The 288,358-nt window shown below is 45.1% G+C and overlaps 1 protein-coding gene and 1 long non-coding RNA gene across 13 annotated transcripts; one reads left to right on the top strand and one right to left on the bottom strand.

The window, feature by feature from the left end:
- Positions 1–15,691: 15,691 nt before the first annotated feature.
- On the top strand, positions 15,692–28,738 carry EFNB1 (ephrin B1). Its single transcript, XM_049872775.1, has 5 exons — positions 15,692–16,592; positions 25,147–25,424; positions 26,231–26,323; positions 26,529–26,657; positions 26,789–28,738. The coding sequence occupies exons 1-5, from the start codon at positions 16,465–16,467 to the stop codon at positions 27,196–27,198; spliced, it is 1,038 nt and encodes a 345-aa protein (XP_049728732.1). The 5' UTR covers positions 15,692–16,464; the 3' UTR covers positions 27,199–28,738.
- A 71,099-nt stretch (positions 28,739–99,837) lies between these two features.
- Positions 99,838–244,090, bottom strand: LOC126068969 (uncharacterized). Of its 12 annotated transcripts, none has more exons than XR_007515788.1 (8): positions 243,833–244,090; positions 235,611–235,737; positions 212,636–212,781; positions 139,484–139,667; positions 109,845–110,449; positions 102,252–103,966; positions 101,153–101,273; positions 99,838–100,634 (listed from the first exon to the last, which is right to left on the bottom strand). It is a non-coding gene; the product is annotated as an uncharacterized LOC126068969 (long non-coding RNA). The 12 variants fall into 12 exon arrangements; XR_007515787.1 differs by having other exon boundaries at positions 235,611–235,734; XR_007515793.1 differs by lacking the exon at positions 235,611–235,737 and having other exon boundaries at positions 102,252–102,430; positions 102,667–103,966.
- Positions 244,091–288,358: the final 44,268 nt, after the last annotated feature.

Here is a 288,358-nt window from a genome sequence, read left to right as displayed (position 1 = left end):
GAGCTGAAATGGACTGGTATTGGCCATTTTGAATCAGACAATCATATAGTCTACTATGCTGGGAATGACAACTCGAAGAGGAATGGTGTTGCATTCATTGTCAAAAAGAACGTTTCAAGATCTATCCTGAAGCACAACGCTGTCAGTGATAGGATAATATCCATACGCCTACAAGGAGGACCAGTTAATACGACTATTATTCAGATTTATGCACCAACCACTAGGGCCAAAGATGAAGAAATAGAAGATTTTTATCAGCTGCTTCAATCTGAAATTGATCGAACATGCAATCAAGATGCATTGATAATTACCAGCAATTGGAATGCGAAAGTTGGAAACAAAGAAGAAGGATCAGTAGTTGGAAAATATGGCCTTGGTGATAGAAACAATGCCGGAGATCAAATGATAGAATTTTGCAAGACCAACGACTTCTTCATTGCAAACACCTTTCACCAACATAAATGGCGACTATATAGACCTCACCAGTTAGAACACACAGAAATCCAATTGACTACATCTGTGGAAAGAGACAATGGAAAAGCTCAATATCATCAGTCAGAACAAGGCCAGGGGCTGAGTGTGGAACAGACCATCAACTGCTCATGTGCAAGTTCAAGCTGAAACTGAAGAAAATCAGCGCAAGGCCACGAGAGCCAAAATATGACCTTGAGTATATCCCACCTGAATTTAGAGACCATCTCAAGAATAGATTGGAGGCACTGAACACTAGTGACCGAAGACCAGACGAGTTGTGGAATGACATCAAGGACATCATCCACGAAAAAAGCAAGAGGTCACTGAAAAGACAGGAAAGAAAGAAAAGACCAAGATGGATGTCAGAGGAGACTCTGAAACTTGCTCTTGAACGTCGAGCAGCTAAAGCAAAAGGAAGAATTGATGAAGTAAAAGAACTGAACAGGAGATTTCAAAGGGCCTCTCGAAAAGACAAAGTAAAGTATTATAATGACATGTGCAAAGAGCTGGAGATGGAAAGCCAAAAGAGAAGAACATGCTCGGCATTTCTCAAGCTGAAAGAACTGAAGAAAAAATTCAAGCCTCAAGTTGCAATAGTGAACGATTCCATGGGGAAAATATTAAACGATGCAGGAAGCATCAGAAGAAGATGGAAGGAATACACAGAGTCATTATACCAAAAAGAATTAGTCAATATTCAACCATTTCAAGAGGTGGCATATGATCAGGAACCGATGGTAGGGCACCATGTTAATAGAATAAAGGACAAAAAACACGTGAGCATCTTAATAGACACAGAAGAGAACATTTGACAAAATCCAACATATTTTCATGATAAAAACACTCAAAAAATTAGCAATAGAAGAGAATTTCCTTAACCAGATAAAGAGCATCTACAAAAAAAAATCCACAGCTAACATCATACTTATTGAGGAAAAACTGAGTGTTTTGCTTCTAAAGTTCAGGAACAGGACAAGGATCTCCACTTGCATCACTTCTATTCAAATTTTACTAGAGGGTCTAGCCAGGGCAATAAGGCAAGCAAAAGAAATAAAAGGTATCCAAATTGGAAAGGGAGAAATAAATATCTAGATCTACTTGCAGGTGACATTATCTTGTATATAGAAAATCCTAAATAATCTATTAAAAGTAACAGACAAGTTAAGCAAAGTTGAAGAATACAAGATCGATATACCAAAATGTGTATTTCTTTACACCAGCAAAAAACAATATGAAATGAAATTAAGAAAACAATTTCACTTACAATAGCATCAAAAAGAATAAGATATATAGGAGAAAATTAGCAATAGAAGTGCAAGACTTATACACTGAAAACTACAAAACATCGCTGAAAGAAACTAAACAAGATCTAAATAAGTAGAAAGAAACTGCATGTTCATGGATTGGAACACTTAAATTGTTAAGATGATAATACTCCCCGAATTGATCTACAGATTCAACACAATCCTCATCAAAACTCCACCTTGCTTTTTTGCAGAATTTGACAAGCTGATCCATAAAATTTATATGGAAATGCAATGAACCCAAAGATTCAAAATAATCTTGAAATGGAAGACCAAAATTGGAGGGCTTGCACTTTTACCATTTCAAAACTTATTACAAAGCTGTGGTCATCAAGACAGCGTGGTACTGGCATAAAGACAGAGATACAGATCAATGGAATAGAATTGAGAGTCCAGAAATAAACCTCACACTTATGGTCAATTTATTTTTGTAAAGAGTGCCAAGACAGCTCAATGGAAAAAAATATTTTTTTCAATAAATGCTGCTGGGACAAGTAAATATCCACATGAAAAAAAAGTTGGACCCCTATCTCACACCCTACACAAAAACTAACTCAAAGTGGATCAAAGACCTAAATGTAAGAGCCAAAACTATAAAACTGTTAGAAAAAAAACATAGGAGTAAATCTTTGTGACCTTGGATTTTACAATTGATTCTTAGATAGAACACCAAAAGCATGAGCAACAACAACAAAAAGATAAACTGAGCTTCATCAAGTTTAAACACTTTTGTGCATCAAAACATACTATCAAGAAAGTGAAAAGACAGCCCACAAAATGGGAGAAAAATATTTGCAAATCATGTATCTGTTAAAGGACTTGTGTCTAGAATGTGTAAAGAATACTTACAACTCAATGACAAAAAGACAAACAACTCAATTAAAAATTGAGCAAAGGAATTGAATAGACATTTCTCCAAAGAGAAAACCCTGGTTGCGTAGTGGTTAAGTGCTAAGGCTGCTAACCAAAGGGTCGGCAGTTCGAATCTGCCAGGCACTCCTTGGAAACTGTATGGGGCAGTTCTACTCTGTCCTATAGGGTCGCTATGAGTCGGAATCGACTCTATGGCACTGGGTTTGGTTTTTTGGTGTTTTTTTCTCCAAAGAAGATATAGGAATGGTCAATAAGCACATGAAAAGGTGCTTAACACAGATAATCCAGTTAAAAAATGGGCAAAGGATATGAATAGACACTTCACCAAAGAAGACATCCAGGTGGCTAGCAGAGATATCGGGAAATGCTCACGATCATTAGCCATTAGAGAAATGCAAATCAAAACTACGCTAAGATACCATCTCACCCTGACAGTACTGGCACTAATCCAAAAAACACAAAATAACAAATGTTGGAGAGGTTGTGGAGAGATTGGAACTCTTATGCACTGCTGGTGGGAATGTAAAATGGTATAATCACTTTGGAAATAGATTTGGCACTTCCTTAAAAAGCTAGAAATAGAAGTAACATAAACCCAGTAACCCCATTTCTAGGAATATACACTAAGAAATAAGAGCCATCACACAAATAGATATATGCATACCCATGTTCATTGCAGCATTATTCATAATAACAAAAAGATGGAAATAATCTAAATGCCCATCAACAGAAGAATGGAAAAACAAATTATGGTACATGCACACAATGGAATACTACGCAATGATAAACAACAAGGGTAAATCCAGGAAACATCTTGCAACATGGATGAATCTGGAGGGCATTATGCTCATAGAGTTAAATAAGTCAGTTACAAAAGGATACATATTGTATGAGACCACTATTATAAGAACTCAAGAAAAAGTTTACACACACACACACAAAAGCATTCTTTGATAGTTATGAGGGTGGAGAGGGAGGGGGAGAGAGGAATCACTTACTAGATAGTAGACAAGTATCACTTTGGTGAAGGGAAGGACAACAAACAATATGGGGAAGTAAGCACAGTTGGACTAAAGCAAAAGCATAGATGTTTCGTAGACACATCCAAACACTTTGAGGGACCGAGTAGCTGGGGTTGGGGCCTGGGGACCATAGTCTCAGGCAAAATCTAGGTCAATTGGCATAACATAGTTCGTAAAGAAAATGTTCTACATCCCACTTTGGTGAGTAGCGCCTGGGCTCTTAAAAGCTTGTGAGTGGCCATCTAAGATATATCTATTGGGCCCATAACATTTGGAGCAAAGGAAAATGAAGAAAACCAAAGACAAAAGGAAAAGATCAGCCCAAAGGACTAAAGGACCACATGAACCAGAGACTCCACCAGCCTGAGACCAGAAGAACTAAATGATGCCTGGCTACCACCAATGACCGCCCTGACAGGGATCACAGCCGAGAGTCCCAGACAGAGTGGGAGAAAAATGTAGAACAGAATTCAAATTCACGTAAAAAGACCAGACTTCCTGGTCTGACAGAGACTGGAGGAATCCCTAAAATTATGGTCCCCGGATGCTCTGCTAACCCAGAACTGAAGCTGTTCCCGAAGTCCACTTCTCAGACAAAGTCGATCCCGACTCATAACGACCCTATAGGACAGAGTAGAATTGCCCCCATAGAGTTTCCAAGGAGCACCTGGTGGATTTGAACTGCTGACCTCTTGGTTAGCAGCCATAGCACTTAACCACTACACCACCAGGGTTTCCAGACAAAGGTTAGACAGGCCTATAAAACAAAAAATAACACAAGTGAGGAACGTGCGTCTTACTTCAATGAAATATACAAGACCAAATGGACAGCTCCTGTCCAAAAGCAGGCCAGAGAGGCAGGGAGGGACAGGAACTGGACGAATGGACACAGGGTACCTGGGGTGGAAAAGGAGGAGCGAGCTGTCACATTGTGGGGATTGCAACCAATGTCACAAAACAACATGTGTATAAATTTTTGAATGAGAAATTAACTTGAGCTGTACGCTTTCACCTAAAGCACAATAAAAATAAGTAAACGAAAAGTTGCTTAACATCATTAGTCATTATGGCAATGCCAATCAAAATCATAATGAGTTACACTTCACACCCACTAGGATGGCTATTATAAAAAAACGAACAAAAAACTCAAAAAATAACAAGTGTTAGTGAGGATGCAGAGAAATAGGGATTCTCGTCCATTGTTGGCGAGAATGTAAAATGGTGCAGCTGCTGTGGAAGTTTGGTGATTTCTCAAAAAGTTAAGCATACAATTACCATATGACCCAACAATTCCACTCCTATGTATATACCTAAAAGATATGAAAGTTGGGACTCAGACAGATACTTGTACACCAGTGTTCATAGCACCATTATTTGCAATAGCCAAAAGGTGGAAACGACACAAGTGCCTATCAACAGATGAATGGATAAACAAAATATGTATACTACATACAATTGCAATATTATTTAACCATAAAGAAAAACGAAGTTTTGCCATGCTACAACATGGATGAAACTTGAAAACATTATATTAAATGCAATAAGTCAGACACAAAAGGACAAATATTGTGTGATACCACTAATATGAAATATCTAGAATAGGCAAATACAGAGACAAAAAAGTTTATTAGTGATTACCAGGGGCTTGGGGGAGGGGTAAGTGGGGAGTTATTGTTTAATAAATACTGAGTTTCTGTTTGGGGTGATGGAAAAGTTTTGAAAATAAATAGTGGTGACGGTTGCACAACATTGTGAATATAATTAATGTCACTGAATTCTATACTTAAAGGGTTAAAATGGCCAATTTTACGCTATATTTATTTTACCACAATGAAAATAATTTAGAAACACGAAGAGATACTACTTCACATCCAGCAGGACAGCTATAAATAAAAAGAAAATAACAAGTGTTAAGGAGAATGCAGAGAAATTGGAACCTTCATATATTGCTGGTGGGAATGTAGAATGGTACAACCACTGTGAAAAACAGTTTGGCAATTCTCAAAATGTTGAACACAGAATTACCATATGGCCCAGCACTCCATTTCCAGGTGTATACCCAAGAGCAATGAAAACATATATATACACAAAAACTTGTACACAAATGTTCATAGCAGCATTATTCATCATATCCAAAAAGTGGAAACAACTCAAATGTCCATGAAGTGACAAATGGATGATAAAAATCTATGGTATCTCCATAAAATGGAATATAATTCGGACATAAAATGGAACAAAGTACTGATGCATGCTACAACATGGATGAACCTCAAAAATATTAAGTGAAAGGAGCCAGTCACAAGAGACCACATATAGTATGATTCCATTTATATGAAATGTCCAGAACAGTCAAATCCATAAAGACAGAAAGTAGCTTAATGGTTGTCAGAGTTTAGGGGAAGGTTGAGAAAGGGGTGTGACTGCTAATGGATACGGGGTTTCTTTTTTGGATGGTGAAATGTTCTGACTTTGGATAGTGGTGATCTTTGCATAACTCTGATTATACTAAATCCTACTAAATTGAACACATTAAAAGAGTGAATTTCATAGTATATAAGTTATATCGCAATAAAGTTGTTATGAAAGGAGCCCTGGTGGTGCAGTGGTTAAGCACTCGCTTGCTAACTGAAAGGTCAGTAGTTCGAGCCCACCAGTGGCTCCATGGGAGAAAAGACCTGGCAACCTGCTCCCGTAAAGATTACAGCCTAGAAAGTCCTATGGGGCAGTTCTACTCTGTCATATAGGGTCACTATGAGTCGGGATCTATTCAACAGTACGCAGCAACAACAACAAAGTTGTTATAAAATAAGAAATAATCTGAAAAGCAAAAATATAATACAAATAGCCACCAAACCCAAGAAGTTTTAACAAAAGATTAATATTCTTAATAAATAAATTGTTTTGCAAGTCATAAGAAAAAAAAAACAGAAAGGCAAAGGAAATGAATATGCAAAGCAGAGAAGAAGTGCAAATGGCTTATAAATATTCGAAGAGGTCAAGCAGGCAGTAATAAGAGTTAATGATTCCGTGGCACATACTATATAAATGTTTCACATGTATTAACTCACAACAACCCTATGAAGCAGGCTCACAGCCCGCCCGCCAAAAGTAAATGTCACTGCCTACCCAGGATTGCATGACTTGTGTGGGGTGGCGTGTCCTCCCACAAATGCCCAGCTGGCCATTCCTTACTCCAACGGTCTGACTTCATCCAGGGGAGCATTGGGGACGTCAGGAGAGCTTGCTGGAAATGTTATTTCTTGAAGTATAAGTTTTGCTACATGGCAGAATATGTGAGCCCATCTTCCCTAATGAGCTCCTGGAGTGCAAATATTCAGTGTGGCTGGGTACGTGCACACCCATCAGCCTTAGCAATCAGCAAGGGTGGGGGCAATGCTGTCAGCAACTGATGAAGGTTGAGTTGCCCAGCAAGGGCACGTACACTTCTGAGAGGAAGACCATCGTACTTCTGCCCAGCAGTGGGCCCTGGGAGGCCCTGCTGGTAGGGGTGAGATTGCCCTCAGAAAGCAGTTCTGTTCTGCATCAACATAAGGAAAATGCAGTCATAAGGTAATCACAGTCACAGAGTCCTGTGCCTTATTGCCAGGCTGTGGTAATATCAGCCTGGAAATTTTTAAAAACAGGTGTTACCGATCATCCACTTTCGCCATAAAACCCCTTAATAAGGTGACCATGGGAAGTTAAACCTGAAACCTGCAAGCTCTGCTTGTTGCAGAATGTGCCTGGGAATCTGAATAGGCTGCCAGCTTTCCAAGATTGTCATCTCCAAGCCAGGGCCATGGGACCCTACCATGGCGTGTTTTCCCTTAGGCCCAAGCAGACACTCTGTGTCTAAGAACTGCTTGACCGAAAGAGAGACACTCAGCCTTACTTAGGGAAGGGGAGAGGGCAAGAGGGAGATGTCTCAGTTTCCCCCAAGGTTACCAGCCTGGAGAAGGGCAAAATGGTTCTGGGAAGCCGTGGGCTAGTGTAAGGGTCAGATCATTGGGCCCTTTACTGAAAGATCGGCCTGGGGCTATTCCCTGACTGGGCACAGGTGGGGTGAAGGGCAGTAACTCAGGTGACTCATCTCTTTAGGCTTAGTCCCAGCATCTATCAAGCCCCTGGAGGAGGCTTATCAGTGTTTGTGAACTGAACTGACTTCATGTTGGTTCCTGGGGAAGTCTGGGTATTTCACTGGTAGAAATCTTAGAGGGAATCTCCCACTTTGTCCCTGGATTCTGGACCTTTTCTACTGTATGTAGGAGTGTCTTGTGTGGCCACAGCCATCTTGTGTGGCAGGACCTGAAAGACAGCTCATCTGGGCTGGGCGATCTGCCCTTCTGATCAAACTAGAGAAGACTTGCCCTGAGATGAGGAGAGAGGAGAAGGAGGAAGGGGGCATACATAGTCCCTCCACACTCACTGGTCTTTGTTGTGGCCCACATCACACTGTGTCATCATGGACTGAACCACAGTCATCCTCATGCCCCTTTCAGGGACAAAGGCAGTGCCTGGCGTATAGGTGATGGACAGACCTGTGGTTTGGAGCCAGAGAGACCCGCATCAAATCCTGGGTTCTGCCACTTACTAGACGTGAGACATTATTGAAGTCGCTTGACTTCTGAGCGTGCTGGTTTCCTCACCTGTATGTAAAATGAGTTTTCAATGAGGTAATGGATACAAAGTCCCTGAATCATAGTAGATGCTCAATAAATGGTAGCTGTAACTACCGCCACCACCATCATCATCATCAATCAACATTTATTGAGCACCTCCAGTATGCCCAGTGGTGTGCTTGACCTTGACACAGAGGATAAAGGAGGAGCAGTCTGGCCTCGGCCCAAGGTTAGTATCTAACAGGAAAGCTAAGATGTACACAAATGAAAATCCAAGTGATGATTACAGGCAGTCTAGTCAGGATACTGCTGCTCAAGGGAGGGAACAGACTCTGGCGGCCAGAGCCTCCCAGGGAGTCTTCCCAGAGGAGGTGGGTGCTTAGGTAGCCATGGACAGATAAAATTTCCAGTATTGGTGGGTGGATTGGGAGAGGAATGGAGGGTGTTCCTGGCTCTCCTCAGCCCAGACTTAGTGCTGATTCTGTTTTTGGAATGCAAGTATTGTACTGGCCACTGGGGGTCGACAGAGTTTGAGGAATAGAGAGGCCTCTCACAGAAAAAGATTTCCTTGGGGACTACACACCTTTGATTCAACAACCTTAGTGCTTCATTTCCCAGCTCTGAGGTCCCACTCTCTCCCTGCCCTGTTTTTAGAGCCTTAATCCCCTAAGGCAGGAGTAGTTCAAAAGTGCCCCCTCTCCTGCTTCTGCCCAGGGCACCAATCAATCCAAAGGGGGAAATTTCCCTTCCTCTCCACATCCCTGTCCCATCCCTCACTGTGGGGGGGGGGCGTGATGAGACTGGGACAGGGGCTGCCATAGGCTCTGCTTTGTGTCCTGAAAAGGAGCTGTGAAAGGAAAACAAGTCTGGCCAGGGAGATTTATGTTCCTCTGAGGGTGCTGGGTGGTTTATCAATTGAAGTCTTTCAAGGCCCCAGTCTCACCCCAAGCCCTCCTGGGCCAGCCCTGGGAAGGTAGAGGTATCTCAGGGACAGGAGGCAAGCTTGGTGGGGAGACTTAGAGGCTTAGAAAGAACTGGGCCCTCATTAGGAGGTACACAGATCCCAGACACTGAGGTTTTCCTGATGGAAGGTGGGAAGGAAGACCTCTAAACTAGGCTGGACTAAGTTAAGAATGGGGAGAGAAGGTTTCAGCATCAGGGAGTATGGCTGGCTTGGCTTCGGGGCAGCTGGGGGTAATGGGCCTGAGTGCCATATACCTGCCAGTGATTATCTGGCCAGCTGGGTCCAGTACCTTATCTGTTCTCAGGATGACCCCCAGTGGCTCATAGCCTCTCTATCAGTAGTTATCAGTTGCTAAAGCCTAAAACCTGAATCTTAGCCATCATGGTGGGGTAGGAGGGAGCTAGCTCATAGGCTGGTAGGGGCTCAGAGCTGGGAGGGCTGGAGAGATGAGGAAGTGGCTTCCCATTCACTCTTTTCCTCAGGTTATCCAAATGCATGCTTGGCTTGGGGTGTTTCTGCATGAGGACTTTATTTCCTGTGTCTGTGGGGCCTGACAAGTCCAGTGTGTTGATGAAGGAGCCAGGAGAGAATGGCTGGGCAAAGATGCCATTTCTTCAGCCAGCATTGCCTTCCACCAGGCCTACTGGCCCTCTGAGACGGGGTGCTAGGCTGGGGCTAGTGGTAAGTGGGGACAGCTGCTGCTCCCCTCTGATTTTTTGAGCCCCTAACAATGATGGATGTCCCAGCCTCTCCTTGCACATTCCCCAGGTAACCAGAGCAAAGGTAGCAACAGGTGGACTGGACCAGACTGCTGCAGGCTTCTGCCCACTAGGCTGCCCCCCTGCTGGACTGGGGAGCAGAGTATAGGAGAGACTGCTAGGGGGAGCTGAGCCTGGATCATTGAAACAGAGGAGGACAACGATGTCCAAAGATGAGGTCTTTGAGAAATCCAGAGTCCTATTCACAGTGCAAAGCCTCGTGCCACCAAGCCATGCTCTGGCTCTCAGATGCCCTGCTCCAGGCTCTTTTTGGTGCCAGAGCTCAGTCCATTTGCCTGTATGAGGCCTGAGGGCTTGAAAAAGATTTCCAGGAGTTCAGAATAGAGGTAAAGGGGCATGAGGAGGGGAGAAAGAGAGAGGAACAGAGGGGAGCCAGGCCCATCTCAAGAAGAGGGGACTTGTCTTATCTTTGGTGTCATCTGTCAACAGCCTGAACCAGGGCCAGCCTGGCACCTGCCAGATCAAGGTGATCTCAATGCAAACACCCATAAACCAGGCATGCAGCTAGATCAGGGACTGGGGAGGGGCTAGGGGTAGAGCATCGGGTTGAACCCTTGGCCTTTGGGATCACCCCTCCTTCCCCAGCCACTGGAAATTGTCATGGCTGCAGTGAAACAAGACTTCCAGGGGTTACCCATCTGGGGCTTGATCTGACCTAGCCCTGAGGTATAGTGTGCATCCAGGATGGGGAGAGGAGGAAGAGTGAGAGGGCTCAGGACTCACCCAGGGTTTGCCCTAAGACTGATGCAGAGATAGAGTGTCTCGGAAAAAGCAAGGTATTCCTGGGGGCGAGAGGGTACCTGGGCCCAACACAGACCCAGGCTGGTCTCAGCTAGGAGGCAGTGGGGGCAGAGAAATAACAGGAGAGAAGGGATGGTAGAAATAAGCCAGCTGGGCAAGAGAGGGGATTTGCAAGCTGAGGTTGGCAGAGGGAGGGAATGTAGCCAGGTTGAACTTGGAGCCTCAGTTTTCTCATCTCTAAAATAGGCCTATCAATATCAACTTCAGGAATGTTGTATGGCTTAAACCAAGATAATATAGCACCAGAGGTAAACACATGTATCTATCTATGGTGCCTGACATACAGCAGGTGTTTAAGAAACAGTAGCCCTCCCTTGCCCTGTAGGGAATGGATATGTGTATCTTGTGAGGAGGGTGAAGGCAGAGGCTGTGGATATTCTAGGGGACAGACAGGAGGGATAGGGCAGGCCATAGAGGACTGTAGATAGGAGGGAGGGATGTTAGACTCACTGGGTTGTCCCACTTGGCATTACCCTGGGCCTCAGGTTAAGATCCCTGTTCCCAGTCTCTTCAGTTCACTTTTGCAAGTATTTGCTCTAGCTGGGTCTGGTGGCTCACCAAGGCATACATCTTGGTACACACTGTCTTAGTCATCTAGTGCCAGTATAACAGAATCACCACAAGTGGATGGCTTTAACAAACAGAAATTTATTTCCTCACAGTAAAGTAGGCTAAAAGTCCAAATTCAGGGCATCAGTTCCAGGGGAAGACATTCTTTCTCTGTCGGCCTCCTCATCAATGCTCCCCCCAACTAGGAGCTTCTTCACGCAGGCACCCGGGTCCAAAGGACGTGCTCTGCTCCCAGCACTGCTTTCTTGGTGGTATGAGATCCCTAACTCTCCGCTTGCTTTCCTTTCCCTTTCCTTTTATCTCTTAAGAGATAAAAGGTGGTGCAGGCCACACCCCAGGGAAACTCCCTTTACCTTGGATCAGGGAGGTGACCTGAGTAAGGGTGGTGTTACAGTCCCACCCTAATCCTCTTAGCGTAAAATTACAATCACGAAATAAAGGACAACCACACAATACTGGAAATCATGGCCTAACCAAGTTGATACACACATTTTGGGGGGACATAATTCAATCCATGACACACTCCTTTCTAGAGCTCTGGGATAGCAGCATAAAGTCACGATTAGTAGTTCAAGGTATAGAGCCAGATGGCCTGAACTTGAATTCTGACCCTTCTACTTTCTAGCTCTGGGCCTTGGGTGAATTACTTCACCTTTTCTGAGACTCAGCGTGCAAGGCAATCAGGAAGAGGTCAAGGATCAGACCCTCCGAAATAGAGGGGGCATGTGTGTGCATTTGGAAACCCTGGTGGCACAGTGGTTAAGTGCTATGGCTGCTAACCAAAAGGTCAGCAGTTGGAATCTGCCGGGCGCTCCTTGGAAACTCTATGGGGCAGTTCCACTCTGTCCTATAGGGTCGCTATGAGTCAGAATCTACTCGACGGCAACGGGTTTAGTTTTTTTTGGTTTGGTGTGTGCATTCATGCACATGTGTGTACAACAGTGGACATGGGAAAATGTGGGGGATTTGATTTGCACGAGGGCAGGAACCAGGTCTTCTACCCGGTGCTGAATAGGTGAGAAAAATGAGAGTTTGTGTGTGAATATGTGTGTGTGAGTGAGAATATCTAAAAAGGAGATAAAAATGTGCATGCAGCACACAAAGCATGTGTGAACAGGTGAGAGCACATGTGACTGAGGATGAGGGTGTCTCTGTGGGAGGTTCTACGGAAGAAATCATAGTTTCCATTTGGTAAGCACGTGGTGGGCCAGGCATGATGCTAAGCCCTTCATGTGCATTATCTCATTCACTCCTCACCACAGCTCTGTGAAAGAGGGATGATCTCCAGGTTACAGACAAGTTAACTGAGGCACACAGAGGTTAAATGACTTGCCAAAGGTGATACAGATGATAAGTAGTGAAATGTGTGGCTCTGAAGTTTATACCTCCCTGTCTTCCACAGGTGTGGGAACCTGAACTCAGAATGAGCTGGTCTGTAGCTCTCTGGCAGCTATGTGGTGCCTGAAGCCTCCGGTAGCTGCCAGATGTTCCACTGCACCCCTGGGCCTAGGAGGTTCCCACATACTGCTTTGGGTTGATTTTGGATTTTCATGAGCTTTGTACATGCCCCCTGTCCCCACCAGACTGGGAGCTCCGTGAGGATAGAACTGGATGAGGCTCCCTCTCTGAGTCACCAGGGCTGACCCCACTCAGAGGCCAGCACAGCATCAGTGCTCAGGAAATGCTGGTGGACTTGAATTGTGCGTGTGTGTGTGTGTGTGTGTGTGAATGGTGACACAGTGATCTTTGAGGCTTGGGGGGAGTGGCCTGACTTCCACTGGAGCAGGGAGGTCTTCGGTAAGGAAGGGCCCACATCCCCCATAGATCTTGACTTCCTCTCAGGCTTCCCTGGGGAGTAACTTTTCCCTATCTCAGGGGCCTGAATTACTTAATCTGAGGCCCTGCCAGGGTGGGGCAAGAGGTTGGGACCTGTAGTCACAGGGCCCGGAACCATGGGCTCTGGCTATGGCAGGAAGTAGGCCCCTGTAGCTGGGGTGGGGAGGTTGGGGCAGAAGGGGGTGACCAGGGGTGACCAGAATGTGGAACAGGCCTGGACAAAAGGGATCCTCTCATCCTTTCTTCTGTCGCCCTCCCTACCCAGGATTAGGAGTTGACACACTCAGAAATTGCTTCTGTCTTTCCAGGTTTCCCAAGTCTGGCATCATAGCTTTATGTTTCCCACCTTCTACCTGGTCTTGTGTTCTCCTTCCAGGAACGCTGGGCATGTTGGCCTTGGGGAGTAAGATTCCAAGACTGGTTCTGGGGTTGGAGGAGCTGAGCAAGTTCTGGAGTTGAGCAGGACTTTAGGATTTGACCAGGAATAAAGATGGACTTTTCTAGGCCAAGTAACCTCTTAGGAGACTTTTGAGCAAAGAGTAGAGTCCTGGCCATCCTGAAGATTATTGCCGTTTGGGCATGAACCAGCTTTTAACCAGGAATGAGCCAAGTAAGCAAGGAGGGGCTGGAAATGTTACAAGCCAGTGTGGTATAAGGGAATGGGCATGGCCTTTACAGACAGGCTTGGTGACCTCAGATGACTCCCTCTTATGTAATAGGGGGACAGGAGAACTCATCTCAAAGGGCCATGGAAAAAAAGCATCTAACATGGTTCTTGGCACATAGTAGGCACTCAGTAAATGGCAGTTTCCTTTTCATCTTCAGGCTTTGATATTCTGGCATGCACTTCTGGGATCCTAGTCTCCCAGCTAGACTATCGGTGTGTTTGCACCTGGTTCTGGTCCATCCTTGCTTACATCTGAATGTGAGGTCCAACAAGGAGCTGAGAGACCCAGATAGCTCCCCCTCTTTGCTATCTACCTGGATCCATCTCAGCCCCCAGACCCTGTCCCTGAAGGTAGGAGGAGGACCCAGTGTCTCCCTTTTTATTCCCCTCCCCCCGCAAAAAAAGGTCCACTCTCCAGCCACAGAGGTCATTAGAGGATCCAGTGAGCTCAGTAGTTCACCCTCCTACTTAAGTGAGTTAGTGGGCGTGAAACTGTGTGTAAACAGTATTTTGCCAAATGTGCTCCATAAACAAGCAGCAAGGAGACTGTATATCCTTGGCACTCAACCCCAAACCCTGACTTTCCCCCTTGTTCTTTCTCTTTCTTCTCATGCAGGTCCCCGATTTTTGTCCAGGACATGCCTGTCCCAGGTCTTGTGTTCAAGCGCATGTCCCAGGCTTGTGTATGCCACCCTGCTGAGGTGGGAGCTTCAACTCGGCCCAGACGCCCGCAGTGCTAAGGAAGACCAGTAGAGGGAACCATAAGCACATGGGTACTTCTGCTGGGATCCGACTAGGGAGAGCGGGTAGGACCGGGAGGGTCTGAGCTATGGGATGGAGCCAAGATATAAGCAAGTAAGCGAGGAGGGGCGGGGAGAATGGGCCAGGGCTGGGAGACAAAGACCCAGATGGTGGGGCTGGGAGGGGCTGTAGTCCAGCGTCTCGGGGCCAGGGATCCTGCCTTTGCTTTTTCAAAAGGCGCTCTGCCCTCGAGGTGTCTTTCTTTATCCAGGTGCCGGTTCATTCCCGCTTACCTATCCCGGGGCCTTGCCCACACCTTCAAACAGGACAGACTATAAATCTGGGTCTCAGGGATCCCACAGGGTTCTCCCCAAAACTGAAATCCTGAAGGCCTCATCTCTAGAAGCAAAGAAATCACCTTCCTCTTCCAGATACCGTACTCGACCCCTGATTCTCCACCACCCTATAGCCTCTTTTATGTTCAGGACTACGGGTCCAAGTGCCATGGAATACTGGATTTCCAGGGCAGAAGGAGGAAAGCCCACTAGAGCCCTACGAGAGAGACAGAACGGGGAGCAGGCAGGCTATCCTTGCCACGGAGGTGGGCACAGAACAGGGCTTCAAGGTGTGTGTGGTGTGTGTGTGTGAGAGAGAGAGAGAGAGAGAAAAGATAATGGAAGTACTTTCCCGGGGTGCTTGGGATAGGACCTGTCTGGTGCAGGTCAGTGGTTAGAGGGTGTTGACCAGACTTGCGGGGAGGAGAGCAGCCTGGCTGCTCTAGAAGAGCGCCAACTTCCCACGGGCTGAGCGCTCTGGGGCAGCACAAGGCAGGACCCAACCGTAACCGCAGGAGCCTCACACTGATTGCAGCCATCGAGAACGCGTCGTCTTTAAGAGCTCCCCAAAACTCCGCCCCCTTCCCGTTCTGGGGGAGGGGTATGGGGAAAGGACCCCGCCATGGGGCTTTCTATTGGCTAAGAGAAGCAGGGCTGGCTTTGCGATCGCCTGAAAAGGGGAGTAGACAGCTCAGCGGCAGCCGAAGGAGTCTTCTGTGCGCTGGACTGCAGTGGGAGGTGTGTGAGGCTCGCACTGACCGCAGGCCTTCGGACACAATCGCTGGAGGGCTAAGACTTGGCAACGGGGCTGCCGGGTTATCCGGCTGAGGCTTCAGAGGCGTAAACTGATGGACTGGCTCGATCGGCAGCGACAGCGTCCTATCCGCTCTTCTAAGAACACCGAGCGGAGCCCGCGCTGAAGTAGAAGCTATCCAGGGGGTGGGGTGGAGGGCTCAGCCCAGAGTCCCAGTGTGGCCCGGAGGAACGGAGCCCGTGCCAGGGCGACCCAATCGGGAGCCCAGGGACCGAGCTCGTGTTTCGGGGAGACCTCCACTTCTCAGGGGCGCCGTTCCCAGGACGGTCGAGGCATTGGGGCGGCCACCGAGTCCTCAGCGGGGATACCTCTTCGGGGAGAGGGCGCGCGGTCCGGAACAGTCTTGGGGAGCCGAGCGGAATCGGGCGGGATCACCCGGGGGCGCAGAGCCCCCGTCGTGCCTCGTGCGTCGGAAAGGCCAGGGGAGCGAGCCCTCGGAGGCCGCAGCCCATACCCGTGTTGGGGGCGGTTGCCCAGTGAGTCCTCCTGGCCGGCCGGGCGGAGAAGAGCGACACCAAAGCCTGAAGGAGGGGAGCATTTCAAGGCCGGTGGCTGCGGAGGATGGGCGCCTGAGTGGCCCCGAGCGCTGCGCTGCACGGGAAGACCAGCAAAGCTTTGCTGAGGAGGCGCCAGGGCATCCCGAAGTGCAGCCTGCCCCCGGGAAGATGGCCCGGCTTGGGCAGCGTTGGCTTGGCAAATGGCATGTGGCGATGGTCGTGTTGGCGGTGTGCCGGCTTGCCACGCCACTGGCCAAGAACCTGGAGCCCGTGTCCTGGAGCTCTCTCAACCCCAAGTGAGTAACTTAACCGCTGTGGTCCCCGAGCGTGGGAGGCACTCCTTTGGGGTGAGGCCGCGTGCCCCCGAGTGCGTGTGGGGTGGTGTTCAGAGGAGGAGCGGCGCCCCATTTTGTCTCTTGCTTTTTTGAGTGTGTTTTCCTGCGGCCGGGCGGGGCAGGGTGCGGCGGGGTGGAGTGGGGGCACTTGGCGGGATTGTGACCCCTGGGCTTCCCGGTCCTCTCCTCTGCACGTCCCAGATGAGTCGAAATGGTCGCGCCAGGCGGAGTAGGGGAGTCCGGGCGCTTGAGAACACACTCGAGAGTTGGGTTGGGGCGAGAACGCAGCCCTCTCCGGGGGCCCCTGGGAACGTGGCAGTCTTCGCCAAGAGCCGCTCCCGGGTTGAGCTTGACCTGGGCGGGGGACGAGGGGACGAGGCTGAAACACAGGTTCCTGGTTTGCTTAGCTATGGAGGGAATGCAGTGCGGGACCCGGCGCTTGGGGCGGGTGGGCAGAGCCTATATCCCCAGTCTGGTTTCTCGCGTTTTCATTTTTCTTTCTTGCCTGTCTTTTTGCCTCTCTCTCCCTGGCTTTTCGCTTTTGCCATTTCTTCTTGCGGTCTCCCACCCCCCCCCACCCCCCCGCCTTTTCTCCTAGCCCGGGTCGTGGAAAGGCGGGCGCTGCTCCCAGGATCACAAAGGCGGCGGGCGGAGAGGGGCGGAGTGGGAGAGGGGTTGTTGCGGGGGGCGGGGGTGTCGATCCACCGCTCGTCGGGGGTCTGGGAGAGTGGTGGCCAAGCCGGCGAGGGAGGTGGGTGGAGAGGAAGGGATTCCTGCCCAGGCGGTCCGTTGCCACCCCCCCCCCCCGCCCCGTGTCCCCCAGATTGGGGAGGTGTGCTTAGTTTTTCCCGAGGGGTTGAGGGACAGCTATGTAGAGATCATTTCTTCCTCCTTCTTCCCCTTCACCGTCCCCCTTCAACAACACACACCTTTTAGGGCGGTGGCTCAGTGGTTTCTGGGCTGTTAGTGGGGAGTCGCTGGGGCTGTTGTGGTGATCTCGGGACCTTTTTCTCTTTTGTCATCCAGGACTCAGGTTGGAGCCCAGGGTAAAAATCGCTCTTCCTCCCTGTCCTCTGACAGTGTGTGACACCCCCACTTAGCGGGAAACTGGGGCCTTTGGCCTGTCCTGTCTCTGCTCTCCGATTCCTATGTCTATAATCTCTTCCTGTCCACTCTTGCTGGACTCCCCGCTAACCTCCCGGGCTTCTGCCTGCCTTGGCCTTTTGGGTCTCAGAGAGGGTGCTTCTCTTAGCCTTGGAGTGGGAGAAGGTGGCTTCTTTAGTTCTCTTCCCCTTGGGTTAATAGAGGGTCCCAGGATTGGTCAGTGGGACAGCTAAACCAGGGTCAGGGTAGAGGACTCAGCCTCTGTGCAAGGAAAGGGATTGGCAAGAATTTCTCTTACTCAAAAGCCAAGCTGAGTATAGCATTCTCCTAACAGCAGGGGCTCAAAATGGCCTGGGGGCTCAGGGCCACTCAGCGGGGGTGGAGGGGCATGGGAGAAGGGAGAAAGATTGTGAAGTGCCCAGTTCCTCTCTGTCTGGGTGGAGGCTGGAAATACTCTCTTGAGCAAAGAAAGCTGAAATCTGCCTGGGGTAGCCCATCATAGGGGCTCATGGGAGTGACCTAATTGCTCTCTCTGGTCTCCAACCAGAGATAGCACACAGCTCCACAGCTGGAAAGGAGCCCTCCTGCAGAGTCTGTGGGGGGGGGGTTGGAAGAAACGAGCTGTCTGAGCTTTCCCCCTTTTGTGTTCTGAACCTTTAGAGTTGTGCACTGGTTTACAGGTTTTTGGAGGTTGTGTCTCATCTGTCCCCCTCCATCCACTTCAAGCTGGGGGGCAGGCATCCTGGGAGGTGGGGTGGGGGGAGCTGGTAACTCAGTAGGACCTGCATGAATTCCATCCTGTAATTGAGCAGATCCTGGGAATGGTCAGGGACCGATCTTGGTGCCCCCAGCACCGCCCTCTGCCCAGAGTTCCATCTATGCTCGGGTCTGGAATGCAGCCACAGTCTGTGTGTTGGCAGGGGGCGAGGGGTGGCTGGAGGAGAGCAGGAGGACAAGAGAGAGGCAGTGCCCTCAACTGGACTCCAGCTGGAGGGGGGGGTTGCCTCTGCCACTGAGCCCAACCCTTAGGCTGCAACAACCTTTCAAATAACATTCTCTTTCTGCCTCTCTCCCTCTTTGCCTGCTGTCTCTCAGGCCCTTTGGGTTCGCCCTCTCACACCCTCTGTAAGCCGTGCTCACCTCCCCTCTCCTGCTAGGCTCGCCTGCTCCCTTTCTTTCTCACACTCCCTCTCGCTCTTAGGCACTCTGCCTCTTTTTCTCAAGTCCTTTTGTTTCTTGCACATGTCCGTGCTCTCCCTCACAGGCTCATTTTCTCTCTTCCCTCCCCTCTTCCTCCCAGTTTTTGGTCTCTCTTCTCAGTCCCTTCAGGAGCTAGCAACCCACCCCCCCCCCAAATCTCCCAGCGCCTATAAACCCTGCCTTATTGCTTCCTCCTTGGGGGAAAAATCAAAATAAAGAAGTAGTTGGGCTGGGGGTACGCTTCCAGGTTCCACAGCGGATACAGCCCCAGCCTTGATTGGGGAGGGGAGCTGGAAGGGCCAACTCAAGACTCCCAGCCTCTTTTCCAAGGAGCTCCTGTGGCCTTCCAGGGTGGTAGTCCTTGAGCGTCAAGATCTTCTGCCTTCATGGCCCCCTCCTGTCAGATTTGCTCCGTGAGTGCAGAGTGGAGATGTGGGTTTGGTCTGTCTAGAGGTTGGTAGGAACCAGGATGTGTGTGTGTGTGCCTGGGTGGGAGGTTGGGGAGGGGGCTATAAGCAAAGGCTCCCAGGGCAGCCCCCTCCCCCAGCCTTTTCCCTCCGGGGAGCTCAGGGCAGCCTGCCGGGCTCACACTTGAGTCCTCAGCCAAGTCCAGCTGCTGCAGTTCAGTCTCTTAGTCTTGTTCTGACCTCTTCCTGCCCCCCACTCAGGTTCCCCCACCTCCAGGGAGTGGGAATGTGCCTGAGATCACATTACACCTTCCCTACAAGGGAGTGGGGGGTGGGCTTTTCAGCTTGGAGCCAGGACCCTTGACTCCAACATGGATGGGGGCAGCTGCAGACCCTAACCCATGCTTGACTGCTACAAGTGAAAATGCCCGCCTCAGCCCCCTCACAGCTGTTCCAACTCACAGTCCTGGGGAGGCCAGCTCAGGGTTCCAGGGAGGCAAGGAACCTGACCTCTTCTACTCAGTGGCTGATTGGCCACAGGTGGACGCCTGAGAGTGCTGGGAACCCAACAGCTCCTAAAGTTTCCTGTTCCCCTCCCTCTCCACTGTCACCCCAGGTCTCTGGGCAGGAGCAAGAAGGGCCTGGGAGGCTGGTTTGGGGGCTGAATACAAGGTCCCCTTTTGCCCCTCTGTGCTGTCTATGGCCTCACCAGTTCAGGTGGATGGGGGTGGGCAGGCCCTGGACACTGCATTTTTGTTTTCAGGAGCTGGGGTTATGGGGAGGGTGGGCCAGCCAGGAGGCCACTGGTTGCCATGGAAGCATTAGGTTTCGGGGAGGGTTCACCCTGTGATTACTAGGGGAGTTGAGGTGAGGGGAGGATGCTCATCAGCCACATTCTGGGTTCCTTGCCTCACCGACCATAGCAGCCCCTCCTGGGTGTGTTTTCAAGGTGGTAGTTTTGGGTGGGAGTGCTAACAGCGAGAAGTGTAACCTCCTTCAGCTTCTTTCTCCTAAATGGTACTGTGGTTGGCATACTAAGTCAGGCAACACCTTGCTAGTTACAAAGCATTCTCATATATGATCTCATTGGGTGCTCCCGGCAGCCCTGGGAAGTAGACATTGCCCCATTTTCCAGATGAGGAGGAATATGCCCAGAAAAGGAAGTCGCTTAACTAAGGTCAGTGAGCTGGTAGGGGACAAGCTGTGATATGTTCCATTCTTTCCAGGCCATCCTGCTGCCATGGAATCTAGGAAAGATGGGAATTAAAGGTGGGATTTGGGAAGAGGCACTGGCTCCCTGCCCCTGGGTTCCCCTCTCACCTCACAGGTGTGTGTGCATCTGTTCTTGTGGCTCAGGTCCTGCCTGTGTGGGGTGAGCAGTGCTCTGGCTTCCTCATTCGACTTTGTTTGACCAACTTCCTAGGGCAGCCTGCTCTACTGTCCTGAGCTTGAGGCAGCCAACTCGCTGCTTGGCACTCTCCTTCCTGAGCTCTGAGGAGCACCTTTGTTTCCTCTCTGGGCCAAGAATCTCACATCCTCTGAGGGGCCTCACAGAAAGCAGACAACGGAGACGGAGGTGTTAAGCCCTCAGTGGACACTAGCTTTGGCCAGGTGGGGCAAAGGGGAGGGTGACTTCCTCTGGGACTCTCCTGGCTTCCCTGCCTCCGACAGTGCGGTGTGTGTGCCAGGACCCAGCTGCTGCTCCTGCCCACCCACGCCTGGGCGGGCACTGCTAGGACATGCCAGGCCTGCTCCTGTTGCCTCGGGAGCTGGGTGGAGCTGGTGGAGTAAAGAGGAGCCTTTAATTTGGGGGCTCCCCACCCTAGCTGGGATGAGAGCAGACTTGAGCTCAGGCTTGGGCTTGGGGGGTGCAGGCACAGTGGTGGTGGGGTTACCAAATCAAGGTCATGGCTAGAGTGTTCTACCACACTTGGACTTTCATGGCTTGGGACTAGGTTCTTCCTTTGGCTACCCTTTGGCCACAGTTTCTAGAGCCTGAGGTGAGGATGGGAGGGAAGGAAGTGTAGGCCTGAGCAAATGTGGGCAGCATTCTGGGCATGCCCCCTATAGCTGCAAGTTCTCTCCCATGTGGATAATATGTGTATAGATGGGGAGGGACTCACCTGGATAAAAGAAGCCTTGAGGGGGTCAGTTGGCCTGTGATCAGTCCAGGGCCTTGGATTGCTGCTCCAGACCTTTCAGACTTCTCACATCCCATGATTCCTTTCAGTAGTTATGGCAGTACTTCTAAGTTCAGTAGAAAGGCTGAAGAAGGGACTTGGGCTATGGTGGAGGGGAAGAGGCAGGTCACAAGACAGGAGCCTAACAGCTCAGGCTGCCCCCCGCCCCCAGTCATTTTACTCCCTGGGGTCCCAGGGTTATCAGAGGCTAGGGAGGGAAAGCCTCAGGGGTTACCATGGCGACCAGCTTCGGGCTTCCTGCTGGGCCACGTCAATCCCCTTATTTTCCAGAAAAGGGCTTTGTCTGGGGGTGGCCGCAGGCAGGAAAACTTGGCTTGATAGTGGGGAGAGTAATTTTTGAAATAAAGACTGTAACTTGAGGACAATCTCTTCCTCCTCCTGTCCTACCCCTACTCCTGACCTGGTGAGTAGAGGGAGACCTATAGTTCCCCCCTGAACAGTATGACTAGTGGTGTACCTGGCTTCAAGTTCCACTCTCACTGGCTTCAAACCTACCTCTCATAGCCCCTCTCCACTTTCTTGGGCTTCTCACAGGCCACGATGCAGTTTTTCCAGTGGTGGGAGAAGATGCTAAGAAGGCACCATTATGGTAGATTAGGGTCAGGGAAGGTGGGTCTCATCAGGCTCTTCTCCCTTCTGCATGGCCAATGTACTTTAGTGGAAGGTGAGTTTCCCTCTGCCAGCTGCTATGCAAATGAACTAATAAATATTTATGAAGTCACTGTTCACTGAGGTTGAAGAGAGTCTGAGGGGTGTTTTGGGGAATAGTCATCTCTTCTTCCCCCTCCCCCACCTATTATATAGACATCTGTTTTCTCAGTGTCTCTGTGTTAAAGGTAGAAGCCATGTGTTCCAATTCCAGGGCACGGGTGGCTATAGGAGACTGAGCTCAGGGCAGGCAAGACTCATTCCCCAGTGATTAAGCCAGGGCCAAGTGATTAGAAAGGGAAGCTGGCCTATACCCCTTTCCATGCCCTCTATGTACCTGATGTCACCTCCAGGTGGACTTTTGTTGAGGTGCAACTGTATAAGGATTCCGCATGTTAGACCCTTAGGGGTTAACGTCCTTGAGGGGGGGGATTTAAGCCCCTGGAGCTGGCATTGAGCATCTCTCTTCAGTGGGAACATTCATCTGATCGTTCATGCCCTCTCATGAGGGGCCTGGACTCAGTGAGTCTCTATGGTTCCCCCTGGCTCTAAGATGTTAGAAGTTGTTTGATCCTGCTGTCTGGATGGAACCAGTGTGAGGAGTGGAAAGTGAAAAATGCTTTGAGAATTAGAGGCTTTGGTGAAACTTGTTGGCCTTTTATGGCACATGTGCGGGGGCGTTCCCTCTCAAATGTTTATATGGGCCTCTACTCTGTGCCTGCTTCCTTTCTGGCCCTCTGGAGTGGGGTAGTTAGGTACCAAGAGGAGAAGACATTCTCATTTTGGCTTTTACCCTCCCGCACGCCAGGATGGTCCTGAGTAGGTCCCAAATTGGTGGAGCCTCACCTGGCACGAAGGGAGGGCTTCTTTGCTTTATCTACTTCATCTTCTTGGTCTAGTTCCCTTACTCTCCCACCTGGGCATCATTTCCCTCCCTGGGGTGAGGACACTGAAGTGTGGCACTGCAGAGGCATTGACCTAGAGCTCACAATAGGTCCTCCTCATTGCTTGTAGTACCCACTGTGTAGTGGGCCCTCAGGAACTGGAATCACTGTATTATTACAGTAGCCTCTGAATTGGTGCTCTTCAGCAGAGCCTGTCTGACTCTGTCAGCTTCATTCTCTTTAAGCACTGCATTTTGTCCTTCATTTTCCTTCCTGCTTGAGAGTTTGTCACCAATAGGATGTAACCGACAGCTTATTGTGATCCTTGAGATCTTTCAATCTGGTCCCAGCTGATCTTTTCTTCTGTTCCTCTCTACCCACCCCAAGCCAAGCTGGACAAATTACTGGCCTGGGTTTTGTGTCCTAGACAATACCGTCTACTCTTACTGTGTGTTCACCTCTTATTCCTCACCCAGGACCCACTTTCATCCAGCCCTTTCTGTGGAACCATCTTTGACCATCCTGGTCAGTCAGATAAGCTGTCTCTTTTTAGTGCCTCCAGTGCTTGCTGTTTGAACCATCATCCTTGCACATAACCTACAAATCGCCTTGTGCTGTCTCTTGTTTGAGTGTGGACCATTCACATTTCTGACCCAAACCAGGCAATAAACTCCTCAAGGATGGGGCTGTATCTTCTCTTCTGATTTTCCCTCCAAGAAACAAGACTGGGCTCATAGGTATTTAATGTTAGTATCTGACCTCCTCCTTCTTGACAGACTATTCCTAAGGAGGAGTCAAACATGTTGAGTGCCTACTGTGTGCTGTGTGCTCTATGTGTGCTATCTCATCTACCCTCCTGGGAGGTAGGGGCTCTTACCATGCCCAGTTCACAAATGAGGAAACTGAAGCTCAGAGAGTTCAGGTAGCTCATCCAAGATGGCAAAGCTAGTAAGGGCCAAGTATGTCTGATTCTAAAGTTTGTGTCTTTTCTCCTGCATGATACTGCCTTGCTCTCAGCTCCAGCCTTCCCAGGATCAGAAATGACCAATGGATTACCACCTGTGCCCTTTCTTACTGTGGGCTTAGACAAGGACACAGTCATATGAATAGGTGGCCCTGGGAAGCTGCCCTGCCCCTGCTTTCCCCCAGTTCCTGGCCTTCTGGATTAGAACATGAACCTGGCCCAGAAGGCATTTGTCCATCTTCTCTCAGGACTTGTGGTAGGAGCAGTGTATCAGTGGGGAGATTGGAATCCAGATGAGTAGGGCTCCTGAGGCTCTATTGTACATGTTCTGTTGTCCCTAGCTGAACCCCTTCCCCCCTGCCCCACCGCCCCGTTCTTCTTAAGAGTGAGCCTGATCAAGTTTGGGGATTCAGGCTTTTGCGTTGTGAGGGTGGGGTGGGTCACTGGTGGGACACTGCGTAGTGGAAGTAGAGCTGTGTGGAGCTGTACCTGGCTAGATTGTACTTATCATTCCTTGGTTCCAGGCAATGCCTGTTCCTATCATTCCCATCATACCCAAGATTAGCAAGGAGGACATGGGTCCTAGACAGGTTGAGCTCCCCCAGCCTTGGCTGGGAGCTGCGGGGGTGGTGGCTAAGGCATGTGTGGGCTTGCCGTGTGTGTGTATGTGTGTGTGTGTGTTTGTATAGGGGAGGTGGTGGCAGTAGCTGTGCAGGAATGTGAGTATGTTGGGGGAGGGAGAACAGGGGATGCTGCCACCTTCAGGCAGCCCAGCCCTAACACCTTGGTACCCAGCCCATTGGCCACGTCAGCCCCCTGCGGAAATGCCACATTAGGACAAAGGACTCTCCCAGCTAGGCAGTGCCCCACCCTGCCGAGCAGTCAGAGCCTGGCAGCCTTGCCCATAGGCCACCCCTTCCACACCCTGCTGGCAGTGTGGTTCTCTCTCCCCACTCCCACCAGCCTGAGGTTGGAGCAAGGGCAGAATGCCCACTATTGCCATCTCCACCCAGTAGGCCCAGCCTGGCCCTCATTGTCTGCTCCCCTGCTTCTGGGATGGCCTGGGCCCCCAAACCTGGGGCTGACCGTCTCCTCCTTTCTGGGCAGGTTCCTGAGTGGGAAGGGCCTGGTGATCTACCCGAAGATTGGAGACAAGCTGGACATCATCTGCCCCCGAGCAGAAGCAGGGCGGCCCTACGAGTACTATAAGCTATACATGGTGCGGCCTGAACAGGCAGCTGCCTGCAGCACCGTGCTCGACCCCAATGTGCTGGTCACCTGCAACAAACCACAGCAGGAAATCCGTTTCACCATTAAGTTCCAGGAGTTCAGCCCCAACTACATGGGCCTGGAGTTCAAGAAGTACCATGATTACTATATTACCTGTGAGTCCGTGTTCACCATGTGATTCTCTCCCTGGGTTTAACTCTCTTCTGCCCTGTACTAGTACAATGATAGTGCACACAGTTAAGGTCCTGCCTGGTCTCATCTTTGAAGACTGGCATGCTTTTCTTGCAGTCCGGCCTTGGAATCTCAGCCCCAGCATCCCCCAAGGGGCCCAATGCCTGCTTGCCTTGGCACTCCAGGAGATATGTGGAAGAAGACTCCAATTCTTGTTGCTTTCTCTCTTATTTTCTTTACCCACCTAAGATCTAATCTTGGGAATGGCAGAATTGGCAGAGTCCTTTGAGATTAGCCAGCTGTGCAGCCTTTTTCCTCATGGGAAACTGAGGGACTCTCCAAGAGGTGAAAGGACTTCTTGCCCTAGATCAAACAGGGGGTTAGGAATGGGTTGGGACTCCAACCCAGATCTCCTGACCCCAAATCCAGGATTCCTTCCAGTCTACATAGAAGCCTCCTCATAATGCCAGTTCTAATGGCTTTGCCTCTGAGGAACATCACCCAGTGAGAAGACACACCTTACTGCTGCCACTGAGAAAGAGGAGCCAAGGCCTGGTCGTGATAGAGGAGCAATGCCCTTGGGGGAGGAGCTTGGCCTGGGCTGGGCTGAGCTATGCTACCCTGTTCCTAGTGGGAGGGAGGGAAGTAGAAAGGTTCATGGGTAGGTAAGAGCTGCTTGCCACTCCCCCACTCCCAGTTCTATTCCTATTGGCTGAGGCAGCACTAGGGTTTCTGGGGGAGTGCTGGCGGACCTTTTCCTCTCCCTGATTTCTTTGGCCTCTTCCTGCAGCTACATCCAATGGGAGCCTAGAGGGCCTAGAGAACCGGGAGGGAGGTGTGTGCCGTACGCGCACCATGAAGATCATCATGAAGGTTGGGCAAGGTGAGTGCCCAGCCTGAGGGCCCCCCAGTTAGGCCTGTAGAACCGGTGTTCCTGACTGGGTGTGTGTGTCTGTGTTGGGAGTGAGGAGGGGGCAATGGGGTTAGAGAATCTGATGTCCAGTTTACAGGCCACTCTCAGCCTACCCTAGATCATCAAGGGTACTGGCAGAGTCCCTCCCTCTCACCTGTCCTCTCCCTACCCCCAGATCCCAATGCTGTGATGCCTGAGCAGCTGACCACCAGCTGGCCCAGCAAGGAGGCAGACAACACTGTCTTGATGGCCACACAGGCTCCTCGTGGTCGGGGATCCCTAGGGGACTCTGACGGCAAGCATGGTGAGTGTATAGGTGTTTTGCAGAGGCAGAAGCCCGTGTTCAGCCTCCCTGTCAGTTGTATCTCTGAAGATCTGGTATGTCTCCCTGGGACCCCTGGCTGAACGCTCCACCCCTCCCTTTCCCTTCCTCAGAGAACCAGGAAGAGAAGAGTGGCACAGGTGCAAGCGGTGGCAGCGGCAGTGGGGACCCTGACAGCTTCTTCAATTCCAAGGTGGCATTGTTTGCGGCTGTTGGTGCTGGCTGTGTCATCTTTCTGCTCATCATCATTTTCCTGACGGTTCTGCTACTAAAGCTGCGCAAGCGGCACCGCAAGCACACGCAGCAGCGGGCCGCTGCCCTTTCACTCAGTACGCTGGCCAGTCCCAAGGGGGGCAGTGGCACTGCGGGCACCGAGCCCAGCGATATCATCATCCCCTTACGGACTACAGAGAACAACTACTGCCCCCACTATGAGAAGGTGAGTGGGGACTATGGGCATCCCGTCTACATCGTCCAGGAGATGCCACCCCAGAGCCCGGCGAACATCTACTACAAGGTCTGAGTGCCCGGTGTGGCCTCAGGCCCTGGAGGACAGACGGCCTGGACCACACCTCTTCTTTCTCCCGCACACCCTCTCCCCTCGCCAGCTGTGCCCACCTTTGTATTTAGTTTTGTAGTTTCTTGGCTTTTATAATCCCCATTTTTTCGTGCTCCCTGGGTTTTGGAGGGGGGTTTTTGTGCCCCTAACCCCCATGCTCTTGTGCCTTCCCCCTCTGGCCAGGCCTCTGGGCTCGGTGGGGGCACCCCTTCTTGGTGGGCAGGGTTGGATGCTGATGGACAGCAGGCAGGGAGATGGCCTTCTGGCCCTGCCCCCACCCTTGTCCCTGTGCCCCCTTCCCAGGACTGCTTGTCCGCTATCATCACTGTTTTTAATACTTTTGTGTTCATTTTTTAGCTGTCAACTCATTTTCATCTGTTTTTTGAAGAAAAATGTAAAAGGCAGCTCCTCTCCAGGCTTTCTGAGCCTGGCCCAGCCTGGATAAGCATATAAGAGGGCCTGGGGCTGGGGCTGAGGCAGGGGCAGGATGTGGCCAGCCCAGAAACATAGAATGGCATTTATTTTATAGACTCCTCGGCATTGGGCGGGGTGGCGGGGGGGAACGGGGCAGGCCAGGGCCGTTCTTGCCCATGAGGGAAGTGGAGAGTGCCATTTGGGCAAGGTGCCCCACCCTCCCCTCTTGATCCTCCTTCTACAAAGCTAATCCTGGCAGTGGGGTAGTAGCTGCCACACTTCCACCAAAAAAAAAAAAAAATCCCTTCCTTGTGGGATTCTTGGGCATCTCCTGCCTCCCTCACTCTCACGGTAATTAACGTCTTAATTGGCTGTTGCCTGGGGAACAGGAGAGCTGCTGCAGGCAGATGACCTCATGGGGGGCGGAGGGCAGTAAGCTGGGAGTACCCCCCCACCCCGCCCTGTTCTCTCCTTACCTTTGGTATCCTTTAGCCTGATGGGGAGGCAGAGGCCCAGGTGAAGACTTAAGTGGGTATAAGGCCAGGTGGCCTCCTCCTTTTCTGGGCTCTAGCACAGGTGGGTGCCCACCATCCACCCAGCTCCTATTGGCATCCCAATCTTGGGCTGGGGCCTGGGAAGAGGAAGAGACTGCCAGGGGCTGGGCCAGCCCATCGTGCACTTTGACCCCGGCTCCTTGCCAGCACGGCTGCTAACAGACTGACACTTGACTGTGCCTTGCAGGCACTCCCAGATCGGCTGTGGAAGGAGCTGGGCCTTATCCCATCCACCTCCACATGGCCTCTTGGCCCACTGCCCACCCCAGTGCCAGGTGGGAGAGGGAGCAGAACAGCCACCCCCTTCCAGGTGGCAGTCGGAAGGGTTTTTGTTTCTGTTGCCATTTGTGTAAATACTAGTCTTTTTGGAAAAAATAATGTAAAGATGTTTTGTATAAACTCTGAATTATTTTCTTGTTGCCTTTTTCTTAGAAAAAAATGAGAACTAAAAAAAAAAATTAACCACATGGAGAAATGGGTGCAAAATGGTGTCATGATATTGGGGAATGGAATGTAAGCGTATGAGAGAGAGACAGAGTGTGAGCATGAGAGAGAGTGTGTGTGTGTGTGTGTGTGTGTGTGTGTGCGTGTGATTTCCTGTGCCCAAACCACTGGTGATCTGGGTAGGTATGGAAAGAGGGAGTGTCCTAATGGAACTAGATGTGCCCTGTGCCCCTCCTGCTGCCCCTCCACCCCAAGTTTCTCTGCTTTTTTGTTGTGCTGCCGTGGAACCTGGGACCATTTCCCCCTGACATACCTGTCATCTTTGTGGCAAGTGCAGTGCTACGATGTCCTGGGCATTTCCTCAGTCTGGTACCAGGCTAAGCTAGAGAAGGTTGATGGGGAGAGAGAGGTGGTGTTCCCATGGGGATCTGGGTGTGTCCACAGGTACTGCCCCAACCTGGCTGGGGCTAGATCTGGGACCTGCTGGCAGGCCCAGCCCTGTCCTACCTCAGAACATCCGGAGGTAGATAGAAATAACTTCCCAAAAGCTGGGCCTCTGCTGCCAGCCCCCTGGGCACCAGGACTGCTTTAGTTCGTCTCTCAGGCAAAAGAATCTTCCTTCTCCTGTTTTTGGAGTTGGACTGCACTAGAGCCCATCACCATGGCATACTTGGGGGCATCTGGCTGGCAGTTGAAGCCCTCAAGCTACAGCAGCCCTGAGTACTCAGTCTCCCTCCCACAGGCTGATGAGTAACTTGCTAGGGTCAGAGAGTGTGGTGAGAGCCCTAAGGAGGCTTTGGCCTCGGTCCCACAGCAAAGACTCAAGCAGGGTCTGGGACCTTCCTGTTCTAGCATGGTGCAGCCTGCGGGCTTTTCGAGGGGACTCCCTGTGGAGATGGCTAAGACAGATAGACGTCAAGGGTGGAGGACAAGTGAGGTCCTGGCAGCTAAAAATGGGTAAGAAGGCAATAGAGGAAAGGAGGAAAAGGAAGGAAGGGGAGGGTTAGTTAGTGACCCAGAGCAGGAAGCTCCAGTGAACCAGCCAAGGGGCAGCCATGGCTAGGAGGGAAGTAAGAAGTGCATGAAGAAGGAAGGGGGAGAGAGCCATGGGACCTGCAGGGTGGAGGAAAGGGAGGCTGGGCTAGAGCTGGGCTGGGCTGGGCTGGGGTGCTCTCGGAGCCAGCTGGGGCAGAGGCTGTTTATTTGGTTTCTTATTAACCAAAGGAAGTGCCTGGATCAGATGGGGCCTCTGCTGCTTGACTGCCTGCCCGGAATGCCCCCCCCCCCCCGCCGACCCCGTGGCCTGGGCCAGGGGTCTCTAACCAGGGCTGGTTCAGACCAGATTGGTGTCTGTAGTTAAGGTGGAGCCTGACCTAGGCTGAGTGAGCCCTTACCACCCTTCTGAGTGTCCTTGAGAGGCTACCAGCTGCCCTCACCCTACCAGTGGAGAATTGATCTTCTAGGGGTTCCATGAGGGTAGCTGTGGTATCATTAGGGTAGCTGTGGTATCATTAAGTAAAATCTGAGGGAGAGAGAAGTATGGAAAGGAAAGTAGTAAGAAAAGCATGGGACAGTCTCCCTGACAGCCCAGCAAGCTTGTGACTGGCTGTTCCTACTTGCCCTGGCATGGGCGTAGTGACTGGGGCTGGTTTGAGCTCACTGCTGACTCTGCTGACCACACAGTGGTGCTTAGTATCCCTTGTGGCATGGTGTCCCTCACTTGGACAGTGCCTACCAGTTTTTTCAAACATTTACACATTTCTTTCATTGAACCTCATAAACTGCCTTGTGAGGCTGGTAGGTATGGAATTCGTTGCCTCGTATTTGAGATGAGTAAACTGAGACCCTACAGGGGACAGTAACTTGTCCAAAGGCACACATCAAGTGAGTGGGAACACTAGGATTCAAGCCCAGGCCTTTTATTACACCATGGGAAAATAAGTGAAGTTCCCTGAGAGTGAGGGGGTATGACTCCCATTCTCCCTTCTCCCCCACCCTTTTCCTCTGTCTAAGGTGAGACTGAGCAAGCATGCTTTCTTGGAAATCTTGAAGAATAGAAGCCCTCTCCTGACCTTTTCTCTTCTTCTCTCTCTGGGTTGAGGGCGGGGGAGGGGAGGACCAAGATTAGCTAGCCAGAAGCAGGAGGTGGGAGCCTCCAGCAGGTAGGGCCCTAGTCCTGCCCCACCCTCGACTGTGTGTCCTTCCTGTCCCAGCTGGGCCCAAGTGCCTGGTGAGTCAGGGATAGAGGATGCTTCCCAGGTGAGGGTGGGGCAGCCTGGCTTCCTCCACAGGCTGAGCCCAGTTCTCCAGTGAAGCCAAACTGAGCAGGTGCTAACCAGGCCTTAGTTTCTCTGAAGAACAGACTTGTGGAACTGCAAGGGCAGGGAGGGCTCTTGTGACATTACTGTGCTGGTCATTTTGTCTCTGAGGCACCAGCGACATGGATGGCCTGACATGCTCTAGGCAAGGGCATGAAAATGGGCCACAGACCCAAGGAGAGGCCCAGGCCCGACCAGAGCCATCCTAGGTTGGGCCCTGCTGAGCATGTGTCCCTTTGGCCACCTGTTGTCAATAACTCTTGGAAATCCAGCCCACCCACCTGCCTGCCCTCCTGCCCTTCCCGGTACATCACAGTCCCACTGACACCCCAGCTGAGTCAGCCCCATCATGCCTGGGGACCCTCCTTTTCCCCATTTGCTGTTGGCCTCCTGCACAGCTGGCTACCGGATCTGGGGAGCGGGGGCCCCAGCTGGTGTTTGTTAGGTTGGCTCCTGCTTTGGGAGGCTGCTGAGGGGGAACCCAGCCCCCACCCAGGACATGGGTCATGAAGCCCAAACTGAAAGCAATTTAAGGACATGGGGGAGACAGTAATTGTAGGTTCTGTTTCCAATGGTTAATTATCCAGCTGGCAAAGAGAAAGGAACATGGGAAAACTGGGGGTAGGGGGATTAAGGAATGTGTGAAGGGGTAAGAGAGGGTAGAAGGAGTCTGCCACAGGACTCTTTGTACAAGCTAGGGCCTCATGCTGAGAGGCTGGCAAACTGAGGGCCTGCCTCAGCCATGCCATGACTCCCTTTTTGACCAGGGGCAGGCAGGTCCCTTGCCTCTTTGGAACTCAATTTCCCCGTATAGGGTAATGAAAGCATGGGGCTAGATTTGTTTATTCAGAAACGATTGAGAGTCTACTATGTGCCAGTCAGTGGTCTGGTCACTGGAGTACAGTGGTGAATAGGATAGATAAGGTCCCTGCTCCAGGGTGCTGACCTTCTAGAAGGGTACCTTCTAGAGGGTATCTTCTAGAAGGGTCTTTAAGCACTTGGTTAGCACTTGACTGTGCTTGTGTGTTGACTGAATCATGGGGATGTGAGAGCCAGGATCAAGGATACTCAGATTAAGAACTTGGGTTCTGAAGTTAGTCTTTTATTCATTCATTCATCTATCCATCCATTTTTTTCTCAACAGTGATTGTGAGGTGTAGAGGGATAGTTTGGCTCCGGGGCAGGGTTTCCTGGGCCTTTTTCTGCTTAGAAGTGGACCCCAAGCCCTGGCTGTTCCCACCATCACCAACCAAAGCTGGCCTTTTGCAAAGTTCATAAATACCCTCATAAGACCTTGCCCTGGAGTTCTAATCCCAGCCTACTGCCTTTATCCTCCATCCCAGGTATTTGGGCCAGGAGCCGGGCAAAATGTACCCAAGATAAACACTTCCCAAATCCTGTAGGCAGAAGCTGCCCAAACTAAAAGAGGTATCCTCAGCCCTTGCCTATACCTGCGGCCCAATGGCCAGCCTCTCACAGCCCCTCTAGAGACAGGGGATGAAGAGCTAGCTCCTGGGAGAGGAGCTTCTCTTTTTCTCTGGGCTGGCCCCTATGGAGAGACTCCATGTGGATCCTTTGGTTCCTATAACCACAGGAAACTAAGTGAGATCCTAGACTCCACCCTTGCCCAGGAGACTTCACACTGGATGGATTCCACTGGGTAGAGCCCTATGCTGCCCATGCTCTCAGAGGGACTGGCTGTTCAGGTGGGATCTGAGAAGCTGGAGGCATGGGAATGGTAGATCTAGGACTTTTCTGAGAGCTCCTTTACAGCTTTATGGGAAAACTGAGGCCCAGAGACTGGTGGGACTTACCAAGGGCACACAGGAAATGCTGGCAGGGCCAGACCTAGAACCCAGCTTTCTTGCCTCATAAGTTAGAGCTGCTTGCCCTTCTGCACACTGTTGCTTTCTTCTCCCGGAATCTCCTGGAGTGTGTGTGTGAGTGAACCAAACAAACCTATATATACACAGTATTTATATTGACAAACTTTGTAAGTTTACACAAGGCAGTTACCAAAATGACACATTACAGCCCTGAGGAAAATGTGATCCCGTGAGGTTTAGGCCTGGTGGCGAACAGCCCTCAAAAATGCACTGACAGTTTGTCCCCCTTCCTGGGGACTCTTCTGTGGCACCTCACACAGCTGCATAATCCCTCAGTGGCACAACTACTTGGAGGCATCCGTAGGGGCCAGACCTGTTAGTTTATGGCCCAGACCCAGACTTGGGCATTTCAAGGCTGGTTGGAGCCTTAAAGGTCATGCGCTTTCCCCCTTCCTTCGGAGATGTGAGTGGCAGGCCAGCCTCCCTGTGCACACCTCCAGGACTGTCCTCCCTCCCTCCCCCACCCAGACAGCCTGGCCCTTTCAGGCTAGCCTGTCAGTTAGCTATCCTAGCCCTATCTTCAGCCCCCCTGCACACACTAATAGCCATGGCAGTAACATGCTTTCACATGCAAATTGCTATGGAATTCTCAGCCCCTGCTGGTGCCCCAGCCCCCAAGGCCTCCCCCTGGGTGGATTCAGAGAAGAGAATGGAATCTTTCAAGCTGTTAGGGCGTTTAGAGACTTTCTAGTCCAGCCCCCTTGTTGGATGGATGGGAAAACTGAGGCCCAGAGGGGGGAAGAAGTGACTGCCCACATTCACGCAGAGAGTTTGCTAGCACTGGCCTTCCCAGGTCTTCTGACTTCCAGCCCATTGCATCTTCAAACCACCACACAGCCTCCCAACACCCCCGCTCCCCCAACACACACACTGGTTGTTTACTATGGACTCTGGAATCCCTCCGTCTGGCACTGACTCTGATCCCAGGCACCCTTTGGTCGGGCCTGGGACTGTGAAATCCAGAGATGAAAAAGCTAGAGGTGTCCATGACTTAAGGGGAATTGCCCAGGGAAGGGAGCCGTTCTCTTTTTAAACAAGCAACAGGCAGAATTTGTTCACTTCTCTGTCTGCTCCTGCATCCCTGTATCCCCTGATCCTGGCCAAGCTGTTCTCTCCACCCTGCTGGCCTGACATGCCCCACCAAGCCTTCTCCTGAGCCACCAGCAGAGCCCAGGAGGCACAGGGAAGCCTGGTCCCAGCTGGGGTATGGAAAAATCTCCTTTCCCTTCAGTTTAGCTGAAACAAGATTGGAATTTACAAGGAAATGAAAATAAACACCAAAGGGAAAAAAGAGGCAACTTTACAGAGCACAGGTGTCTGCTCCCAGCTAAGCCAAGATCTTGCCACAGATGGGCCCCATGCTAGGGACTTCAGGATTATCCTTGAATCAGTCCTGCCTATGAAACAGTGTTTGACTCTGCCCATTTCTGACTACCTGTAGCCACCACCCTGCTTCAAGCCACTGCCATCATCTCTTGCCTGGACGATGACAATAGCCTCCTAACTGACCTTCTTGCTTCCATCCTGACCCCCATCCCTTTGCAAAACAGCAGCCAGGGTGATCTTTCCAAAGCTCAACCCTGATCTTGTCAATCCTGTTTACCTTTCAAATCTGTCAATAGTTTAATTCTTAAGCATGGCTTTCAAAGCCCTGCGTGATCTGACCCCTGTCCATCTTTTTATCCCCCTCCCCCCATACATTACACCCCAACAACGCAAACTTACTCACTGGTGCCTGACCAGGACATGTACCTTGAAGCCTCAGTGCCTTTCCATATGCACCTCCTTCAGACAGAAGTCCTGGCCCCTCGCCACTGGCCTGGCAAACTCCTACTGACCCTTGATGGACGCTTCCGGCTGCCAACCCAGGCCAAGCTGGTTCTCCCTTCTTAGCTCCCACAGTGCTTCTGTTTCCACTCTGTGTATTTCTGTCTGTTTACCCCACTAGATTGTGAGCTTCTGGAGGGCAGGGTCCATGTCTAATTCATCTCTGTGTCTCACCCGACGCAGAGCTTAGCATAGAGGTAATATCAATAAATCTTTGAAATGTGTGTCAACTTGAACGGACTTGGCTGAAACAACCATCACAGGGCTCTGTTCCTGCCCTTCATCTGCTCACATTACTGTTGGACCAATCTGAAGAGTCAATGTCTTATTATACTACTCTATAATAAAAACTAACACTTATTGAGCACTTATTATAGGTCAGGTACCATGCTTGATATTTCACATGCGTTACTTTATTGACACCTAATGTCTCAATGATGTCTCACGTAGGAGCTTATCTGAGGTAGGACTATGATTACCCCTGTTTTTACAGATGAGGAAACTGAGGCTCAGAGAGTGAAAGTACCTTGCCCATGGGCTGGCAGTTAAGAAGTTGTAGAGAAAGTATTTGAACCCAAGAAGCCCAAATTCAGAGTCCAAATGCTTAGATGCTTTGCCATGCTTGTCAGGGGAAATGGTGGTGCCAACGTGGGGAGACAAGGAGGCTGGCCCCTTCAGCCTGCACCCTTGATGTCAGACATGTGGCTTGAGAGGCAGTCTAGAATGGTCGTTAAGAGCCCAGACTCTGGAGTCAGGCTACCAGGGTTCAAATCCCAACTTTACCACTTTCTCAAGCAAATTACTTAAACCCCTCTGTGCCTCTGTTTTCATATCCGTAAAATGGGTAGCAGCCACCTCATGAGGATTAAGTGAAAAAACACCTGTCAAGCCTGGTCCTGGCAATTGCTCAGGAAGTGTCACTTACTACTGCTTAATAGTCCTGAGGCAACCTTTGGTTCCCGTCACCTAGCCTCAGGCAGCCCAAGTCCGCTCCTGGCTGGTCTCTGCTTGGCCACTTGAATTGAGAGGCTCAGCAGCCAGAGGATCCCCAGCCCCAGCCTCTACCTTGGACTAGGTCCCTATGGCCCTAATGATGGTCCAGTGGGTGGTGAGCTGCAAACTTCTCCAGGATGCTGCCCCCAGGGCTTGACTGGCCTGAGCTTGGCTCCTGAAGGCCCAAGAGGAGGAATGTCCATAAAGTTGTGCCACCTACAGGAGCTTGAAGCCAGAGTGGAGAGACCTGCATTAGAGGCCTGACTCTACCACTAATACTTGCAAAACTCTCCTCTTGAGGCCTGAATTTCTTCTTCATCTGTTCAATGTTCATGGAATGATGCAAGCAAAACTTTTGTAAAAAATAACAAAGTGTACTTCGATGTAAGAAGCCCCCATTTTCCATTAGAATGTGTGCTCCTTCAGGGTAATGAACCTCCTAGCACTCAATAAAGAGCTGACGAGTGAATGAATAAGTGACTATCCGCTCCCCCACCCTCACCCCCACCCCTGCCAGATTCTGTGTATCCCTTCCCATCCAGACTCCAGCAGTCAGAAAGCCAATTCCAAAGTAGGGGCATTGACTCTGATAGTGGGATGGAATGTTTCTGGGAAGTCCAGAAGGACATGTTGCCATGTTCAGGAGAAGGTCATTCATGAAAACCTGGAGCCAGAGATTACTTTGTTCCATGCCTCAGTAGGATCACCAGACCTTCGAGGTCCCATCTGAAAGAAGGAAGCTACACTCGATGATTTCTTTCTGCACCCTATTATGCTGGTGAAGTTTCAACTGGTACAGCCTTTCTGGATGCCAGTTAGATAATAATATGCATTAAAGCCTTGTTCAGACCCTCTGACCCAGTGATTATCATGTGGACCAAGGCCCTGGGGAAGGGATTTTCATAATAAATTTATGTATTTGTAGTGTTTTTATAACATAAAAAAATTGGAGACCGCCCAAAAGCCCCCTCTCTGGAAAGTTTTTATAATGCATACACACACGCTCTTTCAGCAACCATGAAGATTTTTCTGTATAGCATGTATTAACTGTCCTCTCCTTTGAAAAACCTGCCCAGTTCCCCTTGTGAGCACTGCACTCTGCTCTAGCACATTGGATTGCAACTACTGGGTTCTTCACTTCTCAGTAACTTGGTTTCCTCATCTGTAAAATGGGGACTCTGATACTACACATGGCACTGGATTTTTGAAATAACATATATAAAACCCTTAGTACAGTGCCTGGCATGTTGTAAACACAGAACCAATTTTATGATTACAATTACTATCTCATCGTGAGATAGCTATCTCCATGTCTGCCTCTGCTATCACACCACAATCTCTTTAAGAGTGGAACTATGTTGCACTTTTTTTCCTCTTCAAATCTCCAGAGCCTAGTACAGAGCTTGGCACATAGTGGGTGCTGAGTGAGTTTAGTAAAAGAATAAATTTGTTCCAATACTTTCAACACAGAGGAGGCACCTGAGGCCTAGGTAAGGACAAGATAAGAGTTGGGACCAGAACTCAGATCTTCTATCCTCAAATTGTGGTCCCCTGGGGCATCGGGAAGGAGCCCTGATGGCGCAGTGGTCAAGCACCTGTCTGTTAACCGAAAGATCAGCAGTTCCAACTCACCAGCCTTTCTGGGAGTCTGCTCCCGTAAAGATTACAGCCTTGGAAACTCTATGGGGTAGTTCTACTCTGTCCTGTAGGGTCACTGTGAGTTGGAATCGACTCAATGGCAGTGGGTTTGGTTTTTTGGCTTTGCAGGCACTGGGGGTGAGGGTGGAAATTGGGGGCAATCTTCTGGATTCCTTGAGCAAGGCTGCCTAGGCCCCTTCTGTGCTTTGGGTCTGGAACCCTGTGATCAGATGGGCTCTGGGACTGGAGGCAGTTGTGCTGACCTCCCTTCCCCTTTCTTGCCTTCATTCCCTCCATCTCAGACTCTGGTCTGGCCCAGCCAAACGGGAAGATTCATTAACTGTCTAAATATACTGAGCCCAGGGGCCATGTGCACCCTGCAACAGAGCTGGGGTCCCAGCAGGGCCAGAGCCTGAGGCAGTGTTAGCTGTGGAGGGCTGGCTGGGAGGGGGACCTGGTGAGGGGAAGCCCAAGGAACAGCCAGTAGGATGATTGATGGGAGGGTGAATGAAGCTAGGCCAGCCCCAGGCCCTCTGAACCCCCAGCCTCTAGTCCCTCTTAGCCACCAATCCCTGCACCTCCGAAGTCCAACTTTGATCCCCACACTTATGGCTTCAGCCGCCTCTCCCCTCTCCCCACTCCACAGTCCCTCAGTCTGGGTCCCTGAGCTTTAATACCAAGCCTAAGAGCAGGGTGGGGCAGGGGTGGGTTGGATTTCCCCAGGCTCCTGCCTGCTTATTATTGTAAGGGCTATTTCTCTAATCAAAACTCCCCAATTACCCAAGGGCCCCTCTGATTAATATTCCATGATAACAGGAACAGGTCACATCTGGCTGCAGAAGCTGGAATTTGACACTCCAGGAGCTCCATGATTGGTCTGCAGGAAGAATAATAAACTTCCTTTCTCTTGCCCCTCTTTCTCTTCCTTCCCGTTCAAAGGCTCCCCTCTTCCTCCCCCTCCCCTTTCAGAGCCCTCTGTCTGCCCCGCCCGCTCCACTCCCAGCCAAGCTCCCCGCTTTGAGCTCTGCCCTCTCTCTAGGTAGAAGCTACCTCTTCAGTCTTGGTAAGCGTTCCCTTCCTTGACAGGCTGGCTGGCTCTTCAGACTGGGAGCATTTTGTGCTGGGGTAGAGGGGCGTTGAGCAAGAAGGATAATTTTTGAGCGGCTGTGAGTGCTCTAAATGTGTCTTCTCATCAAATTCTCAATACTGTATTCCTACGAGGAAAGTAGTATTTATCCCTGTTTATTGATAGGGGCACGGTGGCTCTGAGAAACCACAGGACTTGCCCAGCTGGCATCACACAATCTCTAAGTGGTAGAGGTGGGATTTCAAACTCAGAGCTTTCTGCTTTCAAAGCTCCTCCTCTCTCCACACCCAACCCTGATCTGCTGAGAATGGTTCAGGCATGGCTGCTTGGATTAGAGTAGGACCCACTGATGTGGTACAGAAACCAATGCTCCTGACATCCATATTTTCAGGTGTTCATTGCATTGTAGATGGTTTTTAGGTGAGAATGAGCCCTTAGAGACCTTTAAGTTAAATCCTGCAGCCCAGAGAGGAGAAAAGACTTGCCTATGTTCATGCAGGAAGTTGGTTGTAAGTATGGGACTAGAATCCAGGTCTTGTCACACTCAGAAATTCGTTCAATTTGCCATCACGTGGAGGGCTCTGAATGAGAGGTCTCCCATCACACCTGCACGCAACGAACTGCCAGACACCACCCTTCTCTGACCTAACTCAGAGGCACCCTAGAGAGAGCACAGATGCTTGTGTTCATTAAGTCTTCACCAGAAAACCTGGGCAGAAAAGGGTCTCTCAGAGAAGCCGCACAAAGCACTTGGGACCCTTCCTGGAGTAAGCACTCAGTAAGTATTGCCATCTAACCTGCTACTCATGAAAAAGGCCAGCGCCAAGTGAGTGGTTATTCTGTGCCAGGCACCGTTCAAAGCACTTCATATGAGATAGTTCATTTAATCTTCACAATTTTATGTGGTGAGTACTATTCTTATCATTCCCATTCCACAGACGAAGATACTGAGACAATGATATTAAGCAACTTGCCAAAGTTCACATTGCTAGTAACCTACAGTTGAACCCGCATAGTTTGACTCCTAAGTTTGACTTCGTAATCACACCTTCATTTTGCTTTGCTAGAAACAGTCAATGACTCCCAGTACTTTTAGGATAAAATTGAAATTTGTTATTCTACCATTCAGCGTTCTCCCGGCTCTCCTTCTTCTCACACTACGATGTGTCTTGAGAACTGAAGGACTGCTTCCAGAACACCAAGGGTACTCGCCTGTTTCCAAGTCTTTTTTTTAGATAGTCCCCACCACTTGGAATGACCCTCCTTCCCTATCTCAAAAACAAACAACAACAACAAAACACACACACACATACACACCCCACCTGTCCAGGTGCTTACTTTGAAACCATCCTCAAGTAAGTACCTGGAGAGGTACAGTTTGTATGTGTAGATGTGGGGTACTTTTTTGGGGGGAGGGAGCAGGGTCGGAGGATCACTTCCGCTGTGACCACTCTCATGATGGAACCTGAGAGGTACCCTAGATCAGTGATCCCTAAACATTTCACCACCTAAGACTGTCGTTTTGAACTATTTCTCCCCCACTACTCCAGTCCCTTTGCTCTAGACACCAAGGATTTGAAAGATCTTGTCTACCAAACACCGTGCATTTAAAAAATATAAAGCAGAGTTAGCAGGAATAGCCGGTATCCTGGAAAATCAGCTACCACATTTAAGAGGTGTATGGATTTTGCCTTCTCCCGCCACTCCACTACCAGGCTTGCTTTTGAATAACTTGATGTCACTTCTGGGCAAACCAGATGCCTGGGCTGGGCCCCCTGCAAGTGAGAATAGGAACATTGGTGTTTTTCTCTCTGCAGATGATATGGTTTTATTGTCATGTTCTAGAAGTGATTGCAACAGATAATGGATCCTGCTGCCCAATTATTGTCAGAAAGCAGGCCTTAAGATCACCTACCCAAAAATCTAGATCATCAGCATTGGCAGATGCCCCCCAGCATTCAGTTGATTTCTCTCCAGCAATTTAATAGAGCAGGTCAAATCATTCAGTTACCTGGGGTTACAATTTGCAACTAATTTGTCTTGGAGGGTTCACCGGTAAGCTATATTGCCTAAATTAGATGTTCTAGGGGTGTTTTATTGACAGCTTTTAAATGGCCACAGTGGCAGTTGGTAACGCCTGTATTGAAAGCGTTCCAGACAGAAATGGCTGCAGGCCTGGCTCGATGGCGGAGAACTCTATACATTGGAGGGATTCAGAACTGTTTTCAGGAGAAAAATGCTCTTTTCTGTGGCTACCCTTCCAGGCCCCTCTGTGACAACCACTTCTAGCTCTTCTTGATCTATCTAAGCCCTACCTTCTGCCCGAATCTCTGGCAAAGAATCTGGCTCTGCCCTGAATCAGCAACACAGACTTATGACACTCCAGGATCTTCCTCCAGATAACTCAGCCTTGAAGCCTCTGACACCCCACCGTATCAATAGCTTAGGTAGGAGAAATAATACTTGTGGTAGACAACCTGAATACCAGACAATCCAGCATGTCTCCTGGGGTTGCATTACCCTTAGCTTAAGGCAGCCCATAAAAGGGCTGGGTATTTAGACCCAGCATTTTGACATCTCAGGAGGCAGTACAGGATAATGATTATGAACCTGCGCTCTGGTGACTGACAGACCTGGGTTTGCCTGTATCTCTACCTATTCCTGCCTGTGTGTCTTTGGGCAAGTTTCCTCATCTGTAAAGTGGGGATAATAACAGTGCCTACCTTCTGGGTTTATTTAGGGATTTAATGCCTGGCACATAGTAAATGGTGGCTATTCCTATTGATTGTTATTATTGGAAAATTGCCACGGGTCCATGTAGGAGGTGGTTGGAGGGAACATCGTGAGAAAGTCACCCTGGGACTCATGCAGGGATGTTGAGGACATTGTATGGTCCCTTCTCCCAGAGCTCTCTCTGTGAAGGTCCAAGGGAGGAATGTGATTTCTTTTTTGACTAGGAAGAGCCATGCTTCTCTGGAGTACTTGGTTTATTTTTATGCCACAGATGCTGGGGAGCATGTAATGATGATGTTGCCACCTTTTCTACTGCTACTAGGGGACCTTGGAGCCAAATGCAGGGCCACCTCTAATAACCGTACAGAACTTTAGAGAAGCATTGTGTGTGTGTGTCAGCCTTACCCTGATTTCATTATTTTCCTAACCTTATGTTTTCTTAATTTCCTTCAACTAAATATTGTATCACTTTATATTTCATGGCATTTGTTGAGTTGTCCCAATCCTTTAATGAATGGCATTGTGGTATACATAATTGTGCCAAGAGCCACCTTCATTTAGTGAATGCTTACTGTTATCAGTGCTTTCCATGGATAGCTTATTTAGTCTTACAACAACCTTATGAAGAAGGGGCCATTATTATCATGCCCATTTTACAGATGAGAGGACTGAGGTTTGCAAAGATTAAGCTACTTGCCCAAGGTCATGCAACTTGGTAGAACTGGGTATGCCGTCTGAGTCCAGAGCTGGCACTCTCACTCTGCCATGCTGCCTCTGATAGGTAGGTGAAGGTACACTGGCAGGTATCTAAGGGATGCATGTGTAGAGATGATAGATTAGATAAATAGTTATAGGCGGATATGATAGGCATAGATGACAGACAGTGAGATGAAAGATAAAACTGGTTTTTCCATAAGGATTGCCGCATCAAGCTGATATAATTCTAGCTCACAGCAAAAGAACTTGATGTTTTATCCTGTGCAATCCTACCTTAAGAAAATGTCCAGAAAATGCGGCAGAGCCACCATGGTGCTATAGACAGAAGCACCACACCGTCCCTCCACAGCAAAGACTCAAAAAACTAAGTAAAACAGAGACAAACATCAGTCCTGGAACCCTAAGTGTCAAATGAAGAGATAAAGAACTAAACCAAGCACTGAATAGAATAAGAAACTGACAGAGAACAGATACGAGCAGAGGTCCCCTATCAGCTAACGCAGCACAGATTCACCATCTTGGACTCCTGTCAAAGACTGGCGGGCAGGGAGTCCAGGAAAGCAGCTTCACGGAGCTCCCAGCAGGAGACAGAGCACCTGGTAACCAGGGATATATGCTTTCCCACCCCCCACCCTTCTTCCCCCTGCTCGGCCTCTGCCGCTTCCCAGTGGGCTGAGTGACCGTGGCCTGGGAGGCACTGGCTCTGCCCTGCTTGGATTTGCCCCATCCATACCAGCCAGCGTCTTTAGTGCCATTTTGTTGTTGCTGGCGTTGCTTTCTTTGGCTTCTTTTGGTTTCTTCCCTGCTTCTCACCTCCTCCTGCTCCTTTCTCTTGAACACCTGGCTCTGTGTGCCATCTTTGCTTCTTCTTGACAGGCTGTGAAGCTCTGCTCAGCTGGGGAACAGCTTCCCCAGTCCGCGCCATGTGTTGGTGGGATCCACGGAGGCTTTTTGCTTGTTTGTTTTGTCTTTTTTGTCTGTTTGTTTGCTTTCCTTTTCTTTTCACTGCTTGGAAGGCCCTTCTGGCTGGGCTGTACTACACAGCTTGGGAGCCACTTCCCTGGTCTGCGAAGCTATGTCAGTGGGATCCCTGGGGGACATTTCTTTTTTAATTTTTTTTTCTCTTTTTCTTTTTTCCTTTTTGTTTTTCTTCATTTCTTGGTTTCTCTTTTCTCCACTCCAATGGCAAGCTCCCTAAGCACTTTTATTGTTTGTTTGTTTGGCTCCTGTTTCTCCCTCCACTCTCGCTTCTTTCCAATACCCATTTTAGCTCCACACGTCACAAACTTCCCCCTCCCTCCTGCCTAGCTGCACCATGTGCTGAATATCACACCCCCAAGCAGCGCAGGCACGATCTACTGGAACGTGCCCTGCACTGACCTGCAGACCACCCTGTCAGCCCCAGTACATGCCACAAAGAACCCGTCCCAGCCTCTCTCCTTCAGCTGGACCTGCCCTGCTGCAACATAGCTGAGCGACTGGCCCTACCCATTGGACAAGGAGGTGGAAAGTATCATGCTCATAGACAAGCAAATAAAGAACACTCAGCCCCTCTGCTCAGACATAACTAAATAAAACTAAAAAGAAGGACAAAACAAACAAATCTACAATCAAGAAATGAAGAAAATAACTACTGAATGTCCTGAAGACAGCAGACAACATCAAATATATATATTAAAAAAAAAAAGGACAGGAAGTTTCCAGTAGGCATGCAAAATAAACACCAGATGAATTTCCAGTAGAAGAAAAGGCACTAGAACTACCTGATAGGGAATTCAAATCTCTAATATTCAGAGCTATCCAAGAGTTAAAGCAAAAAGCAGACAAAAATGAGGGGAAAAAAATAAACCAATTCATGGAAAAGGTAGACAAAAAAAAAAAAAAGGAAGAATTCAGGAAAATAATGCAGGAACAAAAATGCCAAAATAAATTCACAGCTAGAAATCATACAAAAACAATAATTAGAAATCCAAATATAAACAACAAGATTTCAGAAATGGACAGTGTCATAGAAGGGCTGAGGAGCAGGTTTGAAACAACAGAAGACAGGATCAGCGAAACCGAAGACAAGCACTTGGATACAACTTTGAGGAAAAATCAGAAAAAAGAACCAAGAAAAATAAAGAAACCCTGAGAATTATGTGGCATACAATCAAAAGCAAAAAATTTTTGAGTGATCGGGGTTCCAGAACAGGGAGAGAAAATGGAAAACACAGAGAGGATCATTGAAGAATTGCTGACAGAAAACTTTCCTAATATCATGAAAGATGAAAAGCTAACCATCCAAAAAACTCAATGAACCCCATATAGGATAGACCCCTAAAGAAAATCAACAAGGCATATCATAATCACACTTGCTCAAACCAAAGACAATGAATCCTGAGAGCAGCTCAAGAAAAACAAAAAGTCACATACCAAGGGGAAACAATAAGACTAATCTATGATTACTCAGCAGAAACCACACAGGCAAGAAGGCAATGGAATGACATATATAAAACCTTAAAAGAAAAAAAAAAAGCCAACCAAGAATAATATATTCCGTAAAACTCTCATTCAAATATGATAATGAAATTAGGACATTTCCAGATAAACAGAAATTAAGGGAATATGTAAACACCAAACCAAACTTAGAAGAATTATTTAAGGGAGCCCTTAGGTTTGAGAACAAACATCAGACCACAGCCTGAATCTAGGATGCAAGATTGTACCAGCTAGATACCAACCTAGGAAATGAACTCTCAAGGACTATTCAAAACCAAAAGATTTACAACAGGGAACCAGAGAGGTTAATCTGCAAATGACAACAACAACAGAACAATAAAAGAGGGAATAAATGGTGTAGGTATGGAACGTTCTAACAGAGAAGAAGGCAAGGCGACACCAAGTAATAATAGACTGGTTCAAATCTAGGAAGATAAGGGTAAATTTCACGGTAACCATAAAGAAAGTTAACAAACCTATTCATCAAAATAAAGAAGGAAAACATAGAGTCTCCGTAAAAACAAAATCTATGAAAACAAAAAAAATGAAAAAAATCACTTTTTTCATTTGAATTCAAACAAAAGGAATTTAGTCCACAAGAGTAAGAAGAACAAAGAAAACGTCTGCACCCCCCCAAAAAAGCACTACAAAATGACATCAATAAACTCACAACTATCAATAATTACACCAATGTAAATGGCCTAAATGCACCAATAAAGAGACAGAGAGTGACAGAATGGATTAAAAAAACAGGATCTATCAATATGCTGTCTACAAGAGACACACCTTAGAAACAAAGATTTAAATTTATTAAAAATCAAAGGATGGAAAAAAATATATCAAGCAAACAGCTACCAAAAAAGAGCAGGAGTGGCAATACTAATTTCAGACAAAATAGACTTTAAAACAAAATCCACCATAAAAGACAAAGAAGGGCACTATATAATGATTAAAGGGTCGATCAGTCATGAAGACATAACTATAATAAATATCTACTCACCCAATGACAGGGCTCCAAAATACATAAAACAAACTAACAGCACTGAAAAGAGAAATTGACAGTTCCACAATAATAGTAGGAGACTTTAATGCACCACTCTTGATAAAGGACAGAACATCTAGAAAGAAACTCAACAAAGATACAGAGGATCTAAAGGACACAATCAGCCAACTTGACCCCACAGACATATATAGGACACTCAACCCAACACCTGCACATTCTTTTCCAATGCACATGGAATGTTCTCCAGAATAGACCACATCTTAGGCCACAGAGAAACCCTCAACAAAACTCAAAACATTGAGATAATACGAAGTATCTTCTCTGACTACAACACCATCGAAGTAGAAATTAACGACAGGGAGAGAAAGGGGGAAAAAATCAATTTCATGGAAACTGAATAACACTCTGCTTAAAAACCATTGGGTAATAGAAGAAATCAGAGATGGAATTGAAAAATTCCTGGAATCAAATGAGAATGAAAACACATCATATCAAAACTTTTGGGACACAACAAAGGCATTGCTCAGAGGTCAATTTATAGCAATAGATGCACACATCAAAAAAGAAGAAAGTGATGAAATCAAAACAGTAGCTACACAACTCAAACAAATAGAGAACAGCAAGAGAAGCCCACATCCACCAGAAGAAAGGAATAATAAAAATCAGAACAGAAATAAATGAAATAGAAAATAGAAAAACAATAGAAAGAATCAACAAAATCAAAATTTTGTTCTTTAAAAAGATCAACAAAATTGACAAACCACAGTCCAAACTGACAAAAGAAAAACAGGATAGGACAAAAATAACCCAAGTAAGAAATGAAATGGGGACATTACAACAGACCCAACTAAAATAAAAAGGATCATAATAGAGTATTATGAAAAACTATACTTTAACAAATTTGAAAACCTAGAGGAAATGGAAAAATTTCTAGAAACACACTACCTACCCAAACTAACACAAAATGGTTTTGAAAATCCAAACGGACCTGTAACAAGAGAAGAGATTGAAAAAAAAAAATCCCCCCCCTCAAAAAAAAAACCTGGCCCAGATGGCTTCACTGAAGAATTCTACCAAACATACAAAGAGATTACACCACTACTACTCAAAGTACTTCAGAACATAGAAAAGGAAGCAATACATCTGGATTCATTTTATGAAGCCAGCATAACCATGATATCAAAGCCAGGCAAAGACACCACACACACAAAAAATTACAGACCAATATCTCTCAACAAATTCTAGTCAATAGAATTCAGCATCATATAAAAAAAATAATACACCATGACCAAGTAAAATTCATACCAGGTATGCAAGGAAGGTTCAACATTAGAAAATCAATCAATGTAATCCACCACATAAATAAAACGATCACATGATCATCTCAATCGACATAGAAAAGGCATTTGAGAAAGCACAACACCCATTCCTGATAAAAACTCTCAATAAAATAGACATAGAAGGGAAATTTCTCAACATAATAAGGAGCATCTATATAAAACCAACAGCCAGCATAATTTTTAATGGAGAGAGGCTGAAAACATTACCCTTGAGAACAGGAAAAAGACAAGGATGTGGTTATTTAACATTGTGCTGGAAGTCCTAGCTAGAGCAATAAGGCAAGAAAAAGAAATAAAGTGCATCCAAATTGGTAATGAAGTGGTAAAACTGTCCCTATTTGTGAATAATAGTGTTCATAAAACAATCCAAGAGAGTCCACTAGAAAACTACTGGAACTAGTAGAAAGATTCAGCAGAGCAGCAGAATACAAGACAAAATAAAAAAATCAGTTGGATTCCTATGCACCAATAAAAAGAATGATGAAAAGGAAATCAGGAAAACAACACCATTTATAATAGCCCCTAAAAAGATAAAATACTTAGGAATAAATCTAACCATGGATGTAAAAGTCCTATACAAAGAAAAGTACAAAACACTACTGCAAGTAACCAAAAGAGATCGCCATAAATGGAAAAACATACTATGCTCATGGATAGGTAGACTCAACATTGTGAAAATGACAATTCTGCCCAAAGCAATTTACAAATACAAGGCAATCCTGATCCAAATACCAATAATATTCTTTAAAGAGGTGTACAAAATAATCATTAACTTTATATGGAAAGGGAAGAAGCCCCGGATAAGTAAAGCACTCTTGAAGAAGAAGAATAAAGTAGGAGGACTCGCACTACCTGATCTCAGAACCTACTATACAGCTACGGTAGTCAAAACAGCCTGGTACTGATACAGCAACAGATACATTAACCAATGGAACAGAATTGAAAACCCAGATGTAAATCCATCTACTTAAGGTCACCTGATCTTCGACAAGGGCCCAAAGTCCATGAAATGGGGAAAAGACAGTCTTTTTAATGAATTGTGCTGGCAAAATTAGATGTCCATCTGCAAAAAAGTGAAACAGGATCCATACCTCACACCATAAACAAAAACTAATTCAAAATGGATCAAAGACCTAAATATAAAGCTGAAAACCGTAAAGATCATAGTAGAAAAAAGTAGGATCAACACTAAACCCACCCACCCAGTGCCGTTGAGTCGATCAACACTAGAGGCCCTAATACACGGCATTAACAGGATATAAACCATAACTAACAACACACAAACTCCAGAAGATAAGCTAGATAACTGGGATCTTCTAAAAATTAAACACTTATGCTCATCAAAAGATTTCACCAAAAGAGTGAAAAGAGAACCTACAGACTGGGAAAAATTTTTTGGCTACTAAAAACCCGACAAAGGTCTAATCTCTAAAATCTACAGGAAAATCCAGCACCTCTACAACAGAAAACCAAATAATCCAATTAAAAAACGGGCAAAGGAAATGAATGGACGCTTCACAAAAGACATTCAGGTGGCCAACAGACACATGAGGAAATGCTTGCGATCACTAGCCATTACCCATTAACCCAGTGCCGTCGAGTCGATTCCGACTCATAGCGACCCTCTAGGACAAAGTAGAACTGCCCCAAATGAGAAATGCAAATCAAAACCACAATGAAATTCTGTCTCACTGAGGCATTACTGGCGTGAATCAAAAAAATAAGAAATAACAAATGTGGGAGAGGCTGTGGGGAGATTTTAACTCTCATGCACTACTGGTGAGAATACAAAGTGACACAACCATTTTGGAGAACGATATGGCGCTTCCTTATAATGCTAGAAATAGAAATACCATATGATCCAGCAATCCCACTCCTAGGAATATACCCTAGGGAAGCAAAAGTCATCACAAGAATAGACATATGTACACCGATGTTCATGGCAGCATTGTTCACAGTAGTAAAATCATGGAAACAACCTGGATGCCCATCAACAGATGAATGGACAGACAAAGTGTGGTACATACACACAATGGAGTACTACGCAAGGATAAAGAACAATGACGAATTTGTGAAGCATCTCACAAGACGGATGAATCTGGAGGGGATTATGCTGAGTGAAATAAGTCAATCACAAAAGGACAAATACTCTAGAGACCACTACTGTAAAAACTCATGAAAGGATTTACACACAAAAAGAAATAATCTTTGATGGTTATGAGGGAGGGGAGGGGTGGGGATGGAAAAACACTAAATAGACAATAAATAGAAGAGTGGTAACTTTGGTGAAGGATAAGACAGTACACAATACTGGGGAAACCAGCACAACTTGTCCAAGGCAAGGTCATGGAAGCTCCGCAGACACATCCAAACTCCCTGAGGGACCGAATTGCTGGGCTACGGGCTGTGGGGACCGTGGTCCCTGGGAACATCTAGCTCAATTGGCATAACACAGTTTATAAAGAAAATGTTCTCCATTGTCTGTTGATTAGTAGCGTCTCTGTGAGCAGCCATCTAAGATACTCCACTGGTCTCATCACTTTGGGAGCAAGGGAGAATGGAGAAAACTAAAGATCCAAGGGAAAGATTAGTTCAAAGGACTAATGGACCACAGCTACCATGGTCTCCACCTGACTGAGTCCAGTACAGCTAGATAGTGCTCTGCTACCACCACTGACGCCTCTCACAATAAGGGGTTCCAGGACAGAGCTGGAGAAAAATGTAGAACAAAATTCTAACTCACAAAAAGACCAGACTTACTGGCCTGACAGAGACTGGAGAAATCCCAAGAGTATGGCCCCTGGATACCATTTTAGCTCAGTAATGAAGTCACTCCTGGGGTTCACCCTTCATCCAAAGATTAGACAGGCCCATAAAACTAAACCAGACTAAAGGGGCACACCAGCCCAGGGGAAGGACTGGAAGGCAGGAGGGGACAGGAAAGCTGGTAATAGGGGACCCAAGGTTGAGAAGGGAGAGTGTCGACATGTCATGGGGTTGTTAACCAATGTCATAAAACCATATGTGTACTAACTTTAATGAGAAGATAGTTTGTACTGTAAACCTTCATCTAAAATATGATTTAAAAAGTTAACAAAAAAAGAAAGAAAATGTTCATTCTCCCTTAGGGCTTTTGAAACTGAGATACTGGTGACCTTTATGGAGTTTATGGATACATTCATACATACATCACGCAGCTACCATGTGGCTGGGCACTGGGGACACCAAGATAAATAAGAAACAGTGGATCCTTTTCCTCAAGAGGCTCTTAATTCACTGAGGGAGACATACACGAAGACTAGAGATCGTGATGCAGCAGGACAGGCACTGTAACTGAGGCCTGTTCCAGGTGTTTGCAAAGCTCAGAGGCAGCCTGAGGTGGGGGGGGAGCAGGAGGTCAGATGGAGTCAGGAAACGCTTTGAGTTGTCATCTCATTGAGAAATGCTTCCAAGAGGGGGAGTTGAGCAAAGGGCAAAGAATGTTTACGAGTTTGCTAGGCAGCTCAGGGGCCAGAGGGCAGATGGAACTGCATGGGCAAAGGCAGAAAGGTGGGTGAGACCAGGGCATTTTGGAGAAGTTGCAAATCATCTGTTCTGGTTGGAGGGTGGCGATGTGTTGGGTGGATTATGAGATGAAGCTGGAGGCCAAATCATGAAGGGCCAAGGAGTTTGGAGTTTATCGCACAGCTCATGGGGAGTCCTGGAAATGTTTGTGTCAGGGGAGGGACATGGACAGATTTGCATTTTAGAAAGATGACCTCAGCAGCAGTGTGGAGAGCGAAGGCAAGGAGACCAGCTAAGAGGCAGTTCCTACCACCACCATGCCGCCACCCTGTTATGAGCCTCTACCAGATGTGTTGCTCTTTCAACAAATATCTATTGAGTACCTATTATGCACCGGGCACTGTTCTAGGCACTAACCAAAAAAAAAAAAAAAAAAAACCAAACCTGCTGCCATCGAGTCGATTCCGACTCATAGTGACCCTATAGGACAGAGTAGAACTGCCCCATAGAGTTTCCAAGGAGCGCCTGGCGGATTTGAGCTGCCGACCTCTTGGTTAGCAGCTGTAGCACTTAACCACTATGCCACCAGGGTTTCCGTTCTAGGCACTAGGGACATCAAAATAAACGACATGGACAAAGCTCCTTGCCCATGGAGAGCTTATATTCTAGTGGAGGGAGACACACAATAAAAAATAAACATAAGAAATAAGTAATTTTATATATTATGTTAGAAGTTGTTAAGAGCTATAGAAAAAGAGAAAATTGAGCACAATAAGAGAATTGGGACTGTAAGGATGGCCATGGTTCTAGACCTTATTGAGAAGATGATATTTAAACAAAAATGTGAAGACAGAAAGCAGTGGTTAATACAGGGGCTTTTCCCATGTCTCACTCCTACAAGCCTTTCACAGCCCAGGACAGTGGACTTGGGATCTGACAGCCCTGGGTTTGAGTTCTGGTGCCTTGGGCAACAAACAACTTCTTGAAACCTCCATTTTCTCCTGTGTTCCCTACCTCCCAGGCCTTTGGAGAGGTCAGGGACACACCAGAGCTTTAAAGTCTGACAGGCAGAGTCCAGAGGTAAATGGCTTATGACAGGCTTTCTGGCATCCCTTCCCCAGGCTTTTGGCTGCCCCCATAGCTCTTTGGGTCTGAGGAGCCAGTAGAAGAGAAGGCAGTGGGAGAATTGCTAACAGTCTCTTGTTCAGGGAAGGGTGAGCAGCTTCTCTTAGCTCTAGTAAGGATGAAACTGAGCCATAGGCTGAGCCTGTGGCACTGTGGCTGCTGCCTCTGCCACGTACCACTGGGCATGAACCCACTGTGCGGCAGAGCTGGAAGACAACCCTGAGAAATGATCCAGTCCAGCCCTTATGGAGCAGATGGGGGTGCTGAGACCCAGGAAGGGCAAGAGACTGGCCCAATGCCAAACAGTGAATGAGTCAGAGACAGATCTGGCACTGGGGTCTAGACTTCCTGCCTCCCAAATGGGTCATGGTTGAGTGGGAGGCTGCTTTGACCCGGGTGAATTTGTTAATAGTTTATGGCCTGGCCTGCCCTTTTCCTACTGAGGCTTCCTTCCGGGGCCTGGAACCTACTGCTAACAATTATAATAGCTAATATTTAGCACTCTTCTAAATAATTTCTATTCTTTATCTTACTGAGTCACTCAATAACCATATGACGTATTATCATTATCCCCCATTTCTGTTTTGTTTCTTTTTATGATTTTTTTTATACTGCTTTAAGTTTACAGCTCAAATTAGTTTTTCATACAAAAATTTATACACACATTGTTATGTGATCCTAGTTGCTATCCCTATAATGTGACAGCGTACTCCACTTTTCCACCCCGAATTTCCCCTGTCCATTCAACCAGCTCCTATCCCTTTCTGCCTTCTCATTTTGCCTCTGGACAGGAGCTGCCCATTTAGTCTCCTGTATCTACTTGAACTAAGAAGCACACTCTTCATGAGTATCGTTTTATGTCTTATAGTCCAGTCTAATCTTTGTCTGAAGAATTGGCTTCAGGAATGGTTTCAGATCTGGGTTAACAGAGAGTCTGAGGGCCATGTCTTCTGGGGTTCCTCTAGTCTCAGTCAGACCGTTAAGTCTGGTATTTTTACCTGAATTTGAGTTCTGCACCCCACTTTTCTCCTGCTCCGTCAGGGACTCTATGTTGAGTTCTCTGTCAAGGCAATCATTGGTGGTAGCTGGGCACCATCTAGTTCTTCTGGTCTCAGGCTGATGGAGACTCTGGTTTATGTGGCCCTTTCTTTCACTTGGGCTAATATTTTCCTTGTGTCTTTGGTGTTCTTTATTCTCCTTTGCTCCAGGTGGGTTGGGACCAATTGATGCATCGTAGATGGCCACTCTCTAGCTTTTAAGATACTAGATGCCACTCACCAAAGTGGGTGCAGAACATTTTCTTAATAAACTTTGTTATGACAATTGACCTAGATGTTCTCCGAAACCATGGTCCCTAGACCCCCGTCCCTGCTACTCTGTCCCTTGAAGTGTTTGGTTGTGTTCAGGCAACTTCTTAGCTTTTGGTTTAGTCCAGTAGTGCTGACTTCCCTTGTATTGCGTGCTGTCCCTCCCTTCACCTAAGAAAATTCTTGTCTACTATTTAGTGAATACCTCTCTCCTTCCCTCTCCACCCTCTTAGTCATCAAAGAATGTTTTCTTCTGTGTTAAAATCTTTTCTTGAGTACTTATAATAGTGGTCTCATACAATATTTGTCCTTTTGCAACTGACTTATTTCACTCAGCATAATGCCTTCCAGATTCATCCACGTTGTGAGATGTTTCATGGATTTATTGTTGTTCTTTATCATTACATACTATTCCATTCTGTGAATATACCATAATTTGTTTATAAATTCATCCGTTGATGGACATCTAGGTTGCTTCCATTTTTTTGCTATTGCGAATAGTGCTGCAATGAACATGGGTGTGCATATATCTATTCGTGTGAGGGATCTTATTTCTCTAGGATATATTCCAAGAAGTAGGATTGCTGGATCATATGGTACTTCTATTTCTAGCTTTTTAAGGAAGTGCCAAATTGATTTCCCAAGTGGTTATACTTATACACCATCAGTGTATAAGTGTTCCAGTCTCTTCACAACCTCTCCAACATTTATTATTTTGTGTTTTTTGGATTGATGCTAGCCTTGTTGGAGTGAGATGGTATCTCATTGTAGTTGTGATTTGCATTTCTCCAGTGGCTAATGATCATGAGCATTTCCTCACGTACCTGTTAGCTGCCTGATGTCTTCTTTGGAGAAGTGCCTGTTCATATCCTTTGCCCATTTTTTAATTGGATTATTTGTCTTTTTGTTGTCGAAGTTTTGCAGTACCTTGTAGATTTTAGAGATTAGTCCCTGATCAGATATGTCATAGCCAAAATTTTTTTCTCAGTCTGTAGGTTGTCTTTTTACTCTTTTGGTGAAGTCTTTGGATGACTATAGGTGTTTGATTTTTAGGAGCTCCCAGTTATTTAGTTTCTCTTCTGCTGTTTGTGCATTGTTTGTTATGGTTTCTATAATATTCATGCCATGTATTAGGGCTCTTAGCTTTGGCTTCTTGAAGTAGTGTCTTGTAGTTTTCTTTGTATAGGTCTTTTTATGTCTCTGGTTAGATTTATTCCTAAGCATTTTATCTTCTCGGGGGCTATTGTAAATGGTATTGATTTGGTGATTTCCTCTTTGACGTTTGTTGGTGTAGATGAATCCAACTGATTTTGTATGTTTATCTTGTATCCTCATACTCTGCTTAACTCTTCTATTAGTTTCAGTAGTTCTCTTGAGGATTCTTTAGAGTTTTCTGTGTATAAGATCATGTCATCTGCAAATAGCGATACTTTTACTTCTTCCTTACCAATCTGGAGGTACTTTATTTATTTATCTAGCCTCATAGCTCTGGCTAGGACCTCCAGCACAATGTTGAATAGGAGTGGTGATAAAGGGCATCCTTGTCTGGTTCCTGTTCTCAAGGGGAATGCTTTCAGACTCTCTCCATTTAGGATGATGTTGGCTGTTGGCTTGGTATAAATGCCCTTTATTATGTTGAGGGATTTCCCCTCTATTCCTTTTTTGCTGAGAGTTTTCTAAATCATGAATAGCTGTTGGACTTTGTCCAATGCCTTCTCTGCATCAATTGATAAAATCATGTGATTCTTGTCTTTTGTTTTATTTATGTGATGGATTACATTGATGTTTTTCTTATGTTGGACCATCCCTGCATTTCTGGTATTAATCCCACTTGGTCAAGGTGAATTTTTTTTTTTGATATATTATTGAATTCTATTGGCTAGAATTTTGTTGAGGATTTTTGTATCTATGTTCATGAGGGATATTGATCTATAATTTTCTTTTTTTGTGGTGTCTTTACCTGGTTTTGGTATCAGGGTTATGCAGGCTTCATAGAATGAGTTTGGGAGTATTCCATCCTTTTCTATGCTCTGAAATACCTTTAGTAGTACTGCTGTTAACTCTGCTTTGAAAGTTTGGTAGAATTCTCCAGTGAAGCCGTCATGACCAGGGATTTTTTTTTTTTTTTGGCTGGGAGTTTTTTAATTACCTCTTCAAAACTCTTCTTTTATTATTGGTTTATTTAGTTGTTCTACCTATGTTTTGTGTTAGTTTAGGTAGGTAGCGTGTTTCTAGAAATTTGCCCATTTCTTCTAGGTTTTCAAATTTGTTGGAGTACAATTTTTCATAGTATTCTGTTATGATTCTTTTAATTTCATTTGGGTCTGTAGTGATATCGCCCATCTCTTTTCTTATTTGGGCTATTTGCTTCCTCTCCTGTTTTTCTTTTTTCAGTTTGTCCATTTTGTTGATCTTTTCAAAAAAACAGTTTTGGTCTTGTTGAGTCTTTCAGTGGTTTTTCTGTAAACTATTTCATTGATTTCTGCTCTAATTTTTATTATTTCTTTCTTCTGGTGCCCAAGGGCTTCTTTTGCTGCTGTCTTTCTATTTGTTTGAGGTGTAGGATGAATGTTTTGATTTTGGCCCTTTCTCCTTTTTGGATGTGTGCACTTATTGCTATAAATTGACCTCTGAGCACTGCTTTTGCTGTGTCCCAAAGGTTCTGGCAGGATGTGTTTTCATTCTTTTTTGATTCCGTGAATTTCTTTAGTCCTTAATTTCTTCTATAACCCAGTAGTTTTTGAGCAAGATGTTGTTGAGTTTCCATGTATTTGATTTTTTTTTCCCTTGCTTTTTCTGTTATTGATTTCTACTTTTATGGCTTTATGATCAGAAAAGATGCTTTGTAATATTTCAGTGTTTTGGATTCTGGTAAGGCTTGCTTTGTGGCCTAACATGGTCTCTTCTGGAGAATGTTCCATGTCTTTTTAGGATTTTTTAAAATTATGGTAAATGTATAGATATTAAAACATTTACCATTTCAACAATCATTCCTTGTACAGATCAGTCACATTAAGTAGGTTCATCATGCCCCCATTTTTATAGATGAGGGAACTGAAGCACAGAGAGGTTAAGTGACTTACCAAAGGTTACATATTAGAAAGTGGGTGAGCTGGCCGATCTAGGCAGTTATGCTCATTAGTCTTTGTACTTAGCCATTGGGTTATAGGAATGTGGGATGAGTATGTATGTGTATGTGTGAGTGTGTGCATAACTGTTATGTGTGAGTTTGTGTGTGATTACGTGTGCATTGTTGTGTGTGTGAGTATGGCTGAATGTGTGTGTTCGGAGGGGTTCTTGGCTAACTCTCAACTGCTCTTTCTTAGCAAGCTATCTAAGAGATCTCTCTCTGTCAGGCCCCGTTAAGGAGTGGGAGTGCCTGTTGTTCAGAGTAGCTGTGACCTCGTGTTCTGCTCCCGTTATCGCTCCATTATGGGAGCAGCAACACGCAGGGAGAACACGCACAGCTACCGTAGTGGATGCAAAACCCTCTGCCTGATGTAAAGCAGTGTTTCTCTAAGTGTGGTTCCAGACCAGCATCATCATCACCTGGGGATTTGTCAGAAATGCAAATTCTCAGCACCCCCACCCTAGTCCTACTGAATCAGACTGTGGGGGTGGGGCCCAAAATACTGTGCTTTAACAAGCCTTCCAGATGATCCCAATGCATGCTCAAGTTTGAGCATTATAGGCAGGCAAGAGGGGTACAACAGCGTGTACTGGGTAGTATGCTTCTGTGCGTATGCACATATGTGCTCAGTACACAGTGCTTTACAATTTCAAAAAGGCCTTCTCACCTATAGCCTCCTCCAAGGTTCCCAAGGACAATTGGGGGGGGGGTCAAAGCAGGGATCTTGCCCATTTCCCAAATACATAAACTGACATCCAGGGTGGTGAGGTTATGCAGCAGCCAGTCCCTGACAGTTGTTCAGCATGGAGGTCTTCTCCAGTACCAAGCACCTCTCTTAGATTCTTCCACCTCTGCCCCATGTGCTAGTTAGTCCAGGCCCCCCCCCCTGCTCACAGCAGCATCTCAGAGGAAAGAGGGAATGAAGAGACACCAATTCTCAACTTCCTGGCTACCCTACCCCCACATCCTCTTCCCCCTGTCAGCAGCACCTGCAGAATAAGTTTCCTCTTCACCATGGCGTAGTGGTTAAGAGCTATGGCTGCTAACCAAAAGGTCAGTCATTCAAATCCACCAGGCGCTCCTTGGAAACCCTATGGGACAGTTCTACTCTGTCCTATAGGGTCACTATGAGTCAGAATCAGCTCGATGGCAATGGGTTTTGGTTTTGGTCCCCAGGTGAGTTCACCTGGCAAGAAAGGAGAGGAGTGCCTTAGGAGGAGAAGGGGATCCAGTGAGCAAACAGCCATTTTCTAGGAGATACCTAGAAATGTATCTGGGGGCAACAGAAGGTTCTGGTTTAGAGACCCCTCTCCATTCCCTCCACTGCTTATGGGGGCTCTACTGGGGTTGGGCCAGGAGACATTACCCTAGTCCCAGTGGAGCTGGGGCCTCAGGCAGTCTCCTGCCCAGGCCCATCTTCTACCCTGACCACATATCTGCTCTGGGGTCCCTGGAAGGGAAGGGAGGGACTATCCAGCCTGTCATCAGTATAGGGCAGGGAGAGTGGGGGATGTCTGGGAACATAGAACTGGGGTATGCACAGTCAATAGATCATAAAAATATGTAAAAGTCCAGTGATTCTCAAACTGGGGTTTGTGCAATTTGGTGGAGGGAGCAGTCTGCTGATGTATTCTCAAGGGCTACAAATTCATTGAGAATTTAACTTTTTATGCATTTTCTATGGTAATCTAAACACAATCTTTTTAGGTTTATAAAAACAGCTGCAATTCACAATCAAAAGACATTTTCACACCCTGCTTTCAGTTCTGAAGACAACATTTCTCAAGTAGGGGACACGCTGATCTGAGGGTGGAGGTTGTAGTTGCCCATAGATATTTTCTTGGCGAGGGGATGGTTCTGCTGAAATTTTTGTCCTGTAAAGGGAAGATCTGTATATTCCCCGAGGTTAAGAAGCACTGATCTAGTCCAACCACTTTATGTTTCAGTTGAGAACACTGAGGTCTTGCAGCAAATCAGGAGCAGGGCTGGGACTAGAAGGAAGGATTCTGCAGCCTGGCCCAGGGCTCTTTCTGTCACACTCTGCAGGGGCCAAGGCTCATGCAAGGGCAGAGGCTGAAGGGGGACAGAGGTATGCACCTCAGCTATCTCCATTGTAGATTCATACATCCTCTGTCTGTTCATTGGGGCTGCACAAACTCATTTGGATCTTTTTAAGAGTGAATGAGTTATGAAGGTAACGAACAGACCACCAGCCAGACAGAGGGTATCATCCTACCAGAATGAGTGAGAAGAATCAAAATCTTCATGCCACGGTAACGACTGCATCTCCATTCTGTGAGAGATACATCAATGCATAAGCCTTCACCCAGCTCTTGGATTGCCAGGAGAGGTAGACGTAAAGGCAAAGGCAATATCTCACTGTTCTCCAAACCGGGCTTTTCCATCCATAATGATAACTGACATTTATTGAACATTTACTATGTGCCAGGCACATATGTCATAGAAGTAGGTGCAGCCCTCTTTGGAAAATGAGGTCCAGGAGGATTAAGTAACCTGCTTCTAGGTGGCAGAGCCAGGCAGACAGATTCCTGTGCACACTTTCTTAACGCTTCCCAGTGTCATACGATCCTCACGAAAGTCCTGGGAATGAGCTGCGATAGGTCATTTCCCCATTTCACAGAAGAAGAAACTTGGCCCAGAGAGGAAGAGTGGTTGGATCACAAGGTACGAAACTAGGAAGTGTCCTGTCTGCTTCCTGAAATGGTGTTTGCTCACTAGTCCCATACTGCCCCATCTCCCTGAGACCGTAAGGTCTTTGAGGATCCGGTAGCAAGTCACAAACTTGTCAAAGATTGGCAACAACGGCAAGTTTGTTGAAATTATAAACTGGTTGAAAAAAAATATTTCCAGTCAATGGTTTTTCATGTAATGGTAATTTCTGTGCACCATGGAGGAGTTTTGCAGCCTTTGAACATTTTTGTCTGTTTTCTGGATTTTCAAATTTTATTTCGGGGGAGAATAATTTGGGAATTCGTTTTTTACTTTTTCTTCCTGTTTTAGCTCTTCAGCAATGTTTTCGTGAACTTCGAAATTTTACCTCTGGTTCTGAGTAAATTGCCCCCAAAAAGCAAATAGACTGAAACTGAAATGTTTCCATCTGCTAGTTCCAGCTTTTATAAGTTTATGCAACCTAGGAACACAATCCACTTTTCGATTATTTGCCTTTTAAAGTTTTTCAAATTAATTTTTGTCAATGATCCCAACTTTAGCTCAAGTTCTCACCAGTTTCAATTGTGCACCCCTTTTCAGTAAGCAGCTTTTGCATGATAATTATTTGCTTCCATTGGGGATGCCATTTACCGTCAGAATGGAAGTGATTGTGGTTTCAGGGACAAGCTTAGGCTGAGCTTTGTTGGTGTAATGGCTCTTGAAGGTATTGGGCAGGAAAATGCTAGTTGGCATAACGTGTACACACACAAGGCGCAAGGTGGGGTGTGAAGTAGGGGAAGCATCTGAAGTCCTTGAAAAGAATCAAGGCACACTGTTCATTATCCTCAACCTGCTGTTGCCTCAGTGTTTGTCTAAAATGTCTGAGGCTTGGTGCTTCCAATGCTAGGTCTCCTTTAAAAACTGGTTTGGGCCCCTCTCCCGAGTAACAGTGGTGTGGGTTCCAGGCACAGAGTACTTGCCTCACTGGCCGTGCATGCATAGACCCTTCCACCAAAAGAATGCAGTTGAACATGAAGCATAGGTGTTTCAATAAATTAGAAATAACCTCCCCCCCACAAATGAAAAAGCAAACCACTCTTCTCAAAATGAACAATGCACTAAAAATGCTTAAAGTTGTCAAAAATTTTATTAAAACATCTCATGGTGCATCAAACTTACCAATACCTGGAAAACCAGTGACTTTGTTGTTTTTGTTAGCTGTTGTTGAGTTGGCCCCTGGGTCATGGTGACCCTATGTGTCACAGAGTAGAACTGCTTCACAGGGTTTTCTTGGCTGTAATCTTTATGAAAGCAGTTCACCAGGCCTTTCTTCCACAGAGCCACTGGGTGGGTTCGAACACCAACCTTTAGGTTAGCAGCTGATCACATACTGCGTATTCAATTTTCTCTAGTTTATCATTTAGAACCAGTTTTTTCCCCACCATATCACTTGGAGCCAGACTGGATCAGTTAGAACAAACATCCTCATCTCATTTTTCCTGAAGGTGCCTAGACCATTGCTGGTTCCATAGCTGAATTCAATTCGGTTGGGACTCATGTGTCTTTTTTCCACATGTATGCCTCACAATATCCCTCTTGAAGGTGCTCCTCTGCCTTCAGAATTCAGAGAGGGGATGCATGGGGATCAACAGAGGTCAAATCAACCCTAGAACCATTGTGAGATTTGAAGTAGATTTCCTCTTCTTTTATGGGTTTTTCTGTATTTTCCCAACTCCCTTAAGTTACCATGTATTACTTTTGTAATTTGCAGAAATACACCTCACAATATAAAGTATGAAAGCACACACTCAAAGTGCAGAATCAAACCATGTAACTAACACTGTGATAGGAACTTTGGAGCTGGGCCTGCGGATCCCTGTTCTGGGCTGTCTGGTCCTACAGGGGGCTTACCCTCTCAGCTAATAAATGGTCTCCTCCCAACCCTCCTCTTCCCCTACTGGCTTAATCTGCCAAGAGAGCTGAGTAAAGAGGTGGGGGACTTGGATTTCAGACACCAGAGGGGTGAAGTGATCAATCTAAGAACACCCCAAAGACAAAAAAGCCAAACCCATTGCCGTTGAGTCGATTCTGACTCATAGCAACCCTATAGGACAGAGTAGAACAGCTCCATAGGGTTTCCAAGGAGTGCCTGGTGGATTTGAACTGCGACCTTTTGGTTAGCAGCTGTAGCTCTTAACCACTGCACCACCAGAGTTCCCAATCTAAAAACACACATAGTAACTTAAGACAAATTTGGGATAAGACAGTGTCATGGATTGAATTGCGCCCCTCCAAAATATCTGTCAACTTGATTAGGTCATGATTCCCAGTATTGTATGATTGTCTACTATTTTTGTCACTGGATGTGATTTCCCCATGTGTTGTAAATCCTATCACTATGATGTTAATGAGATAGATTAACAACAGTTATATCGATGAGATCTACAAGATAAGGTAGTGACTTAAGCCAATCTCTTTTGAGACATAAAAGAGAGAAGTGAACAGAAAGACATGGGGACTTCACACCACCAAGAAAGCAGCACCGGGAGCAGAATGTTCCCTTTGGACTTGAGGTTCCTGTGCAGACAAGCTCCTAGTCCAGGGGAAGATTGATGACAAGGACCTTCCTCCAGAGTTGACAGAGAAAGAAGGCCTTCCCCTGGAACCAACACCCTGAATTTGGACTTCCAGCCCGCTGGACTGTGAGAGAATAAACTTCTGTTTGTTGAAGCCATCCATTTGTGGTATTTCTGTTATAGCAGCACTATGACTAAGCCAGACAGCAAAATCTAGACTGCAAATGGCAACAATTATTCAGCATTTGTTTTCCGAGTGACAACTATGTGCCAGCTGTGGGGATGTGGTGGGAGAGCATTGAAAGCTCAATAAGGCAGAATCATACACTTCGATAGGCAGCGTGATGTAGGGGCATGAGCTACGTGAGCCATGGGCATGAATCAGAAAGAATGAGTTCAAATTCCAACTCCACCACTTAGTGGCTCTGTGATTTTGCACGTCAACCCTTTAACTCTTGCAGACTCAGCCACATCATCTGCAACGTGTGAACACTGATTGTCATACCAACATCATAAGCACGTATTGAGGACTTAGTGTGTGTCAGGTATATATGTGCACTTGACTGACATGATCTCATTCATCTTCACAGCAGCCCTAAAAGGCAAGTATTAATATCCCCATTTTACATATTGGAAAACTGAAGCTTAGAGGGGTTAAGCGATTTGCCCATCATACCATAGAAAGCAAATAGTGAGTTCAGAATTTGAAGGCGGGCAGGCTGACTCCAGAATTTTTGCTCTTCATCGCTCTGTTTTCTGCCCTCCCATTAGTGAGCTGGTGTGATGAGTCAATGAGGCATTGATACTTCAAATGCGCCTAGTGCACGGTAGGTACTCAACACAAGCTGGTGCCATTCCCTGGAGGATCTCACCGTCCAAGGAGGAGAGGAGAGGGAGAAGGGAGGGGCTGTGTCCTTCCTAGGAAAGTATTTCCACCCAACAGACTAAGGACCTCTCTTGGCAGATATCTCTTCTCCTGCTTCCTGGCAGACCGAAAGACTCCCTTCCTTGGCCCCCTCTCCTAGTTCAGGGCAGATTTCTCCTGACCCCCCATCCCCACAGTCTGTCTGGGCCAGTTTGCCTCCCCCATCCTGGCGAGGCATTAAAAATTGAAACCTCCTTTGAAGAGAAAATAGTTTAATAAAAGCTCCATCCATTTTTCATGAAAGGATCAGGAGATGGATGGTGAAGAGAGGAGAGGCAGAATAAAGGAGACAAGCAGGGGGAGGTGAGCAGTGAGAGAATACCTAGTGAGAGCTCAACAGGGTGGGGACTCAGCTGAGCTGGGCCAGGGAGTGCTGCTTGTCCCTGGCCCACAATACCCCAATACCCTCTTCTTTTCTCACTTCTTGGTAGCAGAGCCAAGGCTGGGCCTGCTGATGCAAAGTGGGAAAGTATGGCTTCCTCTTTGAGGGAACCTGTTGCCTTCTCTTCAGGGAAGGCCTCAGAGGAGCTACACTGTACTCCCTCAGAGGAAGGAGAGTACTAGGTGACTTCTGGCCGGGAGGGCCTGCCCCAGAACTGATCAGCTTCTGAGGCTGGACAAGAGGAGGTCTTTTACTTGAGCCCTGGCTACACGTTGCATCCAGAAGACCAGGCAGGGCAGGACCAGACCAGAGCACCAGAGAGAGATTGGGGTAGGGGGCAGAGGGGAATTAGATCTGGACTCTAGCTTAGCCATGTTCTTTGGATCCCAGAACCTTTTCCAACCATGAGGGAAACAATTACATTCACTGTCCTGCCCAGCCTCCACCCTTTCTTACCGCTCTTACCCCAACAATGACATATTTACTCATGAAGGAGACCCCACAGACTGGTTTTGGCAGGAGAGATGTGTGTCTAGGTCTAACAGAATGTGTTTCTATCTCTGTCACAGATCTGTGTGTGTGTGTGTATGTGTGTGTGTGTGTGCATGGGTGTGGCCACATGCCGGTGTGAGTGTATAGTAGCATATGCATGAGTGTGCATAAGCAGGTACATGTGTGTGCGCAAGTGACAGAGAAAGAGAGAGAGAGAGCAACGATTGGGCTGGTGCTTATGTATGGGAGTACATGTTTCTGCTCCCTGGCTCCCTGCTTCTGAACAGGCACAACCCTCTCCCTGAGTATATGCCCCAAGGCAAGTGGGATGGGAAAGGTGTGTGAGAGGATAACGGAAAGAGTGGAAAGGAGGGCATAGTGGTGGGGCTTCTGCTTAATAAGCATGGGCAGGAGAGGGCTTTGGGGGGCATTCCTGGAGTAATCACTGGGGGAAAGGCTGAGAGGCTCATTGATGGTGCCTCTTCAGGTTTCTGGGTCCAGTTTTCAATCAAAGCTCCAGGCCAATTCTAATGGAGCTTCCTCCCCACTCTTCTCCAGCCCAGGGGAGTTGGGTCCCCAGGGTCCAGCCTCCAGGTAGCTGGGATGGGAGTGTGGAGGTCCTAGCTCCAGGAGAGGATTCATGATCAGTGTGGGATATCCAAGGAGCCCTGGTGGCACAGTGGTTAAGGGCTCAGCTGCTAATTGAAAGGTCAGAGTTTCAAACCCATCAGCCACGCAATGGGAGAAAGATGTAGCAGTCTTCTGTAAAGAAAGATTTACAGCCTTGGAGACCCTATAGGGCAGTTCTACTCTGTCCTATAGAGTCAGTATGAGTCAGAATTGACTTGACAGCAACAGGTTTGGTTTTTCCGTTTTCTTGGGGGGGGGGTGGGGGATTTATTCAACGTCCAAGTGGGAGTGTCAAGTAGGCAGTTGTTTGGAGCTCAATGGAATAGTTAGGGCAAGAGATATACATGTAGAAGATTTCAGAGTTCTCACCTAGGGGCCTTTGAACTTGCTTTTACTTCTGCCGAGAACTCTCTGCCTTTTGATCTTCACATGGCTGACTCCTTGTCCTCACTGAGGTCTCAGCTCAAACATCACCTCAGTCTAAAATTGTCTCCCACCTCCCACACTATCCCACTCTCTTGTTTTATTTTCGTCATAGAACTCCTCACTAGCTGAAGTTATCGTGTTCATTTATTTGTTTACATGCTTCTCTGCAAGACTGTAAGCTCTATAAAGGCAAGGATCGTCTATTTTTGTTCACCACTGTATCCCCAGACCTAGGAGCGTGCCAGGCACATATAGATGCTCACTGCATATTTGTGGACTAAATGAATTTTATAGTGCATTAGTTCCCTTCATCCTTACAACAATCACATGAAAGTGGTACAATTGTTACCTTTGGTTTTCGGAGTAGGAAACTGAGATTTAGGGAGATGGCCACAGTCTAAGGCCTCATAGCTAGGGAGTGGCATAACTGGGATGCAATCCCAAGTCTATTTTTTGACTCCAAAGCTCATGTTCTTAACCATTCATTCATGCTTCAAAGTGCTGCCTAGAGAAAGTTTCGATTGGGGTCCACCTCTGCCACTTCTTTGCTGTGAGACCTTGGGCAAGATTTTAAGCAATTCTGACTCTCAATTTTCTCCTCTCTAAACTGGGGATAATAATCACCCCTTACTTATAGGGTTGTTTTCCTAGGATTCCACCTCTTTGGGCTTCAGTCTCCTTTTCTGAATGATGGACAGGCAGTTGGGGAGGGTGTAGATAGGACTAGATGATCTCTAAATGTCTTTCTAGCTCTCTCTGACCATCTTAGAATCTTGATCTCCAATGTTTGTAGGAATAAATTTAGTTTAAATTTTCCAAATTGAGAGCATTGTGAACAAAGGGGGCCTCCACTTTGGTCATCAAAACGTCAGCTCTGTGAATGCAGGAGGCCCCTTTGAAGCTTGAGGGAGGTAAGTTGAGGACAAATCAAAGGAAGTTCTTCTTCACCCCTAACGTAATGAGCTTATGGCTTTCATTACACACAAGAGTGGTCTAGGCGGGAAACAGAAATGGCTTTGGATGGAATGATAAATGCCAGAGACAAGGAGCAGGAGCTGGCAGTGCTGACTTCTAAGGTCAACATGAGGGAAGTGGCCCCTTAGGGCCCAATCAAAGACCAGTCCTAGGCTTCCAGAGTAGCAGTTCTGGGTGGTGGGGATGCGGGGGAGGGGATGTCACCAAGACCATCTACCTGCTCCCAGCTCTGCTCGCCCCACAACTCTGTTAGCTTAGCCCCTGGCTGGGGGGTCTGGATAGTGAAGGGGCAGGAACTATAGGGGGAAGCAACAGAGACTCCAGCTCCCAACCTTAATCCACCTTCTCAGGAGGGCTCAGGCTGGCTGTGCCAACACTCACCAGCTGCTCTGGAAAAAGTTTCACCTATGACCTCCCTTTCCTCCTGCCTCACCCCCACCTACACCTGGTGACATCAGCTACAAGGAGGGACTCCATGCCTTCCACATAATCACAGGGCAACAGCAGATTGATAGCAATGGGAAGTTTGTGGTGTTTGACCCTGGTGCCCTCCTCTCGACCCTATCAAAACCTTTCTATTACTACTATTTCTGTCTTCCTTCTTCCAAAAGCCGGTCCTGCCGGGTCTTGCTCTCAGCTGTCTTTCAACTAAGGTGTTAGCTGTCAACTAAGGTGTTAACTGATATCTAAGGTGTTAGCTGATAACTAAGGTGTTAGCTGACAACTAAGGTGTTAGTTGATAAGGCTTAACACCCCCCAAGGGGTATGTGCATTTTAATAGGGGATTGTTGAAAATGAATGGCCTTCAGGACTCAAATGATATATGCTATAATGGTGGAATTTCAGGCAATGGTGTTGATTATGGGTGGAGGTGTGGGTAACAAAACAAAACAAAAAAACCAAACCCGTTGCCCTTGAGTCGATTCAGACTAATAGAGACCCTGTAGGACAGAGTAGAACTGCTCCATAGGGTTTCTAAGGAGCAGCTGGTTAATTCGAACTGCAGACCTTTTTTTTTGGTTAGCAGCCGAGCTCTTAACCACTGTGCCACCAGGGCTCCGAGGTGTAGGTAGTCCCCCCTAAATCATACCACTTTTGTAATCACTTATTCATAATGTCCCTCACACACACGCACACATACATCTCTATCACTTTTGCAAAAAGGTTTTGAATTGTGTGTATATAAAAAAAAAACTAGTGCTGTTGAGCCGATTCCGACTCATAGCGACCCTATAGGACAGAGTAGAACTGCTCCATAGAGTTTCCAAGGAGCGCCTGGTGGATTTGAACTGCCGACCCTTTGGTTAGCAGCCGTAGCACTTAACCACTACACCACCAGGGTTTCATGTGTGTATATAGGTATATATTTTTATGAAGTGTAATAGTAATAGCAAACACACTTATTATGTGGCACTGTTCTAAGCACTTTATATATATTACCTTATTTAATCTCCACAACAACCTTATGAGGTAGATGCTATCATTACCCCGATTTTACAGTTGAGGGACCTGAGGCTCAGAGAGGTTAAATAACTTACCCCAAAGCTACGTAGATGGTAAGTGTTGGAGCTGGAATTCATATACAGCTAGCCTGGCTCCAGTGTCTATGCTCTTCGCTATCCCACCAGACCACTTCACACATGGGCATGCTGTAGTGTGGGTGTACCCTAAGGTGTGAGGGATATTTGCTTATATAAATTTGTGTACCCCAAATATTGAAATCCTGAAATACTCAGGCCAGGGAGAGGCCTCTTGGAGTGGGGAGTGGTGTGAGGGAGATGCCCATGCCGGTATGGGAGTGGACTTGTGAAGGGAGATTGCACGATGTGCAGGTCTGTACACCTAGTGTGGGATGTATGGATGCAGAGTGGTGAGCCGAGGGAGATGTGGGCCATGTACTCTGGGGTGTATGCATACACTGTGTAAAGTGCGGAGGAGCTGCAGGAGGGGCTGGGCTAACCAGCCACATGAGACAGTTCTACAGTTCTTTCTGCCCTTCTATCCAGCTCCTGCTTTGGGACTCACCCTGGCTGCCTTTTGGAATTACCCTCATTAGGAGCCTGGGCTCTACTGGAGGCTACTCTGGAATCACAAAAATCAGCCCCTGGCCAGCCTTCAAGAAGCTTGCCAGCTAGGGGAGAAGACCAACATCCAATGAGGGCGGACAGGGGAGAGATGAATTTGAGGTTGTAGAGAGGGTGGCATGAGGTAAGTCTTAATTGGTAGAGCTTCTGCCAAGTAGGGATGGGACAGTAGGACCAAAGGTGGGAAATGTGTGTGTGGGGGGGGCGGGGAGGGGGGCAAGTCCCTTTTTCTCTCTAGGACCTCAATCTTCTGAACTGTGCAATGGAGGAGATTGGACTTGGTGAGGTTTTTGGGTTCTCTCTGGCAATGTAAAGTCTCCCAACTAAGTGTTCCCTTTGCCTTCATTCTTTTTAGTGTCTTTCTGGGGCACTTGCCTGCTTTCCTCCCTAGGCTCCCTATTTTCCTTTGTTCACTTCATCACTTCTGCCCGCCCTCTCACTCCTTCTCTCGCCCCCTTCTCCTTGGCTCTCCTAGTGGGTCAGGCTGCCAGTTGGCCATGGCCATTTTCGAGCTGGTCCACTGGCCCAGCTCCTCTGTTTCAGACTATCCCTGCCTGGCAATAGTAGGGAGCTCCAGAGGAGACCTGCCATGGGCACTAGGACTGTGTGGGCAGTTCTGGTTGTCCAGGCAGTGGCGGTGGCACCAGGCTTCTCTGACACTGGCTGACAGGCAAGTGGGAAGGCAGGCAAGACACTCATAGAAACTGAGGCCATGGAGAAGGGCAGGGAAGATTGAAGATTTCTTGGGCTTATTCTGAAGGGATGATCTGTCTCAGGAGGGGGTGGCACCATGCAGGGAAGAGCCATTGGATCAGAGGTTCCAGGTCCACGGTCATGACTGAGATCTTTGGACACCTTCTGGTACTTTGGGGACCGATTCTCTGAAATGAATTGAAAGCTGAGGTGGCTATATATCTCTACAGTCCAATTATTTTATCAAAATGCTCAAGAGGTATATGACTTCAGAAAAAGAGTAAGAAACCCTGTTCTGGAGGTCATCTTGTCCCTCCTCCTGTCTTTAGGCAGGGTTCATACACACACACCCTCTCTGATCCCACACACACACACACACACACACACACACACATACATACACAGGTCCAGACAATGGCCATTGACCCAGGGAAGGTCACATTGGTGTGTCTTAGGGATGTGTTCCCCACCTGTCAGTTTCAGGAATCACCGTCCTTCTAGCCACCATTCAGTGTCCTCTGCCCCTTTCAAAGTTCTGGGCAATGAGCAGAAGTTACTCAGGCAGAAGGTCAGGCTGGGGGCATCTGCATGAGAGGTAGCAAGGGCCTGAGCATCTGCTGCCCAGGGGCCTCCGTAAGTGCCTGAGGACTCAAGTGTGTACAGCAATGCAGAGCTGGATTGGAGAGGATTAGATAATTGACCTCATAATTGACCTAATTAGTGAGTGGCTGTGTGGAGAGCCCTTGGGGACACTGGGCCTGCAGGAGGCACAAAGGCCAGGCAGAAATGCATAGACTTTGAGAGCTGAAGCCTGGGCATTTGCCAGCATGGGGGGGAGCATTGCAGGGAAAGGGGCAGGACTTGGGGATACCAAGATGGGAGTGACAGGGGTAATGGAGGTCACTGAGGGGCAGGGAGAAGAGTAGGAAATACCATGAGAGCAGAGGGGAACCATCTGGGGGACATATAAGGGGAAAATTCAGGTCCTGGGGACACCGAGAGGATAGGAACAAGGGCTGGGGGGGACCTGAGAGGGGAGGGGACAGGGCCTGGGGACACTAAGGGGGAAGGGTCAGGGGAAGGAAAAGGGAAGGACTTGAGGGCACAGGGGCAGGGCTGGGAGGGCCTGGAGAGGGAAAGGGAGTTCCTGGGGCAGCAGGTGCAACAGCTGAGGGAAACTTAGGAGGGAGAGGCAGGGCCTGGGGAGCGGGATCTGCAGGTGTGGACCAGCAATGGAGCCAAAGAACCTGACCCTGGTGCCCACATCTGGACTGTGCGTGTGCGTGTGTGCACGTGTGTGCGTACGTGTACTCCTGCATTGTGTGCGTGTGCACTTGTGTGCATGGTCAATCTCAACCCATTTGAACTGTGAGGAACCTAATCTTGGCAAGAGGGAAGGTGGTTGTGTAGCTTTGAGAATTGGAGACTGAATCCCAGGGCAAGCTTTGAGAAACCTGGCACTTGGGAGCATTCCCTCCCCCCAGATGCGTTGTGTGCTTACTAGGTGCCAGGAAATGTTCCAGGAGCTGGAGATACATCAGTGAACAGATCTGACAAAGCTGTCTTGGAGCTTACATTCTAGCGAGGGGAGACAGACAATATATAATAAACATAATAAATAAGTAAATCATACAGTGTGTTAGAACACGTTAAGTGCTTTGGCTAGAAAAAGGATCAGAGTAAGAATCGGGAGGGTCAGGGCAGGGTGGGCAATGAGCTGTAATTTCAAAGGGTGGTCCTGGTGGGCCTCATGGAGGAGGTGGACAGAAGGAAACACATGAGTAAAACTTGGAAGAGACAGAGTGAGCCATGTGGAGAAGAACCTCCAGGCAGAAGATGTAGCAAGTGCAAAGGCCCTGAGGCAGGAGACTGCCTGGGATGTTGGATGAGCAGCAAGAAGGCCTGTGTGGCTGGAGGGCAGTGAGCAAAGGGGAGAGGGGTAGAAGATGAGATCAGAGAAGTAATGGCAGGGTGGTGGTGGGTGGGGGGAGACACATCTTGTAGTGCCATAGTAAGGACCATGGAAAGGACTCTGGCTTTCACTCTGAGTAAAATGAAAGCCACTGTAGGGTTAGAGGCAGAGGAGTGCCAGGATCTGACTTAGTTTTAATGTATCCTTCTGACTGTTATGTGGAGAATAGGCACTGGTGGGGGTATTAGGGGAGGCTGGAGAGCAGTGAGGAGGCTCTTCAGCAATCTTGGTGAAAGATGAAGGGGGTTCAACCAATATGGTAGTGGAGAGGTGGTTAGAAGGACCCATCATTGCCAGTCTCCATGCTTGCCTGGCTCTGGCTAGGCTTAGTCAGAGTGGAGAGAAGGGGCCTGTCTAAGGAATATGAATCTACTTCTAGGAATTCATGTTCATCAGGAATCTGGCATATTTGATTCAGAGGCATAGCCAGTAATGCTCTGTTGAGAGGTACCTGTGTACAGAGCTTGGTCCTTGGCACTCAGTAGGCAAGAAATTTACAGAAGAAATGGCAACCTCAGTGTGTTTGAGGAGACCAAATGCAGACAGCAGACAGACAGACAGACACACTGCAGCTAAGAAAGTGCCTGTCCATAGCCCTAATGTCTGCTGGGAGCAGAGTGGGCACAGAGCAAAAGAACTTTTGGAGATGGCTCGGGAGAACATAGGAAGACCAGAAGAGGTGGTTTTGGACCAACCCACCCACACATAGGTGCACATGGGAGCACAAATTCATATACAAATGTGTGACCATCATTGCATGTGCACGCAAGCTCATGTGCACACTCATGACTGAAAGTGTATGCACACACTGACCCAAATGACAACATCAATAAGCACGAACAGCCTTCACTCATGGGGCCCAGCCCACTCCCAGTCTCATCCACCCACCCCTGCCTCTTCCCATCCCCACACCAACCAAGTTACTTTCCTCAAAAAGGTAGTAGATTTTCACACTACATCGTTGTGCCTTTGCACATGCTCCTTTTACCTGGATGATCTGTTCTTTCTTTCTGACCTCCTTCAACAACTGGTGGCCCCCCTGCCACAGCACTGGACCCGCTGAGCTGTTGTTACTTCTGTGTTTATCCCTCTTTTCCTCTGTACTGGGAGCTCCCTGAGAGCCTTGTCTGCCTGCTTCACCATTAGATGCCCAGATCCCTGCCTGACAAGTAGTAAATGCTTAATACGTTGTTGAATGAATGAAGACCTTCAGAGAGCAGTTTCTGAGACCGGCTGAGGGAGTGACAGACCCAAGCTAATGTGGCCAGAGCAGACTGGGCCTCCTTCTCAGAGGGAAGGCAGCAATGGCAGCCTGGGGAGCTGTCTGGTGTCCCTTTTGCGGCTCCACAAGGTGCAGCGGCTAGCCTCCCTCCCTTTTCAGGCCTAAGGGAACTTCTAGGGGATGGGGGTGGACGGAGAGGAGGAGACAGGCAGAAGAGCACATTAATCTGGGAATTAATTGAGGGACTTGGCAGTCTGGCAGTGTGTGCTTGGGACAGCGGCTATAATGGCTTAATCAGATTATAGGCCTTGGCACATGGTCTGTCCCGGCAGTGCCCAGTTTACCCTCGACGGTGTCCCCGTTCCTGGGCTCTCCTGGATGGAGACCACATTCTGTGGTCGGGACCTACTGTGAAGCCTGGCACCCTGAGTTTCCACTGTGGAGAACCCCTGTCTGTCTGGTCTGGTGAGTTTCAGGCTCTCTAAATAAGCTGATTAGAAGTGCGTGGACTTTCAGTTGAGACAAGAATGGGTTCAGATCTAAGCTCCATCACTTCCTAGCTTGGGCAATTTATCTAACCTCTCTGAGCCTCAGTTTTCTCTTCTGTAAAATGGAATGGTAACACCTCCCCTGAAGTATTGTTGTGAGAATTAAACAAGAAAATATGTTAAGTGAAAGTGTTTTGCAAGTGTTCCTTGCTGCTGGTGGAGTCAGTCAACTCTTTCCTCCCTGGGGTCCAGTCCAGCTGAGGCCAAAGATGAGGAATATAGAAGGGGCGAGGATAATAACAGCAACAATAATCAACAGCTCTCCCAACAACCGAACCATGTATTGCACTTTAAAATCAAGGAAGCACTTTCACTTCCATGATCTTTTTTACTACCCAGGAGAGCCCTAGGAGGTAGGCAGATAGAGGATTAACAGCCTCTTATTTGTGGAGCCTAGTGGCACAGTGGTTAAAGTGATTGGCTGCAAACTGAAAGGTTGGTGGTTTGAAACCACCAGCCGCGAGGGCGAAAGATGTAGCAGTCTGCTCCTGTAGCTATGGGGTCACTATGAGTAGGAATTGACGGCAGCGGTTTTTTTTTTTTTTTATTCGAAGGTGCCCTGGCGATGTAGTGGTTAAGCATTTGGCTGCTAACTGAAAGGTCAGCTGTTCGAATCCACTAGCTGCTTCACGGGAGAAAGATGTGGCGATCTGCTTTGGTAAAGATTTACAGCCTTGAAAATCCTGTGGGACAGTTCTACTCTGTCCTATAGGGTTACTAGGAGTCAGAATGGACTCGACAGCAATGGATGTTTTTGAAGGACAAGAAAGCAAGCAAGGCCAGGAGGAGAAATGATTTGTCTCAGTCAGTGACTAAAGCTGTGTCCAAGGAGGAAGTCCCATCCACACAGATGCTGGTAGGATGGCCAGACGCTAAATAGGTTGGGGGCTTCCAGGCTGAGATCCCAGACCACCAGACAGCCTGGGAGTAGGGTCATTCAGCCTTACCACCTCTCCTTCCCACTGGGGGCTGTCCTAGGCAGGACTGGGCTGAGACCCCAGGGGTTCAGTGAAAGTGAGAACTTCAGACTTGGGGGCGCCCCATGGTGTGAGGCCTGTGAACTTCAGACCTTAAGGGTGAGTTGGGTGGGGTTGTAGACCTTCCCCACCTAGGCCTCCTGTGTGAAAATGTACTGGAAGCCAGGCAGGCCAGGCAGATTGGTGGGGGAAGCAGCCAGGGTGCGCCATGGTGCAGACGAAGGTGCTGCTCAGGGAGCAGACTGGCTTCCAGCCGCCCCGCCTCTCGTCCCCAGTAGTTTATTAGGAGTAATTTGTTAAGCTGTTGCAACTTGTCAGCAGCCACTTCAATGCCTTTGCCTCCTGCTTGCTCTTTGGTGTGGCGGGGGGGGGGGCCCAAAAATGTCAAGAGCTGAATCAGTAGCTGAGGGGTGGGCTAGGGAGGGCGGGATAGTCTGAGAAACAGGCCTCTGGGGGAAGGGGGCACACAGGCCTCTCCACCTTGAAGCCTTACCTCCCACAGGGTGCCAGATCTGAAGGGAAGAGATGGGATAATTAATCCCCTGCCCTCATGCCCCTTCCCCTTTTAGCTCAGCTCCAGCCTAAGGGTAGCAGGGGTGGGGGTTGGGCTTGTAAAGGCGGGAGAGACGCCTGGGGTGGAAGGCTGGAGTGAGGAATAGTTGGGCTTCAGGCTGTTTTGTGGAGCTTAGTCCCAGGTGGAAAAGTAGATAATGGACAGGATCAACCACTCAGAGCGGTCACATTGTGCCAGACACTGAGCTCTAGGTTTCACTTGTGTTGTCTCATTTCATCTTCATTACCATCTCATTTTACAGATGAGGAAACTGAGATTCAGAGAGGTAAAGTGACTGGTGTAACGCCGCAGAGCTAGAAAGCGGAAGAGCCGAATTCAAACACAGATCTGGCTGACTCCAAAGCCCTCAGGGTACCTAGGGCTGCTTTGAATGAAAAAGAAACGAGGTCAGTTGGGAAGGGGAGAGCAAAGCTTGCTAGTTCTCCCGGACTCTACCACTGACCAAGGCCTTGGTTTCCCATCCCTACAAGAATGGAGGATGGTCCAGAATTTTCCAGGTCTGTGTTTTACTCCTTACCATGTCCAGTCTGTCAGCCAGCCAGGGCTAGGGGCAAGTAGGCAAGCCTGGGTGAGCTGTAGCCACCAGGGGTGAGGGAGGCATGGCGGGGGGCGGGTGGATTGTTCCTGAGAGAGCCAGGCCCATAGTACCTGACCAGGTGCGGCTTTGAGCAAGTCTTGACAAGAGGAGACAGGTCTGAGGTAAGGCTTTGCTCTTAATCACTGCTCCCTTCCCTCCTGCACACCCTGCCACCCTCCTAGGAGCTGGGCACCATGGGGGGCTGGGAATGGAAAGGGCTTGCCTGCCACTTCTCCTCACCCTGGCCCTGCCCCGTAGGCTCTGGGGGAAGCTCATTAGCTAGAGGGGCGCCCTGGCCCTCCCCTCACAGCTTGTCATGCAATTAGCCACCCTCTCTGTACAAGTTGCTGTGTAATTATTGGGTCTTGGTGGGCTCAGGGCCATGTAATTAGCCTGCCCCAGCCTCCAACCAGATCTCAGGGTCATTAGTGGGCCCACTGGGGCTGGGTGGGCGGGCAGTACATCTGCATGACAATGCACACATTGTAGTGCCTTTGCCTGCACCCAAGGCAGAGGGGCAGCTGGTGCCATTGTGTGGCCCAGCTCCTGGGCACATCTGTCCCTTCCCCCAACCTCCTGCTTAGAAGCACCTCAAACCTGGGCTGGTCAGTCATAGGGTATAAACCCTTTCCCACCCTTTCTTTTCTGTGAGCTTCACACAGCAATCTGGTCATCCCCATGTCACAGATGAAGAAACTGAGGCTTAGAGAGGGGCCAGGACTTCCCTAAGATCACTCAGCTCAGATGTGGTGGAGTCAGCATTAGAATTCAGATCTATCTCATTCATGCTTGGTGAGCCTGGGGACAGACTGACTCGTGAAGGTGAATGATATTGAGCCAGAGGCTGCCTTGAGGAGCCTTTCTTGCTTCCAGGGGTCTCTGGGGGTATCTTTCCCTGGCCTTGATGTCCTCTGGTAGCCTGCTCCTAGGCTACCCCCACAGCCTCTTCATGGCCCCTTCTTCAGGTGTTCTCACCCAAGCCAGCAAGAAGGGTGACTTCCCTAAGCTTTCTAATTTTCCAGGGAAAACCTGCCAAGACCCCCTTGGTACATGTGACTGCTTCTCTCCTGCCCCAAAAGGTCTCTTACTATCTCTGGCCCTAAACTGCAGTCAGGGAGCCTGGGCTGTGCTGCCCTCTTTTAGGACCCTCTCTCTGGTTAGTAGAAGTAGGGAGGCATGTGCCAGGGGTTCCTGGATACTTACGACACTGCTCCTGCTTTGCATGGGACTTGAAGTACATTTACCTCAGGGGTCTTGTCTGGTTAACAACCTCTTACTCTGCACATTTCAAGCTGTGCAATCTTGAGGTTCCCTAACCTCTCTCTGAGCTGCCCAAGGGTTATTGTGAAGATTAAATGACATGACTCTGGCAAGGGCTAGTGCAGGGCACAAAGTGAGAAAGTGAGTTCCTAGCAAATTTGGCTTCTGAAGCCAATCCCAACTTCCATTTCTCCCAGGACTCTGAACAAAGTCCCCACAGAGCTTCAGTGTTCTGCACCTTCCCCCCTCTCCCCTGCTGCCTGCCCCCAGCAACTTCCAGCCACCTTCCAGCTCCCACTGAACCCTCTCCCCATTTTGAAGGCTGTATTATCCTGGCTGCAGTGAAATTAGTTGTTCCCTTGAAGCCCCCTGCCCCGTCCTCCCTGTCCCCCCTTCCCAGGGCTGGTGACAAGTATGTGGGACTTAATTGGCTGGTATGAAAGGCAGCACTGACATTAATTGGCTACATTTGGCAGGCAGGCCCCCAGTCTCCCCCTCCTCTCTCCAAACCCCTACCGCTTCCCAGGAACCTTATCAATCCCACCACAGGGACCAAGAGCTTGGAGGCCCCTGCCAATTAGGCACTTTTTGCTCCTTTTCTTCCCTTGATGGGGTTTCATTAGAATTTATGACACTCTATAGGGGTGGGGGTAAGGGGGTGGGAAGCAGGAGATGGGAAGGTTGAGGGAGGCCCATTCCTATGGAGAACAGGATAGGGTAGGGGAGTGGGGGGTAGGGATGTGGATGTGAAAAGGACACTTGGGATTAGGCCCTGAAGCTGGAGGGGAGGGGGTCTTCGAGGCAGGATCCAGGGCTGGCAGGGGAGGGCTTTGGCCAGGCCAAGAAGACTGATTCAATAGACACTGTGTGCACATTTGGAAGAAGGTTTGTAAAAATTTGGTAACAAGGCTAGTGGACATTGCTGGGAGGCAGAAGACCTGGTTTTTCTTCCCAGCCTTCCCTGTGTCTCCTTGAGTCAGTCACTGGCCCTTTCTGGGACATGAAGGGATGGGGCAAGATCCATGGTTCCCATCCCCGGCCAGTGTCATTCAAGAGACTAGTTGGAGAGGAGTTTGAGAGTCAGCCACATTTTGCTTTAGAAAGTCTGTCCTTGGTTTAGGCTGTTTTGCTAGTGGCTGCTTAGTATGGTCTTGACCAATTTCATGCTGGCCATAAGCTTTGATTGGCAGCTCAGGATGTCCCTGCACACTAAAACTAGGAAGACAGGTGAATTGTTACTCCACGAATTCTGTGTGTTTGGGAGAATAAATCTTTCAAAACCTGAAGAAGCTGGTGAAAGGGGTTTTTGGTGGTGCTAAGGGGGATCCACTGGCCTGGATGGACTGGCATAGGGTGGGGGAAGAGACAGGGATCAGGGCCACCTCTTGTCACCCTCTGAAATGATCCTTGAAGCCACTGTAGCTGCCCTGATGGGAAATGGAAGTCATCTAGGAAACATTCAGCTGATTTGGGGCTCCCAAGTATATCTGCATACATATGGGCTCTTTTGGAAAAGGAAGACCTTGGGCATTCCCAATCTGTGCTAGCATTTGTAGTATGGACTAGAGGGCCAGAAGCCATTCTCCTAGGTCTGTGTCATTCACTGCTTTTACATTTGCTTGTGTGTTACTTCTTCCTTGTATTAAAACATACACCTGCTTCCATTTCTGTTTTCCCTCTCTTCCAGGCCACGCATGAAACTCTCATTCTCCTTAGAGTCTTAGAGTCACCTCCCCCCACATGGCACTGTCCCTGAATCTTCCCTGGTGTCTCTGAATTCTGCATCCCCGGTGCCCAGGATCCATGCCTGTGCCCAGTGCTCCCTCCCTCTGGAACCAGCCCTCACTGGACTTGCTCACTTTATCCTCCCTAGCCAGGTGCTTCTCATGGGTCAGAATCAGGTCCAGAGAAACCATTGTACTCACCCCATCCTTTGTCCTCTGAGAGGTTCATGGTCACCAAGGGCTGCCAAGAATGGGGCAGCTGTTCCCCTTCTAGCAGCAGGGGCCTGATGTCCACAGCAGCCTAGAGAGGGAACGCCATTACTGTTCTGTTTTCAACTAGAAGAAGAGAATAAAACAGTCCCTGGATCCCCAAGGTTTGCAGTTCCATCATCAGGATTTCATGGTCACTCAGGACTCATTCTGGTTTGTGTGGTCTCATTGGCCCCCACGTGACTTGACAGGACTGGGTCAGGGTGTGTGTGTGGTTGGGGGAGGTGCTGAGAAATCTTGACAGGCTCCTTTCAGGCACATCTTTTTTTTTTTTTTAACTTTTATTGAGCTTCAAGTGAACGTTTACAAATCAAGTCAGACTGTCACATATAAGTTTATATACACCTTACTCCATACCCCTTCTTGCTCTCCCCCTAATTATGTCAGCGCTTCCAGTCTCTCCTTTCGTGACAATTTTGCCAGCTTCCAACTCACTCTATCCTCCCATCCCCCCTCCCAGGAGATGCCAACACAGTCTCAAGTGTCCACCCGATACAAATAGCTTACTCTTCATCAGCATCTCTCTCCTACCCACTGTCCAGTCCCTTCCATGTCTGATGAGTTGTCTTCGGGAATGGTTCCTGTCCTGGGCCAACAGAAGGTTTGGGGACCATGACCGCCAGGGTTCCTCTAGTCTCAGACAGACCATTAAGTATGGTCTTTTTGTGAGAATCTGGGGTCTGCATCCCACTGATCTCCTGCTCCCTCAGGGGTTCTCTGTTCTGCTCCCTGACAGGGCAGACATCGATTGTGGCCGGGCACCAACTAGTTCTTCTGGTCTCAGGATGATGTAGGTCTCTGGTTCATGTGGCCCTTTCTGTCTCTTGGGCTCTTAGTTGTCGTGTGACCTTGGTGTTCTTCATTCTCCTTTGCTCCAGGTGGGTTGAGACCAATTGATGCATCTTAGATGGCCGCTTGTTAGCATTTAAGACCCCAGACGCCACATTTCAAAGTGGAATGCAGAATGTTTTCATAATAGAATTATTTTGCCAAGAGGTCCCCTTAAATCATGGTCCCCAAACCCCTGTCAGGCACATCTCGAATACAACTTACCTCTCACATATGCCTCTTTGCCTCCTCGAAAAGATGCTTTCCATTGCCCAAACTGATCTCTTTCTAATGAAGAAGACACTACTACTAGGACGGTGACTGCTATTAAATAATTATAAGAACCACCATTTTTGAGGGCTTACTATGTTGCAGGCATTGTTTTAAGCACTTTATTTATATTAACTCATTTAGTTCTCACAACCACCCTGTAAGGTAGGAAATATTATTATTCCCATTTTACATATAAAGAAACTGAGGTTCGGATTGGAAAAGTCACTAGACGAGGGTGATACAGCTAGGAAGTGGCAGAGATAGGTTTCAAATGCAGGTCTGTCTGACCAGGAATCCTGTGCCTCTGCCTTTGGGAGGAGCTAGTGAGCAAGGACTGCAGGTGCAGACATGTGCTGAAGGGGAGCATTCTTGGGGAACAGATGTCCTTCCTGTGTTCCTTGACTCCACGACACTGATGCCCTTCCAGTTCCTTGGACCCTCTTTATTATTGTATAATACCTTGTATCCCAAATAAGAATCTAGAATCTCATTGGATGATGACTTGTAGCCCATCTAAGAAGGTGGAATCTCCTCTGCAGATCCTGGCAGTAGGAGTGGGAGGGAGAACCAGCAGAACACACATTTATTTGGCCACAACCTCAGGCCCCAGAGCATCATGGCCATTAGAGCTGAGTTTTAAGAGCTTTAGAAGCCTTAAGCGCTGAACGGACTGCACACTGGCCATATATAATTAAAATTAAAAACAATACTAACCCATAAAATACGTGTAAGGAAGTCCAACAAAGTTTTAATTTTTCCCAAGATACTACTTTGATGCTTGAAAAATACATATCAAATATATAAAAATATGTCAAATTCTTTGAAAATTTCTCTCTGCCTCTGTCTCTCTCTCTGTCTCTCTCCTGTGTGTGTGTGACCCACTGCTGTGCTGCTGCTTTAAAGGCAACCTGTCTGCCCTTCCTGGAATGCAGCACTGCTGTCCCCTCTTTGCTGGCAAAGTACTACGTTCTCACCTCCTCTCTGCTCCTGTCTTTTTATTGAACTTCTGGCTCCTGAGCCCTGCTTTCCCCTCCCTTGGTCTGCTGACCTCTGCTAACCTGCCAACCTGTTGGGGAGGCTTAGTAATTAACTAAGTGTCAACCACTCCTCTAATCTTTGCTACACAAAGTGTGGTTGATGAAGCGGTGGCAGTAGCAGCATCACCTGGGAGTTTATCAGACATGCACAATCCAGGCCACACTAGACCTGCTCAGTCAGAATCCACATTTTAACAAGATCCCTAGGTATTTCGTACACACAGTAAACTCGTTGCTCTCAGTCAGTGATTCCCACAGTGTGGTCCCTAGACCAGCAGCATCAGCATTAACACCACCCGGGAAATTGTTAGAAATGCAAATTCTCAGGCCTCACCCCAGTCCTACTGATTCAGAAACTCTAGAGGTGGGGTCCAGCAATCAGTTTTTTAACAAGCCCTCTAGGTGATTTTGATACATTCTAAAGTTTAAGCGGAGGAGCCCCGGTGGCTCAGTGGTTAAGCGCTTGGCTGCTAACCGAAAGGTTGGTCGTTCGAACCCACCAGCTGCTCCACGGGAGAAAGATGTGGCAGTCTGCTTTCCTAAAGATTTACAGCCTTGGAAACCCTATGGGGACAGTTCTGCTCTGTCCTATAGGGTCGCTATGAGTCGGAATTGATTTGACCACAACAGGTTTGGTTCGGGGATAGAGTTTAAGAAGTTACTCTAAGATACACAAAGGAATCTTTCCCAGAAAAGTATCAGGCCCTTAGATCCCACAGCTCACCCCCCACTGAAGATGGCTACTAGCCAGACTAGCCTCCGAAGGGATCCTGACCTGCCCTGATGATTATTTAGGCATTGGGGGCCACCTCTGGAAAATGGTGTCAGGTGTCTGAGGGATTTTAGTAGGTTGTCATTTTTGAGCACCTAGCATGTGTCGCTATGAGTTGGAATTGACTCGACGGCAATGGGTTTGGTTTTTTTTGGGTTAGCATGTGTTAGGGACTACCAGGCACAATCACAGACATTTCTTCATTTACTCTATAGACCATCCTGTGGGGGAATAGTCATTTCCGCCATACACTTTAAAGACGAGGAATCTGAGAGTCAGGTCAAGTGACAAATGGAGGGTTTACCCCCAGTTCTTTCAGAGTCCATGTGCCTTTTCCATAGAACAGCCCAGACTGTAGTGTTCTAGAAATAATGAATGCTTACTGTATGCAGGACCATTCTAAGTGTTTTAATAATATTAAGTCATTTAATTCGCACAACAACCCCATTTTACAGATCAAGGAAATTGAGGCACAGAAAGGTTAACTTAGCTGTCCAAGGTCTTACAGCTAATAAGTGGCAGAGCTGGGATTCTCTACACCTAAAAACCAGAGTTAATTTGCTGTCCTTTAGAAGCCAAGCACAGGTTAGGCAATGGGAACAAAAGAGGGAGTTTTCTGGCCTTGACAGGTTTATTGAGGTAGTTTATGTTCGATTTTCCCAATTTCCAGCTCAGCTACTTAACTCAGATCCCCTCCTTCCCAGGCAGTGTCAGCCTGGGGCTGCAGACCTCTCTCCTACTCAGCCCCCTAGGGGTCCCCTGTGGCAATCACCCCAGCTCAAGGCGGCTAGGCTTCCTGCCCAGCATTCATTTGGACAGCATGGGGCCCCCAACCAGTCAGTAAGACAAGAAATAGGGCTCACACAGGTCCTGGAGCCCCCAGGGGTTGGGGTTAGATGAGAGCCAGATGCATGCCTCCTCTTGGATCCTATTACTCCCCATCCATTCCTCTCTCCAGAATTAGGGTTTCCCACCCCTTTCTCTATGGAACTCCTACCTGCCCAGGAGCAAGCAAGTCCCCAGCCTGGCATAGGCCCTTGGCGGCCAGTTTCCTGTATTGACAGGTGTGAAGATAGCCCACTGGACAACCAGACAGCTGACGGGTAAGCTGACCTTTGTCAGAGTGCCTCAGGGCCATGGCCCTCCCTCCAGTGGTAATGAGATGCTCCCAACTGACCTCTCTGTAGTGACTGACAGTTTACAAAGCCTTCTCAGAGCATTCTCTCAGTTAATCGTCACAACCATCCTGTGAGGGAGGCATTCTTATACTGGTTTTTTGGGTGAGGAAATGGAAGCAGTTCAGAGAAGCAAAGCAACTGGACAGAACTTACACAAGCTGCTTACACTGTCTTCTTCCAATCTGGTGTTCGTTCAACTCCACCAAAAAACTTGACCTCAATTCTGTTTGGGAGATAAAAGGGCAAACTTCTTGACAGATGAAATGGAGTGGCTGGTACAGCTGAGAAATCTCCAGGAAAAGAAGATGGGAGGCTTGACATGCTTCATGTGGTCAGATGCAGGGATCCTGGCAGCCCAACTCCCTTTTCTCTTTCCTTTGTATCAGGCTCTGATGAGAACGCCGGTGAATGAGTGCTGTGCTCATGTTCTCAGAGGTCAGCCTCACCTCCCTGACTGCCTCTTCCCTGAGCCCTGGTCCTGACACCTGCCGGACCAAGTACAAAGGGTTCTCTCAGGTGCTACCCCAGCCCCTTCTCCATATCTCCCAGGTCTGATCTTACCCCTTCTCTTTACAGCCCTGGCTGTTCTCTACAGAAGGCAGTTCTCTACAGAAGTCTGTTCTATTTTAAACAAAGCCACCATCCTCTGTCTTTTCTCCAAGAATTCCCTCCTTTTACTCCCAGACCAGAACTGAAACTGGATGATATCCCTTGACAGCTCCTTCCAAAGGGTGCCCTGCTTTTGTCTTTGCCCAGTTTGTTTTCTAGAAACAGCAGGGAGGCTGGGATAGCTCAAGTTTGCTCAAGTTTCTGTGCCTCAATTTCCTTATCTGTAAAATGGGGTTGTTGTGGGGATTAAATGACTCAATGTTATTAAAGCAGCATGCCGTTTATGGCCCAAGTCTTCTGTGCCTATGTCTAAGGTCCTGTCTTTCATAGAAAGCCACGCTATTGATTTGAAGCCTCTTTCCCTTTCTCAGCTCTGCTGGCTTTCAGAATATTGGCTGTCTCTCTTGGTTTACAAAGCACCAGGCCCCAAGGCCTTTCTCCCCACCCTCGCCTATGGTGTCTTCCCTACCGGCTTCAACATCCTCAAGGGTGCCCCCTCTGCCTGAGCCCCAGCCATCTTACAACCTCCATGACTTGCATATCCTCCCTATTGAAGCTCCCTGCTGGCATGGCCACATCTTGAGTTTTCTCATTTCTTGGGATCTGCTCTAAGATCTGTAATCCTTCCCCCCATCCCTCAGATGGCTGCCTTCCTCATTTCTCCTGAACCTGGTCTTGGTCCCACTGCTTAGCACTGGGCTCTTAAGTTACTACTTGTTGAATAAATGAAAAAATTAATTGCCCTCTGCTGAACATTCCAGTTGCTCATCCTTACCCCTCAGCTTCATTCTCCCAGCCCTCACCTCTCTTCAGATCTCCCTCACTTCTCCGCTTTGTAAACTCCAAACTCTGGTGCCAGCCATGACCTTTATGATTTAAAGCATTCAAGCTTTGTGCACCTTCTGCTGGTCCTGCCTTCTACTGTCTCCAGCCCTGGCCAGTTAGCTTCTAGCACTTAAAAGTTCACCAGCCTTAGTGGGAACGGCTTGCCGATCCACAATCCTTTAACTCATCCCACGAGGACCTCTGTTCCTATCATCCACTTTCCTTATGTTCCAACCCAACTCCCACACACCTCCTAATACTTGGCTTCCAATTTTGCTAAGATCAAGGCTGTTCATCTCATTTTGGAATCTCTCTGTATGTCTTCCCTCTCAGTCTCTCTCTCTCTCCCTCCCGCTCCTCCTTCTCCCTTTCCTCTTGTCTCCTAGGAAGACATGTCTATTCTCATCTCTACACCTAACCTCTATCTCCATCAATTACCCCCTTTCTCTTGTATTTCCATCTCTCCCTGTCCTCTGAGTGCTATTTCCTTCTCAGCCTACAAGGATTCTCAGGTCTCCCCCAATTCTAAAAAAAAAAAGAAAAAAAAAACCTCCCCTGACCTTGCCTCCCTCTTAAGCTATTGCCTTCTCTCTTGCTGTCCCTTCTCAGCAGAACTTCTTGGAAGAGTTCTCTACCCTCACTGTCTCTGTTTCCTCACCTCCCACTCTCTCCTCAGTCCATTACAATATGTTTCCTCCCTCTCTCACTTGAAACTGCTCTTTTAAAGGTCATCAATAACTTCCTTGTTGCCAGACGGAGTGGCCTTTTCCCATCCTCACATCAGACCCTGCCAACTATCCATTTCTGCTCCTCATTTTCTTCACCCTTAGCTTTGGAGACATTGAATTGTTCCAGTTCTCTTCCTGCCTTTCTTTCTGTTCCTTGGGACTCCTTTACCCTCCTCTTTTGCCATATGGATGTCAGTTTTGCTCTAGCTTCTGTTTTTGGTCTTCTTCTCTTTCTACACTCTCTCCAGAAGAGTAATGTCCCCTCTCCTGCTTTCAGCCATTGTGGTGATGTCCCATTCTTTATCACTAGCCCTGATCACTTTCTTCAGTTACAGACCTCTGTCACAATGTACCTACTGGACATGCCCTTTTTTGTGTCAGACAGGGACTATAAACTCAATACATCAAATTGAACTCATTGTCTTTTCCCCAAAACTGGCTCCTTCCCATATTTCCCAATTTAATAAATGGCATAATCATGTACTCAGTTAATAACGTCGGAAATCTGGGAGTCATCACTGCCTCCTTTTTTCTCACCCCCCATATCCAATCAATCACCAAGTCTCATCATGTCAACTTTCTCAACATCTCTCCAATATATACCCTTCTTTCTTGCCCCATTGTTTTGCTTTATTTATTCATTCATTCAACACATGTTTATTGAACTCCTTGTAAGTGATAGACACTGTGCCAGACTCTGGGGTAATTATGATGAACAAGATAGTCAAGGTGTCTACTCTCACGGAGCTTACATTCTAGTGAGGGAAATAAACAATAAATAAACAAATAAATACATAAAGAGATATGAAGGGAATAAATAGATTGCTGTGATACAGAATAACAGGGGAGACCCATTTTAGACAGGTGTTCATTAAAAGCCTTTTTTTCTTACTTTTTTAAAAAATTTATTGTGCTTTAAGTGAAAGTTTATAAACCAAGTCAGCCTCTCATACAAAAACTTATACATACCTTGCTATGTACTCCTAGCTGCTCTCGCCCTAATGAGACAGCACACTCCTCCTCTCCACCTTGTATTACCCCTGTCCATTCATCCAACTCTTGTCTCCCTCTGCCTTCTCATCTCACCTCCAGACAGGAGCTGCCCACATAGTCTCATGTGTCTACTTGAGCCAAGGAGCTCACTCCTCACCAGTATCATTTTTTTGTCTTATAGTCCAGTCCAATCCCTGTCTGAAGAGTTGGCTTCAGACTTGGGTTACCAGAGGGTCTGGGGACCATGACCTCCGGGGTCCCTCCAGTCTCAGTCAGACAATTAAGTTTGGTCTTTTTATGAGAATTTGAGGTCTGCTTTCCACAGTTCTCCTGCTCCATCAGGGATTCTCTGCTGTGTTCCCTGTCAGGGCAGTCATTGGTGGCAGCCAGGCACCATCCAGTTCTCCTGGTCTCAGGCTGATGAAAGCTCTGGTTTATGAGGCCCTTTCTGTCTCTTGGGCTCATAGTTACCTTGTGTAAATGACCCTAAAAGCCTTTTTAAGGAGGCAAAATTTAAGCTAAGACCTGAAGACTGACAAAGAATTAGCAATGTGAAGAGCTAAGGGAAGAACTTTCCAGACAGAGGGAACAACTTTCCAGACAGAGGGAACAACAGCTGTGAAGATCCTGAAACCAGAAAGGGCTCAAGCGTGCTCAAGGATCAGAAAAGATGTCATATGGCTGAAGTGGAGAGAAGGAAGGAACCCGTGAGGAAAGATGTGATCAGAGAGGGAGGAAGAGATCATATCTTGGGAAGCACTGTAAGCCAAAGTAAGATGCTTATATTTTATTCTAGGCATAATCAAAAACCATGGAAAGGTTTTAAGTTAGAGAGAGACTCAGCCTTATTTTCATTTTGAAAAATGATTATTCTGTTGATTATGAGGAGAATAGACTGTAACAGGGTAAGAGAGGAAGCAGGGAGATCAGTGAGGAGGCTTGTGCAGCTGTCCAGGAGAGATAAGATGGTGATGGCAGTGGAGGTGAAGAGACATGGATGAATGAGACATACTCAGGGTAGAACAACAGAACCTGCCGATCAATTTAACATGGAAAGTAAAGGAAAAGGAAGAATTGAGGATGACTTCTGGGGAACACTGGCAGAGGAGCAGGTTTTAGGTTGAATCAAGACTTTTTCTTTGAACATGTTAAATTTGTATTATTTTTTAAATATTGAAGTGAAGATATAAAGGTTGGTTAAATTGTTATGGAGATCAGGGGGCCTGAGATGGACATAGACATTTGGGAGTTGTAAGTATATAAATGGCATTTGAACCCATGGTAATGGATAAATTCATGTAGGGAGAAAGTAGGAGAGGGCCCAGGATGGTTATCAAAGGAATTCCAGTACTTACAGGTTGGATTAGAGGAGGAATGATCAGAAGCACCGATGATGTAGGAGAAAAACAAGGGAGTGTGTTGGCACAGAGTTTGAGAGAAGAGACTGTTTCAAGGAGGAAGTTGGTCAACATTGGGGAAGTCTGCTGAGAAGTCAAGTCAGATAGAGGCCATCGATGGACTTAGATCATAAGGAGCGTCTGCTGTATGCCGAGCACCATGCTAAAGTGCTTAACATGTATTAACTCATTTAATCATCAGCCTTATGAAGTGGGCACTATTATTATCATCTCCATGTTACAAATGGAGTCTCAGAGAGGTTAAGTATCTTTCTTAAGGTCACACAGTTGTTTAGTAGGAGAGCCAGGGTTCAAACCCAGGCAGGTCGGCTCCAGAAGCCCTGCTCTTACCCACTGCTCTTAGCCTTGCCCACTAGCCTGGCAATTGTTGATGACCTTGACACAAGTGATTTTAGTGAAGGATTTGTGGTAGAAGCTAGGATGTGGTGGTTGGTAGATAAATGGGAGGTGAGGAATCGGAGACAGGGACTGTATATGGCTCTTTTGAGAAGTCTGCCTGTGAAGGAAAGCATAGAAATATGGTCATAGCTAGAAGGAGATGCTGGTCAAAGAGAAGTCTTGTCTTGCCTTTTCTTGTCTCCTCTTCCCTCCTTTCTTCTTTCTTTCTTTCCTTTTTTGTTAAGGGAGAAGATACTGAACTAGAAAACAACAGAGAAGGAGTTCCCCCGAAAAGCCTTGGGAAGGTGAGAGGGATGGGCTCTAGAGTAGTTTGAAGGGCTGGTCTGAGATAGGAGAAAGGCCTCATCCTTCATTGTAACAGGAGAGAAGCAACAATGGGGGTAGATGTCAGGTAGGCCTGTAGACTTGGTGGGGATGAAAGGAAGTCCCTGTCTGACAGCATCTGTTTTCTTAGTGCAGAATGAGGTAAGATTATCAATGGTGAGTGGTGGGGATTCAGGAAGGAGAAGGACTGAAAGTGTCAGATTCCCATCAATTGGCCTCTGACTATTCTAATAGCCCTAACAGGCCCCCCCTGCTTCCAGCTTTCACTCATCCTCCACACAGAAACCAGATTAATATTCTTAGAGATTAGAAAGGTTAACCACTGCTCCCAAACTTTCAATGGCTCCCACTTGTCTGGCATCCACTCTTGTCTCCCCTACTTCTCCACAGGAAATCTATGCTCTAGCCAAAATGTTTCCCCAACTGGTCCAATGTTTCCTGCCTCTATGGCTTTCCAGTGTCTTCTCCTTTGCCTGAAATGCCTTTTCCATGTACCATCTCTGCCTGTTGAGGCCTTCCCTGGATGTCTCCACATGGATACCAACTTTCTATTTAGGTGGAACTGATTACTTTCCATTCTTCATGATTTTACAGATCTATATGCCCAACTCTGAGCCCTCTGAGAGCAGGGATTCTGCCATATTCATCTTTTGACCCTACCATGCTAACACAGCACCTGGCACATACTAGGTGTCCAAAAGCATGTGTTGAACTGAGCATAACCATGGGCCTGTGAACAGGAGACCAGATTTCTAGTTTCCCTTCCTGCACCTCAGTTTCCATATTTGTAACATGAGTGAACGGGACCTGAGTCATGGTTTCTAATGGCTCTCTCAGCCCTGAAACTTTATGCCTCCACCATCAATGAATTTACCTAAATCTGTTGGGAAGCCATTGACATTGCCAACCTGTAACCCAAGTTTACAAGCCTCTGGGTGAAGAGGAATGGCTTTCAACTTGTATGTCAGCCTCTGCCTGCATCAGCCCTTCCAATTAATAATCATAGCCAGTGCTTGTTGGCGCTTACTGTGTACCCTGCTAAGATCTTTGTATGTATTTTCTCATTTAATTTTCACAGTCCTAGAGATGGGATTTTACAAATAAGGAAACTGAGGTTTGGAAAGGTTAGGTAATTAGCCCTGTGTCACACAGTGAGCAGATCTGGGCTTCTAGCTCAGGTCTCTCTACTTTTGGAGCTCATCCTCTTAGCCGGTCTGCTGGATGGTTACTACTAACAGTGGTTCTTAACCTTGGCTGCACAGTAGACTTGTTTGGAGAGCTTTAAAAATTATTGATGCCTGGGTCCCACCCCCAGAGATCTTCACTCAATTGGTCTGAGGGCACACCTGGTCCTTGGGGATTTTTCAAAGCTCGCTAGCTAATACCATTTTGCAGCCAAGATCGAGACCCACTGGCATGGAGGCCCAGCCCCTAAGTCAGAAGCTAATGATGACTTGGGCAGGCCAACTCAGCCCCACTGTGTTTTTAGAATAGGTGTGGGAATGGAACTGGGGCTAGAAGCAGAACCTACTGGCAGTATGGGGGCATGAGAGGTATGATGGAAAAAGTGTTTGGAATTTCTCTTGCCATGTAGGCTGTAGTGCCTAGAATTGAGAGGTAATCCTGAGCCAAACTTGGGCTCATTGGGACTTCTTTGCCTCATCCAGCCGTACATGGGCCCAAGCTATATTGAATTATTGTCCAGCACAGCATATCTGTTCCCCACAGAGTTGACCCTCAGTCCTAAAGCCTCCCACAGAGCCTTGCCAACTCCCTTCATGAGTTAGGATGCTATTTCCTGCATGCTCGAGCCCCAGTTTGAATACTGTTGTCAGTGCACTGAGTGTCTAGAATCCTACCACTCTGTTGCCAACAGGCTGTCGCCCTCCTCCGGACTCTATTACCACTGGGCCTGCCTCAGCACTAAGCCTGACCAAGGTCAGGACCAACCTTCCTGCCCTGGAATCAGGTTCCTGGCCCCAGCCTCCCCAGGGGCTGGTTTCCTCCTTCCCCACCAAACCTGGTGACAAAGGTCATAGTATGTCTTGTGCACCAGCCTACTCAGGCTATGACATGATGAGGCCAAAAACCTCTTTCAAGAGAGGTATGGTGCTCCACTGAGGGCAGTGCCAGACTGGGACAGCCCTGTGACACTTGGAAACTGGCCTCTGCATGACTGTGTACCAGGGCGGCCTCCCCTGAGAAGGAGAGAGCCTGGTTGGTGGAAGAAAGCTGTGAACTGCTGGGTGGGCCAGGTGGGTGTGGAGGAATTCTCTGTCCAGCTGCACATCTTTATTCATAATGCTTGATTGTTCCTGGCTAGGGAGTTGATCATAGTGTGTGTGCGTGTGTGTGTGTGTGTGTGTGTGTGTGTGTGTTGGGGTGGGGGAAGCCCCTGGGCAGGCAGGCGGTAGGCTCACTCTTCTCTCTTCTTCTGTAGCAGCAGCAGGAGTGGGGGCAGCCAGGAGCCCCGGGCTGTCAGGCAGCTCACAGCTGGTCCCGATTTGCGGACAATGGGAACCCAGCTCACAGTGCATCCCGACCGAGCCCCAGCTCAGTCTGGGACTGCTTGAAGGCTTGCATAGGAATGTGGGTCGGAAAGGCTGAGAGGGTGTACTGCAAAAGAAGCTGCAAGAAAGATCTCTGCTAGAGAGGGGAGTGAAGAAGGGGAGGGGAGGGCAGCAAGAATGAGGCATGCCAGCTGACCTCGCTATGGTGGGCTGGGCGGGGAGGGGGTCTCAGCAGTGACCTTTAACCTTCTGGGAGCCTGAATCCCTTGAAGCCTCATAGAGCTGGGAGCCTGCACATCTCCAGTGGGGAAGAAGGTGTGGACTGAGACCCGTAAAGGGACAGGGCTCTTCCAAGGGCACATGGGGTCCACAGTAAAGCTGGGGCTGGCCGCTAGGCCTCCCAACCCCCCAGTCACATCCTTCCTGCTCCTAGACCTGACTGCTCCCTCTGCCCCCTGACCTCAGTGCCCAGGTCAACCTGAACTCCATGAGAAGCAGGCCTGCCAAGGCCTGCCAGAGAGCACAGGGAGGAGCCCCAGGGCTCACCTGGGCCCTTTCTGAGCAGGGCCAGCCACCACCCCTCTGCTGCTACCAGTCATGGGGCACCAGGGCTGCTCTGAAGAGATTTGGGTCTGAACTGGGCCAGATGAGGTGAAAGTGATATGGGGAAAGGAGGTGGGAGGGATAATAATAACAGCCCAATGTACTGAGCATCTACTATGTGCCAGGCCCAGTGCTAAATGCTTTGCATGCATGATCTTATGTCATTCTGACAGGCACCCTATGAGGCAGCTATTGACACTAACCATATTTTACAGGAGAGGAAATCAGGCTCAGAAAGGAGAGGTGACTTGTTCAAGGTCTCATAGTTAATGATTTGAAGAGCAGAGGTTTGAATCCAAGACTGTCTGACATCCACAGGAACATTCTTGCCACTAGGTTGTTTTTCCGAGAGAGTTTCTGAACTCATGTAGGACTGTAAATGCTAAGACACAAAGGTAAAGATTGAAATGAAATCTTTGAAAGGCCTGTCAGGAACCAGAGAAGGCTCCTTTTCTCTAGGTTGGGCTAAGTATTATCCTGCCTGGAGATGGCAATCCCTGCTCTGGGGGTGGGGTTGGGGCAGGACTAGAGGTTGCTTCATTTTGCAGATGGGAAGGCTGAAACTCAGCAAGTGAGGGAGAAGGCAGATATTCCAAACCTGGGTCTTCTTCACCCAGTGCCTGGCTAAAGTGTGAAAGGCAAGCTTGGCACTGAGCTGGACTCCTGCCTTGGGAGATTTGAGTTACTAAGAGACCAAGAATTCTGAGAGAGTTAGAGTTAGTTCATTAGGGACACTTGGGAACTTTGTGAGCTTTGTCTGTTGCCCAAGTAATAGTCCATTAAAGGCGCCTTGGGTGGCTGGTGGTGGAGCACAGGCCCACAGGGGCGGGAGGGGAGGGAGCCCAGGAGGCCCTGAGCTCCAGTGCCATAACACCCCGGCCCATGAAGGAGGTGGTGAGAACAGCTTAGAGTTGGCGAGGTAGCCAGGTCTGAGCCGGTGGAGGGATGGGGCTGGGAGGCTTGCTTCTGGGATGAGACAGTCCTAAGCAGATGAGGCTCTCTGTGCTAGACACTCTGCTGGACTCTGCACATAGAACTCCCAGTTTTTCCCACCAGCCTGTGAGGTGAGCCTGGCGATTGTCCCCATTTGACAAATGTGGAAACTGAGGTCATGGGAGGGGCATTGAGTGACTGGAGGTGATGAGCTCAGGGCTGCACAGGTACCGAAGACCTGAGCCAGGATTTGCGTCCCAACTGCAGTCCAGCAAAGCCTGTGCTGCTTCCTTAGCCTGGCAGCCCTGGCACCGGAAGGAAAGCCCTGGGTTCTGTGCCAAAGTCTGACCCGGCCAGGCTGGGATAGGGCAGGGCTAAGCATAGAGAGAAGCGGGTACAGGCTGTCAGGAGGCAGAGATGTGTGTGTTTGCATGTCTTTTTGTGGGCATGTGTGTGCCTGCGCTGTTCTGTGTGTGTCTCTCCCAGTGGCTGTTCTGCTTCCTCAGCAACCCCTTCCCTCCCCCCTCCACTTCATTTTTCTTTCTTCTTCTCCTTATTCCTCATTGTCGTAGTCTTCTTTTTTTTTTTTTAATGAGACTTAATTAGCGTCAAGTTCCTCCTCCTGCTCCCTCTCCGGCCCCCTCCCTGCCCCTGCCCTCCCCTCTCTCATCTCCCTCTTCCTGAGGTACAGGCCAAGCAATCTGACAAATGCACTTGAGAACAAAGCGCCAAGCTAATTCGAGGCCTGCTCAGGAAGCAGGAGCTGAGCTGAGATAATGGGTCTGAAATAGCCCAGCATGATTATGCTTCCTCAGCCTGTGGCCAGGCAGGCGCTCAGGCGGACAGGCCAGAGGCTCAGGCAGACAGGCGGGAGCTGGACGCCACTTGCCTTAGTGCTGCCAGTGGGACCATGCCCAGTTCTGATCCCTTCCTTAATAAGCCCTCCAGATGCTCCAGGTGGTGAGGACCATGCTTTCTGCACCCAAGTCAGTCTTCCTCTGTCCTTCCCAGGAGCTGCTGTCCCTACCTGGGGGGTCTTTAGGCCCCACTGGGGACATTCTAAGGGACTGATATTCGACCACAGTTAACCAACAGGTTGATGGCAAAAAGCTGAGTCCAAGAGGCCAAGATCCCTGACTTCGGTACTCCTTGCTTGCTCATGCCGTCCCCGGCCCAGCTCGGGACGAATGGAGTGGGGTGAGGGACACAGAGCAGGATTTGGGCCCCCCAGTCAGGCCCCTCTAAGAACTTAAATGCTGGGGAGAAACAGGGCCCTCCAGGATGAACAGAGAAGAAGGGGAAACTGGGATTGTTCTGGCATGCTAAGCAAAAGAGGACATTGGCATGGTGCCCACCCAGAGGGATGGGTCAGATGTCATTTGGATATCCTCTTCCTTTGCTTCCTGGAGCTTGTCCAGAGCTTGAGGCCAGACTGAGGGAGGAACAGTCAGAAAGATAGGCCTAGGAGGAGGAGGAATCACCCTCTGCATGCTACCCCCCATCTCACCTCCCTACCCCCACTGCCATGGTTGATATTCAGCCACTTCAGGAGGTAGCATATGATCAAGAACTGATGGTACTGACGGAAGAAGCCCAAGCTCTACTGAAGGCATTGGCGAAAAACAAGGCTCCGTGAATTGATGGAATACCAGTCGAGATGTTTCAACAAATGGCTGCAGCACTGGAGATACTCCCTCATCTATGCTAAGAAATTTGGAAGGCAGCTACCTGGCCAACCAACTGGAAGAGGTTCATATTTGTGCCCATTCCAAAGAATCCAACAGAACATGGGAATTATCGAACAACTTAGTAATATCACACCCAAGTTAAATTTTGCTGAACATCATTCAAAAGCAGTTGCAGCAACACATCGACATGGAACTGCCAGAAATTCAAGCCAGATTCAGAAGAGGGCGTGGAACCAGGGATATCATTACTGATGTCAGATGGATCTTGGCTGAAAGCAGAGAATATCAGAAAGAAGTTTACCTGTGTTTTATTGACTATGCAAAGACATTCAACTGTGTAGATCATAACCAATTATGGATAACATTGCAAAGAATGGGAATTCCAGGACACTTAATTATGCTCCTGAGGAACCTGTGCATACACCAAGAGGCAGGTGTTTGAACAGAACAAAGGGATACTGTGTGGGTGAAAGGCAAGAAAGCTGTGCATCAGGGTTGTATGATTTTGCCATACTTATTAAATCTGCCTGTTGAGCAAATAGTCCAAGAAGCTAGACTACATAAAGAAGAACAGGGCATCAGAATTGGGGGAAGACTCATTAACAACCTGCGATATTCAGATGATACAATCTTGTTTGCTGAAAGTGAAGAGGACTTGAAGGGCTTACTGATGAAGGTCAAAGACTACAGCCTTCAGCATAAAGAAAACAAAAACCCTCACAACTGGACCAATGAGCAACATCATGACAAACGGAGAAAAGATTGAAGTTGTCAAGGGTTTCATTTCACTTGGATCCACAATCAATGCCCATGGAAGCAGCACTCAAGAAATCAAATGACATATTGCATTGGGAAAATCTGCTGCAAAAGACCTCTTTAAGACCTCTTTAAAGCGTTAAAGGAACCCTTGTGGTGTACTGGTTGAGAGCTTGGCTACTAATCAAAAGGTTGGCAGTTTAAATCTACCAGCCACTCCTTGGAAATCCTATGCGGCAGTTTTACTCTGTCCTATAGGGTCACTATGAGTCAGAAGGGACTCAACAGCACCTAACAACAACAACAAAGAGTTAAAAAGCAAAGATGTCACTTTAAGGCCTAAGGTACGCCTGACCCAGACCATGGTGTTTTCAGTCGCCTCATATGCATACGAAAGCTGGACAATGAATATGGAAGACTGAAGAAGAATTGATGCCTTTGAATTAAGGCGTTGGCAAAGATTATTGAATATACCATAGACTGCCAGAAGAATGAACAAACCTGTCATAGAAGAAATACAGCTAGAATGATCCTTAGAAGCGAGAATGACAAGACTTCATCTCACATACTTTGGACATATTATCAGGAGGGAACAGTCCCTGGAGAAGGACATCATGTTTGGTCGAGTAGAGGGTCAGCACAAAAGAGGAACGCCCTCAATGAGATGGATTGACACAGTGGCTGCAACAATGGGCTCAAACATGACAACGATTGTGAGGATGGCACAGGACCAGGCAATATTTTGTTCTGTTGTGCATAGGGTCACTGTGATTCGGAATCAACTCGATGGCACCTAACAACAACGATCATTTACAACCTTGGGACCCTGGGGCTAGAAGAATGCAGAGGAACAGGAACTGCCTGGACCAGGGAAATGGGCCCTCCTCCTAGCACGAAGACCTGATCTCCTATTGCCCACTGTCCCCACACTTGTTAGTGATTAGAGTTAAGACAAGACCATCAGCATGTGGGACCTGCAATGCTGACTCCCCAATTCCTGAATTAGATTCTCAGCCCTAACCATATGGCAGTAACACAAACCCCAGCTTGGTCCCTTGTTCTCTAAACAGAACCCCCCATCCCCCATCTTACCCCTTTGGTTTTCGTTGTGAACTTTGTTTCTGACCCCATTGCTCCGACTTGCCCTCAGCCCTGGACCCAGTCTCTAACCACCAGAAACCCAGAGCAGCATGGCCCCTGCCATCTGCATGTTTGCTTCAGATGCAGCCTGCTGAAGAGCAGATCACCTGCCTTGGTGCTTTCTATCTCTTGAACTGTTCCAGTGGTTCATATAACCTTCCTGGCTTTTCCTTCAGTAAGATCTCTACAGGAGCCCAGTCCAGGCTTTCTGAGAATTCACCAGAAGGCCCAAGCTGGGAGGCTCAGGCTGTGTCTTCCAGGGTGACCATATATAGTTGTACAGGTTGTAAACTGCACAAGGGTGTCTAGTCCAGGGTGTGAGTGGGAGATGAAATTAAGCCTGCATTTGGCATACCAATCTTGTGCACAGTAGTGCAGGCTGAGTCTGCCTACGGGTTGGTGGGGGGTGCCCTTTTCTAATTAGCACAAGGGTGCTGATTGGTTAGAAGAGGTCCTGGCTCTCCTCCCCACTCCCCCCACCCATCACAGGGCCCTGGAGGAAGGGAACTGGAAATGATAAACTCTGCAAGGCCCTCCCAACTGAAAAGCCTGGGTTTGTGAGCTGCAACAAATATCTGGTGAGCAGAATCAGCTTCAGGACAGAGACTGTTCCGGGCTGTGCAAAGGGACTGTGTGTGAGGATTACCGAGAGGAAATGAAAATGGGGATGGCCCTCAGGGGAATCAATTGCAGATGATGTCAGAGAGGAGACTGCCTGCTGGAAAGCAAGGGACCCAAACGGCTACAGAGATAGGGAGGAGGGAAGCAGGAAGGTGTGGGAAGGAGGTGGCTATCTCCGCTGTCCCTAGCAGCTATGCAGGCAAGCCATCTTCAAGGTTCAGGCCCCAGTCCGTCTGCCTGCTCTGACCCCCAGCTGCCTCCTAGGTCTGCTGGTGCCTCAGGAGCTAAAGGGGCACATTCCTGCTGAGAGCCTCCAAGGACCCAGGGTGGGAGGATGGGGAGGAAGGAATTATCAGACTGGGGTCTTACCTCTTGGCAGCACACTTCACAGCTTGCAAAAGGACTTGCTCTTCCAAACCTGGTCACCGTAGATTCTCTCGGCCACTTTGTGAGGTAGATGTGGTTATTCCCATTTTACAGATGATGAAACCGAGGCTCAGGGAGATAGTAAATGACCTATCTAAAGTCGCTCAGCTAGTAAGTTGCAGAACCTGTATTTGAACCCCGTTCTCTTTGATTCCAATGCCCAGGCTTTCCCCATTCCACCACACTTCCAGTCATGGACAAGCTGAGGGCCAGGGATTACCTGTTAATTATTTCAAAACATCAAAACATTCTGTTGAGGCAGGAATGGTTAGCCCCATTTTTTCAGATGGAAAAAACCAAGGCCACACAGCTAATAAGTGGCAGAGCTGCCAATGATGGTCTTGGTATGTGTGTGGGGGTGGGGTGGGATAGGAGTGATGGGAGAATGTGTGTGTGTGTGTGTGTGTGTGTGTGTGTGTGTAGAGGGCAGGGGCCTGGGATGCATCATGGAGCACCCATGCCATCTGGGCAAAGGGACAGAGATGTGAGGGCCCAGCTAAAAGTGGCTTTGGAATGGGTGGTAAGAGGGGTGGGTAGTATGTGGGTCTGGTATGTGGCTTGAGGATTGTGCTGTGGAGAAGGGCAGGCTTCATTTAACAAGATTTTCCCCTGAGTTAGAAAATAGCTTTCTTTTTTTTTTCAGGGAGGCTGGGATTTCTTTCCAAGTCTTTGCCTCTTCTAAGGGGGCTCTGCCTGCTTCCAAGTCCCCAGCTGGAGCCCACAGCCCTGCTACATAATTCCAGGGGGGCAGGCAGCATGCCCGCATGCCCAATTGATTCTCCCAACACACACAGGTAATTCATCTCAGCTTCCCTCCTAGACCCCCACCCCCAGATGTGCAGCCTTCCCAGAAGCCAGAGGCCAACTCACCCCACCCATATCGCCGGCCAGCTGCAGCCCCTCATTTCCCGGGGAAGACAGAACTAATAAAGGACAGTTTCTGAGCTGCGCCCCCTCAATTCTTTTGCCACAGCCACCCCATAAAACTGAGGGGAGAGATATAAAAGGAGCAAGTGTGAGTGAAGATAGAGTTTCCATCTGAGGAGGGGAATGGAGATGTGGGGATATGTGGCTGGGCTTGTGGGCAAGGGGTGAGACAAGAATGGGGCTAAGGCTTGGGCCCAGGCAGAGATGGAAGCCCCTATTCATGGCCACTTTGGCCCCTAGGCCAGCTCCTAAGGAAGGGAGAAATGTAATATGGGTAGGAAACAAAGGATGGTAAATATGGTGGTTGAAAAGAAGGTATACCAAAGATGATGGGCTTCCTCAGAGGGGGAGTTCTGAAAGGCATACTTTCTGGCTTTCCCATACCTTCCCTGATCCCTCCCAGAGTCGCAGCAGGAGAGTCAGGAGCTCAGGCCTCTGAGCATAGCTCTGCCATCGACCCACTGAGTGACCTTGGTCTAGCTCCTTTACTCTTCTCTCCAGGCCTCAGTTTCCCCAACCATGGGATGGTCTCCAAGTACTCTGCCCACCAGATATCCTACAAGTCTGAGTTAAGACCAGGATGTGCTATTGATAGTGCTCTGGGAACACACGGCAAGCCTCCTTGTTCCTCATCTCCCAGGCCTGACAGGGCTTTTGAGGGGGTATTTGCCAGGTGCCCTGGAACAGAGACCGAGTTGGAACTCTGCAGGAGTATGCCCTCTCCTGTTCCGCCCAGAAGAAGGAGGTGGGCAAATCTGAGGCTATGAAATCCTCCTCCTCCCCCTTATAGGGCTTCTGATATAACATTCAATTCAACATTTATTTATTAAGTATGTTTGTTTATTATTTTTGTGTCAGACACTGTTTCAGGCACTGGGGATAGAGCAGAAAACAAAATAGACAAAAATCCATGTCCTCATAGAGCTAATATTATAGTGGGGAGAGAGATAGAAAGAAGGACAATGAACAGGTAAATTCTCTTCTATAAATCAGAGTTTGGAAAATAGAACAGGAAGCAAAATCAGGGGTCTCTGGGCCATGCCAGGCCCTCTCCCCTTGGTATTGCTCTCAGATAGGAGCCCTATGCCTTTTCCCCACAAAACCTCCTTTGCCAGCTCTAGGCCAGTTTTGGCTGGGCCCAGAAAGTTAGTAGCAGTGTACAATGAACAATTCCTTGTATTGGGGTCTTGGAAGGAGAGCTGGCCACTTTCTGGAATGGGAATTCCCTCCTACCCTACCCATTGGGCTCTGCCCACTGGTGGTGGAACCTAGATTTGCAGCCTGAGTTGCCCTGGTGTAGGCCTGATGGCCAATGTCAACCTTCCCAATCACAGAGGGCCTGGGCTGCTTGGATCTCCCTCTGCCTTGGAGGGCATAACAGAAAGGGTTTCAGATTTGGGGGTGGATGATTGGGCTCTATTCTCTTCTTTGCCACTAACTTACCAAGAGACAGCAGGTATAAGATTAATCACTACTTACCTCGGTTATTAGGAAGATGGCAAATGTGACAATGGATGAGAGAGTACTTTGTGAACAGTAAAGCTCTTGCCAGGTATCAGAGCTTACTAGTGTTTGTCTTTGCATTTTCCCAGGACCTTGCTCAGAGTGCTAACTCATGTTTGTTGACTGAGTCCCAGCATCAGAGTGCTCTAGAGCTGTGAGCACCCTACCAGCTTCTTTGTCCAGTGCTCCCATGGCCCAGGGAGGAGAGTTGGGACAACCAAAAGCAGCTGCTCTTCACTCAGTAGTTTTTAACCTTTCTCTGCATCTATCATTGACTGGCTGTATGCCCTGGGCCAAGTCCTTTGACTTCCTTGAGCTCAGGGTCCTTATATATAAAGCAGGAGGGAGAAGCTCTTCCTCTGCTTCCCTCAGAGGTTTTGAGTGAGAATCAAACGAGATGCTATCAGAACACTTGGCCACTGGTAAAGTGAGAGGCAGATGGCACCAATTTATAGGCCCCTAGGGTCTATGGGGGTGTCAGTGCTTTCATCCCAGCAATGCTGAGATTCAATTGGAATGACTATTCTCAGGGCCTGACTTAGGAAGGGTCTGGCCTGGGGGGGAGGAGGGATTTACTAAGCACAACCCCTTTGGAGCCATCAGCCTGTCGCCCCCGCCACCCCCAGTTCAGCTCAGCCGCCAGACATGAGTCTGGTGCTATGAAAGTGTCACCTGAGCCTATTCCAGATGCCCCTGCTCATTCTCAGGGAGGGGAGGGATGATGAATGTTTTCAGCCTTCATAGGAGGATGGAGAGTGAGAGAGAGAAGCTCAGAGGGAGGGCACAAAGACCCAGAGACCAAGCGAGAAAGGAACCCTCAGCAACTGAGAGAGACAGAGAAAGTGGAAGAAACAGAGGGAAAGGTGTGGAAAAAGAGAAATAGTGTGAGAAATACAGAGTCAGAGAATAAAACAATCCCAGACAAAGAGACTGAGAGAATTGGGAGAGACTAGCAGTGCATGGCAGTGCAATGGTTAAGCACTTGGCTGCCAACCGAAAGGTTGGCAGTTCAAACCCGCCAGCAGTTCCACGGAAGAAAAGACCTGACAATCTGTTCCCGTAAAGATAACAGCCTAGGAAACCCCATGGGGCAGTTCTACTCTCTCCTGTAGGGTTGCTATGAGTTGTGATCAACTCGATGGCACACGACGACAATAACAAGCAGTACATTAGAGACAAAGAGAGAAAGAGAGACACAGATATTGCGTGTGAGTGAGCCAGGCAGCCCGAGACACAGTGAGAGAGACGGAGAGACTGTTCAAGAGCTGAAGAGATGAGACAGTTGTGAGATGGAGAGAGAGGATGAGTGTGAGTGCCACTATAAACCAGAGGTAGAAAGCAAGTAAAATAGTTTTCACTGCCTCCCTACCAAGGTGTGGGGTGCAAGAGAACAGTGCAGGACTTGGGGAGGCAGGCCTGGGTTTTGAGCAGGGCTGAGCTCCTGGGCCACAACTGCTGCTCCTGGGTAGGATGGGGAAGGTAGGTGTGGTGGGGAAGAGCACCTCCAAGGCCCTGACTCCCTAGGCTGGGCGAAACCCCTGGGTGTGTCTTAGCAGCCCCTGCTGCTTCAGTTGTTCTTAGTTGCTGTGGAGTCAATTCCAAGTCATGCTTCAGAGGGAAGCTGAAAGCATGCTTGCAGAGGGATCCTAGAGGTAGGATAGGGAAAGGAGGAAGGCTACCTGGGCAGAGGAAAGGGCCCTGGCTTACAATTCGGTTGCTGTCTGTGCACTTGGGGTTGGGCCCTTTCCCTCTTTGGGCCTCAGTGGGCCTTTCTGTACAATGGGTGTGTATGGGGGTGTAGATTTAATAATCTCTTCCAGCTCTAATGTTCTAGGATTCATCTAACAAAAACAAGAGAAAACAGGATCCCTAAACCCACAGAAACTCCCAGGCTTAGGATTTCCAGTCCCCCCCCCCAAAAAAATTTTTTTTTTATTATGGATATTTTTCTGCAGAAAAGGCTAAGAAGTTAGATTCTCGATCTGCTGAGGCAAAAAACAAAGGGGTGTCTAGGAGTCGGGGGACATCAGAAAGTTTTGAAGAAGGACTGTTTGGTCCTGAGCCATGGGAGGGCTCCCTGGCTTCCATGGAGTAGAGAGGAGCTTAGTTTACTTGGAGAGCGAGGAATCACCAGGACAACTTGCAGAGATCTCTGCCAGCCGAAGATGTCTGTTCACAGGCTTCCGAGGGTTGCTGGGTAGGGGTTGGTACCCCAATGGCTGTGCTGCTTCCAGAGAACCTGGGACTTCTTTCAGGCCTAAGGCCTGGTTGCTGTGGGGCATAGTCTTGCCCCCTGCTCTGAGCTGCCCTGGCTAGCTGCCAGCCCTAACAATTGAGACCTCAGTCAACAGGGTAAAAGAAAATGGTGGGTTGGTGTTGGTTCCCAGGAGTGGGCCAGCTGGAGAAGGGCAAACAGCTAACAAGAAAGCCCTGTTGTTCAGCCTTGCTGCTGGTGTGAGGCTCACAGAGATAACACAGCTGTTGCCCCAAGTGCCATCAACCTGGAGTGTAGCAATAAAGATGAGAGGACATCTGCCTGGCTGGTGGGTTTGGGGGAAGTGAGGAGCGGCCCCAACCAGACCTGTTTTAGTTACCTAGTGCTGCTATAACAGAAAAATCACAAGTGGACAGCTTTAATGAACAGGAATTTATTTTCTCACAGTTTAAGGGGCTAGAAGTCTGAATTCAGGGCGCTGGCTCTAGGGGAAGACTCTCTCTCTGTAGGCTCTGGGGGGAAGTCCTTGTCTCTTTTCAGCCTCTGTTCCTCGGTTCTTCGGTGATCTTCATGTGGCATGGCATCTGTCTTCCCTTATCTCTGCTTACTTGGTTAATTTGCTCTTTTATATCTCAAAAGAGATTGATTTAAGACACATTCTATACTGTCACATTAACGTAACAAAGAAAACCCATTCCCAAATAGGATTATAACCACATGTATAGGGGTTAGGGTTTACAACATATTTTGGGGGGGATACAATTCAATCTATAACAAGACTCTTTCCAGCATGTTCTGTACTTGCTCCCTCTCACCTCACCTTGCCAGCCTGCTCACTCTCCCTAGTCCCAGAGTCCATGAGACCTTATCCTCAGGGTGGGAGGCTGGTCTGTGGCCTGGTGGGAAGGCCTTGGCAGGGGCTTGAAGACTTTGCCTAGCCTCAGGAGGCTCACCCTTCCTCAGCTCCATGGCAACAGGGGTCTGATTTGGTCACAGCACTCTTATTCTACAGACTGATAAACAGACCACAAAAAGGTCTCAGCAACACCCTTCCCAGTCTCTTAATTTGGCAGGAGAAAGTAGTTCTGTTCAAGACCGAGGGTCACCTCTGGTGCTTGCTTGCATCCCAGCTGCTTTGTCTGTGTATCAGAATGCATTTTCTTCACCTTTGTTCTCTATTTCTATCTCCCTTGAGGCACCAAAAGAAAAGTTTGCTCTACAACAAAGATAAAAAAAAAATGACATCATGAGACTCAGCAGTGAGGAATTTAGGACTGTGAGAGTCTGGGTGACTTGTCCACAATCACATGGCTAGCAAGAGGTACAGCCAGTAGTGAATCTCTGCAGGTCTAGCTTCAAAGCATTTGTCTATTTTCTTGGTTGGTTTGTTTCTTTCATTTTCTATGTCATTTTTTTTTTTAGTGGGGGAGTGGGAGTGGTGATGATAAAAGTAATACATATCATAGAAAATTTGAAAATACAGAAGTGTTTCCAAGAAAATATCACCTATTACCCCATTAAGTGGGGAAAACCATTAACATTTTGGTGTCTTCCTTTCTAGTTTTTTTTTTTTTCCTCTGCACACACAGATACATGCACGTGCATGCATACAGTTCTATTCTTCACACATACAAGATCATACTGGCCATTCTGTTTTGTACCCTGCTTTCCCCACGTATCAATGAACCATAAGAATTTCTCCACATCACTAAATATTCTTTGCACTGCCCTTACCTTACCCTGAAGGCAGCGATTTGAGCTCAGGGAGCCATGAAGTAGGGCCAGGCTTCCCTCAGTGACTGGTGCATCAGCAGGTCTGGCAGGGGTAGGGGTGAGGATGTATTCAGGATAGGCCCTGGAGCAATAACGGTTAAGAGCGTAAGCTTTGGCAGCAGACAATCCTAGGTTCAAACCCAGACTTTGCCACTTCCAAGCTGTGTGGCCTTGGGCCAGTCAGTTCCCCTCTGAGCCTTGGCTTCCCTTTCTGTAAAGTAGGGATAATAATAGAATGTATTTCATGACCCTTTTGTGTAGCTTCGCTGAGCTAATACATGCCAGGACCTGCCCCACAGGGAGTCCCCTGTGAACATCAGCTATTATTATTGTGGGAATGTCAGGAGGCCTGAGTAAGCTCTTTCCCCTCTCTCTGGCCTCAGTTTCTTCATCTGTGCTATAAGGGATTGTACCGGATGTCCCCGTCAGCTCTTATTTCATTGAGGTCTCTATGACTAGAGGTAGAAGGAAGGTGACTGACTGTAAGCTGCAAAGAAGCTGGGAACTCCTCCTCTGACCTTCTTGTTTTTGCAGTCCTCAGCCCTTTCTTCCAGCAGACCCTTTTTCCTTGGAGCTAAGGCGCTGGCCGTGGCATGGTGGGGCCTCTGGTCAGAGCAGGGCAAGCATGGGCTGCACTGCTACAGAGAACCCTGCTGTAGCCCTGCGTTGTATCCATCAACACCCTGGAGAATGTGACCGTTTGATTTTGGCAACTGTTGGGAGAGTCACAGGGAAGAGAAGGCCAGATACCTGGGGCTGGGATTGGGCAAAGCTGGGCTCACCTCATCCCAGCTCAGAACCACCTACCCAATTTGGTTATAGAAAAACGAGACAACATCTAAAATAGGATTCCTGCCATCTCTCCAACCATTTTATAAATGGCAAGACCAAGGCTCAGAGAAGGGAGGAGACTTCCCTAAGGTGACACAGCTGGTGAGTAACAGAGCCAGGCTGCAAAGGACAATCACCTGGCAAGTGAGTTGCACTCCTTGATTTTACCCCACTTCACTCCACCCTCAGGAGATCTTTCCTATCGTAACCATACCCACTAAGATCAGACCTTGAGATTAGCTCTCTTCTGGTTATAGGAGGAATTCATCCATGGAAGGGTCCTCAGAAAATACTGAATCCAGCTCTCCATTGTACAGATGGAAACCCTGAGAAAAAGGACTAGCCCACACTGCCCATCTGTTCCATGTTACTGGGTAGGGCACGAAGATCAGTTCTACTCTAGCTTCTCTGGAGATTGTGGGTTGAGAAGAAACAGAGAATGCATGGGTTAGGTAACAGGGTGAACTTCCCTGTAAACCCCTAAGGTCATAGAACCTTAGAGTGTTAGAGCAGAAAGGAACCATGAGAGGTCATTCTAAGCCACTGGTTTTAAAACTACTTTTAACCATACAAACTGCATAGCTTGAAGCCTGGGTGGGGAACCCAATCCCTCCATCCTCCCACAGCAGCAGCCCCAGACACACCTGCAAAGAACCCTGGAGAGTCTTAAAACACAGATTGCAAACCATTGGCTATTCCCAGTCTCCCATCCTACAGATGGGGATGCACGCTGAGGCTCGGAAAAGGCAAGTGGCTGGCTCCAGATCCCACAAGGAGGCAGTTATTTGCCCATTTGCGTGTCCTTCCCAGGACACACATTGCCCTTCAGTTAGTCCCCTTTGGCCTTCTCCCCTGTGAAAATGCAGCCTCCCTGAAGGCCTCAACATATGTCCCATCAGAGTCTCAGCCCCATGTTGGCTGCCTGAGTCTGTGTGAGTCAAGGGGTCCAGGATGGGGAGGGAAAAGGGAAGAGCAGCTAGCAGAGCCACGGTCCTGACAGCTGTGGCCATCTGCATCCAGATACTGGGAAAGCTCTGCCCAAGCAGCAGCAACCTGGAGCCTTTCCTCAGCAGCTCCTGCAGACCCAGGAGTTTCCCAGAGGACTGCACTGCTGCTCGTCATTAGGCCACAAGATGTACTAGCAGGGGAGAGGTCAGTCCACAGCCCCTTGTGAAATCCAGTCAGGTGGGGGCAGAAACTGCTAAGCATTAAAAGCCAAATCTGGGAGTGGTGGATTCCACAGCCTCCTGGGTTTACAGACCCAATCGAAAAGCTTCTCTTCATTTCTCACCCAACTTCATTCAGCTGCCGCTTTTGATAATTCCTTCTTGGAGCCCAAGAGTGGCTGGGCCTCTCTCTCTGGATAATAGTAGCGAGGAGGAAGGAGACAAGGCTCATGAATTGAGCACCTACCATGTGCCGGGCATTAGGCTGGGGCTTCTCTTACATAATTGTATTTAATCCACAAACAATTCCGTGAGGCCGGCATGGTTGTCCCCATTTTTACAGATGAATAAACCAAAGCCCAGAAAGAGCTGTTTGACTCCCAGAAAGCCATGCAGGAAACCTGAGGCTGAGCTGGGACCAGAGCCTAGGTTGTCTCCCCCAAGCACTTTTGCTCTTTCCATTGCTTCTATGAGCTTCTTAGAGAGACTTAGAAACCTGTTGGGGGCTGGGGCAGGGTGAAAAAAAGAGATATCTGAAAGGCTGGGCACCCTTGTCTGGGGACCCTGGAGTACCAGACTGCCCTTGAGTCCCTCCTCTCACGTCTCCCTCTAAGCCCTCAGACCCAGCAAGTTGCATGGAGGAAAGGGGACTGCGAGGGGCAAACAGGAGCTAGGGGAGCAGGAGAAGCAGGTCTGGAGGATGCAGAGATGCCCCCAGTCCCAGGAACTCCCTGCTTGGCCCGCTGCCTGCCGGGGGTGAGGGCGGATGCAGAGAAACCTGGGAATAAAGAGAAATTCATTAGCAGATGTTTGAGTCCCCAACTGATCCACTCAAGTGGCAGGTGGCTTGAGTTTATTATCTGGCTTAGTCCAAAGGCCCACCAGTTCCACCCTTTACTCCTTCCCTCCCTTATTCCTGTGATCCTCAGGTCCACTCAGCCTGACTTGTCCTAGGTCCTTCCTTTAATCTCCATGGGCTAGGCCAGTTCCCAGGAGCGAACAGGCAGGAGATGGTAGTGGTGGGAAATGACATATAGATGGAGCAAGGGTGCTGGGATTACCTCCCAAACAGCAAGCCCATTTTCTAACTGAGCTTTGTCCATCTTAAGGACCAAATAGGACTTCATTTCCATTTGGGGGCAGAGCAAGAGGAAAGAGAGTGCAGTAGGAAGAACAGAAGATAGGTATCAAGGGGAACTTCCAGTGTGCTAGAGCCTTGATTCCTGGGCTGGGATGAAAGTACAGTATGATGTGAGAAAGGGGCTGGGATGGAAATGACACAGGCTGGGCCTACAGACAATGGGAACTTCCCCACGGAAGATGCCACTTATAAGTGTTATTAAACCCTCAGGACTTTTTAAAGTGGAGAACAAGGCAACTATGAACACCCTTTAAAGTGATATTGAGAGTTCACAACAGAGCTCTGTGTCTTTCTCACTTCTCTCTGCCTTGGGTTGGAGACATGTGGCTCCCCTATCCCTACCCTGTGTCTACCATCATCACCACCTTCCCCTTCTCTGTTCTCCAGCCTAGCCCCTACCCATCTTAGGCTCTAGCCAAGGGCCAGGATTGATTTCTGGGCTTCTCTGGAGCAAAGATGGGCTGTGGGTGGGGGCTGGATTTGTCGATCTCAGCTGGGTTCCACCCCTTGGGTGGCTTCTGGGGAGAAAGAGGCTGTGTGGCCCCGAGTTTCTACCTCTACTCAGCAGCCTCAGCCCTCAGTTGGGAACATTCCCAGCTTCTATTAGCTCCAGACTAGTATACAGGAAATTAGGTGAACTTCCCACCCCCCCCCCACCCCATCCTGGGAGCCCCCTGCCCTCTACTGAGCTCTGGGCCTGGGAATACAGGTAGAAAAGCTACTCAGCCAGCCCTTTGCCCAGCTCTGAATGTTACTCCCCCATTCCTCATTGGGTTTCTGATTCTCCAGGGCAGGAGACTCCAGAGTGTACCTGAATTGCTGTTTCTGTGAGGTTCCACCTTCAGAAAGTTCTTTCAGGTGTCTAACCTTAAGCCTTCCTGCTGTAACTAACTCACTTTTTCTGGTTCTGTCCAGAGAATCATGAGGGGAAGCTTTCTTGTTTAAGATCACACTATGAGTGGAGCTTAGAAGACTGGGAAGCATAGGCTTGACCAGGAAGCCTCAAAAGCTCAGAGTCTGGTGGTGAAGTGGCTGGCCCTTCCTTCCTGGTTGCTCTGGAGGTTCCTTCCCCAGCCCCATGAAAAGAGGCATCATGGGGAGATGGGAAATGGCACAGTGCAGCCTCTTTCTTGCTATGTGACCTTGAATGGTGCTAGTTCTAGAGCCCTTGGTCATTTGCCTCCTGGTTCAGGGTTCTGTCACTCACGCTCAGTTACCTTTAGTCCTGCCTGTTAGTCAGCCAAGGGCTATGCCCATCCTAGAGTGAGACACTGCTGGGGGTGAGGACAGTGCTGACAGGAATGTTACTGGTGGACAGGTCCTACCCTTCTGAAGCTCCCAGCCTAGCTGCCCTTCCTGGCCTTACCTCCACCTCTATAAACAACCTGGGCTGGTGGTGGGGGCTGGGGGCACTTCCAACCCAGCTGAATTGGGTAATTAAAATTTTTCCTCCTTCCCTGACAGATGACCTCCAAGGTCCGTTCCAGCCCTATGATTCTTTGAGTCCAGCTGAGGGTATCCAATTAACCCTTGTCATGCTTGACTGGGCTTCATGGGCTGTGGAGTGGGAAGGGATAGGGACAATGCAGAGGTTTGGGGAAGCCCTATTGCCAGCACACACCAGGATGCTCCACCCTCCTCCCCCCCTCCCCACCATGCCAGGGTAGTGCTTACCAAGCCTGGGCCCTGGAGTCAGAGTGCCAGAGTAAAGACAGGACTCTGGGCTGCTGGGTCTCTCCAACCCAGGCCTGAGGGCAAATGGCAGACCAGCTATAGTCCCTTGGTCCAGGCTCAGGCTGAATTTGTTGCCCAAGGAAGGTCTTGAAGGGCTGAGGGAGGGAAAGGTAGGGGCTTCCGAAGCAAGACGGAGGTGGGAGCAGGATCACTGGCTAGTAAACAGATCACCAAGAGGCCTATCATCTTGGGTCGTGTCTCCCTACCCACCCAATGCCACTGCAGGGCAGCCTCATTCTGGTGGTATATTCTGGACTCCTCTAGGGATGGTGGTGGAGCCGTAAATGTAGTAATTGTCAGAGCTGATGTAGGCCTTAGAGACTGTCATAAATAGGCACCTCGTGGGCCACTTAAACCAAAACCAAACCAAACCCACTGCTGTCAAGCCAATTCCGACTCATAGCCACCCCATAGGGTTTCCAAGGCTGTAAATCTCTATGGAAGCGGACTGCTGCATCTTTTTCCCATGGAGTTGCTGGTAGTTTCGAACCACCGATCTTAAGACCCCAAAGTGTTTTCTTTGGCTCACACAGTGCCTACATTAAAAAGAAATTAGCTGCTATTATTTAAATGGATATTTTTACATAAAAATCCATATGTATATCTTCTAAAATGTCCAAAGATCTAGTGACACTGGGCCCACATTCTTACAAGCTGGAGCTTAGTGGTACGAGCCCTTTTAGCCAGAGCATACTCTCTGCTTCACCATGGTCTCTGACTGCCTGAGTTTGCCCTGCGTGGGGCAAATGGGAAAACAGAGGCCCAGAGAGACAGGAGAGCACTTGGTCAAGGTAGCCCAAGCAGGGTGAGGTACAGAGTCAGGATTAGAACCCAAGCTTCCCCATGCCCTTTCCCCTGCACCCCTTCCTTAGAGCTCTCCTAGAGGCTAGAAGGCTCCTCTGCCACTGCCATCCTCTTTGTTCCGGCGGCCTGGCAGGCCTCTGTAGCCAGGCTTTGTCTGGCCGCCTTCCTGCGCAGCCCCTTCATCTGCCTGGGCCCCAGCCCCAGCCCAGGCCTCCTTCGGGTGAGAGCAGAGGCACTTCGAGGCTTCTGCAGCACAGCCCCATCTCCCGCAGCTCTGAACAAGAATCTCATTAAGTGCAGGGGGCGGCTGCTGCCGGGCCTGGGGCGCCCCAGCCACAGAGCTGGCTTCCTTCTGCAAACAGCCCTGGCTGGGGCTGGGCCGGGCCTTTGTGTGTGCGTGGAGGGGGGCACTGCAGCAGCCTCCCCTCAGCCTCTCTGACTGCCTCCTATTTCCTCTCCCACTGGTCCCTCTGACCACCCCATCCCTGCTTCTGTCTCCCCACTGCTCCTTCACTCCACCTTTATTTTACTCTCTCCCTTCCGCTCCTTTTTCTTTTCTTCTCGGCCTGGCTCTTTCTGGCTCTTTATGCCCTGTTCTTTGTGGTCTGGTTTCCCATCTGAGCCTTAGAAATCTCGCCTACTTTCCTCTCTATCTCCATCTTGCTGCATCACCATCTTGCTGCGCCAGAGGGGTGCCCTCTTAGCTTCTGTCTCTCACCCTCCATCTCTGAGCTTCATCCTCTATCTCTCCTCCCCAGACTCATTGTCTCCCTTGCCCTGGGGTTTCCCTCACCGGGGCCTCTGAATCACTCTCTCTCTCCCTCACTTGGGCTCTCTGGCCTGCTCTGAGTCTCTATGTTTCTGAGGCTGCCACAAGGCAGTTCTGGGAGGTTTGCTGTACTAGATAAACATGACCCCAGCAGTAGGACGTGAGGAATTCTGCTGACAGCACTTTCCTCTGGGGCTGAGGAGGAGTAGTGTGAATAGGTAGCCAGGGTCTTCCTGAGGAGACAGCAGTGTCCATTCTATGCCAGCCTCCCTGCTTTCAGAGCTTCTTAGCCAGCTCAGAGTGTCTCCCCAGCTGGAGAAAAGGGGCTCCAAGGAGCTACTCATCCAGCCTAGTCTACTCACCAATACCCCACCCCCCAACATGCACATACTGCTCTCCAGTACCGAAGGCCTAGAGCCAATTAAATGGAATTCAGCCCTGTGTTTCTCCTGGCCTGGCCTGCCTAAACCTCGAGGGCAGTGGGTCTACAGAAGGGAAACAACACCAGGGGTCTTTGAAGCAAGGTATTGGGTGTGAGGATCCATTAGAGGTCATTGCATTCGTCCCTCTGCTGTCAGACGACACTCTGCCCTTTACAACAGTTCTATATTTAAAATTTCTACCCTCAGAGAAAAAATTTATTAGCCTCCCCCTCTCACCTATTCTGAGGCTTCATCCTACTGTTTGTCAGAAGGTTCCTGAAGTCAGACTGAAACACTTCATACTGAGATTCAGATAAACAGTGTGGGCTCACCTACAATGTGTATGGTGCATGGCGTGGGTGGTATGGTGGTGTGGGTGGATCTGTGTTCCTAGACAAAGTGGAAAAGGGATTGTCGATTTGCGTGTGTGGCCAGGGGACAGGATGAGACAGGATGCAGGGAGTTCAGGGGAGACGGTAGTACAATAGTCCAGAAGAGAGGTGATGGAGTCCTGCCCTAGGGCAGTGGCAAAGAGGCTGAAGGGGAGAAGGCCTGATACCATGGAAGAAAATGTGGACACAAATGCTGAAGAAGAGGACATAGAAGGGATTGAATGACATGAGTCCAGGAGGCTTTCTGAGGAATAATCTGGGGCAGGTTTGTGGGAAAGTCCTTTCAGATTGAGGAACATCAAATGCTGTGGAGTTATGTGGGGATGCCAGAGGGTCTTCAGAGGTAGGCAGGGGAGCTAGCTTCAAGGAGCAAACATTTAGCCAACACTTACTATCAGGGTGACCAACTTGTCCCAGTTTGCCCAGGACTGTTTAGGTTTTAACATTGAAAGTCCTGCATCCTAGGAAACCCCTCAATCCTGGGTAAACCGGATTGTTGGCTGCCCTACCTACTATGCACTAAGTGGTGTGTACTGGATGGCTCACTTCAACCTCACAACAACACTACAGGTAGAGTGTGTTACCCCCATTTTACAGCCTAGAAAATGGAAGTCATGAAAATTTAAATAACTCACTTTAGGGTCATACCATAAGTGGCAGATTTGAGCTCAAGGTTTGTTTTAAGGCATTGAGTTGTTTTATCCTAGACCTTCAGGGACAACTTAGTCACCCCTCTTCCCCCTCTTCCCCCACCCCCGCCACGCACATTCCAACCTCAGACAGAGTTTCAAAATCCTGAGATGAGGCAGTGTTGCTTGGACCCACTGCTCAAGTTCCACTGGACTGGGGCTGGGAGTGGGGGCGAGCTAGGGGAAGGGGATCTTCAGTATGGACTACCACTTGTTGATTTTTTGGCTTCTCCCCCAGCTGTGGGCAGGACCAGCTGCTGGGGGGGGTGGGGGCAGAGGCGGAAGCTGATGGAAGTGCTGGGGGTGGGAGTAGTGTGTCTCCAGGGCCTTGCTGGGTTCCTGGGCTCCAGGTGGTGGGTCTGGGGAGGGCTGGCCCAACATCTGAGAGCAGGATGGGGGCTGGGCCCCAGAAGTCCCACACTACTGGTCAGAGTCTCCGGTGTGTTGGAGTGTGAGGAAGTGTCCACAGAGCAAACAAACAGAGCCTGTGAGGACAGGAAGCAATTACGGACCACCCGGCCTAGCTGCTGAGGAGCTCAGAGTGGAGGGGGGCAAGCTGAGGCAGTGATACAATGCCAACTAGGTGTGGGGAGGCAGGATGAATAGGCTCTAGGTGGGTGGGGTTGTGAGGAGACCTTAGCATGTGTCCCCTGCCTTTGGGTGAAATATCTCCCACTTGGAAATAAACCCCAGAGAAGGGGCTACCTTGGTGGGCATGGTGCTGGCTCCTGATCAGGCAGCCTTGGTCCTAGATCTGGCTGTGGCTCTCGTGTGCTTCATTTGGGACCTGTCCCTTCCTCTCTCGGGGCCTCAGTTTTTCCTTCTGTATAATGAAGTGGTTGGAAAAATGATCTTCAACAGCCCTCCAGGTCTGACGGTCCATAATGCTATAAAGTTGCTGAGAGCTAAGGATTTTCTAGCTGACAAGAATTTATTGAGTGCTAGCTGTATGCAGACCCTAGGGCTAAACAGTGGGATTGGAGAACAGAATTCAGAAGAAGTTAGACCTGGGCTCTGTCCTTCAGGAATATTGTCTTAAAAATAACATGTGTTGCATGGGCTAAGAAGTTTATTTAAATTCATTAATTTCCCTACAATCCTGTGAATAGGTGCTATTATTATTCCCATTTTATAGATGAGGAAACTACGACTAAGGGAAGTTATATGATTTGCCCCAAGGCTACATAGTTACTCTTAGAGTTGATTCCCACTCATAGGCACCCTACTTAAACAAACAAAAAACCAAACCTGTTGCTGTGGAGTCGATTCTCAGCAACCCCAGTTAGGAAGGGAGAAAAGCAGGATTTTACCTAAAACAAAACAAAACAAAACAAAACCCAGTGCCGTCAAGTTGATTCTGACTCACAGCGACCCTATAGGACAGAGTAGAACTGCCCCATAGAGTTTCCAAGGAGCGCCTGGCGGATGTGAACTGCTGACCCTTTGGTTAGCAGCCGTAGCACTTAGCCACTACGCCACCAGGGTTTCCAGGATTTTACCTAGATCAGTCTTATTCCAAAGCCAGTGTTCTGAACCAAGACTTGAAATTACTTCTACTAAAGCTGGTAAACCAATAATTGCCCATTGTCTATATTGTGCTTTTCTTCTCATTACCTTATTTCAGCTTCACAATAGCCCTGGTGATATTATCCCCACTTTCCAGATAAGGAGATTGAGCCTCAGAGATGGAAGTGACTCACTGCTCGGCTTCTAATGCCAGATGTGTACTGAGATTCAGTCAAACGTCCCCCCTCTCGTGCCCAGGCTCCAACAGAAAGCCAGCAGCACTCCTGAAGTAGCCAGGAAATGCCTGATCTTGTCACCCACCTGGGGTGCGTGGGTGGGAAGCATTTGACCCTTTCCTCTGGCCTTGGTCTCTGCAGCCTCCCCTTGTCTCCCTTTCCCAAGAATTTATTGAGCACCTATGATATTCTAAGCATTGTGCAAGGGATTTCAGTGCACTCTCTTAATCTTCACTCTGTTCCATGAAGTAATTTGAAACCCCAGTTTGTAGAGGAGAAAAGAGAGGCTCAAAGGCCTCAAAGAGAGCCTCTTCATCTCCAAGGACTCAATGCAGGGGCTTCAAGGGCTTTTGGAGCCTGCGCTTACAGTTTTGGTCCCTTCCCTGGCCCCCCTTCCTTGAACTGCCTGGCCAAGGCCAGAGCTTACTCTCAGGTCCTGCAACCAAGGCCAGGTTCAGCGTCTCTCGTAGTTCCTTCCTTTCCTCCCTCCTAAATCCAACTACATTTTCTGACTCACCCGAAGCTGGAGCTCAGGCCTTCTCAGGCTGAGATTCCTTTGGGACTGTAGCCTCAAGTGATCTTGTGCTGCTGAAACCTCAGCTCGTAGGTACTGTTCTAAGCTTTTGTTTTTTTTTTTTACCTGAATGACCTCATTTACTCCTCACTACAATCTATTGAGGTAAATACTATTATTATCCTCATTCCTATTTTCCAGACAAGGAAACTGAGGCACAGGGAGGGAAATGTCTTGCCCAAGGTCATACAGCTGGTAAGTGGCAGAGCCAGGATTCACACCCAAGCGAGCTGGTGCACAGTCTGTGTACTTAGAAGGTCCTTAAGTGCCATCCCTAAGGAACATGACCTTTATCCCGAGGCAAGAGAAAGAAATTGAGGGGTTTAGCATAGGAGGAAAATAATCTGCTTTGCCTGTGAGAACAATCCCTCTAGCAGCCGTGAGGAGGGGGACTTGAAGGGGCAGATGAGAGGCAGGGATACTAGTGAGAAGGCTGAGGCAGCTATAATCCCAGGGAGGGACGATAGTGGCCTGGCTTCGGGCGGTGGCCGTGGACATGAAGAGAAGAGGGCAGAGTTGGGAGATGTTTTGGAAGTGGAGGCAGTTGGTGCATTCCGTTGTGCCTGCCCAAAGGAGAAGTGAGACCTGGGGTGCTGCTCATGTGTCCTCATGCCAAGCTGTGTGCTCTGGTGTGGAATCTCATCTGCCCTCAAGAAGGGGTACCCTTTTCTAATTGGTCTATCTAGAAGGGACGCCTTTTTCAAATTCACACTAGACACTGTATGGGCTACCTGGTGGCCCTGACTGGATGTTGGAATGAAGGAGGCTGTCGTTAGGATGCTGTCACAGAGGAACCTGCTCCATCCTTTCCTCTCCTGCTCCTTGTTGTCCCCTGGAGCTCCCTCCAAGGTGGGACAAATTGTGACAATGGAGGGAAATGCAACATACGTGTGTGTGTGTGTGTGTGTGTGTAAAAATCTAGAAGGATAGACAGCAAACTATTAACAGTGGTTACTGCCAGGGAGGATATTAGAGGTGAGAAGAACTTAACTTTTTGCCTTATGCACTTAGGCAGTTATTATATTATGATTTTTACAATAAGCACGTTTAGTTTTTTTCTTTTTTAAAGTAGAAGTATTTTTAAAAGGAATAAAACCCTAATGCTCAGTGTTGAGGTGCATATCAATTGAAACAGTGGACAGCATTTTGCAAAATTGAGGGGTTGTGATAACTGATTAGTGATACCCCCCACCCCCTCCAGAGAGAAAGGAAAAGCCAAAATGTCCCAGGGTGATTGTTCACAGGCTCAGAGCCCTGGCTAGGCTGAACCCTGGGAAGTAGGTGGTCAAACTCAGCTGCCCTGGGCTTCTCAATGGTTGCCCTTATCCCATCGGCCCCCTGGGGCCAGACAGAGTTTGCACAAAAGGAAGCTTTAGTTGTGGGCCTTTGCTAGGGCCCTGGGAATCACTGACAAATTGAATGGGATAATAAGTCAATTAAAGCTGTCCCATGGGTGAGGCATCCCAGGGCAGGGGAAAGCCTGAGAAGGCTAGGGAGTCACACAGGGCACCTAGAATCCTGAGCCTTGGACCCCTGAAGAAACTTAGGACAGACCCTCCCCTTCTCTAGACCTCAGTTTCCCCATCTACACAATAAAGAGGCTGGCAGACATGGTCTCTTAGGGCCATGCCAGCACTAATGTTCCAGGAGTCTCTAATTAAAACTGTCCCCTGTGTATTCATTTTCTTGTCAAGTTTTAATTAATGGCTGATGGAGCCAGAGCAGGCACCAGCTGCCACCCTGTTGCTGGGAGGCAGGAGACACCCATGGGATGCTTGACCTGATAATCACTGCTAAGTGGCCTTCATCCCCATCTCTTCACCCCAGGCCTCCTCTCATAACTCAATGCTTTTTCCACTATACACTATACTACCTAAGATTTTATGCCTGATGTGTGTGTGTGTGTGTGTGTGTGTGAGTCCCTGGGTGATGTAAATGGTTAACACACTCATCTGCTAACTGAAAGGTTGGATGGAGGTTTGCGTCCACCCATAGGTACCTCAGAAAAAAGACCTGGTGATCTACTTCTGAAAAATGAGCCACTGACAACCCTGTGGAGCACAATTCTACTCTGAGACATATGGGGTCACCATGAATCAGAATCGAATCAATGGCAACTGATATGGATGTGTGTGTGTGTTTGCAGGTGACAAAGGATATATCCTTCACCTCAGCTCTGCCACTACCTTGCTCTATGATCTTGGTTGTAACTTAACCTCTCTGACCTTCAGTTTTCTCTTCTATCTCATGGGGATAGCATTTGGCTGCAAGTAACAGAAAAATCAACTCAAAATAGCTTAAACACTAAGCACGCTTATTATCCCATAGAAATCCTAAAGAATGTTGTTTCAATGGTTAGTTTATTCAACATCAAGAACTCAGGTTCTGTCCATCTTTTTGCTCCACCATCCTCAGCTGTTGGCTTTTGTCCCCAGACCTGTCACCTCATGGCCATAAAATGACTGCAGCAGCTCCAAGCATCACACTCTAATTGAACAAAATCTAGAGACTTGAAGAAAGAACAATATTGCCTTATGTCCCTTTATAAGAGCAAGGCAGCTTTCTCCAGAACCCCCCAGCAGTTTTCTAGCCATGCATCTCATTGGCCAGAATTGTGGCATATGCCCAAGCTGAACCCAATCACATGGTTAGGAGGTTGGAATTATCATGACTGATTTAAACCAGTGTTCACAATCCTGGCTACACATTAGAATTGCTTGGGGTGCTTTTAAAATAACCAGCGCCCAAGCTGCACTCCCAGACCAATTTAATCTCTGGAGGTGGGGTCTGATTACCAGTATTTTAAAAAAGCCCTCCAAGTGAGTCAAATATGCAGCAAGGGGTGAGAACCACTGGCTTAGACTAATCAAGATTCGGCCCCTGAGCCCAGACTACTTGTAGGTGGGTGGACAAAACTGGGGTTCTGATATAAGAAGAGGAAATGAGGGTGCATGGTTCTTAACTACCCAATATCCATGCATAACCTTTGTCTCATATTAGTACCAGGAATAGGGTTTGAACCCATGTGAACATGTGGCCTCTAGAGAGATTTCCTACGAGAACTAGCCCTACCTTTAGATTCTAAGGCCCTGGCTACCCTAAGTCGGTTGTGTCTAAACCTGGCTGCACATCAGATTCTCCTGAGATGCTTGTTAAAAATGAAGATTTCTGGACCGACCTAATAGCTACGGAATCAGAATAATTTAGACTAGAGTGCACACACAATGCATGTGTAGTACATGTGCCCGTGTGTGCATGCACACACACACATACACACACACAATTTGTTAATTCCTCAGGCGATTCTTAGGCAGCTCAACCACAGAGTGGGGCTTTAAAGTGACTGTTCCAAATATCTGCTTCACGGGCCTGTTATGGTGCCTGAAAGGCCACCATTAGGATCCCTTTTCTAAGTTAAGTCATCATCTCTATTACTCACCGCCCCCCCCAACAAAAACATGTTACATTATCGGTTATTAGGAAAAGGTAGCTGGCAAGTCACTGAGTGTCTCTTGGCTTCATTTCCTTTTTCTTAAAAATGTAAAGTGCCCATGAGACAATGGTCAGTAGTTTGTCAAACATATTGAACGGATGGTGTGAAAATATCTGTGGACTAGGAGACTGGAGGTCAGTGTTCTAGTCCTGTCACTGGGTGAACTTGAGCAAGCCCTTTCTACTCTCCAAACACCTGTACCTCCATTTTATAATTTGTGAAATGTGAAGGGTTGCATACATGGATAGATTTTTTTTTTGCAGTGTTCTTAATGATAACAATAAGAGCCTCTTCAGCAGAAGCCATTTAGCAATTTTGCAACTTACCACTCCATGTCCTTGGAAACCCTGCTGGCATAGTGGTTAAATGCTATGGCTGCTAACCAAGAGGTTGGCAGTTCGAATCCGCTAGGCGCTCCTTGGGAACTCTATCGGGCAGTTCTACTCTGTCCTGTAGGGTTGCTATGAGTCGGAATCGACTGGACGGCAGTAGGTTTTTTTTTTTTTTTTAATGCCATGTCCTGAGGGGTAGGACAGAAGTCCTCCACATTTGGAAGGAAAAGGATAGAGAGAAAAGTCTGAATTATGGAATTCTGCTCAGGGAGGAAAAGCCTGGGCGAGTGGGTGTGCTGGATGACTTCTAGGGCAGCCTGAAATGAGGAAGGCTTCTAAAGACCCATGTCTGGGGCTTCAGAATTTCCACTGGGGTCTATGGACCCTTAGCTTTGCTCACTGGAGCTTCCAATGACCCTACTTGAGCAGAGGCTTCCTCTCTCCCTCTCTTCCTCCTTTCCTCCCTCCCTCCCTCACCCAACAAAAATCAATTGAATGCCTACTATGTACCAGACACGGAAGGGTTTGTGAGGTCTGTAGGCCCCAGCCCTGGGACTGGCCTTTACATTATCCCTCCAGGCCTGGAATCTCCGTTTCCCCCACTTCCCTTTGTTCCACATCTGGCTCCAGGTCAAATGTGGTTTTCCTACAGCCAGCAGACCTGAGAGCATCCATGTGTGGATCCTGAGCCAGAGCCAGTACAATGAGGAGTTCATCCATTAGCTGAGCCCAGGGCTGGGGCTGGGAAAGAAGACCCTGGGTGTCAGGCCACCCAGGACGTGGGGTGGGGAGGGGAGCTTCTGGACACATCAAGGAGGTTTGTTCTGTCTGAGACTGTCTCAGGATGGTAAGGATCCAAGACAGGGAGCGAGGAATCCTGGGTTCAAATCCTCTGCGTACCACAAACTCTTTCTGTGACCTTAAGCGTGTCTCTGCCTCTCCCTGGGCCTCAGTTTCCTCATGCATAGCATGAAGGAGTTCGGTTAGAATCACAGAGTCATGGAATCTCTGGGTTGGAAGTACTGTAGTCCCAGCCCCCACCAAATGCTTTAGTCCTCTCGGCAGCATCCTGCACAGTGATTGCCTAAACTCTACTTGCACACCTCCAGTGATGGGAAGCTTCCTTCCTCCAATGGCACTCTGCATATCTCAGCATAGCTGGCTGTTAGAAGCTTGATCTGAGATTGGTCTCCCTGTGGATTGTATCAAGGGATCCTAGCTCTGTTGCCTATGGCCACACACCTCATCTACCCTGTGACAGTCCCTTAGAAGCTTGAATTCAGAGTCCAAGGTCCCCTAAATCAACTCTTCTCCAAGACAAATAGCCCCTTCAGCTCCACTGCTTTCACAGAACCTGGTCTGTGACCCGTTAATGTGTGGGACCCATATCTGGACACAGGCCAGTGGGGGTGGCAAGTGGGGGTGGCAAGGCTGCAAAGGGCCAGAATGTCACCTTGCTCCTTCAAGACACAATACCTCATATATATATATATATATATAATTTTATTTTTGTTGTTGTTGAGAACATACACAGCAAAACATACACCAGTTCAACAATTTCTACATGTACAACTCAGTGACATTGATTACATCCTTCAAGTTCTGCAACCATTCTCACCCTCCTTTTCTGAGTTGTTTATTCCCTGTTAACGTAAACTCACTGCCCCCTAAGTTTCCTATCTTTTGAGTTGCTGCTACCAATTTGATATCATATAGATAGATCTTAAAAAAGCACAATGCTAAGGCAGACATTTTTCACTAGTTAAGCTAACACAATACTTCCTGCAGTTGGACCTCAGGTCTCATTTATTACCTATAGGGTCTCCACTAGTCCATGAGCTCCATGAGGGTGAGGGTATTTCTGATTCCTTTCAGTTGCCCCAGTGCACAGCCCAGAGTCTTGCACAGAGTTGGCATCATCCGTACTTGTATGTTGAGGTAGTTGAAAGCCAGGGGCGTGTGTGTATGTGTGTGCATGCAAGCACGTGTGTGCATGTGAGCACATGTGTGCATACATGTACCTGTAGCCTGAATGCAGCCTGAATTGGGAGAGTGGGCTAGGCCATGGAAGGGCCCAGATTGTCCATATACATTCAGGCAGCCTTCACCACCCCCATTGCCTGCTACATTTGGCACACAGTGAGAGCCTGGCATGTGGCCTGGTAGTACTCGTGTTCATCAGTGCCCAAGCCCCAAGGAGGCTGGTATCTGTGTCTGTAGATTCACAGGGCTCCCAGGAGCCCTGCATGTATCTAACGGCTCTGTGTACCACTTATCAATGTTGTGTAGGTGTGTGTGTGCTGATGGAGGTATCCCCTGGCGTCTAACAGAGGCAGAAGGAAGTGGCTGTGTCCCATCCATTGGCAGGGCTGACTAGGCGATCCGGCTGAGGCAGTAGGAAATGACTGTGCCCATCAGTCAGCAGGGGTGTTCCTGGCTGGCTGAGCAGGAGGTAGGGAGGTGGCTGAGCCCTGTCACTTGACAGGGGTATTTCCAGCTGTCTGCATGAGGAGGGGAGGCAGCTGCCCTGGCAGGTGGCGGGGGTCTCCTGGCCATGCCTGCTCTGACATGGCCCATCTCTGTGTGTGTGTCCCCTTGCCATTCAGCTGTCATCAGCCCCAATCACCACAACGGAAATCAGCTCTGCCAGAACTGAAGGTCATAGGAAGGACATTTCAATTATTCCATGTCATCTGTCTAGGTCCCAGTGAAGTGGACAGCCTGGAGGCTTCAGGGCTGACTGGAGGGAGTGTGTGCCGGGGAAGTATAGGGCAGATGAGGAGAAGGAGAGGGAGGGTCATGAAGGTAACTCATGGGCTATCTTGAGCTTAGGGGGCCAACAGAGGCCTCTCCAGACACACTGCTACAGATGGGGAATTTTCAGAACCCATTATCTGGTTGCAGGAGTGGTAAGGGCAAACGTGGGTCTGGGAGTTGGACAGACCTGGGTTCTAGTCCTGGCTCTGCTACTTCCTGGCTGCCTGACCATTTTCTCATCTGTTAAATGGGGGATGTTGTGAAAAGCACCAGGTTAGGCCCATAATTCACACCCAGGAAATGCAAGGCCTCTTCTTGCCTTTTCTTCTATCTGAGGCTACCTGAGTGAGGCAAGTGGTAGCTGGAAAAGGCAGGGATAGGAATTGCCTTTTTGGGGGCCTCTACCAGCTTGTCCTGAGCCTGAACCAGAGTCTCCTTCCTCTTAGCCCCTTTCCTTTGGCTAGGAAGCCCAGTTGGCATAGATGACAAGAAGGGGCGGGGGGGGGGAGCGGGGAGTGACTCCTTGGCCAGTTCTGACTTCCGCCTGAGGATTCCTGGCCTTCCCTACCTGTGGGATATTTCTAGAATCCCAGCCAAGTGCTCCACACCCTAAAAGACTCTACTTTCATCCCCTTGCCAGAAGGGAGGGCAGGTGTTGTTGCAGATGAGGAAACTGAAGTTCTGTTCAGTGACTTGTCCAAGGTCATGCAGCTATGGAGTTGACACAGGATTCAAGCCCACCATTCCATACCCGCTGTCCTTTTAATTTTATCTATTATCACGCTACTTCCCCAGCTCCACAGTAGTCTGACTGTGACAGACTACTCACGATTTCCAAAACACTCCCTACATTTTCCTGCCTCTGTGTTTTTCTTCACCTAGCTGCTTTGGCCTGGAATGTCCATCCCGCCCTGCCCTGCCCCACTCCTACTTCCACCCCTGCCCACCTCCTGGCCTGTGGAAATCCTTCTTATTCTTCAAAGTTGTGACGCCTCTTCTGACCCCTGAAAACTGGAGGACTTCCTGTACTCTCAGAGAGCTTTGCTGCATTCTTGTGTTGTGACACCAGGAGCTGTGCCCACAAAACAAGATGGTTTTGGAGATCCTTGAGCTGGACCCTCTCACTGCTATGAGCATGAACTAGGAGAACCAGAGAGAGGAAGGGACTTGAATACTCTACTGCTTTTCTCATTACCTCTCTGGGTACTGCTTCATAGTCTTTCCTGTTGGAGGTCCTAGGCCCTCTTTTCTTCTCTCCTTTCCTCTCTTCTCCACCTTTCTCCTCCTAGGGGAGCTCATCTCTGATCATGGCCTTAAGGGCAGTATTTCTAATTGTCCCTGGTCATTTCCACCAGGGTGTCCTCCACTCACCTCAAACTCAACATGTCCTAACTATGCTAATCAGCTGCCACCTGCTCTTCTAAATCTGCCCTTCCTGTGTCCCCTCTCTCAGTGAATAGCATCAATCAACACACCCCCACCAGAATCCTGGAGTCATCCTTGACACCTCTTTCTCCCCCTATCCCCATCACATCCAATCAACCACCAAGTCCCACCCATTCTACTTCCAACACAGGCTGAATCTACCCACTTCTCTCCAGCTCCATAGCCTCCACACTGGTCTAGGCTGTATCATCTTTTGCCTGTGGTTGCCTCCTCCACATTCTTCCTGCTTCCCCTCTACCACCTCTTCTGTCAGTCCATTTACCACAAAGTAGTCAGAAGAAATGTCTCAAAAGGCAAATAACACCATGTTAGTGCCCTGCTCAGAAATCCCCAAAGGTTTCTCCCAGTATTGAGAATAAAAGTCAAGATCCTGTGGCATCTCACCTTGTATCCTCCTCTCTTACATTTTATCTTCTCTGTCATATTGAATTTACCATGCCATCTTCTGCTCCTGAGCTTTGTCCAGGCTACTCCTTCTGCCCAGCACATTTGTCCTTTCACCTTTCCCCTGGCTAGTGCTTCCTCAGCCTTTGAGTCTGAGTTAGACATCACTCTGTATTTGTCCTTTAGGACTCAGGTTACGTGCCACCTCTTCCTGGAAGACTTCCTAGATTCTCTCCCCACCCCCAAATCTGGGTTAGATGCCCCTCTTATGAGCTCTGATCCCCCACCACGAATCTCTCCTGCCACCTTGTAGATCCTCTATCATAGCATGGTTCACCATGGGTTGTAAATACTTGGGTGCTTGTTTGTTTCTCTCACTACTCCAGGGGCCAGCAAGTTACCACCTGCAGGCCAAATCTGGCCAACCACCTGTTTTTGTAAATAAAGATTTATAGAAACACAGCCATGCCTATTCATTTACATATTGTGTATGGCTGCTTTCATGCTGCAATGGCAGAGCTGAATAGCTGTGACAGAGACTATATGGCCCTCAAAGCCCAAAACAATTAGTATCTGGCTCTTTACAGAAAAAGCACTAGACCATCTGCCCCACGAGGGCAGGGACTGTGTCTGTCTAGTTCACTGCTGGACCCTTACCACCCAGCTCAATGGCTGGTGGTTGGCAAGTGGTTGAGAAACATTTGTCAAACTGTGGCTTAAGTGTACAAGGTCATGGAGTAAGTTTGAGGCAGACCCAGGGTCCCTGGATCCCCAAGCAATTACTGACCTTTGGTTTCTCAGTTCTGTATCTTCTACTAGACAAGAAAAAACTAGTAAAAACTAAGCTCCCTAAAAAGGAGGATGAGGCGAGATCCCTTGAGTGTTCCCACTCTTCCCTAGAGCAGGGCCAGATCCAGAGGACAGGCCTCTCTTAGGTGCCTCTTAGGTGCTTGCTTGCTGATAGACTGACTATCTGAGGACTCAGGGGAGGTAGGTGGGGCTGTGGAGCTGCTCTGAAGGGGCCTGAACCCTCTCTCAGATATGCTTTCCCAGTTCAAGACTGTCCCTGCCACTAGAGGAGTGGTTTTCAATCAGGTGATTTTGCCTTCCCCAGGGAGCATTTGGCAATGTCTGGAGACATTTTGGTTGATGCATATGGGTGGAGGAGAGAGTTGATACTGGCATCTAGTGGGTAGAGGCCAAGGGTGCCACTAAACATCCTACAGTGCAAAAGGCAGCCTCATATAACAAAGAATTATCTGGCTTAAAATGTCAGTGGTGCCAAGATTGAGGAATTCTGCTCTAAAGCAAAGGTTTACAACCTTACATGCCCGTTACAAACACCTGAAGAATTTTTGAATCATGCCAATGCTTGGGCTCTAGCCTAGAACAATTCAAACAAACTCTCTGGGGCTAGTACCCAGGCATCAGCAGTTGTGTAATTTCCTCAGGTGATTCTAATATGAAACCAGGGTTAAGAACCACTGAGGTAGAGCCTACTCTCTGGGGAAAGTTTCCAAGGATGGACCCCATAGATATTGTCCAAATCACCCAGGATAGTCTTTGCCTCAAATATTTGGCCCCACTTCCAGGCCTGCTGGTCCGTTTGGTAAATCTGACTACTGCACTTATGGGGTATCTCTGAGTACTTAGGGACCTGCATAGCCTCTCTTATCCCCTTCTGCCTCCTGCCAATCTCTGAAGGAAGATGGGTGCTGATAGAGGAGAGAGGAGGGAGCTGGGGATCACCACTGGGATTCTAATCACCTCCAACCACAAAAATCCATATCAAGGCTTGATTGTAGAGAGAAGTACCCCTTCCTAAAGCCTAAAAGCAACCCAGAAGCCCAAAACTGATGCAGAGAGAGGGGCTCAACAGTATGGATGTTGGGGAGGAGGAGAGGGAGCCCCCAGCATCCAGAACTAGGATGTGTATGAAGCTCTATGATTGGCCCCTGGGCCTGAGCAGGCTCCCTGGCCAGGGAAAGGAGAGCATGGAGCAGGTGAGGGGAAAGGTGCGTTTCTCCTCTATGGGATAAACTTTACCCTTCCTCTAAAACAACAACTCCACAGGGGCAGATCCACCCTGGCTCCCGTGTCCCCTCCCCAAGATGGAGCTGGGTGTCCATCCCAGAGTTAGGCCTTCCTTCCCAGGAGGAACTTCTGGTCAGCCCCCATACCTCTCCTGGACTGGGCAAGCACTGATCACAAGCTGCTCATCTACTTGTGTGTTGGGAGGGCCAGGCTTTGATGGGACTCTCTGACAAGGAAGATTTCCCAAGCCCAGGGTCTGTTGTGATTTTTTTTTTAATTTTTATTGTGCTTCAAGTGAAAGTTTACAAATCAAGTCAGTCTCTCATACACAAATTTTTATACAACTTGCTATATGCTCCTAGTTGCTCTCCCCCTAATGAGACAGCACATTCATTCTCTCCACCCTGTATTTCCGTGTCCATTCAGCCAGCTTCTGTCCCCCTCTGCCTTCTCATCTCCCCTCCAGACAGGAGCTATCCACAGTCTCATGTGTCTACTTGATTCAAGAAGCTCACTCCTCACCAGTATCGTTTTCCATCCCATATTCCAGCCCAATCCCTGTCTGAAGAGTTGGCTTTGGTAATGGTTCCTGTCTTGGGCTAACAGAAGATCTAGGGACCATGACCTCTGGGGTCCTTCTAGCCTCAGTCAGACCATTAAGTCTGGTCTTTTTATGAGAATTTGAGGTCTGCATCCCACTACTCTGTTTCTCCTTCAGGAGTTCTCTGTTGTGTTCCCTGTCAGGGCAGTCATTAGTTGTGGTTGCTGTGATTTAAGATTCGAAAGGCCACAGTTCAGCCATGGTCTGACATTAAGCCTGCAAGAAAGCAAGCAGACTGGGCCACATTTGGGCTTTACGGCAGATTCCCGGGGCCTGGGCTGGGAAGCTGTAGCCAGAGTGACAGTGCAGAGGCAGAAATAGAATAAAGCTGAGTGGAAGATTCATATTGCATATAGTTGCCCTGGTGGGGTGAGTAAAAATACAGACAAGGCTCCAGAGAGCACCAGGAATTAGATGCTAACTATCCTGCCTTGATGAGGACAGGGAAAGTGGATTAGGACCTGTCATGCAGGTGACATTAGAGTTGGCGCTTGCAGCATGAGGAAGAAATTGCAGAAGACAGAGAATAGTAACCCAGAGGGAGGACAAAGTGGAGGTGAAATCCCAGAGGGGTGTCATGTTTGGGACCCACTGAGTTGGGCCCTGTGGATGGAGCACACAGGGTGTGCAGGCAAGGAATGGAACTGAGGCCAGAGAGATGGGCAGGGCCTCAGATTGGGAAAGTCTGTGTGTACACTCAGATGGTGAGAATCCTGACTTTATCCTGAAAGCTATGGCAACTATGCATGTCCTGGAGAAGGCAAGGTAAGTGTCATGCATTGAATTGTGTCCCCCCAAAAATGTGTGTATCAATTTGGTTAGGCCATGATTCCCAGTATTGTATGGTTGTCCTCCATTTTGTGATTATAATTTTATCTTGAGAGCATTAGGGTGGATTGTAACACCACCCTCACAGGTCACCTCCCTGATCCAAGGTAAAGGCAGTTTCCCTGGGGTGTGGCCTGTACCACTTTTTATCTCTCAAGAGATAAAAGGAAATGGAAGCAAGCAGAGAGTGGGGGACATCATACCACCAAGAAAGCACCACCAGGAGCACAGTGCGTCCTTAGGACATGGGGTCCCTGCTCCTGAGAAGCTCCTAGACCAGGGGAAGATTGAGGACAAGAACCTCCATCCAGAGCTGACAGAGAGAGAAAGCCTTCCCCTCGAGCCGATGCCCTGAATTTGGACTTACAACGTATTAGACTGTGACAAAATAAATTTCTCTTAGTTAAAGCCATCCATTTGTGGTATTTCTGTTATAGGAGCACTAGATGACTAAGACAGAATTTGGTACCGAGAGAATGGGGTGCTGCTCTAACAGATACTTAAAATGTGGAAGCGGTTTTGAAACTGTGAATGGATAGAGCTGCAACAGCAGCAGAAGACCAGCGCAACAGAGAGGCTGCAACAGCAGAGAACCAACAGTAGCAGAACCAGGAGACCAGCGTGACATAACGCTGGAGCCAACCCACGGAGTGAAAGAGCTGAGTGCCTGTGCACAGGAGGCTTCCTGGCGGAGTGGGGTGCCTCCAGGCACTTGTCAGTAGGGCTAGGCTTGCTTACCCACGGAACCAGAGAGCTGAATGCCTATGTGCAAGAGGCTCCTCGTGGAGTGGGGTGCCTCTAGGCACTTGTCGGTGGAGCTATAGAGCTTTGGAACATTTGCCCCAGCAGGGCAGGTGCGGGCATGAGGCCCGAAGAGCTGAGAGGCCAAGACACCAGGAAGCAGAAGCTGAAGAGACAACACAAGAAGCTGAACTGCCTCAGTCTCAAAAAGTACGGCCATGACCTCAGGGGTTACAAAAGGTGGAGCCATGGCCTCTGGTGTTTCTAAGAGTGGAATTGCCGCTCAGATGGACTAGGAGAATGGTGAGTCTAAAGCTGAGGGAGCAGAGTTGCAGTTCCAGTGAGCCTGGAAGGCAGAGCCGAAGCCCAGGGCTGAGAGGCCTCCACTCAGAATCGGGAGAGTGTGGCCAATACCTAGAGGCTGGAGGGCAGGGTTATTGTATAAATTGTCTCAGAGAACACAGGATTATTTTCAAAGCTTTGAGGTCAAATGTAATGTGTTCTTCTGACTTCCTTGGTGCCCGTTACGCACTCATTCCCTTCAGTTTCTTCCATTTGTAATGGAAATGTCTAGCTTGTGCCTGTTCTGCCATTGGACCTTTGGAAGCAGATAACTTGTATTCTAGACATCACAGGTGAAGAGGAATTTTTGGATTTTGGACTTGGAGTTGAGACTTTTTGCTATAATATGATGGGGTGATTATGTTTTGCATGTTACAAGGATGTGATTTTGGGGGGGCCAAAGGGTGGAATGTCATGGATTGAATTGTGTCCCCCCCAAAATGTGTGTATCAACTTCTTTAGGCCATGATTCCCAGTATTGTATGGTTGTCCTCCATTTTGTGATTGTAATTTTATCTTGAGAGGATTAGGGTGGGATTGTAACACCACCCTCACTCAGGTCACCTCTCTGGTCCAAGTAAAGGGAGTTTCCCTGGGGTGTGGTCTGCACCACCTTTTCTTTCTCAAGAGATAAAAGGAAATGGAAGCAAGCAGAGAGTGGGGGACCTCATACCACCAAGAAAGCAGCACCAGGAGCAGAGTGCGTCCTTTGGACACGGGGTCCCTGCGCCTGAGAAGCTCCTTGACCAGGGGAAGATTGAGGACAAAGACCTCCATCCAGAGCTGACAGAGAGAGAAAGCCTTCCCCTGGAGCCGACACCCTGATTTTGGACTTGTAACCTACTAGAGAGTGAGAAAATAAATTTCTCTTTGTTAAAGCCATCCACTTGTGGTATTTCTGTTCTGGCAGCAATAGATGACTAAGACAGTAAGGGCCATGATCAGATTTTGTTCATCTCTCTCTCTCTCTATTGTTTTCCCCTTCATAGGTGGAAGGTTTGTTGGGGCATGGTAAGGTCCCAGGCTTGAAGATGACAGATCATCTCGAGGCTGGTTCAATGATCTGGGTGTAGACCCATGAGATTGGTGACAGAAAGCATAAAAAGGTGTTTGAGAGCCATTGTGGAGCTAGCTAGCCTATGGAGTGAACATCATGGTAAGGGAGGCTGGGCAATCTTTTTGAAACCCACATCAGAGTTTCATTTGCTTGCTTAAAACATTCTAATGGCTTCCAACTGTTCTTAGGATAAAGTCTAAACTCTTTTCAATGGCCCAAGCTCCCCCTTCCCTCTGGCCTCTTCTCTGCCAGAATAATTCAACCCCCACACCACCCCTCAACAATCCTTGCGCTGGGATAGGTCCTGCTCACCACTCAGGCCTTAGCTTCCCAAGAGGTCTTCCATGACCCCTACCCCCAGGTCAGGATCAGATACTCCTCCTATGTGCTCCCTCAGTCCCTTTGGCTACCCCTATCTCGGCTCTAAGTAAACTCTGTGGTGATTTTGTGATTACTTTTTTCTATCTAACAAGACTGTAATCTATAGAAGGGCAGGAGTCATGCTCACTGCTGTCTCCCAGCTCCTGGCACAGTGTCTGGCACGTGCTCAATCAATGTTGGAGGAAGGATGGTGAAGGACATGTCAAGGATGATGCCCATCTGTGGGATGGTGACACTACCCCTAGAGACAGAGGGTGGTTTTTACCTTGGAGGATGAGGGTGGGGAAAGAAAAGTTTAGTTTAGGCCCAGGTGAGCTGAAGGTATCTGAGGATCACCCCAGGGGACGTATTGAGTAGGGTGTCAACTCTGTGGGCTTGGAGCTCAGGGAGGCAGTTTGTACTGGAATGGTCTGTTAAGAGATGAGAGCTAAAGCTGTGGAATGAATTTGAAACTTGATGTTTTTGATTCCTAAGTAAACAGCCAACTAAGAACCAGTATATTTTGAAACACTGGTGGCCAAGGATGTGACAGGAAGAGGTAGAGGGAGGCGGTGGGAAATGGTGCCCTCCCTCTGTGGGGTTGAGGGGGATGCCTCCTCTGGAACTACCCCAGCTGTCACCCCGCTGTACAGAGAGGGGGCTCTGGCTGGGGAGACCTTTCTTGGAAAGGAAGACTGGACAGAGTCAAGGTCCCACTGGCCTCTCTGTGCTTTCCTCCCCCCTCCAGATGCCCCCAATGCTCCCTGGGGCCTTCCCCCTGGCCAGAGCCTGTGGATTCTGGTTTTCTATGAGTCTCCCATCTCTGTGGACTCACTGACACCCCCTTCCCTACCGCCTCTTCTTTGCCCTAGGCCAGCCTCTGTAACTCAATGCTCCTGCTCCTTCCTTAGCCTGGGCCTAGGAATCCTGCCAAACATTGTGCTTCGTGGTCTGGGGATGACTCAGGCCTTCCTTCTCCAGCACTGCCCCGCCCCCAGCAGTAAGCCATACCATAGACTGCACAAGTAGAGAAGCTGAGAGGCAGCTCAACTCCAGAAGGCAGGGTGCTGCGGAGGGGGCATAGGCCCCTGCTTCTGATCCCAACCAAGTGGCATTCAGTAGGGGACAAGGGGGAGAGGGACACGGCTGTGGGCATTGCAGACAGAATGTCAGGGCTGGGGATTGCTGAGAAGCCTAGCAGGCTAGCAATAGCAGTCCAACATGATAGTACCCTAGGAACCAGTGGGTCGATAAAAACCAAACCGAACCCATTGCCGTCAAGTCAATTCCGACACATACTGACCCTATAGGACAGAGCAGAACTGCCCCATAGAGTTTCCAAGGAGCACCTGGAGGATTTGAACTGCTAACCCTTTGGTTAGCAGCCGTAGCACTTAACCACTATGCCACCAGGGTTTCCAGTGGGTCAATAAGAACCTATAAAGCCTGAAGATCAAGCCCTGTTTGCAGCTGGCCAGGCCTTCTCACTTCCAGCCTCAGAGGTCCCCACTGAAAATGAAAAAGTCACTTGAGGGCTCTAGACAGCCCTGGCATCAAAACCTGGTTCCACCTCTTTCCTGCTGGGTGACCTAGAGCAAGTAAGTCACATCACCTGTGTGAGCCTGTTTGCTCATCTGTATAATGGTGACAAAAAAAATGCTCTCAAGTAACCCTAATAAATACCTATGCACCCAAAATACATAAAACAAACTCTAACAGCACTGAAAACAGAAATTGACAGTTTCACAATAATAGTAGGAGACTTCAACACATCACTCCTGGTAAAGGACAGAACATCTAGAAAGAAAGTCGACAAAGATACAGAAGATCTGAAGGCCACAATAAACCAATTTGACCTCATAGACATATATAGAACATGCCACCCAATAGCAGCAAAGTATACATTCTTTTCCAACGCACATGGAACATTCTCCAGAATAGACCACATTTTAGGGCACAAAGCAACCCTCAATAAAATCCAAAACATTGAAATAACACAAAGCATCCTCTCTGATCACAACACCATCAAAGTAGAAACCAATAACAAAAAGAGCAAGGAAAAAAATTGAATTCATGGAAACTGAATAACACCTTGCTTAAAAACAACTGGGTAATAGAAGAAATCAAAGAGGGAATAAAAAAAATTCCTAGAATCAAATAAGAATGAAAATACATCATACTCAAACCTTTGGGACACAGCAAAGGAAGTGCTTAGACGTCAATTAATAGCAATAAATGCACACATCAAAAAAGAACACACCAAAATCAAAATGTTAGCCCTACAAATTGAACAAATAGAGAACAGCAAAAGAAGCCCACAGGCACCAGAAGAAAGGAAATAATAAAGGTTAGAGGAGAAATAAATGAAATAGAGAACAGAAAAATAATAGAAAGAATCAACAAGACCAAAAGTTGGTTCTTTGAAAAAGATCAATAAAATTGACAAATCATTGGCCAAACTGGCAAAAGAAAAACATGAGAGGAAGAAAATAACCCAAATAAGAAATGAGGTGGGGGACATTACAATGGACCAAAACGAAATAAAAGCGATCATAAGAGAACAATTGTATTCCAACAAATTTGAGAACATAGAGAAAATGGACAAATTTCTCAAAAAACACTATCTACCTAAACTAACACAAACTGAGATAGAAAATCTGAATGGGCCTATAACAAGAGAAGAGATTGAAGAATTAATACAAAAAACAAAAAAATTCCCAACAACAACAACAAAAGCCCTGGCCCAGATGGCTTCAGTGGAGAATTCTACCAAACATTCAGAGAAAAGCTCACACCAGTACTACCCAAACTATTTCAGAGCATAGAAAAGGAAAGAACACTCCCAAATTCATTCTATGAAGCCAGCATAGCCATGATACCAAAGCCAGGCAAAGGCACCACAAAAAAAGGAAATTATAGACAAATATCTCTCATGAATAGAGATGCAAAAATTCTCAACAAAATTCTAGTCAATAGAATTCAGCATCTTATCAAAATAATAATACACTAGGCCAAGTGGGATTCATACTAGGTATGCAAGGATGGTTCAACATTAGAAAATCAATCAACATAACTACTACATAAGTAAAAGGAAAGAAAAGAACCACATGATCATCTCAGTCAATGCAGAAAAAGACATTTGATAATGTCCAACATTCATTCCTGATAAAAACTCTCAATAAAATTGGAACAGAAGGGAAATTCCTCAACATGATAAAGAATACATAAAACCAACAGCCAAGATCATTCTCATTGGAGAGAGGCTGAAAGCATTCCCCTGAGAATAGGAACAAGACAAGAATGTCCTTTATTACCAATCCTATTTAACATTGTGCTAGAAGTCCTAACTAGAGCAATAAGGCAAGAAAAAGGAATAAAGGGCATCGAAATTGGAAAGGGAGAAGTAAAACTATCCCTATTCACAGATGATACGATACTATACAGACAGAACACCAAAGATTCTACAAGAAAACTACTGGAATTAATGGAAAGATTCAGCAGAGTAGCAGGTTACAAGATCAACATACAAAAATCAGTTGGATTCCTATACAATAACAAAGAGAACTTTGGAAAGGAAATCGGGAAAACAAATCCATTTATAATAGCCCCTAAAAAGATAAAAGACTTGGGAATAAATCTAACCAGGGATGTAAAAGACCTATGCAAAGAAAACTACAAAACACTATTTCAAGAAATCAAAAGAGACCTACATAAATGGAAAAACATACCATGCTCATGGATAGGAAGACTCAACATTGTGGGAATGTCAATTCTACCCAAAGAGATCTACAGATACAATACAATTCCAATCCATATACCAACAGAATTCTTTAACAAGATGGAAAAACTAGTCACCAACTTTATATGGTAAAGAATAAGACCTCGGATAAGCAAAGTACTACCTGATCTCAGAATCTACTATACAGCCATGGTAGTCAAAAGAGCCTGGTGCTAGTACAATGACAGACACTTAGACCAAAGGAACAGAATTGAGAACCCAGGTATAAATCCATCCACCTATGGTCAGCTGATCTTTGACAAAGGACTAAAGTCCATTAAATGGGGAAAAGATAGTCTTTAACAAATGGTGCTGGCAAAACTGGATGTCTATCTGTAAAAAAAGGAAACAGGACCCATAACTCACACCATACACAAAAACTAACTCAAAATGGATCGAAGACCTACATATAAAACCTAAAACCATAAAGATCATGGAAGGAAAAATAGGGACAACTCTAAGGACCCTAATACATGATATAAATACAATACAAACAATAACAAACAATGCACAAATACCAGAAGATAAACTAGATAACTGGGAGCTCCTGAAAATTAAACATTTATGCTCATCAAAAGATTTCACCAAAAGAGTAAAAAGAGAACCTAAGGACTGAGAAAAAAATTTTCGCTATGACATATCTGAGAAGGGACTAATTTCTAAAGTCTATTTATAGAATACTCCAACACCTCAATAACAAAAAGACAAATAATACAATTAAAAAATGGGCAAAGGATATGAACAGACACTTCACCAGAGAAGACTCAGGTGGCTAACAGACACATGCGGAAATGCTTGAGATCATTAGCCGCTAGAGAAAGACAAATCAAAACTACAGTGAGATACCATCTTACCCTGATATTACTGGCACTAATCAAAAAAACAGAAAATAACAAATGTTGGAGAGGTTTCAAGGACATTGGAACTCCTACGCACTGCTAGTGGGAATGCAAATTGGTACAACCACTATGAAAAATGATATGGCATCTCCTTAAAAAGCTTAAAATAGAAATACCATATGATCCAGCAATCCCACTCCTAAGAATACATCCTAGAGAAATAACAGCCATCATATGAATGGACATATGCATATCCACGTTCGTTGCAGCATTATTCACAAACGCAAAAAGATGGGAACAACCTAAGTGCCCATCAACAGATGAATGCATAAACAAATTATGGTACACACACACAATGGAATACTACACAACAATAAAGAACAATGATGAATCCGGGAAACATCTCACAACGTGGGTGAATCTGGAGGGAATTATGCTGAGTGAAATCAATCAATCACAGAAGGACAAATATTGTATGAGACCACTATTATAAAAACCCAAGAAAAGGTTTACACAAACACACACACAAAAAAAACAATCTTTGATAGCTATGAGGGAGGGGAGTTTTGGGGAGGGGATATCACTAACTAGATAGTAGACAAGTGTTAACTTTGATGAACGGAAAGGCAACACAAACATAGGCAAAGGCAGCACAACTTGACCAAGGCAAAGTCATAGAAGCTTCCTAGACACATACAAATACCCTGAGGGGCCAGGTTACTGGGGCTGGGGACCATGGCTTCCGGGAACACCTAGGTCAATTGGTATAACATAGTTCATGAAGAAAATATTCTGCGTCCTACTTTGGTAAGTAGCATCTGGGGTCTTAAAAGCTTGTGAGTAGCCACTTAAGATATAGCTATTGGTCCCATCATGTTTGAAGCAAAGTATAATGAAGTAAACCAAAGACACAAAGAAAATATTAGTCCAAAGGACGAACGGACCACATGAACCACAGCCTCCACCAGCCTGCGTCCAGAAGAACTAGACCACTCCGACAGGGATCACAACAGTGGGTCCTGGACAGAGTGGGAGATAAATGTAGAACAAAATTCAAATTCACAAAAAAAGATCAGACTTACTGGTTTGACAGAGACTGGAGGAACCCCCAAGACAATGGACCCCAGATACCCTGCTAAGTCAGAACCGAAGCCACTCCTGAAGTCTACCTTTCGGCCAAAGATTAGGCAGGCCTACAAAACAAATAAAAACACACATGAGGAACATGCTTCTTAGTTCAGTCAAGTACACAAGAACAAACGGGCAACACCTGTCCAAAAGCAAAGATGAGTGGTCAGGAAGGGACAAGAAAATTAGATGAATGAACATGGGGAAGCCAGGGTGAAAATGGAAAGGGGGGAGAGTGCTGACACATTGCAGGAATTGCAACCAATGTCGCAAAACAATTTGTGTATAAAGTTTTGAATGAGAAACTAACGAGAAAAAATTTATGGTGTAAACTTTCACCTAAAGCACAATAAAAGTAAAGAAAAAAGAAAAGAAAACCCTATGGGGCACAGTTCTACTCGGACACACAGGGGGTCCCCATGAGTCCGAATTGACTCCCGAAGGAAAAAAAAAGAATAATACTCTCCTCCCTCGGTTGTTGGGAAAATTAAATGAAGAAACATGCATAAGGTACTTTGTAAACAGTCAAGCTCTGTAATAGGAGGGGTCTTATATTCTTATATTTACCTACATGGCTAAACCAAAAAAAACCACTGCCGTTGAGTCAATTCTAACTCATAGCAACTCTATAAGACAGAGTAGAATTGCTCCATAGGGTCTGCAAGGCTGTACATCTTTATGGAAGCAGACTGCCACATCTTCCTCCCGGAGAGTGGCTGGTGGGTTCAAACTGCTGACTTTTCAGTTAGCAACCAAGTACTTTAACCACTTCTCCACCAAGGCTCCTTTTTCGGCTAGCATGGAGAAAAAGAACAGGTGGCAGCCAGGCTCTCTCCCTTTCTGTCATCCGGAGGCACATTCCCCAGTTCTTTCCACTTCACATTAGGGGATTCCTTGAGGTCTTGGCCCATGGAAGGTCAGGGCTCAGCACTTGGGTTTCATATTTTGCTGGCAGACCTTCAGCAAGTCACTTGACTTTTCTAAGCCTCAGTGAGCGATGTACTCAGGGGCAAAGGAAAGGAGGATTTCTCCTGCCCTTTTCTCCTTTCAACTCTCCTTCCCTGTGACTGGTTTGGTGATCAAAAGAGAGGTTCACAGAGAGGTGAGGCCCAAAAGCCCAGCCCCCTTCCCCAGATGTGGTATGTGTGTGTATGTGTGTGTGTGTGTGTGTGTGTGTGTGTGTGTGATGGGGGGACAGAAGAAATGTGGACATGTTGAGGGCTGGGCGAGGGTCGGCCTTATGTGTTTGTGATCAAAGGCTCAGGGTGGGGTGGGGCATGGGGTGGGGGAGTGGTAAGTTCTTTGCATTGCTGAGGACTTAGCCCTTTCTCTTGATTGCTTCATTGCCTTGGTATTCACCCCCCTCTTCCCAGTGTTCACCACGGGGCCATGCCCACAGCCCCACTCAAGCCTAAGTGTGAAGGAGAAGCAGGCCACCCACTTGCCGGGCTATTGGGTGGGTTGGTGGACTGCCTGCCTAGCCAGCTGTGTCAGACTCTGCCTAGCTGATGGCACCTTACCCGGCTATTGAGTGTGCACCCAGGGATTGCCAGTTTACTGGACTCAAACTGTTGGAAGGCTGCACTGCTGACAACCTGCCCACTGCCCAACTGTCTGAGAAAGTGTCCCACTGTTCCATCTGCCTGGCTTTCCCCGGCCTCCAGTGTGTGTGAGAATTGACAAGTGCTGGTAGGTGAGTTTGAGCCTCTCAGCCACTTGGCTCAGGACAGCAAATCCTGTGTGACAGTGTGGGCATTGTGCAAGCCTGTGTTCTGCCCTGGGCAGAAGGAGGGAGAGTTCTTCCAAGGGAAGACTGGAGCAAAAATAGTGATTTTGTTCATGAGGAGAGATAGAGAGATACAAACCCTTCTGGGCCCACCCCAGTATCCCAGGAGCTCTAGCTGCCAACTCAGCCAGGAAATGTACCTTCTAAACAATGCCAAGGCCAGCCTGTCACAAGCCCTACTTCCCACCCTGTGGGAGTCCTGAAGGAGACGCCCCTAACCATTGTTCCCAGAGACAGCTCATAGGTCAGGTCTAGGCCAGGTCAGGGTCCTCAGCCCCAGCACCCTGGGAGGAGGCACATGATATCTCAGAGAGTCAGGCTCCTCCAGCCTTTGCTCTTGGTTGGGCAGGCAGCCATTTAGGACACCAAGAGGGAGGGTTGGGAGTAGACAATTCTTCTTATTTCCCTTGAGAAGGGTTTATGAGGGGTAAACTGAGGTAGGGAGCAGGTGCTTGGCCCAGGATCATGGCACCATGAACTGGAAAGGACCCCAAAGTTTATTTTGTTGACCTATAGGATTTCAGCTCCATGGGGGGTAGGAACTTGTTTTGTTCAGGGTTGCATCCTCAGCACCTAGAACAACGCCTATAGTAAATGCTCAATAAATATTTGTTGAATGTATGAACCCCCCCCCCACCCCGCCGACTTCCCATCTGATGCTCCACTCAGGTAATTGAAGGCTACCATGTTCCTAGCACTCTGGACTAGCAGACAAAACTGGATTCAAATTCTGTTGACACTTTTTAGCTAGATGGCCTTGGACCTCAGTTTCCTTATCTGTAAAATGGAGATCATTATTCCTACCTTAGAGTTGTGAGGATTTTTTTTTGAGATAGCTTTGGGAGCTTTCCTGGCACATAGTAACCCGCCAAAAAACCAAACCTGTTGTCATCAAGTCAATTCCAACTCATAGCGACCCTATAGGAAAGAGTAGAGCTGCCCCATAGGGTTTCCAAGGAATGGCTGGTGGATTCGCTGACCTTCTGGTTAGCAGCTGGACTCTTAACCACTGTGCCACCAGGGCTCCGGCACATAGTAGGTACTCCTTAAAGGTTAGTTCCCTCCCCCTTTCTTCTCACTGAGTCTTCTCTTCTCCGGGTAAAACAGCCCCCAACAGCCACAGACGTTGCTTATTGTCTCATTCGATCCTGACAACAAGCCCTGTCAGGTGTGGTGCTGTCATTATCTCCAGTTTACAGATATGGAAACTGAGACCTGATAAGAATGATTCTGGTCACACAGTAAGCCGCAGAGTCAGGATCTGAACACCATTTTGCCTGGCTTCTTGACTTTTTCTTATGGAACATTTGACTCTTACCGCTGATAATAGATTATCACTGACATTCTAGCTGTGTAACTTTGAGCACCTGGAGACATCTCTAAGCACCTTGGCTTCTTCAGCCATCCAATGGGACTAATTATGTTGATTCCCTTGGCCTTTATAACATTCCAGGGTGGTTAGGTATATTAGCAATTCTTTACCTTTCTCCTGCTTCTCTCCTTGTGATTGACAGCTGGCATGCCTCTGACTGCCATCCTCCTCAGGCATTCCTGGCAAAGCAACTAAAACTCCAGTCCTTTCACTCTCTTTCCAGGAAACATATTTCAGTGAGTGAGAAGGGCATTATTAGAGGGATAACGTTAGGTCAGCTCTAGTCTATTAAAACAGCAGTAAATCATTTTTTAAACTGTTATTATCAACAAATGACTTTCTAACCACTGTGCAACTGATTGTGAGAGTCCAGTGGGCTGCAGCTCCTTAGGGAGAACTGCTGGTATTTCTGTTAGCTCTTTTGCAAACATGTAAAGTTTCATGGAAATGTAAGCAATGATTATCATTGTTATAGTAATTATCATTGTTCTCATTCTGAGAGGTCATATAGTGTAAAAGTTAAGACCATGGGTTTAGGAGCCAAACTGCTTGGGCTCAAATATTGGCTGTGCTACTTCCCAGGTGTACAACATTGGACAAGTTACTTAACTTCTATGCCTCAGTTTCCCCACCTATCAAATGGAAATAAAAATAATAGTAGTATCTATTTCTCAGGATTGTTTGAGCATCAAATGAGATAATGCAAGTAAAATACTTAGCACAGTGTCTAGTTCAAGGGTCAGCAAACTACAACCCACAGGCCAAGTCTGGCTCACTGCCTGTTTTTGTAAATAAAGTTTTATTAGAACACAGCCATGTTCATCTGTTTACCTACTTGTCTATGGCTGCTTTTGTGTCCCAACAGCAGAGCTAGGTAGTTGTGACAGAGACTGTAGAGCCTACAAAGTCTGAAATATTTACTATCTGGTCCCTTAAAAAAGTATACCAATGCCTATGCTAGTTCACACAGTAATTGCTTGGTAAATGTTAGCTGTTATTATTGTTATTCCATTTCATTTTATTCTTCCAAAAGCTTTTTCATTGTAAACAATGGGGATACAAGCCCAGACAGGAGAAGTGACTTGTCCGAAGCCACACAGCTAAGATGGTACAGGGTTGGGATGGAAGTTTCCAGTACATGATACTGAACAGGGGCCCCCTGTGCTTAGAGCCCTTGGACTCAAAGTTCCTCCTTTAGGACATGGAAAGAGCTAGGTCAGCTCCCAGTCCAAGGGATGCCAGTTGCCTGGTCCACGGACATCTCCTTCATCCCTGTGTCAGAGGCTGTTCGGATTATCGGGCACAGAGCAGCTTCTTCACACCATGCAGGGACGGGTGCACACCATGTAGGGAGGATGGCCTCCTCTCTTTGGGTCTATCTCAATGGTAGACTGGGCTTGGGTGGAAGACTTGCTGGGTGATGAGTGTTTCTGTCCCCACTCAGGACTCGATAATCTGATTGTTAGCCTTGCCCTTGCTCTTGTAATGGGCTGGTTTGAGGCAATTTACATTTCTTTTGATGTGCTCTCCCATCTGATAGCAACTATGACATGGTTATGTTGTTCACCCTTATCCTTGATCCTCTCATCTTTAATTTCCTGTCCATGCCCCTTATTACAGAGTTAAGTCAAGCAAAGTCAGGCCAAAACTGACAGGGCAGCATAGGAAATCTCATGGGTGTTCACCCTGGGTCCCTGGACCCTAGAGGGGTAGCTTGGGCTCCAGAGCCTGTGGAGGCTGACAGGATATACTACTTCCCAGTTTGTACCTCTTCTTTTAACAAATATAAACTATTGGTATGGGGCAAGGAGGGAAGATCTTTGAGGTCCTTCCAGCTTGGGCACTTAAGCGTTCGTGAAACGCAGTTTCCCTATTTGTGCAGTGGGCTCAGCAACCTCCAGCCTCTCCATCTCCCCTAGGTACTATTTCAAATTCTATTCCTGTTCCCAGGACTCATGACCTCAGGAGTGGTAGGCTCAGTACTAATTCGAGCTAGAGTGTCTGTGTGTGTGTGAGTGTGTGTGTGTGTGTGTGTGTATAGTCACACACATGTTCCTGTGACCGTGGACTGCCTTTGACATACGGTTTGGCATATGGTAAACACTCAAAATGTGGTTATTTCCTTCGTCTCTTGGGTAACCATGGTGCCAAACACTGGGCAGAGTTAGTTGCTCTGGCACACAAGTAGATATTCAATATTTTTTAAATGGCTGGATTGAGTAAGTGTGTTCTTCCTGGGAGTGTGTTCTGTATCCTGTGTGTGTATCTGTGTGTGCAGTATATAAAATGTGTGCACTTTTGGTATGGAGTGTGTGCTCTGCATGTGCACAACATGTGCATGGTGTGTGAACAAAGGTGTGCATGGTGTGCAGGGGTATAGGTCTACATGGGAGTGGATGCAAGGCAGGAGAGCACAGTAGTTTAGAGTTTAAGACATAAGCTCTGAGATCAGACTGACCTGGGTTTGAATCCCAGCTCTGTAATTTCTCATTGTATTACCTTGGCCCCTGAATTTATCTAAGTCCCTGTTTCCTCACCTGCAAAAGCAGGGGCGGGGGGGATAAAAACACCAAACTCACAGGGATGTTGGGAGCGTTAAATAAGATAATGTAGGCAAAATTCCTAGCACGTGGAGAGCACACAATAGATAAAAATTGTTCATGATTATGATCAACAATGTATGTGGAGAGCTTGGCTGTCAGTGGCATATCTGCTGTGTGGGGAGTCTAAGAGTGTGCACATGCATGCCTATGTGGGGTGGAGTGTGTGAAGGAAGACCTGATGGGAGACGCTGGAAATTTGGGGCAGAGTCTGGGGATCCCCGCCTGGAAGGGAAGCCCAGAAAGCAGTGGGGGGCAAAGGCTACGTGCATGCGCAGAGGGAGCTGAGAGACGCCCAGACTTGAGTGGAATGATCTGATTACTTAATGAGCTTCTTCCCCTTCTCAGCAGCAGGATTAATGGGATGAAAGTGGGCAAAGGATAATTTAGCTGCAGATTCAGGAAACAGCCCCCGACAGGGCAGTCTATTAGTTTAAGAAATAGATTCTCCCAGGACCCTCTATGACTCTCGCTTAAGGCATCTCAAACCTGTGCCTGCCAAAGAGAAGAAAGGAGAGGGCTGAGGAGGTAGGGAAGAGAGAGAGAGGGAGCTAGGGAAAGACACTGGAGGCAGGCGGGACAAGAGCCAGGAAGGGTGAATTTACAGGGGATCCTGGGGGAAAATGTTGGAAGAGGAAGGTTGTCTGAGAGGGAGGAAAAGAAGAACAGGGGATCTGGAGGAGAAAGCTAGGGAGAGGAAAGCAGTAGCACAGGAAAAGCTGCTTCCTTCTTTTCCCTGGGACATGTGGAATCTCTTCTAAACCAGGCTTTGCATCCTCTCGGTGAGTCTTGGGACAGTTTTAGAGCTGTTCTATGCTCCAATGACTGAACTTGCAGCTGGGAATATGGAAGATGACCAAAACTCCAAGGTGATTCAGGGATACCTGGATATGTGGAGGGAATGATCTTTAACTAGGGATGGAGTCTAGGAGCAAGACCCCCTACAGTTGCCTAATTCTCCTTCATGGGCTTTTCAGCTTACTTACATGTCCTTTCCTTTGGCTTTTGGCCAGGGCACCACCTAGACTGGCCATGGCCCATAGTCACTTCTGAGGCTCATCTGAGGCTTATCTGCCAACCCTAGTCTAGTGGTATAGTGATTAAGTGCTACAGTAGCTAATCAAAAAGTCCACAGTTCAAATCTACCAGGTGCTCCTTGGAAACTCTATGAGGCAGTTCTACTCTGCCCTATAGAGTCACTATGAGTCAGGATCGGCTCAACAGCGATGGGTTTAGTTTTTTTTTTTTAATACTGTGAGTCAGTGGCCAGCTACCCCTATCATTGCTACTGTAGGCCTGGAGTTCTGTCCTGCACTCTGCCACCTCCAGAATAGACCTGCACCCCTGACCAGGGTGGCTTCTTTGTCCACAGCTGAGATGGACATCGGGGAACCTCCATATTCCTACACTTTTGGTCTCTGTGTTCTTTCTTTTTACTTTTTGCCTGAGGCCCTATCAATTGTTGTGGGCCCTTGAGGGCAGGGACTGTAACAATATATCTTATTAATGATAAAAATGGCGGTAGTGATCATTTACTGCCAATGAAGATGGTAACAGTGTCAGGGGTGGTGATAGAGATATTGATAATAATGGCAGTGATGCTGACAGTGTCAATGAAGATAATGGTGAAGATGATAATAGATGTGGTGGTGATGATAGAGGTAGCAATGGAGGTGATGATGGCAATAGTACATTTGGTGATGGTAATGGTGTTAATGGACTTGGTAATGGTGATAGAGGTAGTGATGATGATAAAAGTGATGACCGTGGAGGGGATAATGGTTATGTTATAGGTGGAAATGGTGGTGAGGAAGGGGATGAAGGTGATGCTGATAGTTGAGGTGGTAATAGTAGTGATTATGATAGAAGTGGAGATAGTAATGCAGAAGTAGTGATGGTGCTAATAAAGGTGGTGATGAAGGTAGATGCTGTACTTGTGATATTAGAGGTGGTGATGGTGGTGGTTGATAAAGATGGTAGTGATGTTGATGGTGAGGGTGACAATGGAGGCAGTGATGGTGATAGTGGCAGTGGAAGTGATGGTGAAGATGATGATGTTGATGGTTGTTGTCTTAGGCTGAGTTCTCTAGAGAAGCAAAACTCTATATAAATATACATAGAGAGAGATTTATATCAAGTAACCAGCTCACATGATTATAGAGGCTGGAATGTCCCAAGTCTGTGGATCAGGATAGAGGCTTCTCCTGATTCATGTAGCCACACGGCTGGCGAACCCAAGATTGGCAGGTTGGAGAGCAGGGGTCTTGCTCACAGGCTGTGGAGATTGATGAATCCCAAGATTGGCAGGCAAGCTGCTATCTCAAGTCCCAAGAACTGGAGGTCAGAAAATAGGAGGCAGTTGTAGGATCCAGAGAGGGCCAAAAGGCAGAATGTCCACTTATATTCTGATGTAGGCCACAAGCCCACGGAAACTCCCTTTCAACTGATTGGATACTCACAGCAGATCCCATCATGGGAGTGATCACATATAAACACTGAGAATCATGGCCCAGCCAAGTTGACGTATAATCTTAACCATCACAGTTGTGATAGCAATAAGAACGGCAATGGAGATGGGGTGATATTGGCAGTGGTAATGGTAAACCACTCCAAAAGAACCCACTGTAATGGTAATAATGAAAATTGGGACAATTAAAAATGGTGATGGCAATTATGACAGCCAATAATCTAATAGGTCTACTCTCTTGTACTTCTGACTTTTCTTCCAATGCTCTCCATCTTAGTTTTACCTTACTTTTCATCCTTCACTATTTCTTAGGGAATTATAAAATTTGGCCAACCAACAAAAACACTGTGGAGCTCTTGGTTTCCTGAAGAATAGCTGGGTCGTTGGCCTCATTTGTTGCTGGGAGAGGCATAATTGAGCTAGTCATTTCCTCCCATTCCCACTACAGTTAAAACAAAAGAATTGGCATTAGAGGCCAAAACAAGGTATTATGAAAAGTCTCCTGATGGTGAAGAACGTAATGCTAGAAAGTTGCCTGAAGAAGGTTATGGGTTGTCCTACCTTTTAAATGGCTCGAAACAAGAGAGAGAACTTCATTGGCCTGTATGAATCTACCTAAAGACAGGGGGGTGGACAATATGATCTCTGTAGATCAGGACCAAGTTCATGAGGCCTATTCTTTGGCTTACAAGGCAGAGAAAGGAAGTGGATTTGTCTACTGAAATCTTGGGTTTCCATCTATGAGGCTTATGTAAGCAGAAGAGAAGAGGAAGGTAGAGAAGGGATGAGGCAATGCAATCTGGTGGTTTAGAGAAATATTGGAGTTCTTGTCCAGATTCTTTGTGGTTCTCAGTGGGAGGTGACCCAGGAAGTGGGCCTCTGTGGTTCTGCCTGCAGCCCTGCATCTGCCAAGAGGCTGCCCTTCAGTGATACTTCTCTGATCTCCCAGCCAGCCTGTGTCAAGAAGGAGGGGGGAGAAGATGGAAAGAGGGAGGGGACACTACTCACAATTCCTGGGAGGAATCTGGATTCTCCCACAAACTCTTGGAGCTCTTCCCTCCTCCGCAATTCCTCTTTTCCCTCCCTTCTCTGTTTCCTGATTTCTAAAGTCCCCTTACTGAAGCTCTATCAGGGACAAGTTTCCTTTAGTAACTGGACGGGTACCAAGGCAGATAATCACATTCCAAGGGAAGAGGGCATAGCGTTTTGCCCAAATAACATGGGCTTTAGAGTCATAATTAGGGCCAAGTCCTAACTCCATTACTTAGTCACTGTGTGACTTTAGGCCTAGTGATGCTACTCTCTGAACCTCAGTTTCCTCCTCTGTGAAATGGGAACATACCTCACAGAATTTTATAAGGATTAAATAAGATAATGTATATAAAGTACCTAATATATTATGGGCACCTAGTAGATGTTCGGTGCCCACAATATATTAGGTACTTTATATATGGGAAACCCTGGTGGTGTAGTGGTTAAATGCTACGGCTGTTAACCATAAGGGTTGGCAGTTCGAATCTGCCAGGCGCTCCTTGGAAACTCTATGGGGCAGTTCTACTCTGTCCTACAGGGTCGCTATGAGTCGGGATCGACTCGATGGCACTGGGGTGTTTTTTTAGTAGATGTTCAAGCAGTGTTTGTTTTCTCCCCCTCCCCCAGTCCCTTTCAGAAAGGGAGAGTAGCCATGGCCTAATAAGCCCTTCACCAGGTTCTTTGGGCACAGATCCTTCACATCTTACTGAACCGTCTGAACCTCCTCTCCACATTTCCCATGAGACAGATAAAGTCTACATTTTAAGATTAAAGGATCCAGGCATCTCTTCTAAACTTGGTGCTGGATTTGGAGTCAGAGGGCTTGCTGGTGGCGTGAATTTGGTAATTGTTTAACTTCTCTAGGCCTCAATTTCCTCATCTAGAAATGGGGATAATAATCCCTGCTCTTCCGACCTCACATGGTTGTTATGAGACTTAAATGAGATCATGCTTTGGGAAGTACAAAGTGCTGGATACATTTGGGGATTATTAGCTCTTTCTGGGGAGGGAGGAAGGAAGGGGGCTAGTCTCTGGAGGTTGGGTTAAGACCCGACTCAGGGTTTTTTTTTTCCCTTGAGGATACCAGGACCAAAGTATTCCAGGGCTCAGGGTTGGCAGGAGACATAAAATTGGAGCTCAGCCATGTTCGGCTTGGATGGATGGGTGGGTGGGGTGGGACAGGAGAATTCATTTATGTCCCTTTTGGCATAAGTCACATGTAAATATGTCAATTATGGGGTTTGAGCCAACTGCTTGGGGACTTCTTGAGCCAGATGGTAACTCAAAAAGTCCAAAGGCCTCCCTCCCTTTCTTCCTCCTACTATCTGGTTCTTCTGAGGTCAGAACCTGAGTTGACTGATGTCTGAGGTTTGGTTAATTCTTCCCCACCTGCTACAGGAAGCTGTGGGCCATGCCTTTCTGAGAGACCTGAAGAGTAAGCTGTTTGCTGAGTTTGGTATTCTGATGGAATACAGATTCTTATAGTTCTCTCTGCCGGTAGGACTGTGGGTCCAGTGTCTGAGGCCTGATGGCCCTCAATAATAGTCCTCTTCTCTCTTACACATGGCCTTCTGTCCCGGCATGGACTGGTAACATGAAACTTGCCTCCAAAAATGAAGGGCACTGAGAGACCAAAGAAAGAGGCAGACAAATCCAGGGTGGCAGCAAAGGAGTTTATTAGGGGAACTTACATATGAGGCAGGTCCTGGGTGACAGCAGGACCAAGCAGATCTCCATGTGCCCCACAGTGGGAAACAGGAGCTTTATAGTAGTGATGAACAATAGTGGCTACATGCCAGGAATGCCTCTAGACTTCCATAAGGCCACCTCAGCAAGGATTATATAAGAATGACTTAGCAAATGGTAGTAAACTAGCAGAAAGCATGAGGGCAGCCCTGTTCACCCTTGCAAAGCCTGTTTCCCCTTCAACCCACCCCTCCAGGCTGGCACTTATAATCTGGCACATTCCCCCTCTTTCACAAGGTCTCTGAGGGCCCTGAGACGAGGTGCTATACCTTTGCAGGTAGGGACAGACAGTGTTGCTGTAGTTGGAAGCACAGACAATGCCAACAATATAGACAAACAGCAGAAAAACCCTATACCCAGGAAAAGACCAAGACCCCCCCCCCCAAAAAAAAAACGCTCTCCAGCCATGAAGGAAAGAGGAAAACCAGGTGGCCACAGCAGACCAGCCATCAGGTGTGTCCAAGGTTTCTATCTTTATTCATATGTCCTAACAAATCAGTTATGTTCTAGCGGTAGTCTCGTATATAGGTACAATATTCAGTTTTTACTATGGCACATGTCCTACCTTGAGTGGCTGTTAGAATGTCTAGAGCCATTCGGTTCTACCTTCCTCTTTTGGGTGATTTCAGCAGTTAACGGCCACAAGCTTTCTTTGCTATCATTCAGGGCTTGTTTAGTAAAATTAGTTAGAGCTTCAATTTGTCCTGTTACTTCTAAGGAGCCAATGAGGGGAACAAAAACAGTTAAAAAGAAATCATACCAGTGGAAAAGACTACACTTGGTCCACCTGGCTTTTACTATGGGGTAAGTCAGAGGTTTTGGCATAGTTTTTCTAATGGTTCCTGCAGCATAGAGTAATCCCAAAGTGCAAAGCCCTATCCAATCGTATGGTAACCACGGCCACAAGTAGTGATCACACAGCCATTGGGCGCCATTAGGAGTGAGGTGCACTCCTGCTGCAGTCCTGCTGGGGTTTTTATACCGCAACCATTCAGTGCTATTAGGCGTTATCACCCGTCGGCAGTGGGATGCAGGAGTCCAGCCCACTACGTGGTAGGAGGAATTGGAGGGAGATAGGGGAACCCAGGAGGTTTTACTTGGTCCAGAACAGACAGAATCAGGTTTCCCTAACGTACCCCGTTTGGGTACCAGCCAACCTAAACCATCCCAGAAGTGGTAAACAACCTCTTGTGGCAGCAACTGAGAGGTGTTGTGGTCTTTTACCAAGATGTGGGTGTCCGCAACAGTCTGAGTCCAGGGAAGGGTGTTGTTGTGCCCTTCCTCTCCTGTTATACCCCAGTTAGTTAAGGGGCCTTTAATACTCCTCCATGTCTCCCGCAGCTGCCCAAACAGTTTCAGTCAGGGGCTCCACACTCCGAGGCATGCCTTTGGTGCTTGAAAAGGGGAGTTGTCCACAGACCCAGCAGCTGTTTTTGTTGTGGACTACGGCAAAGTAGGAGCCCACTCTAGGAAGTCATTGGCAGCCCCAAAGGGAAGAAAGCAGAGTAGGCCATGCCTACAGTAGGAAAGACAAGTGTTTACTAGGTACCAAGAGGGGTAAATTTTCCCCTTCTGTTAGGATCACATTAGTGGTTTCCCCTTGGGTGGTGAGAACACCAGCTGATTTAGGCATTTTTCCTGGCTGAGTGTGCCATACATGCTGCCCTAGGAGATCATTTGAGGGGCTGTGAGTAAAGTCAGCCATTTTGCTCTTTGCCAGAAAAGACACACTTCGTCCCTCCTGATATAGCCATCGTTCCTTTCCATGTAAACCATGACTGTCAAGGCCCTCTGTGCAGTAGGAGGGTGGGCTCCCCTGTTAGACCAATCAGTTCCTCTGCCTCCAGAGGGAAGAAGTATTCAATCCACCCTGGTGGGGTAATCCACGACAAGTGCCCATTAGATGGTTCCACTTCCCGGCACCAGGTCTGGAAATGTCCGGAGGACCATGCTGTTTTGTTCTGGTAACAATCTTGGTGGATACAATTCCAGAGCCTGTGATGTCACTTGTATCATTGTTGGAGGGTCACTCGAGGTTCCTAGTCTGGCATATGGGGCTAAAGCCCCAGTGGAAGTCAAAGTTATCAACCTTAAAGCCTCAGGCAGCACTTTGGTCCACCCATCAGAGAAGCCTTGCCTGAAAGGGTGGTATTTGTTATTTTAGGATACCATTCTTCCTTTCCACCAGGCCTGTGGCCTGGGGGTTGTATAGCAGGTGGAAATGCCATTGTACCTCATTCTCAGCTGCCCATTCGCTCACATTATGACCGGTAAAGTGTGTATCCTGGTCATTATCAATCCTTTGGGGGTATTCCATAAATAACTCTCAATTTTTGTAATCCTTTTATTGTAGCAGCCTGGTTCTCTCCTTTACATGGAAACGCCTGTGTCAAGCTGGTAACGGTGTCCACAGAAATGAGAGTGTATTTCACTCCTTCACTTGCCTGTCAGTTTGTCGTACTGTGGTGGCTGCGTGTTGCCTTGAAGCTGGAAGCTATGCCACCGGCATTTCAAATACCAGCAGGGTTACCCTTGGTGAACAGGTTAGAGCAGAGCTTCCAGACCAAGGCAGACTATGAAAAAGGACCTGGTGGTCTATTTCTGAAAAAAAAAAATTGACCAGTGAAAACCTTAGGAATAGCAGTGGAACATCATCTGATATCATGCTGAAAGATGAGCCCCTCAGATTGGAAGGCACTCAAAAGACGACTGGGGAAGTGCTGTCTCCTCAAAGTAGAGTCAATCTTACTGACGTGGATGGAGTCAAGCTTTTGGGATCTTCATTAGCTGATGTGCCATGACTCAAAATGAGAGGAAAGAGCTGCAAACACCTATTAATAATCAGAATGTGCAATATACAAAGTATGAATGTAGAAAAATTGAAAGTTGTCAGAAATGGAATGGAATGCACAAACATCAATATCCTAGGCGTTAGTGAGCTGAAATGGACTGGTATTGGCCATTTTGAATCAGACAGCCATATGGTCTACTATGTCAGGAATTACAAACTGAAGAGGAATGGTGTTGCATTCGTCAAAAAGAACATTTCAATGTCTATCCTGAAGTACAACGCTATCAGTGATAGAATAATATCCATACACCTACAAGAAAGACAAGTCAATACAGCTCTTATTCAAATTTATGCACCAACCAGTAAGGCCAAAGGTGAAAAAATTGAAGATTTTTACCAACTTCCTCAGTCTGAAATTGATCAAACACGCAATCAAGATGAATTGATAATTACTGGTGATTGGAATGCAAAGTTGGAGACAAAGAAGAAGGATTGGTAGTTGGAAAATGTGGCCTTGGTGATAGAAATGATGTCAGAGATTGTATGATAGAATTTTGCAAGACAAATGACTTACTCATGGCAAATACCATTTTTCAACTACATAAATGGGGACTATACACAGGGACCTCACCAGATGATACACAGGGACCTCACCAGATGGAATACATAGGAATCAAATCGACTACATCTGTGGAAAGAGACAATGGAGAAACTCAATAATTAACAGTCAGAACAAGGCCAGGGGCCGCCTGTGGGACAGACCATCAGTTGCTCATTTGCAAGTTGAAGTTGAAGCTGAAGAAAATTAAAACAAGTCCACGAGAGCCAAAGTAAGACCTTGAGTATACCCGACCTGAATTTAGAGACCATCTCAAGAATAGATTTGATGGGCTAAACACCAAAGACCAGACGAGTTGTGGAATAACATCGAGGACATCATACTTGAAAAAAGCAAGAGGTCATTAAAAAGATAGGCATAAAGACCTAAATGGATGTCAGAAGAGACTCTGAAACTTGCTCTTGAACGTAGAGCAGCGAAAGCAAACGGGAGAAATGGTGAAGAAAAACAGCTGAAGAGAAAATTTCAATGGGCAGCTAGAGAAGACAAAGGAAAGTATTATAATGAATGTGAAAAGACCTGGAGTTAGAAAACCAAAAGCGAAGAACACACATGGCATTTCTCAAGATGAAAGAACTGAAGAAAAAAAATTTGGGCTTTGCCTTGCAATACTGGAGGATTCTATGGGCAAAATGTTGAATGATGCAGGAAGCATCAAAAGAAATTGGAAGGAATACACAAAGTCACTGTACCAAAAAGAAATGGTAGACATTCAACCATTTTAGGAAGTAGCATATGATCAAGAACCTGTTATTAAAAGAAGAAGTCCAAGCCGCACTGAAGGTACTGGCAGAAAACAAACAAACAAAAAATGGCAGAAAACAAGGCTCCAGGAATTGACGGAATACCAACTGAGATGTTTCAACAAATGGATGCAGCGATGGAGGGGCTCACTGGTCTATGCTAAGCTACCTGACCAACTGACTGGAAGAGATCCATATTCGTGCCTATTCCAAAAACAATTGATCCAACAGAATGCAGAAATTATCAAACAATATCATTGATATCAAGCACGAGTAAAATTTTGCTGAAGATAAGTCAGAAGCGGTTGCAGCAGTACCTCGACAGGGACCTGCCAGAGATTCAGGCCAGATTCAGAAGAGGACATGGAACGAGGGATATCATTGCTGATGTCAGTTGAATCTTGGCTGAAAGCAGAGAATACCAGAAAAATGTTTACCTGTGTTTTAGTAACTATGCAAAGGCTTTTGACTGTGTGAATCATAACAAATTTTGGATAACATTTCAAAGAATAGGAATTTCAGAACCCTTAATTGTGCTCGTGCGGAGTCTGTACATAGAGCAAGAGGCAAAATGTTCAAACAGAACAAGGGGATACTGAGCAATTTAAAATCAGGAACTGTGTGTATCAGAGTTGTATCCTTTCACCCTACTTATTCAATCTGTACACTGAGTAAATAATCTGAGAAGCTGAACTGTATGAAGGACATGGCATCAGAATTGGATGTAGACTCATTAACAACCTGTGATATGCAGATGACACAATCTTGCTTGCTGAAAGCAAAGAGGACTTGAAGCACTTACGAGGACTACAGCCTTCACTATGGATTACATCTCAACATAAAGAAAATAAAAATCCTCACAACTGGACCAACAGGCAACATCATGATAAACGGTGAACATGCTGAAGTTGTCAAGGATTTCATTTTACTTGGATCCACAATCCCTGTCCATGGAAGCAGCAGTCAAAAACTCAAATGACATATTGCATTACACAAATCTACTGCAAAAATGTTAAAAAGGAAAATGTCACTTTGAGGATTAAGGTGCACCTGACCCAAGCCATGGTATTTTCAACTGCCTCATATGCATGCAAAAGCTGGACAATAAAATAAGGAAGATTGAAGAATTGATACCTTTGAATTCAGGTGTTGGTGAAGAATATTGGATATACCATGAACTGCCAGAAGAACGAACAAATCTGTCTTGGAAGAAGTACAGCCAGAATGCTCCTTAGAAGCGAGGATGGCAAGACTTCATATCACATACTTTAGATATGTTATCAGGAGGGATCATCCCCTGGAGAATGGTCAAGTAGAAGGTCAGCACAAAAAAGGAAGACCCTCAACAAGATGAGCTGACACAGTGGCTGCAACAATGGACTCAAGCATAACAATGATCGTGAGGATGGCACAGGACCAGGCAGTATTTTGTTCAGTTGTGCATAGGGTCGCTATGATTCAGAACCAACTTGATGGCACCTAACAACAACAACGATTATTTACAACTTTGGGATCCTGCGGCTAGAAGAATGCAGAGGAACAGGAACTGCCTGGGCCAGGGAAATGGGCCCTCTTCCTCCTTGCATGAAACATAGCAATGATTGTGAGGATGGTGCAGGACCAGGCAGTGTTTTGTTCTGTTGTACATAGGGTCACTATTTGTCAAAACTGACTTGACAGCACTTAAAAGCAACATCAAAAACACTGGGGGCTAGGGACCCTATATGATCTACCTGCCAGTCCATCACTGGCTGTGTTCCATTACGTATCTTCCCAGGATTGTTAGGCAGATAACCTTGGGTTTTGGCTTGAGCACATGGGGCGATTTTGTGTAGCATCCACCGAATCACTATTCTTCACTGCTATTCCTTCCTCTTTAGCTATTTTCCAATGAACACAGGAACTACGGTGTCTGCTTTTCTTGTCAGTCCAGTGGGCAGCTTCCCACTCGGGATGCACTGTTCTAACTTGTGCTATAGCGTCTGCTTCTTGGTTTCCTGGTGGGGAAAGACGTGAATGGGCTGCTACATGTAAGACAATTAGATTTGTATCCAAGGTTGGGATTTGATCCCAGATGTCCTGCAACAAGGCTTTCTTCTACAGGACTTGACCCATTATTGTCCACTGCTCCTTATGCCATTGGCCTAGCCACACAGTTAAGCCACAGGCTACCGCCCAATTGTCTGTACACAGGGTTAAGGGCCAGGGTTTGTGAGTGACGACCATCCATGCAGACCTTAATTCAGCCCACTGATTGCTTTGCCCTGACCCAGTTTCAAATCAAATAGTATCAATGGAGGCTTGCACAGCCACTACCACCCACAGTGGTGGCATACCTCAGCTAGAGCCATCTGTGTACCAGGCGTCTGTTGGCAACAGGTGTTCCCCTCTCTTCTAAGAGGTGGCTCTGGCGGCTCACTAGCCTGTGTTGGGGGGTCATCTTGATATGTCACTGGACCAAGTATAGCCTGTAACTCTTGGGACAATGGACTGGTAGAAAATGTACTGTGCTGTTTCGGGTATGCGTGCCATTTGGTCCGCATAGCTGTATGGCCTATAGCTGATGACAGCTTGGAAAACAGCCCATTGACCCACCGGTTTATGGATAAAGCTGTGTGACGGGTTATAACTCCAGCCCATGTTAACAGCTCTACCTAGTGAAGGGTGTTATGGGCCACCAACAATTGTTTCTTCATGGCACTCTATCAATTTTCTGCCCCCCTCCACAGTTGGAACCAGAAACCTAGGAGGACATTGGTTCCACCCTGATCTTGCCACAAAGCCTAGTCAAAGCCATCCTCAGTGCTGCTTATGTCCAACTGGAAGGATAATCCTTCCCATATTGTACCTAGTATCGTCACTTGTGCAACCAACACCATTGCCTTCTGTGGTGGTTAGGATTGTGTGTCAGCTTGGCTGGGCCATGATTCTCAGTGTTTTTGGCAGTTGTATAATCTTGTGGTCACTTTCCTGTTGAAATTTGATATGTGATCTTCCCCATTATGGAATCTGCTGAGTGGTACTGGTGGGGGTGGGGCCTGTGGTGGCTCACCACCCCTCAGCCTTCATCTCTCTCCCTTCCGCCATCTACTTCCTTTTCCTGCTTGCCTTGAACAGGTTGTTGGCTTGTTCTGGATCCAGCAGCTCTTCTTGTCCGACCTCTGGTTCTTAGGACTTGAGCTAGCAGCTTACCTGTCCATCTTGGGAATCGCCAATCTTCACGGCTTGCGAGCAAGAGTCCTGCTCCCCGACCTGCCTATCTTGGGTTCACCAGCCCCTGCAGCTGACTCAGGAGAAAACTTGCAGCCTTGCCTGCTGACCTTGGGAATTCCTCGACCGTCACAACCTGTGAGCGGGATCCCTGCTCTCGAACCTGCTCATCTTTGGTTCACCAGTTTCTGCGGCTCCATGAATTGGGAAAGGACTCTATCCTGATCCACAGACTTGGGATGTTCCAACCCCTTCAATCACATGAGCTGTTTCCTTAATATAAATCTCTCTCTATATATTTATATGTATTACTGATTTTGCTTCTCTAGAGAACCCAACCTAAGACACCTTCTCAAAAGCTTGCTGCTGTTCATTACTCTGATCCCAAGAGGCATCTTTTTTTTACCAGTCTATAGAGTGGTCTCAAGCACTGGGCCAAGTGGGCAATAAATACTCTCCAATATCCCAAAAGACCCACAAAGGCCTGCACTTCTTTTGGTGTCCTAGAGGTGGGGTAAGTTTGTATTTATCAGCTATGGCAACACACGGGTCTTACCTGACCAGATGACCCCTAGGAACTTTATCAACATTCCCAGACCCTGCACCTTTTGGGGTTCATGTCCCATCCTCTCCCCTGTAGGTGAATGACTAGGGGGCCTAGACAGCCCTATAGCAGAGAAACATCTTCAGCAGTTAAACATGATATCATTAATGTAATAAAACCAACGGACAGTAGTGGGTTTGTTCTTGGCCATTGTAGGGCCCTGATCTGCAGGTGACCTCAGCCCCACCCCTAGTCCCCAGGGATTGGTGAGGTCCATGGGTGGCAAGGGACACTTCCTTGCTGGGGGGGGGGGGAGGGCAGTGGAACCCAAAGGGCAGTATTTTTGCTCGGGCTTCAGATTCTTCCAAAGGTTGACCAAAACTGCATTTGATTGTTTACCTATCTTTTCTACTGCCATCCCGGCAGCCACTAAGTTCACCCATATCTGCTTTTGGGTTGTTTTCAAGGCTCCCTTGGACGGCCATCTTACAGGGTTTTCAGCCTTTTTTTTTTTTCCTCTCTCTTTCCATGGCTTGCATTCCCATCTTTCTAGCCCCCTCAGATTCACCAAAGTCGGCTATGGCTTGTACAACCTGGTAGACCATCTGCCCACTAAGGTACTAACTACATACACCAACATGCTGTACCAGGAGGGCAGGGCTGCCTGTAGAATCTTTGCTTTCATTCCTGCAGTAAAGAGTTCATTGTCTGGTCCCCAGAAGTGCTTGGCATAAATGGCGTGGTACATACCTAGCTCCCATATTAGCTGCTGTATGGAAGACCACATCCCAACTGTACTGGGAAGATCCCCCTCATTTGGCCATGCCTTTCTACAACACAAGATGATACAATCCGTGAGGGCATGTGTCGTGGATTGAATTATGTCCCCCAAAAAATGTGTGTATCAATTTGGCTGGGCCATGATTCTGGATATTGTGCGATTTTCCTATATGTTGTAAATCCTGCCTCTGATGTTAATGAAGGAGGATGGGCGGCAGTTGTGTTAGTGAGCAAGGACTCAGTCTACAAGATTGGATTGTGTCTTGAGGCAATCTCTTGAGATATAAAATGAAGAAGCAAGCAGAGAGACGGGGGGACCTCATACCACCAAGAAAGCAGTGCTGGAAGCAGAGCACGTCCTTTGGACCCAGGGTCCCTGCGCAGAGAAGCTCCTAGTCTGGGAGAAGACTGATGAGAAAAGCTGACAGAGAGAGAGAGAGCCTTCCCCTGAAGCTGACGCCCTGAATTTGAACTTTTAGCCTACTTTACTGTGAAAAAATAAACTTTTCTTTGTTAAAGCCATCCACTTGTGGTATTTCTGTTATAGCAGACACCATGTATGCCCTCTGTGTTCTGAGCTGTGTGTAAACGCTGCCAGGGGCAGGCTGGGTGATTATACTACTCATTTTTTCTGCCTCAGCTCCATTTAAAGAGGCACCATCTCCCCCAATATCCCAGAGATCTAATAACCAAGCAGCAATGATTTCCTTTCTGCTAGAATTTCCCACACAATTCATTCCACTCAGTGGGGGTGTATTCCCTCATTGTCACAGAACTGGCAGGTGAGATTTCCGGTCTATGGTCATCGGGCTCACAGGTAGTTTTTATTTTGTGGGTAATGAGCGGCCATGCCTGGAGGGGCCGCTCTGCAAAGCCAGGCTCCTCCTTTACTATTTTCATATCTGAGTTGCTATCAGACTCGCTTTCCCAAGGATTCCTCATTTTTGCATCCCAGTCACCTTTCATCAACACTGCCCTGATCTTCGCCTTTGGCACTTTCCTTCCCCTCATCTTTACAAACCTGCAGGCAAGTGTTTTTAGTTGCTCATCCTGATGGAGGACTTGTCTGCTTAATATGTCAGCCATGGCCACACACAACTGCCACACATCACTTACCAACTGTAACTCTTCCTGCAAAGCTCTTATGTACACTTCAGCAGCTAGCTGGGTGCCAGTGGCCAGGTGAATGGCCCTGAGCAAAGTCCCACCTATGGCCACTATCGCTTTCCTAGCTTCCTTTCTACCCTTACGAAGGCCCACGTCTTCTCACAACTGGGCTGTGCAGCTTAGCGTTTTGGGGGCATCCCTGTACCCATATGGTGAACCACACACATCAAGAATACAGGCCAAACATCCTCACATGGAGGTTGCGGCCAATCCAGGATTTCCCCCGCAGAGGCCTCACTCCCAGTCACCATTTTCTCCATCTCCTGTGTAGCTTGCCAATTGTCCTGATGTGGACCGGTAATGTGAAACTTGCCTCCAAAAATAGAAGGCACCAAGAGACCAAAGAAAGAGGTGGGCAACTCCAGAGTGGCAGCAAAGGAGTTTATTGGGGAGACTTACATATGAAGCAGCTCCTGGGTGACAGCAGGACCAAGCAGATCTCTGCACCCCACAGTGGGAGACAAGGTTTTTATAGTGGTGGTGAACAATAGTGGCTACATGCCAGAGATGCCTCTAGACTTACACAAGGCCACCTCAGCAAGAATTACATAAGAATGACTTAGCAAATGGCAGTGAACTAGTGGAAAGCATGAAGGCAACCATGTTCGGCCTTGCAAAACCTGCTTCCCCTTCCCCTTCTCCTTTGTTTTCTTCACCAGTGGCCCAATCTTATTTCTCATATTAATGGCCAACTTATCACACCTTAAACTCTCACTAATGGGTCTTCTTTTTCCTGACCTATGTTCAAATCTCCACCCCTACTTCTGGGCAGCAAGGGTTTCCCATGCCTGCCATGTGTCCCAAGCTGACCATGTAGCCATATAACTGCTCCAAGTGCATTTCTTTGCCTTTTGCTCCCTATCCTCCCCATCCCCAGCTTCTCACTCTTCTTTGAAAGCCTTGTTTCAAACACCTCTCATGCTGCCTCTAGCTCTGGCTCCTTCTAGCTCTCCTCCCAATCCCTGCTTCTTTCATTTTCCTAGGGGAAGTCAAGAGGAGCCTGAAGATCCTCCTCAAACTGTCCCTTTTTCCTCACCCACCCATCTCCTTATCTTTCCACCACAGCATCTCCTAGCTTGTGTTTGATCAGCTGAGGCCAAATCCACAGGCTTCTAGGAAATGGCGCCCAATAGCTCAGCCATGCTTTGGAGCCAGAGTCCTAAGGTAGACCTGTCATGGCCCAGTAGACAAGACATAGGGAAGAAAGGCAAGACAAGGGGAGTTCTTGTGCATGTGTGTGTGTGTGTGTGCACATACACGTGCATGTGAGCAAGGGTGGTGGTGATGTGTGTGTTATGTCACTGTGTTGGAAACTGCTGGGTGCCAGGGGTGTTTGTTAGGCTGTCATTACACTGTGCGAGGGCTATTCACTTACTCCGTGTATTGTGTGCTGGGGATTGGAGGGGTGCCATGCGTTGGGGGTAGCTTATATGTTTATATGTTAAATGTCACTGTGTTGTGTATGTGTTTGCATGCTGCTTCTGTGATATGTGTTGTGTGTCAGTGATCTGGGGTATGGTGTATCCTATGATGTGTCATCTCACTGAGGTGGGGTGCTGTGAGGTGGGGACATGTCACACTCTGCTGTAAGTGTTTCATGGGTGTGTTTGGAAACTTAGGTGTCACAGTGCTGGTGGGTTGGTGTGTGATGAGGACATGCTGTGGGTTACTAGATGTATGTGTCTATTAGGAGGCTGTGATCTGTGAGGCATGAGATTCAAGAACCCCAAACCAACTTCCCAGTGCCTCTAGCTCCAACTCAATCTCCAATTTCAGGTGACTCAGAGCCAAATTATTGTATAAGTTGCCCCATTCCCACTCCCACCCCTGCCCAACAGATCGGGTCATCCCTCAGTTCCTCTGCTTTAATCCAAACCATTTCCCTGAATACCCTGCTTATGCTGACCAGAGTAGGAGGAGGTAAAGAAGCAGAGAGAAGAGGAGAGGGAGGAGGATAATGAGGGGAGAAGGAAGAGCAGGAAAAGATATGAAGAAGAAAGAGAGAAGGGGGAGAAAGAGGGAGAGAAGGGGAGAAGAAGCAAAAGGAGTGACAGGAAAGAGAGAGAGAGTGATGCATGGACAGCCAATTGGAGGGATTTTCTCAGCCCTGGGACACTATTCTAGACATTGGAGATGCAGCAAATACAAGTGAAGTCAGCACTCCCAAGACCAAGTTCAGGGGTCCATGGGGCCCAATCAGAGGGACCTAGTTTAATCTGGGGGCCAGGAAAGACCTTCTAAATGATGTGTTGCTTATATCTGAAGGTGTAATGTGTGTGAAAGCGTCTCTGGGTTTCTGATTCCAGCACTTTGGAATATTTCTACTTACTTTCTTGGTTACCCAGGTTTAAATTTAGGGTATTATCTTTGAATTATTCCTCTCCTCCCACGCCCAATCAAGTTTGCAAACTTTGCAGCGGCTCATCTATTTAATCATTCATTCAGCAAATAGTAATCGAGCCTGGACTCTGCTGTGCACTGTGCCAGGACCTGGGAATTCATCAACAAACAAGCTGGACTAGGCTCCTACTCTCACGGATTTTACCTGTTCCTCAGTACTGTCCCTTCCACTGACACTGCTCTGGGTGTGACCTTTGATCCTCCCCCTGAGGATGACTACAGCAGCCTGCTCACTGATCTCTCCACTTACAGCCTAACCCCTCCAGCCCACCATCCCAACTGCAGCCAGAGCGGCTTTCAAAAACACAGTTGTGACTGCGTTCATTCAACAAAATTGATAATGGTCTTACTGTGTGCCAGGTAGAGCTGTAGGAACCTGGGAAGCATCAGTGAATAAGACAAAGTTACCCGCCCTCATGGAGCTAACAGTGTAGCAGGAGGATACACAGAATTTTAAAAAATGTATTAAATAAATTATATAGTATGCTGGAAGGTGGCATGTGTTTTAGAAAGATAAAAGACAAAACTAACAGGGATTGGGTATGCCGGAGTGAGGGGACAGGATGCAGAATTACCTAAGATGGTCAGAGTAGGTCTTGCTGAGAAGGTGATATTTGAGTAAAGATTTTTAAAGAGGCAAGAAAATTGTTGTTGTTGTTAATTGCTGGTAAGTTGATTCCGACTCAAGGCAGTCCCGTGTGTGCAGAGTAGAACTGATCCATGGGGTTTTCAAGGCTGTGACCTTTCAGAAGCAGATCACCAGGGCCGTCTGCTGAGGCGCTTCTGGGTGGGTTTGAACTTCCAACCTTTTGGCTAGTAATTGAGCACTTAGCCATTTGTGCCAGCCTTGCAGTTATGTGGGGGAAAATAATTCTAGGCAAAGGGAACAACCAGTGCAAGGGCTGTGAGGTGGGAGCACACCTGACATGGTTCAAGAATAGCCAGGAGGCTTGTGTGGTTGGAGCCCAGTGAGTGAGGGGGAGTAGCTGGAGATGCTGGGGGTTGGATTGCATGAGGTTTTGGAGGCCAATGTAGGGACAATGGCTTTTACTCTGAGTGAGGTGGGGAGACACAGGAGGGTTTTGACTATGTTTTAACAGGATCCCTCTAGCTTTTATGTGAATAAGAGTTTATAGGTGGCAAGAGAAGAAACAGGGAAGAGAAGAAACTCAGAAGGCTGCTTCAGTGATTCAGACAAGTTCAAATGCATCAAATGAAAGAGTAACTGGGAAGGTAGGCAGATGCAGGGAGCTATTATTACTGCTGACAAGCAAAGAAATGGCCACAAAAGGGGCAGGCAGGTAGGTAGGCAGCCCTGAGCTGGCCACTGACCATCAGCAAGGGCAGGAGGAGCCCTTTCTGCTCAGGCCAAACCTCTAGCCTCATCCCAACCTTGGAATCCATCCATCTAGTAGCTCTGGGTCAGGTGGAGGCCCAGAGGTGTAATTGCTTAGCGTGCACATTTATCACTAGAGTTTATGGAACCTTTACTAAGCCACTGGCTTATGTACTCCTCCCACAATCCTGTGCAGTGGATATTTGTATCACCATTTTACAACAAGAGTATCTGCTACATGCATGGTGCTTACTATAATCCAGGAACTTATTCCAAGAGTTTTACATACATCTAGTCATTTAATCTTCATGACCATCTTGTAAGCTAGGTATTGTTATCTTCCCTGTTATACATGTAATGAAATTGAAGCTCAGAGAGGTTAAATAACTTGCCCAAGGTCATACAGTTGGTAAAAGGCAGAGCCAGAATTCAGACTGAGGCATTCTAGCTCCAGAGTTTGTGCTCTTAACCCCTATGCTAATAGGAAAGCCAAAGCACAGACTTATGAGTCTCTTGCTCAAGGTTGCACAGCACATTTGTGATAAAGTTCATATTTGTGCCAACACACCTGACCCATAGCCCAGTGATTCCTCCAACATTTCCTATACTTCCCCAGCTTTCCTCCCCGTGTGCTCCAAGCTGTCATAGGCTTCGAAGGTAAACTACTGTCTTTAGACTTTAACTTCAGTTTAAATTTTTCCTTTTGCCTTATCCTCTCCCTTACCTGCATGTTTTTAAGCAGGAACTTGAGTCTTCGGCACCAGCCTACGCTCTGAATGGCATAAGCCAGGAAAGGAGGCTGAATTGCCACCAAGTGGGTGGCATTTGCTGGAGGCATTTTTCCAGTCAAATAAGTGTCTTCCCCCAAAGATGAAAGGAGAGAGCTAAGGGAGGAATGCTGTGGGATGGGACAATCCCTCCTAAGTCTCCCTAGAGGGCCCACACATGTCTGTGACTGTTCGTGTGTGCGTGTGCCCATGCTTTCACATGTGTATCTGAATATACGAGGATGTTGGGGGACTGTGTGTAGGTTCTGTTGTGTGTGTTTGTATGGGTATCCATATACGTATCAGCATATGTATATATGTATGTGAATGAATGTAGCTGGGTGGCTGAGTATGTATGAGCGTGTGTGTGTGTGTGTGTGTGTGGGCGTATATATGATGGGCATAGGATGGGTGTGTGCATGTATCTGTGTGTGGGTATGGGTGTACGTGGTTCTGGAGCTTAGGGCTCACTCACTGCTGGGCCCTTCTGCTGATCTGGCTGGCCTCAGCCTGCCCTACCCACTTCAGGAACACCTGTTGGCCCAGTTCTGCAGCCCACATCAGAGATTTCCAGGTTCTCTGCTTCTGCTTTGGCTTCCCCATCACTCTCTGCCTGGCTCATAGCCTCTCCCTCAAGGCCTTCAGGATGGAGTCCAGGGGAAGCAGAGATCACTGTGAGGGAGGTAAGCACAAAATAGCCCACAATCCTGAGACCCAGCATAATGGTGTTCTCGTGAGTCTGGGCTTCTGCCATCAGAATGAGAATGGCTGTTAACATTGACGCAATCAAACAACTCCTCCATTCCCCCCATGGCACAGATGGGGACTGTATCTGTCAGGGTCTAGTTAGGAAAACAGAAACCACCCTATGTTTTTGAACAGAGGAAATTTCATCCAGAGGATTTAATTCAGGTAGCAAAGACTCAGGAACCTGACAGCTCAGCATCATGTCTTGGCCCTGCTCTTTACTTACTGCACGACTTGGATAAGTCACATAATTTCTCTTTGCCTCAGTGTCCTTATCTGTAAACTAGAGATGATAATAATAGCATGTAGCTCAAGGCTCACATGAAGGGTTAAATGAGTCAACATATAGAAAAGCATTTAGAGTGGTGCCTGGCGCATAGTAAGTAGTGTATAAGTGTGTGTTGTTATTCGTAGAACTGATTGTGGAGTAGAGGATTTCTAGAAGCTTCTCTACCCCTGAGTGACTCTTTGTCCCTAGGAGGGCACTTTCCTCTCTCTGGATCTTCACCTGCCATGGCATCTGGTCAGGAAACTCTTACAGAGAGTGATCACTGGCTACTGCCAGGATAGTAGCAAAAACGGGCAGTGGAAGGCATCTTGCTACTTGGCCCTGAGCCAGGGCCTCTTGCCCTCTTTTGCCCAGAGCACCCTTACCGTTCAGCTTCCAGATGTGTATCCACATCTGGAGGCACACCAGAAACTCAGCCCATTCCCAGGGTGGCCCCAACCCTGCAGTCCCAGCCCCTTGGAACACCCCATGCACACCTGCACATGATTCACAAAAGGCTTACCAGCCATTAGCTCATTTTGCAGTCACAACAATCCTGGGAGACTGATATTTTTAAACTTTTTTTACCCTGTAGACAGCAGCTGAGTTTCAGAGAGGCTAAGCAACTTTCCCAGGGGGCACACAGCTAGTTATGTGGCAGAGCCAGAGTATGAACTCACATCTGTCTGATTCCAAGCCCACATTCGTAACTACTCCAGCATGGTCCTTGTTGGTCTGTGGACACATCTGTCTCTCCCACAGGAATCTAAGCTCCTTAAGACATCTGTGTCTTTTTGTACAGCAGTGCCTGGCACAGAGCTGAGTGCCTAATGGAATGCTCAGTAAATGTTTGCAGAATACGAGTGATGGCAAACTGGTGACCCACAGGCCAAAGTCATCATTCAGATGTGTTTTGTTTTAGCTTGTAGAATGTTTTCAGGAAGCTTAAAATTAGTTACCAAGATTACAAAATGGGGTGATTTTACATAAAAATCTGAATTTCCTGCTCCTCTTGAGATCCTCAGGAGCTTTGGAAACTCTCAGCTTGCATTCCAACATGGCAACAATCAACTGTATTCAAGGAGCCGCTGCCCCTGGAGATGAGGTACATGCTCACCAGTTTACCGTAGTCTCCACTACTCCCTGTTGTTGCCTCAGCTGCTATTTCTTAACCCAGTTGCCTCCTGTCACTTTTTCTATTCCTTCACTTCCAACCCTCACTTGACCTGAGTAGGCATCCTGGCTGGTGCCTCCTGGGGTAGAGTTTGAGTGCAAGGGCAGTCAGGAGGGCAAAGGTAGACATCTAACCACATCAATTTTCTAGTATTACCTACTGTATTCATCTATGAAATCAACCTGGCCATCCAGGCCTTTGCCCCTCCACCTGACCTAGTAGAGAAGACAAGGCAGAGACATGACAGTTTTCTTACTCATAAATAAAGGGCTCTGGGATGGTAGAGGATGGGGGCATTTCTTCTGGCCAGAGTGAAATCAGGGGAAACTTAGAGGAAAATGTTGCATTCAAGCCTGGAAGGATAATCAGGATTTGGATGGATAATGATGGGAGAAGAAAGGGAGATAGAATTATCAGCAAGAGCAACACAGACAGAGAGGCGGCCCTGTCTGGGCTATGTACTGGAACCCTTGAAAGGTTCAGTACGGCTGGATCTCGGGGTGATGGAGGGGAGCTGGGAAGAGGGGGGTGGGAACTGTCATTTGCCAAACCCTAATATCTGTATGTTTCCTAATCCCCGCCTGGCATTGTGTGAGGGAATCACATACAGATCATTTTAGCTTTCACAGCAATCCTGTGAACTAAGGATGACTGAGTTGGTTGTTATAAATTAGTGAACTGAGGCTCAGAGGGCAGGGGACTTGCCCAAAGCCACACATCTAGGAAGTAAACAAGCTGGAAATCCCCCATAGACCTGCTTCCATATTGGGAGAAAGAGAACTGGAAGGCCATAGAAGACTTTTAGCAGGAGAGTGGCTGGATCTGTCATGACTTTTGGACTATGGGCAGGTGGCCCAGGGGATATGAGAGGAGAATCCCAGATTTTCTGCCCTCCCCCACCACCCCACATCTCACCCTCTCCAAGTCCCGTTGATTCCTAAACAGTTCTCCATCCCCACTGCCTTGGCTCTAATCGAGGCCCCTTTCATTTCTCATCTGGACCACAGCAGGTGTCTCCTAACTGGTCTTACTTGCATTCTTCCACCCTTCCAATCCACTCTCTGGCCATAGCCAGAGTGAACTTCCAAAAGATCACAGTTGATTGTGTCACCCCCACCCCAACCTGGCACCCACTCATCTGCTGGGGCTCTCCAAACAGTCCCCTGTTGCCCGGAGGGACTGCTTTCCCATCAGCTTCACCCTCTGTCTGGCCTGTTCTTACACTTCCACACTTTCAGTGCTCGGCTCACTCTTCTTTATACTTTAGGAATCCGTTCAGGTGCTACTTCGGCCTGGAAGCCTTCCCTGACTCCTCTCCTTCTCCCATGTTTGGGTTAGGTGTCCCTCCTCTGGGCTCCCAGAGCCTCCTGGTCTTGCCTCCACCATGGCACTCCCCCCCTCCACACTATAGAAGAAGTACCCTTCTTTAGAAGTCTTTCCTGCAAGACTGGGAGTTCCTCCAGGGCAGGACTGAGAGGCAGTAGAGTGCAATGGTTAAGAGCGTGGACTCTCAACTCAGCCTACCTGCCTTTCAATCCTGGTTTTGCCATTTAGTTGATAGGTGCACTTGAGTAAGTCTCTTCACCACTCTATGCCCCAGTTTCCCTTTGTAAAATGGGGATAATAATAGCACCAACCTACCAGAGGGCTTTTGTGTGAAATAAAGAGAAACTCCGTGTAAAACACTTAGAATGGTATCCATCTTATAGTAAGTGCTCAACAAATGCAGCTATTATTATTCATTTCCGTATCCCCAGGGCTTGGCACAGATAGGTGTTTGGTGGCTGAATGGGGGGGGCCTAGAGATCCTGGGTCTACGGAGACTGGGTTTCTTGGAGGGCAGCCTAGCTGGAAAATGGCCCCTCACAAACCGGCTGGGAAGAGGGTGGGGGCAGATATACCCCCCAGGAAGGGATCGGTAACACCGGCTATTATTAGAAGCACAGCAACTTCAGAGCTAATGGCTACTTCATGTCGAAGCTCTTTTCTGGTCCAATTGCCAGCCCCCCACCCCCGGCCTCCCGATCAATGTGGTTCTAATAGTCAGCTGACAGCTCATTAGCCTATGTCCAGGCCCAATTCTGCTGTCTCACAGTGAGCAAGCAAGCTGCTGGGGGGCCAGAGTCTCGTTAGGGACAGGCACTCACCAGGTCCAAAGGGCCCACAATGTGATACCGGCTCAGGGCCCAGTCAATATGTTTTCAATCAGCAATTAGTCTTTAATTAATGGGACTTCAAAATGATTGCTTTCCCGTCTGAACGGTGGTGTGGGCAGGGAGCTGGCAGGAATGGCCATCTGGCGAGTGTTAAGCTGGAGTCACAAGAGGAGACAAAGAAAAGGACTGAGCACCCCAATTTGGGCCCAAATCATGAGCCTGGGCAAATTGCATGGTGCCTAGCCCAGTGGCAAGTAAAATCCAGGCCTGGGGTCCTTGTGGCACCTGCTCCTGTCCAGCCTACAGTGTTCTCAGTAGATCTGGGGATGGCTAAGAGGATACCCTTTCTGGGCCTTAGTTTCCCCAGGTGCCCTATGAGGATTTTACAGTGGGATCTCTAAGGGTCCTCACTGCACTGAAAGACTTGCCCAAGTTACACATGAATTAGTGGGAAATATGGGCCTTGAGGCCATTCCTCTGATGCCCCAGCCTGGCATCGTTTGTAAAATGGTGATAATAGTTTTACTTCCTAGACTTGGAGTGGAAGAGCGTTCTGTAAACTGTGAAGTGCTGTGTTTGGCAGCTGGAGCTTTGGAATGGGAAATCATGAAATAAACTCTTGGTGGCTCCCATCTTAATGCCTCTAGGCCTGGTTCTCATACCTTATACTCCCTCTAACCAGAGGAGGGAGAGCTAACGATGATGAAAGCCAGCGTGTATGGAGCATCTGCCAAACTTGCTTAGATGTATTATCTCACTGAGTCTTCACTATAGCCCTATGAAGTAGGTATTGTTATAATCATCCCTAGTTTACAGAAAAGGAACCTGAGACAATGATCAGTTTGCTGACTTGCCCATAGTTCCACAACTAGTCCCACAACTAGAGTGGGAATTGAGCCCAAGGAGGCCCAACTCTGGAGCCCATGCTCTTAAGCACCATCCAGAAGGTAACTTCTCTTTATTTTGGGAGCCCCATCTTGGACAACAGACTGACTCTCCCCTTACATCTAGAACCACAAGTAAAGGATGTCAGCCCTGACTGAGCTATTAGCAATAAACATATTCAACCCTTCCATGGTGTTGATGGGGGAAACTGAGACATAAGGAGGGCCAGAGACATAAGGAGGGCATTTCTGGGCTTGGGACCCCAGTTACTGACTCCCAGGTCCCTTTGGTTGGAGCAAAACCCCACCTCCTTGGACTCCTCCTTCTCCTTCATCCCTGCCATCCTGTTGATTTCATCTCCTAGATATGTCACTGACCCATCAGCACTTCTCCATCGCCTCTGCGGCAACTCTGGGTTGGGTCCTCTCCTACTCTCACCAGTGCTACTGCCTCAGCCTGTTCAGTGGCTTCTAAATGAATCTTCCAATTGTACACTTTTTTTTTTTAATCTTATTGCACACTTGCTTAGAAACCCTCAACGGCACCCTATTGCCCACCAAATTAAGTACAAACTCCTTATCCTGCCATTCAGGGCCTTCTACATAAATCCCTGACCCACTTTTTCAGCTTTGTCTTCATTTCCCCACTTATAAATATCATGCCTCAGCCAAACTGAACTCTTCAAAGATTAATTTCCTACTATGTAGAGTCATCATGAGGATTAAATTAGTTGCTATACATAAAGCTGGGAAACCCAGCCGGCGTAGTGGTTAAGAGCTATGGCTGCTAAGCAGATGGTCAGCAGTTGAAATCCACCAGGAGCTCCTTAGAAACTATATGGGGCAGTTCTACTCTGTCCTATAGGGTCGCTGTGAGTCAGAATCGACCCGACAGCAACAGGTTTTGTTTAGTTTTATATGTAAAGCTCATGGAACAGTGCCTGGCATGGAGCAAATGCCATATAAGTGTTTGTTAAACCTATAAAAAAGATAAATATGTGGGCCTGCCTCATCTATTCCCACCTCCAGCCTTCTTTCTTTTCACTGGATTCTCTCTGCCTGAAATGCCCTCTCCATCACTTTCTCTGCATGTCCAAAGTCTACCTAACCTTTAAGGCCTTCAGCTGTCTCATGTCTTCTCTCCCAGGAAGACCTTCCTAATGCCTTCTGCCTTTGAATGGCCCCAGAATTCTCTTCATCTTTTTTCATGGTTGCCTAGTCAGCCTTTCATTACAGGTGAAGATGTGTATATGTTCTTGAGAGCTTCTAAGCTCCTTGAGGGTAGGCAGTATGGTGTAGGAAAAAGAGCACAAGTGTGGGCATCATACTAACTTGAGTTTAAATCCTGGCTCTGCCACTGTCCAGCTGTGTGACCTTGCATAAGTGACCACTATCTCTAAATTAAAATAATCCTTACTGCCAGGCATATTATTTATTAATGTGTTTATTTTATTATTATCTGTATCCCCCCACTAAGATGTCCACTCCATGAGGGAAGGGACTTTGTTTTTTCTTTGCTGTATCCCCAGAATCTATGATAGTGCCTGGCACATAGCAGATTCTTAATAACGATTCATTGGATGAGGGAATGAATCAGGGCAATGGAAAAAGGGGCTTGGGAATCAGGCACACATAGATTGGAATTCCCAACTCAACTCTTTTTTAACTCTATGACGTTGGGCAAATCATTGAAACCTTTTTGACCCTTAATAACCTCATCTTTAAAATGGGCTTAGGGATGCCCACTTCAAGTAATTAGTGTACAGACGGATTGCTTGGAAACAGGTGATATGAAGTCCTAGGGTCTACAGGGTAGCCAAGCCAGGTAACAACCCATTTGTTAGTCACCTACCTCTTAGTTTTCCCTAAAAAAATTTTTAAAATTTTATTATGGTAAAATATACATAACAAAAAATTTACCATTTTAACAAATTTTAAGTGTATAATTCTGTGACATTACTTACATTCACCATGTTATGCAACCATGACCATTATCCATTTACAAATATTCTTCATCGACCTCAACAGAGGCTCAGTACACCTTAAGCAATAACTCCCCATTGCCACCTCCACCTCGACCCTGGTAAGTACAAATAAACTTTTGTCTCTATGCATTTGCCTGTTCTAGGTATTTCGTGGAAGTGGAATCATACAGTCATCCTTTTAAAATGCTATATCTCACTCAGCACAATGTTTTCCAGGTTCATCCTTGTCTTAGCATGTATCAGATCTTCATTTCTCTTTATTTGTTGTTGCTGTCAAGTGCTGTTGACAACAGGTCACTCATACTGACCCTATGCACAACCAAATGAAATACTGCCTGGTCCTGTGCCATCTTCACAATCGTTACTATGTTTGAGAGCATTGTTGCAGCCACATTGTCAATCCATGTCCTTCAAGGTCTTCCTCTTTTTCACTGACCCTCTACTTTACCAAGCATGATGTCCTTCTCCAGGGAATGGTCCCTTCTCATAACATGTTCAAAGTACGTGAGATGAACTCTTGCTATCCTCACTTATAAGGAGCGTTCTGATTGTACATCTTCTAAGACATATTTATTCATTCTTTTAGCAGTCCACTGAGCATGCAATATTCTTTGGCAACACCATAATTCAGAGGCATCAATTCTTTTTTGGTCTTATTCATTGTTCAACTTTCGCACCCAATGAGAAGATTGAAAGTACCGTGGCTTGGGTCAGGCACATCTTAGTCCTCAAAGTGACATCTTTGCTTTTTAACATTTTAAAGAGTTAAATTTCTCTTTATAAGCTGAGTAAATTCCATTGTATGTGTACACCACATTTTGTTTATCCATTCCCTGTTGATTCACACAGTGTTTCCATTTTGGGGCTATTGTGAATAATGCTGCTATGAACATTGGTGTATGTGTTTGAGTCCCTGCTTAGAGTCTTTTGAGTGTATATCTAGAAGTGGAATTTCTGAGTCATATGGCAATATGAGGACATTGAATATTTTTACAAGCTTCAGTATTGATAATTACTAGTGATTAGAATGTAATAGTTGGAAAAAAAGAAAAAGGATTGGTAGTTGAAAAACACAGTCTTGGTGATAGAAATTATTCTGGAGAAATTATTCTGAAAATACCTATTTCCAACAACATAAATGGTGACTGTACACGTGGACCTTGCCAGATGAAATACACAGAAATCAAATTGACTACATCTGTAGAGAGATGATAGAAAAGCTCAATGTCATCAGTCAGAACAAGGTCAGGGGCCAACTGAGGAACCAACCATCAATTGCTTGTATGCAAGTTCAAATTGAAGCTGAAGAAAATTAGAACAAGTCCAGGAGAGCCAAAGTATGACCTTGAGTATACCCCACCTGAATTTGGCAACCATCTCAAGAACGGATTTGACACACTGAACACTAATGACTAGAGACCAGATAAGTTGTGGGATGCCATCAAGGACATAATATATGAAGAAAGCAAAAGGTCATTAAAAAGACAGGAAAGAAAGAAAAGATAAAGATGGATGTCAGAAGAGACTCTGAAACTTGAACGTACAGTAGCTACAGGAAATGGAGGAAACAATGAAGTAAAAGAGCTGAACAGAAGATTTCAAAGGGCGGCTGAGCATTTCTCAAACTGAAAGCACCTGAAGAAAATATCAAGCCTTGAGCTGCAATTTTGAGGGATTCAATGGGGGCCTTGGTGTTTAAAAGCGCAAGCTGCTAATCAAAAGATTGGAAGTTTGAATCCACCAGCCACTCCTTGGAAACTTTATGGGGCAGTTCTATTCTGTCCCACAGGTTCACTATGAGTCAGAATCGAGTTGATAGTAACAGGTTTTATGGGCAAAATATTGAACAGCACAGGAAGCATCAAAAGAAGATGGAAGGAGTACAGAGAGTCACTATACCAAAAAGAACTGGTCAGCATTCAACCATTTGTAGTTGATGATATTGAATGAAGAAGTCCAAGTTGCACTGAAAAAAAGGCATTGGCAAAAAAAAAAAAAAAAAAAGCTCCAGGAACTGACAGAATACCAGTTGAGATGGATGCAGTGATGGAGGTGCTTACTCGTCTATGCCAAGATATTTGGAAGGCAGCTACCTAGCCAACCAACTGGTAGAGATCCATATTTTTGCCAATTACAAAGCAAGGTGATCCAACAGAATGCAGACATTATAAAACAATATCATTAATATCACACACAAGTAAAATTTGCTGAAGATAATTTCAAAACGGTTGCAGTACTACCCTGACAGGGAACTGCCAAAAAGTCAAGCTGGATTTAGAAGAGAACTTGGAACCAGAGATATCATTGCTGATGTCAGATGAATCTTGGCTGAAAGCAGAGAATACCAGAAAGATGTTTACCTGTGTTTTATGGACTATGCAAAGCATTTGACTGTGTGAATACTAACCAATTATGGATAACATTTCAAAGAATGGGAATTCCAGAACACTTAATTGTGCTCATGAGGAACCTGTACATAGGCCAAAAAGATACTGTTGTTGTCGTTACGTGCCCTCGAGTCAGTTCCGACTCATAGTGACCCTATGTACAACAGAACAAAACACTCCCTGGTCCTGTGCCATCCTCACAATCGTTGTGCTTGAGCCCATTGTTGCAGCTACTGTGTCAATCTATCTTATCCAGGGTCTTCCTCTTTTTTGCTGACCCTCTACTTTACCAAGCACGATATCCTTCTCCAGGGACTGGTCCCTCCTGGTTACATGTCCAAAGTATGTGAGACTTAGTCTTGACACCCTTGCTTCTGAGGAGCATTCTGACTGTACTTCTTCCAAGCCAGATTTGTTCGTTCTTTTGGCAGTCCGTGGTATATTCAATATTCTTTCCCGAATATAATCCAAAGGCATCAATTCTTCTTCGGTCTTCCTTATTCATTGTTCAGCTTCTGAATGCATATGAGGCGATTGAAAACACCATGGCTTGGGTCAGGTGCACCTTAGTCTTCAAGGTGACATCTTTGCTTTTCAGCACTTTAAAGAGGTCTTTTGCAGCAGATTTGCCTAACGCAATGTGTCCTTTGATTTTTCGACTGCTGATCCTATGGGCGTTGATTGTGGACCCAAATAGAATGAAATCCTTCAGAACTCCAGTCTTTTCTCCATTTATCATGATGTTGCTTATTGGTCCAGTTGTGAGGATTTTTGTTTTCTTTATGTTGAGGTGTAATCCATATTGAAGGCTGTGGTCTTTGATCTTCATCAGTAAATGCTTCAAGTTCTCTTCACTTTCAGCAAGCAAGGTTGTGTCATCTGTATATTGCAGGTTGTTAATGAGCCTTTCTCCAATCCTGATGTTCTTCTTTGTATAGTTTCTCGGATTATTTGCTCAGCATACAAATGGAATAAGCATGGTGAAAGGACACAACCCCAATGCACACCTTTCTTGACTTTAACCCACACAGTATCCCCTTGTTCTGTTTGAACAACTACCCCTAGGTCTATGTACAGTTTCCTCATGACCACCATTGTGTGTTCTGGAATTCCCATTCTTCGCAATGTTATTCATAATTTGTTATGATCCACCCAGTCGACTGCATTTCCATAGTTAGTAAAACATAGGTAAGCATCTTTCTGGTATTCTCTGCTTTCAGCCAGGATCCATCTGACAGCAGCAATGATCCCTCTCATTCCACGTGCTCGTCTGAATCCAGCTTGAATTTCTGGCAGTTCCCTGTTGATGTACTGCTGTAGCCACTTTTGAATGATCTTCAGCACAATTTTACTTGCATGTGCTATTAATGATATTGTTCGATAATTTCAGCATTAGGACGGCTCACCTTTCTTTGCAATAGGCATAAATTTGGATCTCTTCCAGTTGGCCAGGTAGCTGTCTTCCAAATTTCTTGGCATAGACGAGTGAGCACTTCCAGCACTGCATCCATTCGTTGAAACATCTCAGTTGGTATTTCGTCAATTCTGGACCCTTGTTTATCTCCAGTGCCTTCAGTGCAGCTTGGACCTCTTCCTTCAGTACCATCAATTCCTGATCATATGCTACATTTTGAAATAGTTGAATGTCAATCAGTTATTTTTCGTATAGTGAATTTGTGTATTCCTTCCATCTTCTTTTGATGGTTCCTGCATCATTTAATATTTTTCTCTGTAGAATACTTCAATATTGCAACTCGAGGCTTGCATTTTTTCTTCAGTTCTCTCAGTTTGAAAAATGTCAAGTGTGTTTTTCCCTTTTGGTTTTCTAACTTCAGGTCTTTGCACGTCATCATAATACTTTGTCTTCTCAGCCGCCCTTTGAAATTTTCTGTTCAGCTCTTTTACTTCATCATTTCTTCCATTTGCTTTAGCTATTCAACATTCAAGAGCAAGTTTCAGAGTTTCTTCTGACATTCATTTTGGACTTTTCTTTCTTTCTTGTCTTTTTAATGACCTCTTGCTTTCTTCATCTATGATGTCCGTGATGTCATTCCACAACTCATCTGGTTTTCAGTCATTTTTGTTCAATGCATCAAATGTATTCTTCCAGATGGTCTCTAAATTCAGGTGAGATATACTCAGGGTCATATTTGGCTCTCCTGGACTTGTTCCAATTTTGTTCAGCTTCAACTTGAACTTGCATATGAGCAACCGATGGTCTGTTCCCCAGTTGGCACCTGGCCTTGTTCCGACTGATGATACAGAGCTTTTTTTTCAATCTTCTCTTTCCACAGATGTAGTCGATTTGATTCCTGTGTATTCCATCTGGTGAGGTCCACATATATAGTTACCATTTATGTTGGTCTTGCAAAATTCTATCATGTTATCTCCGGCATCATTTCTATCACCAAGGCCATATTTTCCAACTACCAATCCTTCTTCTTTGTTTCCAACTTTCACATTCCAATCACCAGTAATTATAAATGTATCCTGATTGCATTTTTGATCAATTTCAGATGCAGAAGTTGGTAAAAATCTTCTATTTCTTCGTCTTTGTCTTTAGTGGTTGATGCATAAATTTGACAAATAGTCGTATTAACTGGTCTTTCTTGTAGGCATATGGAGGTTATCCTATCACTGACAGTGTTGTACTTCAGGATAGATCTTGAAATGTTCTTTTTGACGATGAATGTAATGACATTTCCTCTTCAAGTTGTCATTCCTGGAATATTAAACCATATGCTTGCCTGATTCAAAATGGCCCGTACCAGTCCATTTCAGCTCGCTAATGCCTAGGGTATCCATTTTTATGCTTTTAATTTCATTTTTGGCGATTTCCAATTTTCCTAGACTCATACTTCATACAGTCCACCTTCCAATTATTAATGGATATTTGCAGCTGTCTGTTCCTTCTCAATTTTAGTCGTGCCACATCAGCAAGTGAAGGTCCAGAAAGCTTGACTCTATCTACTTCATTATGGTTGATTCTACTTTGAAGAGACAGCTCTTCTCCAGTCATCTTTTGAATGCCATCCAACCTGAGGGGTTTCATCTTCCAGCTTTATATCAGAGAGTGTCCTGGTGCTATTCATAAGATTTTCACTGGCTAATTCTTTTCAGAAGTAGACTGCTAGGTCTTTCTTCCTAGTTTGTCTTAGTCTGGATGCTCAGCTGAAACCAGTCTGCCATGGGTGACCCTGCTGGTATTTGTATACTGGTAGCATAGCTTCCAGCATCACAGCAACACGCAAGTGCCCACAGTATGACAAACTGACAAATTCATGGGGGAAAGGATACTGAGCAGTTTAGAATTAGGAAATTTTTTCATCAGGGTTGTATTCTTTCACCATACTTATTCAATCTTTATGCTGAGAAAATAATCTGAGAAACTGGACTATATGAAGAAGAATTCAGCATCAGGATTAGAAGACTCATTAACAGCCTGTAATATGCAGATGACACAACCTTGCTTGCTGAAAGTGAAGAGGACTTGAAGCACTTACTAATGAAAATCAAAGACCACAGCCTTCAGTATGGATTACACCTCAACATAAAGAAAACAATAATCCTCACAACTGGATCAATAAGCAACATCATGACAAACAGAGGAAAAGATTGAAGTTGTCAAGGATTTCATTTTACTTGGATCCACAATCAACACCCATGAAAGCAGCAGTCAAGAAATCAAACAATGTAGGGAATTGGGCAAATCTACTGCAAAAGACTTCTTTAAAGGGTTAAGAAGCAAAATGTCACTTTGAGGACTAACTAAGGTGCGCCTGACCCAATCTGTGATATTTTCAATCTCCTCGTTTGCATGCGAAAACTGCACAATGAATAAGGAAGACCGAAGAAAAATTGATGCCTTTCAATTATGGTGTTGGCAAAGAATATTGAATGTATCATGGTCTGCCAGAAGAACAAACAAGTGTGTCTTGGAAGAAGTATAGCTGGAATGCTCCTTGCAAGCAATGGCGAGACTTTGTCTCAGGTACGTTGGACATGTTATCAGGAGGGACTAGTGCCTCTAGAAGCATATCATGCTTGGTAAGGTAGAGTGTCATCAAAGAAGAAGATCTTTCACAAGGTGGTTTGACTCAGTGGCTGCAACAATGGGCTGAAACACAGCAATGATTGTGAGGATGGCGCAGGACCAGGCAGTGTTTCATTCTGTTGTACATAGGATTGCTATGAGTTGGAAACGGCTTGATGTCGCCTAACGGCAGCATCAAAAACATGGCAAGTCTATGTTTAGCTTTTTAAGGAATGCTAAAATGTTTTCCACTGAGGCCGCACCATTTTACATTCCTACCAGCAATGCACAAGTGATCCAATTTCTCCACATCCTCAGCAACATTTACTCTTTCATGTTTTTCTGATAATAGCTGACTCTACAGCACTTAACAAGTGGGGGTAAAGTGGTGTTTCATTGTGGTTTTGATTTGCATTTCCCTAATGAGTAATGATTTTGAGCATCTTTTTATTTGCTTATTATCCATTTGTATATGTTCTTTGGAGAAGTGTCCAATGAAGTCCTTTGTCCATTTTTTTTTTTAAAGAAGATTGTCTTTTTGTTGTTGAGTTGTAGTTCTTTATATTTTCTGGTTATTAAACCTTGTCTTAGTTATGTAGTGCTGCTATAACACAAATACCACAAGTGGATGGCTTTAACAAAGAGAAATTTATCCTCTCACAGTTTAGTAGGCTAGAAGTCTGAACTCAGGGCACCAGCTCCAGGGGAAGGCTTTCTCTCTCTGCAGGCTCTGAAAGAAGGTCCTTGTCATCAATCTTCCATGGTCTGGGAGCTTCTCAGTGCAGGTATCCTGGGCCCAAAGGATGCATTCTGCTCCTGGCACTACTTTCTTGGTGTTATGATGTCCCCCTATTTCTCTGCTCATTTCTCTCTTTTATATCTCAAAAGAGATTGGCTTAAATCACAACCTAATCTTGTAGATTGAGTCCTGCTTCATTAACATAACTGCCTCTAATCTTGCCTCATTAATGTCATAGAGGTAGAATTTACAACACATAGGAAAATAACATCTGATGACAAAATGATGGACAATCATACAATACTGAGAGTCACCGCCTAGCCAAGTTGACACATATTTTGGGGGGACACAATTTAATCTATGACAAACCCTTATCAGATACGGATTCCCAAATGTTTTCTACATTTCTGTAGGTTGTCTCTTCACTTTTCAGATAAAGTCCTTTGATGTACAAAAGTTTTAAATTTTGAGGAAGTCCAATTTATTTTTTCTTTTGCTGCTTATGTTGTTGGTGTCATATCTAAGAACCCCTTGCCAAAAACCAGATCCCAAAGTTTTACTTCTACATTTTCTTCTAAGGGTTTTATGGTTTTAGTTCTTACATTTAGGTCATTGATCCATTTTGTATTAATTTTCATAAACAGTGTGCAGTATGAATCCCACTTCATTCTCTTGCATATGGAGATCAAGGTGTTCCAGCATTAAAGAGACTATTCTTTCCCCCATTGAATGAACTTAGCACCCTTATTGAAAATCAATTGACCATAGATATATGGGTTTATTTCTGAACTCTTAATTCTATTCCTTTAGTCTATGTCCATCCTTTAATGATCCCTAGTGGTGCAGTGGTTAAGCACTCAGAGGCTAACCAAAAGATCAGCAGTTTGAACCCACCAGTCGAGAGAAAGATGTGGCAGTCTGCTTCCGTAAAGATTACAGCTTCACAAATCCTATGGGACAATTCTACTCTGTCCTGTAGGGTTGCTACGAGTTGGGATTGACTCAACGGCAGTGCATTATGTCTATCCTTATACCAGAATGGGAAACCTTGGTGGAGTAGTGGTTAAGAGCTATGGCTGCTAACCAAAAGGTCAGCAGTCCTAATCCACCAGGTGCTCCTTGGAAACCCTATGGGGCAGTTCTCCTCTGTCCTATAGGGCTGCTATGAGTTGGAATCGACTCGACGGCAATTTTTTTTTTTTTGATACCAACATCTTGATTACTGTAGCTTTATGGTAGGTTTTGACATCAGGAAGTGTGGGTCCTCCTACTTTATTTTTCTTTTTTCAAGGCTTCTTTAGCTATTTAGGGATCCTTGCAGTTCCATGTGAATTTTAGGATTGACTTTTTCATTTCTGCAAAAAAACGATGTTGGGATTTTGACATGGATTGTGTTGAATCTATAGATTGCTTTGGATAGTATCAACACCTTAAAAATATTGAGTCTTCCAACCCATGAAAACGGGATGTCATTCCATTTATTTAGGTTTTCTTTAATTTCTTTCAGCAGTATTGTATAGTAGTCATTGTATAAGTCTTTCACCTCCCTGGTTAAATTTATTCCTAAATATTTTATCTGTTTAGATGTTATTGTAAATGGGATTGTTTCCTTAATTTCTTTTTCAGATTCGTGAGTTGATCTTATACCCTGAAACTCTGCTGAATTAGTTCATTAGCTCTAGTAGCTTTCTTGGGGGTTCTTTGGGGTTTTCTATATATCCAATCATGTCCTCTGTGGATAGAGGTAGTTTTACTTCTTCCTTTCCTCTTTGGATACCTTTCGTTTCTTTTTCTTGCCTAATTGCTCCAGCTAGAACTTCTAGTACAATATTGAATATCAGTAGTGAGAGTAAGTACCCCCTTGATCTTAGGGGGAAAACCTTCAATCTTTCTCAATGGACAATTACATTAACTGTGACCTTTTCATAAATACACTTTTTCATATTGAATAATTCCTATTCCTAGTTTGTTGAGTGCTTTTATCATGAAAGGGTATTAGATTTTATCAAATGCCTTTTATGCATTGATTGAGATGATCATGTGGTTCTTTTCCTTCATTCTATTAATGTGGTTTATTACATTGATTGATTTTCTAATACTGAACTATCCTTGGATTCTTGGGATAAATCCTACTTGGTCATGTTGTATAATCCCTTTATTATGCTGCTAGATTTTGTTTCCTAGTATGTTCGTTGAGGATTTTTACACCTATATTCATAAGGGATATTGGTCTGTAATTTTCCTTCTTGTCATGTTTTTGTTTTGATATTAGGATAATGCCGGCTTCATAGAACCAGTTAGAAATACTCCGTATTTGATTTTTTGGAAGAGTTTAAAAAGGATTGGTGTCAGTTCTTCTTTAAATGTTTGGTAGAATTCACCAGGGAAACCATCTGGTCCAGAAGCTTGGTATTCTTGTTTTGTTTTTTCTTATTTATTATTCAATCTCTTCACTTGTTATGGGTCTGTTGAGATTTTATATTTCTTCTTGAGTCAATTTAGGTAGTTTATTTGTTTCTAGGGATTCATCCATTTCATCTAGGTTATCTAATTTGTTGGCATATGTATTATTTTCATATACTGCCTTTGATTTCTGTAGGGTCACTTTCATTTCTGATTTTAGTTATTTGTATCTTCTCTCTTTTTCGTCAGTTTAGCTAAAGATATGTTGATTTTCTTGATCTTTTAAATGAACCAACTTCTGGTTATACTGATTCTCTCCATTGTTTTTCTGTTCTCTATTTCATTTATCTCTGCTCTGATCTTTGTTATTTCTTTCCTTCTGGTAGCTTTGGGCTTACTTTGCTCTTCCTTTTTTCTAGTTTCTCAAGTTGCAAAGTTAGGTTATGGGTTTGAGAACTTTCTTTTTTTTTATGTAGGTGTTTACCATTATAATTTTACCTCTGAGCACTGCCTTCATTGCACCTATAAGTTTCAGTATGTTGTGCTTTCATTTGTCTCTAAGTATTTTATGATTTCCCTTTTGATTTCTTCTTTGACTCATTTGTTGTTTAATTTCTACAAATTTTTGTATTTTCCAGCTTTCCTTCAGTTATTGGATTCTGTTTTCATTCCATTGTGCTTAGATGAGATAACTTTGTATTATTTTAATCTTTTTAAATTTATTGAAACTTGTTTTATGACACAGCATATGGTCTATCTTGAAGAATGATCCATCTTCACTGGAAAAGAATGCTGTCTTTGGGTGGAGTGTTCTATACGTGCCTATTAACTCTAGTTGGTTTACACTGTTGTTCAAATCCTCCATTTCTTTATTGATTTCATATCTAGATGTTCTATCCATATTGAAAGTAGTGTATTGAAGTCTCCAACTACTACCGTAGAGCTTTCTCTTTATCGCTCCAATTCTGTCAGTGTTCGTTTCATATATTTTGGGTTTCTGATGTTAGGTGCAGAGATATCTATAATTGTTGCATCTTCTTGATGAATTGACCTTTTTATCATTGTGCAATGCCCTTCTTTGTCTCATATAACAGATTTTGACTTAAAGCCCATTTTGTCTGCTATTCCTTAACAATTTTTTTTAGCTTGTTACGTTGAAATAACTGTAGATTCACAGGGAGTTGCAAAGAGAGTACAGAGAGACATCGGCAAGAATGGACCTCCAAAAATCCTCTTCTCCATAAAAGTAACCCGAAATACTGGTAAAAATTGTATCGACTTTTTCAGAACTCTGGAAATTAACCAAAGAAAAGCAAAGCAATTGTAAGCTGCCTGGCTGAGTATTGAAGATGTGAGCCAACATGCATTCAGAGTCCCTCAACAAAAAGTAGGAGACTTATTGATTCCGGGCATTTATGAAAATCTCTGTCTAATCATTAGATAACCAGTAAGCTAACTGAATAGAAATTTCAGTGGCCATATGTGACAAAGAATACAGACTTTACAGAATTAGTTCAGAAATCTCACTAAACAAACAGCAACAGCAGAAGCATCAATAATTAACAACCACAACAACAAACCCTGGAGAAAGGAGAATGTCTGATTTTCATAGTTGCCATATTATATTATTTAATATGTCCAGTTTTCAACAAAAAATTATGAACCATGCAATGAAACAGGAAAGTACAGTCTATACACAGGGGGGAAAAAAAGCAGACAATGTGCTAAGGAAGCTCAGACATTGGGCTTACTAGACAAAGAGTTTTGTACGTTCGAAGAACTAAAGAAAACCAAGCCTAAATAATTAAAAAATTACAACAATGCTTCACCAAATACACACACACACACACACACAAAATCTATCTGCTAAAGATAGATTACATAAAAGAAGAAATGAAATTCTGGAGTTGAAATATACAGTAACTGAAATGAGAAATTCACTAGAGAGGCTCAACACTTCTGTTTGAGCAGACAGAAGAATCAGTAAGCTTGAAGATAGGTCAATTACCTAGTCTGAGGAACATAAATAAAAAAGAATAAAAAGAAAATGAACAGAACCTCAGAGCTTTGTGGGAAACCATCAAGCATATCAACATACCAATCATAATGGGATTCTCAGAAACAGAGAAGAAAGAGAAAGGGGCGGAAAGAATATTTGAAGAAATAATGACCAAAACCTTCCCAGGTTTGATGAAAAAAACCCAAAAAACTACACATCCAAGAAGCTCAGTGAACTCCAAGTAGGATAAACTCAAAGGGATACACACATAGCTGAACTCATAATCAAACTATCAGAGACAAAGAGAGAATCTTGAAAGCAGCAAGAGAGAAATGACTCATGACATAAAAAGGATCCTCAATAAAATTAACAGCTGATTTCTCATTAGAAACTATGGACGCTGGAAGGTATTGAGATTACATATTCAACATGCAGAAAGAAAAAACTGTCAACTAAGAATTCTATATCTAGCAAAATCCTAAAAAACGGAGGATAGATTAATATATTTCCAGATCAATAAAAACTGACTTTGACACAGCAGACCTGCCCTATTAGCAAAACTAAAGGGAGTTCTTCAGGAGGAAATGAAAGAACGCTAGACAGTAACTCAGTAATAAAGAACACCAGAATTTTTTTTATAACATTTCCCCCCATCTGATTTAAAAAATAACTGCAAAATCAATAATTCTAGATCTGTGTTGATGGATATACAATGTATGAAGATGCAATTTTTATGAAAGTAAAAGCATAAAGGAGGGGGACGGAAAGTTTTTGTATACTATTGAAATTAAGTTGGTATTAATCTGAACTAGATTCTTATAAACTAAGATATTTATTACAATCCTCAGAGCAACCAATAAGAAAATAAATTTAAAAAAATAGTAGAAGAAACAATAAGGGAATTAAAATGGTATACTGGAAAATAACTACTTAACACAAAGTAAGGTAGTAATGGAAGACTAGAGGAACAAAAACTAACATAAGATATATAGGAAACATATAGCAAAATGGCAGATGTAAATCCTACCTTAGCAGTAATTACATTAAAATTAAATGAATTAAGTACTCCTAATAAATAATTTTTAATAAAAGGGAGAGATTTGCCTAATGGAAAATGATCTGAATATATGCTGTATACAAGAGACATGCTTTAGATTTCAAGACACAAATGAACTGAAAATAAAATGTTGGGGAAATATGTACGATGCAAACAGTAATCAAAAGAGAGCTGGTATGGATATATTAACATCAGACCAAATAATCTTTAAAACAGGAATTGTTACTAGAGACAAAGACATTTTTTAATGGTACAAGTGTCACTCCATCAAGAAGAATAACAATTATAAACATATATGCACCTAACAGAGTCCCAAAATACAGGTAGCAAAACTGACAGAATTGAAGGAAGAAATAGACAATAATATTGGAGACTATACTACCTTACTTTCCATAATAGATAGAATGAGACAGAAGATCAACAAGTAAATAAAAGACTTAAACAGCAATATGAACCAACTGGACCTAATAAACACCTACTGAACACTCCACCCAGCAACAATGGAATACACATTCTTCTCAAGTGCACTTCGAACATTCTCCAAGATAGACTATAAGTTAGGCCATAAAACAAGACTCGATAAATTTAAAAGGGATGAAATCATACAAAGTATGTTTTCCAGGCACAATGGAATGAAATTAGAAATCAGTACCAGAAGAAAATCTTGGGAAATCATAAATACACGAAAATTAAACAATACACTCCTTAACCAATGAGTCAAAAAGGAATTCAAAAGGAAAATAATAAAATGCTTTGATATGAATGAAAGCAAAAACACAACATTCCAAAACTTATGGGGTACAGCTAACACAGTGCTTAAAGAAAAATATATAACTGAAATTGATAAATGAATATAAATTTATATTTAAAAAATAAGTATGTCAAGTCAGTAGCCTACCTTTCTACCCTAAGAAACCAGAAAAGAAGAGCAAACTAAACCCAAAATAAGTAGAAGGAAGAAAATAGTAAATATAACAGCAGAAATGAATTAAATAGTTAGTAGAAAAACTACAGAGAAAATCAAGGAAACTAAAGTTGGCTTTTTGAAAAGATCAACAAAATTGCCAAATCTTTAGCTAGACTGACCAAGAAAAAAAGGGAGAGAGAGAGAGAAGACTCAAATTACTAAACAGTGAAAGAGAGAACACTATTCCAACTGTACAGAAATAAAAAAGATTACATGGGAATACTAGGAACAATTGTGTGTCAAAAAATTAGAAAACTTAGATGAAATGCGCAAATTCCTGGAAAGACAGAAACTACGGAAACTGGCTCAAGAAAATCCTAAAGAGTTCACAAAACAACTAGTAGAACTAATAAACAAGTTCAGCAAGGCTGAAGGATACAAGACCAATATAAAACAATTGTATTTCTATACACTTGGCAATGAACACGCACTTGCAAAGAACAATCTGAAAATGAAATTAAGAAACAGTTCCATTTATAATAGCATCAAAAATAATTAACAACAAATTTAACAAAAGATATATAAGACTTTTACCCTGAAAACTATAAAACATCATTGAATAAAATTAAGCCCTAAATAAATGGAAAGACATCCCATGTTCATGGATTGGAAGACTTAATATTTTAAGATGGTTGCCTTAGTTATCTAGTGCGGCTATAACAGAAATACCACAAGTAGATGGCTTTAACAAAAGAAGTTTATTCTCTCACAGTTTACAAGGCTAGAAGTCCGAATTCAGGGCACCAGCTACAAGGGAAGGCTTTCTCTCTTCATCAGTTCTGGGGGAAGTTCCTTGTGATCAATCTTTCCCTGGTCTAGGAGCTTCTCAGCACAGGGACCCTGGGTCCAAAGGATGCACTCCACTCCTGGCACTTCTTTCTTGGTGGTATGAGGTTCCTCTCTGCTTGCTTCTCTCTCCTTTTACCTCTTGTAAAATAAAAGGCGATGCAGGCCACACCCCAGGGAAATGCCCCTTAGATTGTATCAGGGCTGTGACCAGAGTAAGGGTGTTGCATCCCACCCTAACCTTTAACATAACCTAATCTTGCTTCATTAACCACAGACAGACATTAGGATTTACAATGCATAGGAAAATTACATCAGATCACGAATTGGAGGGCAGCCACGCAATACTGGGAATCATGGCTCAGCCAAGGTGACACACCCCCAGAGCAGTGCAGCACTCTAGGCTACCCCTCTGAACTGGCACCTTACCAGCTGGCCCACCCTGGGCTGGTACAGCAGCTGCACCACACCCCAGTCAGGCACCACCAACACCCCTACCTAAGCCCAACACCACAACCATACACATCCATCCCTGACACCAGAAGGGCACGGACAGAGAGGTGAGGTTGAAGTAGCGCAGGCCAAGGCCCCTGAGCAAGCTATCCTGGAACCAATACAGCTAGGATGGGAGACACTGTGAACCCCAGGAAGACGCAATGAGCAAGAAGAACAATCTAAAGAAAAGGGCAAGAGGCTAATCTCCTGATCTACTAAAATAAAAATAAATAAATTTAGGGTTTTTTTTTTATGAGTCGGAATCGACTCAACGGCAGTGGGTTTAATATACTGTACCCCCACGTGTCTGTCAGTTTGTCGTACTGTGGGGGCTGGTGTGTTGCTGGAATGCTGGAAGCTATGCCACCGGTATTCAGATACCAGCAGGGTCACCCATGGAGGACAGGTTTCAGCTGAGCTTCCAGACTAAGACAGACTAGGAAGAAGGACCCGGCAGTCTACTTCTGAAACACTTAGCCAGTGAAAACCTTATGAATAGCAGCGCAACATTGATATAGCTCCAGAAGATGAGCCCCCCAGGTCGGAAGGCACTCAAAAGATGATTGAGGAAGAGCTGCCTCCGAAAGTAGAGTCGACCTTAATGACGTGGATGGAGTAAAGCTTTCGGGACCTTCATTTGCTGTTGTGGCACGACTCAAAATGAGAAGAAACAGCTGCAAACATCCATTAATTATCGGGACCTGGACTGTACGAAGTATGAATCTAGGAAAATTGGAAATCATCAAAAATGAAATGGAATGCATAAACATCGATATCCTAGCCATTAGTGAGTGAACTGGACTGGTATTGGCCATTTTGAATTGGACAATCACATAGTCTACTATGCTGGGAATGACAACTCGAAGAGGAATGGTGTTGCATTCATTGTCAAAAAGAACGTTTCAAGATTTATCCTGAAGTACAATGCTGTCAGTGATAGGATAATATCCATACGCCTACAAGGAAGACCAGTTAATACGACTGATTCAAATTTACACACCAACCACTAGGGCCAAAGATGAAGAAATAGAAGATTTTTATCAGCTGCTTCAGTCTGAAATCGATCGAACATCCAATCGAGATGCATTGATAATTACTAGCAATTGGAATGTGAAAGTTGGAAACAAAGGAGAGGGATCAGTAGTTGGAAAATATGGCCTTGGTGATAGAAACAATGCCAGAGATCGAACGATAGAATTTTGCAAGACCAATGACTTCTTCATTGCAAATACCTTCTTTCACCAACATAAACAGTGACAATACACATGGACCTCGCCAGATGGAACACACAGAAATCAAATCGACTATATCTGTGGAAAGAGACAATGGAAAAGCTCAATATCAACAGTCAGAACAAGGCCAGGGGCCGACTGTGGAACAGACCATCAATTGCTCATATGCAAGTTCAAGCTGAAACTGAAGTAAATCAGAGCAAGTCCACGAGAGCCAAAATATGACCTTGAGTATATCCCACCTGAATTTAGAGACCATCTGAAGAACAGATTTGACACACTGAACACTAGTGACCAAAGACCAGACGAGTTGTGGAATGAGATCAAGGACATCATTCGTGAAGAAAGCAAGAGGTCACTGAAAAGACAGGAAAGAAAGAAAAGACCAAGATGGATGTCAGAGGAGACTCTGAAACTTACTCTTGAGTGTCGAGTAGCTAAAGCAAAAGGAAGAAATGATGAAGTAAAAGAACTGAACAGAAGATTTCAAAGGGCCTCTCGAGAAGACAAGGTATTATAATGACATGCACAAAGTGCTGGAGATGGAAAACCAAAAGGGAAGAACACACTTGGCGTTTCTCAAGCTGAAAGAACTGAAGAAAAAAATCAAGCTTCGAGTTGCAATAGTGAATGATTCCATGGGGAAAATATGAAACAACGCAGGAAGCATCGAAAGAAGATGGAAGGAATACACAGAGTCATTATACCAAAAAGAATGAGTCGATGTTCAACCATTTCAAGAGGTGGCATATGATCAGGAACCGATGGTACTGAAGGAAGAAGTCCAAGCTGCTCTGAAGGTATTGGCGAAAAACAAGGCTCCAGGAATTGATGGAATATCAATTGAGATGTTTCAACAAACAGATGCATCACTGGAGGTGCTCACTCATCTATGCCAAGAAATATGGAAGGCAGCTTCCTGGCCAACTGACTGGAAGAGATCCGTTTATGCCTATTCCCAAGAAAGGTGATCCAACCGAATGTGGAAGTTATAGAACAATATCATTAATATCACACTCAAGCAAAATTTTGCTGAAGATCATTCAAAAACGGCTGCAGCAGTATATCGACAGGGAACTGCCAGAAATTCAGGCTGGTTTCAAAAGAGGACATGGAACCAGGGATATCATTGCTGATGTCAGATGGATCCTGGCTGAAAGCAGAGAATACCAGAAGGATGTTCACCTGTGTTTTACTGACCATGCAAAAGCATTCGACTGTGTGGATCATAACAAACTATGGATAACACTGTGAAGAATGGGAACTCCAGAACACTTAATTGTGCTCATGAGGAACCTTTACATAGATCAAGAGGCAGTTGTTTGGGCAGAACAAGGGGATACTGATTGGTTTAAAGTCAGGAAAGGTGTGCGTCAGGGTTGTATTCTTTCACCATACTTTTTTAATTTAATCTGTAAGCTGAGCGAATAATCCAAGAAGCTAGACTACATGAAGAAGAACGGGGCATCAGCATTGGAGGAAGACTCAATAACAAGCTGCGTTATGCAGATGACACAACCTTGCTTGCTGAATGTGAAGAGGACTTGAAGCGCTTACTAATGAAGATCAAAGACCACAGCCTTCAGTATGGATTGCACCTCAACATAAAGAAAACAAAAATCCTCACAACTGGACCAATGAGCAACATCATGATAAACGGAAAAAAGATTGAAGTTCTGAAGGATTTCATTTTATTTGGATCCACAATCAACAGCCACTGAAGTAGCAGTCAAGGAATCAAAAGATGCATTGCATTGGATAAATCTGCTGCCAAGGACCTCTTTAAAGTTTTGAAAAGCAAAGATGTCACCTTGAAGACTAAGGTGGGCCTGAGCCAAGCCATGGTATTTTCAATCACATCATATGCATGTGAAAGCTGGACGATGAATAAAGAAGATCAAACAAGAATTGACGCCTTTGAATTGTGGTGTTGGCGAAGAATATTGAATATACCACGGACTGCCAAAAGAATGAACAAATCTGTCTTAGAAGAAGTACAACCAGAATGCTCCTCAGAAGCAAGGATGGCGAGACTGCATCTTACGTACTTTGGACATGTTGTCAGGAGGGACCAGTCCCTGGAGAAGGACATCATGCTTGGCAGAGTACAGGGTCAGTGGAAAAAAGGAAGACCCTCAACGAAGTGTATTGACAGAGTGGCTGCAACAATGAGCTCAAGCATAGCATCGATTGTAAGGATGGCGCAGGACCGGGCAGTGTTTTGTTCTGTTGTGCATAGGGTCGCTATGAGTCGGAACTGCCTCGACGGCACCTAACAACAACAACAACGAAGGGAAACCGAGATGCAAAGGTGTAATTGATGACAACATCAAAATAAAACGGGGAATGATTGGTGTAGATACAGAATTTTCATACATTAAGGAAGTTAAGGCAGTTTCAAGGCATAACAGATTGCTTCAAAGAAAGTAAATAAAACTACTCACCAAAATAAAGAAGGAAAACAAAATGTCTCAGCAATCACAAAAACAACAATAATAAATAAAAAGAAAAGAAAATCTATATTTAAAAAGAACCCAGCACTGAAGGTAAAGAGGGACAAAGAAGCCATTAATCTCACACACATAAAAAAGCATGATAAAACGGCAGAAGTAAATCCTCCCTTATTGATAATTACACTGAATTTAAATGGATTAAATTTTCTGGTTGAGAGAGAATGGATTAAAAAACATGATCTATCCATATACTGTCTACAAGAGACACAGCTTAGGCACAAAGAGATAAATAGGTTAAAAGTTAAAGAATGGGGAAAAAAAATGCCAAACAAACAGTAATCAAAAGAGAGCAGGAGTGGCAATATTAACATCTTCTAAAATAGACTTTAAGTAAAAATCTATTCTTAGAGACAAAGAAGGATACTATATAATGATAAAAGGACCAATTAACCAAGAAGTTCTAACAATTATGAATAGTTACATACCTAATGTCAGAGCCCCAAAATTTATAAAGCAAATTCTAACAGAATTAAAGGGAGAAATAGGCAAATCTACAACACCTTTTTCAATGAAGAATAGAGCAAGTAGAAAGAAAATAATAAAAAACAGAATACTTGAATAAGACTATTAACCAATACATATACAGGTAGTTTCCAACTTACTACGGGATTCTGTTCTGACAATTCCATCATAAGTCAGTTCTGACATAAATTGAATACCTAATTTTTTTTTTAGTTTTGATTATTATTGCCTTTTATTATCAGTATCTTCATAAATCTCATCTTTATTCATCTTTGGGGGTTGGAAACATTACATATAAGCTTACAGACATGTTTATGTGTACATACATGAAAAAGCACAGATCATAAAAAAGGACTGTTGTAAGTGCGGTTTGTCGTAACTTGAATATGTTGAAAGTCAGGGACTACCTGTATAGAACACGCCACTCAACAGCAGCACAATATGCATTCTTCTCCAATGCACATGGAGCATTCTCAAGAATAGACCATATTTTAGGACACAAAGCAAATCTCAATAAATTTAAAAAGATTGAAATCATACAAAATATCTTTTCTGACCATAATGGAATGAAGCTAGAAATCAACAACAGGAAGAATAAGGGGAAAAAATAAATATATGGAAATAAAATAACACACTACTAAATAATCAGTGAGCCATAGAAGAAATCAGAGAGAGAGAGAAAAAAACTTAGAATAAAACAAATATGAAAACACAGCATAACAAAACCTATGGGATGATAACAAAACCTATGGGATGCAGCAAAAGCAACGCTGAGAGGTAAGTCCATAGCAATAAACGCTTTTACATTAAAAAAAGAAGAAAGATCCCAAACCAATAGCTTAACTCTACAACTTGACAAAATAGAAAAGGAAGAGCAAAAGGAGCCCAAAGCTACCAGAAGAAAGGAAATAATAAAGATCAGAGCAGAAATAAATGAAATGTTGATAAGCTATTGTTAGGTGTCACTGAGTCAGTTCCAAATCATAGTGACCCATGTACAATACAACTAAACATTGCCTGGTCCTGCACCATCCTCACAATCGTTGCAATGTTTGAGCCCATCATTGCAGCCACTGTGTCAACCCATGTCCTTGAATCTCTTTCTCTCCCTTCTGACCCTCTACCTTGCATGATGTCCTTCTCCAGGGACTGGTTTCTCCTGATAACATGTCCAAGGTAAATGAGACGAAGTCTCACCATCCTCGCTTCTAAGAAGCATTCTGCTTGTACTTCTTCCAAGACAGACTTGGTCCTTCTTCTGGCAGTCCATGGTATATTCAATATTTTTCACCAACACCAAAATTCAGAGGTACCAATTCTTCTTCCGTCTTCCTTGTTCATTGTCCAGTTTATGCATGCATACGAGGCGATTGAAAATACCATGGATTGGATCAGACATACCTTAGTCCTCAGAGTGTTATCTTTGCTTTGTAATACTTTAAAGAGGTCTTTTGCAGCAGGTTTGCCCAATTCGCTACATTCTTTGATTTCTTGACTGCTGCTTCCATGGGCGTTGATTGTGGATTCAAGTAAAATGAATTCCTTCACAACTTCAGTACTTTCTCCATTTATCATGATGTTGCTTATTGGACCAATTGTGAGGATTTTTGTTTTCTTTATGTTATTTTTTTTTATGTTAAGGTATAATCCATCAGTAAGTGCTTCAAGTCCTCTTCACTTTCAGAAAGCAAGGTTTTGTCATCTGTCACAGGTTGTTAATGACTCTTCCTCCACTCCTAATGCTGCATTCTTCTTCATATAGTCCAGCTATTCAGATTATTTGCTCAGCATACAGATCGAATAAATATGATGAAAGGATACAACCCTGATGCACGCCTTTTCTGATTTTAAACCATGCAGTATCCCCTTATACTGTTCAAGCAACTGTCTCTTGGTCTATGTACAGGTGCCACATGAGCACGATTAAGTGTCCCGGAATTCCCATTCTTCGAAATGTAGTCCATAATTTACTTTGATCCACATAGTCTAATGCCTTTGCATAGTGAATAAAACACAAATAAATATCTATCTAGTATTCTCTGCTTTCAGCCAAGATCAATCTGATATTAACAATGATATCCCTGGTTCCATGTCCTCTTCTGAATCTAGCTTGGCTTACTGTTGATGTACTGTTGCAACCACTTTTGAACAATCTACAGCAAAATTTTACTTGTGTGTGATATCATTAATATTGTTTGACAATTTCCATATTCTGTTGGATCATCTTTCTTTGAAATGGGCAAAATACAGACCTCTTCCAGTCCGTTGGCCAGGTGGCTGTCTTCCAAATTTCTTGGTGTAGACAAGTGAGCACTTCAGCCTTGTATCTGTTTCTTGAAACATCTCAGCTGGTATTGCATCAGTTCCTGGAGTCTTGTTTTTCACCAATTCCTTCAATGAAGCTTGGAATTCTTCCTTTGGTAACACCAGTTCTTGATCATATGCTACCTCCTGATTGGGTATATTTTGTCTTTGGTGTCACGCCACAACTCATCTGGTCTTTGGTCATTAGTGTTCAACGTGTCCAATCTGTTCTTGAGATGGTCTCTAAATTCAGGTGGGATGTACTCAAGGTCATATTTTGGCTGTCATGAAATTGTTTTAATTTTCTTCAGCTTCACCTGGAACCTGCATATGAGCAAGTCATGGTCTGTTCTGCAGTCAGCCCCAGCCTTGTTCTGACTGATGATATAGAGCTTCTCTACCATCTCTTTCCACAGATGTAGTTGATTTGATTCCCGTGTATACCATCCAGTGAGGCCCACGTGTATAGTCACTGTTCATGTTATTGAAACAAGGTATTTACAATGAAGAAGTCGTTTTTCTTGCAAAATTCTATCATGCAATCTCGGACGCCATTTCTATCACCAAGGCCCTATTTCCCAACTACCAATCCTTCTTCCATTTTCCAACTTTTGCATTCCAATCGCCAGTAATTATCTATGCATCTTGATTATATGTTTGATCAATTTCAGACTGCAGAAGTTGGTAAAAATCTTCAACTTCTTTATCTTTTGCATAATTTTGAATAATAGTCAGATTAACTGGTCCTCCTTTTAGACGTATGGATATTATCCTATCACTGACTGTATTGTACTTCAAGACAGACCTGAAAATATTCTTTTTTTTAATAATTTTTATTGTGCTTTAAGTGAAAGTTTACAAATCAAGTCTCTCACACAAAAACCCATACACACCTTGCTACACACTCCCAATTACTCTCCCCCTAATGAGACAGCCCACTCTCTCCCTCCACTCTCTCTTTTCGTGTCCATTTCGCCAACTTCTAACCCCCTCCACCCTCTCATCTCCCCTCCAAGCAGGAGATGCCAACATAGTCTGAAGTGTCCACCTGACCCTGAAAATATTCTTTTTGATAATGAATGCAATGCCATTCCTCTTCAATTTGTCATTTTCAGTTTGTCCAGCATAGTAGACCATATGATTGCCTGATTCAAAAAGCCGATATCAGTCCATTTCAGCTCACCAACACTTATTGATCTTTATGCATCCCATTTCATTTTTGATGATTTCCAATTTTCCTAGGTTCATACTTTGTACATTCCACCTTCCAAATGTTAATGGATGCTTGCAGCTGTTTCTTCTCATTTTAAGTCATACCACATCAGCAAATGAAGACCCTGAAAGCTTGACTCCATCCACATCATTAAGGTACACTCCACTTTGAGAAGGCAGCTTTTCCCCAGTCATATTTTGAGTGCCTTCCAGCCCGACGGGCTCATTTTCTGTCACTATATCAGACAATGTTCCGCTACTATTCATAAGGTTTTCACTGACCAGTTTTTTCAGAAGTAGACTGCCAAGTCCTTCTTCCTAGTCTGTCTTAGTCTGGAAGCTCCACTGAAACTTGCCCACTATAGGTGACCCCACTAGTATTTGAAATACTGGTGGTATAGCTTCTAGCATCACAGCAACAGACAAGACACCACTGTATGACATACTAACAAATGAGTGGTGGAATAAACGAAATCAAGAATAGGAAAATAGGAGAAAGCATCGATGAGACCAGAAGTTGATTCTTTAAAAGAATCAATAAAATATACAAACCACTAGCTAGATCGACCAAGAAAAAAAATGATAAGATGCAAATAACCAAGATAAGAAATTAAATTGGAGACATTACAACTGAGATAAAGTGGATCATAACAGAATGCTATGAAAAATTGTACTCCTACAAACTTGAAAACTTAGATGAAATGGACAAATTCCTAGAAACATATAACCTACCTAAACACAATTAGAGGTAGAAAATCTCATCAGATCCATAACAAAAGAAGAGATCGAATCAGTCATCAAAAATATTCCAACAACAAAAAATTCTGGGCCAGATGATTTCACTGGGGAATTTTACAAAACTGTCAGAGAAGAATTGACACCAATCCTATACAAACTCTCCCAAAAGACAGAAGAGGGCTCTGGCCCCACCCCATTGAGCACTGCATCTCCAAGTGGCACCAGCACGGACCACCAGAACCCCAGACCCCAACCTGCACTGCCCCCAGCCCTACCTCACTGAGCACTGTGTTCCTGAGCAGCACCAGCACAGATCTACAGGCCTCGATGAATGTTGTGCCCCAACCTGCCCCACAGAGCACCATGCCCCCAAGTGGAACCTGCATGTACTTCCAGACCCTGCTAGGCAGCAGCCCTGGCGCCACTGCACTGAGCACCATGCCTCTGAGTGGCACTGATACAGACCTCCAGACTCCCAGCCTCTGCCCTGCTCCACCACCCAGTCCCAGCCCACCAAGTGCTGTGTCTTCTAGTGACACTGGCATGGGCCCCTGGACCCCCAGACACTGCCCCACTGTGCCACCCCCAGATCTGCCCTGCCAGAACTGGTTAGGGCTGCAGACAAAAGACCCATCCCCATCCCTCCCCCACTAGACCTGGCCTGCTGCACCACAACTGAGTGACCTGCCCTGCAAAACTGGACAAGGTGGTGAGAAATATTGTGTCCACAAATGAGCAAGCAACAAAACATGCCCAGCCATAACCAAATAAAACAAAAGGGAAGATGAAAGAAACAAACCTACAATCAATAAAAAAATAATTCCTGAATGTCTCTGTGACAGTTGAGAATATCAAAACATTTATATATATATACACAAATGTTACATATATACAAAAAAAAAAAACCCATTGCTGTCACGTTGATTCTGACTCACAGTGACCCTATAGGACAAAGTAGAACTGCCCCATAGAATTTCCAGGGAGTGCCCGGTGGATTTGAACTGCCAACCTTTTGGTTAGCAGCCATAGAACTTAACCACTATGCCACCAGGGTTTCCATATATATATGTATATATATGTATGTATGTATATATATGTATAAAACAGGACAGGATGGTTGCAGTAAGTGACAAAAACAAAACACCAGATGACTTTCCAGTAGAAGAATAAGCACCGGAACTACCTGATAGGGAATTAAAAAGTCTAATATTCAGTGCTCTCCAAGAAATTAGGAAAAAGATCAAGGAAAACATACAAAACTAAGGAAATAATAGACAAAATCATGGAAATACAGACAAAATCAGGGAAACCACAAACAAAGCAATGGAAAGAATTAGAAAAATAATACAATAACCCCCCCCCCAAAAAAAACCCTAAACTCATTGCTGTCGAGTCAATTCAATTCCAAATCATAGCTACCCTATAGGACACAGTAGAACTGCCCCATAGGGTTTTCAAGTAGCAGCTGGTTGATTTGAACTGCCATCCTTTTGGTTAGCAACTGAGCTCTTAACCACTGCAACACCAGGGCTCCTAATATAAGAACAAAATGTCAAAATAAATAAACAACAAGAAATCATACAAAAACAGCAGTTAGAAATCCAAAAGGTAAACAATAAAATTTCAAGAAATGAACAACACAATAGAAAGTTTTAGGAGCAAATTTTGAAGTAATGGAAGACAGAATCAGCATAATTGAAGACAAATCCATGGATAATACTTTGTTTGAGGAAAAATTAGGAAAAAGAATGAAGAAAACCTAAGAAGTATATAGGACAAAATCAAGAGCAAAAATTTGCATATGATCAGAGTTCCAGAACAGGGGGAGAAAATGGAAAACACAGAGAGGATCGTTGAAGATTTGCTGACAGAAAACTTCCCTAATATCACGAAACGTAAAAAGTTGATCATTCAAGAAGCTCAACAAACCCCATATAGGATAGAACCCAAGAGAAAATCATCAAGATATAAATCACACTCACCAAAACCAGAGAGTCTTCCTCCAATCCTGATGCTGCATTCTTCTTTATATAGTCCAGCTTCTCAGATTATTTGCACAGCATATAGATTGAATAAGTATGATGAAAGGATACAACCCTGACACACACCTTTCCTGACATTAAACCATGCAGTATCCCCTTGTTCTGTCCATAAAGCTGCCTCTTGGTCTATGTGCAGGTTTGTCATGAGCACAATTAAGTGTCCTGGAATTCCCGATCATCACAATGTTATCCATAATTTGTTATGATCCACACAGTCAAATGCCTTTGCATAGTCAATGAAATATAGGTAAACATCTTTCTGGTATTCTCTGCTTTCAGCCAGGATCCATCTGACAGCAGCAATGATATCCCTTGTTCCATGTCTTCTTCTGAATCCAGCTTGAATTTCTGACAGTTTTTTTACCCTGTCAATGTACTGCTGCAACTGCTTTTGAATGATCTTCAGCAAAATTTTACTTGCATGTGATATTAATGATATTGTTTGATGGTTTCTACAATCTGTTGGATCTCCTTTCTTTGAAATAGGAATAAATATGGATCTCTTCCAGTCAGTTGAGTAGGTAGCTGTCTTCCAAATTTCTTGGCATAGATAAGTGAGCACCTCCAAGGCTGCATCCGTTTGTTGAAACATCTCAATTGGTATTCTGTCAATTCCTGGAGCCTTCTTTTTCACCAGTGACTTCAGTGCAGTACCATCATTTCTTGATCATATGCTACCTCCTGAAATGATTAAATGTCAACCAATTCTTTTCAGTATAGTCATTCTGCGTCTTCCTTCTATCCTTTTTGATGCTTCCTGTTTTGTTCAGTATTTTGCCCATAGACTCCTTCACTATGGAACTTGAGGCTTGAATTTTTTCTTCAGTTCTTTCAGCTTGAGAAATGCTGAGCTTATTCTTCTCTTTTGCTTTTCTAATTCCAGGTCTTTGCACAAGTCATTGTAATACTTTACTTTGTCTACTTGAGCCACCCTTTGAAATCTTCTCTTCAGCCCTTTTACTTCATCTGTTCTTCCTTTCGATTTACCTACTCGATGTTCAAGAGCAACTTTCAGAGTCTTTCCTGACATCCATTTTGGTCTTTTCTTTCCTTCCTGTCTTTTAAATGACCTCTTAATTCTTCATGTACGATGTTCTTGATGTCATTTCACAACTCGTCTGATCTTTGGTCATTAGTGTCCAATGAGTCAAATCCATTCTTAAGATGTTCCCTAGATTCAGGTGGGATATACTCAAGGTCGTATTTTGGCTCTCCTGGACTTGTTCTAAGTTTCTTCAGCTTCAACTTGAACTTGCATATCAGCAATTGATGATCTGTTCCACAGTTGCCCCTGGCCTTGTTCTGACTGATGATATTGAGCTTTTCCATCGTCTCTTTCTACAGATGTAGTCAATTTGTTTCCTGTGTACTCCATCAGTCAAGGTTCATGTGTATAGTTGCCGTTTATGTTGTTGAAAAAAGGCATTTGCAATCAAAAAGTCGTTGGTCTTGCAAAATTCTATCATGGGATCTCTGGCATCATTTCTATCACCAAACCAAAACAAAACAAAACAAAACAAAACACAAACCCCTTGCCGTTGAGTTGATTTCAACTCATAGTGACCCTATAGGACAGAGTAGAACTGCTCCATAGGGTTTCCAAGGAGCATCTGGTGGATTCGAACTGCTGACCTTTTAGTTAGCAGCCAATCTCTTAATCACTGTGCCACCAAACACCAAGGGCATATTTTCCAACTACCAATCCTTCTTTGTTTCCAGCTTTCAAATTCCAATCACCAGTAATTATCAATGCATCTTGATTACATGTTTGATCAATTTCAGACTGCAGAAGTTGGTTAAAATCTTCATTTTCTTCATCTTTGGCCTTTGGGTTGGTGTGTAATTTGAGTAATAGTCATATTAACCGGTCTTGTAGTTGTATGGATATTGTCCTATCACTGACACCATTGTACTTCAGGATAGATCTTGGTATGTTCTTTTTGATGATGAATGCAATGCTATTCCTCTTCAATTTGTCATTCCCAGCATAGTAGACCATATGACTTTTCAATTCAAAATGGCCAGTACCAGTTCATTTCAGCTTACTAATACATAGAATATTGATGTTTATGTACTCCATTTCATTTTTGACAGCTTCCAATTTTCCTAGATTCCGTTTGTACATTCCACATTCCTATTATTAATGGATGTTTGCAGCTGTTTCTTCTCATTTTGAATCATGCCACATCAGTGAATGAAGGCCCTGAAAGCTTGAATCCATCCACACCATTAAGGTCAACACTACTTTGAGGAGGCAGCTCTTCCCCAGTCATATTTTGAGTGCCTTCCAACCAGAGAGGCTCATCTTCTGGCACTATACCCCTTGCTATTCATAAGGTTTTAGCTGGCTAATGCTTTTCAGAAGTAGACCACCAGGTCCTTCTTCCTAGCGTCTCAGTCTGGAAGCTCAGCTGAAACCTGTCCACCATGGGTGTCTCTACTGGTATCTCAGTACCGGTGGCATAGCCTCCAGCATCACAGCAACACGCAAGCCACCACAGTACAACAAACTGACAGACACATGGTAGTAAACTACTACCTCCATTACCATGAGACCAGAAGAAATGGGCGGTGCCCAGTAGATGGATCCTAATCAAAAGGAGGAAAAGCATAGAACAGAACTTCAAACTCATATGGAAACCAGGCTTACTGGATCCATTGAGACTGGTTGTTGTTAGGTGCCATCAAGTTGGCTCCGACTCATGGCGACCCTATGTACAACAGAACAAAGTACTACACAGCCCTGCTTCATCCTCACAACCCTTGTTATGCTGGAGCCCATTGTTGCAGCCACTGTGTCAATCCATCTCTTTGAGGGTCTTCCTCTTTTTCGCTGACCCTCTACTTTAAAAAGTATGATGTCCTTCTCCAGGGACTGATCCCTCCTGATAACATGTCCAAAGTACATGAGCTGAAGTCTCAACATCCTCACTTCTAATGAGCATTCTGGCTGTACTTCTTCCAAGATAGATTTCTTCATTCTTTTGGCAGTCCATAACACAGTCAATACTTTTCGCCAACACCCAAATTCAACGCATCAATTCTTCTTCGGTCTTCCTTATTCATTGTCCAGCTTTTATATGCACATGAGGCTATTGAAGATACCATCGGTTGGGTTCGGAAGTGGCATCTTTGCTTTTTAACACTTTAAAGAGGTCTTTTGCAGCAGATTTGCCCAGTGCAATATGTCATTTGATTTCTTGACTGCTGCTCCTGTGGGCGTTAACTGTGGATCTAAGTAAAACGAATTCCTTCACAACTTCAGTATTTTCTCCATTTATCATGATGTTGCTTATTGATCCAGTTGTGAGGATTTTTTTTCCTATCCCTGGATTCTGTGTGTGTGTGTGTGTGTGCATGTGTGTGTGCTTTAGGTGAGATTTTTACGGCTCAAGTTAATTTCTCATTCAAAAATTTATACACATATTGTTACATGACATTGGTTGCAATCCCCACAATGTGACAGCACACTTCCCAGTTTCACCCTGAGGTCCCTGTGTTCATTTGACCAGTTCCTATCTCTTACTGCCTTTTCATCCTGCTTTTTTACATGAGCTGCCCATTTGGTCTCACATATCTGATTGAACTAAGAAGCACACTTCTCATGTGTATTATTTTTTTGTATTATACTCCTGTCTAATCTTTGTCTGAAGAGTGGGCTTTGGGAATATTTTTTCTTTGTGTCGAGGTATAATCCATACTGAAGGCTGTAGTACTTGATCTTCATCAGTAAGTGCTTCAAGCCCCCTTCACTTTCAGAAATCATGGTTGTGTCATCTACCTATCACGGGTTGTTAATGAGTTTTCCTCCCATCCCAATGGCCCCATTCTTCTTCATACAGTCCAGCTTCTCAGGTTATTTGCTCAGAATATAGATTGAATGAGTATAGCGAAAGGATACAAACCTGACACACACCTTTCCTGATTTTCTAACTCACAGTATCCCCTTGTTCTTTTCGAAATGACTGCCACATGAGTACAATTAAGCATTCTGGAATCCCCATTTTTCACAATTTTATCCATAATTTGCTATGATTTGCACAATCGAATGCTTTTGAACAGACAATAAAACACTGGGAAACATCTTTCTGGTATTCTCTGCTTTCAGCCAAGTTCCATCTGACATCAGTAACGTCCTCTTCTGAATTCAGCTTGACTTTCTAACAGTTACCTGCCGATGTACTGCTGCAACCGATTTTGAATGATCTTTAGTAAAATTTTACTTCTGTGTTATATTAAGATAGACTATAATTTTCACATTCTGTTGGATCATCTTCCTTTGGAATGGGCACAAATATGGATCTCTTCCAGTTCGTTAGCCAGGTAGCTGTTTCTACAAGACGGGGGAAGCCCCCAAATCTAATGTCTGAAAATATTATTTAAATTGTGCACCAAAACAATCCCATGAAGTCATTTCTAAACTAAACAAGAGTTTAGCCTGATCAGTAAAGAATATTTGCCTGGCAATGGGATGACATATATAAAACCTAAAAAGAAAAAAAAAACTGCCAATCAAGAATAATATACCCTGTAAAACTTTTGTTCAAATATGATGGTGAAATTGGGACCTTTCCAGATAAACAGAAATTAAGTGATTATGTAAAAACCAAATTTACAAGAATTATTAACGGGTGTCCTTCGGTCTGAGAACAAACAGCATCAGACCACATCCTGAATCTAGGGCACAAGGTTGTATCAGCCAGATACCAACCTAGGAAATGAACTCTCAAGGACTACCCAAAACCAAAAGAACTGCAACAGGGAACCAGAGAGGTTAATCTGTAAACGACAACAACTTCAGAACAATAAAAGAGGGAATAAATGGTATAGGTATAGAACTTTCTAATGGAGAGGAAGGCAAGGCAATACCAAGTAATAATAGACTGGTTGAAACCTAGGAAGATAAGGGTAAATTTCAAGGTAACCACAAAAGAAAGTTAACAAACCTACTCATCAAAATAAAGAAGAAAAACATAAAGTCTCAATAAAAACAAAATCTACAAAAACAAAAGAAATGAAAAAGAAATCCACAAACAAAAGGAACTCAGCACAGGAAAGTAAGAGGAACAAAGACAATGTTAGTACCACAAAAAAAAGCACTACAAAATGACAGAAATAAACTCACACCAATCAATAATTACACTGAATGTAAGTGGCCTAAATGCACCCATAAAGAGACACAGCGTGACAGAATGGATTAAAAAAACAAGATCCAAGACTACTCTGTCTACAAGAGACACACCTTAAAAACATAGACATAAATTTATCAAAAATCAAAGGATGGAAAAAATATATACCAAGCAAACACCTACCAAAAAAGAGCAGGATTGGCAATATATATCTCAGATAAAATAGACTTTAAAACAATAAAAGACAAAGAAGGGGACTATATAATGATTAAAGGAACAATCCCTCATGAAGACTTAACATAATAAACATCTACACACCCAATGACAGGGCTCCAAAATACATAAAACAAACTCTAACAGCACCGAAAAAAGAAATTGACAGTTCCAAAATAATAGTAGGACACTTCAACACACCACTCTCGGTAAAGCACAGAACATCTAGAAAGAAACTCAACAAAGATACAGAAGAGCTCAAGAGCACAATCAGCCAAACTGACCTCATAGACATATATAGAACACTACACCAAACGGCTGCAAAGTACACATTCTTTTCCAATGCTCATGGAACCCTCTCCAGAATAGACCACATCTTAGGCCACAGAGGAGCCCTGAACAAAATCCAAAACATTGAGATAATACAAAGTATCTTCTCTGACCACAACACCATCAAATTAGAAATTAACGACAGGAAGAGTAAGAAAATCCAATTACGTGGAAACTGAATAACACCCTGCTTAAAAACCACTGGGTAATAAAAGAAATCAAAGACGGAATCAAAAAATTCCTAAAATCAAAAGAGAATGAGAACACATCATACCCAAAACCTTGGAACACAGCAAAGGCAGTCCTCAGAGGTCAATGTATAGCAATAGATGCACACATCAAAAAGGAAGAAAGGGACAAAATCAAAACATTAGCTGTACAACTTGAGCAAAAAGAAAGAACAGCAAAAGAAGCCCACAGCCACCAGAAGAAAAGAAATAATAAAGATCAGAGCAGAAATAAATGAAATAGAGAACAGAAAAACAATAGAAAGAATCAACAAAACCAGAAGTTGGTTCTTTGAAAGGATCAACAAAATCGACAAACCACTGGCCAAACAGACAAAAGAAAAACTATAGAGAATGTAAATAACTCAAATAAGGAATGAAATTGGGGACATTACCACAGGCCCAACTGAAATAAAAAGGATCATAATAGAGTATTATGAAAAACTATACTCCAATAAATTTGAAAATCTAGAGGAAAATGACAAATTTCTAGAGACACACTACCTACCCAAACTAACACAAAATGACACTGAAAATCTGAAAAGACCCATAACATGAGAAGAGGTTGAAAAGGTAATGAAAAAAACACTTTCAACAACAAAAAAGCCCTGGGATAGTCAGTACAACTGGACTAAACCAAAAGTAAAGAAGTTTCCTGAATAAAACCAAACGCTTTGAAGACCCGAGTAGCAGGGACAGGGGTCTGGGGACCATGGTTTCAGGGGACATCTAGATCAACTGGTATAACAAAATGTATTAAGAAAACATTCTGCATCCCATTTTGGTGAGAGGCGTCTGAGGTTTTAAATGGTAGCAAGCAGCCATCTAAGATGCATCAATTGGTCTCAACCTACCTGGAGCAAAGGAGAGTGAAGAGCACAAAAGACACAAGGTAAATATGAACCCAAGGGACAGAAAGGGCCACATAAACCAGAGACTCCATCAGCCTGAGACCAGAAGAACTAGATGGTGCCCAGCTACCACCAATCACTGTCCTGATAGGGAATACAACAGAGAATCCTTGATGGAGCAGGGGGACAGTGGGATGCAGATCTCAACTTCTTGTAAAAAGACCAGGCTTAATGGTCTGACTCAGACCAGAGGGACCTTGATTGTCATGATCCCCGGACCCTTTGATAGCCCAAGATTGGAACCATTCCTGAAACTAACTCTACAGACAGGGATTGGCCTGGATTATAGGATAGACAATGATGCTGGTGAGGAGCGAACTTCGTGGCTCAAGTAGACACATAAGACTATGTGGGTGACTTCTGTCTGGTGGTGAGATGAGAAGGAAGAGGGAGACAGGAGCTGGTTGAATGGACATGGGGAATACAGGGTGGTGAGGAGGAATGTGCTGTCTCATTACAAAGAGAGCAGCTAGGAGTACACAGCAAGGTGTGTATAACTTTTTGTATGAGAGACTGACTTGATTTGTAAACTTTTACCTAGAGCACAATAAATAAATAAATAAAGCCCTGGCCCAGATGGCTTCACTGGAGAATGCTACCAAACATTCAGAGAAGAACTTACAACAGTACTACTCAAACTATTTCAGAACATAGAAAAGGAAGCGATACTTCTGAATTCATTCTATGAAGCCAGCATAACCCTGATACCAAAACCAGGCAAAGACACCACAAAAAAAGACAATTACAGACCAATATCTCTCATGAATATAGATGCAAAAATTCTCAACAAAATTCTAGCCAATAGAATTCAGATTCATATCAAAAAAATAATACGTCACGTCCAAGTAGGATTCATACCATGTATGCAAGGATGCTTCAACATCAGAAAGTCAATCAACATAATCCACCACATACATAAAAACAAAGAGAAGAATCACACGATCATCTCAATTGATGCAGAAAAGGCATTTGACAAAGTCCAACACCCATTCCTGATAAAAACTCTGAATAAAATACGTAGAGAAGGAAAATTTCTCAAGACACTAAAAGGCATCTATGCAAAACCAACGACAAACATCATTTTCAATGGAGAGAGGCTGAAAACATTCCCCTTGAGAACAGGAACAAGACGAGGATGCCCTTTTTCACTACCCCTATTTAACATTGTGTTCCAAGTTGTAGCTAGAGCAATAAGGCAAGAAAAAGAAATAAAGGGCATCCAAACTGGTAATGAAGAAGTTACGCTCTCCCTATTCGAGGATGATATGACACTATACATAGAAAACCCAAAAGACTCCACAAGAAAACTACTGGAACTAATAGAAAGATTCAGCAGACTAGCAGGATACAAGATAAACATACAAAAACCATTTGGTTTCCTATACACCAATAAAGAAAATGATGAAAAGGAAATCAGGAAAACAATACCATTTATAATAGCCCCTAAAAAAAAAATACTTGGGAATAAATCTTACCAGGGATGTAAAAGACCTGAGAACAAAGAAACTACAAATCTCTACTGCAAGAAACCAAAAGAGATCTACATAAATGGAAAACCATACCATGCTCATGGATAGGTAGACTCAACATTGTGAAAATGACAGCTCTGCCCAAAGTGATTTACAAATACAAAGCAATATCGATCCAAATACCAACAACATTATTTAAGGAAATGGAAAAACTTATCCTTAACCTTATATAGAAAGGGAAGAAGCCCCAGATAAGTAAAGCACTATTGAAAAAGAAGAAAGTAGGAGGACTCGTACTACCTTACCTTACCTGAGAACCTACTATACAGCTACAGCACACAAAACAGCCTGGCAATGGTACAAGGACAGATACATTGGCCAGTGGAACAGAATTGAGAGCCCACACGCAAATTCATCCACTTGTGGTCACCTGATCTTCGACAACGGCCCGGAATCTATCGGATGGGGAAAAGGCGGTCGTTTTAACAAATGGTGCTGGCAAAACTGGATGTCCATCTGCAAAAAAATTAAACAGGGCCCATACCTCTCTCCATATATAAAACCTAACTCAAAATGGATCAAAGACCTAAAAATAAAGCCAAAAACTATGAAGTTCATAGAAGAAAAAATAGGGTCAACGCTAGAGGCCCTGATAACAGCGTTAGCGGTATACAAACCACAACTGACAACACTCAAGCTCCAGAGGATAAGCTAGATAACCGGGATCTTCTAAAAATTGAAAACTTAGCTTCATCAAAAGACATCACCAAAAGAGTAAAAAGAGAACCTACAGACTGGGAAAAAAAATTTTTTTGCTATTACAAATCAGACAAAGGTCTAATCTCTAAAATCTACCAGAAAATCCAACACCTCTACAAAAAAAAAAAAGACAAATAATCCAATTAAAAACGGGCAAAGGAAATGAATAGACACTTCACCAAAGAAGATATTCAGGTTGCCAACAGACACGTGAGGAAATGCTCACCACCTCTAGCCATCAGAGAAATGCAAATCAAAACCACAATTAGATACCATCTCACCCCAGCATTGCTGGCACGAATCAATAAAACAGGAAATAACAAATGTTGGAGAGGCTGCTGGGAAATCAGAACTCTTATGCACTGCTGGTGGGAATGCAAAATGATACAACCATTTGGAAAAAGATAAGACGCTTCCTCAGAAAGCTAGAAATAGAAATACCTTACAATCCAGCAATCCCACTCTTAGGAAAATATCCTAGATAAAAAAGAATCATCACTCGAATAGACATACGCACACCCATGTTCATTGCAGCATTGTTCTCAATAGCAAAAAGATGGAAACAACCTAGGTGCCCATCAACAGATGAATGGGTAAACAAACTGTGGTACATGCACACAATGATAAAGAACAAGGATGAATCTGTGAAGAATGTCATAACATGGATGAATCTGGAGGGCATTATGTTGAGTGAAATAAGTCAATCACAAAAGGACAAATATTGTACGAGACCACTACTGTAAAAACTCATGAAATGTTTACATAGAAAAAGAAACAATCTTTGATGGTTACGAGGGGGGGTGTGGATAGAAAAACACTTAATAGACAATAGATAAGTGGAAAGTTTGATGAAGGGTAAGACAGCACACAATACTGGGGAAGCCAGCACAAACTGTACAAGGCAAGGTCATGGAAGCTCCATAGACACATCCAGACTCCCTGAGGGACCGAATTGCTGGGCTGAGGGCAGTGGGGGCCATGATCTAGGGGAACATCTAGCTCAATTGGCATAACTTAGTTTGTAAAGAATATGTTCTACATTCTATTTTGGTGAGTAGTGTCTGGGCTCTTAAAAACCTGTGAGTGGCCACCTAGGATACTCCACTGGTCTCACCCCTTCAGGAGCAAGGAAGAATGAAGAAAACTAAAGATACAAGGGTAAGATTAGTCCAAAGGACTAATGGACCACATCTACCACGGCCTCCACCAGACTGAGTCCAGTAAACTAGATGGTGCCCGGCTACCACCACTGACTGCTCTGACAGGGATCACAATACAGGGTCCCGGACAGAGCTGGAGAAAAATATAGAACAAAATCCTAAGTCAAAAAGAAAGACCAGACTTGCTGGCCTGGCGGAGACTGGAGAAACCCTGAGAGTATGGCCCTCGGACACTCTTTCAGCTCAGTAATGAGGTCACTCCTGAGGTTCACCTTCAGCCAAAGATTGAACAGGCCCATGGAATAAAACGAGACTAAAGAGGTCCACCAGCCCTGAGGCAGGCACTGGAAGTCAGGAGGGAACAGAAGGGCTGGTATTAGGGAACCCAGGCTTGAGAAGGGAATGTGTTGAACTGTCGTGGGGGTGTTAACCAAAGTCATACAATAATGTGTGTACCAACTGTTTGATGAGAAACTAGTTTGTTCTGTAACCTCCATCTGAAGCTCAATTAAAAAAAAAAAAAGAATATTTGCCTGGAATGTAGCACTCTTATAAAGAATTATCTATATGAGTGTAAATTGACAATAATTAATCTAAAGCACAGATGAGAGCTTTAAGGAGCAGAGAGTCTAAATTAATGGTGATGAAATAATATGGACAGAGAGAATTGTGACACGATATGAAGTATGTAACTAATGTTATTGAACTGTTAATGTAGAAATTGTGAGTGGATGTATGTTTGGTTGTGTATATTGCCACCAAAAACAAATAAAATACTAAAAAAAAAAAAAGAAAGAAAATAACAAATGTCGATGAAGGTGTGGAGAAATTCAAACCCTCATACTTTTTGCTGACGGGAGTGTAAAATGGTGCAGCCTCTTTGGATAACAGCCTGGCCAGTCTCCAAAAGGTTAAACATAAATTACCGCATGACTCTTAGGTAGATACCTAAGGGAATTGGAAATATATGTTCACACAAAAACTTGTACATGAATGTTTATAGCGGCATTATTCATAAAAGCCAAAAATTGGAAACAACCCAACCGTCCATTAACTGAATAATGGATTTTAAAAAATGTGGTACAATCAGACAACGGAATATTATTAAGCCATAAATAGGAGTGAAGTATCGATACATGGTAAACATGGATGGGCCTTGAAAACATTATTTCAGCCAAGTAAAAGAAGCCAGAAACAAAATGACAAATATTATATGATTCCATTGATATGAAATGGCTAGAATAGGTAAATACATAGAAACAAAAAGTAGATTAGTGATTGCTAGGGACTGTGGGGAATGGAAGGGTAATGGGGAGTGACTGTTAATGGGTACTGGGTTTCTTTTTGGGGTGATGAAAATGTTCTGTAATTAGATAGTGGTGATGGTTAAGCAACACTATAAATAGACTAAAAATACTGAGTGGTACACTTTAAAGGGTGAATTTTATGGCATATTAATCATATCTCAATAAGCAAAAGTATATAAGAAAACAAAAATCTAGCACAGAGAGATCCCATGTATCCTTTATCCAGTGTTACCCAATGGTTTCATATTGTATAATTACAGTACAATATCAAATCCAGGAAATTGACATTGGTACAATGTGTGTGTATTGTTCTATGCCATTTTCTCACATGTTGATTCATATAACCACAGCAATCAATACAAAGAATTGTTTCATCATCATGAAAATCTTCCTCATGCTATCCCTTTATATCACACCCATCTCGCTTTATCCCACTACCCTGAATCCCTGGCAACAACTAATCTGCTCCCAAATTCTCTAATTTTGTCATCTCTAGAATGTTAACAGAAATGGAATCATACAGTATGTGACCTTTGGGATTGGCTTTATCATTCAGCATACCTCCCTGAAGATTGATCCGTGCATGTTTCAATGGCTTGTTTCTTTTTTGTTGCTGAGTAGTATTCCATTCATTTCTGCTATTATTTTTATTATTGCCTTCCTTCTGCTTGCTTTAGACTTATTTTGCTCTTCTTTTTCCATGGTGGAATCTTAGATTATTGATTTTCTCTTTCCTAATGTAAGCATTGGGAACCCTGGTGGCACAGTGGTTAAGTGCTTGGCTGCGAACCGAAAGGTCAGCAGTTTGAACCCACCAGCTGCTCCTTGGAAACCCCATGGGACAGTTCTATTCTGTCCTATAGGGTTGATATGAGTTAGAATCGACTCAGTGGCGATGGGTTTGGTTTGTTAGTTTTTTTTTTTTTTTTAATGTAAGCATTTATTTAGGGCTATAAATTTCCCTCAGTGCCGCTTTAGCCACATTACACAGATTTTGATATGGTGTGTTTTCACGTTTATTCAGTTCAGTGTATTATATATACATAACCTATCACCTTGTACTGGTGTCAACATTTTACCACTTCAGGTGAAGTGTAGAAACTTTACCTCCTGTCATGTCCCTCTACACTCCCCCATCTGTAATATAATTTTCCTAAATATTTCCTCTACCTAAATTGATAACCACATTAAATATTGGTATAATTTCACTTCAATAGTCGGACAATTTTAAAAATTAAAGAGGAGAAGGAAAGTCCATTGTATTTACCTATATTTTTACTCTTTCAGTCTTTCTTCCTTGTGTTTTAAAATTCTTTCTTTTATCATTTTCCTTCTGTTTTAAGAACTTCCTTTACCCATTCTTTCAGAGTAGTTCTGCTGGCAGCAAATTCTCTTAGTTTTTCTTCATCTGAGAGTGTCTTCCTTTACCCTTCTTTCCTATAGAGCAATTTCACCGGATATGGAACTCTGGCCTGATAGTTCTTTTCTGGCTTCCATGGCTTTTGATAAGAAACCTGCTGTCATTTGAGTTGTTTTTCCCCTATAAGTGTCATTTCTCTCTCACTGTTTTCAAGATTTTTCTTTGTCTTTAGTTTTCAGAAGTTTAACTGTGATGTCTCTTGGTGTGGATTTCTTTAGGTTTAACCTGTTTGGGGTTTTCTCATCTTGTTGAATTTGTAAATTGATGTCTTTGGTCAAATTTAGAAAATTTCACCCATTATTTCTTTGAGTACTTTTTCAGCTGCACCCCACCCTGCCCCACGTTCTCCTTCCCTTCTGTAACATGGACTTCAATGACGTGAATGTTAGATTTATTACAGTCCTCTAGGTCCCTAGCCTCTGTTCTTCCTTTTTTTTTTTTTTAAGTGTATATTCTCTTTGCTGTTCAGATTGGGTGATTTCTGTTGTTCTGTCTTCAAGTTCACTGATTCTTTCCTCTGCCCCTCTACTGTTTTTAAGCCCTTCATTGAGTTTTTCATTTTGTCTATTGTATTTTTCCCCTCAAAAATTTCATTATTTTTACATCTTCTCTTTCTTTGCTGAGACTTTCTATTTTTAATTTGTCTCAAGCATGTTTATGATTCTTTGTTGAATCGTTTTTTATGATGGCTGCTATAAAATAATTGTCGAAGCACTCTAAAATCTGTGACAACTTGGTTTTGGCATCCATTGATTGTCTTTTTACATTTTTTACATTCAAGTTTAAGTTTTCCTGGTTCTTAGTATGACAGACGATTTTATTGGAACCTGGACATTTTGGGTACTATCCTATGAGACTATGGATCTTATTTAATTTTATTTTAGCAGGAGTCCTAACATACTGGCAAGGGAAGGACAATACTACCTCCTTACTGCCAGGTCAAGGTAAAAGTTCAGTTTTCCCACTCTGCTTCTTTTGATATTCCAGGGTGGGGAGGGACATCTCATTACTGCTAGATTGATACAGGATTTCAGCTCCCAACTAGGCCTTCAATGACAAGTGGAGTGGGGGAGTGGCCTCATTAACACCGGACAGGGATAAAAATCCTGGCTCCTCACCTGGCCTTCTCTGATACCATCTCAGTGTGTGTTGGGTGGTTGAGGTACCTTTTTACAGCCTGGGGAGTGTGGAAGTTTAGGCTCCCCACTCAGCCTTTGATACCTTGGGTGGGTATGGAGCCACCGTTTGTTTGTTTGTTTACTGTGGTGTGAGACTGGAGTAGAGTGGTTGTTGTCTAAACATTTTCTGTCTTGATAGATTGCCCCTTTCCTGGTCCTTTGGATAAAGAGAGAATTTCCTTAACTAGTCTGCCTTCTTCTCTCTACTTCTCAGAATCTTCTTACGTTTCTTTTATAGATAATGTCCAGGACTTTTAGCTGTACTTAGTGAAAGGAATCAGTAGAAGTGTGTTTACTCCACCTTGTCTAGAACTAAAAGTCCCCTCTTTGTTATCTTTTTTTCCAATTCAAGAAAGACCATAGGGAGAACCATGAATCTGTTTTAAATGATTTTTACAAAAGGAAAAGACGGGAAATAATTCATAATCCTCAACTCTTTAACTGTAACTAGTAAGTGACAAATAGCTTGTAACACCCAATGTGTTTTTCTTCTTTTTTTTAATTGCACTTTAAATGAAGGTTTACCGAACAAACTAGTTTCTCATTAAACAGTTAGTACACATGTTGTTTTACAACATTGGTTAACAACTCTACAACGTGTCAACACTCTCCCCTCTCCATCTTGGGTTTCCTCTTACTAGATTTCCTGTCCCCTCCTGCCTTCTAGTCCTTGCCCCTTGGCTGTTGTGCCCCTTTAGTCTCGTTTTGTTTCATGGGCCTGGCTAATCTTTGGTTGAAGGGTGAACCTCAGGAGTAACTTCATTACTGAGCCAAAAGGGTGTCTGAGGGCCATACTTTTGGGATTTCTCCAGCCTCTGTCAGGCCAGAAACTCTGGTCTTTTTTTGTGAGTTAGAATTTTGTTCTACATTTTTCTCCAGCTCTGTCCAGGGCCCTCTATTGTGATCCCCGTTAGAGCAGTTGATGGTGGTAGCTGGGCACCATCAAGTGTACTGGACTCAGTCTGGTGGAGGCCATGGTAGGTGTGATCCATTAGCCCTTTGGACTAATCTGTCCTTTGTATATTTAGTTTTCTTCCTTCTCCCTTGCTCTTGAAGGGGTGAGACCAGTGGAGTACCTTAGATGGCCACTCACAGGCTTTTAGGACCCCAGACACTACTCACCAACATAGAATGTAGAACATTTTCTTTATAAACTATGTTATGCCAATTGAGATAGATGTTCCCTGAGACCATGGTCCCCACAGCCCTCCGCCCAGCAACTCAGACCGAATTTGTTTTGACACTGAGATTGAGAAGGGCTGAACTTGAGCACTCACAAAGGATGATACTGGGACAGTGATTTGATTTCAGTACCTGCAGAGATCAACCCTCCTTCTGCCTTCTAAAGTTGCTTACACCTTTTCCCCCTTACCCATTCCTACTCCGTTTCCGGCTGGAGAATGTTAAGAGATGTGCTCACAGGGCTTTGGTACCTGACCTACTATATCCTGTGAGTGTGGACACAGGGGATTGGTTAGGAAGTCCAGACCCAATGCTGTCTTCCCTGTGACTACTGTGCATGGAATCCCATCATCACAGGCTCTGGCCCTTGGGATTACCCTTCTTCCCCCTCTCCAGCCTGTGTTTTAATTCCCAGCTCCTTCCCTGCAGACACCCCCTTCCATACTACCCAGCTCCCTAATGGCTCAGGAAAGCACATTCCACACTCCTTCTTGGGGCCGAGGCCAATGAAGCAGTGGCAGCTGTTCAAGAATGCAGGTTGTGTTTGTATGGGGCGGGGCTGCCTGCCTGGCCAGCCGGATCCAGGGATAGGAGAATACCCCAAGGGGCCACACTTTTAAATGCTGTTGGGAGAGATGGGGGCTGAGGCCAAAGAGAGGGTAGCAGCATGTGCCAGCCCCACTCCTAGAGGCTTCCCTCTAGGGTGAGGGAGCAGACACTTATGCTTTTCAGTCCTGGGATTGCAGAGGCCATCACAGCCCCCCTCTTGAGGCTGCTTGGCAAATGCCTTTTGGGGCCAACCCTACCATGGAACCTGGTTGACTAGATTCCTTGGGATCAGTTCCTTGCTACACTATAGCCTCAGTTTTTCCCTTGCAAAATGGGGGCAAAGTTCTAGGGGCTTCTTCTAGGGTCCTGTCTTTTCTAGCCTGGAACACTCCCAATTCCCAAATAGTCCGGTGCCCTTTGACTAGGTAAATAACCATTATTGTGTCTGTGCTGGAAAGTTAGCCATTGTTGGGTTTTTAAATGCAAATTTGAATTTCCAGTAAAAATCTATTAAAAAAAAATACAAGCACCTCACCACACATTTTAGCATGCCTTGAATTTTGGACCTGCCCACGAGACCACTTGAAGGCTCCACAGAACGCTGCTATTCTCTAGACCACCCTTGGAAAACCACTGTCCCAAATGAGGCTGAGAGACTGAGGTAGTGCCTGGTGAGATGGTTTGGGGAAGGGGTTGTCCTGAGACAAGAAAATGAGTCAGCTTGGCAAGAGGAAGAACCCTGGGAAGGGTGGGCAACAGCCCTCAGGCCTGCTCAGATAAACCTACAAAGAAATTGGTTGGGTAGTCCTGAATAGAGGCCAAACTCTGCACGGAAGAAGGCAGCAGCGTCGATGAGGGTACCAGGCTAAGCTTCTCAAGTAGTAGATCTGAACGAGAGGGAAACTTGGATTCAGAGCCTAATCCCCCTGTCAGTTGCTCATGGGAAAAATCATCACTCAGAAATTGGAGCTGTGGGGGGAACCCGAAAAGTTCTGAGCCTAGGCATTTCCTACTCTAGGGAGAGAGGCACAGACCCCTCAGAGGAGCACTTTCTTTGTTATCTTGTGCTGCTATAACAGAAATACCTCAAGTGAATGGCTTTAACAAATAAAAATTTATTCGCACAGTCTAGGAGGCTAGAAGTCCAAATTCAGGGCACCAGCTCCAGGGGAAGGCTTTCACTCTCTGTCGGTTCTGGGAGAAGGTCCTTATTGGTGACCTTCCTCTGGTCTAGGAGCTCCTCAGTGCAGGGACCCCAGGTCCAAAGGATATACTCTGCTCCCAGCTCCTCTTTATTGGTGGTATGAGGTCCCTCTCCTCTCTGCTCACTTCTCTCTTTTATATCTCAAAAGAGATTGACTCAAGATACAACCTAATCCTGTAGATTGTGTCCTGCCTCATTAACATAACTGCCTCTAATCCTGCCTCATTAACATCATAAAGGTTAGGGTTTACAACACATAGGAAAATTATATCAGATCACAAAATGGAGGACAACCACACAATACCGGGAATCATGGCCTATCCAAGTTGACACACATTTTTAGGGGACACAATTCAATACATATCAGGCATCAACCATTCATTCATTCATTCACCAAATATTCATCCAACATGTACGATGTGCTGGGCCCTGTGCTAGATGCCACGGATACAGTTGTGAACAAAACATGACACTACCCTCAAATGACTCCCAATTTAGTAGGAAGGACAAGTAAACAATTATAATACAATTTGGTTAGAGACCTGTGGAAGCTCAGAGGAGTAGACCCAACCAATGCCTAAACTGGGAACTGAAAAATGAGATGGCTTTAGCCAGAGGAAGATGGGCAGAAAGGAACAGTGGTCTCAGCAGAAGGATCAGCATAACTGACCCTCTGGTATTATTTGCCCAGCCCCTAGGCTTGGGCCTGGCAGTATTTGTCATGCTCTATTCCCCTGATCTTTGGTTAATTTTGTCCCAAGAATATCAGGGATCCCTACCCGCCCCTGATTAAACCTGACTCCGCAGTAGGATGAAATAGAGCTGAGCCCAGGGACCTCTGGAGGTAAGTTGGGGGAGGGGATGCAGAGTCTCATGGATAGCAGGGCCAAAGCATTCAAGGAACCAACTACAATGACCCTTGGCTGGGGGAGGATGTGTGAGCTAAGTAATTGGTTCAGAGAAAGTGATGGCTACAGATGGGAGGAAGTACAGTACCCTGGTTAATCAGCAGCTTTGAAGTTAGACAGCTTCAGTTCAATTCCTGGGTTGGCCACCCCTTTGCTGTGTACTTTGGGCCTCATTTTTCTATTCTGAAAAATGGGGATAATAAACATAACTCATAACATAGGGCTGTAAAGTCCAAATATGCCAAGGGACATGAACTAGGCCAGGTCTCCCTTCTTTACTTACCCATGGTTCCAGTGTCACACAAGTACTGTAGTCACTGTTGATTGTATCTTCTTTGGACTGTCAGTTCCATGGACGCTGAAGCCATGCCTGTTTTCTCCACTGATAAATCCCTAGTGCCTACCATGAATATGCCATGAATATACACTGGCATATATTCAGTGTTCCACACAGGGTAGCTATTATTACTGTTAACAATTGTTCTGTCCTATTGTAATCAGAGTAAGGAAGACGATATTGTAATGAGTAAAAAAATGCATATACATATTATTTACATACACACACACATATATAGGTATATATGTGTGTATATATACATATATATATGTATATGTGGGAAACCCTGGTGGAGTCGTGGCTAAGTGCTACGGCTGCTAATCAAACAGTCAGCAGTTCGAATCTGCCAGGCACTTCTTGGAAACTCTACGGGGCAGTTCTACTCTGTCCTATAGGGCTGCTATGAGTCAGAATTGACTTGGCGGCAATGGGTTTGGTTTGGTTTGGATGTATATGTGTGTGTATATAGAGAGAGAGAGAAAGAGAGAGAGTCCCTACGTGACAGATGCTTTTACTCATTTTATCTCATTTAATCTTCAGAGGTGGATTTTAATATCATCTCAGATTAGGAAAGGGAGGTTCAGTGAGGTTAAAAGATTTGCCAGTGTTCTCATAGCCAGTAGCTAATCGTTCCTATAGCTAACATTTAATGAGCAATTACCCTATGTTAGGCCCTGTGCTAACTGCTTAATGTGTATTATTCCATTTTATCCTCACAATACTATGACATAGGTAGTATGTTATTGATGAAGAAACAGAGGCCTGGAGATAGAAAGTGACTTGCTCAAAGTCACATAGCAAATAAAGGCAAAAGGGACAGAATTCAAACCTCAGCTATTTAGCTCCACAACCTGAGCATTTTACAATATTCTACTGTATTACTAAATTCTGATAATAACCCTGTAAGGTAGGCTTTGTTATTATCATACCCATTACAAATGGGAGAACTAAGGCTCAGAGGGATTATATAAAATTTCCAAGGTCATGTAACTAGCAAGGTGGAAAATCTGGGATTTGAACCCAGAAAGTCTGGCTCCAAAGGCTAGGAATATAATCACTATACCCAGGATCAGCTCATCCCAATGCTCATTTCCTAGTTGCTGAACCTACTGCCTCTACTGGAGGGCTAGCCTGCAAGGGATAGAGTGTCAGTGAGAGCTGGGACAGTCAGGAAAGGCTTTCTGGACAATGTGCAGCTCAGTGGCACTTTGAAGGCTGAATGGGCTTCAGACAGACTCTGAGGAAAGAGGAGGATCAGTGTCAAATTTTTCTTGGTCACAAAGCCCCAAAATCCATTAATTGGGGAAAAGACAGTCTCTTTAACAAATGGTGCTGGCATAACTGGATATCCATCTGCAAAAAAGTGAAACAAGACCCATACCTCACACCATACACAAAAACTAACTCAAATGGATCAAAGACCTAAATATAAAATTTGAATGATAAAGATCATGGAAGAAAAAAATAGGGACAATGCTAGGAGCCCTAATACATGGCATAAACAGAATACGAAACATTACTAACAATGCACAAACTCCAGAAGAGAATCTAGATAACTAGGAGCTCCTAAAAATCAAACACTTGTGTTCATAAAAAGACTTCACCAAAAGAGTAAAAAGGCAACCTACAGACTGGAAAAAAAAATTGGCTACGACAAATCTGATCAGCATCTAGTCTTTAAAACCTGCAAGATACTGCAAAACCTCAACAACAAAAAGACAAATAACCCAATTATAAAATGGGCAAAGAATATGAACAGGCACTTCTCCAAAGAAGAAATTCAGGCAGCTAAGAGATACATGAGGAAATGCTCACTATCATTAGCCATTAAAGAGAGATGCAAATCAAAACTACAATGAGATACCATCACACCCCAATAAGGCTAGCATTAATCCAAAAAACACAAAATAATAAATGTTGGAGAGTTTGTGGAGAGACTGTTGGGAATGCAAAATGGTACAACCACTTTGGAAATCTATTTGGTGCTTCCTTAAAAAGCTAGAAATAGAAATATCATACAATCCAGCAATCCCACTCCTTGGAATATATCCTAGAGAGATAACAGCCCTCACATGAATAGATATATGCACAACCATGTTCATTGCAGCAGTGTTCACAATAGCACAAAGATGGGAACCACCTAGGTGCTCATCAACAGATGAATGGATAAAGAAATTATGGTATATTCACACAATGGAATACTATGCAATGATAAAGAACAATGATGAATCTGTGAAACATCTCATAACATGGAGGAATCTGGAAGGCATTATGCTTTCCTATGAAATTCGTCAGTTGCAATAAGGACAAATATTGTATGAGAGCACTATTATCAGAACTCAAGAAAAGGTTTAAACACAAAAGTTGATGGTTACGAGGCTGAGGAGGGAGGGAGAGGAGTATTCACTAACTAGATAGTGAAGGGAAAGACAACACACAACACAAGGGAAGTCATCACAACTGGACTAAACCAAAAGCTAAGAAGTTTCCTGAATACAACCAAACACTTCAAAGACCAGAGTAGCAGGGTTGTGGGTTTGGGGACTAGGGTTTCAGGGGACATCAATCGGCATAACAAAGTTTATTAAGAAAATATTCTGCATTCCATTTTGGTGAGTGGCATCGGAAGTCTTAAAAGCTAGCGAGCGGCCATCTAAGATGCATCAATTGGTCCTAACCCACCTGGAGCAAAGGAGAATGAAGAACACCAAAGACACAAGGAAAATATGAGCTCAAGAGACAGAAAGTGCCACATAAACCAGATACTCCATCAGCCTGAGACCAGAAGAGCTAGATAGTGCGCGGCTACCATCAATGACCGCCCTGACAAGGAACACAGCAGAGAGTCACTGATGGAGCAGGAGAAAAGTGGGGTGCAGAACTCAAATTCTAGTAAAAAGACCAGACTTAATGGTCTGACTGAGTCTGGAGGGACCCCGGAAGACATGGCTCCCAGACTCTCTGTTAGCCCAGAACTGAAACCATTCCTGAAGCCAACTCTTCAGACAAAGATTAGACTGGAGTATAAGACATAAAATGACACTCGTGAAGAGAGTGCTTCTTAGCTCAAGCAGATACATGAGACTAAATGGGCAGCTCCTGTCCAGAGGCAAGATGAGAAGGCAAAAAGGGACAGGAGCTGGTTGAATGGACACGGGAAATCCGGGGTGGAAAGGAGGAATGGGCTGTCACATTATAGGGAGAGCAACTAGGGTCACATAACAATGTGTATATGAATTTTTGTATGAGAAACTAACTTGAACTGTAAACTTTCACTTAAAACACAATAAAAAAAAATTTTCTTGGTCCATGCTAAATTATGGAGGGTGAGGGCCCTCCAGCATGGTGCTGTTCTGGTTGCCATGCAAATACCCAGAGCCTACCAAGTCCCTGGGTGTCTGAGAAGAGAGAGGCCACAGAAATCCTCTAGAGGATAGGTGGTGGGAGGGAGGCTGGGCAGGATGCTGGGAGCTGACCCTGGCAGGTATGACAGCTCCAAATCCAGGCTACTCACAGGACTCCATCTCTGCTTTCTGATCTCTTCCTTAGAGAGGCAGCCATAACTTCCCTCATTGTTAGCAGCTCTCTCAAGGTCCATGTATAGCTCTAATTTTTCTGACTGTACCCCAGCTTCAGGGTGGGGAGTCCATTCCCTCCAAGTTGCAATGCTCCCCACTCAGGGGCCAGGAGGCTTGCCCGACACTTCCAGATCACCCGGGCCTGGTGCTACTTCAGGGCCTGTTGCAGGTATGAGGCCACTCTCACTAATTTTCAGGTACCCTCCCCAACCTTCGTCATGTCTGGCCACCTGCACCAAGGCCTCTGTCCTCAGGGAATCTTGCTTTTGCCAGAATCCTCCCCCTGCCCTTCTGAGGCTGAGCCTCTTTCCCTGCATTTCAGTTTCTGCTCTTCAAACAGTACCATTTCTCCTTGCATCCTCTGTGGTTTCCCTCTCATCTCACTGGATGCCAGGATCCAGTCATTCAAAAGTTAATGAATCCTTCATTGGAAGAGCTACCATCTATTGCTGAGCCTTTATGGTGGGCCAAGCTTCAAGCTGAGTACTGTACATTCCTCATCTGGTTTGGTCCTCACAGGACTACTCTGAGGAGAGGACTAAAGTGATGTCTAAGGATATGGACTTTGGAGCCAGATATCAAATTTCAGCTTCAACCACTTACTAATTGGGTAAACTCAGGCAAAGTGACTTTATATCTCTGTGCCTCAGTTTTCTCATATGCACAGTGGAATAATAGTAGTAATTACCTCATAGGATTGTTGGGAAACTTGATCCACATAAAGCAGTTTGGTAAGTTCTCAATAAGTGGTAGCTATTATTATTGCCATTTCATAGATGGAGAAATACGGATTCAAAAATATGGTGGGTGGGATGGAGTGATGGCCAGAAATGCCAGTTGCTTCTGCTGCACTGGACTCAGGATATGGTGAGATTTGGCATCATCTTCTCCTCCCTTGGGGACACAGACATCAGCTTCCTAGAGTTGGAGACCTGATGTGAACTCCACAAGGTCTGCCTCACTCTCACCAGCTCCTTCTCCTTAGGCTGGCCCTCATCTCCTCCTCCCTATCACCAACCAGAAGAATCATTTAAAATGGCTGCCAATGGTTTGACTACCTTGGCTTCAAGATCACAATTCATCCACCCCAGCCTGTGGCCTTACTGAGCCCACTTTCCTATCACCTTCTTAAACACCATAATTTGGTCTGCTTATCACCCTCCTTAGGAGGCACCCTTCAGCCACGCACAGTTTCAGCCCTCTCCCCTACCCCATTGGCTGGAGCCACTTTCCCCCAGCATGCTTTGAGAACTGACCCACTGGAATGATGACACTTCTCTCCTGATTACCATCCTCTTCCTTCACATATTCTCTAGGTGGGAAATATCTTCTCGCTTCCTCATAGCTAAGTTCCTTCTTCCTCTCTTCTAAGCCCTCTGGGATGAAGCCTCTTTCAGGTAGCCTGTCAGGATTGAGAGGACAGAAGTTGTGATTTCAAAGGCATCCTGTTAGGTTGGCGGGGAGCTACCCCCACAGTCTAAGAATGACCCACTAATGGCTTTGTTGGCATTTGGCTCTTGCCCTATGTTTCACGGATGGTTTAGCTCAGAATGTGAGCTCCCTAATAACTGAGGATCAGCTGGCTACTGGAAGATTCCCACGGAGACACTGCTGACCTCATGTCTAGAAGCAATGACAATCTGGTCCCAGCTACTTGGGAGTGATATGACCCAGACTCTTTGCCTTCATGTAACTTAGGTGTGTGCCATCAAGGACATGGAGCACTCGACATTTCAAATCTCCCACCAGCCAGAGTCATAAGGACATGAGATACAATGAAATAAGTACTACATAGGGTGTTAGGCAGGTCTGATTTGAACCCCATTCTCCAACTTACTAGATGCAATATCTTACTAACGTTATTTGGTTTTTCTGAGCCTTGATGGAGCCCTGGAGGAGCAGCAGTTAAGCTTTGAACTGCTAACCAAAAGGTCAGCAGTTCGAATCCACAAGCCCCTCCATGGAAACCCTTTGAGGCAGTTCTACTCTGTCCTATAGGGTTGCTAGGGCTCAGAATCGACTCTATAGCAATGGGTTTGTTTTTTTGGCCTTAAGCCTTGATATGTGATATGTGTGCAAAGCACTTAGTACTGGGCCTGGCACATAGAAGATGCTCAATACATTGGACTGTTACTATTACCCCTCCCACCTCCATTTCCCCACATCATTTCCACCCCATCTGGCCCAGTCCAGACCCAAATCTCTTCAGAGCAGCCCTGGTGCCCCCATGCCTGGTAGTGGCAGAGGGGTGATGGCAGGCCCCACTCAGAAAGGGTCCAGGTCAGCCCTGTGGTCTCTGGCAGGCCTGGGCAGGCCAGCTTCTCATGGGGCTCAGGTTGGCCTGGGCACTGAGGTCAGGGGGCAGAGGGAGCAGTTGGGTCTAGGAGCAGGAAGGATGTGGCTGGCCGTGGCAAAACCTGGTGTCCAGTCTCAGCTTTGCTGTGGACTCCATGTGCCCTTGGGAGAGTCTGTGATGTCTATGATATGGAGGTAGGGCTGAGATTGCTGGGTCAATGGTCTCTGAGGTACCCCCTGGCTTAGCCACTCTATGAGTGTGAGAAGATGGAGGAGAGGTAGTTGAAGGAACAGAAGTCTCCAGGCTTGACACTCCAGCAGGGGGCAATGCAGCCAGAGACTGACTCTGGGCCCTTTGGGTAATTGGGCTAGTGCAGTAACTTGCAGGCAGGGCAAGTGTTGAGCAGGAAGCCGCTCTGTTGGCCAGCATGTTAGAGTGGGAGCCAGGTGCAACCAGTGACAAATCACTCTCTTAGGTCTCTATCCAGAACAACTTCCTCTTGGCAGAATCCAGAGTCAACAAACAAGACCCAGTGCAGCCTCAGCCCTGTGCAGGCTGCCAGGGGCAGGAAGTACTCCCTGGAGACCTGGGCAAGTCGAGGTACATTCTGGGCAGCAGCTGAGGTCCATTGCCTCTGCCTTTGCCCTTCCCCTTTTCTAGAGTTGGTCTGGACTATAAGGGAAAGCCACACTGGGGTCCACACCTGGACTCTGGGCCAGGCTTGGAAAAGAGGCTTGTCTCTAGCCAGTGCACACAGGACCCAGTCCTTCCCCCCACCCCCTCGGATGGTCCCTCCAGCCAGGACCTGAAAGCCTTCTTTTTCTGACATTTCTGGGCCTGGCTGATTCTAACCCAGGGCTGCAGCACCAGGTCTGCCCCTGGTATGCTGGATGACCCTCTTGTCTTCTCTGGGTCTCCATTTCCTCATCAATAACCTGATTGGGGTGGGGTGGTCTTGTTGAACTCCAAGAGCCCCTGCAATTGTGAAATTCCAGGGGTTAGAGATTGTACTCCAGGTTCTGGGTTTCTTTGCCCAGGTTCCAGGAGAACACTGATCCTGAGTACCTGTCCCACCTCTCCACTTCAGACTGAGCACTCTGGCTCACCTCCACAGACCTCCCTCACTTAGGCTTCTATAACCACACTTAAGTCTCCTTCCAAAGTCGAACCTTACTTTACTCTTCCTTGAACCTCTTCTACTTCTAGGGGAGCCTGGGCCTTTTGGGGGTACGTGTGTGTGTGTGTGTGTGTGTGTGTATGTACAAAAGTGCACATGCATGCACTCACGTGTATCTCATATCTGTACAGAGAGAGAGTGTGCTAACACTTCTTGACTCCAACCACTCACATGGTATACCCAAATGTAAACACATTCCCAGGCCCAAGTCCACAGTCATCAGGCAGACTCTGTATGGGGCTTAGCCTTTCTTAGTCTTAGTTTCCCCATCTGTAAAAATCCTCACTTGATAGGGTTTTGTGAGGCTTCATTCATTCATTCATTCAACTAAGTTGTACAGAACATGTACTACGGGCCAGGCACTGTTCTAAGTACTGGAATTAAATGAGATAATACGTGTAAAATACTTAGTCATATGGTAAAAAAAAATGGTAAGAGCTCAGTAAATGTGAATTCTCTCTCCTTCATCCACAAAGCAATAGCTAATATCTATTGATTACCTACTATGTGGTTTGTACTGTTGTGAGCATTTTTATTCATATATTTCTTACAACACCCCTTTGATGTAGGTACTACTATCACCTCCATTTTACAGATGAAGAAACTGAGGCACAGAAAGGTGAAGTAATTAGTTCAAGGTCACACAGCTAGTAAATGGCAGTCTGGCCCAAAGTACATGCTCTTGACAACTCTAGTCTACTGCTTTTCTGACTAGAGCTTGCAGCTTTTTCTGCAATTAAACTAAAATCACATCCTCATAGCCACGAAAGAAATGTATGTACACATATACACACATCATGTACACACAGATTCATGCTGCAAATATGTATTGATCATGTTCAGTCCCCTAGCCCTGTGCTGGCCCCACAAACATGAAATGACACACCCTCCACATACTTGGAATGCCTCTTTCCCACCAGACCCACAGATACATATCCCTGCTCCATATCTACCAGAAAGATGTTTAGCTGTGTTTTATTAACTATGCAAAGGCATTCAATTGTGTGGATCATAATAAACTATGGATAACACTGTGAAGAATAGGCATTCCAGAACACTTAATTGCACTCATGTGGAACCTGTGCATAGATCAAGAGGCAGTCATTTGAACAGAACAAGGTGATACCGTGTGGTTTAAAATTAGGAAAGGTGTGCGTCAGGGCTGTATCCTTCCACCATACTTATTCAATCTGTATGCTGAGCAAATAACCTGAGAAACCAGGCTATATGAAGAAGAATGGGGCGTCAGAATTGGAGGGAGTCTCATTAACAACCTGCGATAAGCAGACGACACAACTTTGCTTTCTGGAAGCAAAAAGGACTTGAAGCACTTACTGATGAAGATCAAAGACTACAGCCTTCAGTATGGATTACACCTCAACATAAAGAAAATAAAAATCCTCACAACTGGACTAATAAAAAAAAAAGCAACATGAAAAATGGATAAAATTTTGAAAATGTGAAGTAATTCATTTTACTTGGATCTACAATCAATGCCCATGGAAGCGGCAGTCAGGAAATCAAAAGATGTACTGGGCTGCACTGGGAAAATCTGCTGAAAAAGACCTCTTTAAAGTATTAAGACGCAAAGACATCACCTTGAGGACTAAGGTGCACTTGACCCAAGCCATGGTATTTTTGATCACCTTATATGCATACGAAAGCCGGACAATGAATAAGGAAGACCAAAGAAGAATCGATGCCTCTGAATTACAGTGTTAGAGAAGACTATTGAATATACCACGTACTGACCGGGGGAAGAATGAACAAATCTGTCTTGGAAGAACTACAGCCAGAATGTTCCTTAGAAGCGAGGATGGCGAGACTTCATCTCACGTACTTTGGACATGTTATCAGGAGGAACCATTCCGTGGAGAAGGACATCATGCTTGGTAAAATAGAGGGTCAGCGAAAAAGAGAAAGACCCTGAATGAGGTGGAATTGACACACTGGTTGCAACAATGGACTCAAACATAACAAGAATTGTGAGGAGGGCACAGGACTGGGCAGTGTTTTGTTCTGTTGTACATAGGGTCACTATGAGTTGGAACCAACTCGACAGCACCTGACAAACAACAACAACACTTCACTGATGAGATCACTCTCCTGCTTAAACCCTTCTGTGTTTTCCATTGTGTCTCAGGAGTCATTGAGCACAGAGGTCACGCTTGGCAGCCAGATTGCTTGGGTTCCATTCTGCCTCTGCCATCTACTGTGTTAAAACCAAACCCAACCCAGTGCCGTCGAGTTGATTCCGATGTTAGGGAAGTCATTTTACTTCTCTGTGCCCCAGTGACCTCATTTGAAAAATGGGGCTAATATTACACCATGCTCTTAGGGTAGCTGTGAGTATTAAACTAGTTGATACCTAAAAAAAAAAACATTAAAATGGGGCTTGGCACGTAACTATTATTCTTAGGATAGAGGACTGATTCCAAAACTCTTCACCATCTGGCCTCTGCTGACTTTTCCAGCCTCAACTTCAACAGTACCTGCTCTAGGTCAGGCCTCTCTGTTACAACGCCAGGGCATCCTGGGCTCGCTTTAGAAAGATACTCACCCCAGCTGTAACTTCTCATTTACTGCCCTGGAGCTGCATGAAGGCGGGGGTAATGTTTATTTCTACCACAGGATCTGACATACAGTAGATGCCCCTTAAATCCTTGCTGAATAGATGAAATTTCTAACATATGTCCTGCACCCTGAGAGGAGGGCAGGAGTTTTTGAGGAAGCAAAAGGGGATGAATCTGGTGGAGGCTGGAGACCTGCATCCAGGTGATGGCCACATGCAAAGGAGACCAGAAGTTTGGCGGTGAGACAGTGAGGTCTCCTATGCTTCCCATCTTGGCTCAGAGCTTAGATTTTTTTTTTCACTGAAAGTGAATCCTTATACTTTTCCAAGCCTGAGCCTGGTTCAGGGGTCAAAATATGAGCAAAAGAAGGCTTCAGAAGGAATGCAGGAATGAAACTCACACTTCTTGAGTACTTACTCTGTACCAGGAAGAATGCTAGCGTTTTTGTTTGTTGTTGTTTTGTTTGGTTTTTTTCATATAGTCTTTTGGAGTCTGTGGGTGATTAAAACCCATGGTGCACCAGACTTCCTTTCTAGAGTCCTAAAATTCACTACCACTTCCTGCATGCTTACTCTGGGGGAAAGCTGGAGACAGACATAGAAGGCCAGAGGCTGAAGACAATCCAAACAGATGAAAGTTGAGACAAAAGCACCAAGGCACTGCTTATGCAGAGAGGGTGACAGCACAGAGAAGACAGACAGACAGAAAGAAAGAAACGTAAGAAAGGGGAGGGGGGAAACTTAAGGAAGTGGGAAGAAAAGAGTCAAGAGTCAGCATATGGGTGGTGCCCTTGGTTCCCTTTGGCCCCTTCTCTGATTGTGCCCACACTGGCAATGAATTGGAGAAGCTGAATAAATACTCAAAAGCATGGTCCCCCTAAACCATGGGCCAATCTGCATGCAAAGCAAAATGAGAAGCCAAGAATCTGAGGCCTGGAGCCAGTAGTTTTCTTTTTGGTCCCAGGCCTGGTAGGGCAGGGCTCTGGGTACTGGCTAGAGGCCACTTGGGGGCAGGCACTAGTACCCTGGCCAGCAGCTGTCTGGGCAAAGGCCTTCCTTCCTTTGCACAGTTATTTGAAAATAAACTCTTTTTCCAGTCCTGGCCCAGTGATGCCCACTCCTCAGGAGGGAATTACCAGCCAATGACCCCTAAAGTCATATCTCTAGGGGCTCCAGAGCACTCAGTGGTGGGGCACACTGGCTCCTGGCTCCTCTGAGCACCGGTGTAGCCTTTTCTTCCTCCTACACACATTTCCCGAACCTCTTCGTTGTGCCAGGCGCTGAATTAGGCACTCCATCAAACACACAGTCTCATTTCATTCTCAGAACAAAGGGAAGGAGGTTTTAGTAACTTTCTTTTATAGATGTGGAAATGGTGCTCAGAGAGGAAAAGAGACTTGCCCACAGTCACACATCTAGGAAGCAGTGGGTCAGGGACTTCAGCCAAGATTTATCTGACTGCAGAGGTGATGACTTCAATCCACTATCTCCTCAAGAAGGAGAGGTGTTAGCCTGGGCTAGAGCAGAGGCCTGTGCCTAGCAGGCCTCTGGAAAATGGGGCCCAAAAAGGAAAAGAGTGTCCAGAGCTACAAAACCTATTAAATGACAGGACAGAGACTGGAACATAGAAATAAATTAGATGCTGACTTCATAGCATGATTTCAGAGATGCTGGAAAGGCCTTTGGCATTTGGATACCAAAATGTCGGCCTTTGTGGCCATTTTGATGTTTTTGTAGAGCTAACAGGACCACATGTTGGAATTAGGGATTGTCCCAGAAAATTCACACTGGATAACTGACAGCATGACCTTTGACCCTGGAAACATGCCAGTCCTAGGGCCTAAAGGGGAAGGGGGAAGCAGGCATCTTGGCCACTGACATCTTAGGTTCAAGGTGCCTCTTCAGGTGTCATCAAAGAGCAGTGTCTGATAGAGGAGCAGGAAGAGCAGGAGTTGATGTGGTGTCACTCACAGAAGGGGAAAGTGCCACTTGAAGGTGCATCAGTTCCCTGGCCTCAGCCAGCTGTGGTCTAATGCCTTGGTGCTACAATACTTAGGCAAATGGACCCAAGGTGGCTGTCCTGGTTGGGGTCAGTCCTTGCCTGTGCCTCTGGACTTGTGAGAGCTGACTTCCTGGGAGTTTTTCTTTGAACTCTACTAATAAGGCAAAGTTGTTCTGAAGCCCCTGCAAATCTCTGCCAGATGTCCCCAGCCCAATTCTCACACCCAGGGAGAGATCTGCCTGGTTGGTAGCAGGAAAAGAGTTGGGCAATAGGGCTAAGGAGGGATCCCAGGGTTTGCCCCGGTAGGTACCTCTGCATTTCTCAGGCCCTGCCAACAGAGGGGAGCTGGCACTTGACACCCACTCTGCACCCGTGCAGAGCCCAACCAGGAGATTGTCCTGGTTAGGCCAGTCCAAGTAGACTCAGTACAAACCCTAGAAGGTGACAACCCTATCAACCAGCTCTTCCTGGCCTCCCATTTACATTCCTTGGGAAACCATCCAGGCCACATTCCGCCTGGAAGGCTGCTGGGAAGACCCACAACACTACGGCAACACTAGAGGGGTCTGGCCTTGCCAGCCAGCCAAATAAAAGCTGCTAGTCCAGGGAACCTCCCTTCTAGGGCCAGCCTGGATTCATCAACACCTGCCAACTCCAGGCAACCCCAACTCAATCTGGTATGTTCCCCACCCCCAACCCTTACTCCAGCCAAACCCACACATGGCATGCCCTCTACAGGACTTGACGTAGTGTCCCAGTCCAACACAAGCTCCTCTTCCCCAAAGCTTCTAAGGGTGTTGCTGTCTTTCTCCAAAACACAAATATTTGGGCCCAAGGTACAAGACGCGGCAACGGAGAGGTAACAAGGGTGCTGTGTTGTGTTAGCTGTTCCCCAAGAGAGGTGGACCAGAGCTGTAGCTTTTACATTTTTCTCTCTCTTTTTTAAAACATAGTTATATTTATTTTTTTATATATATTAGAACCCTTGTAAGTTGAAAAAAGTTGAAGAGAGTAAAAAACAATTGATGGGTTCCTCTGAGTGTTTAAAAACATCTTCATTATTTGACAGAAAATACTTCATTATTTGTGGAACCCTAGAAGCCCCTCCATAGACCCTCCAGGGCTCCTCAGAAAAATTGGATAAAACTCCCTCCTCCAGCAACCCTACCAATGTATCCTACCATGACTGGAGATACAGTCATGAACAGAAAGACACAAATTCCTGTCCTCCCCCAGGAGAAGCAATGTACCTTCTTGCTTTTTTTTTTTCCTGGTCCCCCCTCTTTTTCCCCTACAGACCAGGGCACAGAAGGGAAGAGAACTTATGCCTACCCCCTCACCGATCTCCCTGTTTGGGGCAGAGTATGAACATCAGTATAGCTCCCATATATCCCAATTCCTTCCTTCCCTCCCTTCTTCCCTCCTTACCTCTCTCCCTCCCTCCTTCCTTTCTTTCCTTACTCGCTGCCTCCTTTCTCCCTCCCTCTGTCCCTTCTTTCCTTCCTTCCTCTTTCTTCTTCCCTCCTTTCTTTTCTTCCTATTTTAACAGCAGAAAACTTCCAGTAAGCAAAAGCTAGTGTGAAAGCCCAATATTGAAAAGGATAGCAGAGGAATTGTTCTGGTGGAGATGCAAGAGGATTCCACAAGCCCATTCATTTGGCTCCCACTTGTACCCCAGGCCCTGGGAGTATCTTTAAGGACTTCAAGGAACAGAATTTGAAAACCACTGGGGTTGTCAGCTCCTGCAGTCCATGAATAGATGCCTATGATTCCTCTTCACATGTACCCCCTTTCTTCCTCATCTTCCCCTCTCTTCCTTCCTCCTTTCTTTGGCCTTCTCCCCTTTTCTTTTCTCTCTCTCTACCTCCCTCAGTGCTCATGGGCCTACCTCACAGAGCCCTAGATTCAGTCTGGCACTGCTTCCTCTGCCTGGGGTGAGTGGGCAGAGGCCTCATTCCAGCAATGGGCAGTAATTTTGAGACCCTGTCTTGGCCTGACAGTGCTTGCCGGTCGTGTGTGCAGAGGCCCTGGAGCCAGGTATTCCTGCCCAGTCCGTTAAACTGTAATCAAGGTAGCAGTGATGGCACCAACTCCAAAGTGCAGTTGGAGACTTTTTGTTGCTGCCTAGAGGGACTAGAGAAGATCAAGAACAATGTCAGTTGCAGACACATCCTTGGATAGAAAATCCCACCCTTCCTGCTCTAGGGAGTGGGACGAGGCAGTTGAGGGAGCTATGGGTTTGGATCCTGCTTAGAGACCAGAGCCCTCTGAAGTGCCACCCTGCTATGGAATCTTCTAGAAAAGACCCACAAAACAGCCCTGTTCAACCACGGTCAGGGAAGCAAGGACAGTCAGGGACTGAATGGCAAGGTCCTGCCTTGGTTTCCCTGCTCCCAGCCAGGCTTGGAGTTACCTGGACTCTTTCCTTTGAGTGGTTACTGTGTGTCAGGTGCTGTGCTAGGCACTGAGGATACAGTCATGAACAGATAGACTCACGGAGCTGAATTCTAGCCAAATAAAATTTATAATCCACAAAACAATTAAGTAGAATAAATAGGTTGACAGAGAGTGATAAGTGCAATAGGGAAAAATAAAGCAAGGGAGGAGCATAGGGAATACAGAGTGAGGTTGAAGGGGGATTGCAGTTTTTAAATAGGATGGTCAGGGGTTTCACTGAGAAGATGACATTTGAGCAAAGGTTTGAAGGAGAGAGCAACTTATGCAGATATCTGGGGCAGAACATTTTAGGCAAGTACAAAAGTCCTGAGGTGGGGACATGTAGGCATGTTTGAGCAACAGCAAGGAGACCAGTCTGGCTGGACAGAGCAATGGGGAGAATGGGATTATCCTCTGACTGCTGAGCTGAGAACAGAGACTAGTCAAGAAGCTCCTACAACAATGCTGGTGGGACCCAATGGAAGCACGGGCCGGGGGATTGGCTTCTGAATATGCTTTGAAAATAGATCCAACAGGATTGAATGTGAGGTGAGAGGATGAGAAGAAGCCTTTTCTGTGTGCCCAACCCTGAACTAAACTTGGACTACCGGGCTAGGCAGGCCATGGTCTGATCCCTCCAGGAGCTCATAGTCAAATGGGGTCAGTTTACAGACTATTCCAGGGAGCTGTGCAAGGCCAAGGGGAGCATTCTTGTCACTGAAATGCTAAAGTGGTGTAGAGAATTGATCTCCAGGGAGTGGGAAAGAAGCCAAAATGTGGCCAAAGAATCCTGAAGAATCTTGGATAAAGGCAAAAGAAGTAGCTTGCCTTGGCTGGGGGAGAGCAGCCTGATTCCTTCCTCAAATTCACCAGCACACTCTCAGAAAACCTGAGCGCCCTGCCCGATGCACACGGCTAGGAAGAAGCACAGCTGGGATTTAAACCCGCCCAGGAACACACGCCTATTATGTCTAAGAGTGACTTAAGTGTGAGCCCAGAGTCACAAAGCTACCCTACCCTATGCACTCCGGCTTCCCTTTGGCCCGTTTCCTCCCTCTTTGCTGGTTACACTGAGGTTATGGGGGCTGGGGCAGGGTCCATCTGCCAGATCTAGTGATGGAATTCTTGGGGCTGAGGGATCCAGGAGGAGAAGTGTTTTGGCTTGACGATCCAGAGAAGAGTGGGAACCTTGGGGTGTCCTAGGGAAGGAGAATCATACTACAGACTTGGGCAAAGCCCCCCAAAGCTTCAGTGAGGGTCTGACCTGGCTCCAAACCACTGTGGTCTGGCTTCTTATTGTTAGCTAGGAATGATGAATTTGAGAAATTACTGGAATGATTGGGGGAAACAGTGAATTTCCTCACCCACAACTGGAGCAGGTTTTGGGTGTGGGAGACCTTCTAAAGGCCACAAGCCTCATTCCTCAACCCCAGCTCTACTTCCGCTAGGCCCATCTCTCCCAATCCAGCCAGCCTACGATGATTGCCACAGTGGTGCAGCATTTGTACCACAGGAGCTTTGGGTGACTCACAAAGCAGTTCCTATAGCCAGGACCAGTCAGGGCCCAACAATGTGGGGTTAGACAGGGGCTGTTCCCTGGTGAGTAAGGAAGACATATACAACCTTGTTGAAGTCATTTTCTTGTACCATTTTATAGATGAGAAGACTGATGCTCAGAGAGATGACATGGTTTGCCCATGGCTCCACAGATAGTGGTTGGCAGAGCTGAGCTTCCTGGGATTCTGCCCTGTTCCTCTGTCCACCAGAGGAGGAACTCAGGGGGAACTACTTCAGCTAGGTCCTTGGAGGTAGTCACCTTACTCCAGAGCAGAGGGTTAAGCAGATGCCTGCAAAGCCAAACTACCTGGTCCAAATATGGACTCTGCTACTTACTGGGGAACTTTGGGCAAGCTCCTTAACTTCCCTACGCCTCAGTTTCCTCACTTTTAAAACAGATATAGCTTTAGTACCTTCCTCATAAAGCTTTTATGAGGAGGAAATGAATTAATCCATGTAAAGCAGTTAGAGCAGTGCCTGGCACATAGTGAACACTCAACAAATGTTTGATAATATTACCATGACCCCACATTCAGGCTCAGCCCTGTCTCTGCCACCCTTCCTGACCCTAGGCAGCCCCCAGGCCCATTTGCTAGTCCCAACATCTGCACCCCCCCAGACACTGCTTGCTGTGATCTGGCCCTGACCTCCAGCCTAGTCCAGGGCTCTGTCCATCTTGCCCACCCTTGTTCTTGCTACTGGGTGACCTTTCCAGTGCCTTGGTGACCTGTCCAGTTCCCTGAAGGCCTGAGGGCTGGGCTCTGCCTTGCTCATTCCCTCAAGGACTGCTGCCTTCAGATAGACCCCCTTCCTCCACTCCCCACTGGCCTCCTGGACCACCTGGCATCATCTGCTCCTGGACTCCTTGTCAGTTGCCATGTTCTAGCCCCAATATCCTGTAGAACTGAAGAGCCTCATGCTCCCCTGGCTGCTGCTCACTGCTGACTGTTGCCACAACTCTCCAGAGAGCCTGTTCTGCCCCCCAACCCCAGCCCCAGCTGCAGTGCTGGTAAAAGACAGAAGAGTAGCAAGGTGCAGAGGAAGGACTTAGTTCCTATCCTCTCCTTTCTGTTGAGAGTGGGAAAGACTCAAAACCACAAGAAATAAGCCAAGATTTTCCTATGCCCTGGTGCAACAACTCAGTGCGCTGCATGCATTTTGTCCTCCCCAAAATTGAAAATCATGGTGCCCACTATTGGTGTTCTCTCAGAGCTCCCCATCCTGGGCTCTCAGGTGGTATTAGAGATGGTGGGGGGAGTGCTGGGAGGCTGCTCTTCTGCCCTGTAGACCCAATCTAGTTTGTGCCTGGCTCCAGGAGGAAGAGGTTAAATCCCAACCACAAAGGAGAAAAGAGAAGAGGAGGAAGGAGGAGGAAATTTGCTGCAGTGAGAGTGGGAGTGTCAGGGAATGGGGAGGGGCAGAGCCCAGCAGTCTTGAAGCTGAAGCAGGGCAGGGAGCAGAAAGGAGGGGAAGCTGGGCCCAGGGCTATTTCTGTACAATAATACAGGGGAAGAGGGCCAAGCTGACAGGACAGTGATTAGTCTTCAGGGAGCAAAGGCGAAGACTCTGTCTGCGAGCCAGGGGCTGGAGGAGCTGGCTGGGGGCCCAGTCCGGTGGGCTGGAGCAATGATTTCAGAGGCCCGGAATCTGAGGCGAGCTGGGCCTATGGACTATAGAGTAGGGAAGGTGGGAGCAGGGAGAGGGGAGTCAGCCACCCTCCATGCCTCACCTCCAGCACAGGAGGCTGGGAAGGGGAGGCAGGGCAAGCTGGCCTGGCCCTGCTGTCTGCCACCAAGGGGTTATCTGACTCTGTGTGTGTGTGTGTGTGTGTGTGTGTGTGTGGTGAGGGGAAGGCAGAGTTTCTGAAATCCGCACTTTCTGGGCGCTGGCCTGTGGGGGAAATGGCGTGAGAAAGAGCCAGGAACACAAGTCTCGGAAACTCCAGGGGAAAAGTCAAGCCTTCATCTTCTTTCCCACAGGATTTGCAGTCATGGGGTGGGGGGGGGGCAGTGTTAGTAGTTCAGGGATTGGGGAGGGGCAGAAAACTCACTTTTATGAAGCACCTACTCCGTACTACACCTCTTTCTAAGCATTATCACATTGAATCCTACTGAAAAACAGGAGGTTTACGCCAAGGAAACCAAGGCTCAGAGAGGTACAGTGATTTCCCTAACATGGCACAGTAAGTAGCAGAGCCATAACTAAACCCAGGTCTCTCATACTCCAAAGCTTTGGAAGCAATATAGCAAAGTGAGTTTAGGCTCTGTCTGGTCTGTGACAGCCTGGCTTTGAATCTACCATCTGCTCTCTGCCAGCTGCATGACCTTGGGCAAGGTACTTCATCTATAAAGTGGAGCTAATAGTATATACCTCCTAAAATTGTTGTGATCATTAAATAAGTTAATATGTGTAAAGTGTCTAGGACAGTGAATGGCACACAATAATCCGTCAATAAAATCCATTGTATGAGTATATTGCCACTTTCCTCCATGGGCTCCCTTGGAGGAGGGAGTGTGGGAGAGGTGAGGAGGTTGTGTGGGGGAAATTCAGGGTTTCTCCAATCCTGTTGGAATCGGAGTCCTCCCACATTTGGACAACAGTATCAGGAGTCTTCCAATGGGGAGCCCTCATGACCCAGCAATTCCACTTCAGGGAACTCATCCTAAGGAAATAACGGGTGAAGAGAGCAAAGATATATGTACCAGGATGTTCAATGCCAGTCTGTTAATTATAGTGAAAAATAGAGGCTTGGCTAAATGAATAATGATGTACCATACACAGCATCCATTAAAAATAGCAACGTCATTCCTTACATATTGATATGGAAGGATAGTACTGGTACAGTTGTTAAGGGAATAAAGGCAGGTAGGTAGAGTTTGGGAGAGGAGGTGTTGGAGGATCAGAGTTGGGGAAAGGAACTCATATTTATGGAGCATCTGAAAACTGTTTACTGTGAACATATATTACTTTTAGAATTAGAAGAAAATAAACAATAAAACTATTTCCATTTTGAAAAAGATGACCTAAAAGCTTCAGAACCCTCCAGCTGGAAAAGCGATCATCTGCTTGAGCTCTCTGAACCTTCAAATAAGAATTTCCCTGGGCATTAGTGATCTCCCTGCTCAGGAGCAGGACCAGAGTTTTGCCCTCTCTCTGTTTTTCTTGTTGATAAGCAAAAAGGAGGGTAGCAAAAGGGCCTGGTGGAATCAGAAAAACCTGGCATCTGCTGCTAAAACAATGTTTTAAAACCACTGGTCAAGGTGACCTTCCATGCTCATTCATTTATTTGTTCAACAAACGTTTATTGAGCATCTATTCTGTGCTGGGAATGAGATGAAGTGATGAGAAAACAGTAGTGAACAAAAGAGACAAAACTTCTTGCTCTCATGGGACTGGAGTTTTAGTGAGGGCAGACAGACAACAAACAAGATAGATAATATAGAGTCTATGGATGGTGATAAGTGCGAGGGAGAATAACAAAACAGCAAATGAGGAGAGGGAATGGGGAGGTGGGGTGGTGCAATTTAGAACAGAGTAGTCAGAGACGGCCTCTCTGAAAACATAACATGTAAGTAAGCATCCGAAGAAGTTGAAGGAGCAAGCCATGTGGATAATTGAAGGAAGAGTACTCCAGGCAAAAGGAACACAAAGGCAACAGCCCCGAGGCAAGGGGGCGTTCTGTGTGCTTGAAGTATAGAAAAGAGGCCCATCAGGCTGAAGCGGGCTTAGCAAAGAGAAGAGTAGTTGCAAACGAATTCAGAGAGGAGATGGGCATCAGGTAGGACTTTATAAGCCGCGGTAAGGATTTAGGCTTTTACTTTGAGCGAAATGAAGAGCCAGTGCAAGGTTTTGAGCAGAGAAACGACAAGCGTTCGCTTAGGCTTTAACAGGATCACTTTGGCTGCTGTCATGTACATAAGGTTGAAGAGGGAAGGGGCAAGGAGAGAAGCAGGGAGACCAGTTAGGAGGCTATTACAGTAATCCAGGTGAGAGGTGATGGTGGCTCAGACCACAGTAGCAGTGGAGGTGATGAGAAGTAATTGGTACCATAGTCCCTTTCTGCTCTGACTTGCTAGGTCCAGATTCCCCACTGAATCCAGGATTAGCTGTGGCAACCATTCCTCTTTTGTGAGAATACAACGTGCAATGTGTCCCAGCATAGAAATACCCTTTGTAGCCCCTCAAAGCCCCAACCCACTACCATGGTACTGTCTGCCCCTACAGCTTAAGCTAAGATTGTTAACTCCATGAAGGCAGGGACTTGTATCTGTTTTGTTTACTGTTGTATCCTCAGTGCCTACAACAGTGCTAGTTCTTACTTAGCACGGAATGAATGAGTAAATGAATAAACAAAGAGTGCTGTAGAAGACTAGAGGAGGGAGCAAGGAACTCAGCCTGGCGGCAGGAGGAGGAGAGGGGTGGGGATGGGTGGGGCGCATGTGAGCTCCCTACTCAGCCAGCCCCCTAGGGAGTAGGCCCTGGCCAGAGAACACAGATATTCACAGGTGGGCCCTTCCTCTCTCATTCTGACTGAATGCAGGTATGATATGGATCACCTCCTTGGTTATGAGAAAAAGAGAGGTGCCTTATGATTCTGGTGAGGAGTGGGCTTCTTGGCTCAAGTAGACACATGAGACTATGTGGGCAACTCCTGTTTGGTGGCGAGATGAGAAGGCAGAGGGGGACAGGAGCTGGTTGAATGGACACGGGGAATACAGGGTGGAGGGGAGGAATGTGCTGTCTCATTAGAGGGAGAGCAGCTAGGACTACATAGCAAGGTGTGTATAACTTTTTTGTGAGAGACTGACTTGATTTGTAAACTTTCACTTACAGCACAATAAATAAATAAATAAATAAATAAATAAATAAATAAATAAATAAATAAATAAATAAATAAATAAATAAAAGAGAAGTGCCTTCCCTCATCTTCCTGTTTGGGCAGGATCCTGCCCATTATAGGAGTAGAGAATGGATAGAGTCAGTCGTCCTGACTGGGGGACAGAAAGTAGGAATGGACAGTTCCCAAAGCTTGGGCTCATCTCAGTTGTGAAAAACCAGAAGCAGTAATTTTTCATTATGCCTCTGTGTCCTCCATGCTCCCCATCCCTGCCCTCCCACACAATCCTCTTACCTGCCCCAGAAGCCTTATTCTCATTGGCAATATGCCTTCCCACTCCATTTCCCTTCCTTCTGCTGATTCTCCCCCCGACTTTGTACCAGCCCTCCTGTTCCTTTGAAACTCTTGCCATTCAGTGGAAACTTAATCTTGAAACTATCGCTAACTTCCTTTTTTAGCTGACTCTGTGGACCACCATCCCACTCTTCTCTGTAGCCTCCTATGGAAGGCTCATTTTCCCTCTACCTTACTTAAGAAAAGGGCAGATTAGCTGCTTATTTCAGACCAAGGATACACAATTTTCCTTCTACATTATCATAAGTACTCCATGAGTCTTGACTAATGTGGTCTGGAGCAGGTCTTAAAAAGGCTTATCAAGCATATTGCCTATAAGGTAGGTAAGCAACTGCATTTCGCTGTTGTTTTATTTTGTGATTTCTTGTTCATGGGTCATTCAGGGCTTCTAGTTAAACATGGCAGATTGAACATATATATGCCATTCCCTCCTCAAGTCCCACTAAAATGACAGTAAAGGCATTATGAGCATTAAGTTAAAGGACTAAGAAAATAGGAGAGGAGACAACCACAACAAAATATTGGAAGCTGGAAAGCAGATGGAAGAGGGCCAGAGAAAGGGAAAACCCAAGCCGGTAGAGGGAGAAGCCCAGGAGCAGACCGATTTGTCCCATGAAACCCCAGAAATGTTCAGGTATGGCCTCACCAGATACCTCTGAAGTGGGGGTATACTGGGGCTTCAAACAAGTGGATATGTTGAACATCTGTATAAGAGAAATTAGAATTTAAAATCCCTTTTTTCCATATGGGCAGAACACCAGAGGTTTACTCCTCTGAAGAGGCTGAACTTGGAGACACCAGCCTCTGCTGAAGGCAAAGATACATCACTGAAACCAGAGAATAAAGTGATGATCTACATACTAAACAGTGAGAGCCCCCAAATTCTTTCCCTCTCCCCCCGCCCATCCGAGAGCACTAACAGCCAAGATACCATATTTCCTCCCTTCTTCAAACAATAAGATTCCTCTCTGGGGAATATGATATTTGGGTGTCCCCTAAAAAGCCCAGCAAACACTTTCAACTGTGACTGATTGAAAAGCCCTATACTCTGCACACAGAATCCCAATACGCTTTTTAGTTCCTCATTCTTAAAAATGAGCTAACAGCCAAGGATCACCAGACATTAGAGGAAATTCATTAATGTGAAAGACAGACCAAAACAAACAGAAAAATGAACTCAGAGGAAATAGAGACAATACAGGGAGCAGAAGAAAACTAAACCAAAAACCAGCCACATCTCAGTGGCTAGCAGCAACAAGGTGTGATCTCTTGCTCATGTTACATAATTCTCTGCAACTATAGTTCTGCTCTATGTTTTCTTCACTCCAGGATCCAAGTTGAAGGAGCAGCTTCTATCTGGAATATCATCAGGCTCATTGCAGAGAGGAGAGTGTGATAGTGAAATCACACAATAACTCTCACAGCTTCTGCTCAAAAGTGGGACATGTCACTTCCACTCACATTTCATTGACCAAAACAAGTGATGTTCCCAGATCTAATGTCAATAGTGCAGGAAGTATAATTCTTTTGCATGGGCAGGCTTGATAGAGAGGGGTACCAAATATTTTGTCAGTACAATCTACCAGAATCCATAAAACAAAAAACAGGAGGCAAAGAAAAAAGAGGAAGTTTATAAATTACTAATATGGCAACAAAACTTTCAAAATTAAATTGATGATTAAGAAGTCAAAGTTGACAGCCAGTAGATAAAAAGACAAAGGAATGCAAAATATAAAAAATAGAAAAAAAATCAGAAGGTCGCTTCAAGAGGCCTAAGAACTGAATAAAATTAGTTCCAGAAAGAAAGAGCAGAGACAAGAAAGAGTAAGAAACTATTAATGAAATAATTCAATAACACTTTCAGGATGAAAATTTCTAACTTAAGACAGCACATCAAGTACCTAGCACAATAGCTGCAAAAACACCGATAACAAGGCATATTACAATAAAATTTTAGCACGTGGGGCAATAAGATCCTAAAAGCTTCCAGGAAGGCAAAACAGGGTGTATATAAAGGCTCAAGAATCAGAATAGCATCGAATCCCGCAACTGCACCCTGGAAGCTAGAAGAGAATGGATCAATGTCTTCAATTTTTTTATGGAAAATTATTTTCAACTTAGAATGTAACACTTAAGCTATCAATCAAGTATGAGGGTAAAATAAAGACATGTTCAACTTAACAAGTTGTCAAAACACATACCCTCCATGCACCCCTTCTCAAGAAGCTGCTGGAGGATCTGATCCTTTAAAATGAATAGTAAGCCAAGAAAAAAAGGAACCCAGGAAACAGGAAATCTAACATATGAGAAAGGTGGAGGTAATCTCGAGGATGATGGTAAAGGGATGTCCCTGGACAATAGACAACCCAGCAATCCTACAGTTCAGGCAGTCCAACAGGAATAAGGATGAGGGAGGATTACAGGAAAGATGTTTCCCATAAAAAGATGTTTGGACATGTTGAGATGAGATTTACTCTTCTTGCAGACAGCTTGGGGATGAATTAGTTACAGGTACGTAAAAAACTAAGCACACATACACAAATAAGCCAATTATTAATTCTGAGGAACATGAAACATATTCAAGAAAGGATATGTAATCACAGGACATCTCAGGGCTCAAAGTTATATTAAAGTAAGCACTGAATATTGATAGGACTATATTGAGATTATCGAGGGCACTGGGTTTTGGGTATATTGAGATTATGGGAAGAACTTACGGGGAGGGTTTGAGTGTTTGCAGGTGGTGGTAAGAGAGCAAAATCCTTATCTTCTAGAAAGGGAAGCCAATAGATAATACCCCAAACTGAAAAATGAAGACATATCGGTACATAATTAAGAAATATGGAGAAAAATATCAGAAAAAATATTTTTCAGCTGAAGATACTTGCCTCTAAGGAACGGGAATTGGATGCAGAAAGTGCTAGGAGAGGAACCTTCCATTTTCTGTTATAAACCTTATAAACTATGTGCATTGATAAAATGCTTCCTACATTGCATTTTCCTGATCTTCAGGTTGAATGTATTGCAATGTGTTTATTGACCATATTTGCAGTTCCTCTTCTGTAAATCCCCTGAGACTATTTTTGCATTTTTCTGTTGGTGGTTTGCCTTTTTCAAAGTTCATTTCTAGGGGTTCATTATAAGTTATACAGCCATTGAAATTATAGATTCATTCAACAAGTATTTAATGAGTGCCTACTCTATGCCGGCCACTGTGCTAAGTTCTAGGGATACAGCGAAAACAAGAAAAAGTCCTTGTTGTCACTGAGCACACATCTAGTGGAGCCAGACAGAGAACAACTGGGTAAATATATCGACACACAGTTGTTGTTAGGTGACATCAAGTCAGTTGCGACTCATAGCGACCCTATGTACAAGAGAATGAAACACTGCCTGGTCCTGCACCATCCTCAAAATTGTTGCTATGCTTGAGCCCACTGTTGCAGCCACTGTGTCAATCCATCTCATTGAGGGTCTTCCTCTTTTTCGCTGACCCTCTACTTTACCAAGCATGATGTCCTTCTCTAGGGACAGATCCCTCCTGGTAACATGTCCAAAGAACCTGAGATGTAGTCTCGCCATCCTTGCTTCAAAGGAGCATTCTGGTTGTAATTCTTCCAGGACAGATTTGTTCATTCTTTTGGCAGTCCATGGTATATTCAACATTCTTCTCCAACACCACAATTCAAAGGTGTCGATTCTTCTTCTGTCTTCCTTATTCATTCTCCAGCTTTCCCGTGCATATGAGGCGATTGAAAACACCATGGCATGGGTCAGACACACCTTAGTCTTCAAGGTGAGATCTTTGCTTTTCAACACTTTAAATAGGTCTTTTGCCACAGATTTGCCCAATACAATGCGTCTTTTGATTTCTTAACTGCTGCTTCCATGGGTGTTGATTGTGATCCAAGTAAAATGAAAACCTTGACAACATCAATCTTTTCTCCATTTGTCATGATGTTGCTTGCTGGCCCAGTTGTGAGGATTTTGTTTTCTTTATGTTGGGGTGTAATCCACACTGAAGGCTGTAGTCTTTTATTTTCATCAGTAAGTACTTCAAGTCTGCTTTGCTTTCGGCAAGCAAGGTTGTGTCATCTATCTGCATATTGCAGGTTGTTAATGGGTCTTCCTCCAAACCTGATGCCACATTCTTCTTCATATGGTCCAGCTTCTCGGATTATTTGCTCAGCATACAGATTGAATAAGTGTGATGAAAGGATACAGCCCTGATGCACACCTTTCCTGATTTTAAACTAGGCAGTATCCCCTTGTTCTGTTTGAACGACTGCCTCTTGGTCTATGTACAGTTTCTGTGAGAGCACAATTTGTTCTCGGATTCCCATTCTTTGTAATGTTACCCATAATTTGTTATGATCCACACAGTTGAAAACCTTTGCATAGTTAATAACACACAGGTAAACATCTTTCTGGTATTCTGTGCCTTCAGCCAGGGTCCATCTGACATCAGCAATAATATCCCGTGTTCCAGGTCCTCTTCTGATCCCAGCTTGAATTCTGGCAGTTCCCTGTTGATGTACTGCTGCGACGACTTTTGGATGATCTTGGGCAAAATTTAACTTGCGTGTAATATTAATGATGTTGTTCGATAACTTCTGCATTCCATTGGATCACCTTTCTTTGGAATGGGCACAAATGTAGATCTCTTCCAGTCAGTTGGCCAGGTAGCTGTCTTCCAAATTTTTGGCATAGACGAACGCGTGCTTCCAGTGCTGCATCTGTTTGTTGAAACACCTCAATTGGTATTCTGTCAATTCCTGGAACCTTGTTTTTCGCCAATGCCTTCAATTCAGTTTGGATTTCTTCCTTCAGTACCTCGGTTCTTGATCATATGCTACCTCCTGAAAAGATTGAACTTTGACCAATTCTTCTTGGTACAGTGACTCTGTGTATTCCTCCCATCTTCTTTTGATGCTTCCTGTGTCGTTTAATATTTCCCCCATAGAATCCTTCAATATTGCAACAGGAGGCTTGAATTTTCTCTTCAGTTATTTCTGCTTGTGAAATGCTGAGCATGTTCTTCCCTTTTGGTTTTCTAACTCTAGGACTTTGCACATTTCATTATAATACTTTACTTTGTCTTCCTGAGCTTCCCTTTGAAATCTTCTGTTCGGCTTTTACTTCATTATTTCTTCCTTTCACTTCAGCTACTGTACATTCAAGAGCAAGTTTCAGAGTCTCTTCCGACTTCCATTTTGGTCTTTTCCTTCTTTCCTGTCTTTTTAATGACCTCTGGCTTTCTTCGTGTATGATGTCATTCCACAACTAGCCTGGTCTTTGGTCATTAGCATTTAATGAGTCAAATCTATTCTTGAGAAAGTCTCTAAATTCAGGTGGAATATACTCACAAGTCATACTTTGGCTCTAGTGGGCTTATTCTAATGTCTTCAGCTTCAACTTGAACTTACATATGCACAATTGATAGTCTGTTCCACAGTCAACCCCTGGCCTTGTTCTGACTGATGTTATTGAGCTTGTCCATAGTCTCTTTCTACAGATGTAGTCAATTTGATTCCTGTGTATTCCATCTGGCAAGGACCACTTGCATAATCACGTTGTTGAAAATAGACATTTGCAATGAAGAAGTCATTGGCCTTGCAAAATTCTGTCATGCCATCTCCAGCGTCATTTCTACCATAAAGGTCCTATTTTCCAACTAAATTTCTAAATTTCACATTCCAGTCACCAGTAATTATCAATGCATCTTGATTAAATGTTTGATCAATTTCAAACTGCAGAAGTTGGTAAATATCTTCAATTTCTTCAACTTTGGCCTTAGTTGGTGATTGGTGCGTAAATTTGAATAATAGTTGCATTGATTGATCTTTGTTGTAGGTGTATGGATATTATCCTATCACTAACAGCACTGTACTTCAGGATAGATTTTGAAATGTTCTTTTTCACAAAGAATGCCATGGCATTCTTCTTCGATTTGTCATTCCCGGCATGGTAGACCATATGATTGTCTAACTCAAAATGGCCAATACCAGTCCATTTCAGCTCACTAAGGTGTGCATCAGGGTTCCATCCTTTCACCATACTTATTCAATCTGTACACTGAACAAATAATCTGATAAGCTGGACTACATGAAGAAGAATGTGGCATCAGGATTGGTGGAAGACTCATTAATAATCTGCAGAATGCAGATGACATGACCTTGCTTACTGAAAGTGAAGAGGACTTAAAGCACCTACTAATGAAGATCAAAGACCACAGCCTTCAGTATGGATTACGCCTCAAGATAAAGAAAACAAAAATCCTCACAACTGGACCAGTAAGCAACATCATGATAAATGGAGAAAAGATTGAAGTTGTCAAGGATTTCATTTTACTTGGATCCACAATCAACGCCCATGGAAGCAGCAGTCAGGAAATCAAATGACGTATTGCATTGAGCAAATCTGCTGCAAAAGACCTCTTTAAAGTGTCAAAAAGCAAAGATGTCACTTTGAGGACTAAGGTGCACCTGACCCAAGCCTTGATACTTTCTATCACCTCATATGTATGTGAAAGCTGGACAATGAATAAGAAAGACCAAAGAAGAATTGAAGCCTTTGAATTGTGGTGCTAGCAAAGAATATTGAATATGACATGGACTGCCAGAAGAATGAACACATCTGTCTTGGAAGAAATACAGCTGGATTGCTTCTTGGAAGCCAGGATGGCAAGACTTTGTCTTAAGTACTTTGGACATGTTATCAGGAGGGACCAGTTCCTGAAGAAGGACATCATGCTTGGTAGAGGGTCAGTGAAAAAGAGTAAGACCCCAGACAAGGCAGATTGACACAGTAGTTGCAACAGTGGGCTCAAACATAGCAACAATTGTGAGAATGGCACAGGACCAGGCAGTGTTTCCTTCTCTTGTACATAGGGTCACTATGAGACAGCACCTAACAACAACAACAACAACAATGCATAGGATATCAGTGTTAATGGGTTCCATTTCATTTTTGGCAATTTCCAATTTTCCTGGATTCATACCTTGTACATTCCACTTTCCAAATATTAGTGGATGTTTGCAGCTGTTTCTTCTCATTTTGAGTCATGCCACATCAGCAAATGAAGGTCCCGAAAGCTTGACTCCATCCACGTCATAAAGTTGACTCTACTTTGAAAAAAAGAGGAGGCAGCTTTTCCCCAGTCCTATTTGAGAGCCTTCTAACCTACGGGGCTCATCTTCCAGCACTGTATCAGACAATATCCCGTTGCTATTCATAAGGTTTTCACTGGCTAATTTTTTCAGAAGTAGACTGCTGGGTCCTTCTTCCTAGTTTATCTTAGCTCAGCTGAAACCTGTCCATTACGGGTGACCCTGCTAGTATTCAAAATACTGGTGGCATAGCTTCTAGCATCACAACAACATACAAACCACTACAGTACGACCAACTGACAGACGTGTGGGGCACAGACACACTACTTTCGAATAACAGTAAATGCTCTGAGGAAAAGGGAAAAGGGTGAAATGATGAAATGTAAAAGGTGGGAAATGGCTTCTTTGGATTACCTAGTCAGAGGATGCCTCTTTGAGTAGGTGAAGTCTGAATCTCAGGCCTCATGAGGACCTGGAGACAGATGTAAGATTTCAGATACCAGGAATAGCAACTGTAGATGTGCTAAAGCAAAATAAAATAAAATGGAAGGAAGATGGAGAAACACAGGGAAGATCACCATGGATAAAAGTTGCAAATTTTTTCTCACCGATCTGTCACTTTTGTTTTAACTTTGTTTATAGTGTCTACTGTCATGTAGGGAAACCCTGGTGGCGTAGTGGTTGAGAGCTATGGCTGCGAAAGAAAAGGCCTGCAATTCAAATCCACAAGGCACTCCTTGGAAACCCTATGGGGCAGTTCTACTCTGTCCTATAGGGTAGTTATGAGTTGGAATTGACTCGATGGCAACCGGGTTTTTTTTTGTCATACGGACATTTCAAACTTTTGATGCCATCAAATATATCAGCCTTTTCATTTACAGCTTTTGCTTCGTATTTTTTCAAAAAGTTTTCCCTACATCAAGATTATAACCATGATTTTGAATATTTTCTTATAATAGCTTTATATTTTTTATTTTTCATTTTAGGTTTTTAATTTGTAATTTACTCTTTATTTAAATGGCATGAGGAAAGGATCTAAATTTTTTCCTAAATGGATAGCTAATTATTTCAATACAATTGAGATTGTATTGAAATGGCCATTCCTTCCTTACTGATTTGAAAGACAACCTTCATTACATACCAAATTATGACACATGCATGGATATGTTTCTGGTCTTTCTATTCTGTTCCATTGCTCTATATCTCTACCCACATGCCAGGTCTGATTATTAAGCCAGTAACCTGGCTTAAGGTCGTATTGTCTATTTAGGACCAATGTCTGATCGGTCCAAGGTTATGCCACAGCTATCGTTAACTATTTTGAATAAGAGTTCTAGCACACAGTTTTCATTATCAAAACTTTATAAAATATTTTGATGTATTGTAAAGCAAGTCCTCCTTTTCATTGTTCTTCCCATTCAAAATTGTATCATCTATTCAGGTGCATTTTGTCTCACACATGAATTTTCTAATCAATTTGTCAAATTCTGTGAAAATTTTTGCTGTGATTGAATTGAATCTATGGATTAGGTTTGAAGAATTGAAATCTTTACAATATTGAGTTTTCCCATCCAGGAACATGTATGTTCCTCATTTATTCACATCTCTTTAAATTTCCTTTAGTAAAATTTATGGTCTTCTTTTATATATCAGCATACTTCTGTGTGGTTTTTCCTTCGGTATTTTATAGTTCTGTTTTTCTTGTGAATGGAACCCATTTTTAAATTTGATTTTCTAATTAGTTATTGTTAGTTTATATTGATTTCTTTTAAAATAAACTCATTTTAGAACACTTTTAGATTTATAGAAAAAATTATGAAGTACAAAGAGTTCCCATATGCCCCATGACCTATTTCCTCTATCATTAACACCTTATATTAGCATGACACATTTGTCACAATTAATGAACTAATATTGATATATTACTATTAGTTAAAGTCAGATTTACTTAGTTTTTACCTAGTGTCCTTTTTCTGTTCCAGGATGGCATCCAAGATACCATATTACATTTAGTTGGCATCTCTCCTTAGGTTCCTCTTGGCTGTGGCAATTTATCAGGCTTTCCTTTTTTGAAGACCTTTACATTTTTTGAGGGGTACTAGTCAGGTATTTTGTAGAATATCATTCAATTCTGTTTTGTCTAATGTTTTCTCATGATTAGATTGGGGTTATGGATTTGGGGGAGGGGGTCCTTAGAGAAAAAGTACTTTTTCATCACATCATATCCAGGGTACATACTGTCAACATGGCTTATCACTGTTGGTGTTGACCTGAATCACCTGGATGAGGTAGTGTTTGTCAGGTTTCTACAGTGTAAAGTTACTTTACACCTTTCCATAATGTCTCTTTGGAAAGGATCACTATATTTTACACTTAGAGAGTGGGTAGTTATGTTCCACCTCCTTGAGGATGCAGTATCTACATAAATTATATGACATTCTCCTGCACAGGAGATTTGTTACTTCTCCGTCTATATATTTATTCAATCAGTTATTTATATCAGTATGAACCCATGAGATTTTATCTTATACTTTAGTTATATATATATATATTTTTTAGTTATAACAAAATGCTACTTTATTTTGTTGCTCAAATTGGTCAAGCTCTGGTCATTGGAAGCTCTTTCATTTGACTCCTGTGTCCCTTCGACATACCCTCCCCCCCCTTTTTTTGAGCACTTCAAACTGTCATATTACATTCTGAATTGCCTTTCTTAACCATCATTGGTACAGGTTTCGGTAACAACAGTCAGGAGGGTCTTCATTGGTCCAACAAATTTCTATTCACTATACGTTATAAAAAAAAATTAACTTTTTTTCTATATGTTAATAGAAAAAGATAAGAGTGGATAGTCTTTTGTGTTCAGGCTTATGTGAAATATTCCCAAAAAGACATTTTCCAAGATTATTCTATCTATTGTCTTTATACCTCAGGGCCCAGTTGATGTGTCCTTGTGAGTCCCTGTGAGCCCAGCTCCAGCTGGGTCACATTGTCTATACTCAAGGACAGGGAATAATAACTCCAGTATTATTTCCTTAATCATTCCCTCCTTTGGATTGGAGATTGGAGATACCACATCAGTGATCAATACTTGGACTTAGTCAAGCTCCTAGATGGCGACCATGGCAGGTTCTTTAAACTTACAGTGCTGGTTTTCCACCGGATACCATCTGGTTCTTCCCCAGGATCTTAAGAGCAATGTTCTCATCAATTGCATTTTTAAAGTAAGCAGACTCAATGTACATCAACATTTTAGCCCGTGGCTTTCTTTTGCCTTTTAGGTGTGTAAGACAATAGAGGATAAATTTTATTATGCCTAATACTATCAGGACATAGATTAAGAATACTACTTGCAGTGGCCCATGCACTTATTCCTGATCGTAGCCAACCAAATAAATCTGGTGTTTGTAAGAGTGTTACAGTGTGTAACCAAGTAATATGTTGTCCAATTCTATGTATATCTTGTTCTTCTCCTGTGTTACTTCTCTAAGTGCAACAAGAGCTATTTGCTACAGCACATATTATACTTTCTTGGACCAATAAATAAAAGTCTAAGGCTATTTTGTTATCTCAAATCACCTTGGTTTAATGAGGTCAGAGATCACTGTTGTGTTTCCATCCCACTAGCAACTTCGTCTGTTATTTGTCCCATAATGATTGATAAAATTTTTTAAGATTTCTCCAATTCAAATATACTGTAAGTAGGAATTAAATTTACCAACCATATCCTGAGTGGTGGACCAATAGGCTTTCTTCTGACTCTCATTTTACAAAGGAAAACAAATTAACATTACCTTTCTAGTATTTACTATGAATATCTAAAGATAATCCTAAAGCTCCCCACTCCCCAAGTGCATTGCCCTTGCATTTGCCAGGAACCTAAACAAGAGATTGTCCGTGTAAATTCACTATTAGTTAGAAAGGAATCATCGAAATTAGTATAGTTGGATCTACCACACAAAAACATATATCTATAAAGGGCACTCAAAGTTTGTCTAGAGAAAACAGAAGGTATAGAAAAATTTACATGTGACAAACAAGTTTCCATTAAAGAATACATGATTAGGAAGATAATACGGGATGCACTTCTCTTGTTGGAGGTCTCCAGTTAATCTGTCTAAAACATACTAAGTGTTTTCCCTGAGGGCAAGTTGCCCCTCCTTGGTTTACCTATTAACAGTCATGGGTCACTTACTCAGAAGCAGAAGTGGAATGAATCTCAGACAAAATGGAGTCTGAACCATGAGGTTGATCTCCTCTGAGAACCTGATTCCTTTAAGTTACATAATTTTCTGTATAGTAAGAGGGTAAGAGTTTGACTGTAAACATTAGACAGGTATTCCACACAGCATTGTCTTGAAAACTGATTGACCTGATTACTGATTTACCCTAAACATAACTCTATTTACTGATCTTTGGAGTCAGTTTCTGAAAACAGACTGAATTCTTAAAAAAAAAAAAAAACACAACGCCCAGAGCAAAATGGTCTTGCTAGTTTATTTGAACAATTGTTTGACTCAAAGTGGCTTCAGGAATCAGTTTTTTTTTTCTCAAGGCTCGGGGTTCAAAAGGACACCCAAAGGCAATGGCGTATGTAGGTTTTCCCAACATCCATGAAAGTCAGAAATCTGGATTCCAGGAGAATTACATACGACTCTCTCTTGGTTCCCTCCTTTGGATTATGATCTTATTATAGAATCATTGATGAAAAATGTTCGATAAATGGTAATTGGGCACTATCTGGTTTTTAAGATCCCAGGCACCATATAGCAAATCAGGAAGTAGACTAGAAACACTACAACTAGGCCCACTGTCTGAAATAATCAATGAAACCATGACCCTAAGGCCTTTGAACCAGGGAAACAAATCGCAAGAGGTGTTTGTTTATGTGTACGCAGCATCAGTAACTGTTTTCCACGTGCCTCTGTAGCAACCATGTTCTGCAAAACCTATGATTGTGTATTTACATAAACACAGCAACATTTATCTACTAGGGCACAAACTATTCTTTGAGAGAATAGGAAATTTAATGCTATTCTAATTTGTAAAATCAATCATAGCGCAAATTTCAGACACTTTTCTGGTTGTGATATTTACAACTTTGCTAAGTTTACCAACAGGAACTTCTGATTTAAGAGTTGAAATAAAGTTCTGGAAATTTTGATTGAGTCTAGTCACAGTCTTTTTTGCAAGTTCAATATAGTCCATCTTTTTTGTTGAGATATTCTGGTCAAATGTTTTCAGAAAATTAGCAAAGTAAAAATTTATCTGTAGATGACAAAATGTGGCCATGATTAATTTATAAACATATCTCTTAATACTGAAAGACCTGATAGAAATTAATTACAAGCATAACATAAAAAAATAACGTAAAGGCTAAATAAAATTGGTTTAAAAAAAACTTTAGATAAAAATATTTCTAAATATACCCATTAACCATATTTTTAAAGAACTTCATAATAATCTTGAGACATAGTACCACACATAATACCATATAGTCAGGATATATTAAGAATATACCAAGATTATTAAGTCTCTAAATACCTGAATAGTAATAAAAAATTATAGATAAATGATTTGAATTTTCTAGTCAAACCATTGGCTTTGATGATGCTAGATTCAAAAAATAAAGTTTGAACCTAGTTAGCAATTAAGAAATAATAATAAAATTATGACATAATATTATGCGTTTATTGTCTAATATTAGACAAAAACACAAGAGGAAATACTAACATGTAAATTTTAACCCAAAGAGAAAGAATCAGCACTTCTCTTGATTTTAACAACACCTTCTACATAATTTATAACACGTTAAATAAACCTTTTCTGCACTTTTCCCTTATGAAAATTTTGTGGCTTTCCATGAAGTTTCAAACTTGTTAGGAGTTTATCATAAGTTACTGTGAAACAATACTTGTTATTTAATCAAAGATCTCAATATAAAAACCTGAAGTTTTTTTCTCCTAAAGCCAGTGCCTAGGTTTCCCACTCAGGAATCTTATTCTAATGGCAGACCAAACCTTTGTTTTAGAGGCAGATTCCGCTAATAAATTAACTCTTTCACTCAGAAATCAAAGAAAATTTTGTTATTTTAACAGCGAGAAACCTAATTCTTTGTTTTACATGCTATAAAAGCTCCTAAAAATCTCATAAATTAAACCATTAAATTTTAGTCAGACAGATAAAACTTTTGACCATACGAAATAAATTTCTTTTTAATAAACTTTTTAAAAGTTGTTTTTGTTGTGTATCTTTTATATTACATCTCTTTAAATGGCAAAAATGAACCCACTCATTAGCTGACCCAAATATACACATATATATATCCTTTTTCTTGTGGTATAAAAAGCAAAAGCATATAAGCTTAATTTATGACAAATAAGTATTAACTCAATTTAACATCAATAAGTTACGGAAAAGGCCTTAGAAATTATTTTAAGCCTGTATACCATAAAACATAAAAAATTTAGCTAATTGAAATAAAGTTTCTTTAAATATTCCAAGTTTTCATTTGACTTTTACTCTTTTGCATATTTTCCCAATCTAACTGTAGCCCTTCCAGATTTTACCAACTGGCTTTGGAAGTCACACAGTCTCTGTTTAATTGACCAATTCATTGATATGGATATAACCCTTCAGTCTCTGGCTACTGTCGGAAACATTTTTCAGGCCATTTCGGGGGGGTTTTCATTGTGATTTTTATTTGACCTTGGCAGCTGAGAGCTGGGGGCTGAGGAGGCCTGATTTTGTCCCACCTACTTTTTTTTTTTACTTGGTGGTGGGTGGTGTGGTACTGACCTTTGAACTCAAGGAGGAAGACAAGATTAGCCCGTTCTGATTCATTTACATATGTTTAAATTGACGGAGGCATTTTGAAGGCTGGGTACTGGGTCTACCTAGTAAATATCAAAGCTCTTTAGCAATTTTCTAATGGAATCCATCAATTCTTAGCTAGGGAGGCTGGGGGCAGGAAGGAGTCACCTCAATTTATTTACATATATTTAAGTGCACCTAGACATTTCGAAAGGCAAAAGTGGCTAATTTCTTTCTCTTTTGCTGTTCTGGGGCTGTTACTTTTACTTTAAGACAAAACTATCCTTTTTCTTTAAATAAAACACATTTCATATAACATCTAGCTTAAGTTACTTAGAAAGATTTTGCTTCTAAGACTGACATACAGAGCATAAAGATCTTGGTGTACTTTTCAAATAGACCAATTTATATCAAAGCTTCTCTAAGTAGCTACTAAAAGCCTAAATCGTAAGATGGCAGGAGATGCAGTTTTTTTTTGAAGGAGGGAAGAACTGAGGTTCTAAAGAAAAAAAAAAATAAGACAGCCTTAAAAAAAAAAAACAACAATTCTTAGCCATAGCCTCTAATCTGATACAAGGGAGAAACTTAGACACAACACTCGACCAGAAGCAAGCTCTTAGAACAAATTACTTCTAGTATATTGTTTATAGCATTTTTCAGTATGAACCCCAAACCAGCGTCTCAGTAGCTGGGGCGGGGGGGACGAGGGGAGGAATCCAAGCTCATCTATCAAAGGCATTAAGCTCTAACGTTCAAGCTTTTGGTTTCCTTCTTTTGGAACTTAATCCATTCTGCTGGCCAGAGACCTATGCTCTTATTTTAGACCTTAAATATACTAGTTCTTCCAATTGGAAAGTACTTTAAAACTACTGATGATTTTAATTTTAACATTGTGATTTTTCATTGAGAAACTACATCATAAAGAAGGAACGGAACTACCACTTCTTCCTCAAATTTCGTCACCTCTCCCTGGTAATTTGGCAAAACAGGACACTATTTTTCAGATTTTCTCTGCATCAACAAAAGGGCCCGAACTTTGTGGCTTATGGTGATCCAGAAGTCTTTGAAAATGGAATTGCCTCTTTAATGTTCCAAAAGCCCGAATCCGGACCTAAACTGCAGTTTACCTAAAGAGTTACCAAATATCACTCTTAACCAAAAGATCAAGCAAAAATCTAAGAAAGATTCTCCTTAATCAACCAACTATTTTCCAAACAAATATGCCGAACAAAGCTTAAGAAAACATGAGAAAGAGAATAAAAAAGAATAAGCAAAAGACTTGTTTTCCGAGAGCACTCACCCTGCCGGTGTCGAAGGGACATGGAGTGGAAACACGTGGGTCCAGAAGATAGGACCTACTTTGCTAGCTTCTTTCTGCAGTCCGGGTCTCCTCGAGTTCGACTAGGTGCGTAGCTGCAGAAATTCTTGATGACTATCCCCATTAACTGTTGTATGGGGAAAACATCACCAAATTTAGTAAAGCAAAAAGAAAGTTTTATTTGGCATATATTCAAAAAGACAAAAGTGGGAAGTGGACAAGCATGCTGCTAGAGCCATGTCTGCCTGAGTCCAAAGAATATTACAGAATAGACAGAAGTGAGAAGTGGGAAAATGGACAAGCATGCTGCCACAGCCATGTCCGCCCGAGTCCCCATATATCTTCTTTAGTGAGGTGTCTGTTTGCATCTTTTTGCCCATTTTTAAATTGGGTTGTTTATATTCTTATTTTCGCATTTTAAGAATTCTATATTTTATTCGTATATTTTAAATACAAGTCCTTTATCAGATAGGTGTTTTGCAAATGTTTTATCCCAGTCTGTGACTTGTCTTTTGATTCTCCTAACAGGGTCTTTCACAGAGAAGACATTTTCAATTTTAACAAAGTCCAACTTACCATTTTTTTTTCTTTCATGGCTCATGCTTTTGCTGTATCTAAAGACTCACCACCAAATCCAAGATCAACTATATTTTCTCCTGTGTTTTCTTCCAGAAGTTTTATAGTTTTATGTCTATGGTACCTTTGGAATTAATTTTTGTGAAAGATGTAAGCTCTGTGTTTAGGTTCTTTTTTTTTTTTTTTGCATATGAACACTCAATTGCTCTAGCACCATTTGTTAAAAAGACTATCCTTTCTCCATTAAATTGCCTTTGCTCCTTTGTCAAATATCAATTGGCTATATTAGCGTGGGTCTATTTCTGGGCTCTCTATTCTGTTCCAAGCTGGGAAGATTGACATCTTAACAATTATGAGTCTTTCAATCAATGCACACAGAACAGCTCTCCGTTTTGCTTAGATTTTCTTTGATTCCTTTAATCGGTTTTGCAGTTTTTCACATATGGATCCTGTACATATTTTGTTAAATTTACACCTAAATCTTTCATTTTTTGTATTGGTAAATTGTATTTTGTATTGTAAATAGTATATATATTTTTTATTTGAACTTCCAATTATTTATTGCAGGTATATAGGAAAGCAGTTGACCTGATATCCTGCAACCTTGCTATACTTGATTATTAGTTTTGGAAGTTTTTTGTCAATTCTTTGGGATTTTCTGCATGAACAATCATGTTATCTGTGAACAAAGGCAGTTTTATTTCCTCCAATTTCTATACCTCTTCAGAAAAAAAAAATTTTTTCTGATGTTACTGCACAAGTTAGGACTTCCAGTATGATTTTGAATAAGAATGGTGAGAGAGGCGATTCTTAACCTTGTTCCTACTCTTATGAGGAAACCACCCAGTTTCTCTTCATTAAGTATGATGTTAACTGTAGATTTTTTGTAAATGTTCTTTATACAGCTTTGCTTCGTTTCACCTATGGAAGCATTGTCTAATACTTCTTCTTAGATAATTTTGGTAATTTATGATTTCTTAGTAAATAATTTCATCTGGGTTTTCAAATTTATCTGTAAAAAAATCTCTTCTAGAGCTTAAGTTCATTTCTATTACCATTTATGTCTTCTCTCTCTAGAAATCAAGAGGCATTACATTGGACAAATCTACTGCAAAAGACCTCTTTAAAGTGTTAAAAAGCAAAGATGGCACCTTGAAGACTAAGGTGCGCCTGACCCAAGCCATGGTGTTTTCAATCACCTCATATGCATGTGAAAGCTGGACAATGAATAAGGAAGGCAGAAAAAGAATTGATGCCTTTGAATTGTGGTGTTGGCGAAGAATATTGAATATACCGTGGGCTGCCAAAAGAACGAACAGATCTGTCTTGGAAGAAGTACAGCCAGAATGCTCATTATAAGCGAGGATGGCGAGACTATGTCTCATATTCTTTGGACGTTATCAGGAGGCATCAATCTCTGGAAAAGGACATCATACCTGGTAAAGTAGAAGGGTCCGCGAGAAAGAGAAAGACCCTCAATGAGATGGATTGACACAGTGGCTGCAACAATGGGCTCAAGAATAACAATGATCGTGAGGATGGCGCAGGACAGGGCAGTATTTCATTCTCTTGTACATAGGGTCACTAGGAGTCAGAACTGACTCAATGGCACCTAAGAACAACAACGATTTCCAGGAGCATAGATTTTAAATCATTCTTTTGTGGTTAAATTGTAATTTTATTACCCTGAGGTTAATATGTGTTCCTACATGATTTTAAAAAAAAATTTTTTTTTTGTACTTTAGATGAAGGTTTACAGAGCAAACTAGTTTCCCATCAAACAATTAATATACATATTGTTTTGTGACATTGGTTGCCAACCCCACATGTCAACACTCTCCTGTTCTCTGCCTTGGGTTCCCCATTACCAGCTTTCCTATATCCTCCTGCCTTCTTGTCCTTGCCCCTTGGCTGCTGTGCCCATTTAGTCTTGTTTTGTTGTATGGGCCTGTCTAATCTTTAGCTGAAGGGTGAACCTCAGGAGTGACTTCATTACTGAGCTTTAAGGGTATCCAGGGACCATACTCCCAGGGTTGCTTCAGACTCTGTCGGACCGGTAAGTCTGGTCTTTTTGTGTGTGTGTGTGTGAGTTAGAATTTTGTTCTACATTTTTCTCCAGCTCTGTCTGGGACGCTCTATTGTGAATTCTGTCAGAGCAGTCGGTGGTGGTAGCCAGGCACCATCTATTTGTGCTGGACTCAGTCTAGTGGAGGTTGTGGTAGCTGTGGTCCATTTAGACTAATCTTTCCCTTGTGTGTTTTCTTCATTCTCCCTTGCTCCAGACGGGGTGAGACCAGTGGGGTATGTTAGGTGGCCGCCCACCCTACATGAATTTTATTATTTGGAATTTGCTGAAATTTCCCTTGTGACCTAATATTTTGTTCATTTTTGTAAATATTCAATGTGCATTTGAAAAGTATGAGCATTTTCTGTTTGTTAGCACAAATGTACATATGTTCAAGTTTGTTACTTGTGCTATTTAAACCCTGTTCTTATGTAGTTAGTAGGTTACTTAGTAAATTACTACCTTATCTATCAATTTCTGAAAAATGTATGTTTCTTCAGCTACACTTTTGGATTTGCTGATCTATATTTTAAAGCTATGCTGTAAAGGCTCATTACAGTTGTATCTTTATGGGGGGCTGTACCTGCTCTCAATGAAATATCTTTTTAGAAAAATTCCTTATAATGCTTTTTGCTTTGAGTTCTGTTTTGTCTGACATTAATATTGCTACACCTGCTTCTTGTCTGTTGGCACTTGAGTATATTTTTCAATCCTTTTATTTTCAACCTTTTTGTGTTATTTTGTTTTGTGTATGTCTTGTAAATGGCATATAGCTAGCCATATTTGCTTTTGACCTAACGTGAGTCTGTATTTTAATAGGAAAATTAAACCTGTTCACATTTATTGTGACTGTCTATATGCTTGTACTAATTCCTGCTATCTCATTTTATATTTTTTTTATTTAATCTTTCTTGTTTTCTCCCCATCCCGTTTCTTTTGTTGGACAGAATTTTCTTTGTTCCATTTCATTTTTAGCAGTGGTTTAGAAAGTATATATTTTATTTCTAAGGTTTACCTGTACTTTCTCGATACACCTATTTTTTATCAACATTTAGCATTAACCTGTATCCTATTCTCCCTCCAAACAAGGCAAGAAATTTAGCATATTTTCCTTACTTCTGCTCCCTCTTTGCCATCTTACGCTCCATACCCTGCCCATGCCGCCACTCCAATCTCTTCTTGTGTTGATATATTCTCACACTGGTTTGCCACTTTCTTTGCTCATTGCTTCTTATATCCCAGTTCTTCTGCTTCAATTCATTGTGCTTCTTATTGTAATATATCTGTTGTTATTGTTAGGTGCTTTCGAGTTCGATCCAGCTCATAGGATCCTAAGTACAAGAGAACAAAACGCTGCCCAGTCCTGCGCCATTCTCACAATCAATCATTGCTATGTTTGAGTCCATTGTTGCAGTCACTGTGTCAATCCATCTTGTCCAGGGTCTTCCTCTCTTTTGCTGACCATCTACTTTACCAAGCATGACATCCTTCTCCAGGGACTGGCCTCTCCTGATAACATGTCCAAAGTACATGAGACAAAGTCTTGACATCCTCGCTTCTAAGGAGCTTTCTGGCTGTATTCTTCCAAGCCAGATTTGTTCACTCTTCTGGCAGTCAGTACAAGGTATATTCTATATTCTTTGCCAACAGCATAATTCAAAGGCATCAATTCTTCAGTCTTCCTTATTTGTTGATCAGCTTTTGCATGCATATGAGGTGACTGAAAATACCATGGCTTGAGTCAGGCACACCTTAGTCCTCAAGGTGGCATCTTTGCTTTTTAACACTTTAAAGAAGCCTTTTGCAGCAGATTTGCCCGATGCAATATGTTGTTTGATTTCTTGACTGCTGCTTCCATGGGCGTTGATTGTGGATCCAAGTAAAATGAAATCCTTGACAATATGTCCACTATCAGTAGTATATCTACCATTAGTAACATATGTACTATTAGTTTTGTCAGATAGAATCTGTGATTGATAAAATTTCTAAGTGCTTGCATGTCTGAAAATGCCTTATTTCACCCTCTTTGTGGTCTCTGAGTCACCAACTGTATTTCAGCATGGCTAGGGATTTTTAAATATATGTATTACTTATTATTTCTAGGGATTTTTGATATGAGAGGCAGTCTATTAGTTAAACTCTAGCTACCGTTTTACTCTCCCCATACCTGTTTCTTAACCCAGGTCTCATTGATATCTGTAGGTAGGGCTGGGAAAACCTTCCTTTTGCCATTCCTTTTTTTGCCCCACCTTCCAACACTGAGAAGATTTTCAGACAGATTTTTTTCCTCTATCAGGACACCGATTGGGCCATATGTAATTAATGGCTCAAGTCACTATGCGTCAAATCTCAAAGTAAGTGTCTGAATTGCTCCTCTTTTTCTCTTTCACCATGTGGCTGGAGCTGTATGGTGGCCTAGGGGCAGCTTTTAACCAGCCATCACTCCTTCTTTTATCATTTCCTTCCATAAAGCCAATAGAGATGAGCTAAGATTTGAGATTCAGCTGTGGCCTTGTGGTAGAAAGAGATCCCTTAGGACTCTTGGCTAAATCTCACAATCTTGCCCATTATACCAGAGATCACGTTAAGGTTTGGGGCCCAAAACCCAGCTAACAATGAACTGTTACTTTGCTTTCATTTCCCCTTGTTCCATGTGCATGTATCTCTTCTGAGAACCTTGTGGGGAGAACTGGCTTTTGGTCTGGGGCAATATTTTGGTACTCCCAGATTCCCTGGCTACATTTCCAATAGTAGCTTCACGGTAATATTATTCTTGCAGTTCCAGGTCTTTAAAGATATAAAGAGCAAAGATGAATACCTTCAAGTGAAGAAGACACAGGCATCAATCTCAACACGCTGCAGCCCTAGGGCTACTGCGTAAAATTGAAGAAGCTATGGAGTACACAGCTCCAGGCTGCTCCCTTTTTTAATCATAGACTATGTAAAATGCACCCCCTAGAGTTGTGCACAGTCTGTACAACCCTGTAAGGTGTTCCTGCCCAGCCTTGCCCCAGCTGCCTATAAGGATGTTTGCCAACCCTTTTGCCCCTAGAAAACTGTCCTGTAAATGTCTGCTGCCCTAACATTCCAAGTCTTACCTTGTTATGGTGCCTCATCCTGTGCCCCTTGGATGGACCTATTAGCTCTTTGACACCTGTTTGGGTTAAATTTGTGACTTAGAGAGAGAGAGCTTCCCCAGATTATACAGATTATAAAAGGTGAAACCAGTGTTCAAAGCCAGGTCTGACTCAAAAGCCTGTATTCTGACTCCCACAGACAGGATGGCTGGAGGAATGCAACTTGCAAAATGTCTGAGATTTTTTTAATCAGCCCATGAAGGCCATGGTTATCTCAGACTCTCCTTTATTCACTCATCACACTTTCCCTAAGTCATTACTGGGTAAATCACCTAAGGTCCCTTCCAACGACCATTCGGTAATACAGCATATCTTCAATCTCTCTTATACTAGTGAAGCCGCTTTTGGTTGCAGATGGCAGGAATCCAACTCAAAGCGGTCTAACCCAAAAGAGGATCTTGTTAGTTCACATAAATGAAAAGTATAATGGTGGTATGATCAGGCTCAAATGAAGTATTTCCATCTCTTGACTGTTTTCCTCTCTGTGAGCATCATTCTCAGGCAGGCTCTTCTCAAAGACTTCCTGAAACTCTATGCTACGTCTTCTGGCTGATCAACCCCTGTTGTCTCTTTACCTTTACTTTTACTAAAAGTTCCAGGAGTAATTGGTATCAGCCCAGCCGCTGGCTGTCTCACATAGCTCTCCATAAACCAACCACTCTGTTCAGTGCAATGAAATGCTCAGATTGGCAAAGTCTGGGTCATCTGTCAACCCTCTGAGCTGACTCACATGGATTCCCAGTGTGGGGGGGTGTAGCTTGCCAACAAAACTTGGGGTGCTGTAACTAGAAGAAGAAGAAATGGATGCTTAAGAGATGGCTTAGGCTGGGTTCTCTAGAGAAGTAAAACAGGTGAAGTGTCTATATATATACAGAGAGAGGTTTATATCAAGGAAATGGCTCATGTGGTTGTAGAGGCTGGAAAGTCCCAATTCCATGGGTCAGGCTAGAGGCTTCTCCTGACTCACATAGATGCAGGGGCTAGCGAACCCAAGATCCAGACACCATGGAGGCTGAGAAAGCCCAAGATTGGCAGGCAAGCTGTTAGCTTGACTCCAGAGAACTGGAGGTCAGATAAACAGGAGCCAGCTGCAGGGTCCAGAGCAAGCAAAAGCCAGGGAGCCTTGCCAGAAAGTTCACCTATATTTGATGCATGCCATACTCCCAAGGAAACTCCCTTCCTACTAATTGGCTACTCAGGCAGATCCCATCATGGAGGTGATCACATTATATCAAATTTCATCATGGAAGTGATCATGTCATCATACAACTGCCAAACTACATGATAACTACCAAATCACTGAGAATCATGGCCCAGCAAGTTGACACACAACCTTAACAATCATAGTCCACCCATTATCAGCTTGGCACTTGTACACATCTCCTTAAACCATACATAATCTCTGAATAAAGACAATTGTAAAGGCATACTTGCACCTAACATGTTACAACTAACATGTGTACAACCGAAAACACACTAGCCTTGTTTACATCTTATATTTTATAAGTGAAGAAAACAAAAATATTTGATGCACACATACAAGGAAGGATTACTCATAACAATTATAGATCTCGTTTCTGCAACTGATCACGTGATCGTAACTGGTATTTAGAACTATCTTCTCCAAGCACCCATTCCAAATTCCCTTTGCCCTCAGCAAGCACCTCAACTGGTCGTGGTCCTTTGCCTGGTGGGGTGACCCAAATCTTCATTCCTGAAGGGTCTGGGTCATTAGTAGTTATGTCGGAATTGAGTTGCTGTAGTTTTCCATTGACTTTAATTGCAGGGCATCTTACTAACAGACTCTCTAAGGGATCTCCTGCATTCCAGACATACTCTTCTTTACCTTCATTATGTAATATCAATCCAATTTCTTCCTGGTAATCAGGATCAATCACACCAGCCAATATGGTAACTCCCTTATTTGCCTGTTGATCCAGAGGCCTAAGGAACCCAAAGTGGCCAGGTGGCATTCTTAACCTCCATTTCAATTGAATCAGTGATGTGTCTCCTGGTGAGAGCATTCCTCTCTTTGAAACTAAGCCCTCTATACCCACAGAGCATAGGGTCTAGGGGACAGGAAGCAAAAATTTTGCAAGTGAGCCACTAGAGGTAATAGTGAGTGCTACCACTTCCATTTCCACCCCTTGATTCCCGGACTCATGAATCCTGGCTGTGGGAAAAACAGAACCACATACTGGGCACTGTTTTAGAACATATACAGACCCCTGGAGAACATTGCCCAAACCCTTTAAGGTTCTGCCATCTAGCTGATGCTGTAATTGTGTCTTTAGAAGGCCACTCCATGGTTCTATCGAGTCAGCTGCTTCAGGATGATGGGGAACATGTTAAGACCAGTGAATTCCATGAGGATGGGCCCACTGCTGCACTTCATTTGCTGTGAAGTGGTTCCCTTGGTCCAAGGCAGTGCTGTGTGGGATACCGTGTGTCATGGATTGAATTGTGTTCCCCAAAAATGTGTGTCAACTAGGCCATGATTCCCAGCATTGTGTGACTGTCTGCCATTGTGTGATTGTCTGTGATTTTCCTATGTGTTGTAAAGCCTACCTCTATATATAATGAGGTGGGATTAGCGGCAGTTATGTTAACATGGCAGGACTCAATCTACAAGATTAGGTTGTGTTTTAAGTCAATCTCTTTTGAGATATAAAAGAGAGAAGTGAACAGAGAGACAAGGGGACTTTACGACAGCAAGAAAGTAGCACCGGGAGGAAAGTGTGTCCTTTGGGCCCTGGGGTCCCTGCACAGAGAAGCTCCTAGACCACAGGAAGACTGATGACAAGGACCTTCCCCCAGAGATGTCAGAGAGAGAAAGCTTTCCCCTGGAACTGGCACCCTGAATTTGGGCTTCCAGCCTCCTAGACAATGAGAGAATAAATTTCTCTTTCTTAAATCTATCTGCTTGTGGTATTTCTGTTATAGCAACACTAAGTAAGACAGAACTTGGTACCAGAAGAGTGGGGTGCTGCTGTAACAGATACCTAAAATGTGGAAGCAGTTTTGATGCTGTGAGTGGGTAGAAGTTGGAAGAGTTTTAAAGTGGCTAATAGTAAAAGCCTAGATTGCCTTGAAGAGGCTGTTGGTGGAATTATGGCCATCAAAGACAATTCTGGCAAGGACTTAGAAGGAAGTGAGGAGAGCTGTTACTCTGGAGACGGCACAGTGAGAAGCAGCAGCAGAGAAACAGCAGCAGCAGAACAAGAAGACCAGTGTGAGGCAATGCTGGAGCTGACCCATGGAGCAAGAGAGCTAAGTGCCTTTGGCAGGAGGCTTCCTGGCAGAGTGGGCTGCCTTCAGGCATTTATCGGTGGAGCTAGGCTTGCCAACACATGGAGAAAGAGAGCTGAGTGCCTTCCAGCTGAAGTTTACTGGTGGAGTGGGGTGTCTCCAGGCACTTATCAGTGGAGCTGCAGAGTTTTGGAACTCTTGCATCAGCACGGCAGACACAGGCGGTGAGTCTCGAGGGGCTGAGAGGCCAAGGAACAAGGAAGCAGAATTTGAAGAGACAAGGAACACAGGAAGCAGAGCTGTCTCAGTCTCAAAGGGTAGGGCCAAGACCTCTGGGGTCTCAAAGGGTGGAGTCGCCACTCAAATGGACTAGGAGAATGGGACTGCCCAAATCTGAGGGAGCAGAGTTGCCATTCCAGTGGGCCTGGAAGACAGAGCTGAAGCCCAGGGCCAAGAGACTTCCACTCAGAATCAGGGGAGAGTGACCAACATCAAGAGTCTGGAGGGCAGGGCCATTGCCTAAATGGTATCAGAGAATAGAGGATGATTTTCAAACCTTGAGAGCTAATGTAATGTGTTTTGCTGAATTGATTGGTGTCAGTTATTCCTTCTTTCCCTCCAGTTTCTCTCATTTCTAATGGAAGTGTGTAGCTTGTGCCAGTTCCATCATTGTACTTTGGAATCAGATAACTTGTATTCTAGATTTCATAGATGAAGAGTAATTTTTGGATTTTGGACTTGGAGTTGATTTAAGAGTTTTGCTATGATATGATGGGGTGAATATGTTTTACATGAGGCAAGGACATGAATTTTTGAGGGCCAAAGTGTGGAACGTTATGGATTGAATTGTGTCCCCCCAAAATATGTGTTAATTTGGCTAGGTCATGATTCCCAGTATTGTGGGATTTTCTACCATTTTGTCATCTGATGTGATTTACCTATGTGTTGTAAAGCCTACCTCTATGATGTTAATGAGGTGGGATTAGTGGCAGTTATTTTAATAAGGCAGAATTCAATCTACAAGATTAGGTTATGTCTTAAGCCAATCTCTTTTGAGATATAAAAGAGAAGCAAGCAGAGAGACAGGGGGACCTCATACCACCAAGAAAGTAGTGTCAGGAGCAGAGCATGTCCTTTGGACCTGGGTCCCTGCCCAGAGAAACTCCTAGACCACAGGAATATTGATGACAAGAACCTTCCTCCAGAGCTGACACAGAGAGATAGCCTTCCCCTGGAGCTGTCACCATGAATTCGGACTTCTAGCCTACTAGACTGGAAGAGAATAAACTTCTGTTTGTTAAAGCCACCCTCTTGTCACATTTCTGTTATAGCAGCACTGGATAACTAAGACACCATGATGATGGATAAGGCATTCTGTAAGTTCATACATGGTAGTTTTGGCAGAAGCATTGCATGAAGGGAAGGCAAGTCCATATCTGGAGTAAGCGTCTCTTCCACTAAGAACAAAACACTGCCCTTTCCATGCTGGAAGTGGTCCAAAGTAATCAACCTACCACCAGGTTGCTGGTTGATCTCCTCGAGGAATGGTGACATATTTGGGACTCAATGCTGGTCTCTGCTGCTGGAAGATTGGGCACTCTGTAGTGGCTATAGCCAAATCGGCCTTGGTGAGTGGAAGGCCATGCTGCTGAGCCCATACATAACCTCCATATCTGCCACCATAGCCTCTTTGTTCATGAACCCATTGGGCAATGACAGGAGTGGCTGGGGGGAAGCGGATGACTGGTTTCCACAGAACGTGTCATCCTATCCACTTGATTGTTAAAATCATCCTCTGTTGAGGTCACCCTTTGGTGAGCATTCACATGACACACAAATATCTTCACTTCTTTGGCCCATTGAGAAAGGTTTATCCACATACCTCTTCCCCATACCTTCTTGTCTCCAATCATGTTCCTTCCAAGTCCCTGAACATCCAGGCAAGCCATTGGCCAGAGGTCCCAGAAAGGAGCTGTAGGGCTGCCGTTGTCCACTTTCAAGTGGTGCCTGTATATCACACAGAACCATCTGTAAACCAGGCACGAGTTTTCTCTTCCTCAGTCAACTTATCAAAATAGAACTCCACATGAGGCCATAGGTGCAGACTGGGAGATGGATCGTAATTTGACAGGAGCAAAGACCATGGAATTTGGACTACTTCTTCATGCAACTTGTGCCTTCTGGTCCTGCTTGGGCCCGATCTCATACATACCATGTCCATCTGATGATAGAGTGCTGCTGTGCAGTCCAAATTTATGGCTCTGTGGGTCAAACAACACCCAGTTCATGATGTGCAGTTCAGGCTGCATGGTGACTTGGTGGCCCACGGTTAAGCATTCTGTCCCTACTAAGGCCCAATAACAAGCCAAAAGCTGTTTCTGAAAAGCAGACAAGTTATCTGCAGAGGATAGCAGGGCTTTGCTCCAAAATTCTAAGTGTCTGCCAAAGACCCAAAGCAGCATCTCTATCTGCCACTGACACTTCAAGCACCATTGGATCAGCCGGATCATATGGCAAAAGCGGTACAGCCCCTTGCATGGCAGCGTGACCCTATTGCAGAGCCTTCTCTTGGTCTGGGCCCCACACAAAACTAGCAGCTTTTCAAGTCACTTGATAAATAGGCTGGAGTATCTCACCCAAATGAGGGATATGTTGCCTCCAAAATCCAAAGAGGTCCACTAGGCATCATGCCTCCTTTTTAGTTGTGGAAGGGGCCAAATGCAATAACTTATCCTTCACTTTAGAAGGAATATCTTGACATGCCCTCACACCACTGAATCCCTAGAAATTTCACTGAGGTAGAAGGCACCTGAATTTTTGTGGGATTAATTTCCCACCCTCTAGTATGCAAATGTTTTACCAATAAGTCCAGAGTCATTGACACTGCTTCCTTACGAGGTCCAATCAGCATAATGTCATCTATGTAATGGGCCAGTGTGACATCTTGTGGAAAGGAAAGGTGATCAAGGTCCCTGTGGACTAAATGATAACATAGGACTGGAGAGTTGATATAGTTTTGAGGTAGGAGAGTGAAGGTCAATTGCTGGCCTTGCCAGGTGAAAGCAAGCTGCTTCTGGTGGTCTTTGAAACAAGTATGGAGAAAAAGGCATTAGCGAAATCAATAGCCTCATACGAGGTACCAGGAGATGTATTAATTTGCTCAAGCAGTGAAACTACATGTGGAAGAACAGCTGCAATTGGAGTCACCACCTGGTTGTTTTCAATAATCCATTGTCATTCTCCAAGATCCTTTTTTTTAAAATTTTGATTGTGCTTTAAGTGAAAGTTTACAAATCAAGTCGGTCTCTCATACAAAAATTTATATACACCTTGCTATATACTCCTAGTTGCTCTCCCCCTAATGAGGCAGCACGCTCCTTCCCTCCACTCTATTTTCGTGTCCATTCAGCCAGCTTTTGATCCCCTCTGCCCTCTCATTTCCTCTCCAGACAGGAGCTGCCCACATAGTCTCATATGTCTACTTGATCCAAGAAGCTCACTCTTCACCAGTATCATTTTCTATCCCACAGTCCAGTCCAATCCCTGTCTGAAGAGTTGGCTATGGAAATGGTTCCTGTCTTGGGCTAACAGAAGATCTGGGAACCATGATCTCTGGGGTCATTCTATTCTCAGTCAGACCATTAAGTCTGGTCTTTTATGCCATGTATGAGGCCTCCTAATGTTGTCCCTATTTTTTCTTCCATGATCATTATCATTTCAGATTTTATATTTAGTTCTTTGATCCATTATGACTTAGTTTTTGTGCATGGTGTGAGGTATGGGTCTTATTTCATTTTTTTTTTGCAGAAGGATATCCAGTTATGGTAGCATCATTTGTTAAACAGGCTGTCTTTTCCCCATTTAACTGATTTTGGGCCTAAGATCCTTTTTTTTTTTTTTTGCACAGGCAAAATAGGCAACTTGAATGGGATGTAGTGGGAATCACCACCACCCCTGCATCTTTCAAGTCCTTGATGGTAGCAGTAATCTTTGCAATCCTTCCAGGAATGTGGCATTGCTTTTGGTTTACTATTTGCCAAGGTAGGGGCAGTTCTAATGTCTTCCTACCATAATAGCCCTTACTCCACTTGTCAGGAATCCAATGTGGGGGCTCCACCAGTTGCTGAGTATATCTATTCCAATTATACATTCTTGAACTGGGGAAATCACTACAGGATGGGTTTGGGGGCCCACCATAAGTATTTTGAGATAGATATGAGCTAAGGCTCAATTAATAACCTGACCTCCATATCATCCACTCTGACTGGTGGGCCACAGTGACATTTTGGGTCTCCTGGAATTGATGTCAGTTCAGAGCCAAAACAACAACAACAACAAAAACTGCTACTGTTGAGTTGATTCCGACTCATAGCGACCCTATAGGACAGAGTAGAACTGCCACATAGGGTTTCCAAGGAGCACCTGGTGGATTCAAACTGCTGGACTTTTGGTTAGCAGCTGTAGCTCTTAACTACTATGCCACCACTATTCAGTAATTCCCAAGAAGTCTGATTATTTCCTTTTCCCCAATGAACAGTCACTCTTGTAAAAGGCTGTAGATCCCTTTGGGTAAGGCTGAAAGATTAACAGTATAAATGCTTGTCAGTGTAATGGGGTCCTTCCTCAAGCGGACCCAGCCTCCTCTTCATTCAAGGGGTTGTGGGTCTCTAAATGCTCAAGTCTGGGAATTGATTGAGGGGCTGTGCCTCTCTATTCTGGTGATTTGAGTTAGGCTGCTGTTTGCTTCACCTATAATTCTTACACTTGTACAAAGTAAATATTTAGTAGATTTCCTATCTATTTCATTCCTAGTGACATGATGACTAAGTAGCCAATGCCATAAGTCCATATGAGTCAAGCGATTCTGATTATTGTTTTGACTTCATTGTCCATTATAGTAACCATCCCACCTTGCTTTTGTTGATTGAGTGCTGCCACTTGGCCTCTACCACCATGGGGTCCAATCAGCCCTTTTGTAGTTAGGTGTCTTAATTCAGTTAGGGCAGTTCTCACTGCCAAATCTGACTTACATAAAATAGCAGTCACAGCAGTCTTCAAGAATACTAGGGCTCCCTTCACAAATTTGCTCCTCCACATTGTGGTAAAAGGTGTGTCCTCTGGGCATTCCATGTGTGGCTCTGTGGGTCTAACCTGATCAATTCACTCTAACATGCCAATTTCCCTAAGCATTTTTTTTTTAAACTAGAAATGGCGTACTTTCACCTTCATATTTGAGAGACAGTTTTGCTGGATATATGATTCTTGGCTGGCAATTTTTTTCCTTCAATGTTTTATATAAGTCATCCCATTGCCTTTTTGCCTGCATGGTTTCTGCTGAATAAAAAAAAAAGTTTTTTTTTTAAAGTTTATTCTTATTGACTCTCCTTTTTAGGTGACTTTTTGTTTATCCCTAGCTGCTCTTAAAATTCTCTCTTTATCTTTGGTTTAGGCAAGTTTGATTATAATATGTCTTGGTGACTTTCTTTTAACATCTACCTTATGTGGAGTTCGATGAGCATCTTGGATAGATATCTTCTCATCTTTCACGATATCAGGGAAGTTTTCTGCCAACAAATCTTCAACAATTCTCTCTGTATTTTCTGTTATCCCTCCCTGTTCTGGTAATCCAATCACTCGTAGGTTATTTCTCTTGATACAGTCCCACATGATTCTTAGGGTTTCTTCATTTTTTTAATTCTTTTATCTGATTTTTCTTCAAATATATTGGTGCCAAGTGCTTTATCCTCAAGTTCACAAATTCTGCCTTCCACTTGCTCAATTCTGCTCCTCTGACTTTCTATTGGGTTGTCTAATTCTGTAATTGTTCATCTTCTGAATTTCTGATTGCTGTCTCTCTATGGATTCTTGCAGCCTATTAAATTTTTCGTTATGTTCTTGAATAGCCTTTTTAATTTTTTCAACTGCTTTATCTGTGTGTTCCTTGGCTTGTTCTGCATATTGCCTGATGTCCTTCCTGATCTCGTTCCTGATGCCTTGAAGTGTTCTGTATACTAATCTTTTGTATTCTGCATCCAGTAGTTCTAGGAAATCACCTTCATCCAGAAGATCCCTTGACTCTTTGTTTTGAGAGCTTGTTGAAGTGATCATGGTCTGCTTCTTTATGTGATTTGATATTGACCGTTGTCTCTGAGCCATCTCTAAGTTATTGTATTAGTTTATTTTACGTTTGCTTACTGTATCCTAGCTTCTTGCTTTGTTTTGTTTTGATATGTCCAAATAGGTTGCTTGAGTGAGCTACCTTAATTATTTTCACCTTTGAAGCTCTAACGTCCTGTCACCAGATGGCTAGAGCTGTTACCAGGTATATCAGCCTAGGAGTCCATTCACTTTTCTTGCATGGATTCAGCTCAGGTGTCCAGGTAATTGGTCACCAAGTGTGTGGTACAGGCTCTGTCCTACAGTCTTAGAGGGGCAGGGGTGATTGGTGTAGGTACCAATATCTGGTTGCAGCAGGAGGTCATGCTCTGAACAAGGCAGGGGACTGACAACCGTCCCCTGAGTGTCTGTTAGGAAAGCACGTCCCTGTTCCCTAAAGCACACAGGTGGGTGGGTTCTGCAGATGGACCATGGGCACCCAATGCTTTTGGTTGTAAGGACTGGGAGGTACTAGTTATCCTTGGACCCCTGTCGCGGGTGGCTGGATGACCTGAGTGGAACCACCAGTCCTTAAGCCCCTGACATGGGTAGGTGAGGGCCCTGTTTAATAGGCAAAGTGGTGTCAAACATCAAACACCCGCTGCTCCACCTCACAGCTGAAACAGTTGCAGTCTGCCAACAAGGGCCTATTCTCATGGAATAGGCCCACACAGGTCCATGCAGCAGGGTAAGGTATTCAATTTCCACAGACTGTTTATGCCTGGACAGGAGCTGCTTCTGTCCTGAGCTCCCCAGGTTAGTGGAGCCGGCAGATTATCTTTTCCCCCAGTTGTGAATTTATTCCTTCTCCAAGGCCAGAAGAATGGCTCAGGATGCTCAGCAGAACCTATCTCAGGCCCAGGGAAATCGACAGCCACTGAAGCTGGTTTGGGGGCTGAGGTAAAATATATGGAAGTACTTAGCTTTTGCTGAGAGCACCATTCTTCTCTGGTTCCGGAGGTGTCAGTAGGCTGTGTGGCTGGCTGTTTCTCCCTGAGGAAACTGTGGCCAAACACTACCACCAGCCCACCACAGTCACTCCTGGGAATGGTGCCTGAGTGGTCCCAGCGATTCAGGTCCGGCAACTCCTTTCCGCTTCTGAACCATCTCTCCCTTCCCCTGCCACTCAGACCATTTTCTAACTTTGCTTTCAATAGCTTGTCATAAATATAATCGTTTCACTTGTTTTTTCAGGTCTTTGTTGTAAAAGCGTTCACCAGAAGCATCTGACTGCTCTGCCATCTTGGTCCCGCCTCCTTCCCTCAGCCTTTGGATACCTTCTTCTACAGTATACCAAGGCAATTCTGGTACTTCAGCTTGATTCGCTGTAGGCCACCATGTAATCCATGCTGTAGTGACCTAACCAAATAAACTATTAGATCCTTTCCTAACTTCTCAAGCTGAAACACTAAATGAAGAATCTGTGCTTAGTGGGCCCGTATCAATAAACTCAGACCGATCCTTTTTGTTGTTGTTGTTCCTTGCACCATTATCTCACAACCTTAATAGCTATTCTCACACATATTCCTCAGGTTTTTGTTTGTACATATTAGAAAAGTCGAGCAGTTCTTTTGGAGTGTAGCATACCTCCTCTTGGGTCACATTTTGTACTTCACCTTTTGGGGCTCACTGGGACTTGAGTCTAGTTATAGGTCTAGAAGCCAAAATGGGTGTTGGGGATGTGTTTTGAGAACATTCAGCAGTGTCTTGTAAGGTATCTGCCTCAGGCGATGCCCCAGCTAATGACTCAGACAATGGCTCTTCAGACACAGCTGGTTTAATCCCATCAGATTGGGGCAGAGGGGCTAATGGTTTTACTGGGAGGGTGGTTTAGCAGCCAAAGGTGGCGTAATCTCCAGATGGGAGTGAGAGGGCTGGTTTTATTGGTAGGAGTGATTCAATGGACTTTAGGGGCTCAGTGTTTCCAGATTCTTGATTGTCTCCCTATATGTTCTCATCCCTAGTTTCTGGAGCCCATTTCTTTCCAATCAGTGCCCTCATTTCAACTTCAGGCACCACTCGAGGTTGAAAATTCAGTTGGCATTGTAATTCAGCCATTCTTGTGACAAGACCCTGGGCTTGGTTTTCAGCAATATCTGCTCTGTTACTACAAGAAATAAGGCTTTCTTTCAAGGCACAAGTGGAAACTTCTAAGTCCTTTATGTGGAGCTTAAGCTTTGACTCTGAAGCTTTGAGCTTATCTCCTTCTTTCATCACTTTGTCTAGTGAAAGTAGGACCAACCAACCAGCTTCCTTATATTTCTCATTATGACAAAACTGTAGAAAGGTGTCAAACGCATGATTACCCAGAGCCTCATCTCTCACCAATACCTGATGTATTGGTGGTGATATTTTGTTTATTTCTATTGCCACTTCACACCATGGTTTAGCAATGACCTCTTTACTACTCAGGGTCATGAACATATTTAATACTAACCAAACTTGAGAACCAATTTATAATATCGGTTTTATAATATTATAATCCTTATAAGATTTTTCTCTAGAACCACTCTCAATACCAAATGTCTTAGGCTGGGTTCTCTAGAGAAGCAAAACCAGTGAAGCAACTGTCTCTATATATACATATCTAGATTTACATCAAGGAAATGGCTCACATGAATGTAGAAGCTGGCAAGCCCCAAGTCCATGGGTCAGGCTGGAGGCTTCTACCGACTGATGATGCTGCAGGGGCTGGTGAACCCAAGGTCCAGACTGCAGAGGCTGACGAATCCCAAGACCCTCAGGCAAGCTGCTAGCTCGATCCACATAACTGAGGTCAGGTGAACAGGAGCCAGCTGCAGGGTCCAGGGTGAACAAAAGCCAGTAAGCCTTGTCTGAAAGTCCACCTATATTGGATGCAGGCCACACCCCAAGGAAACTCCCTTTCAACTGATAGGCTACTCACAGCAGATCCCATCATGGAGGTGATCACATTATATCAGATCTCCTCATGGAAGTGATTACATCATTAGACAACTGCCAAACTACATCATAATTGCCAAACTACTGAGAGTCATGGCCCAGACAAGTTGACCTTAATGGTCACAGCAGACAAAAACAATGGTCTCCGGCATTTCCCGTTTCACAAATGAGGAAACTGAATCCCAGAGAAGGGTAGGGACTGACCCATGATTATACAGCCTTTGTATCAAGCAATATTAAGTGACTTTCACAGGCCAGGAATTAAGATAATCTTCCTCCTGCTTTTGACCCAGCACCAGAGATGCTAGGCCATCTCTCTTGGCAACTTTAAAGTTTTCAAGGTCAAGGGAAGTTTCAGGTGTGACGGTTTACAAATGTGTGCTGTGTAAAGAGTACTGTAGAATGGTGATTAGGACACCTGAGTCCTAGTCCTAACTCTGCCGCTGATTTGCTGAGTGAACCTAGGTAAACCCATTCCTCACTCTAGGCCTCAATTTCCCCATATCTAAACTGAGAGGGTTGGAGTGGATGGTCTGAAAACATACTATAAGTTGGTGCTTTTGTTCCACTCTTGGGGAGTGTGGGGGAGGTAGAAGGCTGAGAAGTCCCTCCTCTCCATCTGGAACCATGTGGAATTTCTGCAGTGGAGACATTTAACCTAACTTTAATTTGAGTTGAAACGTCTGATATTTCTGATAGTAATAACATGCCCTAGGTCCTAGATGCGGCCGGGGGGGCGGTGGGTGGAGGCAAGACCCCTTGAAAAGAAGGCCAAAAAGCCCTCTCTGTTCCTTCTCTTGAAGCACAGCCCCAAGCAGGCAGGGGTTCCTGGAATCAGGGCCCGGGAAAATGGGTGTTCCTGAGAAAGCGGGGTCGGAGGAATCCATTTCAGGCTGGCAGACATCCATGCTGGCTGTATGGTGGGCTTTTGGCACCTCCTTTTCCAGTCAGTCTGCCCCATCCTGCCCTGCTAGGTCTGTTGGTGTGCCTCAGGCTGGGCCAGGAGCAATGGAACACTAGGGCTAGGGACAGACAGTGAGTGGTGCATGAGGTGCCAACTGAGATGTCAGGCACATGCCCTGGAAGCACAGGAAAGGGAAGTGGTGGGGGCACATTGTGTGTGTGCTGGGTGGGGGTGCTGGTGGGACAATAGCCTTGGCGGCTACTACTAAGTATGCTGGTCTCTCCCTAACAATCCATCACCTCTGCACTGGGTCTATGTCTTCACACAAGTTTCTCCTCTTCAGTGGGTTCCCCTAGGCTGCTATACCATCTGCTTCTGCTGTGCCACAGATGTTTTATCTTAACTCTCCCACCACAAGTCTGACAGTTTGTCGTACTGTAGGGGCTTGTGTGTTGCTGTGATGCTGGAAGCTGTGCCACCGGTATTCAGATACCAGCAGGGTCACCCACGGTGGACAGGTTTCAGCTGAGCTTCCAGACTAAGACAGACTAGGAAGAAGGACTCGGCAGTCTACTTCTGAAAAGCATTAGCCAGTGAAAACATTATGAATAGCAGCAGAACACTGTCTGATATAGTGCTGGAAGATGAGCCCCTCAGGTTGGAAGGCACTCGAAAGATGACTGGGGGAGAGCTAAGCAGGACCGGGCAGTGTTTCATTGTGTTGTACATAGGGTCGCTACGAGTCAAAACCGACTCAGCAGCACCTAACAACCACAACTCCTTCTGTCACAAAATTCATCAGGGGATCCAGTTAAAATTTCTCGTTTCTTTTCACTACTGGGCCAAGTGTACCGTATGTTGAACAATGAAAGAGGAAGTCCTGTCTTGTGTCTAACTTTGCCCCTTCATACTTTATTTATTCTCCTCTGGAGATAACGAACTGCTGGCCACCAGCCACTATATAAATAGTGCGTGAGTCAGTGAATAAGTGGCCCTCTTGCCTCCCTTCCTCCCTGTTTCCCATCCCACCCCAGCCTGTTTTCCTACTTTAATGATCCTCCTGTGATGGGGTAAGAGTGGGCATGGGAGAGCCCATGCTGGCTGAGTAGCCCAGACCTGGAAGCCCTCCAATTACCCACAATGCTCAGGCAAGGGGCACGCAGGGGGTGGGGAGAGAGGGCTTTTTCTTCCCTTTAAATATATATATTTAAGCAAGGAAACAGATTTCACTTTCAATCTTCTTTCCAAGAGACTGTTATAAACAAAAGCAGGTCTGGGGCAGGAGGAGGAGGGGGAAGAGAGGAAAATGATTTGGGAGATTAAGGAGACGGCCACAACAGCGTCCCCTTTTAAACCTCAATAAGTTTGTTTTTCTTGATCATTTTTTCCTCCTTCCCTCTCCAGCCAGCATTACTTAAAAGGAACATTTTGTTATCACAAATCAGATTTCCAAACATCATCTCCAGGTCACTGTGAACAGCTCAGCAATTTGGCTGCAGATTCCTGGAGAAGGCGTCCCCTTTAACCTCAAACTCAGGAGGGAACTGCCCCCATTGCAAATGCTGGGGAAGCCCTCCCGGCTGAGAGGAGAGAAACAGAGGCTGCTGGGTCAGCTCTACCCACAAGCAGGAAAGTGTGGGCTGGGAGCACCACTCAGCACCATGTCACCCCATCTCCAATATGCCTTAAGGGAATCCTGCTGCTCGTTGGAGCACATCCTTGGCTCTTCTGGATGGGGACTGTACCCTGGTGGGGTAATGTGGGTTTTATTTTTCCTCTGCCATAAATTTTGGGTCTTATCGATGCCATAGAACTGCCAGGGGAGATTAAAGTCAGGGCTGGCACCATGGTTCCAATGCACGGTGAGTGACCACAAGTATTCCAGCTGGGGCGGTGCAGACAAGGGTGAGGCTGATGGTTTGAGACAGCTGAAGGGCTTCTGGAAGAGTGATGTTACACCATGGTCTATTCATTCTAGCCAGGTACAGTACCAACCATTGCCCTCAACCCTAGGCTCTCCTCTGAGTACAAGGCAGGAGTAAAGAGGGCAAAGAAAAGAGAAAGCAGGCCAGGAGGTGTCTGAGATGTGTAGACCCGAGCAAGGGAAGAGAGCTGGAACTGCAGCAGGAAGAATTTGGGCTAGACACAAAGGATGTCTAAACAGTAAAGATTCAGAAACTTTGGAGCACTTTCTTGCACAAAGAATTTAAGTGAACTAGTGAAGTACACAGAGTTGCCGACCTTGACATCTAACCAAAGGGAAACAGCTGAGTGCCAACAACTGGGATTGGAGTCTCTACATGTTCTGGGTGTTCTCTACTGCCACAGAACTGAAACAAGCATAAAAGGTTAAATTCCAGGTCATCAAGCCAAAACTTTCTTCCAAGGATCCTACCTCCATTAACACTGTGTACTTCCCAATGTCCCTGGGTTGCAAGAATTGGTACTTCCATTTTATAGATGGAAAACAGAACGAAGAGGAAGTGGATCACGAAGATCACACAATGAGTGAATTGAGGAATTGGAAGTAGACCTGGGATCTTCTGGCCTTCATTTTCAGACTCTTTTCTGTGGCCCTTGCTACTATGGGGTCAGACTTTAGAGGCTAGCCACTGCTCCAGTGACTCTCAGAGTCTTCCTAAAATGAACCAGGTGGCAAAGCAAGCCCAGGAATGGGCTCTTGGCCCTGCAAGGGGGTGTTCAAAAGTCATAGGACTTGCCCTGACAATGTGGAAACCCAAGGATAAGGGAAATCCATGGGCAAGGCAGAAACTAGATCACATAGCTGGCAGAGTGGCCTGCCTAGCACTGCAGGGAGGGTATCATGGATTGAATTGTGCCCCCCTCCAAAACGATGTGTCAACTTGGCTAGGCCATGATTCCCAGTATTGTGTGGTTGTTCACCATTTTGTCATCTGGTGTGATTTTCCTATGTGTTGTAAATCGTACCTCTATGATGTCAATGAGGCAGGATTAGCAGCTGTTATGTTAATGAGGCCAGGCTCAATCTACAAGATTAGGCTGTGTCTTAAACCAATCTCTTTGAGATATAAAAGAGAGACGTGAGCAGAGAGACATGGGGACCTCATACCACCAAGAAACAAGAGCCAGGAAAATAACATGTCCTTTGGACCCAGGGTGCCTGCACTGAGAAGATCCTCAGTCAAGGGAAGATTGATGACAAGGACCTTCCTCCAGAGCCGATAGAAAAAGAAAGCCTTCCCCTGGAGCTGGCACCCTGAATTTGAACTTCTAGCCTCCTAGACTCTGAGGGAATAAATTTTTCTTTGTTAAAGCCATCCACTTGTGGTATTTCTGTTATAGAAGCACTAGATAACTAAGACAGACGATCATTAAACCAAAACAAAATCCATTTGCCGTCAAGCCAATTCGGACTCATAGTGATCCTATAGGACAGAGTAGAACTGCCCCATAGAGTTTCCAAGGAGCGCCTTTTGGTTAGCAGCCGTAGCACTTAACCACTACAGTACCAGGGTTTCCAGATGGTCATTAGCAGGCTGAAATGCCAAAGATGGGTGGAGAAGGAAGGGCAGCCCAGAGGTCTACTTGGGAAGAGCCTCCTTCAGTGAAACTCCTTCAGTGAAACTTCTGTGCCTGGAGGGTCAGAGAACAGATGCTGCCTGACCTAGGTGGCAAGGCCCTTGGTACTTCTGTAGGCACTCTATGACCTGGAGCGACAGAAGTCAAGGGGGTTTCCTTGAAGTCAAACTAGAAATAACAGCTTGTCAAGAACTCCTCCCTCTGGAGCACCACAGTTTCATGCCCCAAATGGCTGGCTGGGGGCCACATTCAGTGCAGGGAATGAAAAGAAGCTCACACCTGCTGTGTGCCAGGCCCCTGCATATTGTTATCCTCTCGACTCCAGACAACAGTCCTATGAAGTGAAGATTTTAATCTGCACTCTTCTATGATGGGGAAAGAGGCTTAGAGAAGGGAAGGGGCTTGTCCAGGACTCTTCACTAATAAAACACAGAGGCTGGATTTGAATTCACCTCTCTTACTTTTGCAGACTTGTGCAGTCTGAGAGCTCTCAGATATCAAGGTACAGTATGAGAGTCCTCAGACATTAGGATTCACAATAAAAAATGCCCAGCAGAGGCCCCCAAGGAACCCTCAGTTGTGGAGGTTTTGGGCTTTTAGTCCTCCAGAGGTTCTCCACTCTGAGGGTCTTCAGACTCTCTGACTTCAGAAAGTGGACAGGGGCCTTGGGAAGACCAGAAATGGGCAGTCAGGGGGCTGGGGGCCTAGCTGGGGAGAGCCTCCTGCCACTCCTCCTCTTTTCCAGACTCCCCCCTCCTCCTAGGTTTCCTAGCTCTCCCTCCAAAGCACTCATAGTCTCAATACCCAAGAAAGCTCTGTCCCAAAGGAGGAGACACTGAGGGAGTTTCTGCTTGCTCCTTACACCACTGACTTCTGAGCACCTGGCCTGGCCATCCCCTCTACCACATTCCTTTGGGAGGGGGGTTACAAGGCTCCCCAGGCAGCCTTGGGTAGACTGACGCTCAGCCACCACCCCCACAAGTGGGGCTGCTCAGCCATCAGCACTGAGCATGCAGAGGCCTCTCCCTTGCTTGCTTTATTTATCTTGGCCCAAGGACAATGAGACCCAGATCTGAGGGGAGGATGGAGAGGCCATTTCCAATATTTCCTCCCAGTTTCTCCATGCCCCTTAGATGCCCCTTAGTATCTGGGAGGAGAGGAAAGAGGTTGATGGTCTGTATACAATGGATTTAAGCTGAGGATTGGGGGAGGAGAGAGAAGGAGGGCTCAGAGCCCACAGGCCTTGTCCTGGGCTTTCAGGTAATGAACACCACTCCAAGAGTGGGGCCATGCAAACTGGCTGCGTGAGCCAAGGACTAGAATGACAGACCCTCAGCTGAGCCCCCAGGCCTAGCCTCAGTCAGCTATGCGTAGACAAGGGTAGGAGCTAACCTTGTTCACCTCCCTCCCCAGGCTAGGACCGCACTGCTGTGCAGGATTGCTAGCCCTGGAACCAGTGTGGAGGGCCCTCTGTCCAGGCTAGTACGAGGAGAGGGACTCGCAAGCTTGCAGGTCACTGGGAGGTTCCAGGTTCTCATTCCAAGAACCCATTTGCCTCAACAGCATGGCTCCACCATGGGGCTTCCAGTCCTCCCCCTCTTCAGCTTGTTTGCACTGCTGGAATCCCTGTCTCCAGTTATCATGTCCCTTGCCACACCCAGAGCTGTCCTTCAGCCAAGCCACACACATGGAACTGCTTTTATCTCCCTCCTTGGCTGGGCCTGCCCTTTCCCAAGGGCTCAGGGGCTTCGATCCTCTGAATTCCCTCCAATTTGTTTCCATCATCTCCGTGATCAGGGACATTCAGCTGCACAGTGGCCTCAGAGGAGAGGCAAAGACTTGGGGGATGCAGTGGGCTGTCCTGCTCCCTGGGCACCACTGACATCAGGGAAGGGGTGGACATTTCCTCCATGCCTTAGCCTCCCTCCTTCCTCCTGGGCTCTGCAAGGGCCTGAGGTGTTGGGAGGGGGGAGTAGCCTCAATTCAGTCAGCAAATGCCTCTGAGCAACTAGTGTGAAAGACAAAAGAGGTCTGACTTGGCTCCTGCCCATGAAGGTCTTGCAGGCCAGTAAAGAAGAAAATACTACTAATAATAGCAATGATAACACCGATACAGCATTTACTCTGTGGCAGACTCTGTTTTAAGCACTGCACATGGATTAATTCATTTCCTCCTCATAAGAGCCCTGTCTTAATCATCTAGTGCTGCTATAACAGAAATACCACAAGTGGATGGCTTTAACAAAGAGAAGTTTACTCTCTCACAGTCCAGTAGGCTAGAAGTCCGAATTCAGGGTGCTGGCTCCAGAAGAAGGCTTTCTCTGTCAGCTCTGGAGGTAAGTCCTTGTCAGTCTTCCTGTGGTCTGGGAGCATCTCAGCCCAGGAACCTCAGGTCCAAAAGACATGCTCTGTTCCCAGCACTGCTTTCGTGGTGGTGTGAGGTCCCCCTGTCTCTCTGCTCACTTCTCTCTTTTATATCTCAAAGAGATTGGCTTAAGACACTATCTAATCTAATCTATCTCATTTCATCATTTCATCATAGTGATAAGATTTACAACACATAGGGAAATCACATAAAATGGTGGACGATCAAACACACAATACTGGGACTCATGGCCCAGCTAAGTTGACAGATATTTGTTGGGGACACGATTCAATCCACGACAAGCCCTATGAGGCAGAAACTATAATTATCTCCATTTTATAGGTGAGGAAATTGAGGCCTGAAGAAATTAGGTAAATTGCTCTAGGAAATAGGGAGGATTAGAGCTGGAATTTTTTACCCAGGGTGGTTTGACCCCAGAGCCTGTGCTCCTAACCACTGTATCAAACCTGGCCAGAAATCTCATAGAATGTTTAGAGGAGAGACTAGTTATTTCCAGCAAGGAAACTCAAAAAAGGCTTTCTGGAGGAGGTAACATTTGTGACAGGCCTTGCAGGAAACTTGCACAAGCAGAAAGCTAAGGGCCAAGGGGGAGGGGGCATTTTCAGAGAAGGAAATAGTAAAAGCAATGAACAGAAAATAGGAAAATGTAAGACAGGTTCAGAGAATGCAAGGAGTTCAGTGTGGCAAGGGCATGGGGTCAGTGGTAGCACTGGGAGACAAGGCTGGGAAGACAATGGATCCCCTAAGTGGTCAGCTTTAAGTAGAGACAGAACCTGATCGGAGCTGGGTCTGAAATCTTGCTGAGGCTATGGGGAAAGGCTACTGCAATTGTCAAAAAAGAGATGATAGTGTTCTATTCTGGAGGGCGGGGGTGGCAGTGAGGATGGTGTGGGGGTGTCAGGAGAGGTCACAGATAATGAATTGAGAGGACTGGGTCCTCAAATGGATGTGAGGTGTGAGGAAGAGTGAGGAGCCCAATGGATGAGTGGTGACACTCTTCCTGGCACTGGGACACTGTGAAGGGGACCAGGGTAGGGTGGAGCATTTGGATGAGGACATGGAGAGTACCACTGAGTGTCTGTGGGGCATCCAGAAAAGGCTCCTGTTTTGGAGAGCAGGGGGATCTCTGCATGACTCAAGTGTAAGGTTCATGAGTTCAAACGGTAGGAGGTGATGCTGGAAAAGAAAACTGAGCCTTGAATATCAAGTCAATTAGTTAAGACTTAACTCTGTAGGCAAAAGGGCTTTTGAACAGGGGATCGATGTAATCAGATTTGTGTCTTAGGAAGGTCACTCTGGCAATGTTGTAGAGAACAAGTTGAGAAGAGAGGCTACTTATGTAGGAGGCCCGAGGGGAGACACTGAGGATAGAGAAGAGGGGGCAGATGTGAGGGACATTTTGACGGTAAAAAGGGTGGGACCTGGAGATGGAGAAGGAGAAACAAAGTAAAAAAGAGTGAGTGACACGGTCGCCATGTGGAGAAAGAGCTGGCCAGAGCAAGCAGGAGATTGGGGTGAGAGCCAGATGGAGATGGGCGGAGAGAGAGGCCGGGAGAAACAGGGTGACTGGAAGTGAGTGGGAGAGGTGAGAGTGAGGCCTGCTTCTTCCTCTCCACTTGTTTGCTACCCTGGGGCCCTTTGTTGAAGACAGAAGAAATGCTTCCAAAGGCAGCACCTCCCTCCTGCCACAGGTTATAAATCTCCAGGGCCAGACACCAACATACACACCTGCCACAGGCCTGGGCTCCACAGCTGGTTCGCTGGGGTAGGGGCCAGCACTTCCCAAAGACGGAAGGATTTCCAGGCTCTGTTTCCAAAAAATTCCCATCTGGTGAAACACCAGAAAGGAGGGGGAGAATAAGCCCATCCATCCCTGCTCAGGGCCCAGCATTTCAAGGAGGGGGGTGTGGTGAGGTGAGGGGCCAGGGACAGGAGATGGGGCCAGATGGAGGGAGGGGTTCATGGAAAGGAGTCAGGGGCTGGCTGGGGAGCAAGGCAAGGAAGGGATGTATAGGAGTGGGGGCCAGGAATCCGGAACTGAAGAGGCCCTGAGGCCCAGCAGCCAGCAGGCTGGGAACTGATGACTTTGCTTTGGGCCTCAGGCCTCTGACTCAGGCCTTCCTCAAGGGCCAGGCTGGCCAGAGTTACAGGGAGGCAACGTGATCAACCTTTGACAGTGAGTTGTGGGGCCCCAGTGATAGTCAGCACGTCCTCTGTGTAAATGAAGACTGAGATCACCTCGGAACTGGAGGGACCTGCCCAAACACTACATGTCCAAACCTAACACATGGGAGCTGAAGAGAACTTAAAGACGGGGAGCAGCTACCTGAAGCTGCACAGGGAGGCAGTGCCAGAGCTGGAACTAAAACCCAGGCCTCCTAACACCCAGGCCAGAGCTTTCTGGCACAAAACTCTGCCTCCTCAAGAAAGGAGATGAAGATATCTTAGGATTCTCCTGTCACCACCTAGAGAGAAAAATTTCCCTCTCTAATTCTTTGGGGATAGAGAACCAAGGGCTAACTGAAGCCACAGTGATTGTCAGAGCAATTAGACTGTGGTAATCATTGGAGGAATTGAACGTGAGAACCTTGGGGCAGGGTGGACAGAAGGCCAAGAGGTAATTTTGAAGAGGTTTGAAGACAGTTGTGGGAGCCATTTAGAGAAATTGTGGCATCAGACTGGGAGGTGGCAGGATATTTGGCTGTAGCTTGAATGGTTACTGGGAATTGATATTAGCTGGAGAAGCAGAGAGAAGAGAGCTCAAGGGGAGGGGAGAGGAGATGACTAGGAACCTTGGGAAGAGACACGTTTTGGTATCTCTAAGGGTCCAAATGGGGCTGGTCTCCAGGGAGTTTCGTCTGATCTGAACTCCAGAATGCTGCTTGGAGTTCCTCAGAGGCCAGTAAGGTGGGAGAGAGAAAAAAAAAAAAACCTAAGTGGTCATACTTTGGGAACTGTTTTTTAGAGCAAAGGTTTCTTAGAAGATGTAAATTTGGAATTGGGATGGACAGGCAGGTGGTGGCTTCTCTACATTCTCTTCAGCTCTGACAGATTAGAGTCAAGGGTTAGTTGCCTGAGCTCCCTTTGGGATGTGGGCAGGAAATGCACACGCGCATCACACATACTCTCGAACATGCTTATGTGTAGAACTGTACACTCTCAGGCCATGGATGTCAGAGGCTTAAATGCTTCTAGAACACCGCCAGGTGAAAACTTGGGAGCTTGGCCTAGGCCAAACTACACAAACCCTCACGGATCTGACTTTCAGGACCTCATTTCTGCCATTTACACTACTCTGTGGGGAGGGGAGGAGAACTTCCTATCTGCCTCACTATAGGAGTCCCTGGGTAAATCAAATGGTTAAGTGCTCAACTACTAACTGAAAGGTTGGTGGTTCAAACCCACCTGGGGGTCCGGCCAAAAGGTCACAGCCTTGAAAACCCTATGGAGTGCAGTTCTACTCTGTAACACATAGCGTTGTCACTGAGTCAAAATTGACTCAATGGAAACTGGTTTGTGTTTTTGTTTGTTTGTTTGTCTCACTGTGGGCCAGAACCCCAGAACCTGCCCAGGCTAAGGAGTGTCTCAGCTTCCTCTGTTGCCTTCCCCCACTCCATGGTCCCTGCCTGTCTTAGGCTGAGTTCTCTAGAGAAACAAAACCAGTAAAGCATATAAATATATACATAGAAAGATTTATATCAAGTAAATGGCTCACGCAGTTGTAGAGACTGGAATATCCCAAGCCTGTGGGTCAGATTAGAGGCTTCTCCTGATTTATGTAGCTGTAGGGGCTGGTGAACCCAAGATCGGCAGGTCAAACAGCAGGGCTTTTGCTCACAGCCTGCGAAGATTGATAAATCCGGAGATTGACAGGCAAGACAGCAGGTAAGCTGCTAGCTCAAGTCCCAAGAACCAGAGGTCAGACGAACAGGAGCCAGCTGCAGGGTCCAGAGAGAGCAAAAGCCAGCAAGCCTTGTCAGAAAGTTCACTTATATTAGATGCAGGCCACACCCCCAAGGAAACTCCCATTCAACTGATTAACTACTCACAGCAGTTCCCATCATGGAGGTGATCACATTATATCAAATCTCATACTACTGCCGAACTATATCATAACTGCCAAGCCACTGATAATCATGGCCCAACCAAGCTGACACACAGCCTTAACAATCACACTGCCTAAGGGACACTCTGGTCCATTTTGCTGGCTCCTCAACCAATCTGCCCATGGCCATCCAAACCCAGTAGGTCTTTCCTTCTTTTGCCCTGGATTTGGCTCCAGGCTTCTGCAGTAAACCCACCACCTGGGGCCATTCTCTACCTGCAGAGCTTTCCCATAGGAACTTCCAGTTCTTAAGCATTTTCTGCCCTCTCTGCTAAAGCCCCCTTTTCTGATGCCTCTGTGTGTACCATAGGCACTCAGTCAAAGCCTGTTAGTTGTCTAACAGAGACTGAAGTTGTAAGGTTGAGTATCTCATGATCCCTAGCCCTTGAATGAGGACAGCAGAAAGTTTTCCAAGGTGCCAATAACTGGCCAGATTGCCTCACTTTGGCACATATCCTATCTCTGAGGGTGATAGTGGTTAGGCCTGACCCAGAAGATAGTGGCGATGGGTGAGTAGGGGGAGACACAAGGGAGGGGATAAGCTACAGAACAGCTTGTTGTCTTCTGGTGGATGGTAGGAGCAAGGACAGAACCTCCTCTGACTCTGATGTTTTGTCTCAAGGCTGTTAACCCTATCCCAAGGTTATACTCACAGTTAGAGGCCCAGCCAGTCATTCTGTTTTGAAGACGTGTCTACAGCTTTTTGGAAGGGATAACAATGTGGCCTTTGTCTTTCTCCTCCTTCTCTCTTTCTTCTCTCTTTCTCACTTTCCCAGTTCTCTAGTCATTTAAGTCGCAATTTTCTGGCTCTCCTCCAAAAAAGAAAAAGAAAAAAAAAAAGCCGCCAAACTAGGCCAAAGAGATAATTGGGGCAGACTTGGCCCTCTTGTGAGCTGGCTGCCTCATTGGGCCTAGTATTGATGCAGAGACAGTGGAAAGAGGGTGAGCCTTAGGTCATTCTGCCTTCCCTTTCTAGAGGAAAGGTTCACAAAGCTGACCCCATCTTAGTGCCCTGGGGGAGCACCAGCTGCAAGGGGCAATGGAAGTGACTACCTGGATCCTGGTGAAGGCCCCTAATGGGTAGACAAGCGCTATGCTGGCTTATAAAGGGGTAAGGGTATATACATCTGTCTGGAAAGCAAAGGAATGGATTCAGTGGCACCCCAGATTACCTGCCAGGCCCAGTCTGGGCCAAGGGGGCTTTTAGCACCAGCTTCAACAATGTGTGTCCTTCTCTGGAACTCTGAACCAGAGAAAGTCCTCCAGAAACTGAGAACTCCCATCCCATCCTCTTCCCCCAATCTTGACAATGGGAGGAAACTTCTTTTCAGCCAAATATTTCTGTACTGGTAACATCCTCCAAAGATCATCTTATCCATATCCCAGCCTCCCAACCTGGCTAACCAACCCCCTCCTACCATGCTTGTACCTTCTGGTCTCAAGAGAGACACTCGAGTCCCAGTGCTCCAAGGGCATTGGTCTTGGGCAGGCTCACCAATCTTCGCAGAAGGTCTGGAAGCCATGTGTTCTGGATTCTGGGAGCAGGATTGGGAATCCTCCAGGGAAGAAGAGCTATATGGTATAACCAGTGGGGAATTGAAGTATCTGGGGCCAAGCCCTCTCGCCTGCTGAGGATTACCTTGGAGTAAGGCTTTTGAGGCTCCCTGGAGCTGCCCCATTTTTTCTGGCTGCCTGCCTGCATCTCAATTTCTAAGCAGGGCCCAGGACCTGGCCTCAAAAGCAACCTGAGTCCCAGCCCAAGGCCTTCTGAGAGCAGTAGAATGAAGCAGCCCCAATCAGCCTTTGGCTGCCTTACTTCCTGCAGGTGGAAAAATCATTGTATTTATCCCCAAATGGATTTGTATACTCAAACAACAAACAGACACATGCAGACACATATGGAGTCACAGAGATAAATGTGTACAGATGAATCCATAGACAGTCTCTGTGTGTATCTCTCTCTCTGACTCTGTCTCTTTATGTCTCTGTTGCTTTATTTCTCTAGAGGTCTCTGTCTCTCTCTCTCACTCACCCTTTCCCAAACCCCCTCCTGTCTGCATTACAGCATTTATCAAAGTGGCCTGACCTCATGTAAAACATATACAGCATGGAACAAAACCTTCCTTAAACTCCCTTCTAAATATATTAAAATAATAGGAATTCTCACCTACCTGATTGAATTTATTGCTTGATATTAGAAGCATGCCAGAGCCTTCCAGGCCCAGTCTGGGGCAGGGAGGAGCTGGGATTCCCTGCCTGACTCCTCTCTCCTGGCCAACAGCTCAGCCCCCTTGTGTAAGTGGGTTTGGGGTGAGGAGGTGGGGTCTATATTCTGGCCTAGAGGCCTTGGGTGGCCACCTCAGCCAGCAGCCAGTGTGGTCCACTGAGCAAGTGCACGTATACACCATGACTCCTCTGGCAACAAAACACATCTTGGCTTGGAAGCTGTGAGCCTCTGCCCCTGCTCCGATCAGCTCCAGGCCTCACAAGCCATCCTGTATTTACTCCCAGGCTTCCTTAAAATCTATTTCCATGGCCCATGGGACCGGAAGCTCCTTGAGGGCAGGGGCTATATCTTGTCCTTCTTTGTATCACCAGAATCCAAAATAGTGCCTGGCACAGAGCAGAAGCTTGAGGAAATATTTGTTGAATGAGTAAATTTGTTCATTCATTCATTCAACCTGTATTTATTACTTATTATGTGCCAACCACTGATCTAAGCACTGGGAACATAGCAAAAAAACCAAATAGACATCAAATCCTTATCCTCACAGAGCTTTTATTCTAATAAACTAACAGCAGTAATGAACTGGCCCACTCGTAGCCAACTGGAGAAGGCAACCACTGCGTTGGATCAGAGTGACCCTCTGGGTCTCCTATTCTCTAGTACAGTAAATGATAAAACCTGTTGCCATTGAGTCAGTTCAGACTCATAGTAACCCCATGTGGTTATGGAGTAGAACTACTCCATAAGGTTTTCTTGGCTATAATCTTTACATAAGCAGATCGTTAGGCTCTTCTTTTGTGGCACCTACGAGCCCTGTAGTTGAGTGCAAACCATTCACTCCACCAGGGACCTGCAGTAAATGACAACCAAAAATCAAACCAAATGTCTTGCCATTGAGTCAATTCCAACGCATAGCAACCCTATAGGATGGAGTAGAATTTCCGCATAGAGCTTCCAAGGAGCAGCTAGTGGATTCGAACTGCTGACCTTTTGGTTAGCCTCCAAGCTCTTAACCACTGCACCACCAGGGCTCCACAGAAAAAGATGATGCTGTTGTTGTTGTTGTTAAGTTTCCTTGAGTCAGTTCCAACTCATAGCCACCCTATGTACAACAGAATGAAACACTGCCCTGTCCTGCGCCATCCTCACGATCATTGTTATGCTTGAGCCTACTGTTGCAGCCACTGTGTCAATCCATCTCATTGAGGGTCTTCCTCTTTTTCACTGACCCTCTACTTTACCAAGCGTGATGTCCTTCTCCAGGGACTGGTCCTCCTGATAACATGTCCAAAGAATGTGAGACAAAGTCTTGCCATTCTTGCTTCTAAGAAGGATTCTGGCTGTACTTCTTCCAAGACAAATTTTTTCATTCTTTTGGCAGTCCATGATATATTCAATATTCTTTGCCAACATCACAATTCAAAGGCGTCAGCTCTTCTTCAGTCTTCCTTATTCATTGTCCAGCTTTTGCATGCATATGAGGCAATTGAAAACACCATGGCTTGGGTCAGGTGCACCTAGTCTTCAAGGTGACATCTTTGTTTTTAACACTTTAAAGAGGGCTTTTGCAGCAGATTTGCCCAATGCAAGGAGTCTTTCAGTTGCTTGGCTGCCACTTCTCTGGGTGTTGATTGTGGATACAAGTAAAATGAAATCCTTGAAACTTCAATCTCTTCTCCATTTATCATGATGTTGCTTAATGGTCTAGTTATGAGGATTTTTGTTTTCTTTATGTTGAGGTATAATCCATACTGAAGGCTGTGGTATTTGGTCTTCGTCAGTAAGTGCTTCCAGTCCTCTTCACTTTCAGCAAGGAAGGTTGTGTCATCTGCATAACCCAGGTTGTTAATGAGGAGTCTTCCTCCAGTCCTGATGTTCCATTCTTCTTCATATAGTCTAGCTTCTTGGATTAGTTGCTTAACATACAGATTGAATGGGTATGGTGAAAGGATACAACCCTGACACACACCTTTCCTGATTTTATACCATGCAGCATCCCCTTGTTTTGTACAAATGACTGCCTCTTGATCTATGTACAGGTTCCTGATGAGCACAATTAAGTGTTCTGGAATTCCCCTTCTTCGCAATGTTATTCATAATTTGTTACGATTCCCATAGTCGAATGCCTTTGCATAGTTAATAAAACAGGTAAACATCACTCTGATATCCCCTGCTTTCAGCCAAGATTCATCTGACATCAGCTATGATATCCCTGGTTCCAAGCCTTCTTCTGAATCCAGTCTGAATTTCTGGCAGTTTCTTGTCGATATACTGCTGCAGCCGCTTTTGGATGATCTTCAGAAAAATTTTGTTTGCATGTGATATTAATGATTTTTTTTTTATAATTTCCACACTGGGTTGGATCACCTTTCTTGGAATAGTCATAAATATGGATCTTTTCAAGCCAGTTGGCCAGGAAGCTGTCTCCCATATTTCTTGGCATAGACAAGTGAGTACCTCCAGTGCTCCATCTATTTGTTGAAACATCTCAATTGTTATTCCATCAATTCTTGGAGCCTTGTTTTTCGCCGATGCCTTCAGAGCAGCTTGGACTGCTTCCTTCAGTGTCATTGGTCCTGGATCACATGTTACCTCCTGAGATGGTTGAACGTTGACCAATTCTTTTTGGTACAGTGACTTTGTGTATTTCTTCCCGATTCTTTTGATGCTTTCTGCATTCTTCAATATTTTCCCTGTAGAATCCTTCAGTATTGCAACTCAAGGCTTGAATTTTCTCTTAAGTTCTTTCAGCTTGATAAATGCTGAGCTTATGCTTTCCTTTTGTTTTTCTATTTCCAGGTATTTGCACATGTTATTATAATATTTTACTTTGTCTCCTCAAGCTGCCCTTTGAAATCTTCTGTTCAGCTCTTTTATTTCATCAGTTCTTCCTTTGCTTTAGCTGCTCAATGGTCAAGAGCAAGTTTCAGAGTCTCTTCTGACACCATTTTGGTCTTTTCTTTCTTTCCTGTCTCCTTAAAGACCTCTTGCTTTCTTCATGGATGATGTCCTTGATGTCATTCCACAACTGGTCTGGTCTTAGTCATTAGTGTTCCATGCATCAAATCTATTCTTGAGATGGTCTCTAAATTCAGGCGGGATATACTCAAGGTTGTACTTTGGCTCTCGTGGACTTGCTCTGATTTTCTTCAGTTTCAGCTTGAACTTGCATATGAGCGATTGATGATCTGTTCCGCAGTTGGCCCCTGGCCTTGTTCTGACTGATGATATTGAGCTTTTCCATTGTCTCTTCCACAGATGTAGTGGATTTGATTCTGTGTATTCCATCTGGTGAGGTCCAAGTGTATAGTAGCCATTTATGTTGTTGAAAAAAGTATTTGCAATGAAGTCTGTGGTCTTGCAAAATTCTATCATGTGATCGCTGGCATCGTTTCTATCACCAAGGCTATATTTTCCAACTACATATCCTTTTTCTTTGTTTCCAACTTTTGCATTCCAATCACCAGCAATTATCAATGCATCCTGATTGCATGTTTGGTCAATTTCAGACCGCAAAAATTAGTAAAAATCTTCAATTTCTTCATCTTTGGCCTTAGTGGTTGATGTGTAAATGTGAATAATAGTCGTATTAACTGGTCTTTCCTCATAGGTGTATGAATATTATCCTATCACTAACGGCACTGTACTTCAGGATAGATCTTGTGAAATGTTCTTTTTGACAATGAATGCGACAACATTCCTCTTCAAGTTGTCATTCCAGGCATAGTAGACCATACGATGGTGTGATTCAAAATGGCCAATACCACTCCATTTCAGCTCACTAATGCCTAGGATATGGATGTTTATGCATTCCATTTCATTTTTGGCAATTTCTAATTTCCCTAGATTTATACTTCATACATTCCACTTTCTGATTATTAATGGATGTTGGCAGCTGTTTCTTCTCATTTTGAGTCATGCCACATCAGCAAACAAAGGTCCCAAAAGCTTGACTTATCCATGTCATTAAGGTCAACTCTAGTTTGAGGAGGCAGCTGTTCCTCAGTCGTATTTTGCGTGCCTTCCAACCTGAAGGGCACATTTTCCAGCACTATATCAGACAATGTTCTGCTGCTATTCATAAGATTTTCACCAGCTAGTTATTTTCAGAAGTAGACAGTTGGGTGCTTCTTCCTAGTCTGTCTTAGTCTGGAAGCTCAGCTGAAACCTGTCCTCCATGGGTGACCCTGCTGGTATCTGAATACCGGTGGCATAGCTTCCAGCATCACAGCAACAGTAAATGATAGGACTTGCTCAATCTTCAACTCTGCATTTCTGAGCTATAGCATCTGCCTCATCATGGCTTGCTCAGGACTCAGATATGAGGCTGCTTTCTCCTTGAAACAACACTGTGCAGGCAGCAAAGGGGAAGAGACAGGGGCTTGACTTGAGACTCCCATGCTTAGGATGGAGGCTGAGAAGTAGCCTTGGCTAGCAGTGAGGGGGGCTCCCAAGTGGGAAAAGTTTGGTGCCAGAGAGCAGGGACTCAGTCAACAGGTGGGCCCTGATGTTCCAAGAGGAAGTAGTCACTGGTTATTAGTCAGGTGGGTAACGCTGCTGCAGGTAGTCTGCTGCAGGAGATTCTAGTGTCTGGGAGAAGAGCAATCATCTAGGGAGGCAACCTAGGGTGCAGTGTGAGGAATGAATTGATTGGCGCGTGAAGTGGTGTCCTGGTGGATGTTTAACAATTTGATCTCTGGCAAAAAACAAAACAAAACAAAACCTGATTTATAGTGTTTGCCAGTCACCATGGTGTAAATACACCCACAGTGGCTGAATTCAAGCTATCGACATAACATTGCTGAATGCAGATTTGGAAGAAGATAAGCACAACCAGTTCTCATAAGCCAGTGTGAACCTTGCCGTCTTCTAAGGAGTCAGGATCAGTTTAGTTCTTGGAAAGGGACTGGCCAGAGACTAACCAAAAAAGAACCAAACCCACTGCCATCAAGTCGATTCTGACTCATAGAGACTAAACAGTAAAATACCAGGGCTGGGAAGTAAGGGATACAGGGGTTGGGAAAGGTATGATGCCAGGGCAACTGGAAAGCCCCATGAGTGGACACTGTTGAGAAGAGATGGAAACTGAATGCTAGTAGGTGGAGGATGAGTGGCGACTGAGGCTGCTTAAAGTCATACCGACCCTTGCCAGGACTATCTGTCTTGGCGACCTGTTGGCTGATCTGTTGTCTGCAGAGGCAGGAGAAACTGAGTGGGTTATGTGTATAGGGGAGTGGTAGTGGTGGAGGGATGCTGACATGTCTGAACTTTAAGATGATAGCACACCTTTATATAGTGCTTTCTCTGTACCAGGCTCTGTACAAGCATTTTACATGTATTAATTCATTTAGTCCTCAAGACCACCCTGTGAGTCAGGTTACTATTATTATCCCAATTTTACAAATAAGGAAAATGAGACACAGATAGAGTAAATAACTATTTCATGTCACACCCAGCAGAGCTCTCTGGCCTACTGCTTCTACAATGCTTCCTCTCATCCATTTCCCTAGAACCTACCTGCTAAGTGGGGCAGTTGCTCTTGACCTTTCTGGGCCACCCACATCCCAGCATGCTCCCAGCTTTATTCTTTGTCGCAAATGGGACCTGGGATGATGATGATGATGATGTGTGTGTGTTGAGGTGAGGGGCAGCTAAGCATAGGTGGTATTTTTTTGGGGGGGGAGAAAACAGAGACAACTGGGAGGAGGAAGAGAGGAAGGAAGAAAAGCAAGTGGAAAGAAAATAAGGAAAGAGAAATTAGAGGAGGAGAGGATGACAACTCCAGGCCTGGACTTGGCAGAAGCTGGTCTCTGAGTATTGCGTGACCCCTTACAGCCAGTATGCCTTACAATCGGTATGTAAGCATACTCAGAGGCAGTGTGAGGCATAGTAGGCTAAGGTGTGAACAGGAAGAGAGGATATGAGCTTTTTCATGGGTAGCTTGTAGAATTAGTTGATCACTTATAGTGTGCTTATGTGTGTGTGTACACACCTGCTTACACACACGTATCCCAAAGAAAGACTATAGCTGAGTGTGATGAGCTAGGCATATTTGTGGGATGCTGTGATTGTGTGTGTGAAAAACACTGATATTGCTCTAAGAGATGAGAAGGCAGAGGGGGAGGGGAGCTGGTTGAATGGACAGAGGGAATACAGGGTGGAGAGGAGGAGTGTGCTGTCTCATTAAGAGGAGAGCAGCTAGGAGTACACAGAAAGGTGTGCATAATTTCTGTATGACAGACTGACTTGATTCGTAAACTTTCACCTAAAGCACAATAAACAAATAATAATTAAAAATAAAAAGTTGACATTCTTGACTTCTGGAGTTTCCCTAGGCCTCTGGAAAAGTCCCAGCAGAGGAGGCTTGGCAAAGGCTCCAGAGAAGCTCCAAGATGGTGCCTAAAGGGCCAGACAGGTCTAGGAGGGATTTTCCTCTGAGATAAGGTTGCTGGCTTTCTTTCTGCCCCCAGTATATGCAAATCCCCAGCCTCTGGCAAATGCTTGGAGAATGGTGAGGCATTTCCTCTGAGCCTTACTCTGCAGAAGGAAGAGATAGAAGGCTGAGGAAAAGCCTGTGAGGAAGCACCTAGGTTGCTTCCTGGCCTGGCCTGGCCTTAGCCATCACTTGTGGCCTGTGGCCTCAGAAGTATTTTCAATGCCCCATCTCTTTCCCGTCTGTGTGGTGTAGAGGAAAGAACAAAGTCTTTGCAGTCCATTGAGATCTGGATTACTTCTGAGATCCTGGCTCCATTGACATACCTGCTTTGGGACCTTGGGCCAGCCCTTTCACATCACTGAGCCTCAGTTTCCTCATCCATAAAACAGGAATAACATCAACTCTACATACTGGTTGTAAGAATTAAGAGATCACTTATGTGAAAGTATCTGACACAGTCCTTATACTTACTCCCTCTTTATCTCTTTCCCCCTTCCCTGTAGTTAAATACTGAAAGCAACCTCATCTCAGTCAAGAATCTGGAAGTCCAGAAGCTTTTTTTCTCTCTCCTTTTCAATATTGTATTGGAAGTCCTAGCCAGAGCAATAAGGCAAGAAAAATAAATAAAAGGTGTCCAAATTGGAAGGAAGAGTTAAAACTGTCTGTTCACAGATGACATGATCCTATATGTAGAAAATTCCCAAGAATCCACAAAAAAAAAGCTTCTAGAACTAATAGAGTAATTTAGCAAAATTGCAGGATACAAAGTTGTGATGGTTAATGTTGTGTGTCAACTTGGCTAGGCTGTGATTCTCAGTGATGTGGAAGACTTAGTTATCCAGTGCTGCTATACAGAAATACCACAAGCGAATGGCTTTAACAAACAGAAGTTTATTCTTTCACAGTCTAGGAGGCTAGAAGTCTGAATTGAGGGCGCCAGCTCCAGGGGAAGGCTTTCTATCTGTCAGCTCTGGAGGAAAGTCCTTGTCATCAATCTTCCCCTGGTTTAGGAGCTTCTCTGCACACAGACCTCAGGTCCAAAGGGCATGCTCTGTTCCTGACACTAATTTCTTGGTGGTAAGAGGTCCCCTCATTCCTCTGCTTGCTTTTTTCTTCTGTATCTCAAAAGAGACTGATTCAAGTTAGAACCTAATCCTGTAGACTGAGACCTGCCTCAGTAACATAACTACCTCTAATCCTGCCTCATTAACATCCAGAGGGAAGATTTACAACAGATAGGAAAATCACATCAGATGACAACATGGTGGATAATCACACAATACTGGGAATCATGGTCTAGCCAAGTTGACACACATTTTTGGGGGGCACAATTCAATCCATAACACAGGAACTATGTAATCACCTTCCATTCTGGGATTTTTTATTCGTTTTTAATCTTATTGTGTTTTAGGTGGAACTTGACAGTGCAAATTAGTTTCTCATTCAAAACTTTATACACAATTTGTTTTGCAACATTGGTTGTGATCTCTGCGATGTGTCAGCACTCTCTTCCTGTAACCCAGGGTTTTCTGTGTCCATTCCTCCAGGTTTTCTGTCCCTCCCTGCCTTCTCGTCTTTACTTTTGAGCAGGTGTTACGCATTTGGTCTCGTATACTTGATTGAACTAAGAAGCACATTCCTCACACGTATTATTATTTCTTTTATAGGCCTGTCTAATCTTTGGTTGAAGATGAACTTTGGGAGTGGTTTCAGTTCTGAGTTAGCAGGGTGTCTGGTTTCTGTCAAACCAGGAAGTCTGATCTTTTTTTGTGAATTTGAATTTTGTTCTATATTTTTCTCCTGATCTGTCTGGAACCCTCTATTGTGATCCCTGTCAGAGAAGCCAGCCTGGTTCTTCTGGGCTCAGGCTGGTGGAAGCTGTTGTTCATGAGGTCCATTAGTCCTTTGAACTGATATTATCCTTGTGTCTTTGGTTTTCTTCATTCTGCTTTGGTCCAAACATGATGGGACTTATGTAGATGGCTACTCACAAGCTTTTAAGACCCCTGACACTACTCACCAAAGTAGGATGTAGAACTATGTTATATCAATTGATCTAGATGTCCCCCAAGACCATGGTCCCCAGCCCTCAGCCCCAGTAACTCAGTCCATCAAGGTGTTTTGATGTGTCTAGGAAGTTTCTATGGCTTTGCCTTGGTCAAGTTGTGCTGACTTCCCCCATATTGTGTGTTCTTTCCTTTCACCAAAGTTAACACTTCTGTATTACCTAGTTAGTGATTTTCCCTTCCTTCTCCTCCCCTCCCTTGTAACCATTAAAGGTTTTTTCTTTTCTGTGTGTAAACCGCTTCTTGGGTTTTTATAGTAGTGGTCTCATACAATATTTATCCTTTTGTAATTGACTTATTTCACTCAACATAATGCCCTCAGGATTCATTCATATTGTGAGATGTTTTGAGGGTTCATCATTGTTCTTTATCTTTGAGTAGTATTCCATCATGTGTATGTACCATAGATTGTTTATCCATTCACCTTAGATTGCTTCCATCTTTTTGCTATTGCAAATAATGATTTATTCCTAAGTATTTTATCTTTTTAGGTGTTATTATAAATGATATTGTTTTCCTGATTTCCTTTTTGAAGTTCTCGTTGTTGGTGTATAGGAATCCAACTGATTTTTGTATATTGAGTTTGTATCCTGCTACTCTGCTGAATCTATCAGTTCCAGTAGTTTTCTTGTAGAATTTTTGGGGTTGTCTATGTACAGGATCATATCATCTACAAATAGAGATAGTTTTACTTCTTCCTTTCCAATTTGGAAGAATTGCCTTATTACTCTAGCTAGGACTTCCAGCACAATGTTAAGTAGGGGTGGTGATAAAAGGCATCCTTGTCTTGTTTCTGTTCTCAGGGGGAATGCTTTCAGCCTCTCTCCATTGAGAATGAGGTTGGCTCTTGGTTTGGTACAGATGCCCTTTATTATGTTGAGGAATTTCCCTTCTATTTCTACTTTATTGAGAGTTTTTATCAGGAATGAGTGTTGGTCTTTATCAAATGCCTTTTCTGTGTCATTTGAGATGATCATGTGACTCTTCTTTTGTTCTATTTATGTGGTGGATTACATTGATTGATTTTCTAATGTTGAACCATCCTTGCATACCTGGTATGAATCCCACTTGGTCCGGTGTATTACTTTTTTTGATATGGTGCTGAATTCTATTGGCTAGAATTTTGTTGAGAAATTTTGCGTCTATATTCATGAGAGACATTGGTCTGTAATTTTTTTTTTTTTGTGGTGGTCTTTGCCTGGCTTGGAATACTGGTGGTGCAGTGGTTAACTGTTTGGCTGTTAACCAAAAGGTCAGCAGTTCAACTCCACCAGCAGCTCACTGGAAACCCTATGGAGCAGTTCTACTCTGTTGTATGGGGTTGCTATGAGTTGGAATTAACTCAACAGCAATGAGTTTGTTTTGGTTTGTTTGCCTGCCTTTAGTATCAGGGTCATGCTGGCTTCATGGAATGAATCTGGAATTATTCCTTCCTTTTCTATGCTTGGAAACCCTGGTGGTATAGTGGTTAAGTGCTACAGCTGCTAACCAAAAGGTCAGCAGTTCTAATCTACCAAGCGCTCCTTGGAAACTCTGTGGGGCAGTTCTACTCTGTCTATAGGGTCGCTATGAGCCAGAATCGGCTTGACAGCAATAGGTTTGGTTTTGGTTTTGGTTTTTTCTATGCTCTGAAATAGTTTGAGTAGTACTGATGTGAGCAGTTCTCTGAAGGTTTCATAGAATACTCCAGTGAAGCCATCCAGACCAGAGTTTTTTGTTGTTGTTGGGAGGTTTTTGTCTTTTCTTTTTTTTTTTTTTTATTACCTTTTCAATCTCTTCTCTTGTTATGAGTCTGTTCAGATCTCAGTTTGTGTTAGTTTAGGTAGGTAGTGTGCTTCTAGAAATTTGTCCATTTCCTCTAGGTTTTCAAATTTGTTGGAGTACAATTTTGCATGGTACTGTTATGATCCTTTTTATTTCAGTTGGGTCTATTTTAATGTCGTCCATCTCATTTCTTATGAGGGTTATTTGCATCCTCTCCTGTTACTCTCTTGTCAGTTTGGCCAGTGGTTTGTAGATTTTGTTGATCTTTTCAAAGAACCGACTTTTGGTCTTGTCGATTCTATTGTTTTTCTGTTCTCTATATCATTTATTTCTGCTTTCATCTTTATTATTTCCTTTCTTCTAGTGGCTGTAGGCTATTTTTGCTGTTCTTTTTCTATTTGTTTGAGTAGTAGGGCTAACATTTTTATTTTTGCCCATTCTTTGCTGAAGTGTGCATTTATTGTTATAAATTGATCTCTGAACACTGCTTTTGCTGTGTCCCAAAGGTTTTGGTATGGTGTGTTTTCACTTTCATATAATTCCAGAAATTTTTTTTTATTCCCTCTTTGATTTCTTCTATTATCCAGTTGTTTTTAAGCAGGGTATTATTCAGTTTCCATGTATTTGATTTTTTTTCCTTGCTCTTCCTGTTATTGATTTCTACTTTTATGATGTGATCAGAAATAATGCTTTGTATTGTTTGCATGTTTTGGATTTTCTTGAGGGTTCTTTGTGGCCTAAAGTGTGGTCTACTCTGAAGACTGTTCCATGCGCATTGGAAAAGGATGCATACCTTCCTGCTGTTGGGTGGAGAGTTCTATACATGTCTATAAGGTCAAGTTGGTTGATTTTGTGCTTTAGTTCTTCTGTATCTTTGTTTAGTTCTTTCTAGGTGTTCTGTCCTTTACTGAGAGTAGTGTGTTAAAGCCTCCTACTATTACTGTGGAACTGTCAACTTCTCTTTTCATTGCTGTTAGAATTTGGTTTATGTATGTTGGAGCCCTGTAGTTGAGTGCGTAGATATTTATTAAGGTTATGTCTTCTTCGTGGTTTGTCCATGTAATCATTATATAATGTCCTTCCTTGTCTTTTATGGTTGATTTTGCCTTAAAGTCTATTATATCTAAGATTAGTATTGCCACTCCTGTCCTTTTTTGGTTACTATATGTTTGATACATTTTTTTCCATTCTTCAATTTTAATGTATTTACATCTTTGCATCTAAGCTGTGTCTCTTGTAGACAGCATAGTGATGGATCATGCTTTTTTATCCATTCTGCCACTCTCTGTCTTGTTACAAGTGCATTTAAGCCATTTACATTGAGTGTGATTATCTATAAATATGAGTTTATTGCTGTCATATTGTTGTGTTTTGCTTGTTTCTTTTGTTTTTTGTGGTGCTTATGTTTTCTTCCTTTTACTTTCATGTGCTGAGTTCCTTTTATTTGTGAATTTTCTTTTCTTTCCTTATTTCAGATTTTCTGTTTACTGAGACTTTGTTTTTCTTCTTTTTTATTCTGATGAGTATGTTTATTGACTTTCTTTGTGGTTACCTTGAAATTTACCCTTATCTTCCTAAGTTTGAACCAGCCTTGTATTACTACATATTGCCTTCACTTCTTTTCCATTTGAAAGTTCTATATCTACACTGTTCATGCCCCCTTTTATTGTTTTGACTTTGTCATCATTTACAGTTTGATGTCTCTGTTTCCCTGTTTTAAGTCTTTTAGGTTTATTTTATTATTGAGAGTTCTTTATCTAGGTTGGTATCGGGTTGATGCTGTCCTGTATCCTAGACTCCAGTTGTTGTCTAATGTTGTTGGTTCTCTAACCAAAGGACTCCTTTTAATATTTCTTGTAAGTTTGGTTTGGTTTTTATGAATTCCATTAATTTCTGTTCATCTGCAAAAGTCCTAATTTATATAGGACACTATTCTTTGTTGGCAGGTCTTTTTTTTTTTTTTTTTACATTTCAGGGTTTTATATACATGATCCCATTTCCTTCTTGCCTGCAGAGTTTCTGCTGAGTAATTAGAGCTTAGTCTTGTTGTTGCCCCTTTGTAAGTGACTTTTTGTTTTTCTGGAGCTGCTATCAGGAGTCTTTCTTTGTCTTTGGTTTTGGCAAATGTGATTATATGCCTTGGTGACTTTCAAGGTCTATCATATATGTTGTTTGTTGAACTTCTTGGATGGTCAAGTTCTTGTCTTTCATAATATTTCAGAAGTTTTCTGCCAGCAAATCTTCAACAATTTTCTCCGTGTTTTCCATTTTCTCCCTGTGTTCTGGATCTCTGATCATGTGCAAATTTTTGCTCTTGCTTGTGTCCCACATAATTATTATGTTTCCTTCATTTTTATTCATTCTTTTCTCTGATTTTTCCTCAAAGGAGCATCCATGGATTTGTCTTCGATCTTGCTGATTTTGTCTCCCATTATTTCAAATTTGCTCCTAAAACCTTCTATTGAGCTGTCCATTTCTGAAATTTAGTTATCATTTGGATTTCTCTTTTTTTGTATGATTTCTAATAATTTATTTTGACATTTCGTTCTCGTATTATTTTCTTGAATTCTTCTATTGCTTCATCTGTTTTCCTTGCTTTTGACTATATTTTTGTTGGTTTTGCATGTGTTTCCCATGATTATGTCTATTTTTCCCTTTGTTTCTTGTATTTTGCTTGACCTCTTCCCTGATCTCTTGGAGTACCCTATATATTAGTCTCTTGAATTCCATATCAGGTAGTTTCACTGCCTTTTCATCTTCCGGAAGGCCATCTGATTCTTTATTTTGGTCACTTGCTGGATCCGTCTTGTCCTTCTTTTTCATATGTTTTGATACTGTCTCCTGTCTCCAAAACATTAAGATAGTATTTTCTTTATTTATTGATTGGGTGTTTGTTTCTTTCATCCTGTCCTGCTTCCTTGTTTTATTTTGATACATCAGTATGGGCGAGCCAG

This window comes from Elephas maximus, chromosome X (assembly GCF_024166365.1).
Source record: "Elephas maximus indicus isolate mEleMax1 chromosome X, mEleMax1 primary haplotype, whole genome shotgun sequence".
NCBI lineage: Eukaryota > Metazoa > Chordata > Mammalia > Proboscidea > Elephantidae > Elephas > Elephas maximus.
Note: the sequence above shows the minus strand (reverse complement) of the source record. Positions and strands in the feature narration are given on the sequence as shown.

Bases quoted from the DNA above. Each gene is read 5' to 3' on its own strand.
- EFNB1 (XM_049872775.1), top strand. From the start codon at position 16,465: ATGGCCCGGCTTGGGCAGCGTTGGCTTGGCAAATGGCATGTGGCGATG. The intron at 25,425-26,230 runs GTGAGTCCGTGT...CTCTTCCTGCAG, and splicing joins CCATGATTACTATATTACCT to CTACATCCAATGGGAGCCTA. The intron at 26,658-26,788 runs GTGAGTGTATAG...TCCCTTCCTCAG, and splicing joins GGACTCTGACGGCAAGCATG to AGAACCAGGAAGAGAAGAGT.